Source organism: Chionomys nivalis, chromosome 8, assembly GCF_950005125.1.
Source record: "Chionomys nivalis chromosome 8, mChiNiv1.1, whole genome shotgun sequence".
Taxonomy (NCBI): domain Eukaryota; kingdom Metazoa; phylum Chordata; class Mammalia; order Rodentia; family Cricetidae; genus Chionomys; species Chionomys nivalis.
Genome location: NC_080093.1, coordinates 75,534,998 through 75,789,809, shown reverse-complemented (window position 1 = coordinate 75,789,809; position 254,812 = coordinate 75,534,998). Strand labels below are relative to the sequence as shown.

Below are 254,812 nucleotides of genomic sequence, written 5' to 3'. Positions count from 1 at the left end.
TGACTCTCAGAGATGTTTTGTTAGGGCATCATTGCTTCTGTTGGAGACCCTCCCTCTGTCTTCTCTGTGAAGCATCTTGGAAGCTCCATGTGTATGGAACTCTGAAGTAATATGCCTGGGAGAGTTTCACAAAGCTGCCTTTTAGCCAACACCAGGGTGGTGCTAGTGTGTGGAGGAGGCCGGTCCACAAGCACTAGGAGGCAGCAGAGCATGAGGCAGTGAAGGTATTCAGGAAGACTGCCAGGTTTAAAGTCGTGCTTCACCCTGCTTGCAGTGGAAACCCGGGGCACCTTGCAGGTTGAGGCAGGAAAAAGGTGGGAATGAGAAACAATTTCACCAGAGTCATGAGGATTAAAAGAAAAGGACACACGTAAGACACTCAGCACAGTGCCTGGCACCAAGTCCATGCTGCCATTGTCTTAAGTGACAGGTGGTACCCACGCAGTGATGTGGGAAGGAACTCTCTGCATGAGTAGGCTGTGACCTAGATCTAAAATTCTGTGAGGCAGAAATATATCTTTTCCCACGTTCATGTCTTGAGTTCCTCCAGGATGCTTCACAATGGACTGGACAAACCAGACTATGAGACAGCGGATGGAGTATGCACACATGTGTCCCTGCCTGCATGTGACATGCATGAATGGCAAAGGCAAAGGATTTTATTTTGTGTCATAAGAAGCTGATAGTTTGTTCTATACAGTTCTTATAACAAAAACTTCTCCACCTGCAAATTTTGTCACAGTTGTGTGCTATTTGGAGTTGATTATTTCCCATTCTATGAGCGTTATGGAGCTCTGAAATGGTGAGGCTTATTTTCAAGGTATGTGGGAAAACGCCCTTCCACTTCTCTTGTGGGTTGTGTAAGTGCAGGTACATACATATTAGAATTTGAGGAAATAGTCAAGGATTCATGATTCACTAATGAAAGCAAGCATGCAATCCTATACCTTTGTGCATGAGTGGTTTTATTAATTACCATTTTGTGTGGATGTGTGTATACATGGATGTGTGTATACATGTGTGTGAGGGTGCACATACCAGGGGTCAGTATTGAGTGTCTTCCTCCATTGCTTGCCACCTTTCACTCTATCTATCTATCTATCTATCTATCTATCTATCTATCTATCTACCTATCTATCTAATCGATCATCTATTTTTGTCACAGAATGCCTCACTGAACCTGGAACTTGTCATTTCAGTTAGCCTAGCTGGCTGGTAAACCTCAGAGATCGTCTGCTTCCCTGGTGCTGGATCCCAGGCATGTACTGCCATACCTGACTTTTTAATGTATGTCCTAGAGCCCAAACTCAGATCCTTATGCTTGCGAGGTGAACAGTTTACTGACTGAGCCATCTCTCTAGCACCTAATCACCATTTATACAAATAAAATTGTTGGGGCTATAGATTTCCCATGAGCATTTGAAAAGCATAACGGAAGTAACTAGACTTTAGGTGTCCTGTGTCCCGGCGCAAATGCTCAATTGTTTTTGGGGGTATAGGTGTGATGGGGCAGGATAAATTGGCACGGAGTAGAGAGGCTGACAGATGAATGGATAGACAAAATGTTTATTCAAATGTATATATACATATTTCTGTGTGAATTTTACTCAGCCTGAGCCATGACATTCTGATACATGCTACAATATAGATAAATTCTAAGTACATTTTACTGAGTGAAATGCCAGCCGTAGAAGAACACTTTGATATCATTTACGTAAGAGATTTGGAGTCAAACTCCTAGAGAAGGAAAGTGGAATGACAGTCGTCAGGGTGTGAGGGGAGGAAAGACGTCAGGTGAGAGCTCGACAGCCAGAGAGTTTCAGTCTGAGCATGAAAAGTCACAGCGATGGGTGGTGGGAGGGGCCACACGTGCAAATGTTCTCTCTTGAGAAAGACCTTGTTCTGTGTGTGCACGTGTCTGTGTCTTAAGTCTGTGTGTGCACACATATACTGCGATGTACATTTGAGAGGTACATCTCAAACTTTCTATGTAGCCAAGGATGACCCTGAATTTTATGGTGTGGTTGTAGGTTGCATGCATGTTTGTGGAGGTCAGGGGGAGAAACCTTGGGTGTTGTTATTCTGATGCAGGTATTGTCAGCCTTTTTTTGTTTTTTTCTTAAAGATGTGGTCTCAAACTGACCTGGGACCACTGTCTCTGTCTCCCTAGTGATGACGTTACAAGCATGAGTCTTTGTGGTTTTTGGTTGTTTTTTTTTTAATGTGGGTTCTGGGGATTAGATTTAGGGGCTCATAATTGCAAGGAAAGCACTTCAATCTTCTCAGTCTGACCTTGAAATTCTCATCCTCTCGCCTTCCCCTTTGAGTGCTGGGGTTACAGGTATGCACTGCCATGTCCTGTGTGTGCTGGGGTTACAGGTATGTATGACCATGTTCTGTGCGTGCTGGGGTTACAGGTATGCACTGCTATGTCCTGTGTGTGCTGGGATTACAGGTATGCACTGCCATGTCCTGTGTGTGCTGGGGTTACAGGTATGTATGACCATGTTCTGTGCGTGCTGGGGTTACAGGTATGCACTGCTATGTCCTGTGTGTGCTGGGATTACAGGTATGCACTGCTATGTCCTGTGTGTGCTGGGATTACAGGTATGCACTGCTATGTCCTGTGTGTGCTGGGATTACAGGTATGCACTGCCATGTCCTGTGTGTGTAGTGTTGAGGCTCTAAACCAGCACTTCATGTATTCTGGGCAAGCACTGAGCTGCATCCATAGTCATGATCAGTTTATGTGGTGTCGAGGATTGCACCTTGCACTTCATGCCTTCTAGGTGAGCGCTGTATCAGCTGAGCCCCAGCTCAAGCCCCAGCTATACTTCATCCCCAGGCCTCATCCTCCCTGACCCCAACAATGAATTGTACTCACAATAAGCATGAGGAAGATCCTAGGCTTTATTATAAGTCCAGATTGTAAAAAAAAAAGTCTAGATTGTATGTGGCTATTAAAAATGAATCACAGTTTTTTTTCCAGAGAAGGAAGGTGGTTCTGTCTGATTTCTGGGTTGGTGGATTACCCACGTATCATCAAAATGATTTTCCTTATTGCTGACCACTTTGTCGCTGTGCTAACATAAAGCAGTGGCCTCTCTCATGCCAGCAGACAAGTGGCTGTTTGGCGGCACAGTGTACAAACTCCTCTAGATAGCTCTTGTTTTTGTGTGACCTCCCGGCTTGTTTTTGTCCATGTATAATTGCTTGACTAGAAAACACTTAGATTTTTAAGGAAGCATTCTCATGGTCCAGAGCAACATTTTTTTCCTGTCTCATAGGAAATAGAAGTTTGAGTGTTTTATACTCACAAAACCAGGTTTTATAGTTTCAAAGTAAACGTATCAAAATGAGGTATCATAAAGCTATAGTGTGAATTGGGAGGCGAGGGAGCAATTGCTCAGAAGACCAAGCCCACATGTGTACAGGAGAGAGCAATTAAGAGGCCAGCCATGAGAGTTGCTTTGAGAGTGCATTCAAAACAAGATGAAAGAATCTCCGGACCTTTGAAAATGCCCCAGAAACAATGAAGACAAGAGACTTCTCCTTTTATCACACTTCTGACTCAAAAACCCACTTGAAAGGTCCATATTTACTTTATATAACACACGCACACATATGTATAAGCCTCATGTATCCCTTCACGCTTAGACCATTTACGTTCAGTCTTTTTCGAATCTCAGAAGAAGCTAGGCATTGTGGTACAAGCTTATAAACCCAGAACTCGGGAGGTAGAGGCCGGAAGATCATCTTGAGTTACATAGTGAGACACTATTCAAAAACCGAGGGCTGGGGATAAAGCTCAGTGGTAGAGTACTTGCCTAGTATTTACAAGGCTCTGGATTCAACCTCCAGCATTGCCAAAGGAAAAAGTTCCAGAAGTAGTCTTATACAATGTGGCATAAGAATAGATGCGGAAAATTGAGTGAATTGGGAGGAAAATTGAAATGGGAAATTTCCTGAAGTTTCTATGATTCTCATTTGACACAAGTTGTAGCACCATCAGAATGAATTTATTTATGATCCATCAAATTGAAGCCCTTTATTATCATAGAGACATCATCTTTAAAAGGGTAACTTAGCACAATATCCATGTAGTAGAACATAGAATTTTACTGATCCGTTTGGCACAGCCTGCAACTCCCCTGAGTATTAAGTTGATAGGTATCTTAGTGGCCTCTTCTTGTAGTTGAAAGTGATGACTCCGCATCCCTGGGACTGCTTACTGGCCTTATCTGAGGATAGGGAGGTTGATTTCAGATGGTTCAGTCAACATCATCATTTGGTTGCTAAGTGACTGTAGGGCATGGTGCTAACCTTTATAGTTTCCTTCACAATTGTCTAACCATGATTGCTCACACAGCAAAAGGTTCTGTGAAACACCCCAGTTCTGTTTCCGTAGTAAATCAGGGTGCACCTATAGCCCAGCAGAAACTTGGGCACTTGGCAGCTTGGAGGGTAACAAAAGGAGGGCCACAAAGCCTGAGAGCAGCTTGCTCTAAAGAGCCCTGCTTCCCACTCCCAGTTAGACTGTGTTTTTCTAAGGCTTTCTAACAATACACAATTCAATTTTAGTACTCAGCGTTTTGCAATTACCCATTCATTTCATGGTTGCCAGTTGTGTCCACCTCCACACTAGACTGCAAGCTTGAGGGACGCGAAGTGCTGTGCTTGTCTTGAGTTCTAGCTTTCTAGTCCAGGGCCTGGAATGCTGATGTGCTCAGCAAGTATTACCGAGTATGTGGAAGCTTCCCTCCTTTGTACTTCTACTAACATTGCTGACATAAACTGAGGTAGGTATGGGATTGTCACTTTGGGAGGGGCTAAGCCAGTTCAGAATGTTCTTGAAATAGGTGAAGTATCATGCCTGCCACAGAGGCAAAAAGATGAACCGGGTGGGAAAAGTTACATACACCAGAGAGGCAGGAGACTTTCTTGCTGAAGAGACAAGCATCTCTGAGATGGGGATAACTTGACTTTGCTGTCTGAAATGTGATTTTGTTCGAATGTTTTATGGCTTTGAATTTTGTATTTCTCACCCTCTGCTCACATTTTCATTCTCTCAGGATAAAAGTCTCTTAAGATAGACATGACAATATGTTGCTCATTGTTATGACAAAATACGCGACAGAAACAGCGTAAGGGAGGGAAGGATTGTTTTGAGTCCTGGCTTCAGTCCATCATGACAGCAAGGGCAGTGACTGGTTGTTCACACTGTGGCTGACCAGGAAGCAGGAGCTGCACCTACATCAGGGCTGGGCTCTAACCTTCAAAGGACTGGCTCCAATTCTACTTCTGCCAGCCGGGCCCCATCCCTCAGAGGTTTCATTGTCATCATTCCCCCAATAAACCCTCACACAAAGAGCATCATCAACTGCAGAACAAGCATTCAGAACACTAGCACAGCTGTGAGACCATTCCAGCCATGGCAGTTAAAAGAAACAACCATTCTGAGTTTTAAGAAAATATTTTATGGAGAGACATAAATCATGTTAGGATAAGCATAATTATGAGTGATGTTTTATAGTCGATAGGAATTTCAGATCATCTGACTGTCAGAGATGAATTATAAAATTGGTCAACTGTATGTAAAGGAAGAGCTGCTGAGAAAAGGATGAGTCCGCCACATTAAAGAGCAGAGCAGAGTGAGTCCTTACTGTGTCTTGAAGCGCTGTAATAAGCCTGTTGTATTTGGAGGAGACAGACACGGAGAGCTCAAGTGATCAGGGTCCAGTGGTAAAGGTCAGATTACACAAGCAAGAAGACACAGCTAGGCTTTCTTACTATGCAGTGTCTCAGGTGCAGTGGCTAAGGTGCTGCAACTCCCAGGTGAGCCGTCCTGGGAGATCTCCAGGGAAGCATTCCACATGATGTGTTTGCTACCATGGGTCTTCAGGTCTTTAGTCGGCTGTTTTTGTTTTAAATTAAGTTTTATGTGTATGGGTATTTTGCCTACATGCATGTGTGTGTACCATATGTCTGCCTGGTGCTGGCTGAGGTCAAAGATGGTGTAAGACCCCTGGAAATGGAGTTACAGATATTTGTGAGCCACCATGTGAGTGCTGGGAATCAAACCCATGTCCTCTGGAGGAGCTGCAAATGCTCTTAACCACTGGGCCCTGGCTGCTATTTAAAACAAAAACAAAACTACAAAAACCTGTCTTCAGTGTCACCTTAAATGAATTTATCTGAGATCAGATAAATTCACTGCAAATGACTGAAGTTTCTAGAAAAAAAAGGCCACACTTACTACTACTAATAAAAAAGGTTGAATACCATATTAGTCATTGTCCCATTCTTCTGATTAGAGAATTGAGGAAGCTGATAGAGGAAAAGGCTTGTTTAGTGCCTGGACACTAATATGTTGTAAGCGCACAATGATGGTGAGAGTGGAGAACAAAATTGCTCACCTAGTGACAGCCAGGGAGAGAGGTTGGAGAAGGGGAGAGAAAGGGAGAGAAAGAAAGGGGGGGAAAGAGGGAGGGAATGAGAAAGAGAAGGAGAGCACACACACTCATATAAAAGCACATACTACTGGCCTAACTTCCTCCCAGGACCCATTTACAAAAGATTCTACTGCCTCCTAGTAGCACCACAGACTCTGACTGTTGTTTTAACTTACGGACCTTAGGGAGATAGTTAAGATCTGAACCATAAGGCTGGGTGGAGGTAGCACACGCCTTTAATTCCAGCACTCAGGAGGCAGAGGCAAGCAGATTTCAGAGTTTGAGGCCAGCCTGTACTACAGAGTGAGTTTTAGGACAGCTGGGCTATATAGAGAAACCCTGTCCTTAAAGAAAAAAAAGTCTGAGCCATAAAAAAAATCATTTACTAAGCCTGTCTTAGTTCTTAGAGATTCTTATAACCATAGGACATATTTAATTTAATATATTGGGCCATAGCCAGGTGGTGTTGGTGGTGCACACCTTTAATCCCAGTACTCAGGAGGCAGAGGCAGGCACATCTCTTGAGTTCAAAGACAGCCAGTGCTACACAGAAAAACCCTGTCTCAAAACAACAACAACAACAAAGTTTGGGCCAAACACACCTTTGCCTGAAGGTATACCAAATATTATTAAGAAGCTTAAAAACATTTATCTATGGGCTAGAGACAGCTCTGTGAGTAAAGTGACTTCTGCATAAGATGAGGACCTGAATTCAGCATTGAGTGTATATAATCCTAGTGTGTGCGTGTGTGTGACAATAAGGCAGATCATTGGAGCTTGCTGGTCAGCCCAATCTATCTAACTAATGTATACTGGGCTCAGTGACAGACCCAGCCTCTGTAGTAATAAGAGGCAGGGCTGGGCCCTCCTGCGTCAGAGCCATTTGGTGCTCCTGAGCCACACACAGTTCCAGGCACACAGCAGTCCACATTGCCATCAAGCAAGCCATAGCACTTTACTCCAAATGCTCCATTCAAAAGCTCTTTCTCCCGCAGGAGCCAGACAGAGATCGCAATGGCGGCACAGTGCAGAAAGCTGGCATTTTAAAACAGCCAGTTTTTTTCCTGCTGCTGAGTCAGGACAATTTCTTTGCGGCACGCAACCCACATTAAATTCTCTCTGTGTCCTTTTTAAGCCCTCTCAGGTTTTACGTGGAGTTCATTAGCACGTTGGGTGCCACTCTGTTGTAATACGAGCGGCGGGGCTGCGTCCCCGGCACCCGGCCGCATGCATGGCTTTACCCAAAATAATTACACGGAAACTGTATTCTTTTAAACACTGCTTGGCCCATTAGTTCCAGCCTCTTATTGGCTAGCTCTTACATATTGATCTAACCCATTTCTAATATTTTGTGTAGCACCACGAGCTGGCTTACCAGGAAAGATCTTAACCTGCGTCTGTCTGGAGTGGGAGAATCATGGCGATTCACTGACTTGGCTTCTTTCTCCCAGCATTCTATTCTGTTTACTCCACCCACCTAAGGGTTGGCCTATCAAATGGGCCTAGGCAGTTTCTTTATTAATTAACCAATGAAAACAACAGATTAATACAAGACCCACCTCCATCATTTCCCCTTTTTCTGTTTAAACAAAAAAGAAACATAGTAAGATTACATATAGCAAAACAGTTATCAAGCAAGAATTACAGTTACAATATTTATATCTATTTTATCTTTTATCATAACTAAGGAAAACTATAACTATAACTAACCATTCTTCAACTCCATCAAAGACTCCAGAAGGATATAATATTACCTAAGTAAACAAGAACTAAGAAACTTCAAACTCTAGAAATGACAGAGACATCTCACTGCCTGGACAGTCACCCAAAGTTCTCTTGTACGGTTGGGGCATCCGTCTTCGGCCTTCAGGCCCATAGTGTTCATCAGACATTTCCATGAAGCAGGAAATTTCAAAGACAGTTCAGTCACTTTCTGCTGTGTCCTGCAGAATGTCTTGCAGACTCTTTCATGAGTCAGGAACCCCGAAAAACCATCTCACCTTTAGGCAAGTTCAGCAGTCCTTTTTCTGTGGGTTCTCTGTGTCCAGTTTATACAACAGTCCAGGCAAGAGCAGTTTCTTGCCCAAATGGCTATCAAACTCCTTAAGGAGCCTCTTCGGTGCCCATCTTCCTCTTGAAGTAGATTGGTGCTGCCAGGAGCAGACGTGTCTCATTATCATGAAAAGCCCTAAGTTATTAAAACATTAAATGCCATATTCTGCAGTCTTTGAAAGATATGAAGAATGCCTATCTAGCTGAAATATATCTATGCACATCTAGAAAATCTAACTAACATGACTAAAAGCTTGACAATTATTGATGATTATCCATTAACAACCTATATACATTACATTTTTTTTTTTTTTTTTTTTGGTTTTTCGAGACAGGGTTTCTCTGTGGTTTTGGAGCCTGTCCTGGAACTAGCTCTGTAGACCAGGCTGGTCTCGAACTCACAGAGATCCACCTGCCTCTGCCTCCCAAGTGCTGGGATTAAAGGCGTGCGCCACCACCGCCCGGCTTATACATTACATTTTTAAATGAACTATACAATCACAATACCTTAATCAAGATTAGAAATATGCATATACATCTGTTGTAACAAGAGCGCCGGGGCTGCGTCCCTGGCACCCGGCCGCCCGCATGGCTTATGCCCCAAAATAATTACACGGAAACTGTATTCTTTTGAACACTGCCTAGCCCATTAGTTCCAGCCTCTTATTGGCTAGCTCTTACATATTGATCTAACCCATTTCTAATATTCTGTGTAGCACCATAAGCTGGCTTACCAGGAAAGATCTTAACCTGCGTCTGTCTGGAGTGGGAGAATCATGGCGACTCACTGACTCGGCTTCTTTCTCCTAGCATTCTGTTCTGTTTACTCCACCTACCTAAGGGTTGGCCTATCAAATGGGCCTAGGCAGTTTCTTTATTAACCAATGAAAGCAACAGATTAATACAAGATTCACCTCCATCAAGCCTCAAAAATCAATCAATCAATCAATCAATCAATCAATGAGAATGATAGGGAGGACACCCAAAGTCAACCTCTGGCTTCCACATGTACACACATACATGTGCACATACAAAAATCTGTCAAAACATTCAATTACAAGAGTCTTTTAGAACATTAGCTCTACAAGGGGGCTACAGTGGTTCTATGTCTTCTGTAAATCCAAGTCTCTTTCTCTGGTTTTTCTTCACATTGTGCTTTGAAACTGACAAGCAAACATGAAGCTAGCTGTGACAGCACATGCTTGTGATCCCTGTGTTTGTGAGGCACAGGTGGGATGATTGTGAGTTCAAGGCCACTTAGCCTAAATAGCAAGAACTGATAAAAGGAGAGGAAGCCTAGTGGGAGGAGGGGAAAGGGAGGGGGAGGTAAGGGAAGAGTTGGGGGACGGGAACTATTGTTTAAGAAACAAGCCCCTTGCCTGGATATTTGGAACGTAATCCAGCCACAATTTCCAGTGATATAACAGAAACCCAGGCTAGACACCCGAGGGGAGCAAGTAAGAGATAGCAGATATGTGACTCTTGAATATCACTGATTGCATTTCAAAACCACATTGGAAAGGATATTGGTTCACATTTGACTTTTTGTATTAACTTTGCCTTTTCCTATTCCCATCACAGATAACTGAGGTTTTAATGTACAGTAATGACATCCTAGTAAGGGGGCTGTTCCAGAAGCATATCTGAACTTCTGCTTAGTATATTTTATTCTTGCAGCTTTCCTTCCTCCTGATTTGTAATTCAAGAGGCCGAGCAGAGAGACAGCAAAGCTTTTGGAATGGCTAAAACAACCAGGAGCTGGGATACCACCTTCTACGAAAAGGTTTGCTATCAAACTTGCTTTTCATTTCATTATGCTGTGCTTTGCTTTTCCCCCCATGCTTCCTAAATGTAGATAACTCCTACAAGGTCAGTTTGTGATTATCGAATAGTTGAATGTGAGGGTAATTTATTTTTTCTAGGTGAGCTGCTGAGGCATAAAGCAAAATTTGTTAGGTTCCTCTTAGCTGTCAGTTGGCCCCACCTACTTCAGATCTTATCAGCTGTATCCTTGCTTCTTGTTTATAGGACACATTTTGACATCTTGGAGCTGTGATTAGCCAAGTTTAATCTACTGTTAGGGCATGGTTTTCTGTATTCTTTGTCTTCAGAAATGATGTACGCCCGTTTACACACCCCTGTTGCTCACATTTCCCCTTTACTTAAAAAAGATGAAGGCTGTTTTGGTATAGAAGAGTTTATTGGACTTCAAAGAGATGATGTAATACAGTCATTTGTACTCACTGTCACAGTTCCCATCACATATGTTGGACCAGGACACTAGAAGGTTGAGCTCAATTTAATAAAGCACGGTCTTTTGGTTTTACACCCAACAAGGAGATGTTAGGGAATATACTAGAATGAGAGATTACAAAGTATACTCTCATATTTGGCCAATTTTTGTTGTTATATTCTATGCACATGAGGCAACAAAATACCTTTATTAAGGAAAGATGGCAAGTAGACATTCTTTAGCACCTAACATGTTTGTGGGTAAGAAATGATTTACTTCTCATCTTTGTGACACTTTCATGAATGAAAATCTCTTTAGTGTAATATGAAATTAATGAAAAAAAAAGTCTTAAAATTAATGTACAGAATCTCTGGCGCTACCAAATGAAAAGCATGTTCCTTCAAACCCAAGAAGGTATGAGTAGCAGGCCCAGGAAACGACATTCTCTAGTAGTTGTGTAGCAGCAGGAAGCTGAGCCACAGGAAATCCTCATGACCCTTCAGTTTGGAAACATTGTTAGCTTTCTTCCTGCTATAAATGATCAAAGAAACATCCGGCTAACTCTCCTGGGCCCGAGCTCACTTTGAGTGACAGGTCCAACATCTGTTAGCTCAAGTAAACCTGACGGGGGCTAACTTGCGGCCTTCGTTGTCGAACAGGGTGTCATTTCCCATGCTTCGTTGGGTGCTCCAGCAGCATCAGCTTCTAACAAAGGCAGAGGTTTCAACCTATAGTGGCTTCACAAGAGGAAACGTGTGACAGCAGCTCCTCAGCTTGGGAATTCTGGGGCCGGGAGTAGCGCTGGTATCCCTTTCCCCTAGATTCTCTGCTTTACAGCTACTGGGTGGCTTTTGGAGTTGGGAGTCAGGCTCTCCGGTCCCAGATGGAAATCATTAACAAGACAGTCAAGCCCGTAACAAGAAGGGAAGCCATGGTCTATCGGACAGACCTGGGTCTGAGTGTGTCTGGACTTGGGAGAAAGGGACGAGGTCCCTTCTTCCCGGAGTCCATCTGAACGATTAAGTAAAAATCCCGCCAGGGTGTGGTCGAGGCACCCACCGGCAACTACTAAGGCAAGGAAAAACCGGAAGTCCTGCAGGTTCCCACCTCGGATTGGCGAGACTCTCGTAACTCCTTTCGGAAGTCTCCCCAGATCTTCCGCCATTAGGCGCCCAAGCGGCCGCCACGGGGAGCGTGCGGAAAGGGAGTCTTTCTCCCGCCTCCCCGACCGGCCCGCCTCCGCTCATTGGGTAGGGGAAGAACGCCCCTCCTGCGTCTGTACGTGCTCCGGGTGGAAACCGGAGCTGGGGGCGTTGGCGTTCCGGACAGGGAAGGGCCGAGGGGGACTCGAGAAGGCCGCACGCCCGCCGCTCCTCCCACCCCTCCCCCGCTCCCCCACCCCCGCCTCGGCCCCGAAGGGGGCTGCACGGGCGACTTGGCGGCGATGGCTCGAGCTCGGGCGGCGACAGCGGTGACCGGAGGCGGCGGCTCCTCCTCCTCCTCCTGGGCCTGGGCCCGGCGGTGATCCGAGCTGGCGGCCGCGGCCCCCCGATGAGACTGTTGGCGGGCTGGCTGTGCCTGAGCCTGGCGTCCGTGTGGCTGGCGCGGAGGATGTGGACGCTGCGGAGCCCGCTCTCCCGCTCCCTGTACGTGAACATGACGAGCGGCCCCGGCGGGCCAGCGGCGGCCGCGGGCGGCGGGAAGGACACGCACCAGGTACTGGGCCGCAGCCCTGCGGAGCGGGGGCGTGGCGCTCGGCCTTCCCGCGCTCGCCCCGGCCATTGTGCGGGGCGGCGCGCGCGGGCCTCGGCCCCAGCCCCGCACAAACTTTTCCCGGCCTGGGCGCTGGCCCCGCGGCGCCTTTTGTTCAGTGGCGCGGGGGCAGAGTACGGCCTCCGCTGCTCCAGCTCCCCAGGCCCCAGCGTGGGCGCCCCGGAGCCCCGCATTGTTCCCAGGCCCCCGGCGGCCTCAGGATCCGTGCAACTTTGGGCTGGGCCACCCAACTGGCACCGGGGCCGGAGCAGAAAACAGCCCCCACTATCACCCGGGCCAGCCTTCCTCTTCCCCGAGGAGCAAAACCGAAAGCCGGTCCCTCTTTTTGTCTAACCGAATCTCTGAACATACAAAGGGTTGTAAAGAAATTCAACCGGGCCTCGTGAACCATTCGGCTGACATTTTCCCGAAGCACTTAAAAAAAATGTGTTTGACAGGTCTGGGCTCCCAGCCTAGGAACCCTCCCTCCCCTCCTGCCTAAGAGACGTGTTCTTTAAACTTGGGTTTAGTTAGCTGACCAGAAAGGTTAGGACAAGGAGGGTTTAAAGGGAGAGGTTTTTAAAGTCGGAACTGGGCAGCGGTGAATTCTTGTTGTAGTTAATGGATCGTGAGCCGTGGGATTCTACCGGCTGGACGGTCTTTTCATTAGCTGTTTGTACCTGTTAAAGAAGTATGCATGGGTCAGCTGTTGAATTAAGAGGGAGGTATTTCATATTTGACCGTAAGTAGTTTGCGGTTAACCTTGTAGTCATTGAAGAGAGAGGCCTTGGAATTTAGACAAACTTTGGGCTTTTAAAAGCCAGAGTTTAGTACATCTTGCTTTTACCGAAACAAAGAGTTATTCGTGTTATTTTCGACCTCACCTTTTCATGTATAAAAGCAACATTAGGTTTTATTTACTGATTATTGGGATACATTGTTTTTTTATGATGCTAGAACGGAACTCAGATCCCGGAAACTGCTCTACTGGTGATAGATACTCAGACCCCTTTTGGAAGTAATCTTAGATTTACATTTAAAAAATGCCCTAGCGATTGTGGTGTTTTAGATGACCACTCGTGGTGTTAAGAGTGTATATAAACTTAGTATACAATCTTACGTTGTATAGCCATATTTATCGCCATGGGCTACTTCCTGCTAGCTCAGTGTCATAGACATACTACCCTGTTAATTGTATAGGTGCCAGGATGCGTCATGTCCATGTGGAACAAGGAATTGGAAATGCTGTTTTTAACAAGGACTGGATAGAAAAAAAAAGATCATTCTCTTTGATGAAGAATTATGGCTGAGTCTCCCAGTTGTTGGTCACACTTGTGAATACTGCAGCGACTTGATTTAAGTGCTCATAAAAATTGTGCTTATGGGATGGCTCAGTAGTTAAAGAATGTGCTGTTCAGTTTCCAGCACCCATGCCAGATAACTCACAACTCTTGTAACTCTAGTTCCCACGGGATTGGATGCCTCTGGCCGTCTTTGTGCGTGCGCATGCGCACGCACCGATATTTAAAAGAAATCTTTAAAAAATTGTATTTATTTTAAATACTGAAAACTGGTTTCTGTTGGTGGACACTGTCTCTGAATTTCCAGCAGAGAGCATTTTCTAATTGCATACATTCATTTATTTCTGTGGTGCCGAGGATCGAACCCAGTACCTGTACATGCCAGGCTACCCCTGTACCACAGGCACATCCGTAGTCCTTGTTGATTTGTGTATTTAATTTTGAGACAGGGCCTTGTAGCTCTGGCTGTCCTAGTAATCCTATGTAGTTCAGGCTGGCTTTGAACTCAAAGCAATCTTTCTGCCTCAGCTTCCAGAATGCTAGGATTACAGGTGGTCAGCATCACATCTGGCTTGCTCTCAGGGTTTTGTTTTGCTTTGGTGCGCCACCACTGCCTGGCCGTCCTTGGTGTTTTGAGTAGTTTAGGATGGCCTCAGCTTCACAATCCTCCCACACTGACCTGAGTACTGGGGTAATTTTAAGTGCCCACTGCTAAACCTTGCCAGACATTATTTTTGAGGTGAATACATTTGTGTTATGAAAAAGAAATGTCTGTGAGTAAAGATGAAGATGACCAGGAGGAAAGTGTGTGCTCCTAGAAGCCACCATGAATGAGCTAAGAAAGAGAGAGAGAGAGAGAGAGAGAGAGAGAGAGAGAGAGAGAGAGAGAGAGAGAGAGAGAGGCTGTCCTTTTTGAGTCTCAGCAGAGTGCCTGACTTACTACTTTTGTATTCCAGAATCCTGGTTTGCTGCATAACTTTGTTGCTTGTGAAGTAACTTTAATGGTTTTCCCCTTCAAATTAATAGTTTTATAGAGGTTTTCTGGTGTTCATTTGGGTGTGTGGGTTCCATGGCCAGCTGCATCTGGTTCTTTTGGAGTTGCATGAAAGAGGAGTTCCAGACTAAACCATCTTAGCACAGGTTTTCTTGGTGGTGTTTTATAAAGGATTTATGGTACAGGGTTTTTTGGTTAAGAGAGATCTGGAGTGAAGTTTACTCATTAAAAATTGCTGTTCAGTTGTTGGGCTTAGCTTGAAAACTAATTACTTGTTTCAGTGTGCTAGTTGCAGAACTAGATTGTGCTTTACTTTGGCAAGAAGAAGGATTTTTGGAGAAGGGATATAACCAGCAGGCTGAACTGGTTTTATTGACTTGGGTAGCTTGTGAAATAAGAATAATCTCATGTTTTTAAATGGTTGTCAATGGGGGTACAAAATACTATTTTGTAACATGAGAATTTCACATATGAAGTTCAAATATCAGAGTCTTCAAGTTTTGTAGAAACAGAGCCACCACATTGGTTCAGCTATGGATGGTGTGTGTGTTTGGGTAAAGAAGTAATCACCACCCAACAGGATTTTCTCTGCCCTGTCTTTAAAAGTCTGTTCCCCCCCTCAGTTCCCAGCTTTGTTGATCAACAGTATGGGATTCTCAACCACAGGATGGGAGGATGGATTTGTTGGGGGAGAAGTAGAAAGCAGCAGGAACTAGATGTCAGTACACTCAGAGCATAGGAAACCACAAAACCCTTTAGATGCAGTCTTTTTGGTGCATTCTCCCTAGTGCTTAAAGTTAAAGAACCATTATGGAGCTATTGAAACTTGAAAGGCTCCTCAAGGCCCCAGTAACTAGATTCTTAGTAATAACAGTCATCCACAGCCTCTCAATAACTAGATTCTTAGTAATAACAGTCATCCATAGCCTCTCGATTCATGGATCGAAAGGTTGTTAGAAAACTTGTGGGTTCTAAACCATGGCACTTTCTCCAGGTGGAAAACTTGTATTTGTTTTTCACGTATAACATTTAATGTGTGGAATTATTTAGAAGTCACTTAATATTACAAGTTACATGTAAGCCTAGTGCTTACATATAAAAGAGTCTATTTTTACCTTCTTATATAAGCTCAGAGCTGCTGTGCCAGCCTCTACAATAGAGTCAAGAGAGAATTGGAATATATATTTCCAAATGAAAAAGTACTTGAATGTCACAGCCAGAGTCAGGTGTGCTAAAGGACAGGTTGAGTTTCCTGTCCTTTTATTCCTCATTTGCCATGTGGAGGTTGGCAGAAGTCAGGCATGAGTTAACCATGCTTCGGGGTGTCAGCCAGCTAGCCAACAGACTGATGAATTGGTGTCTCTGCTCTGCCTTCCAGGCTGGAAGCCTTTGCAGCCGAATACTAAAGACTCCGGAGAAGATTTCTTTCCTCTTTGCACCCTCTACTATAGCCCTTAAACAAGTGCGTGCCTCAGTTTCATGGAACACTAAGATCATTTCCTTCCCTGAATGTGCCAAGGGTCATTATGTTCCCCTTTGAAAATGCCCTAGAGGATCCTGTAACCTGTATTAAAAAGAGTCTGTTGTTGTGCCCAACAGGAGTTTTGTTAAAATCTTAGGATTATAAAACACTAATCATGAGAGAGTATTTGGAATGAGGACTGCCACTTATATATTTATTAAGTCCAAGCTAAAGCAACTTGATCTAATCTGTATAAATGGCTCTCCACTATGAATGCGCGGGCACCTTTCATTGTGCGCATTGAGATTGTTAGCGGAGCCTGATGTTTATGCTGCTGGGTGCTCTGCAGACAGAAATGGATGGAAGGACAAAGGTTTACTCACAAGCTTTGGCCAGTATTGGGGAGAGGGAAATTCTAAGTCAGTCTTAGCCTTACCAGGTGCTATCATTTATAGAAAGATGCACCTAAAGCCAGGACATATGCATGTGCGTATTTAATTATGGGCCTTAATTACCAGACTTGGATGCCAAATCTTTCTTCTGTTCATAGTGCTTTTGGACCTTCCTTCCTTCCTTCCTTCCTTCCTTCCTTCCTTCCTTCCTTCCTTCCTTCCTTCCTTCCTTCCTTCCTTCCTTCCTTCCTTCCTGATTTTTATTTATTATATATGTAGTGTTCTGTCTGCATATATGCTTGCATGCTGTAAGAGGGCAGCAGATCTCATTGTAGATGGTGTGAGCCACCGTGTGGTTGCTGGGAATTGAACTCAGGACCTCTGGAAGGACAGTCAGTGCTCTTAACTAACCACTGAGCCAGCTCTCCAGCCCCATGGGGCTATCTTTCTTTACTCATTGTTGATATATCTTGGAGGGATCCTAATTCCTACAGCCCCATTACACATCTCAAGTAAAGAGATAACTGATTTGTTACAAATTTCTAGATAAATGGTTGAGTGGGTTTTGGATTTACTCTTTTTTTTTTTTTTTTTTTTTTTTTTTTGGTTTTTCGAGACAGGGTTTCTCTGTGGTTTTTTGGAGCCTGTCCTGGAACTAGCTCTTGTAGATCAGGCTGGTCTCGAACTCACAGAGATCCGCCTGCCTCTGCCTCTTGGATTTACTCTTGAGCTGTCTTTTAGAGTGTGTCAGTTGTGAAATTTTGAGACTGATTGCATTGCATCTGGGAATGGAATTTCTGAGTCCTTAACTTTAAAGATTGTAGTTCATGGGCTTTTTCTGACCACCTCTCTAATTGGAAAGAATGTTTATTCATTAAATTCATGGGTCCCATTTCTTTTGAGAATGATTTGGGTACCCAGTCAGTTAATATGAACTGTGTCCTATCCCCCCCGTCCTGGTCAGCCAGCCGTTTCCTTCTGACATGTGAACACTTACTAGGGCTTTTATCATGTACCTGGTAACTTTAAGTAAGTTGTGCTTTATAATCCTATAACAGCTCTTCTTCATAGCTGGTGCCACGCCCACATTCAAGAGACTTGTGAGAGACCAGAGTCAGTTGTTGGGTTTGGGATCAAGCTTTGCCTCAGTAAGAGGCCCGGGCATGTCCCATTACCTCATAGAGCTCCTTTCAGGAAACCATGGTTCTCTAAAGGCTATGTGAAAATGGAAAATCTGTCCACTCTAGTGGGCCTCTGTGGAGTCACTATGGTTCAAGATTTTGTGGTCTGTGAGTTGGACAGCTGCAGGACTGCTCAGTTTGACCTGCTTTGGTAAAACTTAAAGCGGGCGTGGGGGCTCCTTACCTTCAGTGTCTGCTGACAAGGAGTTTTTCAACTTTTTTGTTTTTGTTTTTTTCGAGACAGGGTTTCTCTGTAGCTTTGTAGCCTGTCCTGGAACTAGCTCTTGTTAGACCAGGCTGGCCTTGAACTCACAGAGATCCACCTGCCTCGCAATTTTTCAGTTTTTCACCACTTACTGTGTGCCCAACAACACAAAGGCAGAAGTCACAGGTCTTAGGGTCTAGTTCTGCGAGACTGCCACTCACTTTAGAGGCCAGCAGCAAGTTCCAGGTCCTCAGCCTTTCCTCACCTTGACTGTATGTTTAGAGGATCCTGCAACCCCATCTCCTGGGTTTCATAATTTGCTGTAATGATTCCCATACTTAGGCATAATGGATTGAATCATTGGCCATGGTTAGCCAACCTCAATCCAGTGTTTTTCTGTTCTTGGGGATGTAGGATAGAGCCAAAATTTTCTAGCTGTCTAGTCATAACTTTTCCTCCTTCCCATCTTATTTATGAACAAAAGAATATTTTTGTTTTTAATTTATGTGTATGAGTGTCTTGCCTACATGTGTGTCTGGGTACCATGTGCGTGCCTATATCCCACGGAGACCAGAAGAGGGTATTGGATCCTGTGTAACTATTACAGGATGCTGTGAGCCACCTTCTGGGTTCTGGGAATCCAGCCTAGGTTCAGTCTCAAAAAGACATTCTTATCACCAGGAAGGTTTCTCAGAAGTTTTAGGAGCTCTATACCAAGAATATGGGGGAAATGACCAGATATTTTATTTTGTCACACTATATAAAGTCAATAAGCTGTGTTTTATAATTTTCAAGTTCTTTTGGTGTGTTCAATTCTGTTGTATTTTGAAAGAAAAGACTATTCATTGTACAGCGTGTATTTGGTTGGTGGAAATTCCAGAAAACAATTTTAGAGAAACTTTTAACTGTGTCCATTAGCCTTGACAATTAGCTGTAGTTTCACAGAGAAGCTGCATTTCCTTTACTCTAATAGTGACTCATCAACCAGATTATATAAATATTAAGAAATGTACATGTGCTTAATGAAGCTTTTTTTGTGTGTGTGTAGTGAGTGTATGTGTATGGTGCATAGTCGTGGAGGCTAGAGGACATTGGGCATATTCCTCTATCACTCTCTGCCTATGCCCTTGAATAGACAGGGTCTCTTACTGACCCCCACGACCATGGTTTTGGCTAGACTGCCTGGCTTTTTATGTGTGTGCCTGGGATTTCAACTCAGGTCTTCATGTTGTCACAGCAATTGCTCTTCCTCACTGAGCTGTCTCTCCAACCCATGAAGAAGTTTTGGAAGACCATATGACCTCATGTCTCGTTATCTTGATTTAGTAATATTGTCAGAAACCCCACCATGCTATTGTCACCCATCCAATTTGGCTCTTTATTATTTGTCAAGTTATTGCTGTCCTTGTAGTCTTGTGCGAGTAATGACAATATTGCTAGTTACTATAGTTTTACAGAGGTGTTGAGTTATCACAGCTTACTGTGCCTGGCATGGGTGGGTTGGTTGGATTTCAAAGTTTACTTGATTAATAAGATCACAGACCTTTAAAGGAGGGTGATAATGAAATGCCCTTTTAGACATTGTGGTCTCAACATTGGTGCATAGCCTTTCCACCATGAAATTTATTAAGGGTAGTATTTTGTTCTTGCCCAGTGCACCTTTGTCTCTATAGTCTTTGAGGAGCATGCATGCAAAGAACTTGACCTGCTGGAAAGTGCCCGTGTGTCTCTAGGTGGCCACCCGGGTCACAAGCTCTGTAGCTTTCACTTTAGCATGCTTGTTTGGAGAGCACCAGCTGCCTGCAGTAGCTTCTCACTGATTGGCTCTTGTTGGCTTCTCAGCAGGTTTTCTTATTGAGGGCTCTGCAGGTTGGAATCCAGATCCTAGTCTCATTGCTACTTGTTCCTTTTGGTTTCAGAATTTATTTTTGATTCTGGAATTCAAGTTTTGAGACCAGTGAGTCCCTCCTGTAATCAGTAGCAGTATTAGACCACATTTTCCCATCCTGGCTAAATCCAGTTTTCATAGGTTCTCAAGCAGTGACAGTTGCTCTCTGGCTACATTTTGTTCACTGGGGTGATGCTAGTAGCATCTGATGTGTAAAGGTAATCTGTAACAAAGGGTTACCAGGCCCAAGTGTCAGTGCCAAGGTTGAGAAACACTGGCCCATAGGAATACACTGCCTGGATTGGATTATTAATTTCTTCAAACTTGTCCAGACCAGCTTCCTTGGAGAATAGCCCTGCTTATTTTCAAGCAGTACTGGGTAGAGTAAAGCAAGAACCCTTTGTAAAAGATGTTCTTGGCAAGGTAACACGAATAGGATCTAGAACCAACTGAAGGCACTCTGGGACTCTGGATTCCCTGTCTCTTCAAAAGAGGACGTTTAACCCACATGAAGTGGCTCATGCCTGTAATTCTAGAGCTTGGGAGGCTGAGGCAGGCAGTTGGCTCTAGTCTGAGCTACATAGTGAGCTCTAGACCAACCTGTGCTACAGGGTATGGTACACAAGTTCTAATTGCTCTTAATAAAACCTGGAGTCAGATATTAGGGAGATCAGAGAAGCAGTGCAGCCAGTCACTAGAGAGACCTTTTACCTCTACCGAATTCTCAGACCAAAAGGTCGACCCTATCCTCAGTCTGCATCCTCAGACTGACTGCCTCAGACTGTTGCCTTGGACTGCACTGAGCTCCTGTCCCCTCCCACCTTATATTCCTTTCTCCGCCCAGCCAAATCACTCCTGTCTCCACCTCCCTAGTGCTGAGATTAAAGGTGTGAGGTACCAAGTGCTGGGCTCACCTTTGTGTTATCTCTGTTTCTCTTTTAAACTGGGTCGGTGTAGCCCAGTATAACTTTGAACTAAGAGATCCCTTTGTCTCCTGGGATTAAAGGTGTGTGCCACCACTCCCTGGCCTGTAGTGACTTATCTCTGCAGTCTGATCTTCAGGCAAGTTTTATTTGTTAAAACAAAAAAGGTCACTACAGGGTAAGACACCATTCAAAAAACAAAATGAAAAGTTATATGGTGTAATTGCCAGGTGTTTGGCACCTGTGGGTGCTTACTGTCTATCTTCCATGTTTGTGTGTGATAATACAGTTTTGTGCTAGGTAGGTAGATAACTCTTAACTGTTTGCAAAGATAGGGTTAAGTAAAGTCTTGTAGAAACTCTGGATTTTGAGCAACTGACAACTCAGTAACAGGATGTCTCTGTGGATATCCTTGTTTTCTCCATGAGTTTGTTAAAGATACCAGGTTCTACCCATTTAGACTTCCTAGGAGTCTTAGAATTGTTTTGAGAGCCAGAGGCAAATAAATCATTTGTCTCTGTCTTCTTTTGAAGTCAGCTATTCTCCCAGTCTTTATGAATCTTATTCTGTGAGGATAGATGTTAAACATGGAATTGTGTACAGTCACTATTCAGCTGGCATATGTGTTGCCAAGGAGACACAAAGGGGATTGATTAGTACAGGGAACTCTTAAGTTATCCTAGAAGTTTAGGGAAAAGGAAGAAATGCTCAAGCTGGGCTGCACTGACCAGGAGGGAGCACAGTGGGCAGTGACAAATGTTGTGTGGAATCTCTGTGGGAAGGGGCCTTCAGAGGAGGGGAGCCCAGCATCTTGGTAGCACATGTTGTGAGGTGAGGCTGTGGACAAGAAAGAACAGTAATCTTGTAAGGCCTTGGGAACCATGGTGAGCACTTGGACTGTTATTACGGTTATGTGTTATTGCATTTTACATGCTAAGAAGTTTACTAGGTCATATGTGTTTCCTGATTGCTTAATTTCTATAGGATCAAGTTGCCTACCTACATGTAGGTGTGTTTGCTGTGAAAATAGTGTGTGAATGTATCTGTATTCATGTTTGTGAGTGTAAATGGCACTCAGAATAACCTTGGGTGTCATACTCAAGTGTTGTCCACTTCGTTCTCTTTGAGATGGTCTGTCACTGGCCAAATATGCAGGGCGAAGCTGACCATCTAGCAAGTCCTACGACTTTATCTGTCTCTACCTTCCCAGCACTGAATTTAACACCACATGCCTGGCTTCTTCATTTACATGGGTTCTGGGCATTGAGCTCAGGCCCTCATGTTTGCAAGGCAACCACCTTATCAACTGAGTTCATCTTTGCAGTTCACAAAAAATTTAAAATATGGAATTTAATAGTTTCTACTGTTTTCAGAGCTGTGCAACCATCTCTAATACCTAATTTTGGATTTTTTTTACTATCTCCAAAAGAAACCTTATGCCCATTATGTAAGCCTGTTCCTACTATCTACTATCTCTTTGCCCAAGGCCTAGCCACAGAATCTGCTTGTTGTCTCTGGATTTCTTTTTGTTTTTTGTTTTTTGAGACAGGGTTTCTCTGTGGTTTTGGAGCCTGTCCTGGAACTAGCTCTGTAGACCAGGCTGGTCTCGAACTCACAGAGATCCACCTGCCTCTGCCTCCTGAGTGCTGGGATTAAAGGTGTGTGCCACCACCGCCCGGCCTGTCTCTGGATTTCTATATCATAGAATAAGCTGAAGTATACAGTTTGTGACCTCTTATGACTGGATTATTTTACTTAGTGTGTTGTCAAGGTGCATCTTCTGGAGCATGAGCCTGTACTTTATTCTTTTGATGCCTGAACACTGTTTCCTTGTGTGTTGTTTCTGCCCTTTGGTAATGACGGCTGGTGCTGTTGTGGCCATGAGGCTTCTATCACATAACTGGCCCGGAGGGACATGGAAACCTTCACAGAGAAGAGCTTTACTCCTTTTTATTTTGCAGCGTATTCTATTTACTAAACACCGTCTGTCACTCCATTGCTGTGAAGAGGCTCCGTGACCAAGGCAACTCTTAGGAAAGAAAATATTTAATTGAAGGCTTACTTAGAATTTCAGAATTTATGGGTTCTGGGCATTGAACTCGGGCCCTCATGTTTGAAAAGCAAGAAATTATCAACTGAGGTATCTTCACAGTCCGCACAAAAAATTCAAAGTTTCTAGTATTTTCCACATAATCCATTATCATTCTGTCAGGGAACTGGTGGCAGGCAGGTGCTCGAGTGGTAGCTGAGAACTGCATCCTGGTCTGCAGGCTGGGAAGAGGGACTGTAAGCTTGGCGCGACTTTAAAAACCTCAAAGCCCACCTGTAGTGTCACACTTCCTCCAGCAAGGCCACACCTCCTAATTACCCCCCTTCTCTCTCTGGTGACTAAAGCATTCAAATATATGAGCCCGTGGGGACCATTCTTATTCAAAACACCACAGATTTTTTTTTTTCTAAGAAAACTTTTGTGGCAGTAATGGTCCAATACATGTGTTAGTATTTATGAATGGAGAAATATGCTATTAAAATTTGAGATTTTTTTTCATGGTGCTTGAAAGCAATAATAGCAGTTAATGGTGCCGCTTCTCACTTCTGAAAGTCAGGGTCCATTGTTACTCTTGTTGTCCGTTTACAGTGGATGCCAAGAGATTCTTAGCTCCTGCTTTTCAGTTGGATGACTTGTTGCCCACGTTAACAGAATGCTCCTGATTGCCTGTTAGCAAGGTGCTGTGTTTCAACTTGATTAGCCATTTCAGAGCAAAAAATAAATACAAGTCAGAGTAACTCAGTTGTAGAGTTCAGAATGTGCACAAGGTCATGGGTATAATAAAAATGGTTTATGAGCTGTACTGAGGCATAGCTTTAGGCTCAGTAAGTTTTAAGGATTAGTAAATAGTAAATGATTAAGCAAGAACATTTCCAGACCAATGAGAGAAGTGTAGGCTGTGAATTTCAAGCCATTTTATAGCTTGTCACTATAGGGCAGAGACAACAAGTAGTTTTAGGTAAAGTCCAGGAAGTTTTGTTAGCAGTGGTTAAACAGCAAGTTAGTACAAAGTAGTCAAGAGCGAGAAACTTTGGAGTATGTAGAGTGTACGAAGGATGAATCATTGACATTTACTGTGACCTTCTGCATGTTTTTGCTGGCTTCCATTTGGTTTCTTTTAATGTTAGTGTCAAGAAGACTGATTGCACTCAGAATTTACTAAGTGTAAGATGACTATAAAATTGCTCCATTAATGGTGCAGGAAGTTATGGGACTCTTACTGCTAGTAAGTGGTCAGATTTGTCAAGGTTAAGCAAGTCACTTAGGGCTAGTAGACTCCTTATTTGGAAAAATTAGTAGTTTCCTAAAAATAATTCACTAAAAGTAACCATCTGCAGTTTTTCGACTATGTATAAGGGACTTGAGGGTGTCTGTCTGAGAGGAATCACTGCTGCTGCTTTGTGCTGTACTGACTTGTCCGCATTGTATTTGTTCATAGCACTTGTGAGCTAAGGAGAGTCGCTGTCTGAGCTCACATAGGGCTACACTGAAGCTGCTATGCAACCTCCTCTCCCACTTTCCTGCTACACTAACTCTAGGGAGATGGGAAGTGTTTGTTTTGGAAGGCTTGCTAAATAAACATATAAAGATACTTTCATGCCTGTGGGTGTTTTGCCTGCATGTATATACGTGCACCATGTGCATACTGTGCCTGGGGAGGCCAGAAGAGAGCATTGGATTCCCTAACACTGGAGTCGCAGACGGTTGTGAGCTGCCATGTTGTGCTAGAAAACTGAATCTGGGTCCTTTGCAGGGCCAGCTAGTGTTTTTAAACACTGAGCCATGTGTCTAGCCTTTAAACGTTACCTTTCTCTGTAGTTATGGAATTTTGTTTTTAAAAAATATCTGGCTAGAACCTATTCTTGTGTTTTTTTCAAGACAGGGTTTCTCTGTAGCTTTGGAGCCTGTCCTGGAACTAGCTCTTGTAGACCAGACTGGGCTTGAACTCACAGAGATCCGCCTGCCTCTGCCTCCCGAGTGCTGGGATTAAAGGCACATGCCACCATCGCCCTGTGCTAGAACCTGTTCTTAGAAATCTTTTCTTAGTGTGTAATCACTTGGTCGTCTTAATTGCAGAATGAACTCAAGTAACTTTCTCGAGCTCATGAGAGTTGAGGTGGGCATATTGCTAAAGCACACCCCAGAATATCCAAAGGTCTCTTTTCCTTACACCTCTGAAGAAGGCAAGCTGATCTGTTTTCCAGAGTACTAGTTGTTCACTCTGCTGCTGATTAGGTTGGCAGATTCGAGGTACATCTCTGAATTATACAGTGTTCCATTTAAACACGGTGATGTTAGCCATCCGCCTGCGATGTTGAGTCAGTCTCTGCCAAGGAAGGTTTTCTGACTTGACTGTTTTGTGACTGAGGCCTTGAGTTAGGGTTCGATGACCTGGTTCTGCCAGCTACTGTGCTGCATGACCTGGAAGCCCTCTCACCTTCCTCTCTACCCAGCAGGCTGGGTGATGAGAATGAAGTGAGAGGTCGCCTGAACTTTGTGGGTCATGTGGGCAGGAAAGATGATTGATGATCGCCCGCAGAGTCATGAGATTGTATTTGAAGATCTTAGATTAGATTTTAGGCCTCTGGGTTTTTGTTTTGTTTTGTTAGATTTCTTAGGCATTACATCAACTGTGTTTAATCTTACTTTTTTTCCCCTCTAGTGGTATGTGTGCAACAGAGAGAAGTTATGTGAATCGCTTCAGTCTGTCTTTGTTCAGAGTTATCTTGATCAAGGAACACAGATCTTCTTAAACAACAGCATTGAGAAATCTGGCTGGCTATTTATCCAACTCTATCATTCTTTTGTATCATCTGTTTTTAGCCTGTTTATGTCTAGAACATCTATCAACGGGTAAGTGAATATTAGAATTTCCACCCCTTTTATTCTCAGGCTTAAAAAAGGAAAGAGGGAAATTACCTTCTTCTAGATACTACCTTAACCACAACACTCCTTGTCAAAATTGCTATTGAAGCCTTGTGTACCTAGATTTTTAAAATTTATCATAACTGTGCAAGTAGCTTTATTAGCCTGTATTTCTATGGTGGGAGACTTCAGTTCATTTCCTGCTCTGATGGACATAGGAACCACCAGGAGATGGTGTTAAAAGGTAGGTTATGAGTTGGTTGCTTCTGGTCTATGTTTTCTGGGTTTTTTTTTTTTCCTTCTTTTTATTTTGAGATGGTTTCTCTGTGTAACAGTCCTAACTGTCCAGGACCTCGCTCTGTAGACCAGGCTGCTCTCAAGCTCACAGAGATTCTCCTGCCTTTGCCTCCACAAGTTCTGGGGTTAAAGACATGTACCACCTCACCCAACTAAGGGTCTGTGTTTTTAACAAACTTCTGCTAACTGTGGGCTTTGGAGTAGCAAAGACTTGAGACCAAGCCCTCAACTGGAAGAGGCCCTTATGCTGAAGGAAGGCCTTAAGCCCACATCCCACAGACAAGGTTTTGAGGGATCTGACTGTCCAGCCCAACAGTAGGCAACAACTGTTTAAAGGATCTGGCATTTGTCCTAACATAATGTCTAGGCTTACCAGGAAGTTTGGTTCCTTCATAAATATCTACAGAAAAGATTTCATAAATATCATTTATCACTTCTTAGTTAGATTTTTAAACGTGCCGAAGGCCTTACAATGAAGAAAGCCAAATTTTGGCAATTGGTCATGGTGCTTTTCTTTTACCCTTGAGGTTTGGATCAAATTTCTGCTAAATGTCCATATCCCCAGTCTATCATCTAGTTCTTAAATATGTTTTCAGGCACACAAGCCATCCGCCAGGGTTTCTTACTTAATTTTCTCCCTTGTTTATATGAACTTGGTTTATGTTTGCTTCAGCAAACATTTGAGATTTTTTTTATTGGGAGTTGAATTTATACAACCTGGCCTATTTTGTCCTAAAATTGGTTACACTGATTTTCTGTTCTATGCCATTCATTCTTTGTTTGGGGAAATCAAGCGTGGATTTTTTCTTTCTTTCTAATTTTTTATATTTCAAGACAAGAGTTTCTTTATGTAGCTCTGGCTGTCCTGGAACTTGCTCTCTTTGTAGGCCAGACTGACCTCGAACTCACAGAGATCCTTTATGGGAGTTCTTTACTCTTTGAAAGTGATAAAAGGTGGGAATCTTTTCTTTAAAAAGTGCTTTCAGGGTTGGAGAGATGGCTTAGCAGTTAAGAGCTTTGGCTGCTCTTCCAGAGGACTTGGGCTCAGTTTCCAGCACCCACAAGGAGCGCCAGTTCCAGAGGATCACACAGACATACCTGTAGGCAAAACACCAATGCACATAAAATAAATAACTTTTTAAAGAAAGTGCTTGCATCAGTGCTTTGTTTCTGGACATCTCAAACTAAAATTACTTCCTTTTTCTTCTACCTGCTGAAACCCACTTAAAATTCCTTACTGTAGAATTTGGCAGTTTGACCAAAGAGGCAGCGTGATAGTAAATGCCATTGTCTTCCATTACTGTAACTCTTCTGCCTCCACCCTTTTTGTTTTTATGTAGCCTTGGTATGTTGCCCAGATTGGCCTCAAACTCCTGTACTCCTGAGCTCAATGATATACCCCTGTTACATACTGTTCTGTTTGCCTTGCTCATTCTACAGTTGTTATTATTGCTTAATGTGTGTGCATGTGAATGTGCATTGCCAGGGCATACCAGTGTGGAGGTGGTGGACAGATTGTGGGACTTGATTCTGTCCCACCGTGTGGGCCATATCACTGCCACGCCCTGCCCCCACCTCTTGTTAAACTTAGTGTCTCTTGTCCTCTACTCAGAACTCAGTTTTGAGCCCACTGGTATTTTCCACTATGCAGTGGTACTCTCTGTAATAGAAATAACTACATAGTTATGGTGAAACCTTCTTGAACCAAGATGCTCATCAAAGTTCTTCATGGTAGAAAGAAGGCAAAGAGAGAGTTGGTTTGTATTGTTTGGTTTTGTTTTTGCATAGTGTCTTGCTATAGTGTCTGGCTGGTCTTGAACCTGTGGCAGCCCTCTTACCTCTGCCTCCTGACTTCTGGGATAACAGATATATGCCTCCACACCCAGTTTAAAAGATTTTTTTCTTTTTGTTGAAAATTGGTGGTACTGGGGATTTTATTCCCTTACACAATTGGGGCAAGGACTGTTTTTATATCCTAAGTTATATCCCTTGAGGAACTTGATAGCTGTTTTCAGTTTATTTATATTTATTTATTTTGGTTTTTCAAGACGTGGTTTCTCAGTGTAGCCCTAGACTGTTCTGGAACTCGCTCTTGTAAACCAGGATGGCTTTGAACTCACAGAGATCCGCCTGCCTCCTGCCCCCAAGTGCTGGAATTAAAGGCGTGCACCACCACCCAGCTTGTTTTCAGTTTATTTTATAAGGAAGAAACACAGCTTTCTGTAGACTTATGTCTAGAGAACCTAGGATGATTCTGAAGGACTGGAAAGAGTGGAGAACATTCTCCACAGTGTTTCCCGGAGGCCTGATGTCATACTAGTGCGGTGTCTCCATGTGTACTTGGATACTTCTGTTTGCTTGCTAAACAGTGTAGGGCATTTAGCTTCTTAGGTCATGCTGAACTTCTCGAAGGGCGGAGTTAACTCTTTTTGACACTTTTTTATGGAGCCCCCTTTGCTCATGTTCTTTGCAGATAGGGTAGTATTTCCCTCATTTCTTTTTGGTGCCTTTAAACGTAGACTTTTGTGCGTTAATTTTGTGAGCTCTGACCTCAGATGATCTCTGGCCCTATAATTTTATAGTAACATGACAGGCTTCTTCACATTCCAGGGAGACGGCTTGGGAACATGTTTTATAGCTGGGAAAGTTTTAGGCAAAGTACTTTGTGACTTATTTTGGTTCTATGGCATGAAGTCAGCATCAGGCTGCCTGGAGCCCTTCTGCTTGACTGGATCCTGCGTGGATTTTGCACAGCCATTTCAGCAAGTTTAGCCCCTTTTCTCACATGTGCTTGTTTTCCCTCTAGCAGTGAAAACAATGGGGATTAGTTATGTCTCTTATGAGATATGACTTTCTTTGCTAAAAAGTTCTCAACAACATGCTTAGCGGTCTCTGGGGTCTTCTCGGTTCCTGCTCCCCAGTCTTTCAGCATTTATGTGAGACAGAAGATTTACTGTAAATTATTGAATTTTGTTCAACTCTCTTATGGCCTTAATGGCAAAAGAAGAGAAGGAATTTATTACATCAGCTCCATTTTTATTACTGTTCTTGAAGCTGTTCTTACTGCAAGCACCGTGTTGTGTGTATTTTCACAGTCATTGAACAGTAAACCTAGTTTACATTCTGATTATTTCCAGAAAGTGACAAAATGGCGCAGATTTCTCTGCTTCTGGTACCAGTGGTTTTCCATGATCTGAGGAGGAGCTGCATCAAGCTGCTTCAGGTTGCAGAGAAAATCTTAAAAGTGGGCTTCTGAGAGTTGCAGGCTTTTAGCCTTGTTGCAGCAGTAATAGCTCCTTAGATTTCTGAGTTTCACTGCATTTGAAGAAAAGGCTGTTTCGTTTAAAGGAAGTTGGAAAATTTTTGCCCCAGACAAACCAGGATTTAAGAGCAAGAAGGGAGTAGGGAGTGCATGTCTCTGAGGCTTGCTTGAGCTGTGCCTGCTTTCCTGCGGGCTCTTTCGGTCTCCACTTAACTTCTGTCGGTCTCTTTTTATTTTTATCTTTTCAATCAATACTATCAGTTTGAAATTTTTTTTTTAAGAACCTTTAATAAATTATAGGTCTCAGCTAATTGTAAAACAACCTGCCTGAATATGGATCCACTTTCTTAATGCCAGTTGGCTGATCTTACAAGGGTTTCTCTTTTCCTCTTTTAAGATGGTTGTATTTTTAGTGTATCTTAAACTCTTTTATATAAAGCTATTTATTTTTTCCTATCACCCATTGTTGAGTTTATCATCTTAGAAGGCATGCTTGACTGCTGTCTAGTACTGCGGTCTGACTCCACTGACCTGGCATCTCTGCCTTTCCTTCCTTCTTTTCTTCTTATTTGACTTCAGTTCTCACTTCCATTATTTCATTTCTTCTTTACTTCTCCTTACCATGCATTTTGGAATATCATTTGCAACTGAAAATCATGTTATCATTATATGATATGTTAGTGAATTTGCTTTTTAGTCATAGAAGATAAACTATGTTTTAATCATACAATAATTTCACAAAGTCAGAAATTTTTGGTGCTGTTTGCTCTGTGTGTATGTAGAAGTATTAATATGTGTAGACTTCAACTCTTACCCTTTTTCCCCAGGTTGCTAGGAAGAGGCTCGATGTTTGTGTTTTCACCAGATCAGTTTCAGAGACTGCTTAAAATTAATCCGGACTGGAAAACTCACAGACTTCTTGACTTAGGTGCTGGAGATGGAGAAGTCACAAAAATCATGAGCCCTCATTTTGAAGAAATTTATGCCACTGAGCTTTCTGAAACGATGATCTGGCAGCTCCAGAAGAAGAAATACAGGTACCAGTTCTAGAGGTGTGCCAGGGGTATTGGGTATGTCTTGGTTTTAGATGGAGTTCTTCTTTAAAGTGTATGTATATGTGTTTACATACATTTGTGTGTGTGTGTGTTTCACTGGAGATTGGACGCAGGGTCTTGTGCTTGCTAGGCCAGCACTTTACCTCTGCACATACCCTAGTGATAAGAATCAGGAACAGTTTTCCATGGTTAAGAATTAAGCACAAATCATTGGGAAACCAGAGAAAAGGAATTTTCCATGGCAGCATTTTTTTGAAGCAGAGGACTTGTCATCACAGGGAACATAGCATGAGTGAGAGACAGCTTGGAGCAGGCAGTCACATATGAGGGCCTGTCCTCTAGGTAGGATCTGGCATGTCCAGATATTTTGTATGCTTTAAATTTTTTTTTGGTAAAAATATGTAATGTAAGATGTATCATTTTAATCTTTAAGGTTCTAATTAGGTCAGTGGTAGTGGTCCATTTGTATCATCTATCCTCATAGCTTTTTCATCTTCCCTAACGGCACTCTCAAATAGTCATCTCTGATTCGTCCTTCTTTCCAGTTCAAAATGACCTTTCTGCTTTGTATGAATTTGACTATTCCGTGTACTTTATCTTGGAGGAATCAAAGGAGGACCCACGAAAGTCCTTTGACTGGCTTATTTCACTTAGCATATTGTTTTGGTGATTCATCTATGTTGTAGCTTGTGCTTATTTTCTTAGTACTGAACAACACAACTGTACAGTTCCTCCACACTATTCTACAGACATTTGGGTTGCTTCTAACATTTGTCTTAATTACTTTTTGTTGCTGTACTAAGAGACGGTGACCAAGGCAACTTATACAAAAAAAGAATTTATGGGGCTTCCAGGTTCATAGGGTGAGTCTGCAACCTTTCTGGTGGGCATACACTGGAGCGGTAGCTGAGAGTGCACGTGTTGAGATAACAGCTTTAAAGCAGAGAGAGAACTGGGAATGGTGTGAGCATTGAGAAGCCTCAAATTCTACCCCCAGTAACCACCTTAAACAAGACCACACCTTCTAGTCTCCTAGTCCTTCCCGAACAGTTCACCAATTGGGGACCAAGTATTCAAATATGTGAGCCTATTGGGGGCCATGCTCATTCAAGCCACCACAGCCGTTGTGAGTAATACACGAATGAGTAATATAAATGCCTGTTAAGTCCCCCCCTTAGGTATATGCCTAAAAGTGGAATTGCTAGATCACATGTTAAGTCTATGGTTTTAAAATTTTTTAAATATATTTTTTATGTGTACAATACTTTATCTGCACGTATGTCTGTGTACCATGTGCACGACTGGTGCCCACGAAAGCCAGAAGAGGGTGTTGGGATTCCCTAGAACTGGAGTTTCAGATGATTGTGAGCCACCATGTGGGTTCTTGGAATCAAACCCAGGTCCTCTACAAATCACCAAGTGCTCCAAACTTCTGAGTCATCTCTCTGCCCTCTAAGTCTTTGTGTAATTTTTTTTGAGAATTGACTGTGCCTTTTTTATAGCACCTATCCTCACTAACTAATTCTTTATGTCTCTGACAGAAGTTGGATTCCACCCCCTACCCAAACAGCTGACAGTAATGATGGGTATAAAGTGTCAAGTTCAGTCTGTAAAATGCCTGCTGCTTGAGAGACTCAGGAAGAGTATTTATTAGATATAAAGTCTGTGGGTTCAGAGACTTCTGTGTGGAGGTGGCCCCTGCCTCTGTAATGTTTGGAGGCCGTGGGCAGAAATGATGTCTCCATTGACTTTCCTGTCACAGATTTTAACTCAGGCTAACACTAGTCATAGCATCTTCGCAGCTTTGGTGGAGCAGGACCAGGTTGAACATCTGGAGAACATTTGAGGACAGCTACTAATGTATCTTAAAGAATGGAACTGAGTTTACAAATAGAATTTTAAAAAATGAAGTAAGGATGAGATTGATCTGCTGTCAGCATAAGTTTAACTGTCCCAGCATAAAACTCTTAAGTTTTAGTTCAGAGAGTGTATTTCTGTTTTCTAGAATCCCTAACACAGAAACTATTTACCTGCAGCTGATTTTGAGGTAGATGAAGTGAGAGGTGTTCTTTGTGTGTCCCGCTACTCTCTGCTTATTTTTAAAGCTGGCTCTAAATCAGAGAAATATTAACCAAGTTCTTTTTGATTTTTTTTTTTTCCAGAGTGCTTGGTATAAATGAATGGCAGAATACAGGGTTCCAGTATGATGTCATCAGCTGCTTAAATCTGCTGGATCGTTGTGATCAGCCTCTGACATTGTTAAAAGATATCAGAAGTGTCCTGGAGCCCACCCAAGGCAGGGTCATTCTTGCCTTAGTTTTGCCCTTCCATCCGTATGTGGAAAACGGTAAGTGTGGACAGGCCAACTCTTCTCAGAATGACTATCTATTGGTATTTTTGATCTTATGTTATGAGCAACTAAACACAGCCTAGTGTTTTTTAGTCATATAGAATTTAAAATAATATAATTAAACATATATAGTATCACTTTGGTTAGTGCTTATGCTAATACAGACCTTACAGCACTCTGGTACCCCGGCACTATTCATACTTGTACTCGGCTGGGCCAGTGTGTCTGTGTCTGCACTCACTTAGCTTTAAGTGGCACTTGAGCCATTTATTTAGTGGCTTATATAGGCCAAGTCAAGTGGTGAATTGTATCTTTTAATCTGCTAATAGATACTTGCTAAATGTCATAGCTGTTTTGTTTTTTACGTTTTTGAAATTTTTGTTCCAGACTCTAATAAAAATGATGAGTGCTCTCTTTTGAAGATATTTATGCTCCAATTTGTATCATTTCTTTGAGTAACAAGATTTAAAAAGAATAATTTTATTATCATTTTTAGAACTGTCTCTGTGTGTGTGTGCATATGAGTACAGCGTCTGCAGAAGCTAGAAGATGGCATCAGATCCCTAGGGAGTGGAGCTGCCCTGCTTGGGTTCCAGGAACTGAACTTGGTTCCTGTGCATGTTCTTAACCTTGAAGCCATTTATCTCTCCAAGCCTTGTAATGTGATTTTGTAAATTAATGGTGCTGGTCTTCATTAATGTTGATTGAAGAGTGTACTAGAAGATATGGGCTGTTTTCTGGCCTTAGGTTTACTGTGACTTCCGACTGTAACTTAATGTCACAGTAATTCATACTTTAAGCTGCTGTCGTTTGCACTTTAGGTCAACTTGAAAATTATGTCTTTAATTCTCTCTTCTGTTTTGATAAGTTAATGTGCATTAGTAGAAAACTACTTGTTGTGCATGTTAATATTTTAAAAATCTTTAGTCTTTTTTTTTTTTTCCTGAGACAGGGTCTCATGTAGCCCAGACTAGCCTCAAACTTGCTGTGCAGCCAAAGATGACCTTGATCATTTTTATTTTCCTGCCTTGGTCTCTCTAGTGCAGGATTTATGTGGTGCTAGAGATTAAACTTTTTAATATAAACCTTTTAATTAAGGGTGCTTGTATGTTCTTTAATTCTTGTCCTTATTTTTAACCCATGGTCATCGTCCATCTGTCGGTCCTTCTTTCCTTTCTTTCTTCCTCCCTTCCTCCATTCCTCCCTTTCTCCTTCCTACCTTCCCTCCTTCCTTCCCTTTTTTTCCTCCTCTCATTATTTCATTTGCTTGTTTGTTTGGAGGCAGGTTCCCAAAACTCCAGTTAGTTTGAAACTCATGCTCCTCCTGTTTCAGCTTCCCACATGCTGGGGTTACAGTGATAGGTCACTATGACAGGGCCCTCCCTTGGTACTTAATGCTTGTCTTTACCTTTACCCCAAACATGAAAGTTTTTGTCATTGCTTTGGAAAATAGAAAATTCCTCTCTCTCTCTCTCTCTCTCTCTCTCTCTCTCTCTCTCTCTCTCTCTGTATAGGCAGGCAAAGAAGGTTGATATCAGTTGTCTGTCTCTGTTGCTCTTCATATTTTGTTTTTTGAGATGGGGTCTCACTGAACCTGGAATTTGCTGAGTTATAGCTGGACTGGTGGCCAGCAAGCCCCAGATCACTGCCTGTCTTACTCCCTGGCATCACAATTTTGTGCTGCCACACCCACCTCTTGTATGTTAACCTCCGAGTCAACTCCCCATCATTGAGTCATCTTAGATTTGTTTCTGAGGCAGTTTTGTGTAACCTTCACTTGCTATGTAACTGGGGATGGCTTCAACTCCTGATCTTTCTCCTTCTTCTGCCTCCAAGAAGTGGATTACAAGGGTCGGGGATTTAGCTCAGTGGTAGAGCGCTTGCCTAGTAAGCACGAGGCCCTGGGTTTGGTCCTCTGCTTCGAAAAAAGAAAAAAAAAGTAGGTTACAGATGTTTGCCATCATACCAGGCTTGAAGATGGAAAATTTGTAGACATTGGAGAGCAGGAAGAAAATGAGTGGAGGGGCTGGAGAGATAGCTCAGTGGTTAAAAGCACTGACTGCTCTTCCAAAGGACCTGGGTTCAATTCCCAGCACACCCACATGGCAGATCACAGCTGTCTGTAACTCCAATATCTGACACCCTCACACAGGCATACATGCAGGCAAAACACTAAGGCACACAAAATAAAAATAAATAAAATTTAGAAAAAAAAAAGCAAAAGAAAATGAGTGGAATAGATGTCCCCCCTCCAGTCTTTCTTCTGTGCACATTATCTTCCTGTTGTTGAATGGCTTTTCACCCTGCTGTGTGAGTGCCGTCCATACCATATTGATCATGTAAGTGTCCTCTGATCTGCAGTGCCAGTCTCTGTGACTAAGCCTTGGCTCCCTCTCTGCACTCAACCACTAGACATTGAGTTGTAAGGTTCTGGCTTCCTGTGTCCTGATGGGCAACCACATGATAGAGCTGTAATGCTACTTCCTGGCATAGAGGAGGTGGGAAAGCAGGAGGAAGGAACATCAGTCTAACCACACATTTCATTTCCTTGTGTTTCTGACAAGAAGCATTGAAAGCAAGTCAAGCTAAACAAGAGTGCAGTTTTCACTTAAGACTGAGAACAAGCTTCTTGATTGTGGGTGTCCAGAGCTGCCTGTGGACTCTAAGGAGTCTGGCCTGTGACACATTACAAATCCGAGACAAATCCTTGTTGCTAGGGGTGACCTTTATTGACCTGTAGCTTCTGCAGATTGTCTGGAGCACTCCGTTGTTGCTGTTCCTGCTTTCTTTCTCTGAGGCTCTAATTAAATCCTGATGATTTCCATGGGAAACTGTGAGGACGGGAGACTTGAAGGCGCAGAGTGGGCTTGTTGTGAGGGTGCCTGAGTGTGCTTAGCCTGCTTGGTTTAATTAATTAACAAAAGCAATTAAAAGCGGAATGATTACTCTTGATGGTTTTTTTTTGGGGGGGGGGGATAGTCAGTGCCACGCATTTAGCTACAGTTTTGTTGTTTAGGCTAACTTAGAAGAAGTAGTCTTGTATTTCGTTCCTTTTAAAGATTTATTTATTTTATGTGCATTGATGTTTTTTCCTGCGTGTATGTCTATGTGGGGGTGTTGGATCCTCCGGAACTAGAGTTACAGACAGTTGTTAGCTGCCATGTGGGTGCTGAGATCGAGCCTGGGTCATCTGGAAGAACAGCCAGTACTCTTAACCTGAGCTGTGTCTCCAGCTCCACTTGTGTTTCTTCTTAGTCTGTTTACTCAGTTCCCTCACCTTGTCTTCAATTGGGGTTGGTTATCTGGTGAGACCAGTTCAGGGAAAAAGATGTCATTAAGGAGAATAATGTTGCACAAATAAATTTAATAACATGATTAATTTGTTAAAAATCCTAAGTTTATGCAAAATCATTCATGGTAAAAATTGTTCAGGCTGCTTGTAAAGGGTATATAATGAAAATCTTTGTTTTATTCCAATCCGTTTTTGGTTTTTGATCATCTTAAACATTCTTCAAATCTTACTGTACATGTATGCAGATAGAAGCCATTAGGAATACTTTAATTTTTCCTTGAAATATATCTAGGAACACACTTTAACACTACCTGGGTATAAGTAGTGGGGTATAAGTAGTGGTGAGCTGGACTGGCTCAGACTGACTCATGGGACCCGACCCTTACATGGAGTAGATGCAGTGTCGTTGCCGCTGAGCGTGGTGAAATTCCATTCTCCTTCTCCAATATGGTTGTTAGCATTTACTGTTGGAGGAAAGAGGCCAGACATTAGCAGTCTGCTTTTACAACACCAGTGTCAGAAATGTGGGTGTTATGGCTTATGCTGGTAAGCCTAGTGCTTGAGAGACCAAGGCAGGAGTTGCAGGAGCAATTCTGGCCTAGCCTGCTCTACATGGTGAGTCCCAGGTGAGTCTGCTTTACACAGATCACTGCTTGGTTGATAGGTTTTAAAATTCCTTTTTTTTTTTTTTAAATCAAGAGTTTAGAAATCTAGGAGTTAATACTGAAATTTATATCTGAGTATTCAGAGTCTCTGGGAATGATTATATTGAAGACAGTCTCTGAGAGGCCTCTTTAAGACAGTGCCACTCTGGTCTGCAGCACTTGTCAACAGGCTAGATGAAATGCTACAGATGCCAGGCGTGGTGGTGCAGGCTTTAATCCCAGTGCTCAGGAGGCAGAGGCAGGTGGATCTCTGTGAGTTCAAGGCCAGACCGGTCTACAGATGTAGTTCCAGGACAGCCAGAGCTGTTACATAGAGAATCCTGTCTCTAAGAAAAAAAAAAAAGAAGAAGAAGAAAGAAAATGCCATGAACGGCTGGTGGCACATATCTTTAATCTTAGCACTCAGGAGGCAGAGGCAGGCACATCTCTGGGTTTGAGGCCAGCCTGGAAGTTCCAGGGCAACCAAGGCTATAGAGAGAAACCTTTTCTTGACAAACCAAAAAAGAAAATGCCATGAACATTGATATTTTTACCATTTATTTTTTTCAATTCTAGTGACTGGACCCATAATCTTGGATGTGCTACACAAGTGCTCTACACTGCAACTTATCTTCATACATTTACCTTTTTAAATGGCTTTATTTGTGTGTGTGTGTGTGTGTTTGTGTGTGTTTGTGTTGGGAGATGTGGAGGTGAGAGAACAGTTTGTGGGACTTGATTCTCTCCTTCCACTGGTGGGTTCCAGGAATTCAGGTCTTCAAGCTTGGCAACAAGCACTTTACCTTTTGACCCGTCTTGCTGGCTCCTAATTTTTAAAAATTGATTTATGTACATGGGTTGGGTTGTGTGAGTGCAGGTGCTTACAGAGGCCAAAGACCAGGAGTTGGGATTACAGGAGGTTGTGAGCCACCTGAGGTGGGGCTGAGAGCCAAACTCCTCTCCCTGTTCGAGCAGTAACTGCTCTAACTACTCCTAACACCTCCAGCTCCCCACACCTCTTTAATTTTTATTTGAGATAGGGTCTCACTAGGTTATTTAGGCTGGCCCTGAACTCGGGATATTCCTTCCTTAACCTGAGGAGATAAGATTACAGAGTTGACCACAGCACCTCATAGATAGCCTTAATACTGTGGATGAGTAAATTACCTTTAGGTGCTCTTTATGTCTGTGGAGGGTGTTATCTTGGTTTTATATCATTGTCCTGCTGGTTTTGTAGAAAATAATTGGGAATGTTCTACTCTGTGTTTTATTCTTTAAAAATTTGATAACGTTATTTTGTGACACTGTTGCGTGAGGCCTGTGCTTTTAAGAAATAGCCTGTTAGCAACTTTCTTACTCATTTATAAGGTCATGGTCTGATTGAATTAGACTGTTATGCTGTTGTTGTTATTATTGTTATTATTATTGTGTACTGCTATGTAGTTTTGGTTGGTATGGAACTTCCTATGTAGCTTGGGTTGGTCTCAAATTTATGTTTGTCTTTCTGCCTCTGCTTCTTGAATGCTAGGATTTGTAGGCATGTCCATTGTTCCGTTGGAAAGAGCTTAGTGTCAGAGGGCTAGCCCCTCTTTGAATTTGAAATATGGGTTAGTTTGACCTGTTAATAATCTGAGAGCTTCTCCTGCCCAGAGTGGCTAATACCCACGTCGGGGTTTATTATGAGGGTTAAGTCATGTATTATCAAACAGTGGCCAACTGTATGGGTCTGGTTTCTGGTATTTGATCCATGCTAGATTTATTCTAGTCTGTCCTATTCTACTCTTTTTTTATTTGTGATTATTGATCATACTTGTACACAATTCCTCCCATAGAAGTATTTGTCAGTGTCTTTTAGTCTGCCTTAAACTCTTAAAAGCATTCAGAATCTGAAGGCTTTGTTTTGTGTTTTAACTGTTTCAAAGTGAGTTCTCTATTGGTGAGTGTGACTCTGCAGTTACATTCCCAGTGGTCACAGGTTTGAGATTTCTTACAGAGATGAAAAGGGAATTAATTCTTTTGAAAACCTCTTTGGCATGTCTTGGCAGGCAATTGATGGTAGAGGATATAGATAGGAGATTTCTGGATCCTTTTGCTTCTTCTATGTTAAGCCTCTCCTCCATTGTGCGGGGTCTACGAGGTGGCCCCTGTGGGAGGTGATGGTGTTCACTAGGTCATTGGCCTGTGCTGAGGTTCCAGAACCCACATTCTGCCTTCAGCAGTTTGGAGGAGGGACCTAATTAGAACCCACCTTATAGGACTCTGATTCCTCTTCAGCCTCCAGAACCCTGAAAAAGACATTTCTGCTGCTTGTAAGCCACGAAGCCTGTGATGCTTTGTCACAGTGACAGCAGCCGACTAAGGTGCATCTTGTCATCATTCATCTTCACTGTCATGGGAGACGCCAGTCACATGGGAGGCTACGGTTTAGTATGTAACAGGGAAAATTCTCTGGATGCCCAGGGAGCAAGAAAGGGTTCAGCTAGTAGCTTCTGGAGAAAGGTCAGTGACAGCAAGGAAGTGAAGTGTTTTTCATCTCAGTTGAAATGAAAGAAGTTTTAAAATAGAATTATTCATTCATATTCATACAAAGTCATTTGAAGGCCTCTGTGCTGGGAAGAGCCCGGCAGTGGAAATACCAAGATAAATGAACACTGTGCTTCTAGTTGTGATTTTATTATAGAGTGTAGCTGTAACAGGCAACATTGGGATAATGTAAAGAGACAGGGTAAAGTATGGTGGGACTAAAGAAGGAGAGCTCATTAACTGGGACTTAGGGAAGGCTTTGTGTGTGCGTTGTTGAGCTGTTGTGTTTGTTGTCTTGTTTTTACAGTCCTGGGGTTGAACTCAGGACCTTGCTCATTTTATTGAGCTGTATCTTCATAGCTGTTGCAGACTCATACAAGAGTCTATGTAAAAGCATGAAGACGCAGACATGGTGAGGTTGGGAGAGAGCAAATTCAGTGTAACCCAAGGACAGAGTGCAGGGCAGGCCTTTAGAATAGCCAGCTCACTGAGTGTTGGGCTGTCTTGTGTGTAATGTTGGGAATAGATGTGTAAGGTACTTCCTCTGAAAATACCTTTCAAGTTTCAGTTTAAAGTTCAACTTTGAGGCAGTTGCATTCATTCTTCAGGAAAGGCATATTAGACTTCAATCCTAATACAGGAATTTGTCTCCTGGAAACAGTACAAGAACACAATCACTGGCAGAAATGAATGATACTTGCATCCAGTACTTTACTCTTAACGGAGTTAGTATTTGCCCCTTTCTGTATTCTGGTCTAGAAGTTTATTTATTTTGCTTAAACTGGCAGTTTCAGAGTGAGGGGGTTTGCCTCTTGGAGTCTATAGGACGTTCATTTTGGAGTATGGTAGCAGAAAGATGATGAGTTCATAGGCCATGTGGGGTCATGTGTCAGAAAGGGAGGGAGGGGAATAGCTCAGTGGTTAAGAGTGCCCCCTTTAAGGGAGGGGGAATGGTGTGGGGGGAGGAGAAGAGGAGTGGGGATAGGGGGAGGGGACAGGGGGGAGGGGGCAATATTTGGGAGGAGGGGAGGGAAATGGGAAACGGGGAGAAGGTGGAAATTTTAATTAAAAAAGAATAAAAAAAAAACAAAAACAAAAAACAAAGAGTGCCCCCTTTAGTCCCAGCCCTGGGGAGGCAGAGGCAGGCAGATCTCTGTGAGTTCGAGGCCAACCAGATCTACAAGAGCTAGTTCCAGGACCAGCTCCAAAGCTACAGAGGAACCCTATCTCGAAAAACAAAAAACAACAAACAAACAAACAAAAAACACACAAGAAAAAAAGAGTACTGTTCCCATCACCCACATTAGACAGATCACAACTACCTGTCATTCCAGTTGCAGAGAATCTGATATCCTCGCTTGGCCTCCGTGGGCACTTGCAGACACATGCACACATAGAAATGAAAAAATGAAAATCTCAAACAACTAACCAGCCAACAAAAGTGTTGCTGTATATGCCACTGTTTTATTCCTTTTGCAGTTGCTAACATACATATACATATGTATATACTACACACAATACATGTGTACTCGTGTGTGTGCGTGTGTACACAAGTAAAGTGAGGTCACCTGCTCTTTCCTGTTTTGGGGACACATGTTATCAGGATAGCACTGATTTGAACCACCAGGGTCAGACTCTTCCAAAGAAACTTTGAAGTGTGTGAGGACTGACTGTATCTGTGTTTTAAGAAGAGTGTGTGGCATTTAGTACCTGTTTAAAAGAAACTACTGATAGAATACACTGTGATTGAATTCAGTGAGCAATGTGAGCTTGTCAGTACTTTATATTCAAAGAACAATCCATGGCACGCCTCTTAGTGAAATAGTGAGGACCTTGCTGTACCAGGCCCTCCATCCAAACTCACTAGTGGTCCTGGCACTCCGTGGGTCTGAAGTCTTTGTCACCATACTTACTGACATCTAGAGTCAGTTGTATGCATTTGTTCTGAGGCATTTTCTGATCTGCTTTGGGTTTCCCGATTTGTATTCTTCCTCTAGTCTCTCTTTTGGTGTTGCTTTTCTTGGTTGTTCTGCATACTTCAGCAAGAGAATGTGCACTGCCCATTGCTCCATTTCAGTATCAGAATAAATGATTTTTGTTCCAAGATACTTTTTACAGTGAATTTCTGTTACTCAAAAATTGACTTTCTCCTCCCTCCTTTTGTCCTTGATTCTCATTGTTTCGTCATTCCCACGGCTCAGGAAGACACTTATTCCCGCAGAATTCAGATCTGTGGTTGAACTCTAAGCCTTCTCCAGGTTCGTGGCCGTCACATATCTACTACGTTGAGTGAACTGACAGGATATACATAACAATTTTAAAAGACTATTAAGATGAAGTTTTTTTTGTTATTGTTTTGTTTTTGTGTTTTTAAGATGAGGCTCTTTAGACTGTTCCTGGAAAAGTAGAAAAAGAGATCCTCCAGTTGAAATTTTTTGAGGTTTTCATTTTGTAGTTACTGCTAGTGACAGTTTCTTACGCTCTGCCTTCTGGTGTGGCTGGCCGTCTTTTCCACTTGTTCTTTTTCTTTTGATGGTGGCAGTTGTTTTGGTACAGGGTGACATTTATCTCTGGCCTAAAATTCGTCCTGTACTCAAGTATGACCTTGAACCTCTGATCCTCTTTATTCAACCTTCAAAATGTCAAGATTATGGCATTGTGTCACGTTGCTGAGTTTACGTGGTGCTGGGGATCAGACCCAGGGCTTTGTGCCTGCTAGGCAAGCGCTCTGCCACCTAAGCTGTGCCCCAGCTCTCCTTGGTGCTTTGATTGATTTGTGCCCATTCACGCGGCGGTAGAGAGTAAGTGCCTCTATGGTCTTCCAGAGGTGGGAAGTGCTCTTCTGTTTTCGTAAGTGCCGTCTCTCTCCTGTGACAGTAAACGGGAGCTGTGCTTATCATTATGTTACCAGTGATGTCATCCTACAGCTACATAGGAGCTACTTTGCCACCATGCAGCTTTGGTCTTGTGTACACTATGAATCGTGTGTGTGTGTGTGTGTGTGTGTGTGCGAGCGCGCATGCACTTGCATGTACATGCATGTCCTCATGAGGGTATGTGCATATGTACTTTCAGTTTGAATTTTCTTTTTGTGTGAAAAAAGAATCCACCTTTTGCTTTAGTGGTGTGATCTTTTGAGACAAGTAACCCTTAGACTATGAACTCACTTTGTATGTAGTCCAGGATGACCTTGAACTTTAGATCTTCTTTTACCAAGTAAATACTGGGATTATAGGTATATGTTGCTGACAGATGAGGTGGCACACACACCTTTAATCCCAGCACTTGGGAGGCAGAGGCAGGCAGATCTCTGTGAGTTCGAGGCCAAGTGCTCTGCCATGGAGCCCTTACAAATCGGTCTAAAAAGTGAGTTCTGAGTCAGCCAGAGCTATTACACAAAGAAGCCCTGTCTTGGGAAAAAACAAAACAACAACAACAAAAGTGGTGTTGTGGGGCCAAAACAGCAAAACACAAATATATATTACCATGCTCATCTTGGTTTGTTTCTGAAACATGGCTCAGGGGCTTTCTGTGAAGCTGATAGTTCTTCTGCCTTAGTCTCTGAGGGCTGGGATAACAGGAGTGTACCATCTTGCCTGGCCCTTCCAGTTCTTCTAAGTCTGGTTACCAGTTTTCCTTTTTAATTTTTTTTTATTTTTGGTTTCCCGAGACAGGGTTTCTCTATAGCTTTGGTTCCTGTCCTGGAACTAGCTCTTGTAGACCAGGCTGGCCTTCAACTCACAGAGATCCGCCTGCTTCTGCCTCTCTAGTGCTGGGATTAAAAGTGTGCACCACCACCGACTGACTCAGTTTTCCTTTTTTAAAGGATAGTTTCTCACTATATAGTCCTCGCTAGCTTTCGGTTGCTACATACACTAAGTTGACCTCTAACTCCCAAAGAAGTGCCTGCCTCAGCCTCCCTAGTGCTAGGATCAAAGGTGTGTACTACTTCACCTGGCTTCATTTTTCCTTCCTTTTAAAGTACGATATAGGAATTAAGATAAAATCTGTCATGATGCTGTTGTCAAATCTTTGACTCAGAACTTTATGGTTCTTGGTTCCAGTCTTCCTTCAGACTGTTTAATTCTGCTTTTGTGGAAAAGCACTCAAGAGACAGAGGCAGGTGTGTCTTTGTGGGTTTCAGGCCAGCGTGGTCTACATAGCAAGTTCCCAGCCAGCTAGGACCACGAGGGAGACCATTTTTCAAAAAATAAGATAAAATAAGCCTTAGCTTCAATAGGAAAAAGTGTGAACAGTTTTTGTCTTTATGATATATATATATATATATATATATATATATATATATATATATATATCACAGGAGGGTGAATTGAATATGTGGATGATATTCTCTTTTGGTTAAAGAAAAGTTTAGATTTTTATTTTTAAAAACTGATGCTGGGGATGGGACCCAGGGCCTTAATGAATATTGGGCAAATGCTCTGCCATGGAGCCCTTACAAATCAGATGACTCTTTCCTATCCTGCCACCCTCCCAAAAGCCAAAACAAAACAAAATCACACTTCATAGTCATCATCCTGTTGTGTTTGCCTCTTTCCTAGTTATCTGTTCTCTGTGTGCATTGAGCCGTGTGTTGTGGAAGCAGGTATCCCACTACCCATAAAACTGCATTCCATCGGAATCCTGCCTGTGGCTTGAGAGGTATTCTGTCAGGAAGTTGTCTAGACTATCCTGTCCCCAATGTCCAGTCCTAGAGCTAGCAAGATGCTGCTTTTGTGTCATTAGCAAATTTATTTTTTCCTTACTGGTAAAAAGTGATTTAAATATATTATTTTATCTCGACAGGATTGTAGCATTGACTTGGGCCTACTGCTCACTGGCTGCAGTATGGAGTAGCTTTTAGTCCATAAAAGCCCCTTGCCTGTATTGAAAACCACATTAGGAGCCAGGCAGTGGTGGCGCACGCCTTTAATCCCAGTACTCTGGACCAGAGACAGGCGACTCTCTGTGAGTTTGAGGCCAGCCTGGTCTACAAGAGCTAGTTCCAGGACAGCTAGAACTGCTACACAGAGAAACCTTGACTCAAGAGGGAAAACAAACAAACAAACCACATCACTAAGATGGAGGCCTCTGACTGTTAAACACTGTATCAAATCTGACTGTTAAACACTGTATCAAATGCGCTCTGTGATACTCTGGGCTAAAGAGGTTCTCTGATAAAGACACTTTGTGAAAGAGTCTTCTAAAGGAAAACTTGGTTATTGACAGCTTGTTGGCAGTACTTCATTATATCCTTAGATCTGCATTGGGCCTTTTGCTGTTTTATACTTACAGGTTGTTGGCATGTTTCCACATATCTCTTATGGTATAATTCTTGAGCAATTTCCCGAAAGATGCGCCGAGCACTCTTCTGTAAAATCAAAAGGGAAGGTTTGTCTTTCAGGAGCATAAGCTGCACCTTTATTGCAGGGGACTCAGCTCAGCAGTGGGACCCCTCTGCAGCCACACATTGGCTCTTGTGCTCTGAGTGCATTCAGTAGAATGCATGGCTGAGATCTATCCTATTGGATGGCAACTTCCTCCCCAGATGACTGCAGAAGATTCCTAACAGGGACCAGAAGCCTCTAGGGTGGAAGTTACTGTGTTCTCTGGACTCCTAGCACAACTCTCATTTGAACTGGTTCCTGCCTGCCACCATGTTGAAACACAAGTACTAGCAGTACCTTTTGTGAGTCTTCTTTGGTTTCTCTGCTTCTCGAACTGTTAGATTTTGACTGTGAAGAATAAGAAAATCTGTGAACATTTTGTGATATTTTATGCTGAAAGAGAACTGAGCTAATTTAGTGTTTGAATGACACACTAGATAATTTTCGTAACATTTTTGATGCTTTTGTTTAATTAATAAATGAATTAATGACTTAAATGAATCTATTACAGCATATGAAAGAATTCTAATAGATATTTATACCCCCACTTTTGAACATGTACAGATCAAAGGTAGTCCTTTTTGGTACATTTAGGACTTGAAATTTTTAAATTTATTTTTATGTTCATTAGTGTTTTGCCTGCATGGGTGTTGGATCCCATGGAACTGGAGTTATAGACAGTTCTGAGCTGCCATGTGGTACTGGGAATTGAACCCAGTCCTCTAGAAGAGCAGCCAGTGTTCTTAGCCCCTGGGCCATCTCTCCAGCCCCTAGGTCTGGAATATTTTAAGGCAACTTCTAATATCTTCATTAACTGTTTCTGCTCTTAAAAATTGTTCTTCTGGTTTTCCTAGATAATAGTAGCCTCTCCCTCTCCACCCCTCGCTCTTGGAGTAAAGAGAGCCATCACAGGTACTGAATCCCCTAGTTGTGAACTCTTGACTAGCAAGCAGTCTCAGTTATGAAGGCTCAAGTGACTGCAGCCTCCTCCCAAGTGGAGGTTCTTGAAGATGTGAACCAGGTGTTTGCTGGGCCAAGTGTTTCTGAGGCGGACAGATGAAAATAACTTCTGTGGTGGCATTCAAGGTGAGAACATTGGACTTACTCTGAAGAGGACTATGAAGATGACACACACCCCGGTGATGTAGACGGAGAACAGTGCTATGATCACTATCAGGAGACTCTGCACCTCCCTGCTGAGAAGTCCTTCTTCATGGTGGAGACAGAGAGAAGAGACACTGTTGAAGCATGTGCTGGCAGGCATCTACTAAGTGTCACTTACGTCGTTTAGAGGTGCAGCCTGAACTTGCTGTGCTCACCATCCCAGCAATGTCTGCCTGGGGCCCCGTGAGGAGAAGATGCTCAAGAATGGGCTAAGTCGTGGCCTTGAAATGCGTTACAACAGATATGCTTCTTCATACAATAAAAACATTAAAAATTAAATGCCAGCACTTGCAAGAAAGAAGCAGATGGACTCTTGAGTTTGGAACCAGTCTGCTCTGCTTAGCAGGTTCTACGACAGCCAGGGCTACATAGTGAGACTTTGTCCCAAACAAATAAATTGAGTTGAACATCTGTTGTAGGGCTAAGAATTATCTTTTTGGTTTGTGATTTTTTTCCCTCCCTTTCTTCTACTGTTGATTGAACCTACTGCCTCAACATGCTTAGGCCTTGTACCACCGCACCACAGCCAGTCCAAGAATTACTTTTTACTCCTTAAATACGTGGACATTGAAATTTTCTTTTTGTTAGAAGTGATCAACAGGTGTCACCAAGCCTGTTGCTGCAGTGCAGATATTTTCTTGGTATTTGTTGGTGCAGCTGTTTGTTGGGGGGGGTGTCTGTGTGTGCAGTGTCTAGGTGTAACATAGGGAGGCCTGTGTGTGCATTGTCTAGGTGTAACGGGGAGGCCTGTGTGTGCAGTGTCTAGGTGTAACAGGGGGAGGCCTGTGTGTCTTACCACCTTTCTCAGAAACTGGCTTAGTATTGCACCATTTAGAATACCACCCTGTAAGAGAAGCAGAAGTGACCAAAAATTGGACTCAGAAATAAAGAGGATTAAACATTAATTTGGAGAGAAGCCACCAGTAGATCCTTGGCCTTTGTCATTCTGCCTGAATATCAAAGAAGAAAAACTGATGACTGTGGCTTCCTGAAAAGATCCCTGACAATCCCTCACTCACATGAGGACATCAAACCTACATAAACACCAGCAGTACTTTCACCAAGCCAGTCCCTTGAGCAGTCTGAGATAAAGACTGGTTGGTAGCCAACAGTCTGGCAGCACATGCCTGCAATGCAAGCTCCTTGGGAAGCTGAGGCAAGAGGAGCACTTGAGCCAAGAGTTCAAAACCAGCCTAGAAAACTATAGCAATGCTTGATTTCTTTTAAAGAGTTGATTAAAAAAAGAAAGAAAAATGAACAATAACAAAATTAAAAATCAAAAGTCTTTACACAGTTTTGAAGCTGACAGCATGTTAGCAGATGTGACGCAGCCCTGTGGACTGACCTCTTACCACCAGTGTAGTCCCGCTTCCAGTCTGTTTAGCTCTCGGTGCTGGCTCATGGGGAAATGCTATTCCACAGATGTAAATTGCGCTGTCATTTGGAGACACCCTGTTGACAGTGAGGGAGACTCGGTTCTGGTCCAGGGTTTCTTCCACTGTGAACTTGTCTGCCTTATTCCTGCATCCATCCAAGCACAGAGCCTCAGGCTGATGAGCGCCACAGCGAAACCACAGGCTTCTTGGTTGCTTTGAAGAGCATCCAGTTGTGGAAAAGGTACACTCCAAGGTGACAGTCTCAGAAGTGTAGTCCACCTCTAGGTAACGAGGCTGCACCACAGAGACAGTGCAGGCGCCCACCACACCTGTGTGAGGAAGCACGTGAATGTTGGGGAGCTTCTTCCCTGCCGCTGCTTCTGGCCCTATTGAGTGAGGGACCAGTCAGTCTCTGGTTCTTGTCCTACTCCCATTACACACAAGACCATAAAGACAACAGTGGGACCCGCCTGTGCTAACTGCTGCTGCTGGTCTTTACCTGATGGTTGTTGCCATGTCACCTGGCCACCTGAGGACACCCTCAGAGAGCTGCTCACAGGATCGGTGCGGCTAGTGGAGGTGGTGTGCCTGAAGCCAGAAGGACATTCTATTTTTTTTTTTTTTAAGATTTATTTATTTACTATGTATACAGTGTTCTATCTGCTTGTATGCCTGCACATCAGAAGAGGGCACCAGATCTCATACAGATGGTTGTGAGCCACCATATGGTTGCTGGGAATTGAACTCTGGAACTCTGGAAGAGCAGCTAATGCTCTTAACCTCTGAGCCATCTCTCTAGCCCCCAGAAGGACATTCTTAATGCCTACAAGCATTTCCTTGACCTCAGACCATCTATGTAATCTTGAAGAGCCTGTTTCCTCCTACACACCCCTTGATTTGGGGTTTGATTTAGCACATCAGCACCACCAGGTTTTCTGTCTGTTGGGGGCTGAATTGCCTAGGGATGAATCTGGTGTCCATTTGGGAATTAGGATGATGGGAAAAGATTGCCTATGAGAAAAAGCAGGTCTGACTACTGTAGAGCGGAGGTCAGGGAGGAGTCTTGTAGAGTGACAAGGAGAACACAGGTGGGCGTTGGAACCCATCTCTGCACTTGTGGTTCTGAATGCTGCCTGGGTCTCCTATGATGGTAGGAATACTGCTCTCTTCTGCAGTTCATATGGTTTAAGTGATGTATGTAATAGAAGGCAGCCATTTCTCTTGCTGCCCGTGCCATTACTACTCTGCACTGTGTGGAGCTGCTTGGAGCTTGAGTTCCTATCTTGACTGTGTCACATGAAGAATAGTATTGGTGGAGGCAGATGGGAATTTATATGAGTTTTCAGTTCAACTTCTGCCTAGTTCTACGCGCCAAATGGTCTCAGAAAAAATAATGGGCCAAATGGTCTTCCTTATTCCACTTTGTTCCTAAGAATGGGGGAGGGGTCAATCCAAGTCCTCTGGTGCTTATATTCGTTTAGCAGTGGTTTCCAATCTTCCTAAGGCTGGGACCCTTTAATACAGTTCCTCCTGTTGTGGCCTCTAATTATAAAATTATTTCATTGCTACTTTATAACTATAATTTTGCTGCTGTTTTGAATCAGTGTAAATATCTGATATTTGACCCCCAAAGGTGTTCAACTCCCAGGTTGAGAGCTGCTGATTTAGGGGCTGGGACTCTTTTTAACATTTTGTCCTGCAGGTTCCCACCCAGAGCAGCAGAAGGCAGGGAAGTTAGTCACCGCGTTTGTGAGAGGCTGTGCTCACATTTCACTCTGAGCTGTGTGTACACGGATGGAAGCTGAGGCTCTGTGAGTCAGCTGGGAGTACCTCCTGGCTCCTTGTGTGCCCAGGGCAGTGGGCTCATCTGCGCCTGTTGACTGAGCCCCTCCCTCACCAGGAACAGTCACCTTAGAAGTCCTGTACATGCAGCTTTGAAATGGATCAGTCCTGTCAGGTTCCAGCACTGCAGACAGAGCCCCAGCTCAGATGACTTCCATGTGAAGAGTTAAAAGTAGAGGCAACCTCTAACCCAGTAAAAAATACTTACAACCTAGGAGTTTCCTATCTCAGCCTCAGGGTGGAAGAAATCACGAGACAGGCCAGCAGAGGGGCAGTGCTGTTCCTCCCTCTCCAGTTGAGCAATGTCAGCCAAAAGCAAGAATTCTGGATAGTGTCTCACCAAAGCCCTCTCCTGTGAAGTTTTTCTTTTAGGAATTCTTAGATACTATAGTTTTGCTTTGTTTTTTAAATCAGTTTCTACTGAAAATGTTGAAAGTTTATCTTGGGAGGAAATAAAATCTTACTACTTTCTGAAAACTAAGGAATACTGTAAACTTTGTGCTTATGTATGTCTGCCTGTTCAAGCGTGTGCACTTGTGTTGGTGGGCATGCATGCATGAATGTCGAGGTGCATATGGAGGCTGGAGGATAACTTCAGTTGTGTTCTTGGGAGCCATCTACTTTTGTTTTTCCAGATGGTCTCAGTGGTTGAGTAGACTGGGCTGGCTAGTGAACCCTGGGTAATCTGCCCAGCTCTGCCTTCCCGTCACTCATATCGTGTGTGCCACCAGGCCTGACTTTTTACATGGATTCTAGAAACCACATGTAGGTACAACAAGCACATCACTGAGTTATCTCTCTAGCACCAACATTTATTATTATTAATAAATTATTGTTATTATGGCTTTTTAAGACATAGACTTTTCAAGACAAGACTGTATAGCTTTGGCTGTTCTGGAACTCGCGCTTTAGACCAGACTAGCTTCAATCAAACTCAGAGATCCACCTGCCTCTGTCTCTGCCTCCTAGTTCTGCGACTAAAAGCATGTGCCACCACCACCCATCCCACATTTTATTATCGTGGAGAATGTCAAGGATGCAAAAGTAGGTACCTAGCACAGCAGACCCACCGTTGCCTGGCTTTCCCTCAGTCTTGTTTCATCTCTCCTTACTGTCTCGTCCTTGTACCGCTTTGTTACTGTATCTGCAAACATTTCATGGTACAGCTGGAGAGGTAAGGCTTTTCTTTAACCAACTAAAACTGTGTGTAAAAGTAGTGTATAACTCATTGCAGACAGTAGAGCCATATAAGAGATCACCGTGGTTCCTTAACCAGGAAAACTAGTTAACGTTCTAGTATCATTCATTCTCTTCCCCTCCCTGTAGCCTACTTTCCTTTTCTTGTGTGTGAACCCAGAGCCTTGCGTATGCTGGGCAAGTGGCTCACTGCTAGATGGTAGACTTACCCTATATTTCTTTACAGATGAGGAGAACATACTAATTTCAAGAACTTCTGCTCCATTTCTTTCCTTGCAGTCTAAATTTTATGGGTAAATCTGAGATTATTTATAACTATGATGAAAGAAATAAGTTTTATAGAGCTAGAACAGGTACAGGCAGAATTTGGAGATTAGTTATATTATAGGGTGACTTTTCTCTAGAACAGGTTACAGTAGCTTTAAAATTCTTTTCGGCCTTTAGAAACACTGTCCTGTGGGATACTAGGCAATTCTTGTGCAGTGTGCAAGCTTGCCCGTGAGGGAATTGACTTGTTAGCACATGTGGTGCTGAACAGATCCTGTCAAGACTAGCAGGAAACCTTCCTTCAGCTGTGGGGAAGAAGAAACCCCACCACCATACTGTAGCGCTACACATTTTAAATTATTTGGCAAGAACTTAAGTATACATTTATTAGGAAGCAACAATTCATTTAAATGAAATGGAGAAGAGAAAAAACCGTCCTTACCGACATGAAATAGGATCAGGCTGATTTTCAGCGGGAGGCCGATCTTGCTTGTACTCACAGGGCCCATCACTCTGCATGTGCTGGGCATGTACTCAAGAGGACAGCCTTCTTTGTCCTCCTTTTTCAGAAAGGAAGAAGTAAAGAGGAACTCTTATTAAGGAAGCACAAGCAGGAACTTTTAGAAATTGTGTAAACATGGTTTCTAACAAGTTTCACCATTTAAAGTTGAGATTTGGGTTGGTTTTTCTAAACGTGTGTATTTTAGAAATTTTCATAGGCATTTAACGTTCTGTGTGGAGGTTCATTTTATTTATACCTAGCCATGTCCCAGGAAGTCATGTGGTTCTCATGAGTGCTTTTGTTGCTGCTGTGGTCATGTGTGGAGAGCCTCTCAGGGCAGAAATTGCTAAACCTGAGCAGCCACAGGCCATGTTTCCTGTAGGCTTGGGAGAAAAAACAGTGGTCAACACATCCTAGTATGGTGAAGAAGTGTGTGGCTGCTGTTAAGCATGTCCACCTGGCTTTAATTTGGACTCCTTAGTGTTGACAAGCAAATTGAGTGTGCCCCTGGTCTGTGTTCTGGGTATGAGTCACACACAGCCCCCATGGTCAACACACGCACTCAGCCTGTCAGTCAGGTGGTTCTCATAAGTAGCAGGCACTGACTCAGGCTGATCCAGCAAAAGGAGACCTGTTAAGAAGGTTTGAGATGGTGCCTGGAGAGCCATCTGAGCTCAGAGTCAGGAGGTGCTTGAGTCACGCTGTACACTGGTGTGATGCTGGGCTGGGCTGCTCCCTCCGGGCAGTGCTGCACACTCGTCATAATGCACCCACCACTCACCAGTCTACTGCGCTAGCCACTTGGTGTCTATGCCTGCACTTAGCAAAAAGCCTCCTGTTCTTTTGGGTCATTCCAGTCTTGGTAACAGACCAAGGTGCTGCACCAGTCCCCTGCTGCAAGGAAGGCCAAAAAGCAGCTCCCTCACCCCCACCCAACAAAGGATTAATTCCCCAGATGGGCTGGCCACTGAAGGTACATACAGTCTTTCCCCAGTATCCGGTATGCTCTAGTCACCTGCTGGTGGTAGATCTGTTTAGCATCAGAAGCCTCACTCTGAATTCAGTGGCATATCACCATAGCCTCTAAAAGCACCCCACATTCAAAGATACTCTTGGTTTTGTCCTTGTATAGTCGGGGTGTGGCTTGGAGGAGAGCGTGACCTTGCCTGCTTTCCACACCCCAGGCTCTTAATGTTTATAGGTTTGGAAGTATTTGACAGATGACTTAGGGAATGGGTCAGCATCTCTTGAAAAGTCTGTGTGTGCCTGTAAATTAAATTCCTCACGAGCCCATTTTAGTTTTCATTCAGGTAACTTTCTAGACTGGAAGTTGAGTAAGTGTTCTGTGTATGTGGTTCCTTGTACTGACCAAAACTTCCTTTCAAATACTAGCAGTTAATCTCTGACCCCGTATTTGAGTATTTACTGGCTAGTTTTCTGAGCCACAAGAGAAGCTCCATCAGTGTAGGATCTGGATGCAGACAGATTGAGAGCATCACTGTGGGCAAATTCTGTCGCTCCTTCCAGGCTGTGTCCACCAAGGGTGTTCAGCACCCGGAATACTAGTGCTCCCTTCCCTTCCCTCTTAGTGAACCATTTGTTCAAGGATTTAACTTTATGTTTTTTATTTGTTCTAGTAGGTGGCAAGTGGGAGAAACCATCAGAAATTTTGGAAATCAAGGGACAGAATTGGGAAGAACAAGTGAACAGCCTGCCTGAAGTCTTCAGGAAAGCTGGCTTTGTCGTCGAAGCTTTCACCAGACTGCCGTACCTATGTGAAGGCGACATGTACAACGACTACTACGTTCTCGACGACGCTGTCTTCGTCCTCAGACCAGTGTAGACGTGTGCGGGCCAAGTCTGCAGACCAGTGTGAACGTGTGCGGGCCAAGTCTGCAGACCAGTGTGAACGTGTGCGGGCCAAGTCCTCAGACCAGTGTGAACGTGCGGGCCAAGTCCTCAGACCAGTGTGAACGTGCGGGCCAAGTCCTCAGACCAGTGTGAACATGCGGGCCAAGCCTGCAGAGTCCAGGAGAGGGCTGTGCCCAGTGATGCGGGGGGACGGCCTCTGGAGGCTGCCATTCTCAGTATCATGTAGGAATTTTAAAAGCCAAAATACTAATTCTTTCTTTGTAGTGTGTAAAGGAGTGTTTTTAAAAACAAAACCCCAACTCTTTGTGTATTTTTAATCAAGTCTTTACTCAGAGTCACGCTCCAAATGCAGGTCACTCTCCAAATATGATGGAAGATATTTTTTATACTTAATTGCTGTAGGGACTCATTCCCAGACAAAGCAATAGTCATGACGTCATGGAACCAATAAATGGATTGTTTTTAATAAATGAAGACTGGCAATAAAGCTGTCCATTCAATTCCAAATATTGATTATAAGGTAGAGCCACTGATAACTTTCATGTTTAGAAGTTCCTTCTGTTGCTATTCAAAAAAATGTTTTTAATCATGCTAATAAACGTTTTTGGAGATGACTCTGCCCCACATTTAAGTTACTTTCAAACTCTTCTTGTAGTCTAATACAGCTTTGACTTCAGGATGCTCAGTTGAAGCCTGACTTGAAACATGCAGGCGGAACAGGGAGGGCAGGCTTCAGCTTGGGCATAGTGGAGCATGAAGCTTGCAGAGAACCTCTGGCGGTCTTGACATCCTTAGAATGATCAGCTTCATTTAGATAGAGCGCTCTAGGAAGCACCATCCGCAGCTCTGACCAACGTCTCCTACAGCTCTGTTCTCCTGATCTACCTTGTGTCCCCAGGGTTGAAGCATTTCATTTGTGTTGACTGACTGGATGCAGCCTAAGATTCAGCTTCTTCCTCTTCCTCACAGGCCTCCTTTCCAGGACACGACTTATCCCCAAGTGCTTAGCTGAGCTCAGTATTTGTCAAGAATATGTATGTTTGCTGAAGATCATAGCAGACACATGCTAGAATCTGGGAGTTCCTCCAATAAACTCAAACGTTTAGCAAGATCAATAACCATTATGGACATTCCGAAGAGCAGACTGCTTACCCCAGAGCCTAAATAAAGTCCCAGTGGTCACAGCAAAGACAGTGTGAGTGAGGGAAGGCACACTGTGTTGTCCAGGTGCTCATTAACTATTAAGATTTACACAGAGAAACTGAATCACATTTAATGACAACACTTGGGCGAAAGGGCCACACCCCAGCAGCCCTCCGCTGTCACCGTGTTCTCAGAGGGGTCATGCAAACGGTGGGTGGTGTTAGCGCTGTGTTCTGTCATTCTGTTTTCAGGACACGAGGTAAATGAGGTACAGGTAGCACCCTAGATTGTGAATAGAGGAACGGAGCAACCCTAACATACTACTTCTGCAGTGGAAACTTGCTTCTTTAGCTAGCTGGCATCACTTGAGCGGCTGCTGATTTAATCCTGCCAAGCCAGGGAAGGGTATTCAGAGGCAAGCGGCCCCCGAGCAGCCCCTGTTGTTGAAGTTGAGGTCTGTTGAAAAGATCACAGAGAAGCAGAGAAAGTACGTGCGTTTATGCGCTCAAGACAATTTTTCAAGAAAATCTGAGGTTCTCCAAAGATTAGTTTATTAGGAATGCTGGGTTTTGGCTTGGAAAGCAGGTGTTTATGTTTGCTGTCTGGGCTGGGAAGCCTCGGTGCCTGTCACCACTCACTGGCCACTAGGTGGTACTGTTGCTTATTGACGGGCCGTGCTTTTCTCCCCGAGTGTAATAATGCGGCCTTGTGTGCAGCATTCCTGGCAAGTAAGTGCTTCAAACCCAGTTGAGGTCGTGTCTGAGAAACCAAGAGCTCCATCTGTGGTCAGGCAGGCTTGCCAGTTGACCCTAAAGGTGAACGGAGAAAGGAAACACAGTTCGCACCTGGGATTCCTGGCGCCCTGCACCTGCATTCAAAACCCCTGGAGTGTTGAGAGCACTGGTTACAGAGAAGGGAGGGGAGGAGGACACAATGTCCCTACTCATTTCCCTCCTGGATGAGATCATTAAAGTGGGTACTGTATTTTCCACCATCCTGTTCGAACTGTCAGTTTTTTGTTTGTTTTGTTTGTAGCCAACTTGCAACAGGAAACAAGCTGATCTGGGAAATAAGTGAAACGTAGGTGTTTCCAGTCATTAACACTACAGAATTTAGGCGTTGATGCCACAGATCACAAACTTGGGCTCATGACTGGCTCGAGACGACCAGAACACTCACAGACTTGCAGCCTGTGTATCAAAGATATAATGGATAGTTGGATAAATGTTTGTTGAGCAAGCATGAGGGCTGGAATATAGATCCCCAGGTACGTGAAGACCTTGGAATCCTAGCATGTGGGAGTCAGACATCTCTGGAGCAAGGTGGCTCCCCAGGTAAGCTCCAGGTTCAGTGAGAAATCCTGCCTCAGGGCATAAAGTGGAGAGCAATTGAAGAAGCTACCAGAAATCAGCATGCGCGCACGCACACACAGAAAAAATTCGCATTGTATGCGCCTGAAGAAATGTTTCTGACGTAAATGGGAAGAATCCACCCTGAAATTACAGCCCTGCGACACGGGATTCTGAGGTCTCTTGATGAGTGTGTGGGTGGTGAGGCGGTAAGGCTGCTAGCAGTGGCTATGGAGACTCACAGAGGCGCTATATGTACACTGTGCTTTATCAGTTCAGTGTATTGTGTTGTCTACCTTCTAGGTAGACATTCTAAAACTTGAGTGGTGTTTTTAATTTTGAACTGTTTTAAAAGTAAGCTGACTAGGGACTAATTCTAGGTTTGTAAAAGTTAGAATTCTACCTAGTGGGCCCTGGTGCTTCTGTTTGATGGCCCATCCCATGTTCCAGGCTGTCGAGGTTTCGCTCCTTTTCCTGATAGTCTTCCTGTCCTCCATCATTCCCATTCAGAATGCCCCACTCCAGCAGCTGTTCCCCCCCCTCAAAGATTTATGTGTATAAGTGTTTTTGCCAGCATGTGTACATGTGCTGGTGTGTGTGCTGGTACAAGTGGAGGTCAGAGGGGGCTTCAGGTCTTGTGGTCCATCGTGAACCACCGTGTGATTGCTGGAACTGAACCCAGGACCTCTGGAAGATCAGCCAGGGCGCTAACCCACTGAGCCCTCTCCAGCCAATTCATTTTTTAATTACCAATGCTGACTGATGTAGAATGCCATCATTTTCTTTCCCCATCATTGCGTAGTCAAATACATGTGACGGATTGACCACCAACCATTTTCAGTGATGCTTAGTGTAGTCTAACAGTACAGTCTTCCCCTCCATCTGTCTCTAGAACACTTCATTTTGCCAGACTGGAGACTTCCTATTAACCAACTCCATATCCAGGTTCCACCCTAGTATATATTATACTAAGTGAAATAAACCAGTCTCTCTACAGTCTCTCTCTCTGTCTGTCTCTCCCTCCCCCCCCCTTCTCTCTCACACACACACAAACCTAAAAAAGACCATGACTCTATATCTGCACGAGCGTAGAATCCTGAAAGTGGAAGGCTCATCCACTTGTCTACTGATAGACTCTCAGAAGACTTCCACATATCAGATGTGAACGTTGCTGCTGTGTTTATGAACGTATAAATATTTCTTCAAGACTCTTTTCACTTTTTGGGAGAAGATACCAAAAGTGGAACTGCTGGATCACACTATAACTCATTCTAGTTTTAGTTTTTTTGAGAAACTACAATAATGAAACCGTTTTATATGCCCGCCAGCAGTGCCCCGAGCTCCAGTGTGCCCACACCCTTGCTGACACTTATTTTACATATCAGCTGTCTAATGTATACGAGCCCGTTCTGCTTGGTTCTCATTCCCTAAGGATTAATGCATCGTACTTTTATAGTTCAACTCGGGGCGTTTGGCTTCATTTCCTGGTAAAGTGCACTTTGTAAATATCCATTGGTACCACTGAACAACAGAATCCCTTTTCTCTATGAAATCTTAGACCTCTCTGGAGAATTGGGAGAATATTGTTACATAACTAGAATTTAAGAGTCCCCCTGGGTTTGGAAGTCAGTCTGACCTATTCAGATGAATGAATGCCTTCAGTATAAAATCATTTTTGAACTACTTTCAATACCTGTAAGGTGGTAACAACATTGGATCTCTGTACTTCTGTTGGAGAACATAGATAAGGATAGATAGGATGCCCAGATGCTATTGTCAGGTTCCCTGTTAGGATATGACACAGTATATTTTTACTTTTTGAAATGGTGGTCAGGCTGATCTCAAACTCAAGGATTTGGAGTGATCCTTGTATTCCAGGTCCTGTAGTGGAGGGAGCTGTAGCTCTGTGCCGCTGTCTTGGCTGGAGTATTGCACATTTAAATGCCTGTGAGCCTCCAGTCGTCTCCCAGCGGTGGGTTGAAGTGACCAGGATGTCAAGCTCATAATGTCAGTTTCTCAGCACTTCACAAAGCGGAGCTTTTGCATTCCAGATATCACGCTAACTAGCGAAAAGAAAAATAGCCCAAAAGAAGGCAATGAAAATTAGCGTCACCTGTCCGACTCATAACGGAGCGTACCACTGGTGACATTTTTGGTATCTTTGCAGGGTTCCCCAGTGCATGTGACTATGTGCCCATTCGTGCGACTCTGCATGCTGTGATAGATGCTTTTACTTCTCCAGAAGAAATCGTGCAAAGCTCACAGGTTTCTGATCAGAAGCTGACAGAAGATGCCAGATTTTCCTGTCATTCAGGGCTCGAGAACTGAACCAAAGCCTGGGGGACAAAAGGATGGTTTTGAGGATGTTGGAGAAAGAATATCAAAATCCATTGATGGGCATCAGAACACCTTGGTGGGTCCTTTCTGAAGAGAATGTTTAATTTTATTGTGACAAAATAATTAAAAATTAGGATGATTGAGATGTTTCATTAGATGGGAGAATTGTGAGAGAGCCTCCAGGGCCCATGATTGTATTTTCACTGGGTCAGATGAAAAACAGGTATGCATAATCTCACTGATAAAACCTGTTATTTTAATGTATTTCTATCTCATTTTAATAAAGCACATATATTAGTAGTTGGCTCTTTTGGAGATGAAAGGGTTTGTGTGTGTGTGTGTTTATTATATGATCTTTTTTTTTTTTTTTTTTTGGTTTTTCGAGACAGGGTTTCTCTGTAGCTTTGGAGCCTGTCCTGGAACTCCCTTTTTGTAGACCAGGCTGGCCTCGAACTCACAGAGATCCGCCTGCCTCTGCCTCCCGAGTGCTGGGATTAAAGGCATGCGCCACCACCGCCCGGCTTATATGATCTTTCTTAAAAGACTGTTCTTCCAGTGGGTATGGAACCCAGGGCTGGCACGTGCTAGGCTCCTCCTCTACCCCTGGGCTGCCCGGCAGCACAAGCCTATTCTAATGGGAAGTATACTTGGGCCGTTGATGGATGGTCATCTAGCCACAGATTTGACGCTGAGCACCTGAGACGGATCTCTCCCTAATATCACTGTGTCCACCACTTGTAGCCTTGCTAGTAAGAATGGCGTTTTTCTGGAAAGCCCCAAACGTGGTTTTTGTTTTGTTTTTCATGCATGGTGCTAAAGTAAGGAGCCTTTCACATCAATTTCAGTAACAAGAGACATGCCAGTCTCACCCCATCCTTTCTCCTGCCACTCCTAGATCCCATCCTCATGCCCACCTCAGCCTGTCTTACACTTTGTAACTGTGTTTGTAAAAACGAGAGACTCATTTTGTTATTGTTGTGGTTTTGGAGACAGGGGTCTCTGTGCAGCCCTGGCAGTCCCAGAACTCGTTTTTAGGCTAGGCTGGCCTCAAACTCACAGAGGTCCGTGCCCACCACAGCTGACTAAGATGGTACTCCTAAAGAGTCTGCTACAGTGATCGCAGCTTGAAGCAGCCAGGCTGCCAAGCATCTAGCGGCCACATGACTCCCACTGTAATTTTGCTGTTTCATTTTTTAAGACTGGATCCTCACCTTGTTGCCCATGCTGGTCTCTAGTTTGTAGCTCTCCCGTCTCAGCGTCCCACGTGCTGCAGTGACAGCCGAGCATCTCTCCTCCCAGCTTGACTTTGGAGTTTGAATGGTCTCTTTGAATCCGGACCCAAATAAATTCCCTGCATTGTCATTGGCCGCTGTCTTCAGGGAAGCTAACAGTCCAGGCTTGGGAGATCCCAGGCAATAAGACCTAGGCAGGAAAGGGGGCGGAGGAGCTGCGTGCTCTGGTCCAGTCCTGAAAGGTGTGGCTGTCGCACCACCGTGGCTGGACTCAAGTCTTGGAGCCTGCAGCTTAACAGGTGAGGACCCGCAGACCAGACGCTGGGGACAGCAGTAGACAGACGGTAGGCAGAGTGCGGGTGCTATATATGCTTCTAGATATTCTCAGGATGGCCGGAGGGCGTGTGTGTGTGTGTGTGTGTGTGTGTGTGAGAGAGAGAGAGAGAGAGAGAGAGAGAGAGAGAGAGAGAGAGAACCCTTCACAGAACAGAAGGCATCAGAACCTACTTAATAACAGTCACATCAGTAACAGACCCCATTTTAAGGACCCTTGCAGCAACAATAGTGCCAGTCACACAACAACTATTGTTGTTGAGTTCTGCTAGCCAGGCTGGGCTGGGAGCTTTGGGAATGTAAAAGGCGAGGAGGTGTTAATTAATGCTTTTCTGGCTCTTGTGAGGAAATGTGAAAAGATGGGACCAGTATGCACTGGATACATACTTATTTTGCACTGGGATGTGAATGCAATCCCCACCCACATGCTAGGTGAGCAAGCTCTCCCACTGAGCTATCTAACGTGTCACAATACATTTATGCATGCCTAAAAACATATTTACATGCTACCCTCATATATAAAGATGGAAATGGTCAGAGAGGTTAAGGGATTTACTCAGTAATACACAGGTAGGAACTGGCGGTTCAAGTTAAAGCTGTGATCCTATCCTGGGTTGCTGCTGGGTTCCTGGGATTGGGATTGGGACTGTTGAGCATGTCTGGCGTTTGCAATCCCTTAGTCCAGACCTGGCTCTGTCACCTAGTAGCTGCAAGGCCTTGATTTGCTCACTCGGCTTCTGAGACATATCATTCTCATGAGTGAAGTAGGCACAATGGGGGTGTTTGCCTCTAAGTTTCTGCAAGTATTCAGTGTGGCCGTGCATGCGCTAAGCTGGCCTCCTTCAGTGTTTTCGAGGGCCATGAATCTTGGGGATTTTGCAGCTTTAGAAAGCATACTGCCATTTACTCGCTGTGTGAGGTTTTCAAGTGTATGAACTCATCTGTGAAACACAGTCGAGTAAACTCAGGGCTGACAGAGTAAGCAGGGAAGGACACTGGTGAAGAGAGTACCCAGGAAGTCCCTTCTCTCCTCTTTTTCCTTGCATTTTGGAAGCCAGAGCCTTTTGATGGTGGTCAGGGTACACACTGAGAGTTTATATTTTGGTAGAGGGGCCAGGTATTTAAGCCCCCATACCTCTCCTCCCAAACTCGCCATCCCCCTGACTTCTGCAGCCCTATGCTAGAGGGTCCCAATATGACGGTACTGAAGTAAATGCAAGCTCACTAACTCGTGTGGGTTTTCCTTTGCCTTAGGCATGAGCTGTCTTTGTTTGTTTTGTTTTTAGTTTTGAGAAAGGGTTTCACTGTGTAGCCCAGGGTATTCTGGAATTTGATATATACACCAGGCTGCCCTTGAACTGGCAGTGATCCTCCTGACTCTAACACCCTCCAGAGTACTAAGATTGGATTACGCACATTCACATGCCATCACACTCAACTATGAAATGATACCTTTTATTTCTGTGTGTGTGTGTGTGTGTGTACACGGGCCCATATCTGGAGCTCATGCCCCCGACTTTAAATGGAGCTGCCTTACAGCAGTGGCAGACTGTTAGTTGTCTGGGCGGCATGTCTCAGCTTGAAGGAACCTCCGAGCACCGCTTCTCACTTCATAGAAGAACGGCTTGCTTCTGGCTCACCTGTGACTTGTAAGTTTTGAGATGTAAAGTTGGGAGCACCTCTGTTCCAGTCGACCAAACCTCTGACCGCTCCATCAGGCAACCCCTGTCCCAAGGAGCTCTGGGGTCTGTAATGATTGCTGCTGTGGTCATCTGAGGTTCTGCAGGGTGGTTTGGTGGAGAAAGGACAGGGCCACAGAGAAAGCCATCAGTTGTCACCACCAAATGGTCCATGCCTTGCCCAGTTCTTTCAATCCTTTTGACCAGCCCTCTCCAAGAGAGTACCCCAAAGGGCTTTTAATTAAAACCAAATCCCCAATTGGCAGTGAGCTGGGTTTCACCAGACTGAAGACATTCAGTCCCCCAGAAAGAGGAGTGCTTATTTCATTATTGTAACCTTCTCACAGGGGTAATAGGATCAGTGTGGTCAGGCACAAGAAGTATCATTGTCTGGGAAATTGGAGGACTGAAAATGAGGCTGATGGCCCAGCGGCATGTGACCAGAGAGAACAGGGAAGGAGGCGAGAGGTTCCCCAACAGCTCAGATCCAGGAAGTTGTTAGAGCTGAGCCTAGCAGCTCTGAGGCACAGCTGGTGAGCTGTGGTTTGTTCAGATCCTATCAGAATGAAGGGTCTTGGTGCCTGGGTGTTTCGAAATTGTCATGGTCTGTCTTGGCCCTGGAAAGTCAAAGGAGCACAATAGCTTTTTTTTTTTTCTTTTTTCATGTTTGTTGTGGAGGTTCCCTGAGGGACAAAACAATTCATTAATGTAATAAGTTAGCAGTGCTGATGAGAGTTGGACTAGAGAATGCTGGGTGCCTGTAATTTCTGGATAGCACCAACCCACCATGGGATTTTCTTTACCTCCAGAAGTTCCTTCTAATATTGGAAGAGGGTGCTGTTGTTACCTCGTTACTGGAAATACTGAGGGAAGTTCCCTTTTAAGGTTCTTAGTTTCATAAATAAAACAATTTATGAATGGATTCAGAAGGAAGGTTAAAAAAAATTATGCTGGAGTTTAAGAGAAAAACATATAGAAAGGGGGAGGTGAAAATCCCCGAAGCCACCATGAGAGATGGAGAAAGTTGTGCTTTTAAGTTGCAAATAGCTTATCCAGAAGAGACAAGCTCTCCCGAGGATGTGAGTGGACCAGAGAGCCGAGGAAAAAACTCTAAAGAAAGAGCTCTATATGCTCCGGCCATGCTGTGGTCGCTAGTGGCACCCTTTCTCTGGGGCTCTGGGGCTTGTTTTCACATGTGCTGTGTTCGTTAGATGAGGCCAGGATGAGGAAGTCTTCCTCTGCAAACTGGTTTATTTCTTTATTTTTATTATGTATACAACATTCTGTTTCCATGTGTGCCTGCACGTCAGAAGAGGGCTCCACATCTCACTAAAGGTGGTTGTGAGCCACCATGTGGTTGCTGGGAATTGAACTCAGGACCTCTGGAAGAATAATCAATGCTCTTAACCTCTAAGCCATCTCTCTAGTCCGTGCCCTTATACTTTTTTTTTTTTTTTTTTTTTTTTTTTTGACAGGGTTTCTCTATGTAGCAGTTCTGGTCATTCTGGAACTTGCTTTATAGACCAGGCTGGCCCCAAACTCACTGAGATCTGCCTGTCTCTGCCTCCCAAGTGCCACCACCGCCCGGTGGAAACTGGCTTGTTTTATGTTAGTCTTGCCTAGCTTTTTTTCAGTCCTGACTCCCCTTACTCTCCTCTCTGGGGTGTGGCCTGCCTGGGAGTCAGCAGAAGCAAAGTGTAATTTCCGGTCTTCATCCTACTTGTCCCCTGAGCATCCTGTGTGCTTCCTCTTGGTCACCTTTCTTCCACAGGACTCCCCAGTCCTGTGGCCACTCTTCTCAGTTCTCTTTCTTGCTTCCTCTACGGCTGTCCGACAAGCTTTTAACTTAAAAACAAACAAACAAACAAACAAAAAACCCACTAAACCAAAACCCCAAACAAAAGCAACTTCTACTGTTGTGTTTAAAAGAAGCGGAGATAGAGAAAACTGTGAGTGTTTACACAAAGAAATGAGAGTGTGCGTCGCTCAGCGTGAAAACACTGTCTGGGATTGCATCATCGGGAATCCCATTGTGTAAAAGCATTGTGCATGCTACTGCAACCCAAATGCTACAGGTCAGTCCTGCCAGGTGGTCGCTCGCAGTCAAATCTGGTAAATATGTGCTGTATGAGGTTTCTGTGGCAAACACAATGTTTCACAGTAAATACTCAAAAATTCTATTTAGGTATTGATTTTGCATGTCTGAGCCTGGGTGTGAAAATGTAAATTCCATATGTGGGATGTTTATGTTGTAAGCATAACATTATAATAATATTATTATTATAAAATAACATTTATAACAATATTTAATAACAATATTATTATAAAAATCATCTAATAACAGTTTTTATTATTATAATATTATAAAATATTATTTCATACTAATATTTTTATTATAATATAACATATTATTTCATTATATTTTTATTTTATAATATTATTATAAAAGACATTATTCTTATTCTTTTTTAAAAACATTTAAACAAACATTTGTACGTCATCATCAATGTACTCAAACACAGTAGCCAATCAGTTTATGAAGAGCAAAGGTTTCAAGGCTCCCCCATGACAGATGAGCGAGCTTCTGTGGTGAGGTGGCGCTTCATGCCTGGCATGTTTAGTGGGTGACTGCTCCCCTCATCAGCAAGAAAGCAGACGAGAAAGAGGAAAGTTCCAGGATACCACAGTCCCCTTTGAGCACCTACCCAAGAACCTTCCACAAAGTACCACCTCTCAAAGGCTCTATCACCTCCGAAGAGTGCCATCCTGGAGACCAAACCTTTAACATGAGCTTCTGGAGGACATTGGCCATTTCAAAATCCACACGGTGGAAGGAAAGAACTATCTTTTACAAGTTGTCCTCTGCCCTCCGCGTGAATCCTATGGCATGCTCCTCAAGATAAATTCAAGATCAATAAATGAACACAAAATTATTATAAAAGATAATGTGGCTCTTTAAAAAATATAGCAACAGTTTCGTCATCAAATTTAAAAATATTCTTTTAAATATGTACATAGTCAGGGCTCAAAAATTTCAGGGTTCTTTTTGTTTGTTTTTGTTTTGTTTTGTTTGAGATAGAGTCTGGTAGATAACCCAGATTGGCCTTGAACTTTCTACACACCCAAGGAAGACTTGAACTTCGACCCTCACACCTCTCCCAAGTGCTAGGATCCCAGGTGTATGTCAGCCTGCTGGACTTACATGATGCTCGGAATTGAGCCTGTGGCTTCGTCCATGCTAGGCAACTGGGCCACTTTTGCAGTCCTAATATTTTCTATTTATTTATTGATTCGTTTGTTTTATATTCCAGTCTCAGTTTCCCCTCCCTCCCTCCCTCCTCTCCTCCCAGCCCACCATCCCTGCCCCCTTCCTGTTCCCATCCCCCAATCCACTCCTCCTCTGTTTTCACTCCTGTTCAGGAAAAGGCGGGTCTCCCATGAGTATCAATAAAACATGACGTATCAAGTCACAGTAAGACTAAGCACCTCCCCGTGTTTTAAGGCTGGGTAAGAAGACCCAGTATGGGGAGTAGGGTTCCAGAAGCCAGTCAAAGAGTCAGAGACAGCCCCTGCGCCACTGTTAGGAGTCCCACAAGAGGACCAAGACACACAACGGAAACATATATGCGGAGTGCACAGGTCAGTTCCATGCAGGCCCCCTGGTGGTCAGTTCAGTCTCTATGAGCCCCTATCCGCCCAGGTTAGTTGATTCTGTGGGTTTTCTTGTCTTCTTGACTCCTCTAACTCCTACAATCCTCTCTCCCTCTTCTGCAGGATTCCCTGAGCTCCACCTAATGTTTGGTTGTGGGTCTGCCTCTGTTTCCATCAGTTGCTGGATGGAACCCCTCTGATGACAGTTGAGCTAGGTACCAATCCGTGTGCACAGCAGATATCGTCAGGCATCGTTACATTAACACTTTCCCCCTCCAGTTGTATTTAATTCCATCCTAGCTTTCTGGGTCATCCAGCCTGTGTACTCCAGGCAGTGCCAGGGTGGGCTTACTCTCCTGACATGGGTTTTAGGCTAGACCAGTCATTGGTTGACTACACCATCAATCTGTAGGCCACCCTTACCCCAGCACATCATAATCAGGGTGGCTTGAAGGTTATGTGGCTGGGTTGGTTTCCCACTCCCAGTCTTGTCTGGTCACAGGAGATGGCCAGTTCAGGATACTTACTCACTATTGCTAGGAGTCTTAGCTGGGGTCATCCTTGTAGATTCCTGGGAGATTCCCTTGCACCAGGTTTTTAGCTGACCCCGAAATGCCCCCTGTTTCCAGTAGTCTCTTTCAGTACTGTCCTCTTCCCCTCCCCAACCTGAATGCTCATGTTCCCATCCTTAGCTGCCCACAGTCCATTCATGAACCAACTCTTTGTTTCATTGATTCTTTGTATTGCTCTCTTTGTTTCTATTTTATTGATTTCAACCCTCAGTTTGATTTTTTTTCTGCCATCCACCCCTCTAGGGTGTGTTTGCTTCTTTTCATTCTAGAGCTTTCAGGTGTGTTAAGTCATTAGTATGAAATCTCTCCAGCTTCTTCAAGAAGGCACCTAGTGCTATGAACTTTCCTCTTAGCACTGCTTTCATTGTGTCCCATAAGTCTTGGTATGTTGTACATTCATTTTCATTGAGTTCTAGGGAGTTTTTAATTTCTTTATTTTTCCTTGATCCAGTGGTAACTCAGTAGAGAGGTGTTCAGTTTTCATGAATTTGTAGGCTGTCTGTTGTTGAAATCCAGCTTTAATCTATGGTAGTCTTATAAGATACAGGGGGTTATTTCAATTTTTGTGTGTGCGTGTGTGTGTCTGTTGAGACTTTCTTTGTGGCTGAGTATATGGTCAGTTTTGGAGAAGGTTCCAGGAGGTGCTGAGAAGAAGGTATATTCTTTTGTGTTTGGGTGAAATGTTCTGTAGATACTTGTTAGGTCCATTTGATTCATAGCATCTGTTAGTTCTGTTATTTCTCTGTTTAGTTTTGGTTTGGAATACCTGTCCATTGGTGAGGATGGGGTTTTAAAGTCTTCCACAATTATTGTGTGGGATTTTTTTTTAATCGATTTTATTGAGCGCTACATTTTTCTCTGCTCCCCTCCCTGGTGTTGTGTATTTTAAGCTTTAGTAATGCTTCTTTTACAAAAGGGTTGCCTTTACACTGGGGACATAGATGTTCAGAATTGAGACATCATCTTGGCGGATTTTTCCTATGATGAGTATGAAATGCCCTTCTCAATCTCTTTTGAATAATTTTGGCTTAAAATCTATTTTGTTAGATATTAGGCTAGCTACACCAACTTGCTTCTTAGGCCTCTTTGATTGGAAAATCCTTTTCCAACATTTTACTCTGAGGTACTGTCTATCTTTGATGTTGAGGTGTGTTTCTTGTATGCAACAAGATATGTATTCTGTTTTTGTATCCATTCTGTTAGGCCATGTTTTTTATTGAAAAATTGAGTCCATTGAATTTGAGGAATATTAATGACCAATGATTGTTAGTTCCTGTTATTTTGTTGATGGTGTTGTTGGTAGTGTATGTGTGTATGTGGTCGTGTATGTGTGTTTCCCTTCTTTGGGTTTTACTGGTATGAGATTATTTATTGCCTGTGTTTTCATGGGTGTAGTTAACTTTCTAGGGTTGGATTTTTTCCTCTACTTCCTTCTGTAGGGCTGGATTTGTAGATAGATATTGTTTAAATTTGACTCTATCATGAAATAAATTTTTTCCATCTATGGTGCTTGATAGTTTTGCTGGGTATAGTAGCCTGGGCTAACATCTGTGATCTCTTAGAGTCTGTAAGACATCAGTCCAGGCCCTCCTGGATTTTAGGGTCTCTGTTGAGAAGTTGGGTGTTATATGTTATATGTTACTTGACCTTTTCTCCTTGTCACTTGTAATATTCTTCATTTGTTCTGTATGTTTAGTGTTTTAATTATTATGTGGTATGGGGATTTTGTTTTCGGATCCAATCTATTTGGTATTCTGTAAGCTTCTTGTACCTTACAGGTGTGTCCTTCTTTAGGTTGAAAAGATTTTCTTCTGTGGTTTTGTTTACTATATTCTGGGTTCTTGAACTGGGATCATTCTCTTTTTTCTATTCCTATTATTTTTAGGTTTTGTCTTTTCATAGTGTCCTAGATTTCCTGGATATTTTGTGTTAGGAATTTTTAGATTTAATGTTTTCTTTGAACAATGAATCTATTTTCTCTATCATGTCTTCAATGCCTGAGATTCTCTCTTCCATCTCTTGTATTCTTTGGTGATGCTTATATCTGTAGTTCCTGTTCACTTACTTGGATTTTTCATTTGCAGGATTCCCTCTGTCTGTGTTTTCTTTATTGGTTATATTTCAATTTTCAGGTCTTGAGCTGTTTTCTTAACCTGTTTGGTTTTTTATTGGCTTTCTTGGCATTCTTTTAGGCATTTGTTGATTTCATCTAATTTTTTGTTTGTCTTTTCCTCACTTTTTTAAGGTATTTTTTCATTTTTTCTTTAAGGACTTTTATTATCTTCATAATGTTATTATTTAAGTAATTTTCTTGTGCTTTAGCCGTGTTGACTTGTTGAGGTCTTGCTGTCATTGGATAGCTGGGTTCTGGGGGTGCCATTTTACCCTTTCTGTTATTGATTATATTTTTATACTGGCATATAGGCATATGGATTTGGGATGATTATAGGGTACAGGTGTTGGTTCCTGCATTTGTCTTTGTTGGATGTGTGTTTTGTTCCTTGGATTCTCCTTCCTCTCTGGTCTTTTGACCTAAGTAGCCAAGGATCCTGGTGACTAGTGAGTCTTCAATTCCAGTAGGGTGTCTCCACTAAGGTTTTGGGGGGCCTGGGGTCCCTAGGTCCAGCCTGGCTTCTGGTAAAGATTTATAGACCAGGATATGGAGCCCAGGGGATGGGGTGTAGTCTGGGGTTGTTAGGTGGGCTTTAAGGAGTGTTGGCAGGTGGTGGGCACACGGTGTTTTACCTGAGGTCCCAAATCCAGCCTGGTTTCTGATAAAGTGAAAGTCTTCATCCAAAGTTATAGATTGGGATATAAAGCCCAGAGGAGGAGCTCCCTAAATGTTTTTTTTTTTTTTTTTTTTTTTTTTAGTTTTTTCGAGACAGGGTTTCTTTGTAGCTTTGGTGCCCGTCCCGGAACTAGCTCTTGTAGACCAGGCTGGTCTCGAACTCACAGAGATCTGCCTGCCTCTGCCTCCCGAGTGCTGGGATTAAAGGCGTGTGCCACCACCACCCGGCTCTAAATGTTTTCTTAATGTTATATTTAAATCAGAGTTCAAATTATGCAATACAAATGATAGGTGTATCTCCTTAGTCCCCTTCCACTATTATTTACTGAAGGAGCTAGGTTGTTTGTTCTGAGTTTTCCAATCTTGACTTTGCTCTTGGTACCTGGACAACCTGACATTTTCACGACAGAGTCTCGCCCTCCTCCGGCCCCACCACATGTCATTCCTTAAAAAATCGTTCTCTCTGCACTCGATTCTCTGCGGTCTCATCTAGTTCCCGAGTTTAAAAACGCACTGACTGCTGTGTGCGGATAGCTTTGGTCTGAGCTGCTCCCTTGACCTGCAAACTCAAATCCTGCTTTTCCCAGTGCCATCCATACCACGTGGCCAATCGGCCCCTCGGAATTAGAATGTTCAAGATGGAGCTTCAGTGGTTCTTCCACAACCTGGTGCTTGGGTGCTTTCCTACTCTTTCACATGCTCAGACCCAAGTCCTTGTCACTATCTATGACATCTATGACTTCTCTCTCTCTCTTGCCCTGTATGCCCATGTTGGCTGCACCTTTGAACACCCACAGAACCAACTGAATTTCCTATCCTCCACTCCCTGGGACTGAGTCCTCCTCACACCTCTCAGCAAGGCTGGTGTCCCATCCAAGGAGTTACACATATCCAGTATCCAGTTAGAATAAAAGCCAGAGTAAGATGTCCCCGTGCTGATGCCCGTCCAGTGACTCCAACTGCTTCAAAACCAAGGGTGAATACTTACTGGAGAGGCCAGTCGCTCCCAGCCTCATCGCCTTCCTTTCTTGTGTGGTTTATGGGAAAACGTGCAAACAAATCAGGCTCTTTTTTTTCTTTTTGGAACTTCCTTTTCCCAGATATTCCTGTGATTCATTCCTTCCTGTCCTCAGATCCTCCCTTCCGTGTTTTACCATGACTCCCATTCCTTCACTGCTTCTTTTTCCTCGGTAGCATACATCATTCCCCGACATAAGCAGAGTTACTAGATTGCCTATTTATTTTCCTCCTGACTCCCTAACACATCAGCAGGGACACAACTCTGCAAACTGCCATATCCTCAGAGTGTAGATAATGCCTGGCCTGCAGTGATGCTCAATAAACATTTGATAAATGAATGCATGAAATAATTATACAGATATAAATATGTACTTTAGCCATGCCTGGTGCTCAGAAAGAGAAGTATCAGTGTTCTCTCTAATTGTCTTGTCTTAGAGAATTCACAGAGGGCTGCATGAAAGACTCGGGATTTATAATGAGTTGAGTTAGCCAGACCAAAAGAGGGGAGGAATCTTCACGAAGGACCTTGACCTGGGAAATATAACATCCTGGAAGGACAGAAAGGAGCACTGAGTAGCAGCCTCAGGGAGCAAGGCACAAAGAAGTGGGTGCTACAACCCCTAGAGAGCTTTATAAAAGGGGTAAAAAGAGAGAAGGGACAGTGACAGGCATAGGCTGAAACTTTGACATTTGACCTCTTTGCTTATTAAAAACTCACTCTCATCCGGGTGGTGGTGGTGCACACCTTTAATCCCAGCCCTCGGGAGGCAGAGGCACGCAGATCTCTGTGAGTTTGAGGCCAGCCTGCTCTGCAAGAGCTAGTTCCAGGACAGGCTCCAAAGCTACAGAGAAACCCTGTCTTGAAAAAACAAACAAACAGACAGACAGACAAACAGAACCCTTCACACTCAAAACTTGTTCCAAGCAAAGTTCCATTCAAAGTGACTGATTTACTTCTCCAAAGACGGTGTGAGGTGAGTACCTGTGCTGGCTCATTTCTGTCAACTCAGCATGAACTAGAGTCACCTGGGAAGAGGGACGCTCACCTGAGGAACTGCCTCCTTCAGATTGGCCTCTAGGCCCGTCTGTGGGATGTTTTATGGGTTAATGATATAGGGGGACCCAGCTTACCGTGGGTGGTGCTGTCCCTGGGCCAGTGGCCCTAGGCTGTATAACAAAGCAGACTGAGCAAGCCATTAGGAGCAAGCTCCATGACCTCCATGACTCTGCTTCGGCTCCTGCCTCCAGGTTCCTGTCTTGGTATCCCTGGATGACAGACTGTAAGCCGGGAGTCAAACTCTTTCCTCCCCAAGTTGGTTTTGATCAGTATTTTATCACAACAACATAATGCAAGCTCAGACAGTACCACTATCTACCCCATTTTAAACTTAAACACAGGGAAAATTGAAGTACAGAGGTGAAGCAAATTCCCTGATATCACACAGCTAATGAGGGGCCGAGGTGGAACAGAAACCAGACTACATGACTCTTTAGCCCATGGTTTCCTTTTCTCTTCCGATTGCAACTTTTGGGAGCTATGACTTAGATGCAGTAATACCCAGTCATTTAAAACAGCCCTTCTGAAGAGATTGGGTACGTGTGGATTCTATGTGATACCCCTGCAAATGACAGAGAAATTCCCAGCATGGGGACTGGAGTGATGACCTGGCCTCTGCAGGTACTGCACACTCATCAATGCAGGCAAACACTCATATACACAAAACAAAAATAAATACATTTCCATCAGACTCCTTGAAATTCTCTCATGCTCGTTTGCAGCAAGGTTTCCCAGCATGCCCTCAGAGTGTCCCGGGTGACCCCTGACTTTGTCACGGTAGATGATTTTTAACTGTTTTGGAGTTTCACATAAATGGAACTGTGCAATATATTCTGTTTTTATGAATGGTGAGTGTGCATGAATGTGTGCACAGCATGTGTGTAGTGATCAGAAGCTGACATAGGGTACTGTCCTCAGTCACTCTTCTTACTTTCTGACATAGGCTCTCCCACTTTCTCTGAACCTGGAATTTAATAGTTCAGCAAAATTGGTTGGCCAGCGAGCCTCAGGTATTCTCCTGTCTTTCCCTCCCCAGGGCTGGGATTATAGGCATGCACCATCTGCCTTTCACTTGGGTGCTAGGGATCTGAACTCGGGTCCTCGTGCTTGTGTGACGAGCGCTTAGCCGTGGAGTCACCTTTCCTAGTCCCGTTCCGAGACTCTTTCACTCGGCGTGCTGCTGACAGTCATCCTTGTTGCGTGTGTTAGTCATTTGTTCTTTTTCCCGTGGACTCTACAGTGGTTACAATAGTTTCCCATGTCAAAATGCAGACTGATAGGAAGTGGAAAATGTAGGATGAAGTCTCATGTTCTTCACCCAGTCTTGTCCCTCCTTTCCTCTTGCATGGATCCAGGCAGTGACGCAGCCTCCTGTGGCCATTCCTGAGGCGGTTCTTCAGGGAAATGGTTCCAGAACATCTTCTGCTCTAGTTGTGGGAATGCCCCTGTTCCAGGATAAGAATGGCTCCCACCTCCTGTGCTTTCTCTTGTCTCAGGTGGCCTCTTCAATACTCAAGGAATCCCTCCTCAGATCTCCAGAACTTTCTTTGTGTGGTGTACTCCTTTCCAGTGCCCTTCCCTGGACATCTGGATACCCGGACTTTCCTAACCTCCTGTTCAGCCTCCTCAGCTTGCACTGTGGGCTGGAGACTCAGGGTGGGAACAGGAGTGCTGGGCTGGGCTCTGCTTGTCTGCGGATCTCTCCAAGACCCCAGTCTTCTGATTCCTGCACTCAGTATCTTCAAACCTTTGTTTAACATATTTTGTATGGCTTTCTGTAGCCTTGGACTGCCAGTCCCCAAATCATGGCGTGGAGACTTCTTATTAATTAGGAATGCTCCGCCTTAGTTTAGGCTTGTTTCTAGCTGGCTTTTTAAACTTAAACTAACCCATTTCTATTAATCGATGTGCTGCCCCGGGGCTCTCTTACTTCGTCTGTGTTCTGTGCATCCTGCTTCCTCTGTGTCTGACTGACTGGCCCCCAGCTGGCTGGCCCCGGGGTCTCCCTTTCTTTTCCCTCACTCTCTTTTGAGCCTAGATTCCTCTTCCTACTTATCAGTTCTGTTCGCCTGCCCTGCCTGCCCTGCCTGCCCTGCCTGCCCTGCCTATCCTTCTACTGCTTAGTTATTGGCTGTTTAGCTTTTTATTAGGCCAGTCAGGTGCCTTAGGCAGGTAAGGTAAACCGAATGCAACACATCTTTACATCGTTAAACATAAACAGCATAAACAGATGTAAAACATCTTTACTTAGTTAAACAAATATTCTGTTCCACAAAAGTCTTCTAATTGTCTAAGGCAATAGGTTTAATTTTTATTTCTGAGTGGCCACCCACTGGTTCAATTGAATAGATGCTGTATTAAACCTTGCACGTGTTGAACACTTAGGTTGTTCCCAGATTCGGCTATTTCAAATAAGGCTGAACCAATCTTTGTATCTACATGTTTCCATTTCTTTTGGCAAATACCTGGAATTGAAGTTCCCTTTTCCTTTTATTTTCTTTTTTTAGAGACGGTCTTATGTAGCCCAGGCTGCCCTTGAACTTACCAGGTAGCTGAGGATAACCTTGCACTTCTGATTTTCTAACCTCTCCTTCTTGCAAGCTGGGATTACAGGTGTGTACCTCCAGTGCCAAGTTTACAGTGCTTGGGGTCCAACTCAGAGCTTTGTCCTTGCTAGGCAAGCTCTCTTGGTTAAGCAACAGCCCGAGCCCCTGAAATTCCTTGACTGTAGAGTCCCAAGTATGTAATCTTATTTTCCATCGCAGCACTGCCAACATTTGCTCTTGTCAGTCTTCCGCTTTTAGGCATTTTAGTGACTGTGTGAGGTCTCATTGTGGGTTTATTTCACATGTTTTGTTTTATCCTGGGGATACTAGGAAGGAAGGCGACATGCATAGATTTAAATTTTGCAAACAGCCATCTGTCCTGTCTGCTTATTAGAAACCCCACAAATGGAACTTGTTTTGAGCTGAGCCCTGTAGAAAGTGACTCACATGCTGTGGTAGCTTCTGTGTGCTTACTGGACATTTTCATATCGATTTTAAGGAAGTTAAACTCTGCTTTCTCATTGGTGTGTCTTCTTATTGTGTTGTGAGATTTCTTACATCCTGGATCCAGAGCTCATGTGAGAGATAAAGGAGCGAGCACTTGAAGCCCTCCTTTGTCCTAGGTGCAGTAGAACAGGGCGGTGGTAAGACTAGAAATGGGGGCATGATGAGGTCTTAGACACACGCCGGAATCACTGAGTCATTTAAAATATTTTTGAGGACTTAGAGTCTGTTCCTTTTGCTCCTGAGTATTCTTAAATACATTTTTAAAAGTAAAATTTTAAAACCTGAATAATTTCTGTGCTTGACTTACCTGCAGGAGACTGTCTCAAGGACCTAGGATGTTCTCCCTTCTCCTGGTCCTCTTTCTGAGCCATGGAAGTGTGTGCCAGAGAGACCCAAGCTCCAGGCAGGGTAAGTCCTGAGGAGAAACACATCTTTCACAGCTTCCACACATTTTAGGGGATGCAGCTGGATATGTCAGTTGAGGCTCCTTGTCTCGGTCCCCCTCGGCCAGCAAGGAGGACGCGCAACACCGGAGCTCTTCTTGCTAAGCAGTTTATTCAGGACCTTTTTACAATTATATCTCTCTCTCCCTTTCTCTCATTCACTCACTCACACTCACTCTTTTCCTCTCTCTCTTCCTCTCTCTCTTCATCTCTCCTTTCCTCTCTCCCTCTCTTTTCCTCTCTCCCTTCCCCTCTTCCTCTCTCTCAGGGCAAACCTCTCCCAGCCCTTAAGTAGGCATGGGCTACCAATCCTGGATTGCCAGGTGGGCACTGCTCATAGGTCCACGCATATGCAAGCAGCTGACAATCATTGCGTGATAATAGCATAAGTCAGGCCTAGTTGATATTAGGAGTTGATTATCACAGACAGCACTCACTTTCGGGATTGCGGAGGGCGGGAGCCAGCACCATCAGGTGCAGCACCATGCAGCTCTCTACACATAGCCATCAGGTGACTCCACACGGCTCTCTACAGCTCCTGATGCATTCAGAAGTGCGTGCATGTGTGCATGTGTGTGTGTGTGTACATCTGTGTGTCCGTGGGTATGTGTAGGGTTTTTAGGGATCTTCACACATGCGCACAATGGCATTTGATGGCATTCACCCTCGCCCTCCCCCATTCCCCACAGGTTCACTCGGTGCCACCCATGAGGGAAGCACGTAGTACCTGTCTTTCCGAGTCTGGCTTTTATTTTGGTTAACACAATAATCTCTAGTTCCAGCATTTCACCTGCAAACCAAACAGTTTCCTTCTTCTCGATGGTAGAATAATGCTCCATTGTGTGTATAGGCCCCACCTTTCCCACTAGTATTTTGACGATAGGTTTCTAGACTGGCTCCATATCCTGGTAGTGAAACATTGCATCACCGAGAACAGATGGGCAGGCATCTCTGTGGTGTGTACCTTAGCTGCCTCCGTGTGACACAGAGTGGCTCAGACAGTAGTTCTGCTTAGGTTTGTGGGACACCTCTTTCCTGGATCTCCACAGTGGCTAGACAAACTGACAGTCTCAGTGACGCTGTGTGAAGGGTCTCAGTGGGGCCGTGAGCCAAGGTTTTCTCACTCTGAGCATAGTTATCGTAGTGATTACAACTCCTGGAAAACCTGAGCGGCTTTTGTTGGGCTCCCGTGGTGGCTGCCTTTGCCGTATGAAGGTCATCCAGTTCAGTTCTCACATGTCCAATGACTTTCTTACAGATTTACACCCATTGTTGCAGAAAATGGCGGTGAGTGTTCCATTTTTATTTTAATCAAAATCCCCTCTACTGGTGCTGTCGATTTGAATGTTTTACTTGATTTGCTCTCTTTGCCTTTCAGGAAGAAATAATAGAGGGAAACTATCTGAATGGTAATGTCCCTTTCTGTCCCATGTGTACCTTCTGAGACCTTCAAACAGAATATGGCTGTGGTGTCGGTGGAACGAGTCCACTCATAGCTGTCTCTTCATTTTTCCCCACTGTAGCATTTCTGGATCTCGTACAGTTTGGAAGGTAATCTGCCTCCTAGAGGTTGCAAGGGATGGCACTTTCCCCCAATAGCTCTCATGTGGAGTTTCTTACTTGAGAAGAGTAGTATGTGAGCATCCACCAATGTAGTGTTTGAGTTGACTCATCCCCCTGTTGTAGGAGCTGCGGGCTGCGATCCTGCCACCCAGCTCCCGGTCGCCTGGCTAGCTTATGTCACGAAATAACTGTGTTTACTCTCCCTCTCAGGCTGGGGCCGGAGAGTGGAGGCCCTACAGCTAGGGAGTGGCAGAGATGGGGTGTGATCCTGGCCCCAGGGCCTGCTGCCACCTCTGCTCTGTGATGCCCAGGCCCCTGTGAGAGGCTGGAGAGATGGGGTGATATGGCAGTGTTGCCGAAAGACTGTTTTCAGCATTAAATCCTATTATGCATTCCATAAAGAAGAGGAAATGGGGGCCTCAGGCCCTGGCAGGGACAGCCAATCACATTAAGATGAGAGGCCCCTCTAAACGTTCCTCTTCCCGTGAGAACTCCAATGGGGGTTTAAGATGTTTCCTTTCAGGTTGTAATTTTATTTATTTACATATATGTTCATCCATCCAACTATTTATCCAAACAAAGAAGAGATTAGAAAAAAGCTGTCGCGGCCGGGAGATGGCAGAGGCTGTAAAGCATGCGCCTCACATGACCTGAGTTTGACCTCCAGAGCCTGCATTAAAGTTTTCAGCATGGCGGCACATGTTTGGAATCCCTCTGCCAGGGCAATGCAGACAGGAAATTCCTAGGATCTACTGGTCAGGCCGTCTAGCTGAATCAGTGAACTCCTGGTCAATGAGAGAACCTGTCTCAATGGTACTTGAGGTTGTCTTCAGGCATCTACACACATGCAAACACACACATATGCACATATAGCTGTATGTACACACTCATACACACTTGTATATATAGACATACACACCTACATACACACACATGCACACCTTTATACACACACAATATACCGATACACCTGTAGACAAACACACATACACACATATCCCTGTATATACAGATATACACACCTGTATACACATACATACTCACCTTTATACACATGCGTACACCTGTATACAAACATACATACATATACCTGTATATACAGACATAAACACACCTGTATACACACATACACACACCCATACACCTGTATACAAACACACATACTCCTGTGCACATACACACTTGTATACACATACCTGTGTGTATATATATGTGTGTATGTATACACACACACTCATGACTCATGAACACACCTCCTCCCACTGTGCCAGGTGAAGATTGCTCTACTTCTCAACATAAAGTTCCTAGTATCCCCGGCCCATTTCCATCCTCCCCTCTGAGCCTCGGGGCACACAGCCAGGACAGGAATGTTTTCAGGGGACCTGGTCATTGACTTTCTCCCATCTTTCTTTGCTTGCAGCTCCCACGTGTGGACTGCAGACCTGTCCCAAAGAGTCCTTACCTACCTGAACTCACGGGATGTGGCCTTTACCATCCCCAGCCTGCAGGTGCGCATCTGAGACCTGTTCCGACATTCTTCTATCCCTTGTCTCTTAGTGCAAACCAGCTGTGCACCGAGTGGAAACTGGAGGGGATTTACTGATGAAAGAACATCAGGAGTGTATCAGACACTTTTCTATCACTGTAACACAGTATCCAAGACCAGGTGCTGCTACTATAACAAAATCCCAAGACAGCAAAGGGTTTAGAATGAAGGGATGAATCAGAGTTAAGAGTGCTTGCTGCTCAATCATGAGGACAAGATTTCAGATCCCAGCACCCATGCTGGTGGCTCCCAAATACCTGCAACTCCACAGCCAAGGGATCTGCTGTCCTCCTCAGGCCTCTGTGGGCACCTCTACACACATGTGCACTTCTGCTCACACAGTATGTGTATGTATAGATATTAATATATACATTCATGAATAAAGTAATTTTTTAAAAAAAGTGTAATTTACTTTATAGTTTTAGAGGCTAGCAATCCATCAGTATAGTGCTGGCTCCTGCAAAGACATAGTTGCGTGTCTAAACTTGGTAGATGGTATTGCAATGGTGGGCACAGCCTTGAGAGGGAAAGATCACATGGGGAGACAGGAATCTGGGGCAGGATTCATGATCAAGCTCACGTTAATCTTCTTCTGAGAGCTAACCAGTGTCTCATGGGAACTCTCTCAGTTTCTCCCAAGGCAGCATCCCATCCCCTCACACCAGGGTCCACCTCTTCGAGGTGGCATCCTCTCTTAATGTCACCTTCCTGGGAACCGAACCTCTGATGCCTGAGTCTTGGAGATAAGCCACATCCAACAGGTCCATGGTTGTTGGTGACAGCTGTGGAAATTTGGCTAGAGCATCAGTGGGGCACAGCGGGGTGTGACGAGGGGGCATCTTGTCGTGGCTGGTGGCTCAGGACGATACCGTGTGAGACTGAGGATGAGCTAATACAGTGCCAGCACCCCGTTACTCTGTTTAGCAATGAAGTCACATCATGGACTGATGAATAAAAGAACGGCGCAGTTCTTTGTTATTTCCAGTTTTACCTTATGTTTTAATAAAAACAGAAATATCAACAGACATTCACAGCAGAATTACACCCAGAGGGCAGCCTGCTGGATATTGGCTCCTCCAGCTGGAGGGACTGTTGGGCCCATATTGCACCTGTCGTCATCACTCCTGGCAATGTAATTAGCAGTAAGGAGTAGCCCCGTCCTCTCTGGCAGCAAGGTTTCCCATACTGTTAGATATATTACTGCTACACACACATCTTCACTCAGGTTCTTGATACCCTTGGCAGGCTGGCATAGCTGTAGGCACTGAGAACGAGGTGGAGAACTAGACATTACTCCCATCATCCTGAGGTAGGTAGGGACAGACATCAAGTCAATGAAAACTCATCATGAGTAGAAAAAGATGGTGGACACTACTGAGCACTTCTGTGCTAGGTACCCCCGAGAATGCTGTAGACATCTAAGTCTTCCAACACCCTGCATGGGTCTATCTATCATGGTCTGTTTTCCAAGTGTGACTTCTGAGGCCCAGATGTAGGATTGCCAACTCGGCAAATGCAAATATAGGATGTCCATGAACTAGAGGAGTAGCTCAGTTGACAGAGTTCTTGCCTAGCGTGCAGGAAGCCCCAGGTCTGATCCCCAGCACTGCAGGAAAAGGGCATGGTTGACACACACCTACAATCCCAGTACTAGGGAGTTGGAGGCAGAAGAATCACAAGTTCAAAATCATCCGTGGCTGCACAGTGAGCTAGAAACCAGCCTGGGACTATATGAGACCCCTCTCAAAAGACAAAGCACAGCACACAAATATATCATACCTGTTTAAGCTGAAGTTCAGATAAGTGTGAACCTGGAGATTTGCAGATGTGTTATCTGTTTTTTGTACCCAGTATTTGCCCACAAGCATGGTCTCACACTGCCTTCCTAGAGAATATTCGTGTGAGGAATATTTAAGAAACTGAGGCTGGGTGTACAACTGTAACCTCAGCATCTGAGAAGCTGACACAGGAGGAGTGTGGATTTAGGGTCAGGCTGGACTGCATAGTGAGATCCTCACTCCCCAAACTGAACAGCAGCAGCAAGTCCAAAAGTTCCTAATGAAAGAAAGAAAGAAAGAAAGGAAGGAAGGAAGGAAGGAAGGAAGGAAGAAAGAAAGAAAGAAAGAAAGAAAGAAAGAAAGAAAGAAAGAAAGAAAACGAGTCCCCAAATAGCAGAGGAAAGATTTTCAGGGGAGGCTGGTGGCTTGATAAGGACTTTAGACACATTTATTCATTCTGCCTAGGTTTTCCTCCTTGCTCAGCGCTAGGGTTTGCGTGGTAAGACACTAAGGACACACCTGGCAGCGGTGGCACTCACCTTTAATCCCAGCACTCTAGAGGCAGACTCAGGCGGATCTCTGTGAGTTTGAGGCCAGCCTGGTCTACAAAGTGAGTTCCAGGAGAGCCAGGCTACACAGAGAAACCCTGACTCAAGAAAACAAAACAAAACAAACAAAAAGGGAAAAAGAAAAATGAGACCAGGGACACATAGCTCCTCATCAAAGGCCCACTTCCTCGGGCAGGGACCAGGCAGGCAGCAGAATAGGGAAATCAGGCTGGTCACCTGAAAAGGGAAGCATGCCCAGCCTCTTCCATCCTCTGTATTTCCTAAGTGGAGTTGGAAATCTGGATTTTGTAAGGAATCCCCCCACTTTACAGTCTTTGCAACCACTAAAGCCCCCACATGCAGGCTGCTTGCCAACTGCTGGGTTCTGCAGGGAGTCAAGGGGATCCCTCTGGGCTGCTGGCCATGGTGCTGACCCACTGTCTTGGCTTATGTCCTCACTGACTGAATCTCTTCCATCCATGCTCAGGCAGTCATGGAAACCCACCTGGAGCAATATTTGTACCAGCCCCAGAAGCTTCTGGAAGACCTGAGGGACGCTGATGCCCAGCAGTTCCGTACTGCCATGAAATGCCTTTTGGAAGACAAGTGGGACCACCTGGTGAGGCGTGCTTGGCATCTCATGAGGAGGGGCGGGGGCAGTTGGTATTTGCTGGGACTACCCAGGCTTTGGCCATTCTTGACGCCTTTCTCTCTTCACTACCACACACTTGGGACTTTAGAACCTGACTTTTCTTCTCCAGTTTCTCCAAGTTACATTTTTTTTTTTTTTTACTTTTCTGGGCACTAAGTGTAGTGAGGGCCTTCTAATAGTTTGAGTTGGTAAGAGTCTGAGGGTGATTGCTGTGTCCAGTGGGTGTAGAAAGAATTGCCCTGTCCCTAAGGCTACAGCACAGGATGAAGACAAGCAGCAGCTAACACTGACTATAAAACAAGGTTAATGACATGAGCGACACAGACAGCAAGATCCCCAAACCCCAGAATGCCCTGAGGCTCCAGAGCTGAGAGCTGGTGCCCATTTATTAGGAAGAGTTGGGTGTAGATCACCGTTCCACAGTTTCCTCAGGTGAACTCAGGATGGGAAGATTATTCTTTTTAAAAAAGACTAGTTTGTTTTTCTTTTAATGTGTGTGAGAGTTTTGTCTGTCTGTCTGTATGTATGTGCATCATGTGTCTATCTGGTACCCATGGAGGTCAGAAGAGGGCATTGGGTTCACTGGAGGTTCTGGTAGATGTAAGCTGCCCTATGTGGGTGCTGGGAATTAAACTGAGTTCCTCTGCAAGAACAGACACACTCTTCACTGCTGACCCATCTCTCAGCTCTAAAATGTTAAGATTCTTCTTAGTTTTAATTCACAAGCCTTTTTAAGAGGATTTGAACATTTTAATGATTATATACTTTTTATTTAATTATTTTGGTAGTGTTAGTGATCAAAACTAGGACCTCATGAGTGTTGGGAAATCTATATCCCTAACTCCTAATCTGTTCCTACTTTAATATTAGTTATTAAAACATAATAGCCACTAGGTTGCTGTGGATAGATTTTATTTATTTATTTTTATTTTTTCTTTTTTTAATTAATTAATTAATTAAATTATTAAAGATTTCTGCCTCTTCCCCGCCACCACCTCCCATTCCCCCCTCCCCCAATCAAGTCTTCCTCCCTCCTCAGCCCAAAGAGCAAACAGGTTTCCCTGCCCTGTGGGAGGTCCAAGGACCACCCACCTCCATCCAGGTCTATTAAGGTGAGCATCCAAACTACCTAGGCTCCCACAAAGCCATTATGTACAATAGGATCAAGAACCCATTGCCATTGTTCTTCAGTTCTCAGTAGTCCTCATTGTCCGCTATGTTCAGCGAGACCGGTTTTGTCCCATGCTTTTTCAGACCCCGGCCAGCTGGCCTTGGTGAGTTCCTGATAGAACATCCCCATTGCCTCAGTGTGTGGGTGCACCCCTCGCGGTCCTGAGTTCCTTGCTTGTGCTCTCTCTCCTTCTGCTCCTCCTTTGGATCGTGAGACTTCAGTCCAGTGCTCCAATGTTGGTCTCTGTCTCTGTCTTCTTTCATCGCCTGATGAAGGTTAATATTCAGGAGGATGCTTATATGTTTTTCTTTGGGTTCACCATCTTATTTAGCTTCTCTAGAATCACGAATTATAGTCCCAATGTCCTTTATTTATGGCTAGAAACCAAATATGAGTGAATACATCCCATGTTCCTCTTTTTGGGTCTGGCTTAACTCACTCAGATAGATTTTATTTTTAAATGAACTTCAGTTTTTAAAATAGCTTTAACTCAAAATCTATTAAAAATTATGTTGTTTAATGGTTATTGAGGCTTTTCTGTTTACGAGATGTTTTTGTAAGGTAATGACCAGCAAGGGATCAGTGACTAAAAATTGTGTCCATACACCCCCCCCCCCAGTCATAGTTAATTAACTCTGCTATTAGGTATGGATATTTGCCAATAAAACTTTACACACACATACACACACACACACACACACACACACACACACACACAAGCAATGGGTCAGTTTTGGCCCATCGGACGGATAACCATCTGTCATTGTTTTAAGGGTTTAATATGCATGGATTGATTTAATCTCCAGAACATTAAATAAGTTAAAAAAATTTTACCATTTAAAGCCAGGCTTGCTGGCTCATGCCTGCAATCCTGGAACTCAGGAGCCTGAGGCAGGGAGAGATTTTGACATCATTCTGGTCTACCTGGAAAGTTTCAGTCCAGACTGCACTACAGAGTGAAGCTCTGTCTATGCTCACACACACGCATGCATGCACACATGAAAAAGGGCTGAAGGTTTAGCATAGTTATCGAGTGCTGGCCCAGGCTGAACAACATCCTGAATTCCATACATGGCACCTGAAATCAAAGTAAAAAAAAAATAAGAAATAATCTTGCATTTTAATATTCAGGTGAGAAAACGGAATCTTGAAGCATTACCTCTAGTGACACTTCTTAGAAAGATTGATTCTGAGGTTGGAAAATGGGTTCCTGCCTGAGGAAGCCGTGGGCCTATTTCAGAGTGATGTTTTAAAATTCTATGTAACTAAAATACAGAAGATTGCAAAGGCAGCCGATTATCTTGAAGAACACTTACGGAAAGGCCCAGTACAAACAGAGGTAAATTGTGTGTTTCTTCAACACATTGAGGACTAAAACTCAACAGCAGGTCTAGTGACTTCAGGAACTCTCAAAAAGTGTTGACGGTAAAGGTCTCAAGATGTCTGCGGTAGCTGTAATGCATTGTGAAAGTGCAAATGACTTCCGTGGTGACAAGGATCCTGCTCCCGCTGTGGAGCCCGGACTCTACCGTCACCCCAGAGGAAGCCCCACAGTCACTTCTGTGCTAATGGAGAAAAGATGTGGCATTCCTGCCGTCCACCCAGAGGACGGAAGAGCAGGTGAAAGACTCGCCTTTGACCCAAAGGGGATGGAAGTTTCCAGACAACAGCATGATATGAAACTGTCATCCTGAATTTCTTCATGCTGCAGTATATGAGCCCCTTCCAGGGCTGTTGAGTCAGGAGGCAGCTCTCGTGTGACTATGATGGTTTGAATATGGAATATGCCCCATAAGCCCATGGTCCCCAGCTGGTGGGACTGTTTTGGGAGATGGAGCCTAATTGCAGGAAGTAGGTCATGGGGGCAAGTTTAGAAGACTATAAACTGTCCCTCAAACATAGTGAATAACCCCATCTACAAGATCCCACCCCCGTCATGGGACCAAGTGACCCTGCATCAATCCCTCGGAAACCAGGAGACCAGATAAACATTTCTTCCTTCAGGTTGTCTTCTCATGTACTTTAGCCACAAAGATGCAGCGATTCCAATTTCTCTCCTTCCTCCAGGACCTGAAGGACACTGTCATCAACTTGGGAGACATTTGGGAAACAGCCCTTCAGAGCCCTGGGGTGAACCGCAGCCTGTTTCTCATCACACTGGAGCGCTGTTTCCAGGTGCTGAACCCCTTGGAGTGTGTGGAGGTCCTGGGCAGGGTGCTCAGAGGGTCCTCGGGCAGCTTTCTGCAGCCGGATGTCATCGAGCAGCTACCCCAGGACCTGCGGGAAGATGCCTTTAAGAACCTGTGAGTCTTCTCCTCTGAACTCTCAGTTCTGTGTGCTGCTCAGGGGTTACTGTGCTGACCCGAGGAGGTTAGTACCCAGTGAGGGAGATGATGGTGGGCACGAATAGACAGACATCTTTGGAAGCAGAGCGAGAGATGCTTTTTATTAAAACTCAATTGTAGTGTCTGGGAACTATTCTCTTGATTTTTGTCATATCTATCTACCTCCCACGCTGTGATTTGTTCCATGATTTTCTTTATAAGTCTTCATCCTTTCCGTCCGAAAAAATGTTTGTTTTAGGGCCTGGGGAATGGTTCAGTGGTAGAGCATTTGCTGTGTGAGCATGTAGACCAGAGTCTGGATACCTAGAGTCCATGTAAGTGGTAGGTGGATGTGGCAACCTGCCTGTAACTCCAGCCTGGGAAAGCAAAGACAAAGGATCCCCCAGAGTAAGCCAGCTAGGGAGACTAGCCATATTGATGAACTCTTGGCTTGATTAGGAGACTCTGCCTCAACAAATAAGGTGTAAAAGCAAGCAATGAAGACGCAACATCAACTTTCACCTCCATAGGCATGGGCACACACATGTACCCACACATATGCAAACAGACATGTGCATCACATATGGATACATGGAAAAGAAAAAATTAAGGTAAATTTAGCTTTGTTTCCATAAATGGAAAACCAATATTTTTTAAGTAAAAAATGATTTTAAAATACACTGAAAAACAGTGCCATTATACCTTAACTACCTACACTGCTCTTCTAAGTATCTTGGTCAGCTATAGGATGGACATCTTGGACAATAGACACTTATTTCTAGTGGCTGAGATGTTCAAGGTCAGATCTTGTTCATGTCAGACCTAGTATCTTTCTGCCTTCTGGTTCATAGGTATCATCTTGCTGTATTCTCTGCAGGAAGAAGGTTGTAAGAGCCCTCTGGAATCTCTTAGACAAGGGCACTGCTCCTATTCATGAGAGCTCCACCTCCTGACCCTGAGGTGACTGAACCCAGGGGATTTGCCCCAGGTCGTCTCTCTCCTTCTTACTCTACCCTGCTCTCCCCTTTCTCTTCTTTATGGACAAGGAAATTGAAGGGCAGAGAGACTAAATGACTCACCCTCAGGCACTAGCATTCCATAGGGAAAGGTAAGAAGCAGCATTTTTGCAGTGGGAAAGTTTTCCCTTAAATGAGGCTTACCACTTTGTACGTGGAGAGTTGTACTCATGGTGTTGATGTGGAGAACTGTACTCATGGTGCTGATGTAGAAAGTTGTACTCATGGTGTGGCCCTGGGACTTGTACTCCTTGTGTGGGTATGAGGGGAGGAAGGCTCCCAGGACACAGAGGTTTGGAAGGTTTTCAGGATGAGCATGAAGGATGGGCAGAGAGGCTAAGAAATGGAAAGCACTATTTGTACCAATGAGGACCTCTGGGTTGGATGAGAAGGAGGTGATGGTGACTGAAGCCATGGGGGTGGTAGAGCAGTGGTAAATCAGACTGTAGTGGTTTAGAAAGTGACAAGGCCACTTCACACCAGCGGGAGGTTATTTGTCAAAATACTGAATATTGACAAGTATTGAAGGCAATTAGAGGAATCAGAGATGAGCTGTGGTGATGGTGGGAATACACAGTGAGGCAGTTGCTACAGAGACAATTGGTGGTTCCTTAAGAGACTAAACAGGAGGATGGTGTGTCTGTGTGTGTGTGTGTGTGTGTGTGTACTCAGCTCACTGGAGGAGCATGTACATCACATGTGTGAGGTCTCAGGTTCAATTCCAAGCACCAACAGAGAAAGAAGCAAAATAAAAGGTGAAAACAATTTAAATGTCCATCGGCTGATTATTGGACAATCAAAATGTAGACTACCCAGATAATGAAATATTATTTACCCATAAAAAGAAATGAAGGCTTGATTCATGCTCCAGCATGTATCAGCCTTGAAAACATCATGCATGTGCAAGAAGCAAGACACAGAAGTGATGAATGGCAGTCGGGGACCAGCCTTGACAAAAACACCTCTTGCCAGGGTAGGGGTGTGGGATTTAGAAATATAAGTAAAGAATATGAAGACACGTGAAAAATAATGAAGCAGAAACCATAGAATAGTACTGGGAGGGCCTTCCTGTGAATATTGTCCGTGTTTAATTTTCCATATGCTTTTATACCCCAATACAAAAGGGGAAAGCGGCAACAAAAGACTTCTTTAGCATGATACAAAGGACAACTCAGTTAATTGCTTTAACACTTTGAGGCATCAAGTCATTAGCATTCTGTTGTTTGGGCAGTGAAGCCACGCTAGACCAAGTATCCTGAAGGCAACCTCTCCCAGGTAACCACATATGACAAAAGAAGGAGCAGAAGTATACTTACATAGCGTGACCATCTGTCAGGGCGGAATGGATCTACTTGTGTGAGCCATCTTAATGTCGAGAGAACTGAGCAATCACATCCTGAGTTAGGACATGTAGCTACACTTGTCAATCATCTTGAGCAACCTCCAAACTCTCTGACTAACAGACACGGTGGCAATAGGCTCTCATTTTTGGGCCTCCACAAATGGTATGACTCCATTGATATGCAGTATCCAGAACAGACAAATCCATAGAGAGGAAGTAGATTAGTGTTTTCCAGGATCTGGGGAGCTAGGGGTTGAGGGGTGACAGCTAAGGGGGCGGAGTTTCCTTGTAAGTTGCTGGAAATGTTGATGATGATGGGTTTTAGTGAATCAGATGTAATCAAGTTGACAACCAAGAAGACCCATCACACACCCACTCTCACACAATACACGGTAAAAATCAGAAGCTAAAGTCTCTGCATGCTGTGTTTGGGGCCCGATTTACCTTACATAATACAATATTTTCTAGTTCCATCCATTTTCTTGAACACTATCATGATTTCATTTTCTTGAGACACAATCTTATGCAGCCCAGGCTGGCCTCAAATTTGCTGTATACCCAAGGGTGACCTTGAACTGATTCTGCTTTTGGAGGTGCTGGTGAATTATATACTTTAAGCAAGTGAATTATAGGGCATGTAAGTTTGGTGCAGAATATTTATTTAACTATGCAAAGATGTGTTGCATTTGTTTAGCTATGTAAAGATGTGTTGCATTATTGAAGAATGCGAAGATATGTTATTGTTTTACCTTGTCTGCTTATGGAGGGAGGAGGTATAGGAAGAACTTCCAGGCAGGGAGAGTAACTAGGAGGAGGAATTTAGGATAGAAGAAGAAAGAAAAGGAGATACCAGCGAAATGCCAAGGGCCAGCCAAACAAACACGGGGGAAGCCAGAAAGTAGGACGTACAGAATGAAAGAAAGGTAAAAAATTCAGAGGCAAAACATAGATGAATAGAAATAGGTTAACTTAAGTTAAAAAAGAGCTAGTGGGATGAGCCTAAGCTAAGGCTCTGTGTCATTATTTGGGGGCTGGTTGATGACCCAAAGAAAATTCCAGCTATGTAAGTTATATATCAAGAAAAGCTATATGCACACAAAAGGAATTAAGAGCTAAGGAAGCAGAGACAAGATACACAGGCTGCTCTTTTGCAAGGTGTTTAACTGTGAAGGGGAAGAGGGAAAATGAGGAAAAACAGGCAACACAGTCAATGAGACTTGTGGGTGGTTTCAGAGTGACAGCCCTGGGCACAGTGCTCTCATGGCTCCTTCAGGGTGGGCACCTGCCATTGTGTTGTTAGTGGGTATCCACCTCTGTGTTGCTAATTGACACCTGTGTCCCTGTGTCTTAGATCTGCAGTGTTCAAAGATGTCTATGACCAAACCTCAGCTCACACCCAGAGAGCTCTCTACTCCTGGATGACTGGGATCCTGAGGACACCCTTCAACATCACTGGTGAGACCTGCTTGCCAGGGCATGAGGGTTGGATGGAGTGACTTCTAGGGGAGTTTCACCCTCCAGACACGTGATTTACCTCCAAAATCAGGGTTGATTTCATTGATTTTGTGCCTTAAATTTTTAAAAATATTTATCTATTTATTATGTATACAATATTCTGTCTGTGTGTATGCCTGCAGGCCAGAAGAGGGCACCAGACCCCATTACAGATGATTGTGAGCCACCATGCGGTTGCTGGGAATTGAACTCAGGGCCTTTGGATGAGCAGGCAATGCTCTTAACCTCTGAGCCATCTCTCCAGTCCCATGCTTTAAAATTTTTTTAAATTTATTTTTATTTTCTGTGCAATTGATGTTTGCCTACATATATGTATCTATGTGAAGGTGTCAAATCTTGGACTTACAGAGAGTTGTGAGCTTCCATGTGGGATCTGGGAATTGAAGGTGAGTCCTCTGGAAGGGCAGTCACTGCTCTTAACCTCGGAGTCATCTTTCCAGCCCCCTACTTTTGTGATTTTTATCCCACCTCCCCTGCCACACTCCCAGAACCTAAGTCATATAGCTGGTAGAGGAGAACCACATCCCGTGGTATTAGCCTGCTGTTCAGACACTGAGGTGTCTGTCTTACAAGTGACCTCTCATCCCTGTTCTGTGGTGACATCTTCCATTTGCTGACAGCCTTTAGAGTGGGATTGCAAATTTAAAACCCATTTGTCAAATGTGGGCATTAGCCGGGTGTGATGGTACACACTCTTAAGCCCAGCACTTGGGAGGCAGAGGCAGGTGGTCTTTTGTGAGTTCGAGGCCATCTTGGTCTTAAGAGTGAGTTCCAGGATACTAGGGCTACACAGAGAAACCCTGTCACAATCCTGTCCAGCAAAAAAAAGTGCTCATTGAAGTGACGTAAGATGGTTTTTGTTAGAAAAGTTTCTGTTGGTTCTTGGCAAGCAAAGCAGCGATTCCTTGGGGTGCGTTTATTTGAGGGCTATGCACTAAGACTTTTGTTATGACCTAGAGTGGCCAAGTGGAGACAGAAACCAATGCAGAGCTTCAGGTTTTTCTTTTTTCTTTGTGTGTGTTTGTTTGTGTGCAGAGGTCAGAGGTCAGCCTCAACTGTTGCACCTTAGATGGTCAGCATTGCTGTTTGAGACAGGCTCTCTTACTGAGACCTGAGACTCGCCAGCTGGGTGTGCTAGCTGGTCAGCAACCCCCATGGATCTGTCTGTCTCTACTTCTCCAAACTGGAATTCCAAGCCCGTCTACCACAGCAGGCTTTTTGTTGTTGTTTTAGTTGTTGTTGTTTTGAGATAGGGTCTCATTCTGTAGCTTTGACTGGCTTGGAACTCACAGACCTCACAGACTTCAAAGTCATGGAGATCTGTATTTTTCTTCCCCTCCCACCAGTGCTGGGTTTAAAGGTATGTGCTACCATGCCTGGCATGGTTTTATTTCCTTAATGGGTTCTGGGTCTTCTTGTTTGCTTGACAAGTGCTTTACTAATGTGTGATCAGGTGTGTCTGCGTTGAACGTGAGCAGACTTTACACTTGTTGCTGCTCCCTGAACAATGTGACTATTAGCATAACAGGCTCGTTGTGCTCAGGGTTATAAATGATCAGAGGATGATGTAAAGTGTCGGTGGAGATGTGTGTTGATCACGTGCAAACGCTAGCCCATTTATATAAGGGACCAGAACAGCTAAGGATTTGGGTACCGAGGGCGTCCTAGGCACATGGTTCTAGGGGCATTGTTTGGTGTACAGAGGGAGAAGAGAGGGAGAGAGAAAGAAAAGAGACGAGAGAAGAAGAAATGAGGGAAGGGCAGAAAGAGAGAAGAGAGGATCTTAGATACTGGTAGCTGTTATGAGGAAGATAAAGTGGATAAATGCCATCAGACAGGTGACTGATTCAGACTAGAACAGGGCCGGCAAAGGCCTTTCTACAGCGCTTTAACAGAAAAGGAAATAGGGCTGGGGAGATGGCTCAGGGGGTAAAGCGCCCAGGTAAATAGCAGGTGAGCATGGCAGCCTGTTTGGAATCACAGCCTGCAGGAGGTGGAGGCGGAGCATCCTGGAGGAAGCTGGTGAGCTAGAGTAGCCAAGTCGGTGAGTTCTGAGTTCAAGGGAGAGACCCTGCTAAACATCTAAGGGGAGAGTGATCAAGGACAACACCTACATTCAGCCTCCGGCCTTCACATGCATACACATGTGTCCACACTCATAAACACTCATACACACAGGTACATCATACACACATACCCACCCTAAAATTAGTACTTATTTTAGCCATTTGAATATATAGAAGACACCGCACCGTGAAAGCAGTCATAGCTGATGGATGAACGAGGGCCTGAATCCCAGTAAAACTCTGTATGGACAGTGGTATTTGAATTAATATAATGTTCATGTGCTACCAAACATTAGTGCTTTTTAATTTGCCTTTCAATCATATAAAAACTGTTCTTGGTTTTCAGACTATATAAAAACAGATGGTGGCCTGAGTTTGTCCCATGGTTGGCTGAGATTGGTCAATCTCTGAACTAAGAAATCAGGGAAGACCTTTCCGGTAGATGCCATCTGGATTAAGTCCAAGATGAGGAGATTGACTCTGTCATGTGAGGTTCAGGGAGGGAGGACATCCAAGGGCGAGGGACACAGACACATACAAAGGTTTTGGAGTGCGAATGAGCTCAGTGTGTTGAGAAGACAGAAGAAGCCAACAGCTGGAGCACAGGATATGCGACTTGTCTTTTCCTGGAATTAATCTCTGAGACTCCTGTGGGAGCAACTTTAAACAGCATACAATCAATGTCTTAAATACATGGGTGAGTTCCCTCTAGCCCTGGCCTCACAGTACACAGCATTGAGGAGGTCACTCAAGTCTTTATTGTCAGTTTAGTTAAGAACTGATTTTCCTGCTAGAATCCCTGTGTGCAGCAAGTCCCATTATTAAATTACAGTGAATTCAGATTCACTCTGTTTGGACCTTGTATTCTTTTAGCTCATGAACTTCCCAGAGGTGATAGACTGAACTCTGACTATTAAAATACTCCATGCTTGGGTATCATGGCTCTGCCTAAATGCAGCCCTTGCTTTGTAATTGGTTGAGAAAAGGCCAATTCAGACTGGATGTTGGTGGATATTGTGCCTCTATGGCCACGCTTTCCTTCAATAGCCTTCCCAGATGTCAATGGTGACATCTACAGACTTCAATATTTTAAAACATTTATATATGTATGTAGGGTGTGTGTGTGTGTGCGTGTGTGTGTGTGTGTGATAGCTAGAGGTAGTAGACATCAGATGTCTTCCTCAATCACTTTCCACTTTGTTATTTTGAGACAGGGTCTCTTACTGAACCTGGAGCTCACTGATTGGCTAGACTAGCGGGCCAATAAGCGCTAGGGATTCCCTTAAATCCTCATTGCCACCACTGGCATGCTGGGGTCACAGATGTGTGCTTCTATGGATGCTAGGGATGCAGACTCAGGACCCTTTACCAGCTCAGTCATCTTCCTAGCCCCCAACTCCCATACCTCTGATGCCTGAGCTTAAGGAGATGACAATATTCTGTGAATCAGCCCAGAAAGAGGTGACTTGTCTATCTCATTTAGACCTTGTCAGGGTCCACATCTCCCCAAACAGCTCTTGGTGACAGATTTATATGCTCTCATTTCTTTCTTTTCTCCAAATGCTACCAATGCAATGCTGTGTGTAACATCTATATCAAACGCCTGGGATGAGGCAACCCCAGCCAGTTCCAGTTTATTGAAATCTGATGTTAGATCCTTGCTTGACTGGTCTCAAAGTCCTATTGATATGTCACAGATGGGGGATTTCAAATACCAGAACACAGAGATTCCTCTGGGAGTTGCAAAGAGAAAGAGAGAGAGAGATTGTTCCAGCTAAGGAGATAAAGGAAGGCTTCAGTTAGTTTTGATAGCACAACCTGTAATCCCAGCTACTTGGGAGGCTGAGGCAGAAGGATAGCAAGTTCAAGACCAGCCCAGGCAACTGAGTAAGACCTTGTAAGTGAAAACAGGGTGGGGAGAGTTCTTAGTGGTAGAGCCCTTGCCTGGCATGTGTGACGCCTTGGATTCAAACCCTAGTATCATGGTAAAAAAAACAAAAACAAAGCCAAAGAGCTGGGAGATGGCTCAGTTGGTAAAGTGCTTGCCTGGCAAGCATGAAGACCCGAGGTTAATCCCCAGAGTCCATGTGGTTATAGTGTCTGTGTGTTATAGTGTGCTTATAGTGTCTGTGCCGGGAGGTGACAGGTAAAACCTTGGGGCTCTCTGGCCAGCCAGCCTAGCCTATTCTGTGAGTTCTAGGCAAGTGAGAGACCTCATTTAGAAAAGCAAACAAGCAAACAATCCCCAAAACAAAAATAAAAAAAAGAAGTTGGTAGTACATGAGAAATGGCTCCTAAAACACACACACACACACACACACACACACACACACACACCCCAAAAGGCTTCAAGGAAAAAGAAAATTTGAACCCAGCTTTGAAGGTAGGTAAAAATTAAGGAAAGATATCCCAGGCAAGCAGAGATCCTGGGGGCACTTGGGGTACATGCAGGGAATCTTGGTTTTGCTCAAATATAGTAATGTGCTGGTAAAAAGGATGACAACCTGCTAGTTATTACTAACTAGGTTAAAGTAAAGGTAGTAATAAAAGAGAGTCAAACATATGTTAAGATGTCAGATTATTGACTAAAGAATTGAGCTCAAAATAAATCACTTTATTTTCTGGTCTCAAGTATTAAAAAAAAAATCTGAATACCTACCAAGTTCCAGGTAATGTTGATGATCTGATTTGGGGACCACATAGTCGAGTGGCAAGTCTCAGGTGCTGGCTCTCTGTGGCTGTGGCCTGTGTGTAGTGTGTGGTCTCACGGGTGGGACTCAATACATGGTGGCTGAATAAATGAAAGAAAGACACAGGAGTTCTGACATCAAAGATCCCCGCAAGTCATGTGATACAAGTGCACATGGACGTATGTGGAGGCCAGGGTCAGAGCTGGGTGTTTCCCTCAATCACTTTCCACCCTATTAGTTTGTTTAAAAAGGTTTATTTTATTTGTGTGTGTGTGTGTCTGTCTCTGTTTGTGTGTGTCTGTGGAGGCCAGAAGAGAGTGTCAGATGCCCTGGAGCTAGAGTTCCAGATGGTGGTGAGCCCTGCCCAACATCTTTTTTTTTTTTTTTTTTGGTTTTTGGTTTTTCGAGACAGGGTATCTCTGTAGCTTTGATGCCTGTCCCTGGAACTAGCTCTTGTAGACCAGGCTGGCCTCGAACTCCCAGAGATCCGCCTGCCTCTGCCTCCCGAGTGCTGGGATTAAAGGCGTGTGCCACCACCGCCCGGCTCGATCATATTTTTTGAGACAAATCTTTTACTGAACCTGGAACACACTAATTTGGCTAGGCTGGCTAGCAAGCTCCAGGAATCCTCCCATCCCTCCCTCTCCAGTGCTGGAATTGCAAGTGTGTATAACTGTGCTGGTGTTCCCTTTCCTTTCCTTTCCTTTCCTTTCCTTTCCTTTCCTTTCCTTTCCTTTCCTTTCCTCTCCTCTCCTCTCCTCTCCTCTCCTCTCCTCTCCTCTCCTCTCCTCTCCCCTCCCCTCCCCTCCCCTCCCCTCCCCTCCCCTCCCCTCCCCTCCTCTCCTCTCCTATTCTTTTCTTTTCTTCTTCTTTTTAAATGTGGGTTCTGGGGAATTGAACTCAGGTTCTCATTCTTATATGGTAAGTGCTTTACCAGCTGAACCACCTCGCCATTTAGAAGCTGTTATTTGTTCATTTACTTATTATTTATTTATTTCTCTCTCTTTGCAGATGGCTCAGTTTCATGGGTCAGTGCTGAAAAATTATGGATTTTGGGCAGATACATGGTTCATCTATCATTTGAAGAAATTATGAAGATCAGTTCTATAGAAGTAAGTTGGAAAAGTATATTTTTATGTTCTCATTGCTAATACACCTTGAGGGGGCATGCTCTCAAGCCCAGACTATCTCTACCTTTTAAACAAAACTCTTGGAACAAAGCCCCAGGGGTCAATGGTGGGGATGTAATCTAGCACAGAAGAGCTAAGAAGAAAAGGAACTGTGGACATATCATGGCCAACATGATATGAAGGGGACACTGACTGTGAACCAAGACTCATGTGAGGAGATTGTTATACTCAAGAAAAGCCAAGGACAACAGTGATCGAGCTTCCAGTCCCTAGAAGCCTGGGCTCAAGCCAGGGCAGCATGGATTAATGGCTGCTTCTATTAATAGTGACTTCTATTAATAGCTGCTTCAACATGAGCAATGATTAGATCTGAACTCTGGAGTTTACAGTGGAGAAATGTTTGTGGCTCGTGTTACTTAACTAACCAGTCAATTTGTCTCTTTCCTTCTGATGTTGACTCAATGACATTAAGATCCCTTGGGCATTGTGACTTTGAAATACAGTCTCTGAAGAGTGCTCCAACAGAGGTTCCTAAAGAGCAGGGGGCTGGGCCCCATCAAAACAACAACAAAAAGCACATGGGCCTTGTCTCTCACCTTGCATCAAGTGACCGCCTTCTTCAGAAAGCGGCCCACCCAACAGTGTTTGGTTGTTAGAAACCTAGGAAGGACTTGGTTCCTCTTGAATCATCGTATGCAGGGTGTACCTATGTGAGCATGACGGTGCACACCCCATGGTGCCTGTCTGAGGGCCAGAGGAAAGCTTTTAGAACTTGTTCTTTTCTTCCAAGATGGATTCAAGGGATTGAACTGAAGCTTGCATGGCCAGCACCTTTGCCTGCTGAGCTATTTCGCCAGCCCTGGTTCCTCTCCTTTACCTAGGAGGCTAGGAGCCCCTCAGACATTTTTGCTGTTTTGCTTGGGTCTTTGAAGCAACCCTGTCACCCCTTTCCCTCTTTATTCTCTCAAAGCTGAGCGAATTTTCAGGAAGTAGTCATAGTTAAATTCTCAGAAATTCGAGCTCTTGGGGGATTTCTAAGATCAGGCAACCCTGGGCAACTTCTTGTGACTTACAAATATGGAGAAGTGGGGAGGGGGTTATATACGGTCAAAGGGGATAATCCTCAAGGGAGGGGTTTTAAGATCACCTTTCTTTCCATATGGGCTTTGTGTGTGTTTGTGGTGTGTGCCAGTGTGTGTGTATGTGTGTAATTACATTTGTACCTGTGTGCAGGAGGGTGTGTAGGTCAAAGTCAACATCAGGTGTCTCTTCCTTGATTGCTCTCTGTGTATTTTTAAAAATTACTGTTTTGCTATTTTTGTTTGTATGAGTGCTTTGCCCGCATTTCTATCTATGTGTCTGGTGCTCATGGAGGCCAGATGAGAGCATCAGATCCCCTGGAACTGAAGTTCCAGATGGTTGTGAGCCGTTATGTGCACGCTGGGAATTGAACCTGGGTCCCCTGGAAGAGCAGCCAGTGCTCTCAACTGCTAAGCCTTCTCTTCAGCCTACTTTGTTTATTGAGACAGGGTGTCTAGCAGAGCCCAGGGCTGCTCCTTCCGGCTAGCATAGCTAACCAGCTTGACCCTGGAATCTCCTGTCTCTGCCTCTGGAGTGCTGGGGTACAGGGGGCTGCCATTTCCATTTGACTCTTTATGTGGGTTCTGGGGATCTGAACCTTTCCCTCATGCTTGGACTTTATCCACCGAGCTATTTCCCCAGTCCACTGAGCACTTTTTAAAATCTAGAATCAGAGCAGAACAACATCCAAAAAGCAAAGTCACTTATAAGAAGGAGGTCAAACCACAGTGAGTCCTATTGTAGCATGCTAGTGCAATAGCCTTGGACATGCAGACGAAATGGAGCAGGAGTAGAGTCGGGACAATACACTGAGCACTATATGTAACGTAGACCGCATTTTGTATCTTGCAAAGAGAACAAATGTTCTGTCTTCTATCGCAGGGCCATCTATAACCATGTTCATCCATTTCAAAAATAATTTCCTCTTTTCAAAGCAGGAAACTTGTGGGTTGCCTTGTTTGTACCCAGCACAATAAGTCTAGGGCCACAGGTGGAACCACTAGCTTTAAAACCCGTCAGCCTCTGGAATGTTAAAAAGCAACACCTTCCTGTCCAGCCTGGGAGTGTGCAACTGCAATTCCTTCCCCAGGACTGAAAAAGTACCAGTGAGGATACAGACAAGAAGGAAGCCTTAATGCGGAGCGTGCTAGGGCACGCCTTTAATCTTGGCACCTGCGAGGCAGAGGCAGGCGGGTCTCTGTGAGTTCGAGGACAGCCTGGTCCACAGAGTGAGGCCCTATCTCAAAACAAAAAATCCCCCTCCCAAACTAGTTCTCCCATATAAACCAGGTACACTACTCCTGGCTATTTACCTGAAAGCCTCCAGGTCAGCGGGTCACAGAGACCCGTGTCCATCGGTGTCCCTTGCAGCCTCCAGGTCAGCGGGTCACAGAGACCCGTGTCCATCGGTGTCCCTTGCAGCACTCCCCAACAGCTAAGAGATGGATGGAGCCACCTAGATGCCGAGCAGGAAAGGAGTGGATGAGGAAAACATAATAAATCGCATAATAAAGCAATTGGCTAAACATACTCTCTGTGCACAATGGAACTTATCATCCTATCATCTTTGTTTATTTGAAATTAGTGCGGTTTTTACTTTTTAATGCTATTTTTATTAATTCCTTAAGAACTTTATACGTGGCATTTTGAATATATTCACCCCCTATATCCTCCCACCCACACAACGTTGAGATCTCTTTTTTTTTTCTTTCTTTCTTTTCTCCCTGAGTCCAGTTTTACACAATGGAAATTTTCAGCCTTGGAGAATGAAGTTATGTTATTTGCAGGAAATGAATGCAACTGGAGATAATCGTATCAAGCTAATTAAGTCAGTCTCAGGAAGACAGATATGCTTTCTCTCACTTGTGGGTCCCAGATTTTATACAGATACATAAAACCTCATGTGTATATAAGGCACGGGAGCAGCAGTGAAATGTTTAGGGGGAAAACGGGGCTAACAAGATGGTGGGGGGAGGTGGGAAGGGAATGTGGAGAGAATGCTCAACAGGTGATATACACTCATATAAATATCTTTGTGTGCATAGTGCTGTTTATAGTGAGTATATACACTGAACATTAAAAAATAATAATAGGCTGGGAAGTGGTGGCACACGCCTTTAATCCCCGCACTTGGGAGGCAGAGGCAGGCGGATCTCTGTAAGTCCGAGGCCAGCCTGGTCTACAAGAACTAGTTCCAGGACAGGCTCCAAAGCTATAGAGAAACCCTGTCTCGAAAAACCAAAGAGAAAAAAGAAAAACAAATAAACAAAACAAAACAAATAATAATAATAATGATAATAAAAGAAAAGAAAGTAATTTGAGGACTGGAAGCATAACCATATGGCTGAGATAGGCACAGTATGGACCACCAGGATGGATTTCCCCTGGGCCAACTGACTGTCCTCATTAACCTCACCTATCTTCCCATTCTTGTCCACCAGATTGGGCTGTTTATCAGCTATGACAACGCCACCAAGCAGCTGGACACGGTGTATGATGTCACCCCTGAACTGGCTCAGGCATTTCTGGAGAGGATCCGCTGCTCCAGCTTTGACATGAGGAATATCTCCACCATCCACAGGCAAGGGTGGCCCTAGGCCCTTCCAATATTAGTCCAGGGGTTGGGGAGATGGCTCAGTTAATAAAGCAATTGGCTAATGAGCGTGAGGGTCTGAATTAGGAACCACAGCACCCAGGTAAAAAGCTAAGTGTGTCAGCATGTACCTCAATTCCTTCACCGAGGGAGGATACCAGATAGAGATGGGATGATCCTGGGAGCTGGCACCAGCTAGGCTTGGTAACTGATGGACTCAAGGTTCGCTGAGAGATCCTGTCTCCAATCAGTAAGTTGGAGGGAGATTTAGGAAGACACTTGATGTCATCCTGTGGCCTCCACATGGATACACATATGATGAGGATGCATGCATATGCACACAGATACATGCACACACACTTCCTCAAAGCACATATTCAGTGTTAAGTACCAGCTACCTGGAGTGACTATAAATCCAGGGTTCCCTGATATAGCCCCACACTTCTCTGTGCAAGTGAAGAGAGGGGTTTGCTCCCAAGGGCTCATCACCCTTCATTTGGAAAGGGAAAGAGGGCAAATCCTTGAGCATCTCCTGGAGGTCAGGCATTTTCTGACACCTCTCCTATGCTTCTTCCAGCCCTGAGCTCAAGCTAGGCCATCTTCACTAGTCAGGGCACCACTGTATGGTGAATAGGCGTGTCTATTAGGTTGGGGCAAGTGTTGGAGGCAGCTGGTAGGTTCCCATGTTCGAGAGAATCCCTTGTATCAGGTGGTCATCTGGGGAGTTGCTGGATGATGTCACTTATAGAATCTAGTCTTGGCACCAAGATCCTCATCGTTAGCCATTTCCAGGCAGGGGTGCCTTATCCTGGAGGAAGGCAGGGGGTCAGGCAGGGGAGGAGGTGGTGAGGACCTTCTGTTCTAGTTTGGGTTTTGTTGCTTTGATAATTGCCCAGAGCAAGTTGGTGGCTTATCACATCTTACAACTTGTAATTCATCACTGAAGGAAGCCATGGCAGGAACCTGGAGGCAGGAACTGATGCAGAGACATGGAGAATGCTGCCTGCTGCCTTTGTTTCCCCTGGCTTGCTCAGTCAGTCTGCTTTCTTAGACCAACCAGGACTATCTGCCCAGGGATGGCACCACCCATAGTAGACTGGACCCTCCCACATCAATCATTAATCAGGAAGATGCCCCTTGACATGCCCACAGGCCAGTCTGATGAAGACATCTCACAATTGTAGTTTCTTCTTCTGACATGACCCAAGCTTTTGTCAACTTGGCAAAAACTCACCAGCACACAATCTTCTCTCCATCCTCTCAGGGTCTTTGGTGTCATACCCTGAACCTTAAAATCTTTTGGATGAATCCTTCTAGAATGGGTGTTCTTCTAGAACCATGTCATAGCCTTCCCTGTCCATACTAAATTCCACCTATTAGCATGGATCCTATTTTACTATGTTATGCATGAATGTGCGTGTGTGTGCGCACGCATGTGCACGTGCGCGCACACACACACACTGACCTGGCACTAACCTGATAATTAAGGACAGGGATCCAGTGCCAGACTTCTTGCAGGTTGTGACCTTGGCCACATCTTATCACCTCCCTGTGCCTTTCTTTATCCGTGTGTAAAATGGGAGACAGAAATCACCCTGCCTTATCACCTTCTCTCAAAGATACATATCTGACACATTGCATGTGCTCGATAAATGGAATTTTTTACTAAAATTAACAAAGTTGTGTTTACTTATGGTGTATAGTATAGAGTGCTGGTTAATTTTTGTCACTGTGGCAAAATACCCAAGGGAACCAACTTAAAGTAGCAAAGGTTGCTTTGGCTCATGGTTTTGAAAGGTTTCTGTCCGTGGTTGCTTGGCCCTGTAGCTTTTGGGTTTGGTAGAGGTGACATTGATACATCATCATGGAAGCAAGTGACAGGGCAAAACTGCTCACCTCGTGGCATCCAGGAAGCAGAGGTGTGTGTGTGTGTGTGTGTATGTGTGTTGGGGGGGGATGAATGTATCAGGGCAAAACATGCCCTTCCCAGTTACCTACTTCTAGCAAGGCCCTGCCTGCCAATGTCTTCACCACCCCCTGTAAAGCCATGCATCTATCAATGGCTAACATGTTGAGGAAATGTGAGCCCCTGTGATTTAGCCATCTCCCAAAAATCCCATCTCTGAGCACTGCTGTGCTGAGGACCAGATCTGCAACATACAAACCTTTGAGGGACATTCAAGATTGAAACTGCAGGGTTGGGGAGATGGCTCAGTGGGTAAAGACACCAGCGATACAAAGGTGAAGACCCGAGCTCAAATCTCAGCACCCACATAAAAAATGAATGTAGTGTGAGCATCTGTAATCCTAGCTCTTCTCTGGAGAGACAGGGGACGTAGAGGCAGGAGAATCCCCAGATGTGTGTGGGTCAGCAAGCCTGGCATAAGCATATACATCCATGAAATGCATCCATGACCGTGGTCTTAACAATGTGGAAGGTGAGGACTAACCCAGGAGGTTATATTTCCACCTTCTCACGCTGTGACACTCACATCTGAATTCACACACGAGTGTGCACAACCCATGCTCACACATGTCCCTCCCCATGAATAAATACCATATTTATAGATTGTAGACTGGTATACATACATGTGTTTTATATGGGTGGTGAGAATGCTTAGAACCTAGTCTGAGCAGTGTTTTCTGTTGTTCGCTATAGTCGCCATGATCTCCGGTACTTACTCCTCTTATCTAACTGAAACTTTGTGTCTGTTCACGGGGCTCCCCCCAGTTCCTGTAGCCACCACCCTACTCTTTCTATAGCTTAGTGATCTCCTGTGTCTGTGGCAGACTACGCCAATGTCTCCAAGAAGGTTGAATCAGGCTGCTTAGAGGCAACCAGCTGGTCAGGCCATGTTGAGCTGGATAGTCTTTGTGGAATCGCTAAGAACATTTGCTAATGAGTGAGTTCTTCTTAGTATCTGCCAGGAAGACTCATCACTGGGCCTGCCTGGCCTTACTTTACTTCCAGTCACCCTCATTCCTTCATCGTCATAGTTCCCGTGATGCACTGTGTTGAGAAAAGCAAACCCAGCCACTAAGAGTTCAGAGAGACAGGCTCATCCTGTACCGTAGCCCACCAAATATCTCACAGAACTGGCCTTCAGACTCTAGTTGGCCAGAGTCTACGCTCTCAACCACTAGCTATAATGCTCCCAGCAAGACTGGAGTTTGCATTCCTCCACTATTCTATTTCTCTTCTTTTCAGGTGGTAAAGCATCCTGAGCCTAGAGCTGTCACTCAGGGTGGACAATTTTATATTTCTAGGTTGAAATGGGGGAGGGAGATCTTTGGCGTCTACCTTTCCCGTATGTTTCTCCTCCTAGGAGATGAGGTGGCTTAGCTGGATGGGTCTAGATTTAAGTTCCAGGCTCTATTGCTTGCTTTTGGACAAGTCCCCTGATCTCTCTGGATCTCATTCTGATTTTCTGTGAAATGGGGCTGTATTAGTTACTTTTCTTGTTCCTGTGATAAATTCCTGACAGAAGTAACATAAAGGAGAGTTGAATTCTGGCCCACAGTTTCAGAGGGGAAAGCCCATCACGGCGAGGAAAGCATGGAGGTGGGGCGTGAGGCTGCAGGTCTTTACCTCATGATTGACCAGGAAACTGAAAACAAGATCGTAACAAGACCAGGCTATAAACTCTCCACTGTCTGCTCCCAGTGAGCTACTGCCTCCACTGTCTGTCTGCTCCCAGTAAGCCACTCCCTCCACTGTCTGTCTGCTCCCTGTGATCCACCCCCTCCACTGTCTGTTCCCTGTGAGCCACCTCCTCCACTGTCTGTCTGCTCCCTGTGATCCACCTCCTCCACTGTCGTATGCTCCCTGTGAGCCACCTCCTCCACTGTCTGTCTGCTCCCTGTGATCCACCCCCTCCACTGTCTGTTCCCTGTGAGCCACCTCCTCCACTGTCGTATGCTCCCTGTGATCCACCCCCTCCACTGTCTGTCTGCTCCCTGTGATCCACCCCCTCCACTGTCTGTTCCCTGTGAGCCACCTCCTCCACTGTCTGTCTGCTCCCTGTGAGCCACCTCCTCCACTGTCGTATGCTCCCTGTGATCCACCCCCTCCACTGTCTGTTCCCTGTGAGCCACCTCCTCCACTGTCTGTCTGCTCCCTGTGAGCCACCTCCTCCACTGTCTGTCTGCTCCCTGTGAGCCACCTCCTCCACTGTCGTATGCTCCCTGTGATCCACCCCCTCCAGCCATCATTGCCACCAGCTGGGGATCAGGCATTCAAACACGTGAGCCTGGGGGTGACATTCCACATTTAACCCATGTCAGGGTCTAATGAAAACTAGTCTGTGGGGTTATTGAGAGGTAAGGATCCAGGTAGGGGGGCACAGGACGAAGCAGGTGAGCGAGGATCACTGCGAGGACATGACTTTCATGGTCTGGACTGCTCTTGGCCCTGAGCAACCCCACCAGCCTCCCTTATCTTCTCACACAGGTTGGGGCTGTTGGTTTGTTTCTATGATGATCTGGAGCTGCTGGACGCCACCCTGGCCCAAGTCCTTCTCCACCAGATGCTCAAGTGCAGCCGCCTCCAGGGCTTCCAGGCTGGCATCCAGAAGGTACAGATGAGAGGCGGGCCCCTGGGGCCTCCTCAGCCTCAGTTTCACCAGTTTGCCTGGCCTTTGAGTCAGACCTGGCAGATGGCATGGTCAGTCCTGGAGGAGAGGAGCATAGGAAGTAATTACAAAAAAACAGTGTAGAGGAAACATGGGTGTGTTGAACACAATCAGAACACCCGTGGTCAACTGAAATGAAGGGTGGTCCGGGAATCTCAGCATCTGTACTGAGCACAGCCCGGGGATCTTGAGGGCAGGTCTGCTCCAAGGTCCAGGGTGAGGCTGACAATGCTGACAAGAGGCTGAAGGACAGACCATGCAATTGGAGGTCAAGGGACTCCACAGGAGAAAAGGCTCTGTCAGGCGCCACGCCAGGGACTGATGTTATTGGTCTAGGGACGTGGCCTGGGCATGCCAGATGTCTAAATAATTTCAGAGGCCCAGGATGGTGGCACAGACTTGTGATCCAAGCTGCTTGGTAGTCTGACGCAGGAGTGTCACAAATTCAGGGTCAGCCTGACTAAGACGCTGTCTCAAAATTAAAAACAAACAAACATGGAAATGGTTTAGGGATGTAGCTCAGTGGTACAATCCTTGCATACATTGTGTGGGTCCTTAAGTTTAACCCTGAGAATCGGAGGGGCAAAAAACAGCCGCCAGGGCAAGGGCCAAGCTGAAAATGCAAGTTTGATCCCCAGAACCCACATGGAGGCAGCAGAGAACTGACCTTGCAAGTTGTTCCCGGGCTGCCACATGAGTGCTGTGGTACACGAGCGACCTACTTCGCCATGAATGAATGAATGAATTGAAGAAATGAAAGCCTCCAGATGATCCCAGTGCAGGCAGGATGAGGAGCCCTGAAAGAGTGTGTTATTCACAGAGCTCTGGTCAAATTAGCAAATGCAGAGCCCCCTCCCCCCCCCCCCCGCATTCCCCCATCCCCTTCTCTCTCTCTCTCTCTCTCTCTCTCTCTCTCTCTCTCTCTCTCTCTCTCTCTCTGTTTATTTGTTTATTTTCAGTGAAGTCTAGTTATGGATCCCTGGCTGGCCGTGAATTTGCTGTCCTCCTGCCTCAGTCACCTGAGTGCTGGGATTTCAAGCCTGTGTTACCTAATATCTACCTTTTATTTCTGTTTTTCCCATTCAAATTTCAGATCGCTCTTTTCTTAATTAAGCAATTAGAACCACCACATTACAACACTATTAAAAGGAAGTCTTGGTAAAGGCAGCAGTAATTCCACAGCAGTTATTCACACATATTTCCAAATACCTGGCTACATTTGGCCTCTCCCAACCATGGCCATCTATTTGCCAAGGTCTATTTTCGTGCTCAAGGAAAAATTCTTAAGCTCAAGCAAAAATAAGAAAATCGTTGTAATTTTTGACCAGAGAGAGAGAGAGACACCTTTGGCCAAGAAGAAAGACAAAAGCAATTAGACATGGGGTGAGGTGGGGGTGGGAGGTGTGGGGGGTGAAGGGGGGCAGGGGGGCGGGCTTCGGGTTGGGGGGCACAGGGAGCTCGGCAATTTGCAGACTTGAAGGCTCAGGGGTCTCCTTAAAGAGCACACCGCTGCGTTCTGCGCTACAGCTGACTCCTCGGGTCTGGTCCTGGCCTGGAACTGGGCATTTCCAGCCACCCTGCGATACTGCTGTTGCTTGGGACCAGGTTTGAGAGCCACCTCCTTCTGAGGCCTGGGAACAGCCCAGCGGGTGGCGGGAGTCTGCTGAAGTGAGAGCCTGAACGGGTTTCTTCCTTTTAGCTCTGCTGCCTCCCAGTGGCAATTTCAAGACTGCAGCTACAAGGGTTACGCATGCGTGACTGAAATGTGGTTTATAGAAACTCAAGTGTTAAAACAGGTTGCTATCCTCATGCTTTGCATTTATTTATTATTTTTACTTATTTCTTTATTGTGTGTGTGCGTATTTATGTGTCAGAGAATACTTGAGAGTCAGTTCTTTTTATCCACCTTGTGGGGTCTAGGGATCCAGCTGAGGTCATGAGGCTTGGTGGCCAAGTACCTCCACCTGCTGAAGCTCCTCACTAGCCTCTCATTATTATTATTTTTATTATCATCATCATTTTTATTATTTATATTTATTATAATAAATTATAATTATTATTTTACAGAAACCATGATATAGTTGGTGAGTTTATTGCCTTCCTTACCAGAGAGGAATTCTTGACTGTAATTAGGGAAGTGTATTACAATAAAAATAATCATTAAGACAATCTTAGAAGCCAGGCTGTGATGGCACACGCCTTTAATTCCAGCACTTGGGACACAGAGGCAGGCGAATCTCTGTGAGTTCAAGGCCAGCCTGGTCTATAGAGCGAGTTCAGGGATAGCCAAAGCTACATAGCAAAATCCTGCCTTAAAAAACTAAAAAGAAACAAACAAACAATAAACAAAAAAAACAACCAAACCCAAAACAACAACAAAAAACTAAAAAGAAGACAATCTTAGAAGCATGCAGACATGTGAAAATATAAAGCCCTAAGTCGTTCTGTTTGTATTATAAATCTGTTGGCTCTTCACACTGTATATTTCTAAAGGCATAGGACCAGTGGAAAGATAGACATGTCCTTCCTTCCTCTCTTCCCTCCTTCCCTCTTTCCTTCACTCCTCCTCATTTCCTCCCCTCTCCTTTCTTCCTTTCCTTTCCAACCCTCCTTCGTTCCCTCCCTCTATTCTTCCTTCCCCCTCCCTCCCACCTTCCTTCCTCTCCCTGCTTCCTCCCCTCCCCTCATTCCTTCCTCACCCCCCCTTTCTTTCCCCTTCCCTCCTCCATCCTTTTTCCCTACCCCTTCCTTCCCACCTTTGGAAACTGTTCTATGACCAAGCCCTATGCTCATTTTTGTAATTACCTTCTTGTGTTTGGATTTTCACTTTATTTTTCTTGTATTGCTGAGAATTATTTTTATGCAGATTATGTATTACCATGAGAAAGCCCCTGGATAGTTCACAAAAGGGAAGCAACCAAATACATGGAAAAAGAGTTCAGATCACAGCAGGGAAATAGATGCCACAAAATGTGATGGAGTTACAAGGGAATAAAATTTCTCCTGCCATGCTTGGAGGTTGATTTAACAACACATTAATATTTAAATGAAACCCAAAGTGAATTTTCAGCACGTGACAGCCAGGCCTGGAGGAGACATTCTCAGGGGGACAGTCACTGTCTGGCCGTGGCCAAGAATGCCTTGCTTTGCTGTCCCTGGGCCCCACCTAGAGAGGGCGGTGCGGAGTCCTTATATCCGGATGCGGTCGGAGGGAGACACTGCCTTGCTTTCTGTCAAGGCTCAGGCCAGTTTATTATCGTTCCAGCTCAAGGCCAGCCTTCTGGACATTGCTACAGAGAACCAGACCCTCAACGAGACCCTGGGCTCTCTGTCGGATGCAGTTGTGGGTCTGAGCAGCAGGGAGCTGGAATCTCTCTCCCCCAAGGCAGTGCACAGTGCCATCTCTACCCTCAACCAGGTTACAGGCTGGAGCAGAAGCCAGATCTGCATCTTGTCTGCCAAATACTTGGCCCAGGAAAAGGTCAGCTGGAACCTTCCCCCTTCTTCAAGTGCCTGAGGGCCAGTGTGATGTTAATCAGGTTGCTGTAACAAAGATCACAGAGCTAATGGTTTAAACAACAGACTTTCCCTTTTCACAGTCCTCGGAAGCCTCATTTTAAGGTCTGTTGTTTTGGCTTGTGGACAACAGCCATCTTTCTATGTATTTATGTGAACTCCATGACAGCAGCTTGTCTGTCTGTCTGTCTCTTGGTGAGTACATGTGTGCTTATATATGAAGATATGAGTGGAGGCTACAAGAATGTTGAAATGTCTTCTTTAAGCGTTTCTCTACCTTATGTTATTGAGACAGGTTCTCACATTGAACCCAGCGCTTGCCATTTTAGCTGGACTGGCCAGGCAGTTGTGGGTCAGACAGAATGCTTGTGGCCTCCCCCAAAATCCATTTGCTGATTCCTAACCCCTTTGTGATGGTATTGGGTTGCAATGAGGTGATGTGATAGCTTGGTTAGTTTTATATCAACTTGACACAAGCTAGAGTCATTTGGAAAGACGGACTCTCAATTGAGAAAATGCCTCTGTTGGCCTATAGGCAAGTCTGTCTGGTAATTTCTTCTTTTTCTTTTTTTAATATTTATTTATTTATTATGTATACAATATTCTTTCTGTGTGTATGCCAGAAGAGGGCACCAGATCTCATTACAGATGGTTGTGAGTCACCATGTGGTTGCTGGGAATTGAACTCAGGACCTTTGGAAGAACAGGCAATGCTCTTAACCTCTGAGCCAGCTCTCCAGCCCTGTCTGGTAATTTCTTGATTGATGATCGATGTGGGAGGGCCCAGCCCACTGTGGGTAGTACTGATAGTACTGGCCAGGCAGTTGTGGGGCAGCAAGCCCCAAGGATCCACCTGTCTCTGCTTCCCATCACAAATGCTGGAGTTATAGGCTAACTGCCCTGGTCATCTTTTTATGTGTGTCCAAACTTAGGGTCCTCATGTTCATGTAGAAATTCCTTTGCCTGCTGAAATCTATCTCCCAGCCCTGTTTTCTTTTCTGGTAAAGGCATTAATTCTAACAGTTCAGGGCCCTGTCTAACTTTAATTATCTCATGACTTAGGGTTTCTATTTCTGTGGTAAAATACATTACCGGAACCAACTTGGGAGGAAAAGGTTTATCTGGCTTACAGTAACAACCCATCATCAGGAGAAGCAAAGGCAGGAACCTGGAGACAGGGACTGATGTAGAAGCTGTGGGGGATGCTTCTCACTGGCTTGCTCCCCAGAGCTTGCTCAGCCTGCTTTCTTATACAACTCAAGACTACCTTCCTATAGGCAGTACTACCCACAGTCCGTCTTTCCAAATGGCTCTAGCTTGTGTCAAGTTGATGTAAAACTAACCAAGCTATCACATCACCTCATTGTAACCCAATACCATCACACAGGAGTTAGGAGTCAGATAATGGATTTTGGGGGAGGCCACAAACATTCTGTCTGTATCCGTCAGCCATGGGCACGTCCAGCAGAAGCAACTCTACAGAAGTGTAGAGGAAGTGACCGGGGTTTGAATCTTTGCTCTGTCGTCTACTTGTTGTGTGACATTAGGCAATAGCTTAATTTTTTAAAAATATTTATTTATTTATTATGTATACAATATTCTGTCTGTGTGTATGCCTGCAGGCCAGAAGAGGGCACCAGACCCCATTACAGATGGTTGTGAGCCACCATGTGTTTTCTGGGAATTGAACTCAGGACCTTTGGAAGAGGAGGCAATGCTCTTAACCTCTGAGCCATCTCTCCAGCCCCAATAGCTTAATTTCTTTCTGCCCTAGTGCCCCTGTTTTAAGATGGGGCTAAGACTAGCTCCTTCCTCACGACACTGCTGCGGATTACTTGAGCAGTGCCCAGGGAGACACAGGGCATCAGGAACGTAACAGGCTGTGAGCTCTTTGAGGGAGCCTCTACGGAACCATGGACACTTGCAGGACAACCCCCCCTCCCCTCCCCAGGATTTGCTCCTTTGTTTCAAGGCTGTCCACGCACTTCCTAGCATGCATGAGAGCAGAATTTTCATGGCGGTGACAGCCAGCTACCCGAGAGAAACAGACGAAAGGAGGCAAGCCTTACTCGGCTTTGCGGAGTTAGAGGTTTCAGTCTGTGGTCAGCTGGCTCTCTAGCTCTGAGTTTGAGGCCACGCAAAACATCACGGCTGAAAGACTGTGTGGAAGGAAGTGCAGATTGTTCATCTCTTGGTGGCCAGGAAGCTAAAGTTCCCTGAAAATGTTCTAAAAAGCATGTTCAGAGCTTTATTTACCTCTTAGGTGTCTCTGAACAGGTTGGAAGGCAAGATTACCCATCACACTGGTGTCAGGAGTGATGCTATTTTGTCTCAGTCCCGGGCTGTAGAGAGGGCAGGAGCCTTGGTCCACACTGCAGCTGCCTTCTTATGGTATGTGTGGGGAGAGTTTTCTCCATGTTGGGTTCAGTTAAAAAGGCTGCAGGCCCCAAAGACTTGGTTCTTAAGCACTTAGGTATCCCAATCTTTCTCGTTAACACTCCTAGTCACTCCCTAGGATGTCAACTGGCTCTTGACAGTTGGATTGGAGCAAATTCCAGTATGAAAATAATAGCAAACATTTATGGAGTGCTTATTGTATGCTGGGCTCTATTTTAAGTGGGTTAATCGCTTAGTTTTCCTATCATCCTATTGGTCTTGTGGTATTAACAACTTTTATCTCTGAGGTTATTCACGTAGGGCACAGAGAATGTAGAGATTGAGTTGCCAAAGTTATAGCGGAAGGCAAACATAAAGGGCAAAGTTCAAGGCGTCTGCTATGGAGTCTGCTTGTGAATGCACCAAGGCCATTGTACTGGCTAGTTTTAGTTTTCTGTCAACTTGACAGAAGCTGGAGTCATCAGAGAGGAGGGACCCTCAATTAAGAAAATGCCTCTTTAGGATCTGGCTATAATCTGGCTTGTAGGGCACTTTCTTAATTAATAATTGATGGGAGAGGGCCCGGCCCACTGTGGGTGGTACCATCCCTGGGCAGGTGGTTTAGAAGAAGCAGGCTGAGCGAGCCATGGGGAACAAGCCAGTCAGCAGCGGTCCTCCATGACCTCTGCATCAGCTCCTGCCTCCAGCTTACTGCTCTATTTGAGTTCCTGCTCTGAATTCCTTCCATGATGGACTACAATGTGGAAGTGTAAGCCAAATAAACCCTTTCCTCGCCAACTTGGTTTTTGGTCATGGAGTTTCATTATGGCAATGGTAACTCCAGTGAAGACAACCATGGTTCACTCATGTTCACTTTTGTACTTAAGGCCAAGGCCAGCATTTGTTTCTTTCCTCTAAGTTCACGATGACGTCATTTTGACACTCTGAAGACCTTGGCTTTTCTGAACCTTGATGGAGGTTCTGGGGGTCTATGATGACATTTTCTGTGCAAATAATTCCAGGAAGCAGAGGGAGATGGTTGCAGTTCCATTGCTGTCCTGTGTAGCGAGGAGCTGCGGGCAGGCCTGCTTTTTGTCCCACCCAGCTCCCTCATGGCTAGCCTAGCCCCCGAAATAACAACACACAAATTGTATTCTTTTAAACATTGCTTGGCCCATTAGCTCTAGCCTCTTCTTGGCTAGCTCTCATATCTTGACTAACCCATTTCTAATAATCTGTGTAGCCCCACAATGTGGTGGCTTACCGGGAAGGATCCTAGCCTACCGTCTAGGGTCGGAGAATCATGGCAACTGCCTCACTTCCCTTCTTCCCAGCATTCTGTTCTGTTTACTCCACCTTCCTAATTTTCTGTCCTATCAAAGGGCCAAGGCAGTTTCTTTATTAACCAATGAAAGTAACACATAGACAGATGACCCTCCTCCATCAGTCCTGGACAAAGAAGCTGGTCTCTTGCCTAGTGTCAAATACCAAAACCAAAAGCCCATTAATGGCCCAGTGATTACTTTTTTATGTTCATATGTACGTGCAAAGGATAGCAGTCCCCACCAGAGAACTTACCATGGTCTCACATTTTGTATTTAACTCTCTTTCTTGATAAAGAACAGTCACGTGTGTAGCATCCACCTTGCTCCCCTTTGGCTATCGTCCATCCCAGTACCTGCAGGTTGGCCTAGAAATGTCTGAGAGAGCATGGTTCTCACAACTGCTTCTCTGCCAGGTGCTGTCCTTCTACAGCGCCAGCCAGATGGGCATGCTGCTCACAGGGGTCAGCACAGAAGCCTTCTACAACATGGACCACAAGGACCTCTGGCAGGTCCTGAGAAGCCCTGTTTGCCAGCATGTGTCTGGTCTGTCCCCTGCCCAGCAGCAAGCTATCCTCAGGAAGGTGAGTGGTGACTGTCTGATCCTTAGCCACGTGGCTTACAGAGTGTGTGCTTTACAGAGTCTGGCAATACACGATGACTTTGGGCTGTTCATTTTGGCTGGGGTTATCCCAGCTGTTGGTGTGTGGGGTGTTCTGAATCCAGAAGACAGCCCTTGGCGGTGCGTCTTCCCTTGTGGATAGAATGCCTTTAACCACGCTACCCTCTCCTCAGATCCCTTTGCTTTTCTAGCTAGTTTTCCAAACATGAGCTATGGACAGGAGCTGTTCATATTCCATCTCCAACAGTGGGTTTTAGAGCTACACAGACTCGGGTTTGAGTCACACTGACCAGCTTCCAACTGACCAATTTTAAGCCTCGGTTTGATCACTTGTAAAACGGGGGTAGTAACCATCCCTACTTCATGCGATTGCTAAGCAGATCAAGTAAGTTTTATGGCCTGGGAAGCAGTGTCTAGACACACTCAGAAGTCGGTCTGTGCTCTGTTTTTCCTCTCAATTTTGGCAGCTGATGGAAGCAGAAGATGCCGCTGCTTCCGGCCTTGTGGAGGTGCCCAGAGTTCTGTTCAAGGAAGTGTCTCTCTCTGATCTGTGGAAAGGATCCCGGCTCAACGCTACAGTCCTGAAGGAGAAGGAGCTGCGGAGGAGCCAGGTAGGACTGCAGGGCTCCCAGATCAACTTTGCATTTCCTTCTGTGATGTGGAGAGTGGAACCCAGGGCCTCCCACAGACAGGCGAGCGCGTTTCCGCCGAGTTACACGGCCAACTCCGAACACGCACTTCTCAGTTTGTTTTGATGGGAATGGTCTGTTTAAGGTCAGATTGAAAAGACACTCTATTCTCGTTGTTGAGCCCAGGAAGCAAAGCCGTGTGTGGTAAGAAGGTAGACAAGGCGTGAGGATGAATCCTGACTGCCATTTATTAGCTGCGGGGAAGGGGCTTCTCCTCACATGGCTCCAGCTGTCTCGTGTGCAAAATGAGGATGATTATAGGCAACAATGGTGACACAGGACACCCAGCCCGAGAGAAGCATGCTATATATGTTACCGCCGCTATGTGTTTATGGGTAGACATCGTCAGCATCTGGGCTGCTTGAAAAGTCTACTGAGACTGCTCCCTGGCCACAGGACTGTCCCCGACTTTCTGTTGAGTTAGTCACGCTCCTCTTCATTTGCTTATGAAGTGATCTATTTTGCCTGTTGCACGTGTGTGTGGGGAATGTATGTGTGTGTGTGTTTGTGTGTGTGCACGCATGTGTGCGTGCATGCGTGTGTAGGCCAGAACTCAACCTCAGGTGTCTTTCTTGGACACCATTTACTGGACCTTTTGAGACAGACTCAGTTCTCACTAGAGCTTGCTGATTTAGTTAGACTGGCTGTCTGGGGAGCCCTGGGGATCTCCTCTGTCTTCACACTTCCAGTGTAACCACACGTTGCTTCCTTTTGTGGGTTCTAGGGATCAAGTCCATGTCCTCATGCTTGTGTGGAAAGTGTTTTATTGACTGAGCCCAGTGATCACTTCTAAAACCTCTCTCTCTCCCTCTTTCTCTCTGTGTATGTGTATGTGTGTGTGTATGTGTGTGTGGTGCCATGGTGTGTGCATGTGCTGATCAGAGGACAGCCCTGAGTATCAGTCTTCATTTTCTATTTTGTTTGAGACAGATCTCTTGTTGTTCACAGAGGCATACTCCAAGCTAGCTGGCTATCTAAGTTAGGGTTTCTATTGCTGCGACAAAACACCATGACTAAAAAGCAAGTTGGAGAGGAAAGGGTTTATTTGGCCGACACTTCAGCATTGCTGTTCTTTGCTGGAGGAAGTCAGGACAGGAACTCAAACTGGGCAGGAACCTGGAGGCAGGAGCTGATGCAAAGTCCATGGAGGAATACTGCTTACTGGCTTGCTTACCATGGCTTACTCAACCTGCCTTCTTATAGAACCTAGGTCCAGCATCCCAGGGATGGCACCATCCGCCAAGGGCTGGGCCCTCTCCCATTGATCACTAAATGAGAAAATGCCTTACAGCTGGATCTCAGCTGAGGCTCCTTCCTCTCTGGTGACTCTAGCTTGTGTCAAGGTGACACACAAACCCAGCCGTTTGCAGGGATCTCCCTGTCCCTGCCTTCCATCTCCCCATCGAGGAGCTGGGTGGGCTTGCACATGTGTGCTGCTGTGCTCAACTTTTACGTGGGTCTGGGAGAGACAAACTCAGATTCTTATGCTGCCTGGGAAGCGCTTTATCCACGGAGTCATCTCTCTGGGCCCTGGGAATGTTTATCAAGCACGGACTTACCATGTTCCCAGACCACTCAGGGACCAGGAATGTGGAAGTGAACAACACAGCAGGGCATCTTCTGTGGGGTCTTTCACTAGGTTGGACAATGTCCTAGCATTCCGTTGCCGTGTGACAAACACTGTTCGGTTCAGAAGCTTGAACACACGTTTTGGTTTGGAAATTCATCCTTCTGTAGATGACCTCGAGGTATGTCTGTCCCTGCGGCTGGACTAGTGGAGTTTCCATCTCCGGAGAGTGGAAAATCTGTGAGAGGCTGCCAGGCCTACTGTCCTTGGAAACCCCAGGGGCCGTAGACAGAGCACCTGCAACGTTCCTCTGCTCCCCAGCTTCATGGAGACTTTGAGGCCCTCAGCTGTCACATACCAGAAGCCTCTGTCTAAGTCTGGCTCATAATTTACTGCATTTGGGGAATTACGTTCAAAGTTTTAGAGTCTATAAAATAGACAAATGTCGCACTTGATCGCTTCTGCAAGTTAGGCATTCTGTAAAATTTCATTCCTTAAAACAAATGACTCCCCTGCCTTCTCGCTCGCATTCTAGAGTGCTCACCTGGGAGGGTTTGAGGGGAGTGTGTGCTGTGGGCACGAGCTCCTTTATCAGTGTTACTTTCTGGTCCATGATGGTCGCATCATTGTTGCTGTTCTGGTTCAGAGCTAGCAGATGGGCACATGAAAGGGACCACACAGAGTCCTTCACAGGGCAGCAGCTTCACAAAGCTAGGGTAGTGAAACATCAACCCTGCTTCTGTTCTTCACCTAACCCCTAGAGCAGCGGTCCTCAACCTTCCTCATGATGGGACCCTTTAATACACTTCCTCATTTTGCAGTGACTCCCAACCATAACATTATTTTTTTGCTACTTCATAACTGTAATTTTGATCCAGTTATGCATCATAATATAAATATCTTATATGCAGATTGCCTTAGGTGGCCCCTGGGAAAGGGTCACTCAACCCCACAGGGGTCACGACCCAAAGGTTGAGAATCACTGTTATAGAGTATGGAGAATCATCTAGAGTGTGGTAGGCCGTCTCTGAGATTGCTCAGCCACTCAGTGGTGGAGGACCTCAGCGTTCCGTGTTCAGCCTCTGCATCCCCCTCTGTAAGATGAGACCACAGGGTGCTTTCCCACACACAGGGCGTCAGTGCACTGGGCCCCATCACTGCTGCCTCTTCTTTCTTGTCCCAGGCCTTGTTCCTGTATGAGCTTCTGGAGAAGACCACGGACAGGCCTGAAGAGATCCTGAGGTAGGGTGGTGTGGCTGCCTGGTCAGAAAGCCTTTTGAGGCTTTCTGCAGGGAAGCCCGATTTCCAAGCAGGGGCAGCTGAGCTGTGGGAAAATACCAAAAACCACGTAAGGGCCAGTGAGATAGCTCAGTGGATTAAGGCACTTGCTGCTAAGCCTGATGACCCGAGTTTAAGCCACAGAAAAACGTGGCAGAAGAAGAGACCCAGCTGCTGCAAGCTGTCCCCTGACCTCCACATGTGTGCCGTGTATACGGGTGTTTGTACACACACACACACACACACACACACACACACACACACACACACACACACACTAAATGCAATAAAAATGTTTGTAAAAAGCTACTTAAAGGAGGAATATTTTTGTCTTAGCTCACAGTTTCCAAGGCTTCGGTCTATCATGGCAGGGAGGGTAGACTGGAGCACAGATGTTCACGTCGTGGTGGGCCAGGAAACAAAGAGGGAGATGCGAAGTAATCATATAGCCAAGGACCTGCTTCTAGTGACCTACTTCCTCTGCCTCTGTCCTACTTCCTGTTTCTAGAGTCTTCCAAAATAACACTTTGGGGACTAAATACTGAAATTCAGAGCCTGTAGGGACGTTAGAAGTTACGGTTTAGTGCTATTTAGTGCTCAGTCCGTGTTGGGTGGAACTTGCCTCCTTTGGCTCCTTCCTTCTCCCCTCCGTACCCCTTCTCAGAGGTCCTTGCTTTGTTTTGCAGTGCTGGGCAGCTGGTGAAAGGTGTGCAATGCTCACACATCGATGCTATGAGTGCCCATGTCTTCCTGGCCCACTTCCAGTATTTCGAGAACAACTTCTCCCTGCTTTCACCAGATCAGGTACCCGGGGGTGTTTTCCTGCTTCTGGCTCCCTCCTGATGCCAGGGTTGGGCCTGGATCGACTGTGCTATCTAAAGGTATTTATACCAGAATCATACAGATGTAATATTGAGCTAGCTAGAGCCAGATATAGAAAACACGTCCCCTTCCAGCTTTCTGGAAGATAACAGATCTCATTGCAGGTACCCTTCGTTCTTTTTTTTTTTTTTTAATTTTTTTGAAACAGATTTTTCTGTGTAGCTCTCGCTGTCCTGAAATTAGCCCTGTAGACCAGGCTGGCCTTGAGCTCACAGATATCCACCTGCTTCTGCCTTCTGAGTGCTGAGATTAAAGGCGTGTACCACCACCACCTGGCTGGTTCCTTTAGTTTCCCTTAGTTATCTGGGAACACAAAGACCCCTGTGTACTTTATAATACATGTGACATAAAAACACATGAATTCATACCAGTTTCCTCACTCTCTGTATACAAGCACTGTGTTACTGCATAAATGTATATTATTAAACCAAAAGTGTTGCATAAGAGTCAGAAAGACAGCTTAGCAAGTAAAGGTGCTTGCTGTCAAGCCTGGACACCTGAGTTCAAATCCCTAGGACACACATGGCGGAAGGAGAGAAATGACTTCTGAAAGTTGTCTTCTGATCTCTAAATGCATGCTGTGGCACACTCGCTCACACACGTAAATGAATCAGTATAGTGAAAAGTAAAAATAGTCACATGATATCCTGTTCTAGTCACATGACAGATGTTTGACTATCCGTTGAATGAGAGTCTTAATCTCAGGGTCGTGGGTTCGAGCCCCACGTTGGATGCCAAAATGTAGTCATAATTAATGAGGTCCATAATAGCCCAGTTGATGAAGGTTAACAAGTATTTATCTGGGGAAAAACTCACAATAAGGGTAGAGAATTGTGGTCCTCTGTGGGCACTGGAAGCTATGAAGAGAGCTCCGACCACCACCCAAGAAAGTGGTCATGTTTTTTGTCTGCGCTTATCAGTCCACACGTAGCACCTCAGACCATGCCCTCATGGGCTGGTATCCAAAAGGCTATTGGCCGAATGAATTCACACAACAGTTGAAGAATGTTCAGATGCAAGGTCACTCTTTTGTAATCATAAATGAAGTTATTCTCATACATGAATGAATACATCCATCTTGTTATTGCCTCAGTTTCCTCAGCTGTTAACTATTAGCTGAGATGTCTGACACATTCTTCACCCTGCCTCTGGCTCTGGTGTCTGGTGCTGTTGTTGCCTCTGGTCTCAGGGGACAGTGTCTCAGTTTGCCTCTGACAGCTATTGTGGTCAAAGGAGAGGTAGCTACTGTGAGACACTCTGTTACATAAACGGACATTTATGAGGCATTATCTGTGTTTGGTTTTATTACTGTTTGGCTGAGTTCCCGTGCTTACCTTGTAGGTCAATTGTCTGGCATGGAAATACTGGGAAGTCTCAAGGTCCTCCTTGCCACCGTTCCTCTTGACGACCCTCCCGTAAGTGAGCACTGAGCCCCTTTCTGACTCAGTCACCCGCTGAGGGGGTTCCCGAAGTTTGCCATTCTTTCCCTCTGGGTTCTGTTAAGGAGCCAGAGGCAGGGTGAAGAACGCGTCAGACCTGCGAGTTTGGGGTTACTTCTGGGCTCTGAGTAGACAGTGCTCCACAGGGTCTCTAAATTGGAGCATGATAGTGGGAGGCTTGCTTTCAGACACAAGGCGCATCCCTTGGAGTGCTCAAGCTTACAGGACATCCCTGGGATGGTGTCTGGTGCTGTTGTTGCCTCTGGTCTCGGGTCAGTGCAGAGCAGAAACCGCTTTCCTCTGTCCTCTGGTCTTTCTGTAGGTCCCGCTTCCTGGCTTCCATTCCCACATCCCGCTGTGTGCGTTTTCTGATCAGCCTGGGGAAGAGACACTTGAACACCTTGGTTTTAGATTCCCATAAAAGGAGTTTGGTCATCAAGAAGGTGCAACAGTGTCTGGTAAGAGAAGATCCTGGGAGACACTTTCCCTGGTGTCCCGACCCTTTGGTGTATCTATGGCAGTCTCAGGGAGCTGTGGAAGGGACTTGGTGGCATCTTGAGCCTGCAATGATGGCTAGGAGTCTGACTTGTGAGTCTCAGAGCAGGCCCTGAAATTATCACCTGGAGTAAGTAATCTTGGCCATTGGTACTGGAAACTTCCATCTCAGAGAGAGAATGCTGGACAGCTATAGTGGAGGACTGCGTTCTTTTTATGCCTTGCCAGCAACTGGCTCTGTGGCTTTAGCCAACCTGCCTTTCCCTCCACCTCAGCATCCTCATGTGTAACGTGGGTGCAAATGCACAGCATCCTGCAGCGCTTGCGGGCACAAAGGGGGCAACACACTGCTGTGTGCCAGGGCCCCAGGCTTGGTACTTGGGAACCAGGAAGTTTCGCTATCTGCACAGAGCACGAATGCTTGGTACCTACAGGTCCTGTGATGATGGAAGGGACTAGGCCTATAACACTTCCCACAGTCCCCTTCCCACAGCCAACACATGCACATGCTACGTTTGCCATTTTGAGAAAGAGCGCTGGAGGCTCAGGCGCTGCTTCCGATGCCGTACCAAGATGCCTATCTTATGTTGTTAGTGATGGAGCCCAGGGCCTCGTGCAATCTGGGCCAGTGCTCTACCACTGAGGGGCGTGTTCTGATCTTGGTTATCATATACATAGTATCCCTAGAGCAGTAACAATGGTAACAGTCTCCATTTACTGAAGCCCTGCTGTGTGCTAAGCTGGGGGTTCCCAGGCACCTGAGGCCTGCTTCCCTGGGTGGGGGCATCAGGTTCAGTAGCATCTTTGGTGGGCTGTGGCAAGGTAGCTGATTCTGATGCAGACAGATGGATGGGGTCTGAGGATGGGGAGTGTCCTGACTCCAGCTGGATGTCCCATCAGCTGTGCTTGTTGTTTCAGGAAGGTGTCATTGCCGATGAGCACACTGTGGATATTGTGGGAAACCTCCTGTGCCATCTGCCAGCTGCCTTCATTGAGAGAGGGATCTCACCCAGAGCCTGGGCCACTGCTCTGCATGGCCTCAGGGGCTGCACAGCTCTCAGCTTTGAGCAGAGGGCTGCGGTAAAGTCCAGGCTTCTGGAGCAGTGGGGGTAAGAGGGACCTGCTGTGCTGTGGGGGTGTGGCAGGATGGATGAGAGTGGCCTGGCTCGGTTGCTTCCACAGAGACCACCAGGTTAGGATAAGAAGTCTGCACTAGCTGGGCGGTGTTGGCATGAGCCTTTAATCTCAACCCTTGGGAGGCAAAGGCAGGCAGATCTCTGTGAGTTTGAGGCCAGACCATCTTATAGAGAGAGTTTCAGGACAGATTCCAAAGCTACACAGAGACCCTGTCTCAGAACCAAAACCAAAACCAAAACCAGCTTGATGTGACATGTACCTTTAGTTCCAACACTGGAGAAATGGGGCTCACTGGCCACGCTACCGAGTTCACTTGTTGAGCTGCAGGCCAATGAGAGACCCTGTTTCACAAGGACAAGAGGTGAGAGCTCCTGAGGACTAATGCCCAAGTTTGTCCTCTGGCCTTCACGCCCATGTGCACATATATACAGAGGCACACTCACACATGCACACATAATCACAAGATATGATACTTTAGATGTAAGATATTGCGATTACATTATGGAATTTCTTTCTGAATGCCAAAGATAGAATCCAGTACCTTGTTCAAGTTAGGCAAGTGCCCTATCACTAGGCTACACCCCAGTTCTTGTTATTTTGGGACAGACTTTTTCTGTGTAGTTCCAGATGGCCTTGAGTTATGGAGTCCAGGCTATTCTTGAATTGTGATCCGCCTGTGTCTACCTCTTGAGTGCCAGGATTGTAGGTAAATATCACCCTACCTGGCAAGAGTAGTTTTTGGTTCATAGATAAATTGAGAGGAGGTGGAGACTCCTCTACCTACGAACTCCTCAAGTATAGCTTCCGTATTACACTATTCCCTACCAGAACTGTGTATTTATCCTAATCCATGAACTGTGTATTTATTCTAATCAAATTAGTATCATTGTTGACATTAGCACCCAAGGCCCAGAGTTTACATAAGTACTCACTCTTAGTTTACATCCATTAGGTTTGGGTAAATGTGTGATGCCATATTCCTCATTATAATATTGTACTGAGCCAGGCAGTGGTGGCACACGCATTTAATCCCAGCGCTCGGGAGGCAGAGGCAAGCGGATCTCTGAGTTCGAGTTCTAGGCCAGCCTGATATACAGAATGAGTTCCAGGACACCAAGGACTACACAGAGAAACCCTATCTTGAAACACACACACACACACACACACACACACACACACACACACACACACACACAAAATCACACTGAGGCTGGTGACTGGCTCAGGGGGGAAAGGCATCTGTAGTCAAGTCAGATGACCTGAATGAAACCCACAAGGTGGAAGGAGATAATGGATTCCTATAGGCTGTCTTATGACCTCATACATCATACATGTGCCATGGCCTTTTTTCCCCCAAATGTAAAAATGGTAAAATACCAAAAAAAAAAAAGTGTTTAGTATTTTTCTTTTCTACCGGCCTCTTCTCTGCCTCGTCAGTCCCTCATCCCCGTGTCTCTGCTCACCACTGATAGCTTTGTATTCTCTGATGGTCGTGTAGTGGGAACATTCAGTATTTAGCCCTTTCAAATAGACTTCTTTCACCTAATAATATTCATTCAAGTTTTCTTCCTGTCCTTTCTTGACTTGATAGTTCATTTCATTAGCCCCGAATAATACCCCACTGTCTGGCGGTATCTGGGGTGGTTTGTCCGTTCACTAGCTGGAGGGCATCTCCATACCTCCCAAGTTTTGGCCATTATAATTAAGGCTGCTATAAACATTTGTATGCAGATATTTTAGGGACATAAGCTTTCAGGCCTCTTGTGTAAATGCAGAAGTGTGCAGTGTTTGGGTCATAAGCTGAGGATGTGTTTGGTTTTCAAGAAGCCATCAAAATGTCTTTCATGGAGGCTGCCCCATCTTGTGCTCTTGCCGTCAGTGAGTGGGACGTTCTGTTTCTCTATGTTATTTTATGCTGTTGTTGTTAAGATATCGATGATGGGCTGGGGAGGTGGCTCATGGAGTAAAGTTGCTTTGTTGCTAAGACTGAAGATCTGAATTCAATTTCCCGGATAATTTGGTGGAAGGAGAGAATTGGTTACCTCAGTTTGTCCTCTGACTTCCACATGTCTACGATGACACAACCCCTCCATAAATAGATGAATGAAATAAAAATTCAAAAAGATATTGATATTGATGATGATAAAGACGAAGAAGCCTGGATCCAGGGAAATGTGAGCTCCCTGCAGCCAAGAAGAACTCTCATTTCCTATGTAGAATTTCCTGTTGTGGACCAGACATTTCTGTAGGACCTTGATATGAATCAGTGCTGAGATGTCAGCTTATAAAAAAGATTTATTTTTATGTGTGTGAATGTGTATGTGCTCATGTGCATACGTGTATGTTTGCATGTGCCTGAGTGCAGGTGCCCACGGATTCCGGAAGAGGGCACTGGATCCCTTGGAGCTGGACTTACAGGTGATTGTGAACGGCCTGATGTGGGTGCTGGGACCCAAACTCTGGTCCTTCTCAAGTGCAGAAAGTGCTCTTCACGGCAGACCCATCTCTCTAGCACCATGTCTTTCTTTTGTTTTCGGTTTTGTTGTTGTTGAGACAGAAGCTTGTTCTGCAGTCCACACTGGCCTGGAACTAACTCACTGTGTAGCCTGGGCTGGCCTCAAGCTCATAGTCTCCTGTCTCGGTTACTGAGCACTGGGAACAAAGTTTGACAGTAGTCATTTGTCTTAGGCGTCTTGCTGTTATCGACAGGGTAGGCAGTTTTAGTATTGGCCTCTGTGGAATGGAGACAGACATGAGTGAAGACCCTGGGACAGAGCCTGACACACGTGTACGGAGCATGCAGCAGCTTCCTCCTAAGGGGACTGGCTGGAGATGCCATGGCTCTTAAGACAGGCGTGGTTCTCACCTTCAGGAACTTACCATCCATCTAGTGGGGTGACACTTGTAAAGCAGATTGGGAGCCAGAAAGAGCTTGTGGTAGTTCCAGTTAAAGTCCCAGGGACAATTCTGGTTGGTCAGTCTTGCCAAATGCCCACTTTTGTTTGTTTGTTTGTTTGTTGCTCAGGGAAGTGAGAAGACTGGACCAACAGCCTTTCTAGGTTTGAAGGACGATGGGATGCAAGGGCATCAGATACCCCCATGGCATTCCTTTTCACTCTGCTTCTTGTGTCTCTTCCTAGACCGCCTCAGAACTGGGCAGCAGAGACGATGAAGGACGTGGCGCCTTTCTTAGCATTTTTCTCAGGAGATGAATTGCGCACAATGGCCACAAAGGTATCACTGTGCAGTGTATGGAGAAGGCTGAGGGAATCTGAAAGGGAGAGAAAGTGTGGCTGGTTAGAACCTATCAGGCTCTGTGGTTCTCCAAACTTGTACCATGTCTCAGAGAGCTCAGATATTTCTGGCTTCATCACAAACTGGCCAAGACTCTCGGAAAGTAGCTGAGTTTTGAGCTAGATGAACCCCAGACCTTCATCACACAGATGTAGTCAGGACAGCCACTGCCACACATCTAGCATCCTGCGATCTGTGAGTACCTTATACCCATACCGATTCTAAGTCAGATACCCAAAGGGGCATGGTTGCATGAACACACATACATATCATAAAACAATGACTCTTTATGGTGTGGGCTTCAGATGCAATGTAAGAAAGCAGCGTGCAAAACAAGCATGAACCTGTCTGCCATCCTCTGTCCAGTCATAGAAAAACCATCTTTTTGGTGTTCAAACATATAATCAAAAGCACTAGATATACAAGTGTTATATGCAGATCTGATCTTTAAAAAAAAATCACTTGCGAGGTTGTCAAAGCCTTCTATCAACATGGTAAAACCTCAGAAGCAACATGGAGTTATAAAAATCCCTGCGCCGCAAGTGATTATGGTGGTAGGATACGCAGCACATGAATAAATATTAGCTAAATTAATTTTGAGCATGTTCAAAGCAAGAATGGTTTAGCAGCGTACACAAGGATGGTCTATGCCAAATTCGGGATCATCGTTCCATCTAGGAAGGAGCAAGGGAGGAGTGTGAGGAATGCGCCTGTCAGTTATGTCTGTGATGTTTTATTTCTGAAGCTGCAGGCAGGGTGGGCATGTGGGTGTTTGCTGGATCATTCTCCATGCTTTTAAAAATAAAACAAGATATACATACTTCTGGTTAAACAGATCCCAAATGTCCCAGAGGCTCTTGGATTAAAAGCAAGTCCCCCCCCAACCCCCATTAGAGCCCATCTCCATTCCCAAATTCCTCTGCTTCCTTTCAGAAATCCCACCCATGTGTGCATACACATCCCTCTTAAAGCTAGATAATGAGAAATCCAAAACACTTGGTTATTCAGTTTGCATTTAAAAAAAATCGTAACTAGAGGGGCCATTGGCAAAAGGCACTTGCAGCCAAGCCTGGAGACCTGAGCTGAACCCAGAGACCTACATGGTAGAAGGAGAGAACTGACTGCCCTCCACACATGTGCCATGGCAAGGCATCCCCCAAGTAAATAAGTATGTGTTTAAAAAGTAAAAATACATACACAAATATAAATATAATATAATACAAATATTAATACAGTTAGTTATGAGGGTTGGGGAAGCATAGGAGACATGCCTCCTTGGGTGATCTTCTTACTGAGCAAATATTGTAGAATAGAACACATCACACAAACTGATAGCAACAAAAGGCATCATCTCTTGGGCTCACTGTTGCTATGTGGCCCCTTGACTGAAAATGTTTATCCAGCAGGATGAGCAAACAAAGAGACAAAATCTTCCTCCGTTTCTTTTTTTCTTCCTTTCTTTTTTCTTGTGCATGTGTGTGTGTGTGTGTGTGTGTGTGTGTGGAGGTCAGAGAGTAGGGGAATCAATTCTTCTTCCGCCACGTAGATCCCAGAGACGGAATTCAGTCCTCAGCTTTGGCAACAAATGCCCTTACTCAATGAGTCATCTTGTTGGCCCTTGGCTGTGCTTGTATGCAATGGCTTACCAATAGCATTACCACATACTTGTGGGAACGTTACTGTACCTGGAGTCCAGTCTTGACTGAAGCGTGACTGATTTTGCAGTGTGTGAACGTTGCAGAACCTTAGGGCACATTTGAATGTACTGGAGAGTGCATTCCTGGCTTGGTGGCTCAGGACTGTAATCCCAGCACTTTGGAGGTAGAGGCAGGATATCCCACGTTTCAGATCAGCTTGAGCTGTATAGGGGGACCCTGTGATGGGGGAGCAGCAAGGGAGGGAGACAGAGATGAACAGATAGAGCCTTGAGGAGTCTCTACGGTGGTCACTACGCTGGACTGTCTGACTTAGCATCTATGGAGTCCAGGCCTGATTATCTGCATAATTCACAGACATTTCTTCCATCTTTCCAGGGCTGAGAGCTGCAGGTGTGTCCTGTGACTATTCTGATAGGGGAGGTGCCTCAGAAAGGCTCTTTCTTTTTGGGGGGCTGAGCAACAGTGAGGCAGGGCCTTGTAAGAGAGCCTGATGCATTTTCTGTTCTCATGGGCAGGGCTCCCAATAATATCTCAAGTCCCAACAAAGTGGTTTATTTCCATTAAGAGAAACAATACCTTCTCCAGGGTCACCAAAGCTCCTTCACCGTTAACCTTTAGTTAGAATTTACATAACACTCCTCTGTCTATTTGTATTTTATGTGTATGAGTGTTCTCTCTGAGTGTAGGTATATGCACTACTGGCAGGCCTTGTGTCTCCGGAGGTCAGAAGAGGGTGCTGGATCCCCTGAAACTGGAGTTTTTGCAGATAATTGTGAGTCATAATGTGGGTGCTGGGGATAGAATCTGGGCCTTCAACATGAGCAAAAATCCTCTTAATCACTGGGCTTTCTCATCAGCCCCTAATGTTGTTGCCCCCATTTAAAAATAATAAATAGAAAGCTAAAAATTAAAATAGCATCGAAGCAAAGATGTATGCAAACTTATGCCTTTTGTGGATATTATCACATTGCTTGGTGGTGGCGCATCATTCAACAGTTCCGGGAAATCTCACACACACAGCCTTCCACATCTAGCTTAGCATTAATTATTATTATTTTATTTTTGGCAGTCTAATGGGTGGAAAGTGATGGATGCCTGTTATGCAGTGTTTATTGTGTTGCTGTGGAAGTCAAGTATCATTTTGGTAGGATTCCCCATTAGAGATGATATTAGTTGGGTAAAGGATTAAATTTATACAACAAGATATTCTAAAGAAAAACACCATCTTGAGGCATTAAGTAGTGTCACCGTTTAAACTCTGACTTAAATGCATCTCACATGTTTTTTTTTTCTTTTAACTACAGTTTCCTGACATCCTACAACAAACAGCTTCCAAGATGGTTGGGATGTTGCCCCCCGAAGAATTCCTCTGGGCTGTCTTTGAGTCTGTTCGGAACAGCAGTAATGAGAGCCCCAGCGCTGACCTCACCTTTGGTGAGTGTTAAACCCGGCATCTATGGTGGCGTTGTTCCCTGTGACATAACAGCGTCTCCTTCTCAGGCAGCTGTATGAAATACTTGTACAGCGGTAGAATGGAAAAACCCACAGGCCAAAGAATGACAGGTCTGTATCTGAAATCAGGGGCCGGGCTTGAAGGTTTGACAAGTCAACATGGGACAAGCATTTCATTAGGTTTGGCTTATTGTTCTTTTTTTTTTTTATAAAGATTTATTTATTTTATTTTATATGTATGGGGAATTTACCCTGCATGCATGCTTGTATAGTACCTTCAGTGAGCAGAAGAGGATGCTAGATCCCTTGGAACTGGGGTCACAGACGGTTGTAAGTTGCCATGTGGGTGCTGGGAATTGAACCTAGGTCCTCTGAAAGAGACAGTGCTCTTAACTGCTGAGCCACCTCCACAGCCTCAATTTGGCTTATCTTAAAGGATCATCATAGCTTAGCAGGTAAATGGTACAGGTTGGTAGGGTTTGGGTTCTGAGTTTGTGACTTACTGGCTGTGTGACTTTCCCTAAGCTCTTCTGACTCTCGGTATCTCAGACAGGGTTTCTTTCTGTAGCTCAGTGGCTTGCAGCTCACTGTGTGGTCCAGGCAGCCTCAAATCCCTGTTCCTCCAGCATCAGCCTCCCTAGTGCTGGGATGGCAGGTGAGAGCCACCATGCCGAGCTGTGTCTCAGGTTTCACCCTCTCAAGTTGGGTAATACGAATTCTGAACTGCTGTGGTGGGTCATTGTGAGGGAGAAAGAGTTTAAACCTTCCAGGCTCCAGAGGGTTTGGCATGGTAGGAAATTATCAGAAATTTCTTCCTCTGTTTTCCATTTTGAGACCAGGCTGGGTTTGAATGTTTAATCCTCCTGCCTCAGCCTCCTGAGCACCAGGATTACCAAGAGTGTCATCATTTTTATAATCTGTACTGAGTACCTGTTAAATACAGACTCGTACCTGGCATGATAACAATGGGGATAGTGCCACAATTTATGGTGCAGGTGACCCTGGCAGGACCCATGGGTGGGAGACCAGGCGGGTGGGAGACAGACAGACATGTGGAGAGAGCTTGGGTATGGAGAGTTTATTTAGTGGGTTTGGGTAAGAGGCATGGGGGGTGGGGGAGAGGGAAAAGGGAGGAAAAGGAGGCAGGGAACTGCCTCTTCAGAAGAACAGGGGCATGAGGGGGTGGGGCGGGGGGGAGAGAGAGAGAGAGAGAGAGAGAGAGAGAGAGAGAGAGAGAGAGAATGGAGGGGGGGATTGGGAGTGGGTGGAGCTTGTCTCTTAAAGGGACAGGGTACCCCGGGGGACAGGGCAGGCCAGCCTAATGTCACAGATAGTCATGGTTGGCAGTTGTTGCTCATTTACTTATTCAGAGTGAGACTTCACTGTTGCATGGTTTCTTTATGGCCGCCCATGCTTTGGGAAGAAACCCCTTTTTCAAACTCTGTAAGTTCCATGAACTCTTTGCTTTCCCAAGCTGGACTTGGCTGGAATTGCATACCGCTTTGTGTTGGAACCCTATAAGGAAGGGTAGATGTTTGTTTAGGTTTAACCAGGGAAGAGTATCTACAAGGCCGTCTCTCTCAATGACTCTGGAACTCACAGATTTGGCAAGATTAGGGAGTTGGTAAGCTCCACGGATGCTTTTGACTCTGCTTTCCTGGTGCTGAGATTACAGGCATATGCCACCTGCTCAGCTGCAATACAGTGAAGCCTCTTGGTGGATGGGTCCAACCAGGTCATTACCGTGAAGCCCAGAGGCGTGAGTCCTTGGTTCCCTGCTGTCAGCACCCTGCTTCTTGTGAATGAATCCAGCTAGTGAAGATTATTGTTTAAGAAAGCAACTAACATTTCCCACAATTCTATTTCCTTTGTTACTTCCCCACATCGCACACGTTTCTCAGGTTGTCATGGAATTGTGGCTCCCTCTTCTGATGATATCTTCAAGTTGGCTGAAGCCAATGCCTGCTGGGAACCTGAGGCCCTTCTTTGCATGGAGGGGGACACTTTTATCAGGAATGTGGAACTGCTAGGAGCCGTGAAGGGTTTCCGCAGACCTCAACTAATGGCCCTGAAGGAGAAGGCAATCCAGGTAAGCCCACCTCAGGGAGGAACATCAGAAAAACAAGCGAGCACCAGTGTGCAGCCCCCGTTATTCCCACTTATGAACCCTTGAGGCCCTGCACCTATGTCATTTTGTTGGAGTTTCGTTGACTCTTCTCAGTGGCGTGGCCATGATTTCCTCATTTGAGAAATGGGCAAACTGTTAGCACTTCTGTGCTAGGGCAGCAGCAGAATACAGATGATCTGTGTCTCGGCCAATCAAGTCTGTGCAAATTCTGAACTAAACTGCTTGCAAGACCACTGCCTTGGCTTCCTCCTCGTGGAGAACCCCAAAAGGTGCCTGCAGCTGGCCTCCTGGCTGCTGCAGATTCATCCTAGAGCAGGAAAAGGGGTGGGGGAGGATTGAAAGGAATTTGTCATTGTCATTTTAAAATGTTGTTTTTAATCCCAGCACTGGGAGGCAGAGTCAGGCAGGTCTTTGTGAGTTGGAGGTTAACCATGGTTTACGTAGTGAGTTCCTGGACAGCCAAGTCTACATAGGGAAACCCAGAAAGACAAAAACAAAACCTCACAAATCCCTTTGAGGGGTTGGGGAGATGGCTCAGTGGGTAAAGCTCTTCCCTTGAAAAGCTGGTGGTGCGAGGGCCCAGTGTGATCCCAGCCACTGGGAGGCAGAGATGGGATGCCTGGAGCAAGCTGGTTTAGCTAAAGAAGCCACATCTCTCTAATCAGTGGAGAGAGATTGAGGAAGATACCTGATGCCAAGCCCTGACCTCCACAGGAACACACACACACACAAACGTACACACACTCATATTCACCCACCACGTACAAGTACCTGTTATGCCCAGATCCGTGGAATCCCCTAAAAATAGCAAGGAGTCCATACTTAAAAGCAAAGAGCCTTTATTCTTATTCAAGTTTGAACTTGGACTCTCCATGTGTCCAACATATTAGCGTGATTGGAGAGCTCCAGCACAGTTGGGGTGTTGTATATATATATTAACAGAGGTTGAGGTGAGGGATTTCTAAGGCCAGGACCCCTGATTGGCTGACATCTGTCTAGGGGTTCCCTGGTGAAAAGGGGATGGGTGTGTGCTGTGCTAAAGGACATCCCGTGACCTCATCTACAATAGTTGGAACGTTAGGAATTTCCTTTGGATAGTCTGTTCCTGGGTGGTGCTTGGGTAATCTCAGTTTGTGGTCTTTCTTGGTACCAGATATTGCCTTAGGGTAAACTACCGAGACTTGGGCCTACTTTCTGGTTGGTCTCTATAGAGCCTGTCTTGGCAGGTGTGTACCAAGCTGCCCTGAGTCCTACATTACCCCCATATATGCAAACACATGCAATGCACCACACGATACACACTCAAAAGTTCCAAAAACATTACAGCTGTTGGGATGGTAGAATAACCTATTATCCTCATGGGATATAGAAGATGTTAAAATTATATTCATATTTCTGGTTTTTATGCAGGTAACCTGAGCTTATAATAGAAAGGTCAAAAACTATGGCTGAAGAGAGGGTCCTGCTGGCAATATGCTTCCTATGCAAGCATGAGGGTCTGAGTTCTATTCCCAGGAGCCATGGCAAATAGTCAGGCATGGTATCATGCTTGTAGTTCCAGAGCTAGGGAACAGAGGCAGGAGGATCCCTGGGGGTCAAGACCAACCAACTTACGTGGTGAACTTCAAGCAAGAGCGAGAGACCCTGTAAAATGTCTAACTTACGTGGAATTTAAGGCAGATGGCATCTGAAGAAAGACGTCTGAGGTTGACCTCTGGCCTCCTCCTGCCCTTGCATACATATGCACCTGCTCACTCACATATGTCTGCACACATATGAACACACGGACACACAGATGTTTGGACTCTCCAGTTTGGGGGGCCCCCATTCTAGACCCACCTCTCAGCACATTGAGCAGCATCTCCCCTGGAGCTGCCCTCTCCAAACCCCACCCTCAGTGCACCAAGCAGAGGCTCCTCCCCTAGAACTGCCCTCTTCAAACTCCGCCACTGAGAAAGCCCACCTAAAGTCAGTCTCTCCTTGGGGCTTCTCAAGATCACTCCTATAGGCCACTTAAGACCTCGTAGGTATATTTGCTGTGTGATACCTTTCTCGCCCTCCTGAGGGTCACCCAGGAGTGCTTTGCTCTGATCATTAAGCCTGAATTTATTATTTTGGTTTGATTGGCTTATTACATTAGTGGCAGTGGAATTAAAAATACCAGGAATTAAAAATTATTATATGATACACAAGAAAAGTCAGAAAATAATAAAGAAGAAAACTGATGATAGTTTGGTGCCAGATTTGAAGTTTCATAAATTTACATATATAAATGGAAAATATATAGATTTCTTTTGTGTACTGCATGTGGATGTCCTTAGTACCTATGGAAAGCTGATTACAGGACCACCACAGGTACTAAAATCCACGGATGCTCAAGTCCCTACGTAAAAAGGTGTGATTTTTGCAAAGAGCCCACCCTACACAGTACAATGTAAATTCCATTTAGGTAGTTATAATTACTTAGGGTGAGCCCTAAGCAGTCTGTTACATCGGAAAAAATGTTCAGTCCATTTGCAATGTCTTTGGTGGTGCCGGGTCTAGCAACAAGGGCCCTTGCACAAGCAAGGCAAGCATTCTACCACTGAGCTCCAGCTACAGACCCAGATGGAATTTTTAAAAGAATATTTTTTAATGTATGGGTTGTTGTGTCTGCAGCTTTCAGAACATGCAGATACAAGATAACTTGGTTCGCATATATCTGCTACAAAAATGATAGATATCACACTCATTATTCAGAAACTTGTTTTCTGCAGGCAATGTGTTTTTCCGTATCATAAAGATAAATATACATCAGTGTTTTGTGACTGGTCTTTATTTAGCTAGTCATTTAGCTTTGGGTTCTTTGAATTTTTTATAAATGCTTCATGCCAGCCAACTTTCCATTTCTGTGACAGAGTATCCAAGTCAAGACAGCTTAGCATGAGCAAAGTCTCATTTGGGCCCACGGTTTCAGGGGCTTCAGTCCATGGTTAACTGGCTCTTGGTTTGAGATCAAAATATACCAGAACATCATAGTTTTCACATCTTAGTAGTTCATTTAGCTATGAACTCATCAATGGATTAATCTCTCATTGGGGTTAATGCCACCATGGTTCAACCACCTCTTCAGAGCACCACCAGCTGAAAACCAAACCCTCAACCCGTGGGCTTTTGTGAGGATGCTTCATATTCAAACCCTATTTAAACCTTTGTACATATTTAAACATACAGCTTTGCACCCTGGTCTCATGATTTTCTTGGGCTAAATTTTTAGAAGTAGAACTCTTTGGTGAAAGACTATCAACTTCTGCAAGGCTTTTGCCATGAACTGGTACAAAAAGCTGTGTGTGTGTGTGTGTGTGATTCACTCTATGTTTCAAATACAGCATTTCTTTGGGCTTCTATAAAATATCTTATATTTGTATAGATTATTGGAGGTTGAAAAAAAGACCTTATATTGGTTAACTTATAAACAACAGAATTTATTACTTACAGTTCTGGTTACTAAGAAGTCCATGATCAAGGCACGGATAGATTCAATGTCTAGCGAGGGTGAATTTCTCTTAGGTAATCATTTCCTACAGCATCTTGCCTAATAAAGTAGAACTGGGCAGGGAACTCTCAAGAACTCTTTTATAAGGGGCAGGAATTCTATTTCTGAGGGTTGAGCCACTTTCTACACCCATCACATTTGGGATTAGGTCTCAGCGATGGATTTTGGGAGGGTATTAAGTAGAGACCATAGCAGGTGCTGTCACTAACATCTGGTCTGATCCGTGTTTCTCCTGCCTAAAGGTTTGGAACGTGCCCTCACACTGGAAACACCACCACATTGTCTCTCTGGGGTACATTGCTTTGGCTCTCAATGAGAGTGAGTTGGAGCAGCTGGACCTCAGCTCTATAGACACTGTGACATCCCTCGGTCAGCAGTCGGAATGGACCCCCGGGCAGGTGGGTGGACGTTCCTGGGTCTTTAAAAGATTCTCATCCCTTTTATTGCTTCTGTTTGACTTTATATTCTTGAATCGATTCATTGTGTTTATAATAGTTTTGTTCACGTCCTTGCTAATACTTCCATTACTATTGCCATTTCTCGGTCTGTTTCTAAAAAGAGATTTATTTTTATCGTTAAAATTGTGTGTGTACGTGAGGAGAGAGAGAGAGAGAGAGAGAGAGAGAGAGAGAGAAAGGTACTGTTGGAGGGCAGAAGAGGTCATCAGTCCCCTGAAGCTGGAGTTACAGGGGTTATGAACTGCCTAACGTGTGTGATGGGAATTGAACTCTGGTCCTCCAGAGGAACATCAAGTGCCCTCAACCACTGAGCCATCTTTTTTAGCCTGCATCTATGGGCTGATTTTTCTCCTAATTAAGGGTTAGGTGTGTTTGAAAGCCTAGTCATTTTTCACTTGCTCTGAGCCAAAGGCAAGGAAACAATGACACTTATTAATTTTGACTGACTGGTGGGCATTATGAACTTCTCATTGTTAAGAGTTTGACTTAGTTGTAGTTCCTAAAAAATATCAGTCTTAAGATCTCCTGAGTAAATTGGGAGCATGGGGACCTTGGAGGGTTGAAGGGGAGGGGTGAGGCAGGGAGGGGAGCAGAGAAAAATGTAGAGCACAAGAAAAATCAATTAAAAAAAAGAGAAAAAAAAACAGTCTTTGCTCCAATCTATATAAGTATTTGCAAGTAATTTTTATCTTTTTATTGCATTCTTTTGAACTTTATTGGGGACAAAGTGATCTTTATTCTATGGTTCCTTCTGTCCTTCCTCCATTGAGACACGATTCTCCTAAGAAACCTGCCTATTCTCCATGAATATCAAGGTCTCTCCACTCTGGCTGTTGGGAGAGAACATTCTTTCTAACTCCACATGAACTGTGAGAACTGCTTAGCCTACCACTTCTGCTGCCTCTTGCCTGCTGTGTGGTTTCAGTCCCGACATCCTGATATATAGAAATCAGGGCTCAGTACTCAAGAAGACATAATTGCTGATTTCTAGAACTCTCTCTACAATTTCCTCCTCTTTCTCTGCCCCTGAAATGAGAGCTGTTTTGGCCTTCCTGAACTTGGGCTTCTCTCTCATCTTTTTGTATAATTATTTATAGAAAAGCCCAGATTGTCAGTTCTTTGAGGTTGCTCTTATGGGAAGAAAACATTCTAAGAGTTTGATTTCATTTCTCTGGGGAATATCTGTGATATTTATACTGGCTTAGGCTTGATGCTGGGTACAGAAATTGTATCCATAAAAGATGACTAGCACATATTTCTTTTCTTTAAAAATATATGGTTACACATGCATGTTTCATTGCATAATAGATATGTATTGAGTAAATGAATGCTAAGATACCCTCGTCTTCTAGAGGTCAGCAGATGTGGATTGCTATTTGGTAAGTGCTGAGATTTGAACTAGTGGGAATAGTAGCTTGCTGGGTTGGCTTTTTGACCTTGGATCTATGTCTATAACGCACTAGATCACTGGGATCCATTGGTTTTTCCTGCCTTATGATGTGGAAAACGCCTCTGGGGGGCAATTTTAGGGCTTATTTATTTATTTATTTATTTATTTATTTATTTATTTATCCTGTTTTATGATCACTCTTACATGCTCCCTGGTTGTTCAGTATTTCAATGTCATTACTTCCTAAATTTCGTTCAGTTTTCTAGTTGTTTATGATAAGTTGAAAGTCTGTTTGGTTGTTAATCTCCTGTGAACTAAATAAGTTCTCTCAGAATTTTAGTTTTGATTGGGTGAGGCATTTGGGGTATCTAGCCATAAGTGCCTTTCTGTTAGCTTCGTTCTTGGCCAGCTATCCCTCAGGGGTGTCTTCAGCATTAGGCTTACATACTACCTAACTAGCAGCCCCATCAAAATGTGTCTCTGCTTCGCTTATTATATTAGGAAATCCTACTGTTAACTCCACTCCTATAGTTGCTCTGCTTTGAGCAGTCATTCCTGTCTGGGCCAGACTATGCTAGTTGGTTATGCCTGCTATAGTGAGCAGAGTCCTGTCTCTGTGACTCCATGGTCACCCGAAACTGGGGACGGTGTATGGAGACAGATCAGACTCCTTCCACAAAGATCTCCAACCGAAGTGCCTAGAACCTGTAAATACATTCCATCGCAGGAAGCGACTTTACAGATGGAAGTCATTTAAAGATCTTGATGGGGGCTGGACACTTACTGCTCTTGCAGAGGACCTGGGTTCAATTCCCAGCTTTCACAATGTGTGGCTCACAACTGCCCCTTACTCCAGTTCCAGGGGATCTGATGTCTTCTTCTGGCATCCACGGGCACTTGCACACATATGGTGCATGTACACATACTCCAGCACACACCCATACATGCAAGGAAGATTTTTTAAAAAGACAGTGAGATGTAAAATTATCCTGGGTGGGCGCAATGTGTTCATAAGGAGTCTTGTAAGAGGGCGTCAGGATGCCACAGCCACAGAAGATGATTCAACAATGAAAGCAGAGGGAAACAGGTTTTGAGGTGCTAGGCTGATGGTTTTGAAGACGGACTATGTGGTCATGAACTAAGGAATGAACTAACCAGTAGCTAGAAAAAGCAAGGAAACACATTCTCTCCAAAGCCCTCACATGAAACGCAGCCTACTGATTCCTTTTAGGACTCAAAACCTCCAGAACTGTAAGTGAATACATCTGTTTTTACCACCAGGTTGGTAGTAATTTGTAACAGCAGAAAGATAAGACTAATGCAGTAGCTGAAGGAAGGGAAAGTGGTGGTATTATTAAACCAAGGGGGATAGTTGTTGGGCAGACAAAATCAATGCGTGGGCTCTTCTCTCACTAGGTGTGTGTGATACCCCACAATTCTGAGTGGCAGTTTTCAAATACAGCATGGTGTAAATCATGCCTTGCCCGGAGGATGACTAATATGGAGATTCTGGTCATGAGGATTAAATGAGTTAAAAAAAAAATAAAACATGTTGAGCAATAATATTTAAAGGTCAGGAAAACAATTGTATTAGTTCCCTTTCTCACTGTTATGACAAAGCACCTGGCCAGGGGCTACTTATGGAAGGATGTGTTTATTCCTGCTCACAGTGTTAGGGGACATAGTCCATTCTGGTGGGGAAGGTGTGACTTCGGGCAAGGAGAGCATGTCTGCAATAGAGGGAGGCCAGCTGGTCCCACTGAATGGGTGGTTAGGAAGCAGAAAGAGAACAGGAAGTCAGGCCAGCCTATAAGCTTCAAGTCTCACTTCCTGGTGACCTACTTCCTCCAGCAAGGCTCCACTTCCTGTGGGTTCCACATCCTTCCCAAACAGTGCTACAGCTGGGGACCAAGTGTTCCAACTGGTGAACCTATAAGGGACATTCCACATTCAAACAGCAGTTGCTGTCCCTAGTCTTTTTATCATTGTCCTCAGCATCCTGGGTCACCAGTACCACGCTCACTTCCCTTTCTCTGAGTTGGTTTTATTGTTTGCAGAATGAAAAGAATGACACCCAATGATCCGAAGCTCTTTCCACTAACATTCTGCAGTCCCATGGCTCTCTGACTCCAAAACTGGTTTTAGCTAGTTTAGGAAATGCCACATTCCATTCCTGATATTAAAATGAATTTATTTGCAGCCTGGAAGAAACCAAAAAATAGATCTAACTTAAAAGTGAGAGCATCCCTCTCCCCGTGCGCCAGTTTTAATTCCCGTGGATGGCAGCGAGATATATCAATATGTTTGAAAAGGATATGAAAACGTAACATTTGCATATATCATTTGCAGTCAGTTCTTCAACTTCAGCCTCCAATCAAACCTTTAAATGCATGTTTCTAGATTAATAGTCAGACCTGGAGGAACTACATTATCAGATAGTTCAGCTTAAAACCTAATATAAGGGGAAAAACTATTATCGAAGCCAGAGGGATGAACAGAGAGATTGAAATCTTACAGCTTCTCATTTTTCAGTGGTTTATATTGCCTACAAGTATTGGTATTAATTGTCCCAGAATCATTACACATACACTGGTCCAGTCATTCAAGAAAATATATTTTGACTTATCACCTTGCGGGCTGAGCTTGCATTTTCTGGGTTCCAGGTGCAAGGACAATTTAATATCACATTTTCAAGGCAATTTTATTTGAATTGTAATTTTGCACTTTCATCTGAAAATGGGCATCCATGATATTTGAGGAGCACAAATTGCCATGAGCCAACTAGTAAAATCTGATTGTGAATAAGAAAAATCCAGTCTATGGTCACACCACTCCGAATGATCTGGTCTTGCCTAATCTCGGGAGCCAGGCAGGGTGGGGCCTGCCTAGCTAGTACTTGACTGTCTGGGGATACTGGGTGCTGTTGAATTTCCGTGCTTTCCTTCCAGAGGCAAACATCTGTATTGGCTAAGACAACTGTGTGTCCCACTGCCTGGGCTTTAAAATTTCTTGTGGGGTGTGTGTGTGTGTGTGCGCCGTAGATTGACATTGGGAGACTTTCTCCCTCTCTCTCCATTTTATTCAAGGTCTCTTAATTGAACTCAAATCTCATTGATTTGGCTAGTCTAGCTAGCAAGCTTTCTCTGGGGATCCCCATCCATGGCGCTGGAGTGGGATTACAGGTGGGCTTCCACCTGTATTTATGTGACCTGACATTAATGTGGGTTCTAGAGATTCAAATTCCCATCTTCACGCTTGCACAGCAGGCCTTTAACCACTGACCTATGTCCCCAGCCTCCATCTGATTGGTTGGTATAGAATTATTAGTTCCTAGCAGACGAATATCGTTTTAGCCTCTTCCTACCTCAGTGGGTTATTTGTGAAAGGGGCTGTTAATATTTGATTAACCAGGCTGTGGTGGGGAGTAGACGAGGCAGTACAGTAAAGCTGTCTGAGTGGTGCAGCAAACACTGCGTCTCCAATGTACTAGCTTCTATTACTCTGGGCCCATATCACCATCCAGTCAGGGCCATGCAGACTGAAGCTGCAGCTGAAGCTATTGGCATTCAGTGTTCCGACCTCGTCTATAGCTGCTAAAAGCTATGTAACCATTGAAGGCAACTCATCAGCGACTAGTCTGTTTCTTTTTGTTGTAACAAAATATCTAACATGAATACTTAAAAGAGGAAAGACTTATTTCATTCATGGTTTCAGAGGGTTTGGGCCATGGTCATGTGACTTCATGTCCTTGGGCAGAACATCATGGTGGCTGTAGTGTGTGGTGAAGGAGGTGCTTCACCACATGGTGAACTGGTGGCACAGAGTGAGAAAGGCACTGGGGAGCAGGTAGAGCCTTTAAAGGCATGCCCCAGTAGTCTACTTTCTACCTTCTAAAGTTTCCACAATCTTCAAAACTACTGCCCCAACTGGGGATCTAGTGTTTGACATATGGACATTTCATATTCAAACCATAATGGAGTCTGTCTTGGGGCTGTGGGAGCTCCTTCAGCTCCTTCAGCCAACAGCCTTTAAGATACCAGCCCACTTGAGCTTGGTTTCTTATACTATAAATGCAGCTGTAAAGTGTGCACTCACTCTCTTGCTTCCAGTTTTCGCTTCCCACTGCTAGACTCTGTTCCTGTTTCTCATTCGTGCAGAGGACTGTGATCTAGGACAGTGATCTGTGAGTCTCCCCTAAATAAATAACCCTTTATTATACATAAATCTGAACTAGGGTGGGATTATTTTTTTTAAATATTTATTTATTTGTTATGTATACAATATTCTGTCTGTGTGTATGCCTTAAGGCCAGAAGAAGGCACCAGATGCCATTACAGATGGTTGTGAGTCACCATGTGATTGCTGGGAATTGAACTCAGGACCTTTGGAAGAGCAGGCAATGAGCCATCTCTCAAGTCCCTTAGTGTGGGATTATTTTGTAACTTCCATCATCATCTTGGGAAATGATATCTTCTCAGAGAGGCATATATTTTTCTATGATGTATATGGGTCACTCACCTAGATGGTCATTTCTTCACTCAATCACTCATAAAGTATATAGCAGGCTTTATGGTAGCTACTTGGAACACAGTGACAAGCTAGGCACGATCCTTTGGGGATCTACTAATGAGATAGACAAAAAGTAAGTGATTGAGGGGGAACAGAGATAGAGGGGATATTCATAAGAATAGTGAAAGGGGATGCTGTTTGAGGTGGGGGAGTCCAGGGGGATAGCTGTCTCTGAGAATAGAGACATTAAATAGACTTGAGGGATGGGACAGCGGCAGCCACATGGAAAGTGGGACCCCACTTCAGCGTTGCGGTGTTTCTCAGCCTTTCCTCTCAGCATCACCTTTGTATTGTATGATGCATATGGCTGACCCCGAGGAAGGAGGGAAGGTGGCTATGTCCCATCACCTTTGCTCCCACTGGGAAATGCTGGATGTTCATGCTTGAATGCTCTCCCCTCATCTTCATCTTCTGATCTCTTCCTATCTGCTCTCATCAGCCTTGAAGTACCCACACTTCAATTTGTAGCTCAGCCCCAAGGAGTTGGTTTGGATCCTTTTCAGGTCAAGTCTAGGCAAATCAAGTGAATCAGGGTCCATTTATTCATAAGCAGCCACAAACTCAATGTAAACTCACCTAAGTGAGGGCAGGAATTGATTGATGTTTGTCCTAGCTACTGTTCTACTGCTGTGACAAAACACCCATGACTCAGGCAGCTTATAAAAGAACATGTTTAATTTGGGGACTCACAGTTCTAGAGGGGGCATGACTATCATGGTGGTGAACATGGTACCAGGCAGGCACGACACTGGAATAGTAGCTGAGAACTTACATCTAACCCACAGTCACAAGGCAGGGGCAGGGTGCTGAAAACTGAAAATGGTATGGCTTTTGAAACCTCAAGGCCCACCCCCAGTGATATACTTCAAAAGGCCACTCCTCCTAATCCTTCCCAACTTGTTCCACCAACTGGGGACCAAGTATTCAAATATATGACTCTCTGGGGCCCATTCTCATTCGAACCACCACATTGTTCATAACAGAAAAGTTCAAATTCAGAGTTCAGGGGCATCTTCATTAGGAGCTTCAAGACTATTGCTGGGAATCTAGCTCTCCCAATATCAAGGGACTCTGCTTTCTTTTGTATTTGGTTCATTCTGTCATAAGTAGGCTTTCTCAGCATATTGGGTTCTAGAAGATACATATGTATATCATTTCAAGGACGCCTGTGTGATTTTTTCTAAGTTCAAGAAGAAAAACAAAAAGTTTTTTGAATTAATCTATCCAAAAATTTGGTTAGTTCTGGCTAAATTACACGACTAATCTAGAACCAGTTGCTGTGGCCAGGCAGGGAAATGACAAGGATAGGCCATGATGCAGCTGGCTCCAGCTGAACTATGTGGGGTGAGGGGAGAGCAGGAGAGAGTGGTTTTCCATGAGGTTTGAATAGCTTCTCTGATGGAATTATGCATGACCCTGTAATCAGACCCTTAAACTTCATTGGAGATACCCTGTGTAATTTTATTTTTAAGTGCAAAAATCATTTCTAGTGTCTGAAACTAAAGACTGAGAAATAATACAGTTCTGTAGAAAAGAGAGAAGGGAAAAATCATTCTAGCTTGAGCTTTCCATGATGAGATGACATTTGAATTGACCTAAAACACAGGGACTATCTGGGTTTTAATAGTTGGAAATACAGGAGTACATTTCCTATGGAGGAGATGGTTTGAGCAGAGGCAGGGAGGGGCAGGACATAGAAGGTTTTGCTGGAGAGTTGAGGAGTTGGATACTGGAAATATCGAGATCTGGATGCCCAAGAACTTGGACAGCCAAGCCACCTGGAAGCCATATGGTATCCAAATAAAGAAACTGGCATATATATTTCATTTTCCTTCCTCCCTCCCTCCCTCCCTCCCTCCCTCCCTCCCTCCCTCCCTCCCTCCCTCCCTCTTTCTTTCTTTCTTTCTTTCTTTCTTTCTTTCTTTCTTTCTTTCTTTCTTTCCTTCCATCTATCTATCTATAGGCTAAAACCATTCTGAAGGCATTTCTTGAAGATTCAGGCTATGGTATCCAGGATCTGAAGAGTTTCCATCTGGTTGGTCTTGGTTCCATTCTTTGTGCTATGGACACCACTGAAATTCCACTTATAAAGACCTCAGAATTCAGGTAAACAAAATGCAAGTGTAAAAAACAGCAAATGTTCCATTTAGCTACACATTCACTATTCCATCCATCCATCCATCCATCCATCCATCCATCCATCCATCCATCCATATATCCATCCACATCCATCCACCCATCCATCCATCATCCATCCACATAGCCATTCACATCCATCCATCATCCATCCATATATCCACATCCATCCACATCCATCCACCCATCCATCCATCCATCATCCATCATCCGTCCATATAGCCATTCACATCCATCCATCCATCCATCCATCCATCCATCCATCCATCCATTCATCCATCCACCCAGATGATCTCCACTTTCTTATTTTTACCCCCTTTCTGGGCTAAAGTTGGCAGTGGGACTCACTGGATCCTGTCTAGGTGCTGAGATTATTTATCCTCTGTGTTCTGCTTGACGACTGGGGAATCCCCCAAACTCACCAGATCCCTCCTCTCTACCCAGGACAGTGGTAGCTAGGATTGGGACACTGCTCTGCAGCACCCCCATCTTGGCTGAGTTTAAGAAGAAAGCAGAAATTGTATTTGGGAGACCCACCGAGTGGACCAGCTCCATCTTGCAGGAACTAGGGACCATCGCAGGTAAGAGGTCCCTGAGCACATTCCCTCTCTTTAAGTTTGAAAACTGGGACTAAAATAAAATATAATGGAACAAAATAACAATTCTTAGTCTCGTTGAAGTAAACAAGAAGGAGTTCCAGTAGAATCTGAATGTCAAGACTTAAGTTGCAGGGACAGTGCCCACAAGTCTACATTTTAAATGAGCCCTCTTGGGGATTCTTGTGTATGCCATAGTTCCAAAAATACTGGTCTAGAATGTGATTTGACTGGCCCCCAAAGTGTGTAAATGAACCTCCTTCTTGGTATATGCCCCACTATAGGAGGCCAATCAGGGCTAATGCGATCCACATATTTCCCTGAGTTGATTAAGGAATTAGATTCCCTAGTTGCCTTCCTGACAACCTAAGGAAGGTGCTTTCCTGGGAATCACTGACCTGTATGCTATGCTGAACCCTCAACAGCACTGTGGAGTTTTGGCAGCTTGAGCCCAACACTCGCGATTTCTTTTCTCCCTAGCCGGGTTAACTAAGGCAGAGCTCCGAGTGCTCGACAAGGATCTGATGCCTCACTTCAAGCCCTCAGCCATAAGATGCCTGCCTGGTGAGATGTTCAAAGTAGGTGCTCATTTCTCCAGGGAGAGATGGGTGTTGTGGAAACTCATTCTGCCCATAGCTTTGGGTACCGGCTTTAGGGTGTGGCCTTGTGTGCTACCTGAGGACTGATAAGCTGGGGGGTAAGAACCCAATAGATGGGAGCTTAACCTGACTTCGGATCCTATGGGGAAACCAGTGCCAGACCTGGCTTCTTGGGACTTTCAGCCAGCTCTTTCTTTTTAGGGTCATAGGAGATCAGCCTGTCCACTGTGGATTCTCACACGATACCTTGAGGTGTTTTTTTAAGATGTTCTTTTTTTCCCCTTAAATTTCCATTTTATCTTATTATTCTTTTTAGCCTCCTTCCTTTCATAGTCCCTGATACGGAGTTTCTATTTCTGCTGTTGTGATTAGTTCATAAATCCTTGTGCAAAGCCCCCAGGTACATTTCAGAACTCAGAAGGTTCCAGGTTTTGTAAAGGTCACCCCAGTGTCCCAACACCTCTAGCGGTGTCTGAGGGAGCATTCACAAGCGAACACATTTTCTGGGAAGACACCTGTGCCAAGTCTCACTAAATACACTATAAATAGCCTCCTGTCAGTGTAGGTCAACCTCTGCTGGCTTTTCAGTTTTTTGAGCTCATGGACTTTGGATTTGCAGACAGGGATCACAGTTCTGGGAACACTTCTTTTGCAGTGAGCTGATAGCGATAGGTTTCTATTGACGGGAGGAAGAGTGTGAGGAGGCCCTTGCTGGCACACATGCGCTATTATGGAACATGCCAGAGGTGCCTGACTCAGTAGAAAGAAGGGAGGCGGAGTGCCAGTAAGCATTCTTCCTTCCCATGAGCAAGATGAGGAGAGGTTTGTGGGGACAGTCTGCTCTCATGAGATGGCGGCCTTGGTGTTTTTCTGTGTGCGTTTGTGTGTGCATGCATATAAAGACCAGAGGACAACATTGGGTGTTGTTCCTTTGTTGCTGTCCACCTTTTTATTTAAAAATTAAAATTAATCATTTAAGTGTGTGTGTATGTGTGCGCGCGCGTGCACGTGCGGATGCATGAGCACCATGGTGTATATGTGAAGGCAGAGGACAACTTGAAACTATTGGTCTCTCCTTCTACCATGTTGTCCTGGGATCCAACTCCAGTATTCAAGCTTGGCAGCAGGTGCCTTTACCTTGCTGAACTATCTTATTGGCCTCCCCTTTTCCCTTTTAAAACTTTTCATCTTGTGTGTGTGGATGTTTTGCCTGCATGTATATCTGTGCACCACGTATGTACAGTGCCTGAGGAGGTCAGAAGAGGGTGTTATATCCCCTGAGACTGGAGTTACAGACAGCTGTGAACCACCATGTGGGTGCTGCGCATGGAATCTGTGTCCTTCGGAAGAGCAGTAAATGCTCTTAGCTGCCAGGCTCCACGCCTTGAGATAGCATCAGCATCCTTCACTGGTTAATCCAGATATGAAGGGCACACTTGTGATCTGGATCTTGAGTTGTACTGACTGATTTTGTGTGTCAACTTGACACTCGTTAGAGCCATCAGAGGAAGGAGCCTCAGTTGAGGAAATGCCTCGATGAGATTCAGTTTAAGGCGTTTTCTCAATTAGTGATCAAATGGGGGAGGAACCAGGGCATGGTGGGTGGTGCTATCCCTGTGATACTGGTCCTGGGTTCTCTGAGGAGGTGGGCTGACAAGCCATAGGAAGCAAGTGGCTAAGCAGCACCTCCCCATGGCCTCTGCATCAGCTCCCGCCTCCAGGATCCTGCCCTGTTTTTTGTTCCTGCCCCGACTTCCTTCTGTGATGAACAGCAGGGCAGAAGTGTGGGCCTAATGGACCCCCCCCTTCCCAACTTGTTCTTTTGGTCATGGTGTTTTGTTACAGCAAGAGAAATTCTAAGACGCTGGTCTAGCGTTCAATTTGTTTAAGTTTAGTATGTAGCCCAGGCTAGCCTCAAACATCATCCCCTGTCTAAACCTCATGATTGCTAGAATTACAGGCATGGGCCTCTACTCTTAACTCAGCTTTGGCACTTTTGCTTTTTGGGTGACCTGGTGATGCATTCTGTCCACCACACTGGGATGCTGGACATGGGGAAATAAACAGCTGTCCTCAAGGCCACTGCACTAGTTACTTGTCCTGTTGCTGTGACCAAAAAAATTTAAAAAATGGCAGAAGCAAATTAAGGAAGGAGGTGTTTGTCTCAGCTCAGGGCTTAGTGGGTGCAGTCCAGCATGGCAGCTGGAGTCACTAGGTCTGTGCCAGACAGGAAGCAGCAAGGCTAGGATACAATTCTCAAGGCCCTCTAGTACTATATATCCAGTGGCCTACTTGTACAAGATAGGCCCTGAGTCTCAAAGGTGTGTTCAAACACAGGAACTGGTGAGGGACATTTCTGACTCAAACTATTCTAGCCACTGAGCTATAGAAGAAATTCCTTCTTCTCTGGGCAGATAGCATTGGGGAGGCCATGAGTCACAGCATTTTCTGAGTACTTCCCTCTGGTTATGTTTGGAGGATAGTTGGGATAGCTTCCTTGTTCAGGCAGTTGCCTATGCTGGAAATTTCTATTTCAACTACATCATGACAGGCTCCAGGATAGGTGCATCTGGGTCTATAGAGTCTCTGGTGAAGAGTTTATAGCATAGTGCCCACAGGGGCCATGTGAAGGTGGCATCGAGGATGCAGCAGGCTGAATGGGGCCTGAGTTGAGCTGCAAAGCACTGGCTACCCTGGCTACTAAGGCTACAAGGTGTGTGTGTGTGTGTGTGTGTATGTGTGTGTACATACGTATGCGTGCATGCGTGCACAGGATTCTCACCATAGGCACATCAATGCAGTGTGATGTAAGCAATGCATGTAAGCTCAGTGTTGCTGGATCTTCCTTGCTTTCTCAAGAGACAGCCAGAAATCTCCATTTTCATGTGAAATCTCCCGATTTTACATGTTGGTAATCAATTTAAATTTGTTTTTGGAAACACCACAGGCCTAGGGATTCAATCTGGTCTGTGGGTCACAAGGCAGTAGAAAAAGAGACAATTTCTGTAATACAGACTGTTAACGACAGGTGTGAGCGAGGTGGCCTCGCACCGACAGAGGGAAGGACGGTGTCCCAGACAGGAAGAAGGGCACAAGGAAGGTACAAAAGGCTGCTTCCTTCAGGGCACATGCAGATGCTTGTTTGGCCGGGAAGGAAGAGGGTCAGGAGAGAGGCTGGAGAGACCAGCAGGACTGCCAGCGCCCAGCCCGAAGGTGTTATTGCTGTGTTCAGAAGACTGGACTCCATCCTAGGGCCATAAGCAGAAGGATTTGATTTCAGAAAGCCACTTCTTGGAAGGAGTGAAGTAAGTGACCACTAGGAAAGGAAGGGACAAAGGAACAGAAGCTTGTGAATCCCTAACTTTTTTGGAGTAATTTAAAACAGTCAGGGGATGTCAGAGGCTCTTCCGCCCTGCCATCTGATCCTAGTCTCCCTGGAGCGAGCCACCAAGTCCTTTCGAAAATGTGTGACTTCAGAAAATATCTTGTTCGCAGCCCTGAAGTCATAGGGCACGCAGCAGAGCACACTTATGTTGTCCATGGCAGTATTAACAGAAAATCGCTGCTCTTGTCTGCTTCTGAGCTACCGGGATTCATTCGAGACTATTCCAACAGTTATGCCAAAGGGACAGGGATTGGCCTTGGAGGTAGGTTCTCTGAGTCACTTCAAAGCAAGTCCAGAAGCTGTGGGAGGTAATAAAACTTGCTGAAGATCACACACTGTTATGCGCTCAGATTCAGGCTGGAGCTGGCTTCATCAGTATTTTTTCTGGTGCAAAGGTCATTAACAGCACTTGGAAAACCAAGATCCCCTTTAATACTTCTAGTTACTTCAAGGTAAAAGTCTCAGTTTGGAGCTAGAATGGCTTAATATCCCTGAACACTTTTAAATAATCTCCCATATTTTTCAAGAGGCCAGACGTTCTGCTGCTGTTGGTGGATAAATCGAACAGGGGTTCCAATATCGTTTCTTTCAGCTTCTATTTAATGCTTGCTTACGGTCACAGTACAAGGGTATGACAAAGTCATGAAGCTCTGAGCAGATAAAGGAGGTTTGGAAGATCCAGAGAGGGTGTGCAGAGGGGTCTGTCCCGACTTTCCTGCCTGCAGGAGCTGTCCACGGAGCAGATTGCTTCCTTGGGTCCTCAGAATGCTGCCTCGGTGACCAACTCCCAGCGCCTACAGCTCAGCTCAGCACAGCTGCAGAGCCTCCAGCGGGCACTAGATGGCGCCAAGACTCACTCCTGGCAGGATGATCTTGTGAGTGCCGGCCCTACCTCCACTGGGTCCCCAACAGGTGAGCAGCACTTGCCTAAGCCACACCTCAAGTCCCCTTCTCTGAGCTTTGGTCTACCCTGAAAGGTGGGGAGGCTTCCATGATTGAGGATGGAGGTCTGATAGACATTTGCTTTCCAAGATCAGTCCATAGCTCCCACCAAGTTTTCTTTGAACACTGTCAGCTCTCCCATCTTTGAAGCTAACTGGGGGATCTTTAAAAGACTTCAGATCCCCTGGGTGTGGCCCAGAATCCACCGAATCAGAATCTATCAGGACTAAATTCATTTCAATGGCTCCTTTCACCCGCCTACTTGTTGTCCAGTATTAATCCACCACTGCATATCTCTCCAGTACCTACTGTGTTCTAAGTCTGCAGTAGGGGCTGAGAATGTGATGCAAGTACGACAGGCAAGGCCTCAGCCAATAAGAGCTCAAAGCCATAAGAGTAGGGAGGCAATGATGGTGACTGGGGGCTAAGCAAGATCGGGAGGAGGGAAGGAGGGAGGGAGGGAGGGAGGGACAGTTCCGCAGAGCGGACGCTGTTACCCCAGACACTACAGCTTTCTCTTCTGACTCCTGCCAACTCCTCTCCTCTGCCCTCACTCTTTCACACCTTCCTGACTCCTGTCTCGAGTGAGTACCCCCTTTGGTCTAGCTGTGGCTCTGTACTTCTGGGGAGACAGTTTAGAGCAAGGCAGACGCACCATCCTTGCCCTCACAAATTCAGTCACATAAGGGTGAGAGAAGACAGTGCAGGTGTGCCTCTGAGGCAGTGTGGTAGAGAGAGGGTGATGGAGGTAGGCTGGACCCCGAGTAGGGAATAGCACCTGAAACTCCAGACTAGAAAGAGAATGTGCTGCCTAACTCGGACTCCTTTCTCTTTCTTTCTTTCCCCATCTCCCTCCCTTCTCTTTCTTTCAACCCCATGTTTTTTCCTCTCCTTCCACTGAGGATGTCAAATTTGAGACTTAACAATTTCTGTGGCTACACGTGATATACTTATTATATTTTGCAACTTTTCATTGAAACATAGAATGCATATGGCCTTTTGTATGATGATACATAAAATGGATAAAGCGTGTAGCTTTTGAAACACATAAGGCCTGAGAGTGATGTGGTGAGCCATTCCCTTTTGTCTCCTGTCTTCCAGTTTCCCAGTTCCTCTCTCCAGGGGCAACCGACTTTGCCAGTGCCTGGTGTATTTGTCTACATAGTCTGTTCATACACAAACAAGTCAAGCCTACACAAGCCTTGCACTTTTTCAAAGGCTTACTGTACCCTTGTTCTGCACCCTGCATTTTGGATCTGATGATACCCCTCAGGGGCATCCCACACCCTATGTGGGAACCGGACAAAGGCTGGTTATAGGCTGAGTCTTGGGTCTCTAACCAAACCTGCAGAGATTCTCTGTATAATTAGGCTATCTTGTTTACTGTTACTAATAATGCAACTATGCAGCCTGCATCTGTCCCAGTGGCAAGTACACTTCTAAGTTAAGAGACATTGTCAAATCCTCTGCAGAGTGGAAGGGACCCGTTTTCTCTTGAGACAACATCAGAAATGGACAAGACCCTACATACCCTTCTTCCATTTACCCCACAGCCATTCAGTGAATGCTTTTTTTTGGGGGGGGTCTGATCCTTTCTCCTTCTCTTGTTTCTTAAACACCAGATGATGGGGGGAGTGATGTTTAGATGTAGATTCCAGGGCCTCCCCAAGAGTTCCTGAATCAGTATGCCTAGCAATGCATCCAGGCATTTGTAACTTGGAAAAGCTCCCTGATTCCTTTGATTAAGGTGGGTTTGGCACATGCAGAGTCACAGTCACATGATCCCATTCTGTTCTCGTCCCTCTATCGCTCCCATTTAAGGGATGAAGAAATGGAGGTTTGCAGCGAGAGTTTTGCAAAGAGGTTTGCAAGTCCCATTGCAGAGAGAGAAATGCAGGGAGCTGGGCACGATGCATCCATCCTCTATGGTCCTCAGCAACTTCACAGGCCTTCCTGCCCTGTGTTTGCTTTCAGGAGAGCCCACCTCCCAGGGTCTTTGGCTTGGCTGTCCCCTGCTACTTCTGATGGCCAAGTCCCTATGCTGAGTGACCTGTTTGTTGCTGCAGGAAGCTGGTGACGTATATAGAGGGAAGCTGCTTCAGACTGTGGGAGACCTTTACCTAAAGAGCCTCAGAGAGGGCAGGGAGACTCCAGAGCATTAGAAAAATAATTATTAAAAATCATCTTACAAATTCTTAAGCCAGCCTGTCTCCCTAGTGGAGAGTGAGAGAGAGGCTCTTTTAGCCAGGGTATGATCTGGTTTCCGGTCTGGCTTGATTTCCCTTCCCCGAAGCACCAGGGTGTGTTGGAGTTCTCCTTTGACACTTAGCTGGGCTGAAATAAATGAATCTCTCAACAGAAACCAATATTCCTGCCTGATTGCTGCAACTAATTGATGTTTTGGTGGGCATCACATTGCTTGGAAATTAAAACATTTAACATGGCTCAACATTAAATCAATTCCTAAATACATTTTCCAGATGTTCCTATTTCCTTGGGAATCAGCGGAGTTAAGTGAACCTTTTTAAACGTTTTTATTTTGGGCAGAGGGCATGGTTTTCAGCTGCTCTGGGCTTTGGCAAGTGGGTTGAAATAAAAAGAAATAAAAATATATTGGATGTGTCAATCATTGAAGCGATTTCTGATCAGTGTGGAAAACTCAGCCCCTCCCCTCCCCCACTTGATCCTCCTGGGATGACTTATTTCTAGAATTGCCAGGTTCTTTTGGTCTTACGGACAAGAAGTCAGAGCAGTGGAAAGGGTGGGGCAGCACTGGTCCTTATCACCTACTGGAAGCTACACCATTTGCAAGGTGACTGTTGAGCCACTTGGTGTGTTGGCTTTTTCTTTTGGGCCACCAACCAGCTCCCCAGTCATTACGCAGAGACGTAGTTTTGAATGCTCAGCCTAGCTTAGGCATGTTTCTTACTAGCTCTTTCGACTTAGATTAACCTGTTGTTTCTCTTTATCCGCCTTTCGCTGGGGCTTTTTACCTTTTCATACTTTCTTGCTGCCTCTATGTCTGCCTGGCTAGCAGCTGCCTAGATTTTTGACCAAGACACGTCCTTCGTTCTCTCCTCCTTCTTCCCTCGTTCTGCTTTTTCTCAAGCCTAGGTTTCTCTCTCCCTGCCAGCCTTGCCTGTCCTTTCTCCCGCCTAGCTATCGACCCTTCGGCTCTTTGTTAGACCAATCAGGTGCCTTAGGCAGGCAAGGTGGAACAAACGCAACACATCCTTCCAGAATTAAACAAATTCAGCACAAACAAGTGTAACAGATCATTACATCACATCGTTAAACAAACGCAGCATAAACAAATGTAAAATGCTTTACAAAGTTAAAGTAGTATTTCACAGCAAAAACAAATGTAACACATCTTTGCCTAGTTAAAATAATGTTCTACAACAACCTGTCATTCCTCATTATTAAGTTGGGAGCGCAGACCCCAGCCCCCTCGCATGTATCCCAGCCCCTAGGCCTGAGAGTTGTATTGGTCTGGACTCCAAATCCCAGCATGCCAGGGCCTGACCCCTCCGTGGGGGGGGGGGTCAGGACCAGTCCCACAGAGTATTTAAGTGAACTCCCAAAAGAGGATCAGGTGGTCTCTTTTCCTTCCTCCTGGTGGTCACATTCATGGCCTTTGGGTTTCTCTTCGGGTTTCTGGGGGGGGCACCCAAGAGCGCAGGAATCCCAGTAAACCTGAATATTTCTTAATTCGGCTTGTTATGATTTGGCTTGATTGGGAATTTGCATCGGCAGAGAGCTCGCGTTAGGAAAAATTCCTAACACTCATGTGGTAAGTGTGGGGCATCCTGAATCTCTCTCTCTCAAAAGTTATTTATTTTCATTTTGTGTGTGTGAATGTTTTGCCTGTTTGTATGTCTGTGCTCGTGGATGTTCCTAGTACCCATGGTAGGCAAAGGGGAAACTGCTTCCCCTAAAACTGGAAATGGCCCCCGTAGATGAATAGGGTTTGGCATTATTAGAGGTGTGGCCTTGTTGGAGGAAGTGTGTCACGGGAAGTGGGCTTTGAGGTTTCAGAAGCTCACCCTAGCCGGGCGGTGGTGGCGCATGCCTTTAATCCCAGCACTCGGGAGGAAGAGGCAGGCGGATCTCTGTGAGTTCGAGGCCAGCCTGGTCTACAAGAGCTAGTTCCAGGACAGGCACCAAAGCTACAGAGAAACCCTGTCTCGAAAAACCAAAAAAAAAAAAAGAAGAAGAAGCTCACCATAGTGACTCACTCTCTCTTCCTGTTGCCTGCCAATCCAGATGTGGAACTCTCAGCTCCTTCTCCAGCACCGTGTCTGCCTGCATGCTGCCGTGCTTCCCACGGTGATGATAATGGACTAAACCTCTGAAACTGTAAGGCAGCCCCAATTAAATGTTTTTCTTATTTAGGGTTACCATAGTCATGTGTCCCTTCACAGCAAAAGAAACCACCTGTGGACCGTCTGCAAGAGCAGCCAGTGCTCCTAACCACTGAACTATTTCTCCACCCCCTATCTTGGGTTACTCAGTGAGTCCTTAATAGGCATTCCCCTTTGAAGAGAGGAGGGAGAGACAGTGAGAGCCTCCCAAAGCCTGTGGTTGTTTCCTGCGAGGCTGAGGCAATCCTGCAGAGGGCGCCATTGTAAGTGCTGGCAACTGTCATCCATGGTTACATGGAAAATCGAAAGACTACCATGGGGCAGATGTGCCATTTGCTTTTCTTCCCTCCTGGTGGGGAAGTGGGAGCAAATGCTTCTCCTCAAGCACAGATTGCTTCATGGACAGCAGCAGTTCCCTGTTTCAATGCGTCAGACCAGCTGTGTGGACAGGCACGAGCATGCGACTTAGCGGAGCCTCTTCAGACAGGCCTTGGTGCCACCAGCTCTCCCCACTTCCTATGGTCTTGGCTATCCTGGAAAACTAGAGACAAACAATAAAAATCCCTCTCTTGGCATCTCTCTATGTGTGTGGGTGCATGTATGTGCCGGCGTGCACTCACGTGTGTGAACTTGTATGTGCATGTGGAGGCCAGAGGCCAACCTTGGGTGTCTCCCTCAATCGCTGCCAACTGTGTTTTTGAGACAGGGTCTCTCATTGGAACTCACAATTTTGCCAGGATGACTGGCCAGTGAGCTCCAGGGACCTGCTGTTTCCACCTCCCTAGAGCTAGGATTACAAGTTTGAGACACCACACCTGTATTTTATTTGATTGTTTTTAATTTCTGTAGCTTATTTTTAATTAAAAAATTAAAATTACAATATAATCCCATCACTCTCCCTTCCCCTTCCACCCTATGCTTTTGTTTCTATTTTTAAAAAAATAAAAGGTGGGGTTCTGGGGATTGAATTCAGGTAAGACATGGCAAGCAGTGTCTTGATTGAGCTACCTGTCTAGCACCCTCTGATTGTGTGTGTGTGCATGTGTGCATACGTGCATGTGTGTGTGTGCATGTGTGTTTGAGACAGGGTCTCACTATGTAGCCCAGGCTAGCCTCAAACTCCCAGTCCTGCCTCAAGGAGTGCTGGGCTCACAGGCGTGCTCCACCACACTGCCCATAGCGCTCTCTGAGCTCTGCTTACTTTGTGGCTTTTGCGAGTCATTTTCAGTTTTGATCACTGATTTCTGAGCTTCCTGGTCACCCTTCCCCTCTGGATGATCATAATGACTCCCCATGGAGAGCCCACTTCATCAGGCTTCTGCTGTATTACTGGCTTATCTCACTGTCATCAGGACCTGACTGGGCATGTCCTGAGATGATGTCCCTCTGCAAGACAAGGAAGCTGAGCCCCCGGGAGGTTAAGGAGCTCCCCTCCCACTTAGTAGGGGGTTGAATCCTGACTTCTTCACCTCTGTGCGGTGCTGCCTCCGGAATGGGCAGCTTTAGCTCCTCTCATAAGTTAGATCAGAGAGAGATTCTGTAAATCCCTTCACCTCCTCTTCTGGCAGAAGGCCAGCTTGCCTCACAGCACAGATAATTGGTGATGGCCTCAGGCAGAAAGACAAATCTAGCTTGTGCCCTGCAGGACCCCTGGGGTGTCAGACTGAAATGCCTAGTCCCTCATATGCAGGGACGCAGTAGGTCACACTGGCAGGTGCTGTCCCATTCACCTTGCAATGTCAGCCTTCCCAGTGGACTCCCGTCTCCCCCTTCTTAACAGGTTTGTAGTTAGAGGCAGACAGGGATGGAGGTCGTTTGCTCTCAGTGAAGGGTGTGCCGCTGGCCATGGTTCTGACTGAGCAGACCCCGTGCTTTCCTGGTTATTAGCCATCTTGAATATCACCCAGTTGATCTTTTTGCAGACACCCACTTTTAGGCTGCTGGAATGCTGGGCCTGGCTTGCTCTGGGCTGGGCTAGCAGTCTTCTGCAGCTTCAGCCTGCCAGTGAATGGAGTTTGAGTTCAGCTTTTTTCCTCTAGTTATGGTACCCAGGGGGTCAGCCACAGAAACAGTGACAGGTTGGTCTGTATGTATGAGGGCAGGTGACTTGGCTTTGTTGAAGAAGTGCTGCCATGGTAAAGTGACAATTTCATATCAAGTAGTAGCCATTTCTTTGACCTTAGAAGTACTTAGTCCTTGGGGCTGGAGAGATAACCCAGAGGACAAGAGTCACTTGTTGCTTTGACAGGGGACCCAGGGACAGTCCCAGCACCCACATGGTGACTCACGGCCATCTTCAACTCTATTTGCAGAGGGTTAAACACTCTCTCTGTCCTCCAAAGACACTAGGCCCACATGTGATACACAGTTATTTGGGAAAGCACTCAAGAACATAAAACTAAAAATGAAGGAAGTACTTTGTCATCTCTATATATCTGCTGAAGTCTCACTTGAGGAAGAGTTTTGTGGGCTAGTTATGGCGGCCTGGACTTGTAATCTCATACTCCAGAGGCCGAGGAAAAGAACTAAGTTCATGGTCAGCCTATATAGTGGGATCCTGTTTCAAAAAATCAGTAAGAAGTCAGGCCACACAGCATGCTTGGTTGGGACATCTCTAGAGTGTGGTCTGGAAATTGTCCCCATCTGCAAGTCCATTTTAGATGTCTGGTGATTTCAAAGACTCTTCAGTCCCCACGGGCAGTTCATCATGTGCCCCATCTTCACTGCATCAGGTGCTGGCTGGTCCAGAAGAGGAACTGAGTTTTCAACCCACGGGCATATCTGCAATCCCTGGTAAGTTGATCGTATTTACTTTTACCTCTTCCTGGACTTTGATGAGGCAGTCTGAGGCGCCACTGACATCTGGAGCAGGGTGGAGCTGTCAAGAGAGATTTGATGTGGGGAATTCCTTCTAGCCTCTGAGAGCTGCTGGCACTTCCTCTGTGTAGTGCCTCACACAGTACTCCCGACCATTCTGCCTGTTCCCTTCATCAGGGTTACATGCACGCAAGCTGTTGGCCCCAGACTGTGATTCTGTGAGGTGTAGTGTCTCATTAGATGAGTCTATGTCCCCACCCAGCTAAATCTGAGTCTTGGTCACTGTGCTGTGAACAGACAGGACATAGTCTAGTAAAACTTTTAAATGTGCATGCCTCAGGTAACTTCATGCGAAGGGGCGCATAGAACAGAAATAAACTCAATCAGCTAACCTCAGCCAATGAAGCCTCAGCTAACCCCAATCTCCATCATGCAGCTAGCATCGGTTCTTTGCACAGGGAAGGAAGGCCCTTTCCTATTTCCAGGTAAATGATACACTTGATCTCTTGACTTGCCCTCCCACCATCTTCTCAGTACTAGGGGCCCACTCATTAAATTCCTCTGCCTCCAAAAGTTTTGTACAACTCGATAGCTGTCCCCCTATACCCAATTAGTTCCCATCTCTAAGTTTACAGGCCCTAGAAATCAGGTCTCGAGGGAAACTAGGTTAGAACTCATGCTTCGAACATAAAAGTTCCACATGCTTTACCAGAACAGACTTTGTATCTGAAACCCCACTGAGCTATTCCATCCAGAACACTCACTGTTCCAACAATCAGTCCCTCAGCCTCTGCAGATTTGATTTTTATTCAGCTGTTGGGGTAGAGGGGGAAATAAGCTGGCTAGCCATCTTGAAATGGTGGAGAGAGAAACTATATGAAGCAGTGGAATTCAGCAATGAACCGAGAGTGCTAGCTAGACAGCCCAATCAGTAAAGTGTTAGTTTTGCAAGCTCAAGACCTGAGTCTGACCCCCAGAATCCAGGTAAAAAGAGCAAGTCCAACTACTTTAGAGGGCCAGATGGAGACCTTAGTTCACAAAACAAAACTTAAGGTAGACAGCACCAGAGGAGGAATTAAACTTGAGGTTGTTTTTTTTTTTGTTTTTACTACAACATGCAAGTGCACGTGTCATAAATACACACACTCACACTCACACACACACACACACACAGACAGAAACAGAGACGGAGAAACCCAGAGAGAGGCAGAAGCAAAGATATATATTGAGAGAGACAGAAACACAGAGACACAGAGAAAGACGGACAGAGAGACAGAGGGAGGGAATGAAGGACGGAAAGAGAGGTAAACTGAGAAAATGCAGTTAATAAATGGTAGTGATGGGGCCAGTTAAGAACACTTATTGTTTGTTCTTCCAGAGAATTCGAGTTTGGTTCTCAACACCCATGTCAGCTACTAACAAACAACACACAATCCAATGTTCTTGTTACCTCTGCAGGCAGGCAGACACATGCACGCACACACACACACACACACACACACACACAAATAAGTAAAATAAAAATGCTATTAATACTGAATATGGGGCATCCCCCCTCCCCCCAGTTAGGAGTTCTGTTGCTGAGCTACACCCTCAGTCCTTCCAAATAGCTTTTTCCTGTGAATGCCTCTGATCGGCCTTACAGGGCGCTACCCAAAGAAATCTTAGCCTTTAATTTGGACCTGGTATATCTGAGTCTGATGGGTTAAAGGGCCCAAACTTCATTTCCACAGGAATGACAAAGTAGCAAAATAATGCCATGAGCCCTAGACACGTCCGGAAGAAGACAGTGAGTTTGCCCACGCTCCTGGGCTCTTCTTTCCTAGGAATTAGGTCTCAAGGGTGTGAGTCGTACCCACATTTGCATTGTGGTCTGCTAGCTCAGCTGGGCAGATTCTTCCAGTCCCCCAGGGCAGCCAGTGGCATCTTTCGTTCACCTTTCTCCTGATTTAGCAGCATCAAGGGCGAGTATTCTGGTGTCCAGGAGAGGCCTGTATTCTCTGTGGCAGGAGTTTGCTTACAGGACAGTCCGCTACCATCAAGTCAGATCTTGTAGCTGGCATCCGCAACGCCCCACTGTGTGGCTTGTCAGGAAGACCCCTCATGCACTGGCGCAGGCACAGTGGTCTTTGTCCTTGTTGGTGTACAGCCAGGAATTTACCCATGACCGTCTCTGTAATCAGGCACCCACACTCAGCTGGCGAAGTGTTGGCTACAGCAGTGAAAGCAAAACGGAGCTAGGAACTGATATGTTTTGATGTTGAGCCCCTCAAATATCCTACGAGACTTCTTCAGCCCCCTCTTTTCCTATTCCTCTACTCTTCAATCATTCTTTTTGTCTTTGTTGTTTATTTGTTCTTCATTTTTGCTTTAGTTTTCTTTTCCTTTTGAGACTGGGTTCTTCTGTGTAGCCAAGGCTGTCCTGTCCTCACTCTATAGACCAGACAGACCTTGAGCTCAGAGATCTACCTGCCTCTGTGTCTGGAGTGCTGGGACTAAAGGCATGTGTCACCACACCAGGCTTCTCGAATCATTCTTGTGTTATGCTTTCCTTTTAGGGCCCAGTTCTGTACCTACGAACAATGCTTCTAGGTTTGAGTAGGAGTACAGTAATTCCTTACCCATGATTTCAGTTACCTATTTCCAAAAACATGAGTTCTAAAATCCCCCAAATAAACAATTCATAGCCTTTAAATTGTGTAATGTTCCGCGAGGCATAGGACCTTGTCTTGACCCATTCTATCCTGCCCAGGATGTCGACTATCCTCTTGCCCAGCTATGGTATCTGTGCTGCGCATTTCACCTACCTATTACTCATCAAGTACCCATTTTGGCTACTAGACGGATTGTAGTGACGTCATCGTGACTGTGTTCAAGGTTCCTTATTTTACTCAGTGAAGCAAGAGTGAGAGTAGCAACGCTGGCGAATGGAATCTGTCAGAGAGAAGCCATGGAAAGTCCCGGAAAGTCAAAAGCTCAAAGATGTTATTTTGAGCGAAAAAGAAAAAAAAATGCATAGCCATGACTTTTATTATTCTGTGTTTCTATAACTGTTCTGGTTTATTAGTATTAATTACTGTCAGCCTCATATCGTGTTTGATGTATAGATTTAACCTGCTGCACAGGTATGCATGCATTGGCAACACAGTGCATGTATGGTTTGTTCTGCTTCCACTTTGGACATGACGATGCAGCTTCAGGCATTTACTGGGGCGTGTCTCCTTGCTAGGCTCTAGGAATTCTCTCTTGATAGATGTGGAAGGGTGGATATTGAGAGTGGAGACTTGCTGTGGTTTAGACTTTAAAAGTCTTCGTGTGCTGAAGGCTTGGTCCCCAGTTGCTGGTGCTATTGAGAGGTAGTGGTGTCCTTTGGAGGCAGACTTTGAGGTGGGAGGTAGGATCAGTGGGGGTATGCCACTGAAGAGGATATTGGGGTCTTCTAGTTTTCTCTCTCTTTGTTTCCTAGACACCATGTGGTGAACAGCTTTGTTTGCCATGGGCTCCCTGACATAATATGCTGTGTGTCATAGGCCCAAAGACAAGGGCCAAGTGGCCATGCACTGAAACCTCTGCATCCATGAGCCCAAACGAAGCTTTCTTTCCATGAGTTATCCGCCTGATTTATTTTGTCGCACTGAGGAAAGCCGACTTACACAGGACTGTGACCCTCCTGAGCACATTGCCGGAAGCCACTTTAGCTCTTCCACAGAAGATTATCATTCCACAAGCAGCTTGTGTGGAGGTCGGGGAGATGGACCTGTCTGTTAAGTGTTTGCTGTACAAGCATGGAGACTCAAATTTGGATTCCTACTGCCTACATGAAAAGCCAGGCATGGCCTGTGCCTATAATACCAGTCCTGGGAAGGCAGAGACAGGCAAATTTCTAGGGCTTGTGGGAAAGCTGCCTCAGGTGAATTGGTGAGCTCAGGGTTAGTGAGAGACCTCGTCTCCAAAAAAAAATAAGGTAGAGAGAGACCAGGGAAGATTCTGAACATCAACCTCTGGCCTCTGCACATCCCATATGGGCAGGCATAGACATGCACACACACACACACACACACGCGCGCGCGCACACACACACGCACACATGCAAACACACATACATGCAAACACACACACACACACACAAAAATGCATATATGCCCCCCCCAATTTCTACTGGATTTCTCCATGCAAACACATACACACATACACACATGCAAACACACACACCCCACACACATGCATATATAAGCCCCCCCAATTTCTACTGGATTTCTCCATGAAAATTTGAACACCAGATTTTGGAAGCTCAAAGTGTCTTTCTATACCTTGAAGAGGTTTTTATGACCTCTGCCATTTTAAAAAGCCCGGAGTACATTACCTGGCTTTTTATTTAGATTTTGGATAATTCCTGCCTTACATCTCTAGATTGTTCTGCCCTCTTGTCACCTTTGCTTGTCCAGGGAGCCTGGTTAAGCTACTTAGCTTCTGGTGTCCAGCTGGGATGGGCTAGCAGGACCCAGGAGCAGGTTAGAGGGTAAAAGGAGATAGCAGCGTCTCTTTTCCTTCAGCTTCCCCCTGACAGAGAGGGATGGGGGCTTAGATCCCCTTGAAGGTCTCTGCTTTTGTTGAACAGCTCTTTCTTTCCTTCCTTCCTTCCTTCCTTCCTTCCTTCCTTCCTTCCTTCCTTCCTTCCTTCCTTCCTTCCTTCCTTCCTTCGTCTGTCTATCCACCATCCATCCATCCATCCATCCATCCATCCATCCATCCATCCATCCATCTATCTATCTATCTATCTATCTATCTATCTATCTATCTATCTATCTATCTATCTATCTATCTATCTATCTATCTATCTCTGTTTTGAGACAGAGCTTCTCTGTGTAGCCTGGTTGTTCTAGAACTTGCTTTTTTATAGCTGAGTTCTCTCCAGGTCTGAGGATCCTCTCTCTTCCCTTTTCCCTTTCAGACCTGGTGGGCAAGAGCTCCCTGCTGTTGCTAATTCCAGGGCACTTCACACCCTTGGTTTCTCTTCACCTTGCCCACAGTCCTGGAAATAGTTTCCCTCCTAAACCGCCCTCAATTACCCAATTTGAGGCGAGACACCTATTTCTTTCCAGAAGGCTGCTTCATTTCACACATCCAGTGTCAAAGAATTAACCCTTAAAGGCTGCAAGGGAGACACTATGGAAATGTCCCCAGCCTCCCACACCAATAAAAGCAGAATTAGGTCAATTGATATTGCCTATTTTATCTAATTAAGTTTGTCTTTGATGCCATAGATATGCAAATTTCTTGCTGCTATGCCCGGGACAACTGGAAACTGTCCTTGTAGTTAATGACTTTGAATACAATTGTCAAATTAACCCAAGTGTTTCCTGAACTGATCCAGCAGGGAACAATCCCAGTTCCCCAAACAAAACCTCACCAGGCTGTCTGCAAATGACTGCCTCTGGGCACCTCCTAATTACAGGTTATTTATGCGCCTCATTGTGCTAGGTGTGAGTCCTCTCACAGTCCGGTCACGTGAAAGCACTGGTGGGTAATTGTGGCGGACAGCCTTGAAGAGGGGCCCACATCATTCTCCCCTCCTGGTATTCAGGCTTTCCTGGAACTCTGGCTGGGTCTAGCAACTTGCTTTTAATCAGCAGGATGTAGAAAAGTGATGGAGTGTCGCTTCTGAGATAAGGTTACTAATGACTAGGACGTCTGTCTCACTGGCATCAGTCTGTCTTGCTTCGTCGCTCTGGTAGATCAGTCTCCACGTGGCAAAGGCCTAAGTGAAGGTGGCTTCTGACAGCATCTCCTAAAATGGACTTGACCTTTCCCTGGTCAAGTCTCTCGATGAGGTTCTCTCATCGAAAGACCTGCGAGGTGCAAGAGACCTTGAAGTAGAGGGCTCAGCTGACTCAGGTTCCATCCAAGTCCAGGCCCGCGGTGTTGTTTGAGGCTGCTGGTGTCCAGATCATTTCTTTCACAGAAGCAGGCAGCTGATACCACAGTGTAGATTTTACTAATGAGTCCATCGTGGGGGAGGGAGAAGGGGGATGTGAATCAAAGTATAATTTACTCTTCATTCTTTACAACAAAAAGACAACTGATCAACCCATGGAGTTCTGTGTTTCCTTAGCTCTTCCCTTGTGGAAATGCCTCCCTCTCGTTGCTTTTCTCTGAAAATGCAGAGAGAAAATACCTAGTAAAGTCAAACAGGGCAAGACTGAAGAATGATTTCTCTCTTTTTCCCGTTCCAGTCGTTGTATGTATGTAGCTGAGTTATGCCTCAGGCTTTCGGGTGCTAGGCTTACACTATATATTATCATGCGGGGCTTTCATCTTGGAGTAGTGAATTCTGTTCGCTTCTATTTGCTTATTTTTTCAGCACTGGGAAGGAACCAAGGACCTCATGTATGCTAGACAAATGCTCTACATTGAAAACATCCCTAGCCCAAGAGTGATATTCTCTGGGTTTTTGATTCTTTGTCCATTTGACAGAATATTTTAGTTATCTATCATCTATCTATCTATCTATCTATCTATCTATCTATCTATCTATCTATCTATCTATCTATCTATTTTACTTTTACTCCCAAAATTGCTGTCAGTCTCCTCAAGTTCAGAAGTGGTGGGACATGCTTTGTTTCAATACAACCCACCTGCCTCAGAAAGAACATGTTATAGAGATGTAAAATCATGGTAGTTGGAAATGTTCAGTACAGAGTCCTCTCAACTTCTAGTGTATCTCACTACTCAACAGCTTAAACATATTATACATATAAATGAAATCCAACCCAAGCGCCCTATGGTGTCAAGATCAAGTCATCCCGTTGTGTGTGGTGCTGAAATCGAGTCAGCGCACCATGTGTGGTCCAGCCACAGAAAAAGCCCTGGGCATTTCAACTGACGTATTAGGTGAGGCTGCTGCAGAAACAGAGTTAGTTGGCGAAGTCGCTGGGAAATATTGGCCAGAGATCCAAGAATATGTATATGTTGAACTTGAAGGAATCATTTTAGAGACCGAGGCTGTGAAATTGTTGTTCCAGAGAAAGAATGGCGTTTCTGTGCAATGTACCTGCTGTGCAGATTCTCATGGGCTCGTTTCATGCAGGTAGATCCCAGGAGTGCAGAGGCGCTGCGACATACCTAAGGCTGCAAGAAGGGTCGAGGTCAGTTTTCACACCACGGTCTTAAACCTGTGAGCCGCTGAGTTGGATGAAGTGCACTGGAGTAATTACAGTAACAGTTAAATAGAGGAACGTGAAGAAACCTCCAGGAGATGGGTATATATACACACAGCAGAATGTGGCCAGTTCTGACCATATCACGTGAGAGTGACTGGCTCTCGGCTCTCCCTTGGGCTTCTTGCTGCAACAACCCTATGTATTTTTCTACCTCAGTCTTGCCTCTTGCAGTTTGCATCTGAAATCTCTCTCGAAGTCCTGTGTTAAAGTCATAGTCCATGTTTGATGATACTGGGAAGTGGGGGTGGGGTGGGAATTTTGAGGTTGGACCCAGTTTTCAGTCATTGGGGGTGCATCCCCCAAGACAGTGAGACCCCACCTTTTCTTCTTTCTTTTTCTTTCTTACTTAAGAAAACTTAATGTATAAGCTTTATTTAAACAGTAACTTAAACATTTAGCTATTTAAACATATATGCATGCATATTCCATTTAGTCAGAGGAAGGTGAACACTGACTATATATTGAATGATATTACTGAATTAGAAATAATAATTATGTGAAGTTTTTGCTTTTTGAAAATGTTTTTAATTGAAATATAATTCTATCATTTCCCTCCCTCCTGCCCCTCCCAACCACCCTTCTTCAAAATATTCTTTTTCTTTTATTGTTACTATTTATACATATATACATATAAATATACATGTATATATGTGTGTATGTGTATGTACAGATATATGTAAATACAGCTGGCTGAGTCCATCTTTATTGGTAATGTGCAGTGGTTTTAGGGCTGACTACTCTGCATTGGACAGCCAATAAGGGGGTTCATCCTGGGAGAGGCTAGTTCTTCTTCTCCCAGGGGCCATTGCTGCCTGGATGTAGTTCTTTGTCTCTACACTTCCTGGCCATAAGGTGAATGGCATCCTCTACCATCTGCTCCTGTTAGGGTGGTCTGTTACCTTATTCCAACATGAGCCAAAATGAACCATTTGTTTTTAGTAAGCTGATTCTCTTAGGTATTTTGTAACAGTAATGGAAACTAATTATCACATACCCTTAGGGCCTATTTCCATCCCAGATTGGAATGATACTTTAAATAAAATTTGATGTAGACATGCAATGGAATATTAGTTAGCAATTAAAAAGTATGAAGCGTAGCCAGGCAGACTTGAGAGGGGATAGAGAATGACATAGGGGTTCTTACTAATGGGCATCAAATTTCAGTTTTTATGGAATGAAAAGAAGTTTGGAGGGTGATGGTATGGATAGATGCTTTTATGCACATTAAGAACAGCAAAGGCGTTTTTTAAAAAAAGAGCTACTGATTGGGGCTACAAAAATGGGTAGATCTTGAAAACCTTATGTTAAGTGAAAGAATTCAGACACAAAATATATCCCATGTGTTATACAATTCCATTTCTGTGAAATGACCATGGCGGGCTAATCTATAGAGACAAGAATAGACTGCTGCCTGCCAGAGGCCAGGGGGAGGAGCTGGGAAAATAGGGGGTGACTGCCGATGAGAATGTAATTTCTCTTTGGGGTGATGAGAATGTTCTAAAATAAATTATACTGAAAGCTGTACCCCTTCACGAGTATATGAAAACCCTCAGAGTGATAAACCTTACGTGGTGAATTTTATTGTATATAAATTGCATTTCAATTAAGGCTGTTAAAAAACAGACTGGATGACAAATTTGAATGTGGGGGTGTTGCTCGTTAGCTGTACCCTAAGCAGTCTCAAGAGAGAACAAATCCAGTTTGGGTACAGAAAGTTGAGAACAATCTGTTCTCATGTGAGGTCTTTCTTCAAAGCTGGACTCAATGACAAGATCAAAGCACATCAGACAGTCTGTGTTGGTGGGTTTCACATCTGCAAAGCAAACCAGTCATGGCTGGAAAACGATTTGAAAACACTGCCTCCGACCGGGCACAAGGATGGAGGGCTAAGTCAGGAGGAGAGTGAGTTTGAGGCCAGCCTGGGCTACATGCAGCAGCAGCAGCAGCAGCAGCAGCAGCAGCAGCAGCAGCAGCAGCAGCAGCAGCAGCAGCAGCAGCAGCAGCAGCAGCAGCAGCAAGGAATGACACCAGCACTGAGCATGCTCAGTCTTTTTCTTTGCCATCGTTCCATAATTTATGTGCTTGGCAAACTTGTATGGGCCATCCTCATACTGTTGGGTATTCTGTGCCATCTGGAGATGACTGGAGGGTCAGAAGGTGTTCACATGCAGTCACCATGCCATTGTACATACCGGACTTGAGCATCCCCTGGCTTTGATACCCATGGTCTATTTTGCACCTTCCCCCCAGACCCTCAAGGACAACTATGTGTTGTTTCAGAAAAGATGGGAGAAGAAACAGGTCCCTCTGCTAAGAACCTTACAGTGACTGTCCACGGCTTTCAGAATCAGTACTATTGTTCTTAAAATTATGTGTAAGACTCAATGCGTACCATCTCTCTGCAGTCATGCTAGACTTCACTGTCCCTCTCATGGCTCATATCTGCTCGTTCCATGGGGCTGGGTCCTTCTTGACTATTCTCTCTGCCTCCAAGGCACTTCCAGCAGGTCTCTCAGGACTTGCTCACTCATCCCTGTCTTAGGACCAGCATCTCTCTGACCACTGCACAAGGGTGTGCTCTGAACATATTCCGATTTTCCTTCCTGCCTTATGTTTCTCCATAGCACACCTCATCAATTATTACATGGTTTATTTAATCTTTTGGTTCCTTGTGTGTCTCCTCCACCCCAGCCTAGAATGTGGGTTCCAAAACACAGAGACTTTGTCCTCCTTGTTCATCCTCAGGCCCTGGATGGTTAGTGTGGTAACAGATACTCAGCAAATCCTTATGAAATCGATGAATGAAAGTTTGCGTGTGTTCAAGACACCATGGTGGCTGTTCAGGGGATATCAACCTCTGATAAATAGTAAAGGGTGATGCCATACAGGTTACCGAATTGAATTCCTTTTAAACTGCTAGCTCTTGGCTTATGCAAATCAGGACAATCATCCCTTTATACAATTGGCCTTACTTTTAGTTCTACTTCTTACGTAACTAGCAGGAGGTTTCTTAAACATATGTTATATACTTATTTTTCTAAAACATCCTTCAAATTTTCATTTGTTTTTTTTATGTCTATAAGTCTTTTGCTGCATATTGGTCTGTGTATCACATGTGTGTAGTGCCCATGGAGGCCATAAGAGGGCATTGGGTCCCCTGGAACTGGAGTTACAGATGGTCGTGAGCCACCACGTGAATGCCAAGAATGGTACTGAGTCCTCTGCAGGAGCAGTCAGTGCTCTTAACCATGGAGCCATCTCTCCAGTCTTCCTTATCATGTATCACTTCCTTCCAACATCGCTTAAAAAGTGAGTCTCTCCTGAACTTCTCCCAGAGAGTGACTATGTGGAGTTGCCCAAACAAAAACAATTAAGGGCCTGAGTTGGTGTGGCTACTGCCATAGGGCTTTTCTCTGAAGTGCTGGTGTTTTCTGAGTTAACAGCATCTTGGCATGTACGGTATGTGTGTCCTAGCTTTGTTTTCTTTCTGTTGCTGTGGTCAGATACTGTGACAAAAGCAAATCATGGAGAAAGAGTTATTCATCTCATAATCCCCAGTTCCAGTCCATCATACCAGGGAAGTCACAGCAGCAGCAGGAACATGAGAGAAGTGTGACTGTTATGTTTGCGGTTAGGAACAATAAACTAATGCATGCATGTTTGTACTCAAGTTTTCCCCACTCTTTTACAATTCAGGATCTCCTGCCTAGGGAATGGTGCCACCCACAGTGGTTAAGTCTTCCCAGCTCAGTAACAGAATCAAGATTATTCTCCACAAACACGCCCACAGGCCAGCCTGACCTACCTACACAGTCCCTCCTTGAGACTCTCTTTGTGGATGAGCACAGGTTGTGTCAAGCTGAAAATTAAAGCTAACCAGTGCAACTCTACCCCTTTAAAGTTTGACACACCAACACACAAGGTCACTTTAAGTTGTAACCTTTCACCTCTTGTCCCCAGAATCTCATAATGCAAGCGTAGCCCAACCTTAGAATTTCCCACTCTTAAAAGAAAATCAAACAAGTACAATGTTTCTTGACTGTGAGTTCCCATAAAATAAAAAACAAGTTACAGACTTCCAATATATAATGCCACAGGCTAAAAATTCTCATTGCAAATGGAAGAATCAGGTCATGGCTAAGCATGATCAAACCAAAACCCCAAATCCATCAAATCCCAAAACCAAATTCCACAGCTGTATGCCCAGCCTCGCGGGGTTGTAATGGAACTCTCTGGGCTTGCGTAGCACCATCCTTTCAGCCCTGCCGCCTTTGCACAGATTCTCTCTAGTCTGGATCTACTCCATGTATGCAGCGCTCCTTGGTAGACATGCCAGTATCTGCCTGCCTGTATGTCTATCATTGTCACCATTATAGATCGTGTCAGGTGGACAATTAAAAGCAACCAGTACAACATGTTTCTGGAGCATCGTCATTTGTTCTAAAACTTTAAAACACACCAGTTTATATCTTTGAGGTTCTCCTAGAAGCCCTCAAAGCCAATTCTCCACACACATGTGTCCTATATTTAAAATTAAGCTTATCTAAAATTTACTTTGCAACTTAGGTTAAAAATCCTTCCAGTCATCTGCATATAATACTCTAAGACAGAAATGTGATTTTAAGCTTGCCAACACTGAGGCTCTTTGACGTAGCTGTAATACGATGTTCTCTTTCCTGCAGTCTTATAATGCATTTTGCAAAGCATCCTCTGCTTGTCAAGGGTTGAGCATTCTGAGAATGATCTCTCCTGTAATTTTTTTTTTTGATAAGAGAAAACTCAGAAAGAATTGGTCTTGTATTCACAATTTTTAGAAGTGGAACTCCAGAGTTTAAGAATACCAGAGGTCTGAGGAGATTAGTCATTGGTACAAGTACTAACTGTGCAAGCATGAGGACCTGAGTTCAAACCTCTGGAGCTCAAGTAAAAGTCATGCTTGCAGAATGAGCAGCTTGAGTCCCAGAGCTTCTACAGGTAGGAAGTGGAGCAAGGAAATCTCTGGGACCTCCTGGGCCACCTCATCTGCTATATACAACAATAAACAACAAGAGACCCTGTTCCAATCAAGGTGGAAGGCGAGAACTAACACATGTACCCCAGGAACATGAATGTCTGAATTCAAAGTATTAGTGTTCTCTCTCTCTCTCTCTCTCTCTCTCTCTCTCTCTCTCTCTCTCTCTCTCTCTCACACACACACACACACACACACACACACAGAAAAAGAAAGCGAGAAAGAGAGAGCAAGAGAGAGAGAGAGAGAGAGAGAGAGAGAGAGAGAGAGACCCAAGACATAACAATAGGGAAAGGCTTTATCTGTGCATCCAGGGCTAGGGACCAAGGCCTGTCTCCATCTGCAAGAGGAAGGTGGGAAGCTTAGGCAGCAGCCAGTAGGTGGGTGATGCCCACAGCCATGGCAGACACCTAGGATTCCTTTAGTGAACTGCCAACCTGCTTTGATATTGTGTAGATAAATGCAAAAAATGACTCTTCTGTCTGGGATCAATGGATATTAAAAGGCATCCTTCCTCTAGGCCAAGGACCTCTGAGCCAGGCTAGGTGGCCTAACCTGCGAAAAGAGCATGGCCCTTTGGATATTTGTCCCCGTTGGCCATCTTGGCCTGTGCCTTCATAGAGTGAACACCCAGACCAAACAAGTATATGGGTATCCACTATCATTCTAAAACCCAGCAATTCTGTAGAAGGTGTTTAAACTTTGAATGAAGTAGAGATGGACTTGCATATAATGTATAAGGAACGCTATTCTAGGTGAAAGATATTACACAGGAGAAGTAAAGTCTACCGCCATCAGGTCTAGAAGCTGTGCTTCGGGTTAACTCAGTCAACAGCCTGGCTCCCTCCCCATAGACAGTATTAAATCATTTGATTGAACAGGGGCTTGTGTGGCACATAGAAGAATTTGATTGTGTCTGTTTACTCTAAAGCTGATTTGAGAACTGACGCTTGCATATTTAGGTAAGAGGAGCCAACTTGGTTTGAAATAGTCTTTTTTATTCTTTTTGGTTTATTGGTAACTATGAGTTGATTTATTCCCCCAACCCCCAAATAGTTCAAAGCCCTTTCTGTTTTCGCTCGGGGAATAATGTTTTTATTCATTCCAAAGATGTAATATTTCTGCTAACAGCAGGGAAAGATAACGAAGATAAGAACCTTCAGGGCTCTTTGAAGACAAAATGGTATTCTGAATTGGATATTCATTATTGTCAGGGGATAAATCTCTAAATCTGGGTTTTATGACTTTAGGTTTGTTTGTTTAATGGATTTCTTTGTTTAAGCTTCAGGTGCACGCATGTGTTTTGCAGAGCTGAGAGATGGACAAATACTCTTTGATTTATACGTTTTTTTTTTTTTTTTTCAAAGCATTTGAGAACTTGTTTGGGGCTCAGTGGAGTTACCATTCCCCATTCCATAGTAGATGGAGAAATGACTATTCCCCCTCAACACTTGAAATGATGGGGGAAGTGAGAGGTTTTCCCGCGGGGTTATGAGCGAAGGTAGGGTGGGGAGACAGGTCCTGATGCTGTAAACTCAAGAAGCCTGGCAGAGGAGTTCCTGGATTAAGATTACTGGTCCAAGAAAGGCTTATTGTTCTTTAATGCTTGGTTACTATTGTGATGAGGAAGTGAACTATGGGCAGAAAGGACCGAGACGTGGTCGTCAGTGTTAGTGCCGATCCATTCCTGTCATCTGTGGGTATGGACTGCCACCTGGAGTCTGACATGTCTCCCACGGGTTTGTATTTCACATATTATTCTACAGCTGGCCGCTGTGAAACCCACAGGAAGAGGGGCTGGATGGGGGAAGTCGGTCACTAGGGGTGAGTCTTAGGATTATAGTGGCCCCTGGTTCCTGTCAACCTCTCTCTGCTTATAGGTTTGTTGTGACGTGAATAGGACCTGTCACACTTTCCTGCCATCATGATCTCAGCTTTGCCACGCCTTCCCAATGCCATGACAAACAAAACCTCTGGTGTGGTGAGCAAAAATAAATCCTCCCTTCCCTAAGTTGTTTCTGTCACAAGCTGTGCTTCTATGATGCAGAAGTCACAAGCGCAGGGATGGAATTGTGAACATACTTGAGGACGCTGGACCAAGGGCTATAGGAGAATGATGTGAATTGTTCAGGCTGAAGAAGGCAGAGAGGACTGTGGGGCTGGATGGGTTGGGGGAAGAACCCCACAGTCATCTCGAGAGCACTGCACAGGCACTCAAGGGAGACAGTATCTATAACAGACTTGAGAACTACAGCCACCACGCTTGCTAATGGACTAATAGGCTGTGTGTGCATTAAGGTTTCACCACCGTGACAGAAGCCAGGCAGAGCAACTTAAAGAAAGGATTTATTTTGCTCATGGTTTCAGAGGGTCCAATCCACTATGTCAGAGAGCCTGTGGGAAAGCAGGGAAGTTTCCATGTTGTGTGGGACCAGGCCAAGATGTAGTGCTCAAAGAATGGTCCCCAGAAACCTTTTTGCTCCAGCTGAACTCCACTTTCTATCTTCCAGCAGCTGCCAATACGGCCATGGTAAGGAGACTCTACCAAGTGGCTAATCCACTCCTTAGGCCAGTGCCCTCTGCATCTAATCCTCTTGGGAAAAACTATCAGATACACCCAGAGCATACTTCACCAACCTGCTAGGTCATTGATTCTCACCCTGTGGGTCGCGACTCCCAAGCATCACATATCAGACATCTTGCATATCAGATATTTATGTTACAATTTATAGCATTACAATTAGAATTACAGCTGTGAAGTAGCAACAAAATAATTTTATGGCTGGGGTCAGCACGACACATGAAGCTATGCTGGAGGGCCACAGCATTAGGAAGACTGAGAACCATTGTTCTAGGTGCTTCTCAATAAAAAAAAGCAGACACTCAAGATGAACCATCACTGGCTGGGAACTTTGATGGTATAAGTGGAGGTACTGTTAGAACGTTGGGTCTGCCTGTCTTTGCAGATGAGCTGTATACTGTTTTTGCCGTTTTGATGGCTCGTGAAGTACTCTCGCTCATCTCTTCATGACAAGAACCCATTCTGAGAAATGCACCATTAGCCTGTGTTCCAGGTGTGGGAACTTGACTGCTTGTACTTAGACTGATGAAGACAGCTCCCGATTCACTAGGTGATTCAGTCTCATGGGACCGTTGTCATATTTGTGGTCTGTGATCAACAGAGACATAGTTATACCATATGAAGCGGTATTACGTTCTTCCCCAAAGTCTCTAGATGTGAAGCGCTGTGCTCAAGGTTGGATGGCCACGATTAATTTTTAAGGCTGCATTTAAATGGTTTTGAAAATTGTAATCTCTTAGTTTGAAATAGTCCAAGACTCACAGGACGTGCAAACATAGTGCAGAAATGTTCTTTGCCCATCGGCTGCTTCCCTTGGTGATATTTACATAACCCTGTCATGTTGCTGAAACCCGGAAACTGATGTTGGCATAATACTATTCCAATTGATTTTAAGCTTTATTTATTTATTAATTCTTTAATTGATTTAACTGCGGAGTTATCTAGAAGCAGCTTACTACAAACCTTGAATTTCCTGGTCTAAGAAGTTGCAATTTGTCTCAATGAGAGCCACAGCTCAGACTTTAGACATTTCCATGATGTCCCCTGCTGTGGAATAGCTGATGTGATTGGCCTTGTTATAGCAACCATTACTTAAGAATCATGTGTAGGCAATGAGGACTAATTATGTTTTAATATCTCTCTCTCTCTCTCTCTTTCTCTTTGTGTGTACATGTGTGTGTGCAACATGCACATGGGTGCCCACAGAGGTCAGAAAAATGATTAGACAACCCCTGGAGATGGAGGCACAGGTGGTGAACCAGACATGGGTGCTGAGAACCAACTTTGGGTCTTCTACAAGAGTAATATGCTCTTAACCACTGAACTATCTCTCTAGGTCCAGGTATTTTTTGACTGGCAGCCACGACGGTGACCAGGTGACCAGAAAATGTTCCAGTGAGGCCACACCTTCTGTTTTTCACTGGTTTCTAGCTGGGACCCTGGAAACACAGTATAAATGGTCTCTGGTCACATGAAGCTTGTACACTTTCTGGGAGAGGTAGGCATTAAATACATAGCCCTCTACGTATTATAGACTTTCGTGTCATGGAATTGCTCTGATAAAACCATGCTACTCTACATACTTTAATTTAGACAGTTAAAGAAGTTGATATGATATGTTGCCATAAAAATAATGAAAATAGTTTGCCTTCGGGTTTCTATATTGTGATAAAACACCATAACCACAAGCAACTTGGGGAGGGAAGGGTTTCTTTTGGCTCATTCATTTTTTTTTTTAATTTTATTTTTTTAATTTTTTTTTTTTTTTTTTTTTTTTTGGTTTTTTGAGACAGGGTTTCTCTGTGGTTTTGGAGCCTGTCCTGGAACTAGCTCTTGTAGACCAGGCTGGTCTCGAACTCACAGAGATCCGCCTGCCTCTGCCTCCCAAGTGCTGGGATTAAAGGCGTGCCCTGCCCTTTTGGCTCATTCTTTACAAAGAAGCCAAAGCAGGAAGGAACTCAAGGCAGACACTTGGAAGATGGAACTGATGAAGAGACAATGGAGGAGTGCTGTTTGTTGGACTGTTCCGCATGGCTTGCTCAACCTGCTTTTTTACAGATCCCAGGGCCATCTGCCCAGAACTGATACTGCCCTTAGTGGGCCGTGCCTTCCCACATCAACCATGAATCAAGAAATGCCCCACGGCTTGCTCACAGGTGGGGACATTTTCTCAACTGAGGTTCCTCTCCCCAAAAGACTTATCTTGTGTCAAGTTGACAAAATACTAGTCAAAACAGGTTGGAGAGATGGCTCAGCTGGGGCTAGGGTGCCTGTAGCCCCATCTCTGGAGAACTGAGACTGGTGGGTCACTGTCCAGCCAGTCTAGCCAAATCAGAAAGCTCCAGGTTCAGTGAGAGAGTCTGTCTCAAAAACAAGGTGGGGAGCAATGGGAGAAGACAGCCGGTATCCATCCCTGGCCTCATACACACATGCACTCATGAATACTCATATGCATGCACAGGAACATACACATGTGCTAATAATAGTATATAATAAGAGATTAAGAACTACTAAAAGCCTACAGTGTCTGAAAGACTTGCTGATAAAGGAGGAGGCACTGCTCTCCCTAGAGTCGTAGAAGAAATTCTCTTGGACAAAAAGAGTTGACAATCCAGAGGACTTATGGACTGTGACCCTAGTCTCACACGAAAGGAGCAAAGACAGTATTTGGGCAGAGGTGACAAGATGGACCAAGACAGAGAAAAATTGAGCCCATTTGGCAAGCAGCAGCATGGAAAAGGCAACGATGGTGACGACAGACTGCCTTAAAGAGTGCTGGCTTTTAGTGTTGACTAGTGATGGTCTTCAGACTTTGTTCTCATCCGTCAGTTCAGCCATCTTCAAAGATAGGAGCGGAGTTCTCAGTTCCTGGTGAGGAAACTGAGTCCTGGAGATGCCCAGATAGCACACTGCTTTGCGACAGTGGTTAGCTATTGGGCTCGCAGCTTTGGTGGCTTTGGCACATCTCCTACCCCATACTCTTTGCCCTTGAACAGATACTCTCTTCCAACTGTTGTCTAGTTCACCAGCTTACCCCCAGTTCTGACTGGTGAGGTGGCTCAGTGGGCAAGGGTGCTTACCTGGTAAGCCCGACTACCTGAGTTTGATCCCTGAGACCCATGTTAAGGTGGAAGGAGAGAAACGATTCCGTAAAGTTGTACTTTGACCTCTATATATGTGTTGTGGTGTATGTACACACACACACACACACACACACACGCAAACACACACACACAACAACAACAAACCTTATTCAGTTTATCCGCTTCTTTCTCTCCACCCTGCCATCACTCTGGGCTTCTAGAACATCCCAACAGGATGGGTCCTTAGCCTCCGCTCACATCCACACTTCTTTTGCTCCCTGCCTAGTCTGTTTTCTCAGCAGAAGCCAGAGAATCCTCAAACAAACACTTATCTGATCAAGCTGCTGTGTTCATTAAACCTTCAAAAGCTCCCTTACAGTTTCTAGAAAATCCCAGACTCTTATCATAAGCCGAGGCCCAGCATGGGCTGGCGCTGCCGGCCTCTCTGGTCCTATCTTCCTTCGGATGCTCAGCTGTGGTGCTCTAGTCGTGTGAGCCATCGGGCCTCCTTTCATTCCCTTAACTACGTCCTTGGCTGTCTTCTCCATGGTTTTTGCTCTTGCCGCCCTGACTACTTGAAATACATTTCCACCCTCTTTGCTCCAACCCAATTACTAATCTTGCAGTTTTCACATTGAATATTGCTTTTTTCACTCTCCATATTAAAGAGAGCCCCTGGTCCCATTCAGCGTAGCATGGTTTCCTTTGGAACATTCCACAGCATGTAAGTACACATGTGTGTGGTTATTTATTTAGCATCTATAGCTCCCTAATAGATCATAAATTCCACGAGGTCAGAGACTGTGTTTTTATTTTTGCAGTTGTGTTTACAGGACTCATGGAGCTTTGGGGGTGCAAATAGCCACTTCATGAATATTTGTTGGATGAAGGAATAAAGGAATAGTACATAGGATTGCTGAGAATTCTGGCCTTGTGGATTTTTATGTCTCCCTTTCCTCCTAATCCCTCCTGTCACTCCTCTCTCTCCTCCCCTTTTCTTTCATTTCCCTTCTTTCCTTTCTGCCTTCTTCCCTTCCTTTTCTTTCCTTGACACAACCTTGTTTTGTAGCCCAGGTTGGCCTTGAGCTAGCAATCCCCTGCCTCAGTTCATAAAATGTTAGCATCATTTTAAATTAGTTTTTTCAGTTGGCATGCAAGATATGGATTTCATTACAGCTTTTCAGCTATATACATTCACCCGCCATCCTCTTCTGCCTCCCTCCCCACACTGGCCCCCTTTTTCCTCCTGAGCAGTTCCACCATCTGCTTTTATGCATCACCAAGATTATGCAGGGTGATTTCTCAAAGATGACCTGAGTCAAAGTTACGTTTTGACCTAGAAGATATAAAAATTTAAAGCAAAAGTTTGAAATTGGCATCATGTGAAACACAATGGATGGATGAGATTCTGCCCGGCTCAGAATCTCTGCGTGGTTACATGACATTGCCTCCGAGTCTGCAGCAGCACACTTGACCACAGAGAGACGCTGAGTGCAGTGCCAACCACAACTAGCAATTGAGGAGTGAGCAGCCGTGTCAGTCCTAAAAGCATAAGATATTCTTAGATGCTTATTTTTATAATTGGTTTTATTATGGAGTTGCTAAAATGGGCCCGGACCATATGTCTCTCTATCGAGAGAAATCTGAACACTGACGGCAGAAAACCAAACACTGGCAAAGACATTGAAAAGCTACTTGTATGACTTTGGAAGTAAGAACTGGTAGTTTTTCAACTCCAAAGAAAAGTCTGGGCTTGGAGCAGTCCAATATGAAATGCAATCAAACACAGTTAAAAAATGTCTTTTCATTCAAGGTCAGCACGGAATCACCGTGAAAGGAACACGCAATAATAAAAACCCTGGTGGAACTGGAGCTGGAGAAAAGGTGGAAATTATTTTTGGGTCAAAAAGAGGCAGCCAAGTTGAAAAAGGTGACCTTATTGAGTGACACCATCAAATGGGTTCAAAAGCTGTGCTTTGGTGCAGAGACGCAGGCGGACAGTCCTTTATATTTTAATGAATGAGAATGGAGCTGTCTTGCCAGCCTTACTCTAAAGCAGCCTATGAGGACATGCCAATCCTCCTGCTGCTGAGCAATTATCAGCAGGTAAAGCATTGTGTGTGTGTGTGTGTGTGTGTGTGCATGCATGTGTTTGTGTGTGCACGCCCATGTATATGCACATCAATGCGGAGGACAGAAGTTGAAGTTGGGTGTCTTCCTCTAATATTGTTCTTAGCTTTTGATACAGGGTCTCTCACTCAGTGTGGGTCTTACTTGGTTAGACTGGCTGGCAGTGAGCTCCAGTTCACCAGTGCACACGCTGTGACACTGGGGTTGCAGACTTGGGCTGCACTTCAAGCTTTTCCGTAGATGCTGGAGCTCAGAATATAGGCTCTCATGTTCACACAGTGAGCCCTTTATCCACCGAGCTGTCTCCCAGCACCCGGTAAGGCAATTTCAAGAAGACATGCTCTTTCCAGCTCGTTTTGACATTTGCCATGTGGTTCCAGAACTTTACTGTGTCTGTGTCCTTGAGGTGCTTTGACCCTGGAAGGATGGAGCCTTGTGTAATAGACACTGTCAGTGCACCCCGATGGGGGCTGGCTTTCCTGGAAGGATCACTCAGCACCGTAGTGAATTGCTAATCACAGTCTTGCAGGGAGTTTTTCATCACTTGTTTTTCTTGATGGCAAGTAATTTATTCTTCCATGAGAACAATTAAACAACATCTTTAGCGGTGTTTTTGAAAGAGGGGGTGTAATTATACGCTGGGATAGAAATCTGAGCAGCACAGAGGCTGTTCAGAGGAAATGAAGCTGTCTTCTGATTGGAGACCTCAGATGCCGAGTTTCATGGCTGCATGCAGGGGTCCGCACTAGCTCTGTGCGCGCTTCTGAACACGGTTCCCTTGTCTTCAAAGCAGCACTAACCCTGTATTTTCTACTTCTTAAAACAAATTGAGGTACAATTTATATAAAAATTAGTCCTTTCCCCTTTCCTTTCTCATGTGTGTGTCTGTGGTGTGCATGGATATGTAAGCATGTTGGCGTGTGGGAGAGGGCACATGAGCATGGGAGTGTATGTGCACACATGTGCCTGCCTGTGAAGGCCCAGTGTTGATGTTGGGGATCATCGCTCTCTCCCTTTATTCCCTGAGGCACAGGGTCTCAAGTCCAGAGCTGTGGATAGTCTCACTAGACAGTTTGCTCTGTGGATCCCCTTCTGAGGATGGAATTCTAGGTGGGTGGGCCTTCATGCTCACTGAGCATTCATGTGGTTTTCCGGGGATCCGAACTCTGGTCCTCAGGCTTATTTGGCAAGAACACGGAATCATCTCCTCAATGCTAAATTGACCTTTCTTGTAATGAGTATGTAGTATGCATCTGTGTACATGTGTGTGGGGGTGAAATTGTGTGTTTGTGTATGTGAATGAGGAGGTCAGAAGATAACCTTGGGTGTCATCCTTAGAAATCCAGTCTACCCTCTTGAGACAGGGTGTCTCAATGGCCCATAGCTTACCAGGTAGGCTAGCTTGGCTGGCCAGGACCGGAAGGGATTTTCCTGTCTCCACTTCCTAGTATTGATATTATAAGTGAAATTTGCATATTAAAGCACACAACTCTCATGTTTTCACACAGCTGCAATTAGCAGCCCATCTTATCCCGAATACCACATTCTCTTTTGTTCTCTCCTGTTATTGCTCTCTTAATTGCTATGGTTTGGAAAAGTGTTTCCTCAAAGGTCCATGTGTGTGTTAGATGCCACCAGCAACGTGTGGTAGGTCCTTAGGTGTGTGCCCTTGAAGGGGATCATGGGACCCCACTCTCTCAGCTACGAAGTGAGCACTTTGCTTCCCCCTGTGTTACACCCAATGCAATGGAACAATGTTCCCACCAGAGCTGTGAAACAGAGTAACCTTTTCCTCATTATAAGTTGATTGCCTCATGGGTTTCTTTGCCGCAACAGACAGCCGACCAAACGGTACTTCCTGGAGTACATATTTATCCCTTTCATGTTTGTTCTGTGGGTGACTCTTGGGCCAGACCGGGAGATGAGCTTGCTCAGGGTTGCACTACAAGGAGTGGGGTGCTGACTGCCTGGAGCTGATAGATCTTTCAGAGTTTTGCATAGCTGTAGAGCTCCAGCATGCTCTTCTGAACGGCACTCCAGCCAGTAACTGAGCGTGTGTCTGCTGTCAGGGAGACAATTTCTCTACCAAGCAAATTTTTGCTGATTCCAGAAAAGCAGATCTACACTATGCTTTAATGGCCTCTCTGCTCAATTCCTTCTCTTTTCTTTTTCCTTCGTAGGTGTAGTCTTAGTAAATCTTTTACATTCTGTCTCTGCATGCCCTTTGCAGTCAACACATGCAGCATTTCCTGGACCCCGTCTCCTGATGATTGGCACTAGTGGCTTCCAGTCTTTTTCTATTACAGATAGCATGGAGTGGAAATCTTTGCACATGTGTCTGTGCAAGGAATCAGGAAGCTGGACTCCTAGAGGTCGAACTGTGGCTTGGTTGAAAACTTTCTTTGAAATTTTGGACACAAATTTTGCAGCTACTCCCTCCTCCCACAAGGTTCCAAAGGCAGAGAGAGTCATTTTTTCCATAACCTTGCCAGCAGTGTGTTATCACACAAAAAATTATTCCCAATTTTATAGGTATTATGTTATAGTTGGTTTAAATTGCCTTTCTTTTTAAAAGAGTAAAAAATAATATGTGTTGGAGTTACAGGCGGCCACGAGCCACCTGACATGGGTGCTGGGAACCAAACTTGGTTCCTCTGCAAGAGCAGCAAGCGCTCTTCTCTGCTGAGCCTTCTCTTCAGCTCCTTGCTTTTCTTTTATTACAAACGAGGTTGAATCATTTTAAAAACCACTTAAAATTATGTCCAAGAAGTGAAAAAGAGGATTTTATATTAAAATGAGTAGAGTAGAAACAATTTGTATTGGAATTTTGAAGAAATAGCAATTTAAACCTCTGCCTGTAGAGGGTTACTACATGCGGAGGCCCAGACATCTTTGGGTACATATTCTCTTTCCTGTGCTATTTGGGAAAATATGATTATCTCGATACAACAGGATGGTTAGACACATGAACTCACGGCAGCTGTGACAGCACAAGATCCCAGAATGCAGGGGGAAGGTGGGCGTGAGGTCCCACTCCTAGCTGGGGACCTATTGTAATCTATAGTTGCAGAGACAGACAGATGACAGAGAGACAGAGGTTTTCTTTAAGGCTGTGACCCTGTTAGATTGACCATGACCTAGTGGATGGCACATACCTGAGTATATGAATGGCACACATTTGACTCAATGGGTTCAAATAAAAAGAAGGCACAAAGTTGAGTGGTCTGGAGAGATGGATCTAGGAAGAGTTGGCGGAGGGGATGGATATGATAGAAATCCAAGGTAGGAAATTCTCTAAGAATTAGATATTTTTTTGAGAAGTCATACATTGATGTGAGGGAGATTTTCTTTTTCTTTTTTGTGTTTGTGGTGTGTGTGTGTATGCATGCCTATATGTGTATTGTGTATGTACATCTGTGTCTATGTGTTGTATGTCTGTGTCTGTGTGTATATGTGTGTCTGTGTATCTGTGTTTATGTCTGTATAGGTGTCTGTTGATGTATGTCTGTGTCTATGTGTTGTGTGTTTGTCTCTCTGTGTGTGTCTATCTCTGTGTGCCATATGTGTGCAGGTACCTCAGGAGGTCAGAAGAGTGCACTCTGGAGCTGGGATTACAGACAGTTGTAAATAGGAAGATGATAAGAAGCTCCATGGCTAGCTAAAGAATTACAGATCATTTTGTTAAGATTCATGAAGGAAGAGAATTTTTATCGAAGACTGAGGGAGGTCTTGAAAGAAGTAGCATTTAAACCAGACCTACAAAGTCCTAATACTTTTCTGGATAAGGGCAAGAAGGAATGGTCTTGGGTACTCTGTTTCATTCCCCTTTTACAGGCTGCTGTCACAAAATGCCAGAGACAGTAAAATGTAAAATTGTAAAATGTAGAACTTTATTTCTCACAACTGTGGAAGCTGGGAGATCCAGTATCAAGGCAAGGTGATGCCAACCGTGATCCAAGAGCTGCCACTCTGTCTGTCTCTGTCTGTCTGTCCCTCTGTGTCTGTTGGCTAGGATACCTTGGCTCTCCTCCATGTAGAACCTCTCATTCTCTACTGGGCCAGCTTGGGCAGGGTTGTCCAAGTGGGGCCAGGATCCTAAAAGAAAGCACCTGTATGTGAGACCTTGAGTCTTACACTCTAGACCTATCATTTCTACCATGTTCTGTTATCTTAAACAAGTTGCATACCTAGCCTGGATGCAAGCAGTGAAGGACTTACACCGACTCTCCGTGGAAGGAGCGTACTGTAAGGAGTGCGAGACAAGATGGGTGAGAGCGTATATTCATTTGGAACCAAGTATGGAATATGTGTTATTGGACTACACAGAGTTTTAAGCTGGAGCCGGCAGTAGCAGGGCCCATGGCCGAGGTCATTCTTGCTCCACTGTGGTGGGAGCTTTCAGTAGCGCATGCCAGACCTTGTCATTTGGTTGGCATCTATGCAAGGTCTAGAAGAGCGCCCTTTCCTGAGGATGATACAGCACCCAGAGGGTCAAACTCGCTCCTCTTGGTTGACAACATGCAGGGAAATCCATGTGCTTTCAGCACCGGCAGGTTTCCCAGTGAGGTGCCGCAGAGTGGCTTTCACAGAGATGGCCTAGCTTGTTTGTAGTTGTGAAGCTAATACCCTCACCACAAGCTGAGCTGTGAAGAATCCCAGACTTGTCTAAATTATAATTTGTTTGTTGGGCCTTAAGGGGATCTGGAAAGCCAGCTCCAAATCCGCACATAAGTGTATTTCCTCAAACTGGCGTTTCTTGCCTGGGCATCTTCTAGCACGGTATTTTGTCAAGTACTGTGTGCTGGTTGGGAAGTGATTGCTTCTCTGTGAGCTCACTTTGGACTCTTCTCTCTAATGCTGGGGAGGTACCCTACTTCTCTTCTCTGCCAAGATGCTCTGTCCACAGGAGGACTAGGAGGAGGGAGGAGATTCTCGCTGGCCGACAGCCTCTCAGCATCACCCCAGCAATATATAATTCATTCCCCTGGTGAATAACGACAGACAGGTTATTGGTTAAGACTAGACCCATTAAAGACAAGCTAGCCGTAAGAATACATGGAGCAAACAGAGGCTGGGCAGTACGGCTGTTGTCTGGAAAGAGTGCGGCTCTGCCTTTGAGTTCCTAAACCAGGACTGGTGAGATACACCTGTGATCCCAGCAATGACAAAGATGGGAGGCAGAGACAGCTAGGTCCCCAGAGCTCACTGGCTAGACAACTAGTCTGCCCTCCTCATGAAGTACCGGGCCGGTAAGAGATGCTCTCAAACCAAAAAGGTAGAAGTCACCTGCACCCCATCTTTGCATGCATACTCCACCTCCTTCTTCCAAGAAAAATAAACGTGAAGTAAATAATAGGAGAAGAGTTACACAAACAAACTAGCAAAGGGGCACAGACTGTAAAGGCAGTAAGTGGGATGGTAAAAGCCCTCAGGAAAGGTGGGTCCTGTGCCCCACTGCACAGAAAGACCCATCTTCGCAGGAAGTGTCCCTTGATGCTAAAGGAGAATCAAGATTGAGGGAAAGTTGGGAAAGGGAAGATGTCTAATTTTCCATATCTTATTGCATTCCATGTTCCCATGTGATATCACAGGGTAGCAGCCGCATCTGGCCTCTCCTTGGCATCTGGCCTCCAGTTTCACAGGCTCAGACCAGCCAGTTGGGAGACTTGGGCGCCATCTTTAAAGCATTCCCCCAGTGTTGAAGTGCACAGGAGCCGGGGGAACACTGAATGTGGGGACCTGTATCTCTTGGCTGCATCAGCATCACTAAGTGACTAGATCCAGACTCTCCTTCTAGGAGGTGGTCTGGAAGTCAGACAGCGGACTTAGGAAGACTGTATGGCAAGGTCAGTAGTGGGGGGAGCAGGTCCTCAAGGAGGCTGAGAGCTTCCCAAATGTCCCGTCTGTAGTGGACAAATAGCAAACTTAGTGAGATCCCATACTGAGAGATTGAATGCCATCTTCTTTTGCCTTAGTGACAGGGTGTTGATGTAGATGGAAAGTTACCCCCACACAGTGTGGTGGGGACGCTAATCCTTCATAAAAGAACCTTGAAAGAAGCCCCAGAGATGACCCGGTCTAATGAGTTCTCATTGGAAACGACACCAGCAATGTCACTCAGGTTATGTGAAAATGAGCAGAGGAGAATGGCCGACTCAGCAGAGGGGTGGCGTCTGATGGCTGTCTCCGGAACACCTCAAAAAGGGAAGCAGGAGAGGAGGTCGCTGAGTATGACGGACGCTTAGTGTTGTGAACTTGAATTTTATTTCACTTTAGAGAGAAAAGTTGGCTTACCCGAACAGAGACAGACAAGGGGTACATACTAAGAAAGATTTCACTCACACCTGAATGCCAGGGCCAAAACTTTTCAATTTAGACGTTCGGTCTTTTCACAGAGATTTCCGAATCTTTGGAGAGATTATGGTGTGTTGAAATTTTCTGGTTGAGTGTTTTCTTTTAGGAAACAACCCCTTAGGAACAGAGGTCCAGAGTGAGAGGCAAAAGCAATTCAGAACCACAATTTTTCTAAGATAGCTAACAGTTCCACTTGAAATGATCAATATGATATAGAAAAAAATGCTTCCTTGGTCTCTGCACCAATTTTAATCTTTTTGGAATTTTTCTTCTACAAAATGTCTTAAAAAGGACCAATCTTCCTGTTCATTGAAAGGTCTACCTAAGTCTCACTACCAAAACTTTTCAAAACATTATTTTAAAATCATTAAAGTTTGGCAAATGTTGGGAAGAAGCACCTGGAAGTAGCTTTCTTGTTTTTGATTTCCCAATTATTTGTGATGTGTTTCTTTTCTTAGCAGATCAGTTCTCAACTCCCAAAGAGTGGGGGCCATTCATGTACTCAGATGTTTACAAGGACCCAATATCCTCAATCGTCTCTACTAACCTGGACATGCCTTAAGTTTTCATTCAGTACTGTCTATCGTGGTCCTTCGCATCCCGTGGCCTGAGGCATCTGCCACTGAGACAGGAAGTAATCTGTCTCCCTTGTATCTAAGCATAAATAGGAGAACTCTCATATCTACACATATCTGGTTATTTCAGGTCAGAACTAGAATGCCAATTTTCATTGGTTAAAGAGTGTGGCAGGTGCTACGGTGCCAATTGGCCCATCTCACTTAGTATTGCAATCTCAAAGCTCACCACATAGAACGTAATGGTAGAAGTTCTTTGTTTTAAGAGGCGAGTACCATTCCATTGTATATTGATTTACCCCATTTTGTTTTTCACTTATCTGTTTTATACATGAGGGTTGTGTCCTTGTTTTAGCAGCTGTCAACATTGCAAATATCTCCCCCTGTGTACTCAAGAGCCTGCTTTCAATTCTTTTGGGTTATATGTCTAAGACAGAGCTTTCTGGGTAATATGTCCCAACTTTTCTTTTAAAAAACAAAGATTTATTTACCTATTTTATATGTATGAGTGTGTTTTTTGCATATATATATATATACATATATATATGCAACATGTGAATCCAATGTCTGAGGAGGCTAGAAGAGGGCACAGCTTCCCTGGCACTGGAGTCATGTGGTTGTATGCCACCATGTGGGTGCTGGAAGCTGAACTTGGATCCTCCACTGCAAGAACAGTCAGAGCATTGACCCATAGCCTTCTTTCCAGTCGCATAGCCTATGTTCTCAAATTTGCTGTGTTCCATTTGAGCCTGAACTCATTTAACGAAGCTCGTGGTTTTCTAGAAGGCACACCCAGAGGATGACAAAGGAGATAAAATGTCCTCTTAGTGACTCATTCAGCGGCCAGCTCTGTGTGTGTTGAGGTGTGAGCTGGGAGCTCTGGTCAATGCAGGTGGCTCTTAGAAGCAAGACTTCATCAACAGCTTTAGTGCATTCAGGATGAGTGGCCTCAGCTGCTGGTTTGGGCATCTATGAAGCAAGAGATTCATGGTGCTCTTTACCCCAGAGGAAGGTTTACATGAGGGATAGACATTCCTACCACTGACCAGACTGTGTGACTAGATCATTGGCGAGGCCCTGCATGTCTGGGGAAGTGTGCAGATGGGGCCAGCTATTGACCAGGGCATTTTGTGATGACTGGGCTTTCTGAAGTCTGGCTGGCTGTGGTGGCCCTGGGTACACTCCTGAGAGACACCTCGGTTAGGCACGGAGAGCAGAAGCCTTCTAGGCAGATTCATTGCGGTGGATGTGGTTAAGATTTGTTGCAAAGAGGGTGCAGTGGCAGGGCTGCCGAGGTAACCGAGACAAAGAGTATCAGATGCCTTTGATGGTGAAGGTAAAGTTAGCTGGGCATGTGTTAAGATAGGCACAGAGAAGGAGACACTTAGTTAAATATAACTACAAAGCTCTTCCCAGTTGCTGCCGATTAGATGAATTCAGTGCATACTGGTATGGCCATGAACTTGAGCTGCGGTGAAGCTCAAGGGTGAGGCACCATTCCTTCCTTCTAAGGGGGAAAGTGGGTCAGGTTGAACTTCTAACTGGAGACTAGACCTTCACAATACATTTCAGTTTTGCATGCCTTGTTCTAACTTATACTGGATCTTATTAAATACTCTAAGCAGGATCAGGGATGTCTACGGGGCCCTGTTTTGGTTAAACCCATTTTTACACCTGAAAGACCTAATTTAACCGTAATTGAGTGCATGGTGGGAAGGGAGGTGTAGCCGAGCCACAGAGCACTTGCCTAGTGTGCCTAGGAGCAATCCCCAGTAGGACAGACACAAAGATCATCACAAGTGGAGGTAGAGAACTCTTACTGTTGTGTAGTTTCTTCTTCTTGAGGGAGGAAAGAGGTTTACAAGACCCAGGAAGCTGAGGAAATGGATGAGGTTCAGGCAGGTCAAAGTTCCAAGCCTCATGGGGTCCCTCTTCATCAGCTGCAAGCTCTTGTTGAGGGAGATGAGACTCCTGTGTGGAGCTGTCTACAAGTTCCTCAGGAAGCTCCAGGGAGGCAGTTTGGTGAGCTGTCACCCACTCTGGGAGATGCTTCTGCTGATGTAGCTGCCTTGGAGTCACCCGTGTGCCTGTGAGTAACCTTCCTCACCCATTCTCCTGTAAGTAAACTCACAGAGGCACTGGGATTGAGCAGACTTGGGTGGGTTCCTTCTGTCGGTCATCAGGGCCTTATCTGGGGTGGGTAGACATTTGTCCATGTCTTCCCAGGAGGAGTCATACAGCCCTTCCCTACTAAGGGCTATTTCAGAGCAAAGTACATTTTGGCTATGAGGAACTTAGGCAAGGTAATATTTTTGATGGTCAAGGAGAAAGATATCTTTTGGTTTAAAGTTCATCAAATCTCAAATAGTGAATACCTTGTTTCAATGTGGTGGGGTCCCAGGCAGAACAGATTTCATAATTTGAAACCCTCTATTAACTAAGGTTATGACAGTTTGCCAGCTGGCACATCTGAGTAGATGTTAAAGGCTTCAGGATCTAGGCTGTGGAGCTCCAGAGGTCAGTGTGTGCCCCTTCAATTAATTGTGTGTGTGCATTCATATGTGTGTAGCTCGAATAATAAAAACTCAGAGACAGAAACTGGGGTTCAACCTGGAAACCAGAAAAGCAAAACAACCAAGACACTAGAGAAGTCTTACCTCTACCAAGGCTGGGCGAGAGAACTAAGCAGACTATGCCCCTCTCTCTTTCTCATTTTATATTCCCTCTAGTGCTGAGATGAAAGACATGTGATTACCTAGGACTGGGATTAAAGGTGTGAGACGCTACCACCTGGATTTGTTTCTGCGACGATCTTGTGTAGCCCAGAGTGACCTTGAACTCACAGAGATTCATCTGACTCTGTCTCCCAAATCCTGGGATTAAAGATGTGTGTCACCGTTACCTGACCTCTAGCAGCTTTAGCTTTGCTTCTGGTCTTCAGGCAAGATTTATTTATGAAAATACAAATAATATACCACTACACTTGTGTGTGTGTCTGTAGGTTACTGTTGAATGTCTTCCTCGGTGGGGCTCCACTTTATGTATTTTTTGAGCCAAGGGCTCTCTTCATCAGGAAGTTTCCAGGATCTCCTTATCTCTTTGTGCCCCCAACTATTCCCCATGCTGAGATTACAGGTAGATGCCACCATAGCTGGGTGTCACATGGGGCAAGCACCTTAGCAGCTGAGCCATCTCTCTAGACCCCCTTTTACATTTTTTTGTATAAATTTTAAAAGCAAACTTTAGATTTACAGTTGAGCCAAATTATGGTTTCTCTGTTGCAGCTTTTAGTATCCTCTTGAGTTATTTATTTTTATCAAAGATAAGTACTTTGAGAAGGGTATTGCTACAGTGTTTATAGTTAGGAATTTCTTCTTCCATCCAGTCTCAGATTAATCTAGTCAGAGGAAGGGTCCTCCCCATGATGACTGCTTACCTGGGTTTCAGGAACTGGCCCTTTGGCCACAGTGCAGGAGGCTAAGTATGTCCCCTGTAACTTTAGTTTGAAGATCTTTACAGCAAGAGAGGTATAGATAGCAGTAGCAATAAAACTATTCTGTAGGATCCTGGTGCTCCATGTGTCTTCAGAATATCCCTCTACCCAACGGTCATAAACATGACATAGCATTTTCAGATTTTCCTAAGAACTCTATAGAGTAGGGGCAAAAGAACCGAGAGAGCTTGAGCCATCCAATCCGAATCTAGTACTGGTTGTGGCTTGTACGGGAATCCAAGACATACAATTCAGTCTGAGAACACAGGTGGGTTCAAGTTAAGACACATGACCAAGGCCAATGAGAAGGGCCCATCCTTACATCCTGCTCTTTAATGCTGTTTGTGGAAACTTCTGGTTGAGTTTGGAGACTTGAAGGAAGTTGGGAGAAGTTCAAGGCAACTCAGCTCCAAGAACAAGATAGACAACAGGCAGCAACGCAGCTTGAAGGATACAGTAGCTGGTTTGCAAGGAATGCCTACAAGTGCACGCCAGCCAGCGGGCGGTGGTGCACAGTGTATACCAGTCTGCAGGGGAGCCGTTCTCAAGAGAGAACAAGAGAAAAATGGCCCCAGAGTGGAAGAAGGCTGCCATTCACTGATATATTGCTCACAACGTTCATCGTGCTCACTCTGAACATGGCCCCATCCAGACCCTATCGCCTCAACTCTGGTCCACAACACACACACACACACACACACACACACACACACACACACACACACACACTATACACACTCTAGCAACTTATGGCAAGGCTTTTGTTTTTGAGAGTCAAATTACACAATTAAGGAATTGTTTCATCCTAATCAATTATGCTATGGGAGGGGGTATCTTCCCAGTGAGGTCTTAGATGCAGAGTTGATTGTTGCCATTCATTCCTGTCCGGATCAATTTGTCATTGGCAGAAATTGAAGATGGAAATCTCTCTGTGCTCAGATCAAGCTTGGCTCTGTAGGGAAGCAGTGAGATGAGAGAGTACAACACAACTTAGGTCCCTTTCGTGGACTACTGAGGTCACACGGAATGTGAACTGCTTCTCTGTTAGCTCATAAAAGCATCAGAAGCTGAGGGGCAGCCTGAGACATGGATGCTTCTCCTGAGAGGAAAGGATGACACTGCTCTTGAACTTGCCTCAGTCCTAGCCCCAAAGTTGGAGCATGCTACAGTTTTTCTCTTCCCCTCTCCTCAGAGTATCCGTTCATTAAAGATGGCCCCGAAAAGCCCAGTGCTCAAGTGGTGCCTGACCTGTTTAATGACTTTGAGTAGAGACACCTACAAAGCAATACCATTTTCAAAAAGCCTCGTCTGCTCTGGATGGATATGTGACTCCCATTTTAAAGCACGAATGGCAGCAATTCCTCTTTCCCTGTTTGCTGAGATGTAAAGTCACCCACGGCTTTCAGGATGGCACCACAGCCACCCTTCCAACGCATCCTGACTGCTTTGGAGGAGCCATTTCCTTCAGTCCTTTTAGAAACAGTGACTGAAGAGTTGGTTTTCTTTAGGCTTTAACTGGAGGGAATGTCTGTCGGGAAGGCTACAGTTGGCCGCAGCTGGCGTGCTCACAATCACATATGGCTCCCTCGTGTCTTCCACGATTGGCACAGAAACTCGGCCAGAATCCTGGAAGGAGTCTTGGCTAGTGCCACGAAGGCTGGCCCTTTGAGAAGATTTTATTTGGTCGCAGAATGGATGCAAACTATTATGGTCTTTTTGTTTACACATAAGGGCTCAGCCAGGGAACAAACCCACAAGTTTCTGGATACCATATTGCCTGAATTTGCACTGTCTCAAGGAAATAAACACTCCCTTCCAGAACTATTTGGAGTGATTCAGTTACTGGTGGACATATTGGAGGAAAATGGTCACTTGGGTGCAACAAATATTGTCACCTAAGTTTCTTCAGTTACCATAAAGGTCGTTGAAGAAAAGTCACAAACTCTTTTGACTCAATTGCTTTCCTGTAGGGGACTGACCCCTCAGACTTAGCAAAGGGGAAAGCAAAGGTTAATACAGATTGGAGCCCAACAGAGCCCGCTCAGGGTTTCGATGTGAAAAGTCTGAGGACACCAAGACACGCCAAAGCACTTCTCCGAGGTGCTTCACCCAAGAGACCACCTTTGGATGTTGCCTTAATGGTACACACTTGCAGTTCAGCACTTAAGAGGCTGAGGCAGAAGGAATAATGAGTACTTGGCCAGCCTGGGCTCCACGGTGAGTCTGGTATCAAAACAAACAAAAACAAGTCTGAACATGGGTTCATGAATTCTCCCTTCGCTGTTTCGGCCTCATTAACTACAAAAGAAAACAGATGTTGCTGCCGAGACCGCTCAGAGATAAGAGCTTGTTCCACCGTCATGAGTTCAGATCCTAGCACCCACATAAGAAGTAGAGGGTCCTCACATATGCAGAAGGATTTTCAGGGGTTGCTGATTCCGATGTGGAGGCCCTACCTCTGAGGAACAGGAACAGGTGGGGAGCGATGCAAGAAGACACAGGTATACCCTCTGGTGTCTGCTCACACTTGTGGGCACATCTGTGTGAGCATTCCCAGGTACACACACATGTAGGAAAAAATTTAAAAATCTAAGGAAAACAAGGAAAACAGAGGACATGAATTTAACATTGGTGTGAGGATTTGGTGCTGATATAAAGCCTCGTTTTAACTTTGTAAACTGAGCAACAGGGGTGACAATTTCACCACTTTTGGATAGAGGGTTCAGAGTCCAAACCTTTGGTGCTATTTTGAAAATGGACTTGGTACTAACATCAAAGGTGGCTCCTCAATTCCGGTCCTTCTACCAGCCAGGCAATCATGGTGCTCTCATTAAGATGCGGTATGGAGAATTAAGATTTTTATTTACAATTTTGGATCTGCTCCTCTCCCATTTAAATAGGCCTTGCATCTCAGAATAAGTTATAAAATAATGAGACCAAGATTTTCCTTTCTCTCTTTTTAAAAAGATTGCTTTTAACTTCTATTTATGTACAGGATATGTATTTCCAACGTAGAATAATTTAAATGCAAAAGTTTTGGTGTGTCTATTTCAGTTCATTTTTCTGAGAGGAGGGGCACGGCTCCCTGGGCTGTGATGTCTTTAGGGGAAGAGCTTACAGCATGCAGGCAGGTGGAGTGCTCCCATTTCTGCTACCAGTTCCTTGTCATCACTGGTTTAAGTGACTGAGTGCTCCCCGTGCCTTTACATGCCAGCCAACCTCCCTTTAAAAACAAACGAAAAACAAACAAACAAGCAAACAAACAAACAAACAAATGGGGGGTTGGAGAGATGGCTCAGCAGTTAGGAGCACTAGCTGCTCTTCCAGAGGGTCCCGGGTTCAATTCCCAGCACCCACATGGCAGCTCACAACTGTCTGTAACTCCTGTTCCAGGAGGTCCAACGCCCTTATAACAGACATGCATGCAGGCAAAACATCGATGTATGCAAAATAAAAATAAATATATGTTTATCAAACAAACAAACAAACAAACAAACCCAGAAGGGATAATCAGTCCAGTCCTTGGTCCTTAAATCAACCATTACAGCATTAAGGTTATGTATGAATTCACAAAAGGTAAACAGATTTATGTTTAAATATTATTGGTGTTACTAGCATCCACTGTTTTCACTATAATGACACAGAGACGTTCTTTCCTAATCTAGTTATAAATTATGCTTATTATTTTCAAGTGTTGGAAAGAATTTTTTTATTGTTGTTGTTCCCAAAGTCCTTTTCTTTCTGCTTTAATTTGTTTTTATTTTCCTTTCTTTCCTTGTGATGGGCTGGGACTCTATGGAAGTGTTGATGTACATACCTTTAACATTTTTCCTTCACCAGTTCTGAAAAGTTGACTTCCATACCATTTGCAGGACCTGGGCTCTCTCTCTGCTTAGAACAGAGCGGGGCTCATTAATGACTCTGAAGCTTGATGTTCCTTGAAGAGGGAAGGCCACAAATCCACCCATCTGCCTGCTGTTGTTCAACCTGCTAAGTTGATTGCTCATGGGGCAACTAACTAGGAAGTAACACTGACGAATAATGGTGATTCTGCTGCAGTTTCAAGTGGTCCATGAGATGCCCCACACTCTAGTACACACGTCACACATATTGTGCACCACATACATCTTCCTAACACTCCATGAAGGTGGCTGTTACAACATGCCGCACACTGGGCAGCTTGAATCAGCAGACACTTATCCTCCGCTTGTATAGCCCAGAAATCCGAAAGCAGTGTGACAGAAAGGTGCCGCTCCCCTCTTGGGTTCTGGGCAAAGTCCTTTCTACCTCTTCTGGTTTTCAGTGGTGGTCACTGTCCCTTGGCCTGTGGCCATGTCATTCCAACGGGAACCACTGCCATCATGTGGTGCCATCACTGCTTCTTCCTTCTTGTGTTTAGATCTATGTCTCTACTTCTCTCTCTCTTCACGATACCAGCTGTTGAATTTGGAAGCTGCCCTGATTCTGAATCACTTTTACTATGGCTGAGGCTGACGTGTCCTCTATGGGATCCTGAACAAATGATCAGCTCCTAGGAGCAGTTGTAAGGGTTGGCTGGTGAGTAGAAGGGTCGCTGGTGCACTACCACTGGGTGCTGTGTTGATTTATTGCTTGGTGGCTGATTGACTGATTGACTGATACAGGTCCTACTGTGTATCTTAAGCTGACTTGGATCTTACCATGTACTGCAGGCTGGCTTTGAGCTTGAAATATTCATGCCTCCTAAAAAAAAGCTGTGATTAGTCGTGGGAACTCCCGTGCCCAGCCTGTTTCTATTTTTACAAATGGATACCAGGAGGAGTTGAGAATTTAAGAATCTATGCAGTTACAGCTTTAGCTGCAGCCTCAACAATTGACCTCAGGTATCCTGGGCATCTCTGCTCTCAACTGCTTCATTGACAAGGACTTGGCTGGCCAAGCTGCCTGACTCTCTTGTGACTGCATCAGTGGCCACACCCAGGAGCTCGAGGGAGGACCTCATCTGTGTGCAGGTTCCTCGGCATCTGAGCAGGGAATCCCGTTTTCAGTGAGGCTGGTGGGGCATGGGACCAGCTCTTACTGCCACCTGGGTAATTGGTTTTCTGTGTTCATTTCAATAGTGAACAATATTAACCGAAGCTAGAGATGGGACGGAGATAGCAGCATTGTGGAAGGAACAAAGAAATGTTAATGTGTGGAGTCTCGGGTCTGGGGAAGATGAGGGACGTGATAATCGAATATTAAGGCGGAGGAGATTGCACTGCTCGCTTGCCATTCATCATTGCTTCCATCCTGGGCCGGTGGCAGAATTTGAAGTCTGAGGAGACTCGGGCATTATCTCTGCAGTTTATTTACATCTCAAATCGGGTTGCTCTGACAAGAGAGAAAGAAATTCCAGGGAAGGAATGTAACTAAGTGATATATTTCTCGCAGAAAGTGCAAACAAAATAAAGACCACCTGCCTCAATACATCATCTCAGAAGTGATCCGAATGCTTAAGTCTGCACTTTGTATTTCCTGCCACCGTTCCATATCCTGGAGCCCTCGTCTCTCCTGTCCTTTACCGGTTTGACTGCCTCTTCCCAAGCTCTTAGCACTATTTTTAAGGCACTGAGAGTATTCCCGGGGTCTGTTTCCCACATCGCCCCCTTCTTTCTGTATAACCTCCTGGGTCACCTCACCTTCATGACTTTATCCCTGGCAGGCCTTGTGCTAATGATTCTGAAACGTTATCTACCTTGGCACCAATTGCTTGTTCTTCTCTCCTGAGTTATTTAAAAGTCTTTCTGAAAAGGCAGAGGTTAAGCACCCTTATCCAGAATGTTTGGGATCGTAAGTGTTTTGAACTTGGGAAAATATTTCATACATCTAATGAAATCTTGATAAAGGGACCCAAGTCTAAACTCAAAGTTCATGTTTATATATATAACCTGAAGGTAATTGTATGTAGTATTTTAAGTAACATAGTGCATGAATGAACATTTCACTGGCTGGATTTTTCCACTTGTGGTATCATGATAGCCCTCAAAAAATTTTCAACTTGAGAACTGTGGTGTCAGATTTTCAGGTTAGTGCTGCCAAATCTGTGTGATACTTTTGTAGTTAAAATCCAGATGATATAAAAAAGAAACCGTTTCTCTATGCCCTTTGTCTTGTGTTTGACTTATTTTAAAAAGATTTATTGATTTTATTTTAGATGTATAAATATTTTGCCTGCAGGTTTGTATGTGGACCAGGTGTATGTATATATGTATGTATGTATGTATGTATGTATGTATGTATGTATGTATGTATGTATGTATGAGTGCTAGGTGTTCAAGGAGGTTGGAAGAGGACATTGGACCCCCTAGAACTGGAATTACAGATGGTTGTGAGTCACCATATAGATGCCGAGAACCCAACCCAGGTACTCAGGATGAGCAGCCAGTGCTCTGAGTCCCTGCCTCATGCTTTTTTGAAAAAGTTTGTTAGAGCCTACAAGATGACTCAGTGAGTAAAAGCGCCTGTCCCCATGCCCAACAACCATAATGCAACCGCAGAACCCACATAGGAGCACACACACTTGGTGTGTGTGTGTGGGAGGGGACACACGTGTGTGGGCGGGGAGGGGACACACTTGTGTGTGTGTGGGGAGGGGACACACGTGTGTGTGTGGGGGAGGGGACACACATGTGTGTGGGAGGGGACACACGTTTGGGGGAGGGGACACACACGTGTGTGTGTGTGTGTGTGTGAGGGGACACACGTGTGTGTGTGGGGAGGGGACACGAGTGTGTGTGGGGGAGGGGACACACGTGTGTGTGGGAGGGGACACACGTATGGGGGAGGGGACACACACGTGTGTGTGTGTGTGAGGGGACACACGTGTGTGTGTGGGGGGAGGGGACACGAGTGTGTGTGGGGGAGGGGACACACGTGTGTGTGGGAGGGGACACACGTATGGGGGGGAGGGGACACACACACACACGTGTGTGTGTGTGTGTGAGGGGATAGACTGCATACGTCGCTTTCCTCCTTACTTCACTCGAGTCCTGGGATCTTACCTGCTCCTTGTCGATGGCCCTCGCTTGACTTTTTCTCACTTTTGAAGGAGAGTGGTCACGTTGTTAGTCTCTTACAACTCTTCCAGAACCTTTATGTATCCATAAGAAAACACAAATATTAATATTAAACACACAGTCATTACTTTTTGTTTAGATTTTTCCATGACTGGGTACAGAGAACACTTCCATTGTCCTCTCTTTTCTTTCTTTTTTTCTAAATTTATGACTGCACAGCATTCAATTGTCTGGGTGTCCCATAATTTATTTACGCTGATTCCTACAGGTGGGCAACTGAGGAGCTTCCTGTCACTTGCTGGGATGATCGATGTCATGTGTCAACTTCACTGGGCAACGGGCGTCCAAATACGAGGTTTACCATTCTTCTGGGTGTGTCTGGATGAGATTAACTTTGTGCTTGGTGTAGCTGATTGTCACCTTCCCCCACATTGTGGGTGGGCCTCATCCAATCTGTAGAGGGCCTGAATCAAATACAGAAGCGGAAGGAATTCTCTCCCCAGCCTGTTTGTCTTTGGACTAGGGCATCAGTCTTGTCTTTGGACACAACTCAGAGAGGAATTTACACCATGGGCTTTCCTGTGTCTTCTGTTCTCAGTTGCTGTAATCGTTTAGAAAATCTTTATTCATCTCTCTCTCTCTCTCTCTCTCTCTCTCTCTCTCTCTCTCTCTCTCTCTCTCTCTCTCGATTCCCAGAAGGCTCTAGAAGTACCATGGATGCTCAAGGCCCTCATATGAGACAGTTAAGTGTTTCTGTGTAAGCTGTGCACAGCCTCCTGTGTACTTTGTGTTATCTCTAAGTTAGTCACAGTAAGTCAGGAATAAAACTAGTCACCAGTCTGTATTGTTTAGTGGACAATGACAAAAAAAGAAATCTGGACATGTGTGCACCAGAGGCATTTAAAATATTTGCAATATATTATTGGTTGAATTCATAAGTATGAAACCTATGCATGCATGTGTATGACTGTCTACATCTGTGTGAGTGTGTACATACATATATTATTGACTGCGCTTCTCCAGGAACCCTGCCCTAACACCCGTGCATTACCACAGTGTAGTGATGAGAAACTCTGCCCTAACTGACCTCATGCATGCACCTGGATATCCTTAGGATACATTTGCCGAGGTAGGATTGGGGGACAGAGGATGAGTGCATTCCTAATTTTTTTAGAATGCCAAATTGCTCCTGGCAGTGACGGTCTAAAATCAAGTTCTTACCGGCAGTGTAGGAGTCTTCTTGTCCCCTCTCAACAAAAGACGTCATCACCTTTTCCAGGTTTTTCTTCCGTAGAGAGATGAGAAATGGTGTTCAGGTAGCCAGCTTGCATTTCTCATGCCGCGAGTGAGTTTGAACATCTGATTGTGTATTTAAGAGATGTTATTTGTCTTTTTCTGTGAACTGAATAATCACTTCTTTTGCCCATTTGTTTTGATTTGAGTTCTTTTCTAGGGACAAACGGCAGATGATTATGATGAATGTTTTTGGAGACAGGATCTTGCTGAGTAGCCCAGGCTGGCCTGGAATTCACAATCCTCCTGCCTCAGCCTCCTGAGACCTGAAATCATGGCACACACCACACACTCAGCCAAGTTCCTAATTTTAATGTTCAACACTTTCCATGAATGAGACACATTAAGTGTGTCTCAGTTTACCGTAGCTCTCCAAGAGAATGCACATCTCCCCTTCCTTTGCTCCCGGCTGTTCCTTTGCTCTCTCTATTCTGAGTAATAGAACCCAGCACAGAAATTGCAACGTTATTCTAGAACCTTTTCCTTCTTTGTTCAAGGAACACTGGAAGAATTCCTGACTCGGATCCGTGACTAAGACAGGTGAACCCGGAAACCAGCCATTTTTGGGCATAGATGGGAAAATGGCTGTGTGGAGGAAGATGGGTGGGAATCACAGAACAAGAAGCTGTGAGCCTCCGGCATCACTTGCTGCACCAACAACGCTCACCTCTAAGTGGATGGACACAGGTCTGAAGATTTAGCTGCAAATAGGTAAAAGCTAGTCCCAGATAGAGAAACTTAGCCAAATCCAGAGAAAGACTTTAAGAAAGATTGTGTCACCTCATCTGGGGGGAGGGCACCATGACCTTGACTGATTTCCCAATCATTTCACAGGGGTTGCTTAAGACTATCAGAAAACACAGATGATTACATTACTATTCGTAACAGTAACAACATTGACAGTTAGGAAATAGCAACAAAATAATTTTATGGTGGGGGGGTCATCACAACATAAGGAACTGTATTAAAGGGTCGCAGCCTTAGGAAGGCTGAGACACTCTGCTCTATGGTCTCATGAAGATAGAGCAAATCATTTCACCCGATTCATTTGCTAAAACTGTCATTTCCAATGTGACTATGTTTGGATATAGCACTTTTAGTGAGGTAGTTAGGCTAAATTTGGTCAAAATGGAAAGAATCAAACTTGACAGGACTTTCATCCAAAGGAGAAGGAAAAGGAGAGAGGAGGAGGAGTGGAAATATCACAGCACGCGTCATCATTCCCTGGCCACAGAGGACAGGCCGTGCAGGACACAGTGAGAAGCCAGCTGTCCTCAAGGCAAGGAGAAAGTCCACACTAGAAACCAATCCTGGCACCTAGGACTTGTAACTGCCAGACAGTGAGAAAACAATTATCTGCTATTCAGCCACCCACTCTCTGGTATTTTATAATAGCAGCCCAAGAAGACACACATTTTAGTTATGTTGGATCATTAATAAAGGCTCCCATCCTTCTTACAAACAAGCCTTCCTCCTTCTCAGATGGATGACCCCACGCCCATGTGCACATTGGATTCAAGCAAACAAACACAAAGGGGGGGCATGAAGTTGGGAGGGATATACTGTGGGCGTTTATTGGGGCCATCTGGGAGTTAGGGAGTATTGAGGGGTAGAAAAGATCACGATACATTGTATATAAGTGTGAAATTTTCAAGGAATAAATAAAATAAAAATTTAAAAAATGAAATATTAAAGAACTTTTAACTTACACCTCCCAACCCAGTTCTCTAATTAGGAGCTAGAAACTATGGCAGGGCCAATATGGCTCACCATATGCTTTGAATAAAGTTTTATTGGAACACAGATCACTCATTTGCACTTTGTCTGAACCTGTGTCTACACTTAGATGGAATTGTTGATTTTACAGGACTGAGATGTTTGACCGGCAGGGCCTAAATACTTCTATCTGGCTCTCTACAAAAGATCACAGCCCCAGGCCATCTATAGAGATAAGATGGGAATAGATATAGTTGCCTACCAGATGTGAGTTCTTTTAGCTAGTGTAGTGTTGTGTGTGTGTGTGTGTGCTTTTACATTAATGGTATTCTATCTTTCTGTTTTTCCCACTTAATTGGGTAAACAAATTCCATAGGATAAATCTCTCTCTTTCACACACACACATTCACACACACACACAGAGAGAGAGAGAGAAAGAGAGAGAGAGAGAGAGAGAGAGAGAGAGAGAGAGAGAGAGAGACTGGGTAATTTGTGGTGTAGGATGCATTGGCTTTATGAAGCTAATGCACATGTTTATTGCCTTACATATTTATCATTTATTTTGTGAAAATATTAAAGATTTATTCACAACTTACATATCTGTAACCCTGGCACTTTTTTTTTTTTTTTTTTGATTTTTCGAGACAGGGTTTCTCCGTAGCTTTTGGTTCCTGTCCTGGAACTAGCTCTTGTAGACCAGGCTGGCCTCGAACTCACAGAGATCCGCCTGCCTCTGCCTCCCGAGTGCTGGGATTAAAGGCGTGCGCCACCACCGCCGGGCTACCCTGGCACTTCTAATGGTGAGACTGGAGGCAGAGAAATATCATCCCTGGAAGTCATCCAGCTAGCCTAGTATGAGCAGTGGGAACAAGGGAACTTGTCTCAAGTATGATATAGGCAAGGGGTGACACTCCAGATTGTCCTCTGACCTCAGTATGCACGTGGTGCCACATGTTTGCCTATATTCACACACACAAACATGCACACAAATCGTACATATATACGTGTCATACACATACACATAACGATAAAAACAAAAAATGACAAGATATACACTGCAAAGTTTTACCTATGACTCTTCCTTAACTATCTTTTTTTCTTTGCCCCTACAGGTTATTAGTTCTTGTATTTCCTTCAGGGTTTTTTTTTATGAACATAAAGCAAAAGCACATACCCCTATTTTATACCTTATTACATGAGGTAACATATTATTCACTCACTCACTCACTCACTCACTCACTCACTCACTCACTCACTTAACAGCACATCCAGGAGTTCTTTCTGTAGCTATGAGCCTTCTCACATAAGTATAAGTGTATATATCCTTGTTCTCTTTATATATATAGTATTTGCTTCCTGTAGTGTTTCCATACCTTGATGTACCATAGTTTAAGTAGCCCCTTCTAAAATAACCAGTTTTTAAATTATTATTATTATTATTGTTATTATTATTATTACTGAGACAGTAGACCTGGATCCTCTGGTCTCTGCCTCCCAAGTGCTGGGATTAAAGGTGCGCACCACCACACCTGGTCAAGAATCACATTTTTCTATCCTATTTCTATTTGCAATAACACATGCACACATGCACAGTTTAAATATCAACAGATGGAACTGTGTCATCCTTTAAAGGGACAGCATTTTTTACCTCCTTTGAGGGTGCAGCAGAGAGATGAAAGCGGAGTTGCCCATGTGTCTCCCGCTCCAGCAGCCCCAGCTGCTCCTGGTTTCTGGGATGCTGTGCTTTCTGCCTTGCATCCTCGCTGTTCTCTGTGGAAACCTCTCCCGGGCCTCGCACAAGTCCAGCAAACACCTTTCTCCATGTTTCACCTTGGAAACCTGGGGTCCCGCCCCCAGATCCTGTGGGTAGAGCTGACCATTCTTCTGATGGCCACAGAAGCTTGCTCCCCTCTCTACTTTCGTGCCTGTTTACATTGTTTGCCTTATGTCTGCTTTCTTCACCAAAGAGAACAGATCTTTGTTCAACTTTGTGCTCCTAAAACAGAAGACTGTGCCTGTGTTGGAATAGCTGCTCAATAAATGTTGGCTGGATGAATAAATTAACAAGCAAATGATCCCTCAAAACAGAGACGAACTGATCAAATCGAATTTGGACAACGACTCCAAGGGTGTGTTTATCCACAAGTTTGCCAATCATGCAGATGAGCTTATCTCCATCTACTGATGGAGTTTCGGTGTAATTTGCATGCCGGAGGGGAGGCTGTCAATCCGCAGAGGATTCTTCTCAGCGTTTGTCATTCATTGTAGAACATAAGCTTGCTTTGGGGTTTATGCAGCACAGCGTCGGCCAATTAGAGGAGATTGCAGCTTTGGAAACAAACATCTGCTTGGTGCTGGGTAAATAATATTCAGAGTCTGGTGTTTCATGCCTGTCTCTGTGATTCATTTGAATTCCATATAATTTTGCGTTTGACCATGTAGGACTCACAGAAATCATTTCTATGACCTAAGTCACAGCTACAAAAGCCAGCCTTGTGATTTTCATCTTTGGCCTTGGGTATTGGGAGATGTTTTCCAGTTTGAGGGGTATCTGGGACTAGAGGTACCAGTCCATTTACTGCTCGTTATGCTGCACGAAGGGAAGCAGAGAAAGGCATTTGCTTCCAAATTATATTCTAGATAACGTGTGTATCTATCAATCTTCTTGCCTATGCATCTCCCTTCCTTCCTTCCTTCCTTCCTTCCTTCCTTCCTTCCTTCCTTCCTTCCTTCCTTCCTTCCTTCCTCCCTCCCTCCCTCCCTCCCTCCCTCCCTCCCTTCCTTCTCTCTCTCTCTTTCTTTTTCTTTCTTTCTTCCTTTCTTCTATCTATCACAAAGTCTTATTCTGTGGCCCAGGCTGGCCTATGACTTGTTATATAGCTCACACTTCAACATCCTGACTGATAAAGGCAACTACAAGTGTGCACCATAACCTGTCTAAAAAAAAAAAAAAATCATGGAATGCCATCTGCTTTTGGTTGTTGCTGGTTGGTTTTCTATTTCCTAGGAAAAAAATGGTCCAGAGAAGTAGAATAAGGAGAGCGCCACTGTCCAGTTCCAATTCTGTAGTAGGGTCTTCCTCAGACGTTTCCCATGCTATCGGGTTAATATAATTTAGTCCTATATTATGTATTAAACAAAATGGATTGGAGGGACTTGTCTTGGGCTCTCAGCTAGCAAAGGGTATGACTGCAGGTTAAAGCTCATCAGCCAAAGCCTGAGTCCTTTCCAGAGTGTTCCATGCCAACCCAGAGCAGCCACATTTGGCTGAGGCTCTCGATGTCTCCATCACAGCTCAGGGTGAATTGGCCATGATCGCTGTTGCTCTTGTTTGCTAATGAAACCGTCAAGTGCATTGCTGTCTTCACACACAGGATTCACAGGAACAGCATCCAAATGCTCCTTGGGGAAACAGGAAGGTCCAGGTGAAAGACCTGCTGCTGGCAGGTTTGAACAGACAAAAATTAAAAAAACAAAACAAAAACCAAGACAAAAACAAGTGTTAGAGAGTGTAGGGTGTTTGCTGAGATAATCTGAGCTACCTCGCTTCAGAGATCTTAGCAAAATTAAACAAACAAGAGCCACTGGGTTTCAACACCATCACTGATGGAGCTTAAAAAATATTTATGCCTGGTCATCACCCACAGACACTCTGACTCTGTGAGTGTTTTAAACACGCTTTCCACGCTATTCTGATGCAAGGCGAAATTTTGAAATAAGCCTATGATCCAGTGTATAGGTCATTTGAGCCATCAGACCTTGAGTAAGAATGGCTTTCTTTTAAAACATTTATCATATCAACTCTCTCTCTCTCTCTCTCTCTCTCTCTCTCTCTCTCTCTCTCTGCATCTCCCTCCCTTTTCACTGGTCTTCCCCCTCTCTCCCTCTCTCCCTCCCTTCCCTCCCGCCTTCTCTCTCCCTCTCCATCTCTCTCTAGTCAGAAATTCTTAAAAGCTTTTTGTCACTAAACCATCTGCTGGAGAAATCTCCCACTAGGTTTCAAATGCCAAACCTTTCCCACTAGCGATTTTCTTTATGATTTTTTTAGGAAAAGAATGAATTATATTTTTTTCTCTATGAAAGAAAATACTTCAAAAAATAAAAATGCTCATTAGGTACCGGTAGCACTTGCATGAAAAAAATTATATCAGTTTTATTGGACACAGGTTCTAGGAGTTTACTACAGGCACTTCTGATGGGGTGGATGATGGCCTCAAAGGTAGGAAACAGGACTGACGGAAGTGGCAAGATGCTCTGAGGGCAGTAGAAACACAGAAGGGGATCGCTGATGTTTGGATGTTAAAGGTTCATGTGTTTAAAACTTGATCCCCGGGGGATGTTGTTGGGTGTTCTGTGGGCTTTTAGAAAGCTCCTGAAGGGATTTGTGAGACCGATTCATCTGCTTCCTGGGCTGGCCCCATGGTTTGCTCCTTCAGGCTGTACTGCTGTGGCAGGGATGGCAGTGGGCCACTTGGCCTTGCCCTGCAACCCCCAGCGCCCTTTCTCATTGTCTTAATGTTTTCATTTAATTATTGTGGTATTTGTTTGCATGCACGCATGAATGGAAACATGCCACAGCATGTGTGCAGAGGTCAGAGGTCAACCTCTTGAGTTAGTTCTTTCCTTGTGGATTTTGGAGCTCCCAGGTTGTCTGGCTTGGTGACAAGCGCCTTTTCTTGCTGCAGTATCTCACTGGCTCCCATACTTTTTCTCTTTGCAAGCTAGTTGCCTCTGGTGTTTGATCATAGTAGTGGAAATCTGAGTAAGACAGAGACTACTTTATCTTGAAGAAATGGAGGATGCTCTCTGTGCTTCCAGATGCGGACAGGGCTTGTGGCATCAGGCCATATGTACTCAGCCTAATTTGAAAGTTTACCTGGGTTGTACCCCCATACAGCCTTTCAGTTCAAAGTCACCCCACAATTTCATAAAAAAACTCACATCCCGTGTCAGGATTTTTTTTTTAAAGACTTGGAAAGAATGAATCTGAGAATGTGTTCTTGGCCTCCAGGGAGATGGAGGCCCTTCATGTTAATGGATTTCTTTCTTTCTTTTTTCTTTCTTTCTTTCTTTCTTTCTTTCTTTCTTTCTTTCTTTCTTTCCTTCCTTCCTTCCTTCCTTCCTTCCTTCTTTCCTTCCTTCCTTCCTTCCTTCCTTCCTTTCTTTTTCTTAGTATAGAGATTTACTTCTTTGGAGAAAGGAACAATAATACTTGTTTTTTTTTTTAAAAAAAAATTTGTTGCTTTATAAATAATACTATTCAAGATTTTCACTTGCTCCCTCCTCCCATTTCCCTCCTGCTTCCCCACTCACCCTTCCCCCCTTCCATTCCTGTGGGAAGTCCAAGGCCCTCCTCCCCCCATCCAGGCCTAGGAAGGTGTGCATCCAAACAGGCTAGAATCCAAAAAAGCCAGTACATGCAGTAGAGACAAATCCCAGTGCCATTATCATTGGCTTCTCAGTCTGCCCCAATTGTCATCCACATTCAGAGGGTCCAGTTTGATCACATGCTCATTCAGTCCCAGTCAAGCTGGCTTTGGTGAGCTCCCATTAGATCAGGCACACTGTCTCAGTGGGTGGACCAACCCCTTGCGGTCTTGACTTCCTTGCTCATCTTCTCCCTCCTTCTGCTCTTCAACTGGACCTTGGGAGCTCTGATGTGGGTCTCTGTCTCTATCTCCATCTGTCGCTGGACGAAGGTTCTATGGTGATATTCAAGATAGTCATCAGTGTGACTATGGGACAAGGCCAGTTCAGGCACCCTCTCCTCTACTGCTCAAGGACCTATCTGGGGACTTCCCCGTGGATACCTGGGATCCCCTCTAGAGCCAAGCCTCTTGCCAACTCTAAAATGGCTTCCTTAATTAAGATATCTTCTTCCCTGCTCCCATATCCACCCTTCCTCCATCTCAACCATCCCGCTCCCCCAGCTCTCCCCAATCTCCCTTCTCTCCCTGCCTTCTCCCCACCCCACCTCCATGATCCCAACTTTTGCCTGGTGAGAGAAGCTAAATGATAAGGTGAACCCAAAGAAAAACATATATAAACCCTATTGGATAATTTTCTAATTCACTGATGGTGGTAGCTGGTGGCCCCTTCTTCAAGTTGCCGCTGGGAGGCAGCTTCCCAGCTGGGAAGCACAGGGCTCAACTCTGCTTGCGCCCCAACATTTGTGATTAGTCTTTATCAAAGAGACAAGAGTAGGAGTGACATGCTTCACTGCTGGGTGGTGGTTTTTAAAGAAGTGGCACCTTCTCCATTCCCTTTCCTTCCCTTCAGGTAAATGAAGGTGGTTCCAAAGCTCTAGGGAAAGTGGAGTCACAAGATAGAAAGAGCCTGGGCTCCTGGGTCACTGCATGGAAGAATATTGTCTGCTAAGCAGACACCACCTTGACAAAGTGTTCTCTGTGCTAGGCCATGAAAATTTGGGGCTCCCCCCTCGTCCCATGTGAATTACCTTCTAAGATTAGTCTCTGGCCCGTCCCTGGGGTACTTCATCTGGCTTCTCAGCATGGTGGTGTCTTTAGGAAGAATGACTCCTTTTAATATCCAACAAGAGATAATAGGGGAATTGAAGACGTTTTGTTAGATGACAAACATTCGAAAGCATAAGAGGATATTTATTATCAAATAATGATGTGAGCAGATAGAGATACTGAGAACAGGAGATGGTTGGCGGTGTCAAACTGCCTTCTGAATGCGCATCTTAGATTACAGACAAGTGCTGCTCTCAGATGCAGCAGAGAGGCTTGTTTTCACGGTGAACTCCAGTGAATGCAGACTCATGGCTGCTCGGGGTGCTGAGAACAAGTGACTGCCATGTGCTCGGCCCTAACCGGGAATCTATACTACTCAGGCTCAGAGGAATGCATGGAAGGGGAAATAGCTAGCATGTAAGAGCGGATGATTAGAAAAGTACTGTGAAAAGCTGTCTTCCGACATGCAATTACGAACTCACAACAGCCATATAGGACTGGACCTATCAATAGCCAGGCAGGGGTCAAGGAAGGGCTCATGGATACATGCTGGGGAGCTATTGGCTACCATGGGTGCTAGGGGCAGGCTGGAATCACAGACTTCAGCTGTATAGCTGCTAGGCCCACCAGGCTCTAATGGATGCTTCTACACCCATGGTCATGTAGACAGTCCCAGTTAGACTCAGTGGGTCATAACTTAAAACAAAAGACACAGATGTGAAAAGGGGGCTTGCAGGGAGGTAGAGGAGGTGGGGTGAGGGAAATCAGATGTTTTTTTTGTACATGCTCATTTTTTGAAGAATAAGTATAATTAAAAGAAAAGAATGGAGAGGCATGGAAGGCAAGGGTCCTTGGAACAGGCAGACAGACAAATGGATTCTGCTCCTTCGGCTGGGAGGAATGTTTCTCTTACCAGTCCTGTACGAGAACAAGCTTTGTGTCCTCTGTGGTAGTAGCCATGCAGAGACAGCTGTCACAGTTGTGACAGCAATGAGGAGGGTCACTTTGCAAATAACAGGTAGCATAGCAATAAATATCCTGGAAAGTCTACCACAAGCCAGAGAGGGAGCCAGATACAGCGTGAACAACGGTAACACGCATCTGCCGACACGTTCATCTCCAGAGTGCTGACGCAGCAGGCAGGGGGGCAGAGCTTCATAATGAGAAATATTAAGGGACAGGCCAGGCATGAAGATGGGTGGGGAGAAGGGGGCTGAGACAGGCCTTCAAGAAGGAGCAGCTCCCCTCAGCCTTGTGACAGCACCAAGCAGAGAGCCCTGAGGACGAGCCCTAATTCTGCAGCTTGCACCTGCTGAGAATGCAGAGAAGAAGGCGCCTGAAAATTTGGGCGAGACTATGAGAGCTGGTCTTTATGTAAATGTCATCTGACATGTGAGTCGTGACCATAATAGAAATTGAGACCCGGTATTCTAAAATTCCTCCGGCAGGACAGTCATCACACAGTTCTGATTGGAGCCACACCAAGATTTCTTTCTTTCTTTCTTTCTTTTTTTTTTTTTTTTTTAAGAAAGAATGTAACTTTCTGTTTTGGTGGGGAGAAAAATAGATGTTTTAAAAAAGCGACAGTTTCCCAGCTGGCCCTTTGGCCAGGTAGGATGGCCACAGAGTTCTGAGTGAAAACTGAGAAATCTGAAATTCCGTGCTGTGTTTGGTGTTAACCCATTGCCTGCTGGATTGTGGACAGAACCTGCCAGCAAGCTGCTCTTCTCTCCACTTTTAAAAGAAGCATATTATGAACATTATGGTATGTGAGTACACAAACCAGCTCATGTTCCTTCTTTTTCCTTTATCTTCTAATTCGAAGTTTGGAATCTAAATCAATATTGTTATTGGAGTGTTTATTTACTACCAAGCTCTGTCCTTGCACCCAGACTGCATTTTAAATGTACATTTCTCTGTGTTGCTTCTTAAGGATACATCAAGATTTCCCTCTTGGGGCTGGGATGATGGCTCAGTGGTTTCAGATGCTTAATTTCCCATCCCTCCCATCTTCCCACTCTCCCTTCTCCAAATCTGGGAAGGTTCCCATTGATCTCCTGCCTCTGACTCTCATAGTTGTGTGGGAAACCACATCAAGAACCAAGTAGTAGACAGGCTCAGCACCACACATCTTTATTCCTAGTACTCAGATGGTTGAAGCAGGAGGATCATAAGTTCAAGGCCAGTCTGCAATACATAAGCAAGATTCTGTTTCAAAAACAAAACAACGAAAATCAGAGGGTGGAAGATTTATTATATTGTGTTATTTGCTTTTCAAAACTATAGGTAATATAGCAAGTGACTGACATACACAAAATAGAGTCTGAGGAGGTCAGAGGAGACAGTAAGGGAGGAGGCAAGATACCCAGGCGGATTTGCTGAGGAGCTCGGGAGCTGTCCAAGGTGCTACAAACGAGTGTGGCGCCATAACTGGGTACCCAATACATCTGTTTGTATTTTGTCTCCAGCAGCAGCACATGCACCATCCGAGATTCACAGGATGGAAGGGTTCACTCACCCTAACAATGTCCTTTTTATATGACAGTAAGAATAAATAAATGACCTGTATGGAAGGAGAGGCTGCCTTTACTTTCTGGGCTCATCTTCCTGAATGTCTCTCAGCACCTCAGTGTTTCTAGAAGTGAGCATCTGAGCATCACCCTTCCTCCTTTTCAGACCTGATGCTCCTATAATTTTCATCACCCAAAATGGACAGGAGCATCAGCTCAAGGTAAAACCAGGCTTATTCTACTGCATCTCTCTCTCACCTCATCTACTCTCTGACCACGTCCCATATCTAGACCCTATCCCCTCCATCTCCACCATCTCTAGGATGGTGTAGCTGCTATCCTCTCTCCCATCTGTACCCCTGCAAGGCACTAATGATTCTTGTTTTCTTGTTTTTCCATCTTTCTCAGCTTCACAATTTTGCAAACCTAGTCAGGTCTCTCCGTAAATCCTTTAGCGACTCTCCTCTGCCTTCAGGATAAATAATGAGCTTCTTGAAATGCCCCAACAGGATGCAGGACTAGATTTCTTTGCTCTATCTTACTCTACACTCTCCCTTGTACTCTCTTTGCTTCTAAACTGACAAATAGTATCTGGATCCAGTTGCTTTTTCTACTGCTATTCCTACCTGAACAATTCAGCAGTTCTTGTTATCAGTTCCATTTCTTTTATTTCTCCTTCTTCTTTTTTCTCATTCTCCTCCTTCTCTTTCTCCTCCTTCTCCTTCTCTTTTTTCTATTTTTTTTCACTTTTCAAAGCAACTTTAGAAAAGCTCTTGCTTAGTTGCCCAGATAGGGCTTGAACTTAGAATCTTCTTGCCTTAACCTCTTGAGCAGCTTGGATTATAAACTTGGCTGACACACTTCATGCCTAGCTCAAAAATAATGTGCTCCAGGAGAATCACAGCAGTCTATATCTATCTGTTACATATTCTGGAGGTGTTCTATATGTCTCCTAAATAGTCAGTGACCTTATTCATGGTTGGTCTTTCCCCTCTAGGTTTTGCTTCATGGGACAGAGCCTGCATCTGTCTTGTCTACCATTGTATCATCTATAGCCATGTTCAGCATAGAGAATATGCTTAGTAAATATATATTGAATAAACAACAGGAGTTCAAAGACCCAGATGAGGGAATGCCTGAGCTGAGTACCCTAGGACCCAGGTCTCTGATTGTCCTGTAGTCTGGAATCATCAGCAAGGCATGCATTACAAGGTCACAGCATCGTGCATTGCAGAGAAAAGGCCAGCAGATGCTCTGCCTGCTTCTAGCTGCTCCTAGTATTCTGGCGAGCTATAGCACATGGGGCAGCAGACAGGGCTCACCATGTCAGGAGGCCTTGGGGAAAGGAGAAGAGCTCAAGCTACAGCAGATGGCAAGTGCTGTCTTTAGTTTTAACATTTAAGGGAAAAAAACTGGGAATAGACACTCGGCTCAGTGGCAGTTACGATGCATTTAAATAAGTTTTGAAAATCATTTACAGAAAATGCAGATGCCTCCAACATTCTTCACTGCCTGTGGATGTTTCCAGGAGCTTTTTTCTATCCTCAGTGTATCGTGCAGTACAGGGTGAGTTTTCCGTTGAATGGAACGCCTGATGAAGGCAGGCACACTCTGACATTGGCATCTAGCTTATCATTAGTAACTAGTCTTTGTCCCAGGAAGAGTCATCTTCAAAAGTGCAGAGAGCATTTTATATCCCTCCACCCTCACTTTGCTGAGTTTTTTGTTCTACCCAAGCTGCTGTTGGAGTAATTGAGTAGATGATGCCAGCTGGCCTATCGAGGTCAGTTCAAGTTCATGTGACAAAATACCAGGAACCAGGGGTCAAATAACAGAAACACACTTCTTCCTAATTTGGAAGATTAAGATGATGAGGGCTGTCTTTCTGTACCTGATATGAGAGATGTGGGAGAGAGAGAGGGAGAGAGAGAGGTAGAGAGATGGGGGGAAGGGGAGAGAGAAAGAAGAAAAGAAAGGGAGGAGGAAAGAAGATAAAGTGTTTTCCTTTTTTAAAATGTGTGTTTATGTATGTGTGTGTGCATGTTTGTGCAGGTGCATATGTGGATGCATGCATGCGTGTGTGTGCTCACATGTGAAAACCAGAAGTCAGTATTATTTGCCTTCCTTAATCAATATTCATGTTTTTTTGAGACGGGGCCACTCACTGAAATTGAAGTTTACAGATTCAGGAATAAATGAGAAGTGGTATTATTTATATTCGGCTTCCTGTAATTTAGACCAAATATAGAATAATCTCAACTGATAGCACAAATCTCCATAAGTAATATCAATGGTAATGCCCACCCAATTATCATCCTACATGTCCTGTCTCCAGACCACACCACACTGGAGTTAGAGACTCAACATGGTACTTTCGAGAGGACAGGACATTCACATCATAGTATTATCTATCCACATCTCCCACGAGTTCAGTTTCTGAATAAGAGCCTCAGTCAGGGACTGAGTGTTTTGGTTAACTTCTTGGACACGAGAAGTACTTCTGTTCCACATGATTATTATACAGCTGAAATGAAGCCACATATGAAAGTGCCCTAGCTCACCCCTGACATTTGACAGGCAGGTGGAAAACCAACAACCCAAAGAGGAAGTATACCCTGGTGGTTGTGGCTACACGCTTCGCAGTCATAGAACCTTAGGCTTAAGCCTTGACCCTAAATATACACGATGTGTAAACTTGACAGTTTCACCTTTTGCCCCCAGTGCTGCGGATAAACAGAACTCTGATTCCTGAACATGCTGGGAGAGTGTTCTACCACCGAGCTATGCTCCCTCAGCCTTCACTGAACTTTTAAAACTTCAGGGTTCTAGTGGAGAAAGCGGTGCCATGTTGCTGTAGCTCATGGAACCCTATATGGCTCACAGATGTAGGACTTAAACAATGTGTGTATAAACTGCCTTAACATGTAACGAGGGCTCAATAAGAATGCAGTGGTTGTTAGCATTGCCGTTAGTCTTCCATGGGAGCCAGAGGTCCCTCATCCATTGTCTGGGCACATTTGGGGTTGGGTAGTTATGGTGTCTTCTGGCCTCGCAGTTGTTCAAGCTAAAGCATTTGAAGTTGCCCTTGAACTTCTATTATGCTCTGTCCCCACAGGCAGATTCCAGGTATGTCCTCTCAGATCTACCTTTGAAATATATTTAGAATCTAGCTGCTTCTCCCACCTCTATGGACGCTACTCTTGCTGGACCCACTGGACACAGTGACTACAGCCGCTTAGTTACAGACCGACATCTTTCCAGTGACCTAGGCACCATGTGCTCCGCCCCTTCTTACTGCTTACCATCTCCCCACGCTTGCTCGGCTGCAAGCACAGCGATTGATGCGCTGTTTCTTGAGCCCGTTGTGCACATTATCAGCCTAGAGCTCTGGACCGTTTGTCCCCCTTTCTGTCAGTGCTGCCTTGGGTGATCACATGTTTCCCCTCTGAGTTTCTGCTCCGTTGTCACTGTCTGCAGTGACCTTTCATGGTCATCTTGTCCACCCAGCAGTGGCCAATCCCTCTGAAATCCCAGTGTTCAGTGTTGCTGTATGTGGTCCTGTCTTTGCTCAGCACTTACCCCTTGTACCATATTGTATTTTTAACTTATTTGTTAAGTTACTGCTGATTGCCTGTCTCCTCCTCCCAGAATATAAGTGTGTGTGTGTGCGTGTCTTCACTTTGTTTACTTCTCTCTCTCCTCTGCTAGGACTTAGTACTTATACCTAGTAAGCATTCATTAAGAACTCATTAGAGGGGTCTGAAGAGGCGGCTCAGCATTTGAGAGCACTGGCCATTCTTGCAGAGGACCTGGGTTTGGTTCCCAGCACTCACACAGTGGCTCACAACTGTCTGTAACTTTAGCTTTAGGGGATCTGACACACTTTTCTGATCTCTTTGGACATCAGGAATGCATATGGTGCACATGCATGTATGTAGACAAACACTCATAAAGTTTAAAAAAATCTTAAAAAATTAAAAATTAATCTGTTGAAGGAAAAGACATCATAGTTTTTTTGTTAGCACATTTTTTTTTTTAAAAGTCAAGTCTTGTTATAGCTCTGTCTACCCTCAAAATCACAGAAATTCTCCTGCCTCAGACTCCTGAGTGATGGGATTTTAGCTATGCATGGCCCAAGCAGAATGAATAAGAGGAAAAATAGACCAAAGAGAAGGAGTCCTCAAAGCCAGGAGAAGAATTTTAAACCAAAACACAAAGGCCTGAAAAGTATTTAACATTTTCCCCCCACCAATTAAAAAAATCTGCCCTTTTTTTTTTGGATTATAATGCAGAGTAAGACATCTCTCCAGCAGCTGTGGACAGAGAATGGCTGTCTCCCTGGCAAGGTCTACACTGCACAGGCTACTGCAACACCACCCTCTCCTTCTTCTCAGAGCAGCTTGTTGGTCTCTGCAGGAGCCGGCATTTGCTTTTGACCCACTTAGCTGCTGGGGTGACTGCTCCTGTTCCTAAGGCAGGAGCCCTGTCCCTGGGGGGCAGAGCCCCGCCTCTGGCTGCACTCTCTATTCCAGTTTTAATTAATTAGATTCTGCAGTGATCGACCACGGCGATCGGCTCTCAATCACTCCTGAACACATGAAAATCTTCGTGAGTACATGAAATAAAAATGTTACAGTGCTGGGAACATTGATCAGAAATGCGATGTTTATGCTGCTGTGTTAATTGGATTTCTGCAACAAGATCTGTGGTTGGGTGGGGTTTATCTGCCGACAGGGAGGCTGTGACAGCAACTTCGGGAACTTCAAGGTGGCTTCAAGGTCAGGAACCCAAGCAGCCTGTGGCTGGCCTAGGGGAGTGGGGAGGTGATGAACGCCTAAGGAACTCCTGCAGTCCAAACTTCTTCCCAGAGAGCCGTGTGGAGAACACCATCTCTCAGACTGTCCGTGGTTTTAATGAGTGTTGGGTTTGAGGTAATGACCTGCACCCGGACTTTCACAAAGTCCTGGAAACACTTGCGCACATTGCTGTTTTATCTCTTGCGCTGCAGCGTGCAGCAGCCAACATTACCGTTGATATCATCTGTGGAGGACTCTTTCCCAGGTTCTTTATTAAGGTTTAATTAAATTTTATGTGTTATCAATTAGGATTAATCTACATTTAGTCTGAATTAGAGGGAGCCAATTATAAATAACACCACTTCTCATTTATTCCTGAATACAGAATGAAGGGTTTTAAACTTTCCTTGAAGAAAAAAAGAAAGAAAAAGAAAGCCCAAACTGCCCTTGTGCTGTTGCAAACATGGACTTTTAGAAGAGCTTTGTTCCCGGGAGCCCAAAGTTCCACTAAAACAAAATGAGAAGATGAGAATCCCTATACGAGAGCATCAGAGAGCAGAATGGGGGGAGGGGGGAAAGGTGAGGTTAGGCAGAGATGCTCAAGTCTCCAGGTTTCACCTGGTAGAGAGGGAACAGAATTCTCCCCAGTCATGACATCTTTGGAGAAGAGGCCAGACCAGCCAGTGCTCTGTGATTGTGGCTACCGTTGCTGTTTTATGCCCAGCTCCCTTCTTTCTGGGCACAGATGGATTAAACTCCTCTCCTCTTCCTGCCTTGAACACACACAAGGGGTCTTGATGTCTATGGAACTGCGAGAGGAAGCAGCCATCAGAACAGCAGCATCAAGAAAGCAAACACCAACAAACGCGGTGGGGATGAAGGGAAAGGAACCGTAGCAAAGACTTTTGCTTCACTGTGATAAAAAATATTTCACAGTAGTATCTTAAGGGAGGCAGATTTTATTTGGGCTCATGATCTCTGAGGGTTGGAGGCTGTCATAGTGGGAAGGCATTGATGGTCTGCTCAGTTAATGGCAGCTGACCTCGGCAGCACCAATTGTTTGTGTGGAAGAGGACCAGGGCAGGGCTGGAGCCTTTAGAGGCTCACCTTTAGTGACCTACCTCTCACACCTCCCCCACAGTTCTCCGACACGGCACCAGCAGGTGGGGAAAGAAAGACTCAAAACATATACCTCTGGGAGACATTCTGCATTTGCAGTACAGCATACAGATTGCAGGAGGGAGTGTGAACTGTTTCAGTCACTCCAGAAACCAGTATAGAGTTTCTTCCAAAAGGAAAAAAGTCACCTAGAACTACCATAAGACCGAGCTATGCCGCTCTAGATATTTGTCAAAAGTCAAGTCAGGACCAATAGAGACACTCATGTGTATTATGAGAATATTTACAAGAACCAAGATATGAAATCAGTCTAGATATCCATAAGTGGATGGATAGGTAAATATATATATATGAATATATATATATATATATATATATATATATATATATATATATATATATATATCCATCTCCCCTTTGCATAGGAAGCAAGATTAGTTAAGACATTGAGATGCTGAGGGTTTGTTGTTGTTACCTCAACATAACACACCTCATCCTGCCATCTAGAACCTCGGATATATGAGCTTGGCTGTCTTATAAACCCTGGTACCTGATTTACAGAGGTTGTTATGTGGACAAAGATAATGAAGGAATGTTCGAAGAGTTTCCTTCAATGAATGACACACAAGGGGCCCATGATCAATGTTAGCAAAGACTGTTGTGGTCTTAGATGTCTCTATCGCGTGTAAAAGTGGTGGTGCGTGGAACCTTCTGGTAGTATGTTCAAAGTCTGGTTAATCTCTTAGCGCCCAATATCAAACAGCTCCCTGACTATTTAGACTAGGAATCGCTGCAACAGACACCATGAGGCCTCTCTGTTGATGAGTTTACACAGCTTTAAAATGTACAAGGTGTTAGTGCCTCCTTTCCCTCGCAGCCCTGTTTGTTAATCCTATGATACATGGCTAATGAAAGGTCAGCAAACAATCTTAGGACGGTTCCATGGAGAGCTAGCCTGTGCTCTGGCACACCCGTGGGCTTGGGAGTTCTTTTTCACAAACACACCACGTGTGACCTGTGGTTTACACCATGTACCTGTGTCTATTATCTTGCTGTGTTTCACCTGAGTGTGTCCAGTCTCTGTACAGCTCATAAACCATGTAACTGCAGAGACTCCGTTTCTCTCTGGTGACCCACATACTAGACATGCCCCCATGATCTCTTCCCATGGAACCGGTGCTTGCTACTCTGTCAGGAAACCTCTGCAGGTCCCCATGTCATAGGAAACCCAAGGGTTACAATAAGGAAAGTTCAAATGTTACCTGTACCCAGAGCTAACACTAGAATGATACTGTAGGTTTGGGTTGCAAGCGGCAGAGGAAACTTATTAGCTCTTATAACTAAAAAGTCAATGTCCAAACCGTTGGAGTTTCAGGTCTGGCTGTATCCAGGTATTTAAACAACATCAGGGCCGGGCGGTGGTGGCGCACGCCTTTAATCCCAGCACTCGGGAGGCAGAGGCAGGTGGATCTCTGTGAGTTCGAGGCCAGCCTGGTCTACAAGAGCTAGTTCCAGGACAGGAACCAAAAGCTATGGAGAAACCCTGTCTCGAAAATCAAAAATAAAATAAAATAAACAACATCAGTAGCTGTTTGTCTTACCCTGTTTTGCCTTGCTTCTCTATATTAATTTTATCAGCTTTATTCACAGGGTGGCAAAACAGCTCCCTCCCAGATTTTCTTTCATACTAGTGACCCCAGGAAAATGCCTACCCTGATGTAGACCATTCTGAGGAAGATTCCCGGAGGGCTCCAGGGCTAAACTTTCAATCTACAAGACATTCTAAAAAAAAAAAAAAAAAAAAAAAAAAAACCAAAAACAATCCAATAAAGAGATGGGCAAAGGATTTCAGGCAAGGCAAAGCAAACAGCTAATATGCAAATGACGCTATGCTTGTTCTTATGAGAGGAAGGGGAATGCAAATCAAAACCACAGTGAGATCACGTTGGAAATTCATTAGCTTGGCCCAAATCAAAATGACTCATAATCATGACTGTGATCATTGAGAGAGAATGAAGAGTCTCCCCCTTTGCGGGTATGAATAGGGATTGTTTTAGACTGTCAAAGGAAAAAAAAAAAACCTGGACAAAGCTCTCAAAATGCAAAACGTGTGTATTTTGGCTCAGATGGAAATGAAAATAAACATCCAATAGAAATACAACTATTGCCAATAGCTAAAACTTGCAAAATTCTGAACATAAGGGAATTATCCAAAAAACAGGGACTATTGTAGAAATTACAGTATTTTTGTATTCTAGAATTTTATGCAGTGATTGGGAACAGGTCAGACCTATGTATGGGGGCCTATCCTGTCAAGCAAGTTTGTACTGTATGACCCTCATTTTGAAGAACCTATTTTAAGTAGGAAATCTTCCTTGTGACTCTTCATGGACGACTATTTGTATAAATGCAGGAAAAACCTGTAATGCTAACTACAGGTTAGCTGACATTAGCTATTTTGTATTTTTAATTCATTGTCTTTAGTTTTTGAATGTATGTGTGTGGGCACCCACACGTGTATGTGCTTATGATGGTAGGTGCCCATAGAGGCCAGAGGGATCAGATCCCCCTGGAGGTGGAGTTACAGGTGGCTGTGAGCTGCCTGACATTGGTTGCTGGGAGTCTAACTCTGTCTTCTGGGAGAGCAGTCCACTCGCTTAGCTGCAGAGCTCTCTCTCCAGCCCTCCTAATAGTGGCTTTAAAGGCAAGGGGACATTTAGACTAACAATACAGATAGTGCTAATGCAGTTTGAAAGGGAAATTCATTACATATATGAATATATATTATATATGTACAATGAATTTTCCTTTAAGTATAAATATACATGCCAAATTTTAACTGTTTTCTCATGAGAAATTAGGAGGGAGCTGGGCGGTGTGGTGCAGGGCTTTATTTCCAGCACTTGGGAGGTAGAGGCAGGCAGATGTCTGTGAGTTCGAGGCCATCCTGGACTACAAGAGCTAGTTCCAGGACAGGCTCCACAGCTACAGAGAAACCCTGTCTTGAAAAACCAATAAAATAAAATAAAATAAATAATTAAAAAGAGGAAAAAATTAGGAGGGTACAGAGGGGCATGTTAAATCTTTTAGAAAATGCAGTCTTTTATGTGTCTTGTGTGCCTAGGTGTGAGTACATGTATATATGTAAGTATCACACATCTATTGTATGGGTTTTAGGAATTGACCTCAGGTTATCGGCTTAGCAGCAAGTTCCTTAACCTACTGAGTCATCTTGTGGCCCCAGCACCCTAAATTTTGTAGTTGATCTGCACGTCTTTGTCAAGGTGTGTTTCTTGGAAAGTTGAGAATAGCACCTACTGGCTAGTTTAGCTATGTTGCTTGGCCATGATGGAATGGCCTTATTCATGCTGGGCACACGGGGGAGGTGTGAGTCATGATATATACTATGCTCTTAGTCATTCTCTTAGGGAGGGGTGGGAGGATTTGACCCTCATTGTTAAAAAATATTAAACCGAGTCTTATTAATTACTCTTGTACTGTATTCTATTACATATATATATATATATATATATATATATATATATATATATATACTTTTGTATTAGTTACTGTTTTCTGTTGCTGTACCAAAGTGTCTAACAAAGAGCAACTTAGAGAAAAGGGTTAACTTGGACTTACAGTTCCATAGGGGATACAACCCATCACAGCCGGGAAGGCACAGGCGCAGCAGAGTTAAGCTGGCCTGCTGGCTAGGAGGCTGGAGGATTACATTATCAGGAGTCAGAAAGCAGAGGAGAACAGAAATTGGGGCCAGTTTATAAGTCCACCCTCAAAGTGACATACTTCCTTCCAGCAAGGCTCCACCTCTTAAAGGTCCCATAACCATAAAAAACAAACAAACAAACAAAACAAAACAAAACAAAACAAAAACTGGGGATCATGAGCCTATGGGTGACAATTCTTATTCAACGACAACAGTACCTACTGTTGATCATGGTCTCTAAGAATAACATGTAGATACCTCATGTGACACAAGCTGGGGGGGAGGATTGCTTCTTTTTAGTTATTTTAGGTTATTATATTAACTAAGGAGTCAGTACCATACCTCATGGTTAACAGCCTGTTTATATCCAACCAAACTGTAGTGCCCTAGTGAGTGTTAATAGAGTACCAGGCACCACGCTAGACACATTCTTTTGTCTTGGGTTCCTAGTCTGTGTTCCTCACACTTATACTGAACAGCCATTAGTGTTCGGAAATGGACTGAAAAGAATAATCTCTTAAGAAATTATCGAGTCTAAGGAGAAATAAAACATACAGTCAAACACCATTTAGAGAGTAATGAGAGTGTGAATAAAACACATGAGAACGTGCAAGATACAGCCAGGGCTCTCAGATCGCTGTTTTCTGTCACAGATAAAAAAAAGAAATGAAGCAAGCTTTAAAAATCAAGAGGTATGAAAATTAGCAAAAACTTTAAAAGGAATCTGGAACAATCAACCTTTAAGGAACAAAGTAGAAACCCACAGATCTTAGAGCAGAAAAGAGAGAATGTATCAGAGAAGTGGTTCTGGGAAGAAACCCCACAGCTCAGCTGGTACTCTAACCAACTGGCTCGAGAGGGGAAAACAAGCAATATTATCAGCAATGAGGCACTTTTGGAGGCCTGTGAGAGATTAGAAAGCCAAGACATTACCATGCGCAACTCTCTGCAATGACACAGATTTGCTTTGTGAAATACAAATTACAAAAGTAGACTTATAAAAAAGGAGTCAGCCTGAATGAAAAAAACATACAAATTAAAATGCACATTACAAATGTTAAACCTAAAGCAGCCTCTTTGCATAGACATTTTTCTAGTGTTTTTTTAACCTTTGGATTTTCCAATAAAAGATATATTTTTAAGACTCAGCTAATGGTTCCAGATTATAGAAAAGCATAGAAAACCCTTTAATTCATTTTATGAGCCTAGCACAAGCCTGAAATCCAATCTTGAAGACTACAGTGGAAAAGGGGGGAGAAAAGGCGACCACGGTACTAGATGAAAACCATAAACAAAACTGCAGCAAACAATTCAATAATGTGTTAATGGAATCGTTCACCATGACCAAGTAGGATTTGTCCTAGGAATGCAAAACCTTTTCTTCTGCAGATCGTTTTACTTAAAAAGAAAGAAAATAAAATCTTATAGATGAATTCATTCATCCTCTCTGAACAGCTCTTGGCTTCTACGTCTCCCTTTTCCCTTCATCTCCCCATCTCTTGCAAAACACAGAGCTCGTATGGTCTTTGAAGCTGATATTTATCCCTCCAGTTTTTGTTTTCTGCTGTCCCTGAAACTTTTATAACTATCCACGACTATCTAGCCACGCATGATTTTTGTATGCCATGGCTTTGTTCTCTCAGCATTATGATTTTGAGATTCACCAATGCTGACTCGAGAGCTGGCCAATTCATTTTATCCATACTCCATATTTATGCAATTATTAGTTTTAAAAACATGTTTCCCTAGTTTTATTTATGTTGCTGTGATAAAACACCCTGACAAAATGCAACTTAGGGGAGAAAGAGGGTATTTTTTTTCTTTATAATTCCAAGTTACAGCCGATGATCGTGGTAATGTCAGTACAGTGGCAGAGACTTGAGAAAATTGCTCACATCACATTTATAGTCAAGAGCAGAGAGAGAGAGAGAGAGAGCGAGAGCGAGAGCGAGAATGGATGCATGCATACCCACTTGTTCCCTTGCTTGTACTAAGCCCAGTTTCTCAGCTATCATACAGTTCTGAACAGTGTGCCTAGGGAATGGTGTTTGCCCACACTGGGCTGGGTGTTTCCACATCAACCAGTTTCATTAAGACAATTCCCGCCAGGCGTGCCCACAGGGCAATCCAGTGCGGATATCTCTCATTCAGATCCTCTTCTCAGGTGACTCTGGGGTGTGTCATGGTGCCCATTAAAGCTAATCATCACATATGTGGACATTATTCTATCAAGAACATTTGTGTCTACTTCAAATTACTATGTTGAAGCCCTAACAGTGCATTAGGAGTTGGGGGCACTTTGGGGCTTTTATAGTTTGGATCTGATCAGTCCAAAAGTTTACGTGTTAAAAGCTTCATTCCCAGATATTGGGAAGTGTTGGGAATTATAGGAAGTGGGGCCTAGTTGGAGGAAGTAGGCCACTGGGGCCATGGCATTTAGGGTATATTAGGACCTTTATCTGCTTCTTGATTACCACAATGAGCTGCTCTTCTCTTCCAGATGCTCCTAGTGTGATATTTCCAAAGAAATGGGGCTGAACAATTTATGCTCTCCATAACTGCTTTGAAAGTTTTGCAATCTCGAGCCCCAAACCCCTTGCTCCTCTTAGGTCACTTCACTCGGGTATTTTGTCACCGCCACATAAAGCTGACACAGGTCATGACTGAGCCATGAAGGGAGAGCTCCCATGAATGGAATCGAGGCACTTACAAAGAGATTCCGGAGCCATCTCGCCCATGCGAGGACAGAGTGAGAAGACAGAAGTGTGCAGCCTGGAAGAAATGCCTCAGCAGAAACTGACTAGGCTGACGCCCGCCTTCCAGCCTCCTTCTGTTGCTCATAAGCCACTGAGTTTGCAGTGTTTTGTTATAGCAGCGTGGACTGAGACAGAAGTGTAGGTTGCTTCTTTTCTTAGCTGCTGTTCTAACAATGCTAGAGCAAATGTGTACACTTCCCCACCCACGCGCGTGAATGAGGCTGCAGCAGAGAGCCTCCTGCCTCAGGAGGGGGTATTTCTGCCTCCCACACCTTGCTGACTCTTGTGTGGGATGGGCTTTGATGCCCGTTTTAATTTGCAGTTCCTTGATTACTAGTGAAGTGGAGATTTTTCTACTGTCTGTTTCCTTTCGCCTAAGTTGTCTGTTTATAGTCTTAGCTTAATTTACACCCGATTAAAACAATTCTTTTTTTGTCGTTTTGTAGGGTCTCTATATATCTTAAATGTAGAGCCAGAATTGTTTTATAACAGGAAATCTATTCATAAAATATTTCATATGGTTATGTCGATAGGTTCTGAAAGGCCTTTAATAGACCTGAGGTTCATTCCTGACATGAAGCCTTTTAGGAATTTGAATGAAGCATGATAAAATGTATCTTTTAACCCTAAGCACACTTCAGACTTGAAGAGGAAACTGAAAATGCAGTTATACCATCAACAAAGATGCTCCCTGCTGTGGGCAGAATTGTGCTCCTCAAATCCATATGTTGAAGTCTTAAACTTCAAGTGCCCCAGTAAGTGACTGGGGTAGTCTGCTTAAAGAGTTTATCCAGTTAAATATGGCCATTAGGATTTCTTTTGTCCTTAAAAGTTGAGGAGATTCACACACAGAATGTGAGGCGGGAAGGTCATAAGGAGACAGAGGAGAAGGCAGTCATTTGTAAGTCCAGGAGAGAGGCCTCAGAGAAGATAACCTCACTAACCTTCAGTGTGGAGTTCAGTCTCTGGAACCATGAGAAAATAAACTTTTGTTGTTTAATCGCCCTATAGCCCATGGTACTTAGTTATAGTATATTGTTGTCATGTTATTGTTATGTATTATCTTAGTTAGGGTTTCTATTGCTGCGAAGAAACATCATGACCAGGGCAACTTTTATAAAGGAAACATTTAATTGGGTGGCTTACAGTTCAGAGGTTTAGTCCATTATTATCACGGCGGGACATTGTGCCATGCAGGCAGACATGGTGTTGAAGAAGGAACTGAGAGTTCTATATCTTGCAGGCAACAGAAAGTGAACTGGGACACTGGGGATGGCTTGAGCATATATGAGACTTCAAAACCTGCCTCCACAGTGACACACTTCCTCCAACTAGGCCACACCTACTCCAACAAAGCCACACCTCCTAATAGTGTCACTCCCTTTGGGAGCCATTTTCTTTCAAACCACCATTTTGTAGCTGGAGACTGTACTTTCATTTCCAACCGTCCAAACTTGAATAATCACACAAAAACTATATTAACTACAACACTACTTGGCCAATAGCTTAGGTATATTACCGGCTAACTCTTATATCTTAAATTAACCCATTTCTATTATTCTGTGTGTTTGCCATGAGGCTGTGGATTACTGGAGTCTCTGTCCTTCAGCAGCTATATGGCATCTCCTTGACTCCGCCTACTCTATGTATCTCTTCCAGCTTGGCTATATTCTGCCCTGCCATTGACCAAAGCAGCTTTATTTATTAACCAATAAACACAACACATATGTAGAAGGACTTCCCACATTGCTATCACAGTCATACACATTAAATAACATACTGTCATATATGTTTTTACATACTGTGAAACTGTTGTCCAATGCTAGTGAAATGATGGCATAATAGAGAAACAAGACATCAGAAAATGTAGAAGGACTTCCCACATTGTTATCACAGTCATACACATTAAATAACATACTGTCATATATGCTTTTACATATTGTGAAACTGTTGTCCAATGCTAGTGAAATGATGGCATAATAGAGAAACAAGACATCAGAAGGGGTTAGAGAGATGGCTCATCAGGTAAAAGCATGATGACCTAAGTATTGTTGGGAGCCCAAAGACCGGTTCACTCAGATAAGCCCTAGAGAAACCAGGAATGTTAAACACACAGGATTACCTCTTCTATGGGAAAGATCTATAACCTGCTTTTCCACCCGGAAGACCGAGAAAGGAGGTGGTTAACGATCTGTGCTATCTGTAGGGTCAGACTATACCAAGATCCCACAGCAGGACAAGGGGTGGCTAAGAGTCTACATGACCTTCGTGTTACCATATGTCCAAGGGCTCCCCCACACTCCCACAGCCAGGATCAGAGGTGGCTAACAGCCCAAATGATCTCTACACTATCTGTATGATGGAGACCACCACCATATCCTCCCCTAGGCTGAAGATAACACACGTAGCCTGTCCCTAAAACCCATCTTCTTGGGAAAAGTGATGCATATTTTGAGAAGAGTATCAATGTAATGATGTCTCCTGTGCGCAGGAAATTGTGTTTCATCAGGAAATGTTTCCCCAAGTTGTACTGCACTTAAACATGCCTACAACGAATTGCCCAGTGTCAGATTCCAGAAGACTGAGCCTACACTGTCTACTGAGTCATGTTGAACTGGGTTTCCTTCTTGTCTCATGTAGTTGGATGCTTTGCTGGCCCAGGAAGTTGCAGAGAGCCCCATATAAAGTGTAATTCCCCAGAACCCATTTAAAGGTGGAAGGAAAGAACAAACCCTAGAAAGTTGTCCTCCAGTCTACAGACATGCACTGTGTGTGTCCCTCCTCACATATCAAGCACACACACATACATGTGCACACACATGTATACACACCCACAAACACGAATAAACAGAAATTTAAAAAGAGTTCAACATATAATTCACAAGTGATGTGATTTCTTGTCAGGACCTCTGCGGGAATTGTGAGTATGGTGATTGGCTAGGAGTTGGCCACCTGCAAGTCAGTAACTAGATAACCATTTGCGGTAACGCCCCAAATTTAAAATAACCAGCTGCTTGCAACATGACAAGTGCATGAAGGAAACCATAACCACTTCCCAAGCAATAGAGATGGTTTAAATCCACGAAGAGATTGCTCAGTCATCTGCACTGGAACATAAAGAATTTAGAGATTCAAATCATGCTAAAAATAGCCGACAGACAACATGTGGTATTTCCATTTTGAGTAGCTTAATAAATTAACTCTATGGTTCAGTTAGAATAATTTGAGAAAAGTGGATTGCAATACACAGCAGTTTATTACAAGGCTCTGACAATTAAAACAGTATCACATGGTTCTAGAAGTCATGGCCAGGTGACTGGGTCAAAGACTGTTTCCTGGAGAGTCATGAACAAATGTCCGTTTGTCTCAGATGAGGCTCCGCCAACATGCTGAAGGAGCGTGGGTGAAGGGTAACTTGCAGGAGTGACAACCCCCCCACCTTCTGCATCATGAAAAGTCCCACCCCACATGGAAGATGACTTCCTCATACTGTGTAGTGGGGTCCCTTCCACTCTCTGTATACTGCAGCACCCCAGAGAACACGAGCAGCCATGGAGACAGAGAATTGGAAGGAGTGGTTAGAGAGGGAGAGGGTCTCATGACCTTCGCCAGCCTCCTTTTTTCTGAAGGAACGCCAACAGGCTCAAACTTGCTGAGGGTCTCCTGCAGAGAGTCACAGGGGCCCTGGTTAAGATGATTATGACAGTTATGCTCAGGGCCAGCATTCCACAGGTTCCCTGCCTTGCTTTATTATGCCAACCAGTGAAAGAAGTGCAGAATGGAAAAATAGATGGTCCACATGTAGTCTTTTAAAAAAAGCAAAGAGGACATGTTTGACTTCAATGATTGGCCAGGCAGAGGTTAGGGCTAGGGCTAGGGTTGGTTTGATTGTGACGTTTGCATTTGTTGTTGATGGCTTTGGGGCAGGGGTGTATGGTTGTTAGGATAACCCTAGCAATCTGCAGTAGTCAGAGTCCTGTCGTTGGGACTAAATGACTAAGAGATCAACTTCAAGGAGGAACTGTTTCTTTTTGACTGAAGGCTTCAGGGGCTTCAGTTCCTGGCCACTTGGCCCTGTTGTTTTGGGCCAGTTTCAGAGCAGAGAAGCAGGAGTGGGAATCATGTTGAAGATCAGAGTTGCTCATGTCACAGTAGCTGGAAGGCATAGAACGAAAGTGGTGGGTCTGGGTCCTAACAGCCCCTTCATGGGCAAGTGCCCAGTGACCTCTCTTTCCTTCATAAGCCCGCCATCTCATAAAGACTTTACCAAGTCCTATAGAGCCGCAGGCTATGACCAAACATTTCCATGTCCTATAGAGCCACAGGCTATGACCAAACATTTATCTCATGACCTTTGGGGGACAGCACAGCTCCAAACATAACACTGTGCATTCCCCCTTCTCTTGGCTCTGTGGAGCTTCTGTAAGTTCCTTCCTGCCAGGGAAAAGTCATGGGATAGAAGTCATTCTTGAGCAATGCAATGGGGAAAATGGTGCAGTCAGGAAAGTGCTGGCCTTGAAAGTGTGAGGACATGAGTCCAGTCCTCTGGAATTTGTGTGAGAAAGCTCCATGTGGTGGCACCTGCCTGTATCCCAGGACTGGGAAGGTTGAGACTGGAGGACCCCTGGGGCTCACGGGTCAGCTCTGTGAGCTCCAGCTTCTGAGAGAGACCCTGTCTCAAAAAAAACAAACAAACAAACAAAAAAAATAAGGTGGAGGGGCTGGAGAGATGGCTCAGCGGTTAAGAACATGGACTGTTCTTCCGGAGGTCCTGAGTTCAATTCCCAGCAACCACGTGGTGGCTCACAACCATCTGTAATGAGATCTGGTGCCCTCTTCTGGGGTGCAGGTATGCACACAGGCAGAACACTGTATACATAATAAATAAATAAATAAATAAATAAATAAATAAATCTTTAAAAAAAAAAATAAGGTGGAGAAAGAGCAATTGGGAAAGATGCCCAACAGTGACCTTTGGCCTCCATCTTTGCACACCTTTTCATTAAAAAAAAAAAAGGAGATTATACTTGTGGTGTATGTCATATAGTTAGGACTATGTTTGTCTCCATAGATAACATTCAGGATTTTCAAGAAACCATGCTTAGGGAGAGTGTCCCTGCCCAAGTCCTCTGGTTTATTCCCTCAGGAAGGCACCAGAAACTCAGGGTCTGGCTTCTGGCCTAGTCTTCGCTTCACACTTCCTCTCAGCCGCAGAGCAGGTATAGGAGAGGGGCTGACGGGGTCTTCTTAGGCAAGCTGTGGGAGCCAGGGGTATTTAGGAAATGTAAGGGTCCTGGTGACACAGCCAATGACCAGAACATGTGTGTGTGTGTGTGTGTGTGTGTGTGTGTGTGTGCGCACACATGCGCGTGTGAGAGGGGAGAGGATACAGACTGCTTGAGTTATGAGGAACCACGCCCAGGGTGATGTAGAATCAGGGGATTGGCATACACTCCCCTTCTCTGACAAAGGGCAAGGTATTTCAGACCCTGCAGCCCATATGGATCTTATAGCTTTTCTGCTCGGCTTTAGGAGAGGCAAGGAGCCACAGGCACGAAAGGATCTGGTTCTCCCATAGAGCTTCATTTACAAGAGCAATGGTGGCCGAGACTTGGTCTGTGGACTGGAGTTTTCGGAGTCCTGGTTCAGAACGTGGTCTTGCGTTAGAGCAGCCTCCACTGCTCCCTCACAGGATGCTGGAAAACACGTTCTGTGGATGCCGTTTGCTCTTGTCTAAAGTGGGGGTGGTGACGGCACGTGTCACCAGTGCAGTGTCCAGCCGGGGCTTAAGAAATGGCTTTGTTGTCAGCTCTCCATTATAATGATTATTTACAGTGAGGGACAGTAGCTCCTAGGAAGGTCACCCCAGGACAAATTTTATTCCCCCTCTCCTGGCTTAAAAATAAAATGAGAACACCGATTGTACTTAACACTTCTGTCATCAGACACGAATCTAGCACTGCCAACTCCCTGTAACATCTGCTGGCAGGTCTGTGGATATACTTCATATCAACTCTGAATTCCTGAAGGATCCATGCTCAGTTTTGTTCCTTCATATTGGAGATTGAAGCTGAGAATTTCACAGTACCGGGACAGGTCGGGACTTGATGGTTGTTTGGGAGGGTAAGACATTGTCCCCATAAATAACATGCTGTCTTCTCAAGTGTCCCCTGCATGACCAGCCAATCCTTCTGTACTTGGGCTAATTTCTTCCTTGCTGGGCAGCCATTTGTCCTTAGGTGTTCAGAAAGGGACATACATTTTTCCTTTTACCCTTTCTGTTCTCCTAGAACATCCCCAAGTCCCTGCTCTGGGGATTACCTGTGTGGTGACATCGTTTATCACTGTCAGAAGCCAACATGTGGTATCTGAAAAGGGGGCTTTTATTTGATCAAAGGGCCCCTGGCATTAAGATGTCCAAATTATTTTATTTGATTTTTGTTCAGAGCCATAAGTCAGTGTCTGAGGTGTACCTTGCAGCCGTCTCCTTACCCAAATCCCCACTGCTCTGATCAGGGCACTCGTGTTTACTCCTGGGCCTTCTGCTGATCTCTCTGCTTCTGCTTAGGGGTCCTCATGAGTGTTCTTCCCCTGTTCTCTATATCGTGGTCATATTTTTTGTCTTAATGCAGTAGAACTTGTCTTAAAGTTTCCTAGTGTCTCCCACCAATCTTGGAAGGAAATGCAAGATTTCTGTAGCTGGTGATCCATAAGGCTCCACATCACCTCCCTGTTCTGTCCCCAGTGGCACTGGAATACTTGGTCCACCACACGTATGTTGTAAAGATGCCCCACCTTAAGACTTTGCACCCCGTGTTCCCACCCGTCATGCTATGAATCTCTTCTTGCATTTGTGACAGTCACTATAGGCTTCATGGCTCAAAATGTTCTGAAATCAATGCCACGCCTTCTGGAGACTCTGGAAGGTTCTGGAGGAGACTTTATTTGAACCCCTGTCTATTCGAGAAACAGTGGCTACTTGAACGTCTTGACTCATGGCAGCATCTCTTGGATGTCTGCCTCCACTGTCACATCTCCTCCATCCTTCTTTCCTTTTCTCTCCTTATAAAGACCCCGTGGTTCCAGGGGCCCCACCTAAATGGCACAGTAGAACCACCCCACCTCTTTGATGTCCCTTCTGACATGTGATAGAACATAGTGCGTTTGTAGGTCCGTGAGATTACAGCACGGGTACTTGGGGGAGGAATGATATTTTAGGCATCATATTGCTTCTTTGGAAGTGGCCTATTCCTCTTTTATTGAAAATAGATATCTTCGGTCTTGGGTCCCAGTGGCGGCGGTGGCCCTGGGGAGGGGCGTAGTCAGTCTATGGCAGCCTTCCGCGGGCCACCGGCGCTGGCTAACGGGAACCGCAAGTCCCGCACTAAATTGGAGCCGCTGGAGGCATTGGTGGGAAATGGTGGACGAGGCGTTGTTTTTGCTTCTCCATAACGAGATGGTGTCCGAAGTGTACAAGTCCGCCGATCAGGGGATGTGGAAAATGGACGATGTATTACTAAACTGGAAAACATAGGGTTTCGAGTGGGACAAGGATTGATAGAAAGGTTTACAAAAGATACTGCAAGGTCAAGGATGAATTAGACATCATGAAGTTCATATGTAAAGATTTTTGGACTACAGTATTCAAGAAACAAATTGATAATCTAAGGACAAATCGTCAGGGCATATATGTGCTCCAGGACAACAAATTTCGACTGCTTACTCAGCTGTCTGCTGGAAAACAGTGTTCAGAACCTGCATCAATGTATCTAGCATTTACATGTGACTTAATCAGAGGTGGCTTGTCAAACTTGGGAATAAAAAGTATTGTAACAGCTGAAGTATCTCCAATGCCTGCCTGCAAATTCCAGGTGATGATACAGAAGCTGTAGGGTGCAGGGAAACAGGAGAGAGGCTACTCCTGGCCTAAGTCCTGCAAGTACTGATCTCAGCTCACCGTTAGCCGTCGGTGCTGGAGCAGAGAGGGCTTACCTCACCAGATTCACATAGACCAAATCAAAGGTGATTAAGGTTCTTCCACCGTGACGTAAACTAACTGAACTGTTTGGAGTGATGTCAGTAAACTAGACACCAAGATGTGACGCTCTTTATTTTAAACATCTTTATTTCCTAGTGTGATACGTATCTAACCATAGATTGAGAAGTAAAACAGGGTGCATTGAATTGCTGTAGAGAAAAATATGCACCAATCAGAATAGTTTCTATTCAAATGACCAAAATCTGTTAAAGCATAAATGTGTTTTAGTTATTTAAAAAAAAAAACAAACCACTATGCTAAATTAAACTTAATTTTATTGCATTGTTTATAATTTATTTCTGTCAAGAGAATTTGTATGCTTATATAAGGATTTAATTTATACATTGTATGTTTATATGTATATATAAATACATATGTTACTGTCAAAAAAAGAAAATAGATACCTTCATACAACATATTCTGATTATGGCTTCCCCTCCCCATATTCCTATCAGTTCTTCCCACCACCCCTCACATCAGGATCCACGCTCTTTCTGTCTCTTGCTAGAAAACCAATAGGCATCTAAGGAAAAATAATAAAATAAAATATACCCATCAGGTTCAGTGTGGTAGGATTTATACTGAGGTCTTTGATCCATTTGGACTTGAGTTTTGTGTGTGGGGATAGATATGGATCTATTTGCATTCTTCTCCATGTTGATATCCAGTTATGCCAGCACCATTTGTTGAGGATACTTTTTTTCCTTTGTATAATTTTAGCGTCTTTCAAAAATTAGGTTTTCATAGGTGTGTAGATTAATATCCAGGTCTTCAATTTGATTCTATTGTCAACCTGTCTGTTTTTATGCCAACACCAAGCTGTTTTTAGTGTTGTAGCTCTATAATAGAGCTTGATGTCAGGGATGGTGATGCCTCCAGAAGTTCCTTTATTGTAGTGTATTGTTTTGGCTATCGTGAATTGTTTGTTTTCCTATTTGAAGTTGAGTATTGTTCTTTCGAGGTCTGTGAAGACTTTTGTTGGGATTTTGATGAGAATTGCATTGAATCTATAGATTGCTTTTGGTAGGATTACCATTTTTATTATGTTGATCCTACCTATCCAAGAGCATGAGAGGTCTTTTCATTTTTTGATATCTTCTTCAGTTTCTTTCTCCAAAGACTTAAAGTTCTTGTACAGTTCTTTTACTTCTTTGGTTAATGTTACCCCAAGATATTCCATGTTATTTGTGGCTATTGTGAATGGTGATGTTTCTCTGATTTCTTTCTCAGCTTCTTTATCATTTGTATATAGGAGGGTTACTGATTTTTTTGAGTTGATTATGTGTCCTGCCACATTACTGAAGATAATTATCAGCTGTAGGAGTTCCCTGGTAGAGTTTTTGGGGTCATTTATGTATACTATCATATCATCTGAAAATAGCAAAAATCTGACATCTTCCTTTCCAATTTGTATCTGCTTGACCTTCTCCTGTTGTCCTATTGATCTAGCTAGAACTTCAAGTACTCTATTGAATAGATATGAAGGGCGTGGACAGCCTTGAATTGTTCCTGATTTTAGTGGAACTGCTTTGAGTTTCTCTCCATTTAATTTGATGTTGGCTGTTGGCTTGCTGTATATTGCTTTTTGTATGTTTAGATATGTTCCTTGTTTCTCTGATCTCTCCAAGACCTTTATCATGAAGCGGTGTTGGATTTTGTTGAATGCTTTTATAACATCTAATGAGATGATCATATGGGATTTTTCTTTTAGTTTATTTATATGGTGGATCAATCACATTGATAGATTTTCATATGTTGAACCATCCCTGCATCTCTGGGATGAGGTCAACTTGATTATCATGGATGATTTTTTTTGATGTGTTCTTGGATTCAGTTTGCAACAGGAGACCACTTTCTAAAAAACACCAATAGCACAGACAGAGAAAAACAATAAATAAATGGGACCTCCTGAAACTGGAAAGCTTCTGTAAAGCAAAGGACATGGTCAACAAGACAAAAAGGCAGCCTACTTAATGGGAAAAGATTTTCATCAACTCCACATCAGACACAGGACTGATCTCCAAAATATATAAAGAACTCAAGAAATTAGACATTAAAATACCAAATAATCCAATTTAAAAGTGGGGTACAGATCTAAACAGAGAATTTTCAAAAGAAGAATTTTAAATGGCCGAAGCCATTTAAGGAAATGTTCAACATTCTAAGCCATCAGAGAAATGCAAATTAAAATGACTCTGAGCTATCATCTCACACTAGTGAGAATGGCTAAGATCAAAAGCACCAGTGATAGCTTATGCTGGAAAGGATACAGAGTAAGGGAAATACTCATCCATTGTTGGTGGGAATGCAAACTTGTACAACTACTTTGGAAATCAGTATGGCGGTTTCTCAGAAAATTGGGAATCAATCTACCTCAAGACCCAGCAAAACCACTCTTGGGCTTATACCCAAAGGATTCTCAATCATACTACAAGGACATTTGTTCAACCATCTTCATAGCAGTATTATTTGTAATATTCAGGACCTGGAAACAACCTAGATGCCCCTCAACTGAAGAATGGGTAAAGATAACTGTGGTACATCTACACAATGGATTTTACTCAGTGGTAAAAGACAATGACATCTTGAAATTTGCATGCAAATGGATGGAACTAGAAAAATACCCTGAGTGAGGTAACCCAGACCCAGAAAGATGAGCATGGTATGTACTCACTCATAAGTGGATACTATCTGTAAAGCAAAGGATAATGAACCCACATTATCCACAACTCCAAAGAAGCTAAGTAAAAAGGTGAACCCTAAGAAAAACATATATAGATTCCCCTGGGAAGGGGAAATAGACAAGATCTCCTGAGAAAATTGGAAGAATGGGGGTGGGGGGAAAAGGAAGGGAGGAAAGGGAACAAAGGGAGGAGGGAAGAAGGGAAAGGGGGAACTTGAGGAAAATGGATGGTCAGGACAGAGGGAGGACAGAGATGAGAGGAAGGAAAGAGAAATCTTGATTGAGGAGCCATTATGGGGCTAGCAAGAAACCTGCCACTAGAGAAATTCCCAGGAATTCACAAGGATGACCTCAGCTAAGAACCTAAGCAATAGTGGAGAGGGTGCCCGAACTGGCTTTGCCCTGTAGTCAGGATGAGTGTTCTCCTTGTCCCGTATCCTCACTAGCATGAGTTGTTTTTATTTTATTAATCTTGGCCTCTAATTCATATAAGTTGAAATCTCAAAGCAGGTTTGATTTGTATTTCCCTGATGATCCTAAGGGTTCTGAACATTTCTTTGAGTTCTTCTCAGCTATTTCCTCTTTTGTGAACTCTCTGTTTCAATCTTTACCCCTTTTAAAAAGCTTTTTCCTACTCATTTATTTTCATTTTTAATTGTTTTTATCGAGTTATATATTTTTCTCCACTCCCCTCCCTTCTTCCTCCCTCTCCTCTACCCTCTCCTATGATCCCTACATTCTCGATTTACTCAGGAGATCTTGTTTTTTTCTACTTTCCATGTAGATTAGATCTATGTATGTCTCTCTTAGGGTCCTCTTTGTTGTTTAGGTTCTCTGGGATTGTAAATTATAGGCTGATTTTTCTTTGCTTTATGTCTAAAAGTCACTTACAAGTGAGTAATATTATTATTTGTCTTTCTGGGTCTGGGTTACCTCACTCAATATGATGTTTTCTAGATCCATCTATTTGTCTACAATTTTTAAGATGTCATTATTTTTTTCCACTGTGTAGTACATGTAAGTGGACAACATTTTCCTTATCCATTCTTCAGTTGAGGGGCATTTACGTTGTTTACAGGTTCTGGATATGATAAATAATGCTGCCATGAACATAGCTGAGCACATGTCCTTGTGGTATGATTGAGCATCCTTTGGGTAATACCCAAAAGTGGTATTGCTAGGTCTTGAGGTAGGTTGTTTCCTAATTTTCTGAGAAATTGCCATACTAAAATCCAAAGCGGTTGTTTTGGATTTTGTGTCTTGAATTGGTGTCTAGGAGCACATTCTATTTGAAGGGATAAACTTTTTTTATTTTTTTTTTATTTATTTATTTATTTATTTATTTATTTATTTATTTATTTTTGTGGGAGAGGTTGCTTAGGCAGAGGGTGGAAGCAAGTGGATGGGATGGGGTACAGATCTGAAACAGTTTGCACTCCCACCAGCAATGCAGAAGTGTTCCCTTTACCCTATATCCTCTTCAGCATAAGTTGTCATCAGTGTTTTTGATTTTGGTCATTCTTACAGGTGTAAGATGGAATCTCAGAGTTGTTTTGATTTGCATTTCTCTGATGACTAAGGATGTTGAGCATTTTCTTAAGTGTCTTTCAGCCATTTTAGATTCCTCTGTTGAGAGTTCTCTGTTTTGGTCTGTACCTCATTTTTTAAAAATTGGATTATTTGTTCTTTTGATGGCCAATTTCTTGAGTTCTTTGTATATTTTGGAGATCAGCTCTCTGTCTGATATGGGGTTGGTGAAGATCTTTTCCCATTCTATAGGCTGCCGTTTTGTTTTGTTGACCGTATCCTTTGCTTTACAGAAACTTCTCAGTTTCAGGAGGTCCCATTTACTAATTGTTTCTCTCAGTGTCTGTGCTACTGGGGTTATATTTAGGAAGTGGTCTCCTGTGCCAATGTAGTCAATGAAGTTCAGTGTGTCTGGCTTTATGTTGAGGTCTTTGATCCATTTGGACTTGAGTTTTGTGCATGGCAATAGATATGCATCTATTTTCATTCTTCTACATGCTGATATCCAGTTATGCCAGCACCATTTGTTGAATATGCTTTATTTTTTTCCATTTTATATTTTTTGCTTCTTTGTCAAAAATCATGTGTTCATAGGTGTGTAGATTGATATTCAGGTCTTTGATTCAGTTCCATTGGTCATCCTATCTGTTTTAATGCCAATACCAGACTGTTTTCAGTACTGTAGCTCTGTAGTAGAGTTTGAAGTCAGGGATTGTGATGCCTCCAGAAGTTCCTTTACTGTACAGGATTGTTTTGGATATCCTGGGTATTTGCTTTTCCATATGAAGCTAAGTATTGTCCTTTTGAGGTCTGTGAAGAATTTTGTTGGAATTTTGACGGGCATTGCATGTACCCTATTTTTATTGGTTTATTTGTTTTCTTGATGTTCAGTTTTTTGAGTTCTTTATACATTTTGGGTATTAGCTCTTCATCAGATGTAGCATTGGTAAAAATATATTCCCATTATGTAGCCTACCGCTTTGTCTGAATGATGGTGTTATTTGCTTCTCTGTGTAGAAGCCAGAGACTGACTTGGGTGACCGCTCTATTGCTGCCTCCCTTACTTTTTGAAACTTGGTCTTTTGCTAAACCTGGAGCTCACTGTTTTGGGCTGGACTGGCTGGCCAGTGAGGCTCCAGTAACCTGCTCTCTCCCTCGTGACAGTGCTGGGCTTATAGGTATATACTGATTACTTGGCTTTTCACCTGGGTGCAGGTAGCTCAGGTCCTCATGTTTATGCTGCGAGCACTTTACCCCTTTAGTCATCCTTAAAGCTAAAGACATCTGTCAGAGGGCATAGAACCCATCAACAAGCATCTCAGTCCCCAAGATCCTCTAGGCAGCTGACATCCCCTCTCTACACAGAATCCTGGCCTCATCCTGCCTTAGGCTAAAGGTGAAATCTCATGGAGGGGCAAGTGGATAGGACATTGGTTTATTCCTAAATCACCCTGGCCACTAGACTCCCAGGTCTAGTGTGGCTAGGATACCAGGTCTAGTGTAGCTAGGTTCAGACTTGCAACTCCTTTGCAGTGGGGCTCAGAATCACCGGAGCAAAGACTGAAGTGTAGCAAGGTTCAGGGCACAGGCGTGACCCTTGTCTGCTAGTTACAGTCTCACCATATCCTCATCTGAACCAGAAAATGGCCTGTCTGGTTAGAGTGCCTTCATGCACTGAAATTTATGATGCTAATCCCAGCGTAGCGAGAACCTTTTTTTTCCCCCAGCGGAAGGCTCTGGGTTTCAGGCTGGCCTCCTTGAAAGCAGACCTGAAGACAAGGATTTGCATAAGTATGATTTATTAAGAGAGGCTCTTGGAAACAAAGGGAGGGGAGAAGCAAGGAATTAAAAAGCGTGTGGGTCAGTTCAACTCAGGGTTATGAGGCTCCATGCCATGTAGGGGCTCAGGGTAGTGCAGGTTGGTTCCTACAGGAATTGGAGTGTGTATAAGCCTGTACCTGTACTGATTGGCTAAGGACTGTCCACCCAGAAAGACCGCAGGCGCCTCCATCTCTTGGCATACACAGGCCAAGTGAGACCAATCTTCCGATCCAACACATAGGTGTTGAATGAATGAAAACCACCCCAGGCTTGTATGCAGAGGGCAATGAAAAAGCTGAGGGTGTGGAAGGAAGGCCCTTGAGAGCGTGCTTACGGTCTGCTGGTATAAACAGTGTCACTCATTCAAGTAACACAGATTCATCCATCCTCAACTCAGTGCAGGCTCTGGGAGACGCAGGTGAGCTGAGAGCAGAAGGATGAGGAAGGCTGAACCAATAAAGGGGGAAGGAAGCATTACAGAACTAGGGGACATGAGCAATTCCACAGCGGACTGGCAGAAGGCATGGGGAGGAAGCTGCCTTGTCTGAGGTTCTCGCAGCAAGTGAGAAGTAGCTGAGCCTATGGCTCACTTTCCCACGCTTGCCACCCAATTTCTTTTTGATCCGATTTAATGTCTTTTAGACTCAGATCCGTGGTCTATGCCACGGTGTGCTCGCTGGGAGCCGAGGAGAGAGAGATGGGGATCTAGAGAGGGTGTGAGGTGGGAGAGTCTATTTTCAACTGTTCATCTTTTCCCCACTGAAGCTTATAGCTGAAATTAATACATAAATTTACAGCTGCAAGTCAGTTGTGATAAATAATCCCAGAAGTGTTCCGATTATTTACATTTTTATGGAATCTTGCTTGAGCAAACCCAGAGAGCGCACCAGGCACTTGAAGAATTATGTCTTGTTCAAAACCAATTTAATAGCAATGGAAAATAAAGCCATCTGTGGGAACTTGTAGAGCAGAGTAGTAATTCTCTGCCAGATGAGCAATATGTGGAAGGCACTAAGCTAGTCTGGGCACACCAAGGCTGGAGCACTTGAAGAGCAACAGCCGCGCCCGCGATGCTCGTCTGAGGGCATCGGCTCCACAGGGTCTTTGGCTCACACATCAGATGCATGAGGATTCTGGTCACCTAGCAACCTGCGAAGGTCCGTTGTGCTCATTCCTTACATAGTGGAGCTGATTGGCATGGATTGTTGGAAGGGGGTGAAAGATGGTTTAGGGGGGGAGTGAAAAGACTGCGGTTGGTTTCACAGTCTTAGGAATTTGTGTCTAATACTGTCCTTTATTAGTTGCGTGACATTGGCAAGTCACTGTTTTATGTTCTTCCAGTGGAAGTGGGGACTTCCTTAACGTTTCTAAAAAAGGGACGCATGAGTGTTTTTCAACCCAGTTCAGCATTCTCAGACTCCCCTCCCTCCCTCCTTCCCTCCCTCCTTCCCTCCCTTCATCTCTCCCTTTCTTTCTCCTCCTCTCTCTCCCCCTCTCTTCTTTTCACTTCTATTTCCTCTCTCTTTCCCATCCCATACTTTTTCTCTACTCCCCTTTTGCTTCCTCCTTTCTTTCTTCCCTCCTTCCTCTCTTATTTTCAGCTTTAATGAAGCATAATTTACATACATCAAAATCTACCCTGATATATGCACAGGTCGATGAGGTTTAGAAAAATTTATATGATCTCATAGTTATCTGCACCATCCAGTTGGACGACTCCTGGCACAACTTGAAGTTTTCTCCTTCCCGTTATGGCTAGCCTTGCTTTGGGGCCGTGACTTTGTGAGAATTCTGATTGAGTCCAGAAAAAAGAACTCACTCTCATGATGAAGGTATTACCAATCCATCCCTGAGCGATCTACCCCTGAGATCCAAGCAGAGAAGTGGGACTGGCAAAGGAGCGGGGGAGGAGCAGGAGCAGGAGGGTAGAGGACAAGAAATAGGAATTAAGAGGTCTGGCATGTTTGGAAGTGGGCAGCGTTTCTGTGTTGACTGGAGGGCGTGAGTGGAAGGAGAGGCTGGGAAAGCAGGGCCCTTGGCAATGTTTTTTTCCTGTCTGTCTTGTCTTTGCATTTTGTTTTTAGTTATGTCTTTTAAAGAGCAGAAGTTTAAGACTGGAAGAAGCTCCATTTGTGATTATTTTTCTTTCAAGGTTATCCTTTTATTGTCATTCCTAATAAACGTTTTCCTAGTTCAGGCTCATAGAAGTATCTCCTAGGACTTTTAAAGCATCAGTTGTTATATTTGGGTTTATGATCCATCTTAGGTTCATCTTGGTGGGTGGTGTAGGTAGGGGATATCCAACTGTTCGCACACCATTTGCTGAAGGACTATCATCTCCTTTCTGCATTTTCCTGGCTCCTTACTAGGAATCATTTGATGACTTCTGAGTGGGTTTATTTCTAACTCTTAGTTTCCTTTTGAAGAGTCACTTCTCTCCCATTTGATACAAGTTTGTGGAATAGTAATTGTGGACTCCACCTCTCTCAGACAAGGAGATATCCTGAACTATTCTGAAGTTCTCCAAAGCAGAGAGACAAAATAACTAATAATAACTAATAACGGTTTCTAGCCAGACTCTTTCTATAAAAGTCTCCGCAACAAGCTTAGCGAACTTCTTAGGATACTCAAGAAAAGAGGATTGATCTGCCCGATAGCTTTGGAGGCTGGGAAATCCAAGATCAGGCAGGTGGCTTCATCTGGCAAGGGCCTCAAGTCATGATGGAAAATGGATGGGGGAGTAGGTACACTTCAGAGTGGTAAAACAAGAGGGGTATCTTCTTTATAAGAGCCCACCCTGGCCCACTAATCCAGGCCCACTGGAACATGAGCCCACTCTCCTGAGGAAGGCACGAATCCGCTCCTGAGGGATCTGCTCCTACCATCCAGAGATGTGAGACCAGCAAAGGATGAGAAGTCAGCATGGAAAGCAAAACAACAGCCTGGTGTGTTAGGAGGGGTGGGTCTGAACTGAGGGTAGAAATGGATGGAGTGAGGGAAGGAACACTCTAGGGCAGGCCCAGCAAACTCAAGGGCCTGAGTTTCTGCTTACCACTTGCTCTTTAAATAAAGCTTTATTGAAACATAGCCACCACTGTTTGCTTCTATGTTGTCTGCGGCTGCTTGTATTGTCTAGCAACAGGCTCCAGTATCTGTGACAGAGATGATACAGTTTTCAGGTGTAAAGGTGAAGAGTCTTCCCATATCAGCTGAGACGTCTGGAAGTCACTGTGTCACCAGCTTTACCACTCCTTGACCCATGAGCTCAGTAGCAATTCCTGTTTATTTACCTGTTCTCTGCAATCTCTGATTCTGTCTCCTCTCTGTCACCAGCAGTCACTGCTTTCGGTCTTTGCTGTCTCCTCCTCAGCCTTTCCCACCTTTATTCCAAAGCTTCTGAAGCACATTCTCCACTGTGCAATCAAAGCACAGATATGCTAGTCCTTCGATGGCTCCCTAGTTTTCTTGGAATAGTACCGAAAGCCAGGGTATGGCCTTGTCCGCCTCTCCAGAGCCTTCTGACAAGGGCTGTCTGGCTTTGGGCTTCTCTGGACCATGGTGAAGGAAGAATTGTCCTGGGCCACACAGACATGTCCAGCCCATGACTTTCAGATGAGGAGAGCACACATATACTTATTTTGTGTGACACCGCAACACAACATTGTCATCTGGAAATTTGTGGAAGAACCACACAATCAAGCTATAAAAGATTCACAGGAGACCCTTACTGGCTTAAGTAAGCTTAGAGTTTAATGTCAGGGTGTATTTATAACTATCTTGACATGCATATGACCTACACATTTGATTTACACATCTCTGCTCCTAGTGCCAGGTCCACAACCACTGTTCCCTGCATTCTGCCAGGCCTCTCTCCAGAACAGGGCATTTGCACAGACTATTTTTATTGCTCTAATGAGTCCTCCCTCTTGTGTCTCCAGAGAGCCCACTCTCCATGCTTCTCCAGTGGGCCCCCTCATACTTCTCCAATGACCCCCTCATACTTCTCCAGCGAACCCAGCTTCGATGCATCTCCAGCAGAACTCTCCTCATCTTTCAGGTGCTCCCCTACCATCCCATTGTCAGAGAAAGCTCCTTGACTTCTTTCGCAGGTCGGTGCTGTCATTCCCAGGCTGCAGCAGTTCTGTGCCTCCACCCTCTATGTTCCTATCTAGTTGCAAGTTTACGTTTGTTTCTGTTAATCAAGCAAATATCATTCCAATTAAACAAATATGTATTTAATAAATGCAATTAATTGAATAATTAATAATTAATCGATAATTATTCAGGTATCTGTTTTTAGTCTTTCACCGCCATGATAGCCAGCCACATTTTGCTTTGTTGGTCCCAGTGTTCCCAGATATCTCACACAGTGCCTGAACAGACCTCTGATCAATATCTATCAAAAAGTCAGACAATGAATCTTATTCCAGCCACCTCTGGGTGATAGGAATGTCTGCTGTGTACCCCGCTGAGGTTTCGGTGCCAAAGCCTCAATTTCACCCCGTGAGCACTGCATTTAATGGAACGAGTTGGCAGACCAGACCCCAGCTGCTGTTGACTGAATGAGACTTGGAGACAAGAAGAGCGAGCAGAATTCCTTCCGGTCGGAGTCTGCAGGCCCGGACAGTGTGTCCTTGGTTTGCTTCTCTCCTTCTGCATCCCAGAGATCAGTCACATGGAGAGGGGTGGGTACCTGACCTGTTTACTCTTCTAGTTCCCTATGCTGGCCTTCCTTGCTGGCCCTCCTTGCCATCCTCTCCAGGGAAGACGCTAATGAGAAAAGGCAGACAGATGTCTTGGTGCCCTTCTGCCTCCTCCACTATCTGTTAAGAATTCCAGAGGATGCGACACAGACTTTTACTTGTTTTCCTGGACCTAAACTGCCCCTTGACATAGCCAGTGATTGCTTTTTTTTTAAAACCACGAAGGAAAACCAGGCCCTTTCATCCACTGATAAGGTGTCAGGTGACAGTGAGATCAACATCCCCACACATAAATCTGCAACTAATCCTTGGGAATCAATATTTTTCATTAAGAACCCGTGAGAGCTGGGCCATTATGGGGAAAATCTGTTTAGGTTGACACCTTGATGAAGTTATTCAGTTCAGGGGCTTAAGTCATTGAAAGGTAATAAAGAGCACAGAGCAATCTCGGGGCTGGTTAGGGGAGAAAACGATGGTCGTATTGAGCTTCAGTTCCGTGAAAAATGACCTCCTGATTTATTGGGGAACGATAGGGTGCCGGCCTCTTGGGCAGACCAGGGCAGACATCATCAACATGGCCGCCTTTCATCCCTCTGCAATTGCCGCTCTTTGTGAGCTGTCTAGCAGTCAAGAAGCGCAGGGGGAATATTTTAGGGGTCTCCAGATAGTCATAGGATACACTGAGACCCCACTCTCCTAACAATCTTTCACATTTTGGGCTTTGTCCTGTAGGCCACGGGCCAGTGGAGCATTGAAGTACAGTGTTCTAAATAGTTTAACAATGAGATTGAGTTAAGGGGGAATAAAACCAAACCACCAACCAAACAAAAACAAAGGCTCAAGGCTGGAGATGTAGCCCGGTGGGTAGAGTCCTTACCTAGGATTCTGGGTTCTGACACCAGCAGAATATAAACTGGATTTGGGGGGGTTCACACTGTAATCCCATCACTCTGGACGTGTTGACAGGAAGATCAGAAGTTCAAGGATATCTTTGATTACTTACCTAGCGAATTTAAAGAGGCCAGTCTGGGGATACATGAGACAAACAAAAAATAAACATCCCCACAAGCAAACAAACAAATAGAAGACCCCAGGCTTATTCAGAGCTCAGGAGACCAAAGTCAAAAATCCAGAGGGTAAGAGTCACATTGGATGGGGCTTTGGAAAAGTGACTTCTTTGTCTGCTGCCTTTAGAGAACAGCTCTGCTCAGGATCCTGGCTCCATTTTCTTACAGGTACATTTCTGTTTCATTTCTGGACTCTCGCCATCTTTGGGTAGACCATGTGTGGGACAACAAATCCCTATCTCAAGTTATTTATCTAATATTTATTATTGTGTGTAGGTGATGTATGGGGCCATATGGTATAACCTGTAATTTGAGGCCAGGGAAAAACTTTGTGGAATTGGTTCTTTCTTTCTACTTTTCTGTGGGTTCTAGAGACTAAATTCAAGTTGTCAGGCTTGCCGTGTGGGGTAGCAAGAGCCTTTACCTGGCTCCATCTTGCTGGCTCCAGTTTGATTTTTTTCCAGCTATTCGTTAGCTCTCATAACTTAAACCCCCTGTACACATAGAAGTCGTCATCACACATAAAAACCATGTAGACCATGGAAGGTCAAGAAAGTGCTAGTATGGGAGTGACTTTGATGAGCTCTAGGATGCTGTCTGATGAACGCAGGCAGATGGCATCTATTAGGCCCATAGCATGGCTGGTGACAGTGTCCTAACAGAAGGACTCTGACAGGGTGCACAGAAGGGCTGTTACCAGGTAAACCGGAGCCCACTCTCAACATTCCTCAGGAGTCTCCAAAGGTGAGCTGTTTATCAGAAAAGCCACCGCCTCCCTCATCCGCTCCCAATGGTCGCCTACTGCAAACAAGGGCCTCCAGTTCCCATGAGTCGGACCAGCCTGAATCAGCTCAAAGACCTGCTGGCTGTCACAGAACTTTCCCACCCAGCAGTCGCTCTCCATGTCCATGAGCAGGTCAACAATCTAATTTCCCAAGTAAAAATTTCCTTCTACCCATGGAGTGGTCCAGGTCTGGTGGTTTCACTGCACTCTGGCTACAGTGTCCCCTGCAGAGGTGAGGCTGAGAAAGCGTTAAAGAGATGAAGGGTACAGAGCAGCCTGTCTCATTGGGAAGTAGCGCTGGCAGCAGATGGGGGGGTGTCTGAGGCAGAGGGGGCGAGGAGCATCTGCGAAGGCTTAGGAGGAAGAGAGAAAGCAAGGTGAGTGGACAGGGTTTGCTCGTCTTTAGCATTTGGGACTCACTCATGGGTGGGATTCTCACTGACCTCCCCTCCCCCAGGAAGAGCAAGGTGAAGAAGGTAAAAGTAGTAAGAATTCAGGTGAGCATCAGGAGCTAAGGGGGGGGGGGGGAGAGAGAGAGAGAGAGAGAGAGAGAGAGAGAGAGAGAGAGAGAGAGAAGGGAACAGACTTGTGGGAGTCAGGGGAAGGTCAACCCTGACACCACCCAGAAGGGAAGTACCAGTGATACTCAGAATGCTCATTCTCCTCGACAAACAAGGTGCATCTACTCTCAGTCTGAGTGTGACGTGGGGAGCTTCCGCCCCACTATGCTCCCTAGAGCTGTGCTCAGGAGAGGTTACTCATCTCAGAGCTCAATGTGAATGGCGCCCCCTGGAAGTTCTGTGTGGAAGTGGAGAATTCTGTGTACAGATAACAATTAAGCTATTTCATGGGAAGAGAAAGGGTTACAGCCTATTGCCAGGAGGGAGCACCACCGTATTACTGGGGAGCTTTTTGCTATCGTTATGATTGCAAGGAGTGGAGGTGAATAGACCTATCTTTTCACATAAAAATTGAACTAAATGAAGGGTGTGGTGTAGAGGAGAGAGAGAAGCCAGCATGTGCAGAGACACAGCTCTTCCTTTGAAGCAGGAAGAAGATCAGCACACGGGTGTCTGCACCTCCCTCTGATGGAACTGGCTCCCTGACACAGCAAGCCAGTGGGATTCTGGGAGAAGTTGTCTGGGGAATCAGCTTTGGGCTCACTAGTTTTCTATATTATATTGGCTTGCCCTAGGAGCTGCAGCCTAGCACTTATTACTCTATTCATTTAGTCATTTAACAAATGTCCATTGAATATGTGACATGTTCCAAATACAAGGGCAGGTGGGTGCAAAGTGAAACACAAGCCAACTCCGTTTCCGTGGGACCCAGAGTGTTGTTGGGGAAGGGCAGTCATGCCCACGGGAAATGACAGTGTCATGTGATGAGGTTTTGCTCTGAGTGAGTGCTGGGGTTTGAATCAGTGATGAAGCCAAAAGGCTTCCTGGAAGAAGAGACAAGTGAGGCAAAAAGGTCCATGATAAGCCACATCAATAGCTAGAAATGAATCTACCCTAGGAGGAGGCCACGGCAGTGAAATGACCAAGAGCTAGAGAAAGCAGGGCGTTTAGAGAAATGGAAGGTCTAGGAGGCTGGAAGGGTTGGAGAGTCAGGAAGAGTTGGGGACAATGCAGAGTTCCTTGGCTTGGGTGGCTGTCGTGTGTGGTCGCTACACACTGGTTAGTTCTGTCTCCTACTTCTGGCAGATGGACCACTTAGAGGCCATTGCCTGGATCCCAGTGAGAGAGCACAGTGCTGTGCATCAGAATTAGAGTTCTGGTGGCCTCACGAGATAGTTTCTGTATCTAACTGTATGTCCCTACCAAAATTTATGTTGAAATTGAATCCCCATTGTGATACTTACCAAGTAAGCCATGTGGGACCTGTAAGAGATGGGTGGGTCACAGGGCCTCCTTCTTCATTGTTAGTGAGTTGTCTTAGATGTGTGTGTGTGTGCGCGCATGCGCGCGCGCGCGTGTGTGTATGTGAGAGAGAGAGAGAGGGAGAGAGAGGGAGTACCACATGCATCACATCATTAAATATGCATCCTAACACGGAGGAAACTAATTGTATCCACATGCTATGGTAAGTATGGAGGTACACAGGGCTTAAGGAACTTATCCAAGTCCATCCAGCAGGAAAAAGGCCAAACTTGGACCTCAGATTCACCTGAGTTGAGGTATAAGAGATCCTAGCTGCCACACGTGCCCACAGCATCTTCTCCCCTCAGCTTATCCTCTCTTCTCCAGGTCCTGAGACAGATTCAGTTCAGTGAGACGGGAGACAGTTTTCCTTTCTACAAACAAAGCTATTGCAGGCTCCTTCCGTCCTGATGCTCTGACAGTTTCAACAGATGACTGGTACCTCATGATCCAATGTAGCAGCTCAGATGGAGCATCACATCCGGATTCCAGCCAGGAGAAGGGAAGTTGGATCAAGGGAGGCACCGCCTTTTGCTAACGTCACACATAACACTTTGCTTCCATCTTCTGGCTTGAAAATCAGGCACACGGTGAGACCCATTACCAAGTGAGCCTGAGAGGCGTGTTCTTGCCCTTTCTCAGGATTCATGTAGCCAGAAAACATGGAGGTTCTGTTTCTAGGGGAGACAGAAGAGAAGACACCGGAGGGGCCATGGTCTCTGCCACTGGGATCCTCCAGAAGATCTGGGTGAGGTAAGTTCCTTTGATGGCTGTTATATGATTGATTGACTCAGCTGGAGCATCTGGGGCGACCACGACTACCAAAATCACTGAATATGAACTGTTTTAGAGTGGTGCCAGGGCCTCCCCTGAGACCTGGAGAGTAAAGTCAGCTCCATGGAGAAATGTCCTCCGTGTGTGTGTGTGTGTGTGTGTGTGTGTGTGTGTGTGTATAAGTCTTCCTCACTAGAAACCCAGGGAAGCTCAGCCTCCCTCCCAGGTGAACACGCATGCCTATCCTACAGCTGGCCCCAATACAGACCTGACGGCTGTTTTCAGAAGCACCAATATCTTTGTCTTAGGCAGTGACACTATCTACTGGCTGCTTTATCCATGGTGACTGCTTAATTTGCTCTCCAACTTCCTTGTATCCTTCAGAGCCTTGTAAGGAAGGAAGTGCAACCATTTCCAACTGGAGTGAGCCCACCGAGACTCAGAGAGACTAGGAGACTTACCCGAAGTCGTTCAACAGATAGCAGGATCTGGGGCCCCCGTGAGCTTTTCTTTGGTCACAGTTCTCTCATACTCTGCCCCCACTTTGAGACACTCACTGCTGCCTTTCTGTGGGTTTCCCATCTCAGGGTCTATGTGCTAGGCTGCCTTATCAGTTGGGCAACTCACTTGGACTTCCCAGTTGATGCGCCCCTTAGTCAAATCAGAACTTTTCCTGGTTCCACATCCTCCCCTCTCTCCTGTACCATTCTTAGCTCCATGTGCTATTGTGGTTTCTCTTCATATGAAGCCCTCTGGCTTGGGTCTTGGTCTCATCATGGACCTCACGCCAACTGGACCATCTCTGTGACTTTTACTTGGCAAAGATGAGACATGAGCAAGGATGGAGAACACAGGGGCAGAGAAGTTTGATGGTGGAGTCGGGGAGGCTTTAAGTTCTGCAGTGTTCTTAGGGTAAGACAGAGGAGCTGAAGAATTGACCTTAAAGACGTGAAAAGGGAAGATGACCAGGGATACTTAGGGAGCGACCTAGCATTATCAGATCCCTGCAGAGGTCGGAAGGTTTGTGTGCAGAGTTGCACCAGCCCACAGCATGTTCTAACATCCTCCCCCAGACATGGGGACGAGGAGTGAGTGAAGAGGCCTTAGCATCTGTCCAGCCCTGTTACTTTGCCACATGTTACAGTATCTTTTCCTTGACTCTCTGGCTGGGGACAGCAGAATCCTTATCTCATTTACCCCTGAATCCCCAGACAAAGCACAGACCCTGACACCCAGGAATCTGTTTAATAGCTGTGCCCTTGTGCCGAACACTTCCATTCAGCTCCAAACCCCTGATGGTGGTCTCCTCATCTTCAGCCCAGCCTTTTAAATACCAGCCCCCTGCCACGACGTGCTCCCTGTGCCATAGCAATACTCTAGAAAGACACGGCCCGCCAGCCAGACATGGTGGCACATACCTGAAGTCCCAGCACTTGGGAGGCTGAGGCAGGAGGATCACAAACTTGTGTTTGAGGCCACCTTAGGCAACATAGTGAATGAAACCTGCCAACAAAATCAAAGTACAACACAAGATGATATAATCTAAGTCATGTTTATTAATACCCTTTAACTCAGCCATTTACAGTCAGTCATCTAATAAGGCAACAAAACACAGAATCAAACAGCAGTGACATTAGAAAGTATTTCTCCCCTCACTTATGCCGCTGCTGAGGATATTTTGTCAGCAGGCCGGACTGATTGCCAATAGAGAAAAAGTCACTTGCACTTCATTGGGTAATTGCCATCAAGGGGGACGTAGCTTGTGTGCTCCCTCCCCTCCTCCTCTAGATGGCAGCATAGAGCAGTGGTTAAGCTTAAGGACCTCGGGGCTTAAATACTTGAGAGTCAACTGCTGAGGTGAGCCGCCCAAGGCATGCATTCAGTTACTCATCCATAAAGGGAAGAGAATGATCAAAACCGACCTCAGAGGATTGTTAAGACGTTCTTGAAAGGTCTAGATCACAATTAGTGCAACATTCCCCTTTCTTCCCCCCTTCTCATTCTCCCCCTCCTGTTTATTATTATTATTATTATTATTATTATTATTATTATTATTACTACTGTTATTATCATTATTACTACTACTATTAAGTTGCCACCACTCTGTCGTGACGGGGAGCCCCTCTTCTCTGCAGTGACTTCCCTATGCTGGGAGAAGCCGCGACTTCACACACCAGGCCCGAAGCTGCCTCCTCCACCCAGCCCTCTGCAGGAGCGACTGATGCAGCTTTTAGTTTTGATCCTGTGGCTCCCTAAGGCAGTGAACGCTAACGCGACCTGCTGCTGGCTGGTTCTGTGTGTATTGATCAGCATCACAGGGGTGGGACTGGGGGTACTGTTCTAGAAGCACTCACTTTGATTCCTCAAATAAATCCTCCCCCCGGGTCCTGCTAAGAAACTAATTGGGGGTTGATTCTGATGAATAAATGGCGTGGCCGCCGCCTGAGGAATGGACCTCACCAGCAGATGGCTGGGGCATGAGAAACGGTCGTGGCCTTCCGAGGGGCCCATCAATAATAGATCGGCTCCAGCCCTGGGAGAGGGAAGCGTTTCTGCGGCAGGTATGAATTATGGATGCCGTTTAGGGTAATACGGATCTATCTCAGAGGTTCCGCTCAGTTTATGTGCTAGTAAAAGCCGGCAATTTGCCCGTGTTCCAGCTATAATTTGCGCTGCATTAAGGGACCCTCCTTTCCATAATGGATGTGCGGTTGGACGCAGGCGCAGAAGTACTCAAAGGGCAAGGCATGCTGGATCCGCAGCAAGGCTCAGGCGAAGGCCTGGGAACCAATCACGTGGGGAGAACCACTTGGCTGCAGGTACAGATGGATTTTTTTTAGATCCCAAGGTCTGGGGAAGAAACTACACCCAACCCCTAGCGCTACCGTTGACTGCCCATCAAATGCAGTTGGTGCAGACCGTGAGAAAGGTCCAAAAAGAAACCCATGGCCTGTTGGGTCAGAAAGATAACAGTCCTGGAAGGGAGCAATAGACAGGTGGGTGAGAGCAGATTCTAGAACTCTAGTTCTGCCTTCTCCATTTGCTAACTGTCTGACCTTTTACAGAGCACGCGACCTCTCCGTGCACTGGTTTTCTCCTGTAAATGGGACGAAGGCTGACCGTTAAGTGCTGAAGGCAGGCAGTTTGTCAGAGTCAACCGATAATCAGACAGTTCAGGAGCTGGCTGCTAAAGATGGCCATCATTAAAAATTAAATTTTATAAACTAGCAATTAAAATTAAATGCAATAAATACTCCAGACTCATCAATTCCTAATGAGTCTCCTCCAGTTTACTCTCTGCTCCTGGGGCTATTTGTGTCTTTTTCTTCTGCGGTGACAGCGACACACAGTGCATCTCCGTCCCCAGGACGTAGGATGTCATCGTCACAGGGACAGGTGATGTGAGACTCCTCCACCTCTGAGGTCTGTGATGTCACACCGATGGCTTGTTGTTGGCCCTGGAGGGAATAATTACACCAAGGATATTGGCAAATGCTACTAGGCAGGGCTCCTCCCAGAGAGTTATTTGCTCAACTCTCAAGAGCACACATTTAACACTGACCTAATATAGTTGTTTAGATGGCTGAATGGCTAATGTATTTGTAAATTACCTGGAAGAGCATCCGGTGTATAGGAAATAGCATGTAAAATTTGCTATTATTTTCATAAATGTTTACAATGTTTTTTTTTTAGCATGGATCCAGTGATGATTGAATGGAGTCATTTAAGAAATCACGGCCATGTATTTTTGTTCCCTTTGATTCAACAGCATTTGAAGAAAGATGTATGAACTCTCTTTGGGGCTAAGGATAAACTAAACTTTCTCCCTTCCAGCCTGTGTTTGTGTTTGCATGTGTGTGTTTTTTGTTGCATGCATGCAGAGGCCAGAGCAAGACTTTGACGTCTTCCTGTATTACTCTCTGTCTTGTTGTCTTGAGACAGGTCTCTCACTGAACCTGAACCTCACCATTTTGGCTAGGCTGGCTGGCCTATGAGCTTTGGTACTTAACGTCCATCTCCCAAGGCTAGGTCTACAAACATGTACAGTCATGTCAACTTTTAATATGGGTACTGGGGATTTGAACTCAGGTCCTCAAACTTGCTGAGCAAGTGCAGTTGTTGCTCCCTGAGCTACCTCCCTATAGTTGCCTCTTTAGCTTTGCAAAGCACTTCCTTTTATTGAAGTCAAATTGCTCATTCAAGTCATGCCTTCAACCTCCTTTATAAAAAGCAGGTAGTTGCCTTATCAGTTTGGGTTGTAAAGGTGCCATGAGAGTCACTGTGATTGTTAAAATCTGGTTGCTTTGGGTTCAAGTCTCGATTCTCTCTTTTGTTGGTCCTAGGGCCCCATGAAAGACCTTTAATTTGGGTAAGCTGTCTCATAAACATATTTCTATTTTACAAAATAGAAATAATCTTAACACTTCTTGGCCATGAGATGAACTTAGAACACAATACTTGAGTTTTGTACTTTATCTTAGATATGGTGAATGCTTAATAAATATGTCAATAAATACATTAACATGTACATATAAATAAACGGTGGCTACTTCTTTCCCTCTTCTCTGTCACATGCATCTTTCTCTTAACATTGCACCCATTAGCACGAAGGGCTGTGACCTCAGAGAGAGGCTGAGTCCTCTGTTACAGCCTATAAGCTGGCCATGTACTCCCGCTTAAGCCTGTAGACAAACAGCTCACCACCACGGCGAGAACTGAGCAAGGGATGCAGGTTCAGCACAGCAATTCATGAGGAACTGAATCTGGCAGAGTGGGCTGCTGGGGAATGAGCTGTGCCTTATTTTCTCAGTTGGAGTTCAGCAGAAAAGGCTGAGATGTCCCGTTTCTTCTCTCACTAGGGTGGTTTAATAAATAGGTCTTTGCGTCCTTTAAGTTTGCTTTAAGTATTCACTCCAGGGAAGACGAGGCAGATTTCCCCTTAGATGGTCAGATCTTGCAAGTCTTGGAAGGAAGGAAGTATTGGCACTGCCAGGAAGACTGTCTAAAGAGCCAGACACTGGCGGCTTACAATTCTCTCGTAGGCTGCCCACAAGTGGAAACAATGGCTGAAGCCATTAGGCCCTAGGGTGTGTGTGTGTGTGTGTGTATGTGTGTGTGTGGGACTGGAGAAAGAGGAAGAAAGACTAACAAAGTGCACCTCCCAGATAGGGGTTTGAACTTGGATTGTATTAAGTTTAGACAAAGACACACATTACATTCATTTTTCAATTTAAGAGCCTTCACTTATGACTCTTACTCTAACAGAGACCAGGTATGAGGCCGTTCTCTAAATTTCTATTTGTACTTTACCACATTTAACCACAAATCTGATCCCCATAGCAACTTAGGTTGATTTTTCTCCTTCTACCTTGTGGGTCCCAGGGATTGAACTCAGGTCTTCAGTCTTGGTAGCGCGTGCCATTTCCTGCTGAGTCATCTTGCTGCCTGTAGCATAGAAGAGCCAAGGCTCTTAAAGCCAGGCAGACCCAAGTTCAAATCTTTCATCCATCACTTAAGTGGCTGTGTTAACCTTGGGCAAATCTTTCTTCTGTTACATTGTTAGAATGTCTATCCACCGGTATGCTTATGCAATTGAAACTAGTTACTCTTGATTATAATACATACTACTAATAAATACTGTTTCCCCCTCAGCACTGGGGACTGAACTCAGGGCCTTGTGCATGCTAGGCAAGGGCTCTGTCACAGAGCTGTATCCCCATATAGTTGTCTTGGTTATTGTATGCTTTATGAACCAAGTCGGAAGAAAAGAATCTTGTCAAATAAAGGAAGAAACGAATGCTTAGAGAGATCAGGTGTCTCTTTTGGTGTGAGCTCTTATAAACCCAATCTTGACTTTCTTTCCATCAAAGCCGGGAGGGAACACTGTGTTCCCAGGACCCTCAGAGCCAGAACTCTGCTACCTGACTGTCTCATGCTCCCTGAAGTTTTTCAGAGCTATAAATATAGATGGAAATTTCTGAGATTTGCTGGATCATGGCTTTTCCCCCAGAAGACAGCTTGGCTTGATGTTGGCTCCTTTCCTGCTTGCTTGGTTCCATGAGTCCGTTGTTTTGTTTCACTCTGTGGTTTCTAACTTGAATCTTCCAGAACTACTTAAGAGGAGAAGGGAGTTGGATGCCAACCTCTGAAAAAACCCAGACAGTGAAAAGACCAGTCTGATTTTGCCAGAGTCACCAATGTATCTGTTGGAATTGTTTTTAAATTTTAAGTGGTATATTTACTTATTTAGTTATTTTTAGAGACACTTTTTCCAACTGTAAAAGCATAGGCAGCAATCATGAAAAAACACGAAAGTCAAAGATTCTATACTTTCCTCCCCATTTTTGAAAACAACGGTTTAGTAAAAGCCTACTTCCCTAAGATCCATTGGATTTTGGAAATACCATCTTACAGAATTTATAGCTTTTCCAATTAATTAATCAGTAAATCAATTAGCCAGAAAACCTTTATTGAGTGCTTCTTTTGCGCATGCTAACACGAGGTCTGTGCTCATGGAGAGATGGGAAAATGAAAAGCTCTGGACTCACAAATGTCTCACAGTCCCAGAGGGGAGACCAAGCTAATGGCGATGCAATTAGCGCTCAAGCATCTGGTCCTTAGGGGTGCTGGAGTTCAGACAGACAATAAATGTGGATGAGGTGTGAAGAGGCAGAGAAATGAGTCCCAGGGTGAGACAACCAAAGAAGAATTGTCTTGTTTCTTAGCCACAAGTGAAGGAAAAGCTACCCTCTCTCTTCCTCTGCTCACCCACTCACCCACCTGTTGACACAGTTAAAATTCCCAGAGTTTTGGCACATAAATAAAATGTAATAAATTGCACAGATGTGCAGTGCACAACTGATAACTTTTCCCGTTTCTGCGCCAGTGAAAACACCCCTTCCACAAATACAATGGATGTGACTATCACCTTAAACATTTTCTTGTGCCCTTTTCTTTGTGTGTGCCTCTGCCTTTATGGACGTGTGTGCACACGTGTGTGTGGTTGCATGTGCATACGTCTGGAGGTCAGAGGTTGATGCTGGGTGTCTTTTTTCAGTTGTTCTTCATTTTGTTTTTGAGCCAGGGTGTCTGATCAAACAAGGACCTCACTGGTTTGTCTGAACTGGCTGACCAGCAAACCCCAGTGCTGGTTGGGTTGTAAGCAACCACTGTCAGTACAGGCTGGAGATCCAAACTTGGGTTCTCACACTTGTCTCTGCAACAGCCCTGTCTTGTGCTTTTAATACACCTCCCCAGATGCTGTGTGCTGTCTGGGAATATTGGCTTGCGTGTTCTTTTTTTTTTTTAATCAAAGTGGATCAGCATGGACTTTTTTTTTTGTGCCGTTTCCTTCACTTGGCATAATTATTTTGGGATTTATCCACATTGAGGTCTATTCGCATTTCATCGTCTCTAATCGTTGAGAACCATGTGACTATACAACTGTTTGTTGAATTCACCTATCAATGACATATTTGAGTTGTTTGCAGGTTTGGGTTATTGGTTGCAGTGCTGCTCTGAACTTTCATGGATACAGTTTTGTATGGACTTGTGCTTCCGTTTTCTGGCATAGACAGTTAGGAATGGTTGCGCCACAGAGTGAGTGTATTTAGCTCTCAGCTAGTGTATGAGTAGTGCAAAGGAGTGACTTTTATCATGGCATTTTCATGCACAGTTATATGCTACTTTATTTATATTTATCACCTACATTGCATACAGTTGACCCCCATCTCTCCTGGGCCCCCTTTCTATTCTCAACGAGTCCTTCCTTCTGCCTTCTTGTCTTTCTTTCCTTTAAAGACTCCACTGGGAGAGCAAACATGTAATACTTGCCTTTCCGAGTCTGCCTTATTTTACTTAATATGATGACATCTATTTTCCTGAAGATGCTTCAAAACCAAACAAAGCTATGACTCAGACTACCAGATGGTCTTACTATAGCACAGTTAGATGAATAAGTGAAGGAGTCAGTGTACAGCCCAGACTCTGCTTTCCCCTGTTTACCACACCAGCCAAACCAGGGACTTAAGTTATGTGCCCACCCACAGATGAACGGATAGAGAAACGGTAGCATCTCTACATGGAAGCATGGAGAATGTCTTCTTGCCGGGCGGTGGTGGCGCACGCCTTTAATCCCAGCACTCGGGAGGCAGAGGCAGGCAGATCTCTGTGAGTTCGAGGCCAGCCTGGTCTACAAGAGCTAGTTCCAGGACAGGAACCAAAAAGCTACGGAGAAACCCTGTCTCGAAAATCAAAAAAAAAAAAAAAAAAAAAAAAAAAAAAAAAAAAAAAGAATGTCTTCTTAAGGAACTGAGAACCCACTCCCCTCGGGTATGGAGTTGTGTGCTCCCCGCTACTTCCCACTCTTGCCAGTTCTCACCGCTCTAATGGAAAGAGTGGCAGCCTGTGCTTCCATTTCACAGTTCTCTGAAGACTAAAAACTGCATCTTTTCTCATGAATTACTTCTCATCTGCATTCTTCCCTGGTGAAGAAACATCCATTCCGGTATTTGAACCACTTGCTGGCCTGTTTGTCTTATTGGGAACATTTGAGAGTTTCTTATACATTTGACATTCTAGTCTGTTATCAGCAACATCATGTATTAGATATGATTCTCGCTTCTCTGCAACTTGAATAGTCTCTTTTAAAAAAGTGTTAATATAACACTTATATGTGTATCTCTATCTGTCTATCTATCTGTCTGTCTGTCTGTCTGTCTGTCTGTCTGTCTGTCTATCTTTGTGTATGCCTATGGATAAGCATGCACAGAAATCAGAAGACAACTTTGGGGAATCAGTTCTCTCCTGCCACAATGTGGGTCCTGGGGAGAGAATTCAGGTTTTCAGGTTTACCCCCTAAGATGTTATTATGAGGGTATTATTTTACTAATTGCAATTGCTGTTTATTCATTCCTGCAACTTTGTTAAAAGTACTTACTATTTCCAGTAGCCTTCTTGCTAATTCTATCAGAGTAGAGTTTCCTTTCTTTTCTCTGTGTGACTGCCTCTAGTCCTTTTCTTGCTCAGCATCGCTGTCTAGACTTCAGTACAGTGTTGAATAGAAGCAGTTAGAGAGGGTATCCTTGCTTTCTTCCCCTTTCCCAGGGAAAAATCACTTACCATTTCATCATGGTATTTGTGGGACATTATTTGTAGTTGCTCTTTATTAAATTGGAGAACTTTTATCCTGCATTTCTGAGTCTCTATTAGAAATGAGTGTTGTGGACTTTTACAAATGGTATTTTTGGCAGCTGTTGAGATAATCATATATATTATTCCTTCTTAGTTTATTAATATGTTTTGACAGGTAGCTTAACTACTTGATTTATTTTTGAATACTAAATCAACCTTGCATCTCTGGAATATAGCCTTCTTAGTCAAAAAATGTATTATTCCTTAAAATACTGTTGAATGGTTTCTTGAAGCAGTGCTGCATCCAGCCCAGGTTGACTTCAAGTTTGCCATGTAACCCAAGATGACCTGAGCACTGGGTACTCGTATCTCCATCTCCAGATGCTGGGGTTATTACAGGTGTGCAGCACTACCGCTGCTCTTATTGTTGAATTCAGTGTACTAATATTTTGATTATCATTTCTGTGATGCTTTTATTGTTGAATTCAGTGTACTAATATTTTGATTATCATTTCTGTGTATAATTGTGAACACTGTTGGTCTGTAGTTTTCTCGCAATGTTCTTGTCTGATTTTATTAGTGGGGTCATGTTGCTCTTACAGGATGTATTAGAGAGTATTTATTCCTTTTATGGAAAATTGAATGCAAAACTAGCTTTATTTATTCCTTAGATATTTATCAATATAGCCATCTCCATGTGCATTTTTCCTTTTTTCCATTTTCACATGTGTGCGTATGCATGTTTGCATGTGTGTAGGCACACGTATGTGTACATGAATTTGGCTCCCTATGCATGTGGAGGCTTGATTGATATCAGGAACCATCCTCAGTACCTCTTCCATCTTACTCATTGGATCAGGATCTTTAAATCAAGCCCAGAGCCACTCAATATGGACGGTACTGCCAAACTGTCCTTTTCCTGACTTCTGGAATTACAGCAAGGGTCACCACACCCACCCTGGTTTGTTCATTCTGGGTATTGGAACTCTGGGCTTTCACTTTTGCTGCAAGTCCCCCAGCTCTTCACAAGCAAATTTTATACAGGCAGCAGTGCTCCTCAATGCTTGAGCCAAACTGCCTTGCCTTGAACCCCAAGCTTGCCCAGTATGTGAACCTGGGACTAGTCCCCAACATCTGTCTGCCCAGTCCAGGAGCAGTAACTCAACAGTGCTTGCTTCTGTCATGATTACTGTGACCGTTAGGGGAGAGGATGGTCAAATTCAGTGAATTTTCCCTGTCCCTATTACCATGAGCTGATGTTTCTGAACAAACCTAAATCAGAAAGCAGTGTACACCAGGACTCAGAGGGAGAACAGGGACTGTTTCTCTCTCTAGACACATTCTCATCCAAACCTCTTGTTCTTTTCTTTTCAAGATAATTGCGAAAAAAAAAAAAAGAATAAAGAAACTGATCCTACCTCTTCATCTATGACCAAATTAACCTTCTCCAGCATGATTTTTTTCTTTATCCACAAAGCAAGGATATTAACAATAGCAAATACAAATATGTCATGTAGTGTATGCCACACACTGTGCTGAGTTCTTCCCATGTGTTCCTGATTTTTTTCTCAGCAACAATCATGAGTCAGTACCACTGGAAACCTCAGCTTCATGGACGGAAAGTTGAACCCTAGAAGGGAGTAACTGTTTCTAAGTGGTACAACTGGAAACTGACCCCAGGCAATGTGTGTAAATTATCTGGGCAAGTCAAACGTATCCACAGATATCACTTAATTTCCCAAAAGTTCTTTACCACCCTAGAAAGAATAATTGTTCTGTCTCATTTTCCATCCACACCCCAAGATCCCCAAGCTTGGCATGTGGTTTCAGACCAATGGTATTCATGTCACCTGGGAGAATTCACGCAATCTTCGGTTCCATTCTGGCCAAGTGAACCAGAATTTGTATCCTAACAAGACCCCAGGTGGTTCAGGTGCCTGTTAAAAGGGAAGAGGCACTTGTGGAAATCAATATTCTTCGCTTCATGCTTCCGGGTGGTCCTTAGTTGCCGTCAGTGATGGGGGCTCAGCAACTGCTCTCTTACAGATGTGATATTTGTATCAAGCACATATTCTTCTTCCATTTTCAGGAGGTGCAAAGTCAAATACATGGCATTGGCCAGATGGAAACTCCAGCCACCATGAGCTGTTTGCTCCGTCTCAAGCAACTTCCTCATTCTAGTCAACTAGTAAATGGAGATGTGGTATCATCAGATCCTCTGACATTTCCATCAGAGCTGCAAGTTTGAATTTTGTCTAAGAAACTCTTCTTTGCTAAATGTGATCCTGACTCACTTGCTAACTTCAAAGGCGGAAAAAAAAATGTTTGGCTCACGTTCCCCAGAGAATGTCAATTTGTGACCTCTGACCTGAAAAATGACTTTAAAATAATGTGGCTTCCCAAGTAGATCAAATGTGTAGTGCACATGACAGTTTCTTTTGAATATTCAGGGCTCCATGCAAAGCACATGAGCCCTCTCGTTATTTGGTTATTTCTAACACCGACCATACTCAACCACGGAACTGCTGTTCTAGCTTCTGTACCTTGTCACGTGTCTGTTCTCTCTGCGTTGACTGTCTCTTCGTCACCTTGTCATCCGCCTAACTGTGACTCATCTTCAAGAGGTAAGTTGTGTTGCCCCCCTCTGTGCATAGTTTCTGGTTCCTCTCTAGCAGAGTTGACCGCTAACACAGCTGTGTCCTCTCCCAACCCAAGCCTAACAAGTCTCTGCACATGAATTAAGGAAGCCAGTCACTTATTCGTATCTTTGTTTCACTAGAAATTTTCATGTGTCAGGAACTGAGTCTTAGTTCTCTATGCTCAGCGCCAAGGAGGATCAGAAGCAGCACAGATGATTGCACTAGTTATCTATCATGGCATAACCGGTTTCTCAATGGGATTCTCAAGGGTAAAGAAGTTTACACGAGGGCTGGGGAGAAGGCTTAGAGGTTAAAATCACTGGCTGCTCTTCCAAAGGACCTGGGTTCAATTCCCAGCACCCTCATGGCAGCTCACAGCTGCCTGTATCTCCTGTTTCAGTGGATCCAATGTCCTCATATAGACAAAGATGCAAGCAAAACACCAATGTACATAAAATAAAATTAAATAAATTGTTTTAAAAAGAAATGTACAGGAAACCTCACAAAACAGTCTTACCTCTTGGTTTCTGGGAGTTAGGAATCTGGGTGGGGGTGTTGCACAGTTGTTATCACTGACTCAAGGTTTTGGCGAGGTTGCAGATGGAAGATGGGTCAGATGACAGTCACAGGTGAAGGCTTGGTTTGTGAAATTTTGTGTCTACAGTCCCTCACATGGTTGTTGACAGGATAAAGTCCTTCATGGAGCAGTGCAGTTGAGGTCTTTAGCTCCTTACCGGCTGTTGGCCAGAGGACCTCCCCAGTTCTTTTCATTGGAAAGCCCAGCACATGACTGCTGGCTTCCAGAGTGAGCGAGTGCCCGAGACGGAAGATCAAGTCTATCTGAAACATGAGCCCTGAGATTATCGCTTTATCCTCATCTGTGCTGCAACCACTGTAGCTCCGGCCAATCCAGTCCACATGCAGGGGATATGACTTCCTGGACATGGATTACTTGGCCCGGCTTGAGGCTCCCTGCCATGATGTTCTGTGTGTGCACGATTACACGCTCAGTCTTTGGGAGTACACTGCCCAGGTCCCAGTCCTGGACCAGTCACTTCATTCCTTTGAGTTCACTATAGTTAGTGTCAAAAGCTACTTGACCCATTGAGATCGTTTTTAATGTGGTGTGTGCTCAGCTCTAAGATGTCTACCTATAATTAACATCATCTTGAGAAAAGATTATCGAACTTACCATAGATCCATAGATAGGGGCATGATCATAGGAGAAATATAATAAAAAGCAAAACTATATGAAACATAATTGGGGTACTCTAAGTTTGTCCTGACTCAAGGCCAAGTTTCCCATAAATCATCTTGATCCTTTCATACTATGGCCAGTTCTGCCCTTTCTTTAAATATACTGGGCTCTCTTATTTTGATTGGACCTGTCCTTTCCTTTGCCAGGTGGTTTTAACCATTGCCATTCTGCAAAATCCTCCCAATAATCATTTGTTCCACCTGATCCATGGCTTGGTAAGTGGGTATTTCTGAGACCCACCATGACCCAAAACAACTTGGGGAAGAGAGAGTTTATTCCGTCTTACAGTTTGTCCATCTTGCAGGTTATCAACATATAGGTTATAGTTCATCACCCAGGAAGCCAAGGCAAGAACTCAGCACATGAGCTTGAAGCGGAAACCACACCGTTTACTGGCTAGCTCCCAGGCTCCCACTCAGGTATCTTTCTTGTACACTCTGACCTGCCTGCCTAGGCATGGTACTGCTCACAGTGAGCTGAGCTCTCTGGCATCAGTTTGCAATCAGGAGAATACTCTCCAGCATGCCCACAGGGCAATCTGATGGAGGCAATTCTTCCACTGAGGGTCCCTCCTCTAAGATATTTCAAACTGACAAGCAAGATTAGCCGTTACCGTGGCTTATTGTGCAGGATGGCTGGGTCCATTTCAAGTTTATATCCTCTTGCTTCAGCTGCATCTCTACTGCTTCCTGGTCATTTCTTTAAGCTGTGGGAAGTCATTCTTTTAAGTATGCACAGCAGCTATTTCTGCTTTCCTTTGTATCTTCTATCCTTTCTCGGCAGATGGGTTCATCGTCTGTTTTATTAAAAATAACAACAATGTCCCAAGTTTGCCGACCATTGCTGTGTGTTAGGTGCTGGTGTAAGTAACATAAAATGAGTTATTACAAGTGCCACAAGGGCTACAAGATTAGCACTGGCATCATTCCACATGTAAGGCAAGTTCTGCTCAGAGTTATGAAACTATTGGCGTTGTCCAATAGGAGAGCTGGGATCTGAATCTGCATTCGCCTGATCCTTAAGTTTAAGCTTCTTCAGTTTCACTGAGAAATAGTGTCGCTTGTGGGCCTATTCCCTCCCTGTCTGTGTAATCAGGAGACTGGGAGATGACCTTACTTAGTCCACACACTTCACTGCATGTGTTTTTCCTAGAGACCTAGAGCCCATGTTGCTGAATACGCTTCCTACTTGGTCCTTCCTTGGCCTTCAAGACTGCTGGCCATGCACATCATGCTCCTGAGTCTCCATCAATTACTCAGGCTTCTCCTTGAGTTGACATCTTCACTCCAAAGCTTTAAATTTAAGCTTTAAATGCCTATGAGGTTCTGTCTTCCTTTTCCTTCAGGCTTCATGCCCCCCCCCCACAGTGACCTCATTTACTCTGGGTGTTCCAATAATCAACCTTTCAACAAATGATCTCTCTGTTAATTGTGTTAGTCTTTAGGTTTACTTAAGGTTCTGATCTGAATTTTAACCATTTAAATGCCATGGAGGCACTACAAAATCAACTTGAGTTGGTGCATGCCAGCACTGGGGAGGCTGAGGTAGAAGGATCACAATTTTAAGACCAGTATGAATCATACCATGAGTTTGAGGCCAACCTGAGCTACATGTTGAGACTGTCTCCAAAAGGAAAATCAACCTGACTAATCTCAGTGTTATCTTTCCCAAAATATCCCCTATCTCATGTTTCTTAGCTAAGCAGTAAAGTCATCTACGCTGTCTGGGCTTTAGCTCTGTTCAGGTCTTCAAAATTGTACTGACAACTATTCCTCAGGAAAGACTCCCATCCTGGCTCAGTTTCCCCATGGAATTTGTAGTAATTATTTTCTTTATTTAAAAAAATTATTTTCAATTCTCTCTCTCTCTCTCTCTCTCTCTCTCTCTCTATCTCTCTCTCTCTCTCTCTCTGTGTGTGTGTGTGTGTGTGTGCGCGTGTGCATGTGCGTTTGTGCATGGAGTTATGTGTCAGGTGTGTGAAGTTGAGTGCCCATGCCTACGGAGGCTTGAAGTGGAAGTTGGGTCTTGGGAGCTGGAGTTGAAAGTGATTGTGACCACCTGAGGCGGGTTCTGGGAACAGGACTGGGGTCCTCTAGAAGGGCAGTCTGTGCTCTTAAAGACTGAGACATCTCTGCAGGCCCTGCAATAATTTCTTAGAGCTCTGCCTACCCTCAGTCTCTCCATGACTACCCATCTCCACAAAGTAGACCCGTGTATGCTATTTTTACCACTACATACGTAATAAATATCAGATTTATTGGCTAGTAGTCTATGACCTTCTTATATTGCCTCAACTGGCATTTCTAAATTTCTTTAATTATTAAAAAGTAATATGTGATAATTACCAGCAGAGGGAAAAGCTCCTGTGTTTTTAAGGTTTATCTTATACAATATACAAAATTTCTGCTTAATCAATTGATCACAGTGAGAAATATCATGCAAACATTTCTGCATCTTCAGTATGAAAGCATTAACCTCTTATGAATATATAGATCTGAAATTCATTGGAATATGTGTGTCTGTCAGAATGGCCTTGAGTGCTGCTTTTGTCTTTGTGTTTTGCAAGTCAGACTTAAACAATTAGGTGATTTTCCGTTCATGACACATTCAATATATGTGCCTGTGGGTCTTCATGTGAGCCCACCAGACAGCATCCTAAGCAGTTCAGATGCTCAAACTCAATCTTCATTGCGATCCACAGGAAATGAATGCCACGGCTCTTTTTTATCTTCCCCTCCTCCCACCACAAACCTTTTAACAGAGAAGAGAGCTGAAAAATGGAGAGAATAAACTGCTTGCCCAAAGTCACCCAGCTGATAAGCGCCATAGGCACGGTGAGAAGAAGGAAGCAGAGAGGTGTGAGCAGCTGCGTGGACAATGCTAGTTGTTTTATTAGTATCTATAGTTTATGTGTGTGAGGGTATGTGTATATCTGCACACACAAGCCTGTGGAGACCCGAGGCTGATGTTGGCATCTTCCACAATTATTTTCCATCTTATTGTTTCAGGATAGTGACTTTTGCTGAGCCTGAAGCTTGCTGAGTCAGCTAGGGTGCCCGACCGGCAAACCCAAGGGACTCTGTCTCTGCCTCTCCAATGCAAGGGTTACAAATGAGTTTCTTCACATTTAGCTTCTTACAATGGTGCCAGGGAGCCAAACTTAGGTCTCCATGCCTGCGTGGCACCAATTTACTGGCTGAGCCATCTTCCCAGCCCTGCAAGACTAAAGCTTTGAAGACATAGTCAATCTGAATCATCTTTCCCTATGGCCTTAACTAATTTAAATAACGTGGGAACTATTTGGCCTTTACAAAGGGCTGAGAAATTTGAATGGGGATCTCGATAAGCATGGTTGATCTTGACCTCTGCAATCTTCCACAGTTATCCATCTGTTCAGGCCTCTGTCGGTTGTCTTCTTACATGCTCCTGCTTCCTTTGGATTTTCTAACTGTTGCCATGGACTTGCATATAATTGCTCCATTATCTTGCAGATAAAATTTGTTACTAATGAGAAATTTGATGCCAACTGACTGGGGTTCCCTCCTTTCCATCTTTGGTTCCTTCCTGTGTTCTTTACAGAGATAATTGTTGCTGTAGCTAATGACCATAAGTTTGGTGCTTACGACAACACAAATGTCTGATCTGTAGAGGCTTGCAATAGGGTTGCTTTTGACTTCCAGGCAGACTCCATTCCTAGGCTTTGCCTGATTCTACATTCCGAGCATCTCTGGCCCAGAAACAGATGCTCAGAGAAAGGACTCACACTCTTTTGCTAACTCTTTCTATTGTTTTCCAAGGCCCATAGTAACACAAAGTTGGTCTGTTGTCCAGGAGCCATGTAGTTATTTGCTTAAAGAATTAGCCTGCAAATCACATGATCTATTTAAAAAATGTAAATAATTCTAAATAAAGGGACTCCTTAAAACTCTAGTCCTGCTTAGAATGAACATCAGTATCTTGGGTTTAGATTCAGTAAAAATTAAAAAAAAATTGTGGCTATAGAGTCATATTATCCTTTTGTATGTTTTTAATAACCACTGTCCAAACACCAATAATGAAAGTATAAACCCTTCTTGGTGCAGAAAAGACCAATATCTTATTTTAAATCCAGCTTCCCCCAGGTGGGATTTTTTTTTAAACCAGTCTAAAAGTAACTGTTCTTTTTCTCTTGGAAATATGTCTGACTTGGGGTACTGGGCCATCAAGAGGTGCGGGCAGCCAGAGCACACAGAATCACATTTACAGCATGCCTGCTTTCACTGAAAACAGTGACTGCCAGAAGTCACTGTGTGTGTGCACTGCCTCCCTGCACTGGGTTTGCATTGGTTCCGAACTGTGAGTTCTGGGGCCTTTAGGAGGGAAAACCTTGTGAAAGGGAGTTCGATCATTAGGGCATGTCTTTGCAAGGCCTATTGAGATCCTGGCCTCCTCTTCTCTGTATTTTTGCTTTATGTCTGCAGTTAGGGGAGGATCTTTGCTCCACCATGGGCTCCCCACCATGACGGCCTTTCTCACCACATCTTCTCTCAAAGCAATGGGGATAGTGGTCATGGATGCAAACCTCTGAAACCAGGAGTAGAAAGCTGACTAATACATTGGGGTTGGGGAAAACACTAAGCACAGAACTCCCCATGCCAATAATGCATGTTCTCGTGAGCTTTCTCTCAGTCGCTCCTTCTTTTGAATCTGTGATGGCCTCCTTTGAGTTCCCCTGGGCAGCAAAATCCTTTCTGTCCAGCCTCTGCATGGAAAAGTTTTCTTTGCCTAAATAGCGATTTCTCTTCTCTCGCTAGCTTGGTCTCTTCCTCTGGGAAACTCTTTCCAGGGCCTTTTAGGGTCCAATATACTTGATTCTCTTGGCACCCTGCACTTTGTCTTCCCAGGATATGGCTCAGCTATGACTAAGAATTGTGACTTATTGTGTGTTTCCTTTCAGAACAAATTTCTTTTTAAAAAGTATATTGCTAATATTATTTCTTTGAAAATTTCATGCATGCACACAGTACATTTTGATCATATTCCCAAATCTCTACACCCCCTCCCAACTCCATGTTCTCTTGTTTTTTTTTTTTTTTTTTTTTTTTTTTTACAATCCACCAAGCTTAACTAATTTCTATATGAACAGAGTCCATTCTTTTCTGTTACTCTATCTCTGCTGCTTGGCATAGTGCACTCCACCAGAACCCAAAACCTCATTGGCAGGAAGGAAATGAGGTCACATTTCCTATTTGTTAGTCATACCACAAGTTAATGTGCTTCCCTATGCCTCAGTGTCCCCTTTGCTGAAGTGGGGGTGTTCATAGTACATACAGCTGCCGTGAAAGGCCAATGAAATATGTATAAGGCTTTTGTGGAATATCTTGTGTATAGCAAGTGCAGTGGTCAATAAATCTTAGCAATGAAGATGACAGAGACAAATACAATATTTCTTTTTATTATGAAGCCAAGTTGGGGTTATCAAGAGAAAAGTTTTAATATGTATTAAAGCCTTGACATCAAGAGAAAGAAAGGTTTAAGGAAAGAACAGTATTACACATATTAGAGAGTGTGTGAGCATCTTGAGAGTCATCACAGCGTCCAGTGGAGAAGTAAATCCAGCCGATTTGGGGGCACATCTGGAAGGGTCCACTAGCAGTGAGTGAAGTCAGAGAGTAATGCTGGAATAGGTAAGGGGAGGAAGGTAAATCTAAAGAAGGGATATTTGGTCCAAGATCTCCATGGTAGCAAGGAAGAGGACTTGGAAAAGTCCCCAGGGAACCAGAAGTACAGTGAGCTTGAGGGGTCAGATTTGGCTTCTTCAAGGAACTACGAAGGCCAGTACGGGTGGGGCAGAATGGAACGGGGGAAATGATGGGTGGAGGACAATCACATAGATCTTTTCATCATATTAAGGAGTTGTGGTCTTATTTGGAGGTGCCGAGTGTTGGTAAGAAGGCAGACATGTAGTCTGAAGTAAAGGCGATATTCTTAATTCTATGTAGAGATCTACTGTAAGGAGAATGTTGGGCATGTGAGCAGAATATGTCAGGTAGAGCAGGCTTTTTAGAGGGAGAAAATGGCTCAAGACCTGAGTTGGGACTGAACATGGTTTATTAAGAAACAGAGGAATTTCGGTGTGGGTTGAGAGAGCAATGTTTCTGCAGATGTGACTGACTGGGTCCCATAGTTTTATGGGTTTGGACTTTGTCATGGAGACAAGAAGATGAACATGGAAAGGTGTATAGGCAGGGGACTGATAGGAGCCTCAACTGCTCATGGTCAAACCAGCAGAGCACACATCTGCCTAAGTATTTCAAACAGATAATCTAATAGAGCGAATCAACCACATAGGTAGAAGTAGAGATAAGCTGACCATAGGTGGTGAAACAGCTTCTAGTTATGAATAGTGGGAACCATTGTGTTGACTGGGGAAGGGGGTATGATAGTGAGGAGGTGATTACTGCTGCCAGAATCCAGATGTTGGGTCTGCTCAGTAGGAACTTGATAGCTATTGTCCTAGTTAGAGTTTCTATTGCTGTGATGGAACACCTTGACCAAAATGCAGCTTGTGGGGGGGGGGTAGAAAGGGTTTATTTGGCTTACACTTTTACATTGCTATTCATCAACGAAGAAAGTCAAACAGGACAGGAACCTGGAGGCAGGAATTGATAGAGAGGCCTTGGAGGGGTGCTGCTTACTGGCTTGCTTCTCCTGGCTTGCTTATAGAACCCAGGACCACGAGCCCAGGGTCAGTACCACCCACAATGGACTGGGCCCTCCTCCATTGATTACTAATTGAGAAAATGTCTTACAGCTGGATCTCATGGAGGCATTTCCTCAACTGAAGCTCCTTCTTCTCTGATGATTCTAGCTTGTGTCAAGT

The 254,812-nt window shown here is 44.6% G+C and overlaps 3 protein-coding genes and 1 pseudogene across 6 annotated transcripts; 3 read left to right on the top strand and 1 right to left on the bottom strand.

The window, feature by feature from the left end:
* Positions 1–12,016: 12,016 nt before the first annotated feature.
* Mettl9 (methyltransferase 9, His-X-His N1(pi)-histidine) lies at positions 12,017–53,417 on the top strand. Of its 4 annotated transcripts, none has more exons than XM_057778616.1 (5): positions 12,038–12,453; positions 25,548–25,738; positions 30,137–30,346; positions 32,527–32,711; positions 52,549–53,417. In XM_057778616.1, exons 1-5 carry the CDS (start codon positions 12,289–12,291, stop codon positions 52,749–52,751), a joined length of 954 nt encoding a protein of 317 aa, XP_057634599.1. In that variant the 5' UTR covers positions 12,038–12,288; the 3' UTR covers positions 52,752–53,417. The 4 variants fall into 4 exon arrangements, with proteins under 4 accessions (XP_057634601.1, XP_057634600.1, XP_057634599.1 ...); XM_057778615.1 differs by having other exon boundaries at positions 12,041–12,453; positions 52,546–53,417; XM_057778617.1 differs by lacking the exon at positions 32,527–32,711 and having other exon boundaries at positions 12,032–12,453; positions 52,546–52,763.
* On the bottom strand, positions 40,637–51,207 carry Igsf6 (immunoglobulin superfamily member 6). The gene is made up of 6 exons (XM_057778619.1): positions 50,849–51,207; positions 47,070–47,429; positions 45,666–45,769; positions 44,858–44,908; positions 44,467–44,544; positions 40,637–42,041 (listed from the first exon to the last, which is right to left on the bottom strand). The coding sequence occupies exons 1-6, from the start codon at positions 50,934–50,936 to the stop codon at positions 41,985–41,987; spliced, it is 738 nt and encodes a 245-aa protein (XP_057634602.1). The 5' UTR covers positions 50,937–51,207; the 3' UTR covers positions 40,637–41,984.
* A 6,952-nt stretch (positions 53,418–60,369) lies between the features above and the next one.
* On the top strand, positions 60,370–144,592 carry Otoa (otoancorin). Its single transcript, XM_057778734.1, has 30 exons — positions 60,370–60,375; positions 73,073–73,131; positions 73,308–73,402; positions 74,696–74,724; positions 74,816–74,846; positions 74,961–74,988; positions 76,421–76,508; positions 79,360–79,491; positions 82,763–82,998; positions 86,729–86,832; positions 92,660–92,760; positions 96,300–96,439; positions 100,902–101,025; positions 104,348–104,563; positions 108,713–108,880; positions 109,386–109,529; positions 112,358–112,416; positions 113,139–113,256; positions 114,676–114,749; positions 115,096–115,231; positions 116,187–116,377; positions 119,546–119,639; positions 122,662–122,791; positions 124,711–124,898; positions 128,715–128,870; positions 136,853–136,995; positions 137,470–137,606; positions 138,102–138,199; positions 142,331–142,517; positions 144,522–144,592. The coding sequence occupies exons 1-30, from the start codon at positions 60,370–60,372 to the stop codon at positions 144,590–144,592; spliced, it is 3,483 nt and encodes a 1,160-aa protein (XP_057634717.1).
* Positions 144,593–219,019: 74,427 nt separating this feature from the next.
* Positions 219,020–219,494, top strand: LOC130880684 (trafficking protein particle complex subunit 6B-like; annotated as a pseudogene).
* The last annotated feature ends 35,318 nt before the right edge of the window (positions 219,495–254,812 follow it).

Bases quoted from the DNA above. Each gene is read 5' to 3' on its own strand.
- Mettl9 (XM_057778615.1), top strand. From the start codon at position 12,289: ATGAGACTGTTGGCGGGCTGGCTGTGCCTGAGCCTGGCGTCCGTGTGG. The intron at 25,739-30,136 runs GTAAGTGAATAT...CTTTTTCCCCAG, and splicing joins TCTAGAACATCTATCAACGG to GTTGCTAGGAAGAGGCTCGA. The intron at 30,347-32,526 runs GTACCAGTTCTA...TTTTTTTTCCAG, and splicing joins CTCCAGAAGAAGAAATACAG to AGTGCTTGGTATAAATGAAT.
- Igsf6 (XM_057778619.1), bottom strand. From the start codon at position 50,936: ATGCCCAGCACATGCAGAGTGATGGGCCCTGTGAGTACAAGCAAGATC. The intron at 47,430-50,848 runs GTAAGGACGGTT...TTCCTCACACAG, and splicing joins CCTGATCCTATTTCATGTCG to GTGTGGTGGGCGCCTGCACT. The intron at 45,770-47,069 runs GTCAGTCCACAG...TCCACCATGAAG, and splicing joins GACTACACTGGTGGTAAGAG to AAGGACTTCTCAGCAGGGAG.
- Otoa (XM_057778734.1), top strand. The intron at 79,492-82,762 runs GTGAGGCGTGCT...TCCTTCCTCCAG, and splicing joins AAGACAAGTGGGACCACCTG to GACCTGAAGGACACTGTCAT. The intron at 142,518-144,521 runs GTGAGCAGCACT...GTTTGCTTTCAG, and splicing joins CTCCACTGGGTCCCCAACAG to GAGAGCCCACCTCCCAGGGT.